This window comes from Bufo gargarizans, chromosome 3 (assembly GCF_014858855.1).
Source record: "Bufo gargarizans isolate SCDJY-AF-19 chromosome 3, ASM1485885v1, whole genome shotgun sequence".
Taxonomy (NCBI): domain Eukaryota; kingdom Metazoa; phylum Chordata; class Amphibia; order Anura; family Bufonidae; genus Bufo; species Bufo gargarizans.
The window spans coordinates 199,362,283-199,650,640 of NC_058082.1; the positions used below are offsets into that span (position 1 = coordinate 199,362,283).

The 288,358-nt window shown below is 45.4% G+C and overlaps 4 protein-coding genes across 7 annotated transcripts; 1 reads left to right on the forward strand and 3 right to left on the reverse strand.

The window, feature by feature from the left end:
- The first annotated feature begins 31,866 nt into the window (after positions 1 to 31,866).
- On the forward strand, positions 31,867 to 148,608 carry CYFIP1 (cytoplasmic FMR1 interacting protein 1). Of its 2 annotated transcripts, none has more exons than XM_044288152.1 (31): positions 31,867 to 32,032; positions 50,701 to 50,824; positions 52,678 to 52,767; positions 53,087 to 53,164; positions 55,606 to 55,707; positions 56,459 to 56,640; positions 62,839 to 62,935; positions 65,611 to 65,739; positions 77,253 to 77,357; positions 78,822 to 78,913; positions 79,851 to 79,968; positions 80,191 to 80,313; positions 80,946 to 81,071; positions 82,074 to 82,240; positions 86,553 to 86,700; positions 89,787 to 89,934; positions 95,126 to 95,282; positions 95,522 to 95,618; positions 95,775 to 95,851; positions 95,935 to 96,043; positions 97,355 to 97,474; positions 99,531 to 99,730; positions 102,238 to 102,325; positions 115,967 to 116,110; positions 116,902 to 116,992; positions 130,552 to 130,682; positions 132,966 to 133,038; positions 135,077 to 135,171; positions 141,671 to 141,909; positions 143,702 to 143,849; positions 148,024 to 148,608. In XM_044288152.1, exons 2-31 carry the CDS (start codon positions 50,708 to 50,710, stop codon positions 148,186 to 148,188), a joined length of 3,756 nt encoding a protein of 1,251 aa, XP_044144087.1. In that variant the 5' UTR covers positions 31,867 to 32,032; positions 50,701 to 50,707; the 3' UTR covers positions 148,189 to 148,608. The 2 variants fall into 2 exon arrangements, with proteins under 2 accessions (XP_044144087.1, XP_044144086.1); XM_044288151.1 differs by lacking the exon at positions 89,787 to 89,934 and adding an exon at positions 90,369 to 90,522.
- FNDC9 (fibronectin type III domain containing 9) lies at positions 109,106 to 112,662 on the reverse strand. Its single transcript, XM_044288153.1, has 2 exons — positions 112,299 to 112,662; positions 109,106 to 110,350 (listed from the first exon to the last, which is right to left on the reverse strand). The coding sequence occupies exon 2, from the start codon at positions 110,302 to 110,304 to the stop codon at positions 109,627 to 109,629; it is 678 nt and encodes a 225-aa protein (XP_044144088.1). The 5' UTR covers positions 110,305 to 110,350; positions 112,299 to 112,662; the 3' UTR covers positions 109,106 to 109,626.
- An 18,951-nt stretch (positions 148,609 to 167,559) lies between the features above and the next one.
- On the reverse strand, positions 167,560 to 204,246 carry NIPA2 (NIPA magnesium transporter 2). Of its 2 annotated transcripts, none has more exons than XM_044286298.1 (6): positions 204,116 to 204,246; positions 187,833 to 188,074; positions 186,221 to 186,277; positions 186,001 to 186,091; positions 175,028 to 175,188; positions 167,560 to 170,331 (listed from the first exon to the last, which is right to left on the reverse strand). In XM_044286298.1, the coding sequence occupies exons 2-6, from the start codon at positions 187,969 to 187,971 to the stop codon at positions 169,691 to 169,693; spliced, it is 1,089 nt and encodes a 362-aa protein (XP_044142233.1). In that variant the 5' UTR covers positions 187,972 to 188,074; positions 204,116 to 204,246; the 3' UTR covers positions 167,560 to 169,690. The 2 variants fall into 2 exon arrangements, with proteins under 2 accessions (XP_044142233.1, XP_044142235.1); XM_044286300.1 differs by having other exon boundaries at positions 204,149 to 204,237.
- A 28,544-nt stretch (positions 204,247 to 232,790) lies between these two features.
- Positions 232,791 to 255,468, reverse strand: NIPA1 (NIPA magnesium transporter 1). 2 transcript variants are annotated; one of them, XM_044285302.1, is made up of 5 exons: positions 255,206 to 255,468; positions 245,663 to 245,710; positions 245,389 to 245,479; positions 239,058 to 239,218; positions 232,791 to 235,458 (listed from the first exon to the last, which is right to left on the reverse strand). In XM_044285302.1, exons 1-5 carry the CDS (start codon positions 255,321 to 255,323, stop codon positions 234,947 to 234,949), a joined length of 930 nt encoding a protein of 309 aa, XP_044141237.1. In that variant the 5' UTR covers positions 255,324 to 255,468; the 3' UTR covers positions 232,791 to 234,946. The 2 variants fall into 2 exon arrangements, with proteins under 2 accessions (XP_044141237.1, XP_044141238.1); XM_044285303.1 differs by lacking the exon at positions 245,663 to 245,710.
- Positions 255,469 to 288,358: the final 32,890 nt, after the last annotated feature.

Genomic DNA, 288,358 nt, shown 5'->3' on the forward strand with positions numbered 1-288,358 from the left:
CCGACAAACTAACAGTTTTTCCCAGACTGAGTGCGGACGTGTGAATCAGCCCTAAGGCCCCTTTCAGATAAGCCATCTGTGTGCAGTCCATTTTCCAATAGACCAGTGAGTTGCAGGAAGATCAGACAGAAGTAGAAGAAGCTCAGTTCTAAACGTGGACAGCACAGAGATGGAAACAGCACCTATCTGAAAAGAAGCTTTAAGGCCTCATGCACATGGCCATATCCGATTTTTGATGCACAAAAAAGTTGGATTTTTGTCTTACCTGTAAAATCCTTTTCTCGCTGAGTTCATTGGGGGACACAGAAGACCATGGATATAGCTGCTGCCACTAGGAGATGACACTAAGCAAAAAAGTGTTCCTCCTCTCAGCTATACCCCTCCTGCAGACACTGAGCTAATCAGTTTGTACAAAAGAAGTAGAAGCGGCCAAGAGAAGCCAACAGAAAACAATAAAAAGTAAGAATCGTATCATTGGGGGACACAGAAGACCATGGGGCGTTAAAGAGCAGAACCACAGGGAGGGAACAAGACCAGAACAAATCCAAGGCCTGTCATAAGGCCCTTACAGAATTGTGGGGGAGGACACACCCAGACCCCTGAAACAGGACAGGAAGAGCCATTCCCAGAGAACGTCTGAATACCCAGATGCACCGGCTGGGCAGAAGGAGAACAGCCCCAGGAACATAAGCCACGGCTTAGGAGACTTCGGAAGAAGTGGCGAGCACACCGAATATCCACAAGATGGACAAGAATGAAAACAAGTCAGGCGCCAGAGCAAACGGAGCAACTACAGAATATACTGGAGAGAAAAAACATAGCCTGGGCCCAGAAGACTTCTAAGGAAGATGATACCCAAGGACCAGCACCTCAGGAAAAGATCACCCTAGAGTAATCAACAGACACGACATAGCATGGGAAGAAAACAAACTGAAAATGGTATCTGAATACCAAGGGACAGAGAACTGCGGACGTGACAAAACTCCCCTGACCCCCCCCCCCCCCCCTAGAGTAGGTGTCAGAAGGCAAAAAAAAAAATCCATACCAGGCTGTCAAAGGAGAAGAGCACTCCAGCAGAACCATTAACAAATCGGGGCTAGAGAACCTAGATGTCAGGCATGACCATGGCCCACAAGAAAAGAATATTGAGGGAGAGAAGACACAATGGGAACAAGGCAGTGGGACTGACCCAAAACGACCCCCAAAAAAAAAAAAAATGCTAAAAAATTGGGGAGTAACCTGGTAAGAAAAGAGTGTCCTCCGGGATCAAAATAACATCCCCTTTAGACCTACGGCCAAGGGGTTTATCTCATAAGAATGTTCCTAAGGAGACTGACAATGTGGTAAACAGAGACATGGAGAGGAGGACCTTAAGCTCCATAACAAGAAAAGAGAGAAGCCGTCTGATGCCTATGGAAGGCTGCCTGAACTGGCAGACCTAACCGGAAGTACCGAGGCCAAGGGAACAGGTAGAAGCAACGTACATGTCTGAAAACATAAAAGTTGCGTAAACCTATTAGACACTATCGATCGCCACTGAGGACCAACTCCGCCTAAAGAATGAGAGAAGGAGGCTATGAGAGGAATTGTATAAAACGTCCAGATCGGAACCAGATATCGAATAAATACTGCGACAGGAAGAGAGTGTGGACGCCGAACGCCACAAAGTCCCAGAAAAAACTAAGCAAACTGGGTAAGTGCATGCCCAAACTTCCACAAGGAGGGAACGCTGATGCTGTCATCGTAGCAGATGGTAGAGGCAATACACGACATGTGAAGGGAACAAGGCGCTAAACCAGCTCCATAGAAATCGGTAGGTTATACAGAAATTTAAGATTACACTTACCGGTAATCACTTTTCCATGAGCCCATGACAGCACCCTTGAGAGACCGCCTCCATCCAGGACAGGAAACAGGAACTTTTGTGGAGAGCTCTTAAGGAGGGGCACTGCCTCTATACCACCAGTTAATTGCTAGAACTTGTCCTAGAAAACACAAACTTTTTTTATTTTTTATTTTTTTTATAGGCTGAAAGATAGGATGGGAATAAATCCTGGGTGCTGTCATGGGCTCATGGAAAAGTGATTACCAGTAAGTGTAATACTAAATTTTCCTTACGCACCCTTGAGAGACGACTAGAATAGTATTAGCTTGGGGGGGGGGACTACTGCCTTGAGGACTTTTGCCAAAAGCTAGACGGTCTTTACAGTCTAAATCTAACCTGTAGTGGCGACAAAAAAAAGTACACGGAGACTTCCAGGTAGCAGCTCTACAAATTTGTTCTAGAGATGCATTACCCCCACTCTGCCCACGAGGTAGAAATGGATCTGGTTGAGTGAGCACCAAAACCCAAAGGAGGAGTTTCCCCCACTGAGGAATAGGCTAAGGTAATGGCACCCACTATCCATCTAGAAAGTGTTCTAGAACAGGCATGCTCAACCTGCGGCCCTCCAGCTGTTGCAAAACTACAACTCCCAGCATGCCCGAACAGCCTACAGCTTTCAGCCTACAGCAGGGCATTATGGGAGTTGTAGTTTTACAACAGCTGGAGGGCCGCAGGTTGAGCGTGCCTGTTCTAGAAGAAGCATTGAGACCTTTGTTTCTTCCTCCAAATTGTACAAAAAGTCTAGAGGATTTTCTCCATTGACTAGTGGCTTTCAAGTATTCAGACAGGCATGTTTTTACGTCTAGACAATGGAGCCTCCTCTCTTTCTCGTTCTTTGCGGACTGACACAAGTGAGTCTGTGAGTGAAAGTCCAAAAGGTCTCAACTGTCTGGTGTCAGATAACACCAGCAGACAATGAGTTTAGGATTCAGCACCAGATGGCAAGCTTTATGAATCAGTCAGCGACCATTTAGGATTACTATACACCACTCATAGGAGGATACAATTATATCCCCCCCTCTGATAGTGTACAGTGACAGAGTGTCACATACTCCTACTGTCAATTATCCCTCCATATGTACTTTTAAAAAAACTCAACAGAGCCTTTTCGTTTTGTCTTATGTGTACGTTGATATGAAATAAAAGTTACGTTTTAAGGCTACTTTCACACTAGCGTTCGGGGCTCCGCTTGTGAGTTCCGTTTGAAGGCTCTCACAAGCGGCCCCGAACGGATCCGTACAGCCCCAATGCATTCTGAGTGGATGCGGATCCGCTCAGAATGCATCAGTTTGGCACCGTTTGGCCTCCGCTCCGCTCAGCAGGCGGACACCTGAACGCTGCTTGCAGCGTTTTCGTGTCCGCCTGGCCGTGCGGAGCCAAACGGATCCGTCCAGACTTACAATGCAAGTCAATGGGGACGGATCCGTTTGACGTTGACACAATATGGTGCAATTTCAAACGGATCCGTCCCCCATTGACTTTCAATGCAAAGTCAGGAGTCCCCATCAGATCGGAGTTTTCTCCGATCCGATGGTATATTTTAACTTGAAGCGTCCCCATCACCATGGGAACGCCTCTATGTTAGAATATACCATCGGATTTGAGTTACATCGTAAACCTCAGATCCGACAGTATATTCTAACACAGAGGCGTTCCCATGGTGATGGGGACGCTTCATGTTAGAATATACAGAGAACTGTGTACAGACCCCCCCTCCTCCTGTAATTAACTTATTGTTGGCCAGTGCGGGCCCCCCTCCCTCCCCAGTATTAAATATTACCAGTGCGGCGGCCTCCCCCTCCCTCCCTCCCCAGTATTAAATATGACCAGTGCGGCCTCCCCCTCCCTCCCTCCCCAGTATTAAATATTACCAGTGCGGCCCCCTCCCTCTATATTTATTGGTGGCCGGGCCAGTGCGGATTCCAAGTATTGTGAGCAGTGCGGCCTCCCCTCTCCCCCCCTAATTAAAATCACCCCCCCATCATTGGTGGCAGCGGAGAGTACCGATCAGAGTCCCAGTTTAAATCGCTGGGGCTCCGATCGGTTACCATGGCAACCAAGACGCTATTGCAGTCTTGGCTGCCATGGTTACTTGGCAATAAATACAAGCATTATACTTACCTGAAGAGCTGCGATGTCTGACCGGCCGGGCGCTCCTCCTACTGGTAAGTGACAGGTCTGTGCTATAGGCAATGCGCCGCACAGACCTTTCACTTACCAGTAGGAGGAGCTCCCGGCCGGTCAGACATCGCAGCTCTTCACGTAAGTATAATGCTTGTATTTATTGCCAAGTAACCATGGCAGCCAAGACTGCAATAGCGTCTTGGTTGCCATGGTAACCGATCGGAGCCCCAGCGATTTAAACTGGGACTCCGATCGGTACTCTCCGCTGCCACCAATGATGGGGGGGGGGGTGATTTTAATTAGGGGGGGAGAGGGGAGGCCGCACTGCTCACAATACTTGGAATCCGCACTGGCCCGGCCACCAATAAATATAGAGGGAGGGGGCCGCACTGGTCATATTTAATACTGGGGAGGGAGGGAGGGGGAGGCCGCACTGGTCATATTTAATACTGGGGAGGGAGGGGGGGCCGCACTGGCCACCAATAAGTTAAATACAGGAGGGGGGGGGGCTCTGCCCCCTGCTGCCTGGCAGCATCTGCCAGGCAGCAGGGGGCAGTCGTGTACACAGTTCTCAGTATATTCTAACATGAAGCGTCCCCATCACCATGGGAACGCTTCTGTGTTTAGAATATACTGTCGGATCTGAGTTTTCCGAAGTGAAAAATCAGATCTGAAATAAACAGTTATGCAAACGGATCCGTTCTGAACGGATGCAAGCGTTTGCATTATAGGAGCGGATCCGTCTGTGCAGACACCAGACGGATCCGCTCCTAACGCAAGTGTGAAAGTAGCCTAATATAGACCCTAAACAAGAATTATTAGTATTAGGACTATTGGATTATATCTTTTGACCTCCTGGGTCCAGTGGGTCATTCTGAAACAATTATTAAAAGCTGAGGCAGGAACAGACAAGGATCATTTTGATTGCCCCCTTCTGGCCAAGGAGAACCTGGTTCACCTGGTTGAGGAAGCTTTCTTTAACAGATCCTTGGATTCTTCCGGACAGGCAGGATCTGTTGTTTCAGGGTCCTGTCTTCCATCCGGAAGTGAGACACCTTCATCTAACAGCATGGTATTTGAAAGGGAAATCCTAGAGTGCAGAGGTTTATCTAAGGAAGTTGTATCTACCCTATTATCATGTAGGAAAAAGTAACCTCTACCATTTACCTCAGAATATGGAAGACTTTCCTAAACTTCTCTAAAAACCCGGTAGATTATTTAGTTCTCCTCCTATGTGATATATTTTAGATCTTTTACAAAGGGGTCTCGATAAGAACCTAAGACCTAGCACTCTTAAGGTACAAGTTTCTGCCCTTAGTGCTTTTTTTATTTTTATTTCCCAATTGCAAATCATCCATGGATTAAGTTCTTTTTTTTTTAAAGCAATTAGTAGGATTAAACCGGTGATCAGACCCTCAGTTCCCTCGTGGGATCTTAATCTAGTTTTGACTAGAATTATGGAGCCTGCTTTCGAACCAATACAGGACTTGACTATTCAAGATTTGTCGTTTAAAACCACCCTTTTGGTGCCAATTACTTCTGCCAGGCGCGTAGGGAAGATTTCTGCCTTTTCAGACTCCCCTGCTTATACTAACATCTTGGAGGATAGAGTGATCATTAAACCAGATCCTTTTTTTCTTCCTAAAGTGGTCTCCCTGTTTCATAGAACCCAAGACATTGTTCTTTGATCCTTGTGTCAGTCCGCAAAGAACGAGAAAGAGAGGAGGCTCTATTGTCTAGACGTAAAAACATGCCTGTCTGAATACTTGAAAGCCCTTAGTCAATGGAGAAAATCCTCTAGACTTTTTGTACAATTTGGAGGAAGAAACAAAGGTCTCAATGCTTCTTATAGAACACTTTCTAGATGGATAGTGGGTGCCATTACCTTAGCCTATTCCTCAGTGGGGGAAACTCCTCCTTTGGGTTTTGGAGGGGGATATGTCATTCCCTATAGTTCTAGGTCTTCTGGAAACAATTCTAGAACCTTGTCCCAGCATACAGCGCAGTACATCATCATCATAAAGAATGGGCAAATATTTTTTGATTGTTTGCTGAATTACTTCGTACTGCTTGCTGTATGTTAGAACAAGTGTAGGTATACTCTCTTTATAATCCCCTTTCTCGATCATTGGTGTTGTAGGATTGAGATTTCCAATAAAATCGTGACATACTATACTTTCTTGTTTGTGGTTTCTTCTCATTTTACTTTCATTCCTATTTCCAGGGAGAGATATAGTATGAGTTAGAAAAAGTAATTCCCCTCTGCTTTTATTCTTAGTAATAGCTAAACCTCTCGATATCATCCATTTAGGGTAGGCTCTCTGTGCTAACCTCCTTTTGATAATCTGAACTTCCCTTTCGAAAGCCGCAGAAGTGCTGCAGTTTCTGTAGGCACGTGTGAATTCTCCCACAGGGATTAATTTAATCGTGTGGGCAGGATGGTGACTATCCGCACGTAATATTGTATTTCCTGTCACTTCTTTATGAAATGTTTTAGTTTGTATGATCTGGTCGGGTATTCCCGAAAGTGTGAGATCCAGGAAATTTATATATTCGGGGTGCTCATTATATGTGAATTTTAGGTTATAGGGATTGTTTTCGAGGTATTGCCTAAAGTGTCGTATGGCAGGCACATAGCCGCTCCAAATCAGGAGCATATTGTCTATGTACCTGCCATACCAGGCTATATGCTCGGAGAATGGATCATATAAACATATGTTTCCTCCCAATAGGACATAGTCAGGTTAGCCAAAGATGATGAATATTTCGCACCCATTGACACACCAGAGATTTGTACATAATATATGGAATTGAACATGAAGTAATTGTGCGACATGAGGAATTGAGTTACAGACAGAATATAATCGATGAAATCATCAGAAAAACCACTATATTTGTACAGATGAAATTCGAGTGCAAGCATCGCCGCATGATGGGGTATCGAAGGGTATAACGATACCACATCTATCGTCAGCCATCTAAAATTCTCCGCCCAGTTCATATCATAGAAAGATTTTAAAATCGATGAAGTATCCTTAACATAGTCTGGGATTCTTTTGACAAGATTCCTACAACAGTATATTTGAACGATTTTATAATACAATGGAATCAGTTACTAGAACTATAGGGAATGACATATCCCCCTCCATTTACATGCAACGGGTTAAACCAAAAAAGGATTCTTGGCTCATTTACAAAGGTTTTACCAGGTGCAGAAGCTTTCGCTGCCGCACTTGTACGTATGTAGTGAATACGAAAACATTTTCATGATGCGAATAATTCCCACATATACCCGATTAAATCATATATTAATTGTAATTCAATAGGGGTAATATACGTTATTAAATGTGTAGCCTGCGATATGATGTATGTGGGATGCACCACTAGAAAATTCAAAGTTTGAATTTTGGAGCATCTCGATTACATAAAAAATCCGCACAGTGTGAATACATCCAATGTGGCTAAGCATTTTATCTGCAAACATGAACGACAAGTGCGAAATTTTAAGGCTTTTGCAATTGAACAAGTGAGACTACCAAAAAGGGGAGGAGACATAAAACGATTGGTGAGATTGAGAGAGGCCTTTTGGATTTTTAAGTTGGATACTAGATATCCAAATGGTCTTAATATGAAAAATGAGCTCATGCATTTTTACTGACTCGATTTTTCTTGTTTTTTTCTCCTCTCTCCTCCCTTGTTCTTTTCGAATGGTAATGGAGATATAGGATCTATGTTAAAATTAGCATATGCATTTAAAAAATACCTATACATGATAATTTATTCCAATATTTATATGTATATTGTGTATTTTATTTTTATTTCAGCATATGATATTTTATAGTTATATGTATATTCACTGTTTTGTTTATGGAAATTTTCACGTTATATATATTTATGATCAGTGACTTTATATGGATGCCATGTGCATCCGCATTGTAGAACAATGTGAACAGTGCCTCATCTAGGAAGCAAGGAGTTAAACTTTTCTCCTCCTCTTCCTCTCCCCCGCCCTTCAGGTAAGGGTGGAATCAGGTGCTCCCAAACCAATATTTAATCTTTAGAAGAGACACTGTTCACAGTTAAGATTAAGAACTCTGTTCGAAACGTGTCAATGTTGCTGCACTAGGGGGTGGATGTCCTGTATACTTTTTTCTACTGCCTGAATAAAGATGAAGATTTTAGCTACCAAGAAATCGTGAGTGCTGGAACTTTATTTGTTTTCAATCCAAGGTGTTTGTCATCCAACGCCAGTGTCTGGGACTACCATTGCCAACAGTAGAGAATTCTGAAGTACTCGAACACAAATGGCCGGAGATCTCGCATAATCCAGACCTTGAGCCTATTGTGTATGAGTATCCCGATCTGTGGGCCCAGAGCAAAATGATTGTGGCAGACTGATTGGAGTTCATTTGGACATACAAGGTCACGACCCTTGACCTCAACGCCGATACCGCTTTCCGCCAGAAGCCACCCATTCAATTTTGGACACCGTCCAGGAATTGAAAACTAGGGGTGTGGTCATAGAGGGCAATTCTAAATGCAAGAATGCCCTCTGGCCAGTGAAGAAAAAGGACAACAATGCATGGAGGCTCACCATAGACCTCCGGGTCCTTAACAAAAATACACCCCAATGTCTGCTCCAGTTGGTGAACAGACTCCAGACATCATGGCCAGAATAAGCGGCAAAAGTTGCATATTCTCGACCATAGATGTCGCCAATAGGTTATTTTCAATTGAACTCACTGAAAACTGTAGGTACAAATTTGCCTTTACAGTGGGGGATAAACAGTACATAGAGAAAAACTTAAATCCAGCTCACCTCCCAGTTAGTATGATCCCGATTCTGAAACCCTAGGGGAGTGACCCCGTCGCAGGCTGCAGGTAATTTGGAAGAAGGTCTCAGATTCAAGTAGGGTCCATGTTAAAATCGCTTCTTTATTTGGACATCATACAGACATGACAGACTGCCACACAGTACAACAGATTGGCGTTGACGCGTTTCGGGTACTGAGACCCTTAGTCGTAACGTTGTTGCACAGTGAGATACCCCAATATAAAGGGAAAAGATAGCCATTCCCCCCTACAATCCATGGGAGGCGGCATTGATCCCATTGGTCGTCTCACTGTGCATCACACCTTAGTTGCCACCCATTCATTACCAAGTTGATGCATTGCAGACTGTGCTGGGACTTAACAAAAGTTAACCCTTGAGGACTCTGGTCCAAATTCTGTGAACATTCACTAAAAAAAAAAAAAAAAAAAAAAAAAAGGGGGGGGGGGAGGGGAAACAGGTGAAAGTCCCAAAAAAACCGCACAGTGTGAACACACCAACTTGTGTAACATATAAAAACATATATTGTACAAAACCAAAACAGCCTTCACATTAATAACAGTATTATTAACAGTATTATTTCTGCTTAGGACATTGTTGCCACGCTTGGTAATCTTTTTATGCAGGAGAAAACCACTAATAATGATAATGGCACCAAGAACTGGGGACCAAATGGACAGACACAAGAAAAGGAATGGGGGGGGAAAGGGGAGACAGTGAGAAAGAATAAAGAATAAACACGCAGGAATGATGCACATAAATGCACATGTTTATATATAAATGAACATATTTGTTATTGGTATATGTACATCAATTCCTTTTTCAGGTTAAGGCCATATGGAACTCTAGTGTTCAGCCTGAAGATCCAAAATGCCTCCCGTAGGAGGAGTTTCTTGCGGTGGTCACCACCTCTCTTGGGGGCAAATACCCTCTCTATCGCGAAGGCTTTAAAGCCCCTTACTTGATGATCATGTATTTGTATAAAATGTCTAGCTACATTCGAAATATTAAGTGCATTAGGGTTGCTTATATAATTTAAATGTTCCAGAAGGCGATTCCTGAATCTTCGGATCGTACTTCCAACATACATTAAGTCGCAATCCTTGCACTGTATAATGTATACCACTCCTGCAGTGTTGCAATTGATATAGCTTTGTATTGGAAAGCTGCAGGAGTGGTCAGATCTGTCAAAGGACTTAGAGGGGGTGGCATAGATGCAAGTCTTGCAGGGATTGCCCCCGCATTTGGAAAAGCCCTTGTATCTGAGCCAACTAGGCTTCATGCTGGCTCCCATCCTATTGGCCGTGAAGAGGGATGGGGACAGCGAGCAGGACAATGTAGTGGCTTTTCTGGAAACAATTTTAAGACCTGATTTCAGGGCATTATATAATATTTCGTCATCATACAGAATAGGCAGACAGCCCTTAATGATGGAGCTGATTTTATTGAACTCCTTACTATATGCCAGCGATAACGTTGGTACATTGTCCTGGTCACTGTTCCCATACCTCTCCATCCTCCTGGATGGGGTATCCCGTTTGCCTCCTGCTGCTATTTTGCCAAAAAGCATTTCCCCTCTATTTTTCCTCCGTGCAATAGCTCTGCCCCTCTCTAGCATCCAGGTGGGGTAATTTCTGGCTTTTAATCTGACATCTACCTTATTAAATTCCTCGTCCAGAAGTGCAGGGAGACTGCAGTTCCTGGCTGCTCGTATGTATTCCCCAACGGGGATCGCCCTGATGGTGTGTAGGGGATGATGGCTCCTGGCATTCAGGATGGAATTTCTGGCCACCTCTTTTCCATTTGGTCCCCAGTTCTTGGTGCCATTATCATTATTAGTGGTTTTCTCCTGCATAAAAAGATTACCAAGCGTGGCAACAATGTCCTAAGCAGAAATAATACTGTTAATAATACTGTTATTAATGTGAAGGCTGTTTTGGTTTTGTACAATATATGTTTTTATATGTTACACAAGTTGGTGTGTTCACACTGTGCGGTTTTTTTGGGACTTTCACCTGTTTCCCCTCCCCCCCCCCCCCCTTTTTTTTTTTTTTTTTTTTTTTTAGTGAATGTTCACAGAATTTGGACCAGAGTCCTCAAGGGTTAACTTTTGTTAAGTCCCAGCACAGTCTGCAATGCATCAACTTGGTAATGAATGGGTGGCAACTAAGGTGTGATGCACAGTGAGACGACCAATGGGATCAATGCCGCCTCCCATGGATTGTAGGGGGGAATGGCTATCTTTTCCCTTTATATTGGGGTATCTCACTGTGCAACAACGTTACGACTAAGGGTCTCAGTACCCGAAACGCGTCAACGCCAATCTGTTGTACTGTGTGGCAGTCTGTCATGTCTGTATGATGTCCAAATAAAGAAGCGATTTTAACATGGACCCTACTTGAATCTGAGACCTTCTTCCAAATTACCTATAAACAGTACATGTTCGGTGTACTCCCACAGGGGTTCCACAGTAGTCCCACGTATTTTCACCAGGCATTGACGGCCGTACTGAGTGTGTTTTCACGGCCGGAATGTCTTCTGCAATACGTGGACGACTTGCTCTTGCACACAGAAACCATAGAAGAACACTTGGTTCTGTTAAAAGAGCTATTGAGACTCCTGGCCAGGTCAGGACTCAAGTTGAGTCCCCACAAGGCAAATTTGGCCAGAACAGAGGCGACTTTCCTTGGGGTCCAAATTTCTTTTGGAGTCAGAGTGGAAGCCATGGTAAAGTTACCTAGGCCTGGCACTCTACAGGATTTAAGAAAATTCATGGGAGTCGCCAACTTAATGAGGGAGTTCATATTGGATTTTTCTGCCAAAGCGAAAACCCTCTATGAACTCCTCTGAGGAGAAGACCCTTCAATCAAAAAGTTGGTCTGATGCATAGGAAGTGGCCTTTTCTACTTTGAAAAGGGACCTCTCCTCTGCCCCTGTACTGGCCACTCCCCATCCTTAAGGGGAAATAGCCATACAGGCGCATGAAGGGACGGAGTCTATCTCAGCGGTCCTCCTACAGCAGATAGGGTATGCCACTAGACCGCTGGGATACTTCTCCAGGTAAATTTTGCCTGTTGAACGAGGGTTCGATGAGTGTGCCAAACAACTGGCAGCCATTCACTATGCCGTCAAAACCACCGAGCATGGGGGGCATGGTCTGCCAGGCATGGAGTCAAGACGCAGGCCTTATGAGCTCCCCTGCCATCCTGACTAAATCCTGCTTTGCCTGCATGTTTAAACACCCTGAAAGGGTGTAGAAGCGGTGTGTGGGCCCTTACAGAATTACCCGGTGCAGTATTTCGGGTGCTTGGCGGTATCCCTATAGCTCCTGTGACTGGCGTGGAGAGAGACTGCGCTTACCTAGCAAGGACGGCGGCCATCTTGGGAAGAGAGAAGGAGGCTGCTGAGCGCTGTTGCTGGCACGGGTACGGAAAGAAACAGGTCCCATCGACGAGAGCTGTCCAGTATCCTGAGTCGCTTTGGGGGTGGCAGGCTACAAGCGCTCTTGCTGTGCAGCTGAGGAGTCGCCTGTGAAGGAAGGCATGGATCTCCCTGCGTCTCCCTTCAGCATGTGGTGGTATACAAGTAAGGGCGGAGGAAGTTAACCCTTGAAAAGGTAGGGGAGAGAAGGGGTTACCTGCAACTGCCTCTGGAGGGTGGTGAAGTAAGGGGCCTGGAGCCCAGTCAACGTCCTGGGCACCCCATGGTGATATAGGCTGAGAAGCTGCAACAGAAGTCTGCCTGTGAAAGCAATCTACATTAAGGGGAACGTTGTCTCCTAAAACTGCCTCTCAAGTAAAGATAAAGGACTATACTGTTGTCCATAACCCTTCCTTAGGTGAAACCATCACTGTTGACGGCTGCAATAATTTATCTGAAGCCTAAAGAGTCGCCGATTACACCCCCTACTCTACACCTGCGAACAGCAGAAGCCATTCATCAATCTCACCTATGGGCCGCAAAACCGTGACATCTGCAAGCTCTACACCAGCCAAAGAAGTGGTAGATAATATGAGCCAGACTGAGATGGACATAAACCAGAGTGGTGCTGTGAGTGCTGAGCTCCAAACTGACAAGATAATGACTGCCATTGCTGCATGTCAGGCGGCTCTGACAACAAAAATTGATCACTTACAAAGCAACATTAATTGTCTACGACATGATATGGATAAAATGAGAGACCGCACTAAAGAGGTGGAGCGCCGCCTGGGTGATGTGGAGGACTCTGCAAATACCACGTCTGAAACAACTGGAAACCTGCAACAACAGGTAAAAATCTTGCTTGCCAGAGTGGAGGATGCGGAGAACCAAATTAGGCTACTTTCACACTAGCTTTCGGGGCTCCGCTTGTGAGTTCCGTTTGAAGGCTCTCACAAGCGGCCCCGAACGGATCCGTACTGCCCTAATGCATTCTGAGTGGATGCGGATCCGCTCAGAATGCATCAGTCTGGCACCGTTTCTCCTCCGCTCCGCTCAGCAGGCGGACACCTGAACGCTGCTTGCAGAGTTCAGATGTCCGCCTGGCCGTGCGGAGGCAAACGGATCTGTCCAGACTTACAATGTAAGTCAATGGGGACGGATCCGTTTGAAGTTGACACAATATGGCTCAATTTTCAAACGGATCCGTCCCCCATTGACTTTCAATGTAAAATGAAAACTGATCCGTTTGCATTATCATGAACAAAAACTTGCTTCAGATACGTGTACAACATGTGATAATGGCAGGGGGAACCTATTGCACATGGTATGGGAGTGTCCGGTCATTGCTGAATTCTGGACGCAGGTACATGACTATCTTGATGCTCGCCTGGGGCTCCCAGCAGTTGTAACACCTGAAGTTAGTCTACTAGGTCTTGTCAACGATATTATTCCAACTAAACATACCAAAATTCTTTATTAGTTGCTGGTGTTTTTTTTTTTTTTAAACATCTCTTTATTGAAGTAGCAGGAATCATACAATGAGCACACCGGCAGATAACATACAAGGTATAAAGCAGTACATAGGAATTGCACCAATATACATCACTGCACGACTCCCCCACTTACATTTTATAAAACTTTTCACCCCACCCCCATCCTCCCGCCCCTGGAACCCTAGTCTGGCCATTGGATAACCCTCTTGAGCTACGCCTTCCCCTCCTTGAGATCACTCGCATCACCTTATATCTCCAGTTTCCCCAGTCTGTTAGCCAGTTGCGCTTCCAAGTACCATTTGGTCAGCTTGAATGGGCTCATCAACTCTTTGATTTCACAGAGGGATAAGAACTTCTCGACAAAACTCTTCCATTTTCTCATGAACTTCCCCACTAGCACTTCTTTGTCCTGTTCCACTTCTAATCTTTCTAAATAAAGGATATCTTTCATCGTTCCGATCACTTCATCCCATGATGGAACCTCCCTTTCCAACCAGTGTCTTAATAAAGACTTTTTCACAGACATCAGCAAAAGATGCACCCCTGCCTTAATAACCACTGATCCCATTTCCTCATCCTGGTTCCTCGGTATATAGTGGAAGATGCATTGTTGGGGAGTTAGCCCCACTACGACTCCCCAGACCGCTTCTATTGTCGCTACTGCTTGCTGCCACAGCGGTTGTAACTTTGAACACTCCCATATGGCATGCAGGAGCCCAGCCCTCGAGAGATCGCACTTGGGGCATTCTCGCAAATAATGCGTAGGCGCATCTTGATAGGACAGATTGAACGCATAAGTTGCCCTGTGCATTAGTCTCAGTTGCGACTCCCTCCATTGCTCATTATATGTCGCCCGCCGCAGACATTCCAGCCCCTCTCTCATTTTTTTCCCAATGTTTTGGTCTGCGAGTTCCCTTTCCCATGGTTTATAGGCCTGTTTAACTAGTCTTATTGTCTGAATATTGTGGAGCCTGTGGTGCAGGTCTGACAAAGACATAGGGGAGCTATCTCTGCCCAGCAGGGCCGCAAACCATGCCAACCTATCTGATTCGCCCAATGTGTTCGCCTGCGCTCTGCAATAGCTTTTAATCTGCTGGTAGGGCAGGTACTGTGTGTCCGGAAGGTCATACTTCTCCTTCACTTGCTCCCAGGACAGCCACTGAGAACTGTTATGCTGCAACAGGTCACTAAGTCTCATGATGTTCTTGCTTCTCCATGTCTGGAATAGCCTATTTTCCCTACCTTGGGGAAACGCTGGCAATGACCACAAAGGTAGCCTTGGTGAAATATAATAGGGGAGCCCATAAATCTTTCTAATCGCCTTCCACGCCATTAAAGTATCTTTTAGTAAGACCTCCTGCTTAATGTTTGTTGGGATGTCTCTTAGTTTGGAATGTAACAGGGCTTCTAAATTCTCCCTGCCAGCCTGTTCCTTCTCGAACATAGTCGCCGAGTAGTGACTTGTCCCCCACACCCAGTCTCGTATATGCCTAAATAACGACGCCAAGTTATAGTGTCGTAAATTCGGGAGTTGTAGCCCCCCTTCATACTTTAGCATTGTCAGTTTGGCATATGCAATACGGGGTCTTTTTGCTTTCCACAGGAAGCGGTTAAATGCTCTCTGGATCCTTATGACATCTGCGTGTTTTAGCAATAGCGGAATAGTTTGAAGCGGGTAGAGTAGTTTTGGAAAACTCATCATTTTAATTAAATGTGCTCTGCCACATAAGGATAAGGGTAGCTCCTTCCATTTGTCTAACTCCTTTTCAATTTTCAAGAAGAGAGGGGGATAATTGAGCGAATATATAAAGCTCGGAGTACGCCCAATCTTAATACCCAGGTACGTCAGATAATCCTTCCTAATCTCCACTCCATTGTCCAATTGGCTCCCACAGTGAGGTCCATGTCCTAGAAACAGTAACTGGCTCTTGTCTACATTGATCCTGAATCCCGTCACCTTACCGTATTCAGCCAAGGCTTCTAATATTTTATCTAGTTGTCTTTCAGGGGCTCCCAAATATAACAGAATGTCATCCGCAAAACAACTTAACTTTAGCTCCCTGCTACCTATTTTAATCCCCTCAAAGACATCAGATTTCAATAGCCATCTAGCCATAGGTTCCATGGCCAAATTAAAGAGCAACGGGGATAGGGGGCATCCCTGTCTCGTACCTTTGCTGAGTGAAATGGACTTGGACAGGAAACCTGGTATATTCACTCTTGCCTGGGGATTTTCATAAAGTGCCTTTAGGTAGTTCCGAAAATGACCCTTAATATTAAATCTATCCAGCACCATGTCCAGCCATTGCCAGCTAACACTGTCAAAAGCCTTTTCGGCATCTATGGCAAGCAATGCTGGACATGGACCCTTGTGCCCTTCCTTATTTGAGCTCAGGGCGGCCAAGACTTTACGGACATTAGTCACCGCTGACCTGCCTTTCATGAAACCTACTTGGTGGGAGCCAATTAGATCAGGCACGCAAGTGGCCAGCCTATTAGCCAAGATTTTGGATAGGATCTTGACGTCCTGGTTAATCAAGGATATTGGCCTATACGCACTTGGCTGCGTCAAATCCTTTCCCGGTTTCGGGAGGACCTTGATATAGGCCATCTTTCCAGTGTCAGGTAGGCTCCCCCCTTCCATAATGCTATTAAACAACCTGGTCAAAGTAGGGACTAATTCCTGGTGCATTGCTTTGTAAAATTCCGCGGGGAACCTGTCGGGGCCTGGTGCCTTACCATTCGACAGGGATTTTATGGTCTCTTGTACCTCCTCCTCTCGTATCTCACCGTTTAACTTTTCTACCGCGTCCCTAGATAGGTGTGGCAGATCAACTTGGTCCAATAGGCCCTTCGCATCCCTCGGTTCAAAGGGGTCACTGCAGTACAGTTTCTGATAAAATTCACCCAGAATTTCTACTATCTCTTTCGGCTGGGTACACAACTTCCCCCTCCCGTCCTTAAGAGGCTGTAGTAATGGTTGCTTAGCAAAGGGGCGTGTTAAATTTGCCAGTAGCCGCCCCGCTTTATTACCCAGGCGAAAGAACTTAGCCCTCTGATAGTCACTAGCCCACTTCTCCCTCCTCTCTTGACAGTAGTCAAAGTTATGCTTAGCTGTCAACCACAGTAACTTATTAGAGTCAGAGGGGTTTAGAAGGAACTCAGTATATGTTCTCCGAACCTGCATCGTGGCTTCCTCAAACTTTTTCCTTTCCTCTCTTCTCTTCCCCGCCGTGTACGACATTATTCTGCCTCTCAGTACTGCTTTCGCTGCGTCCCAGAAAAGGCCCTGATTAGTCATGTGTTCAGCATTATGTTGCGCATACTCCCACCACCAACCTCTTAGTCTGTCTACAAAATCTTTATCTTTGGGCAAGTTTTGGGGCATCCTCCATATGTAATCCTGGCCTCTGGGAATAGTGTCCAGAAGCTTCATCACCACTGGGGCATGGTCCGAGATCACCAGATCGAGAATGTCAATCAGCTGGACCCTGGCCAACAACCCCGGTGATGTCAACCAGTAGTCAATCCTGGACCATGACCCCTGTGCACAGGAGTAGTGGGTGAATTCCCGATCCTCGGGATGATGGTAACGCCATACATCCTGCAACCCTGTGTGCTGTAATAGAGGGAGTAACGTCTGATTCCTACTTCGCTTAATGGCAATCCCGGGGACCTTCCTCTTCCTGTCCTCCTGCTCACTATGGACACGATTAAAATCACCCCCCACCAGTAACATTGTCGCGTCTTCCATCATGATGTCTCTCTCCAATGCATTGTAAAAACCCGTCTGGGAATCATTAGGAGCATAAACATTATGCATTACTACATGACCTACTGGGGAGTCCATACTTAGACGCAGCCATCTCCCCTGATTATCAGTTGACATTGCTAAGATGTTATAACGCAACCTCTTGTGCAGTAAAATCATTACTCCCGCTTTTTTGCCTATTGAAGGCGAACCCACGACTTGGCCCACCCATAGCTTCTGCATCCTCACAAAGTCTACTTCTTCCAGATGGGTCTCCTGCAGAAATGCGACATCTATTTTGTGTTTCTTGAGATGGCGCAACACTGCCATACGTTTAGCTGGGGACCGAAGGCCTTTGACATTCCACGTTACTACTCTCATGGTTAGTTCCTAAACTGACAATTTCAGCAGGAGAAAACCAAAAGGAACAAGAAGCCACCGTATCTCACATACTGACCCCTAGGTAATATTGCGTCCATTTGACCCAGACTAGCGAACCTCCCCCCCCACCCCCCCTCCCTTCCCTCCGCAACCAAACCCACAACATTAATCCCCAACATTTTGACTTCACTTTTTTCGCACATTGCGCAGTGTAGTTGTTGCCCCTACATACTTTTAACTGACTCATTATCTCTTCCCTATCCGCTCCCGCTCTCCAGCCCATATACTTAAACACAGCATAGCAGGTTAACATAAACTCAGTATTACTGGACCTTAGGTCCACATTTATCTCACGTGACCCAACAAGGAGGCATCAACTTAAGTGAGTAGTCCTCAATTCAGGGCGCTTATTCTCGTTCTGGATCAGCTTCCAGGCGTCCCGAACCCTTAGCTCTTGGTGACAGTCTGCCTGGGCTCAGTCTCACTCCTCTCCCCCTGGCATGGACCGTGGACCTTTGGGAACCTGGAGGAATCTTGTCCGGACTTGTCAGATCCAGCTCCAATGCCTCCATTGCATCTTTTGAGGAATGGTAAGTGTCAATCGATCCGTCTTGATGAAAAACCCTCAGGACTGCAGGATAGATCAACGCAAACTTGACTTTATTCCTCGCCAGTGCAGAACAGACTTGGGAGAATTCTCTCCTGCGTTTCGCCACCTCTGCGGAGTAGTCGCTAAACAGCAAGATCTTACTGCCTCGAATTACTAAGGGATGATCTTTGCGCCTGAATTTCGCCAGTATGGCCTCTTTGGCAGCGTAATTTAGATATTTCTCTATCGCCGCTCTGGGCCTATGATTGTTTGTGCGTGCTCCTGACGATACAGGCGGACCCAGGCGATGCGCTCTTTCAACAGTGCACGCGCCACGCAGCCCCAAAGCTTGCGGTATCTCCACCTCGCAAATGTCCGCCAGTTGGTTTGGCGGGATTGACTCCGGCAGGCCGACGATTCTCAGGTTGCTCCTCCTGGAGCGATTTTCCAGATCGTCCATTTTCTCCCTCAGGAATCGGTTATCTCGCCGGAGATCACTGATGCTGTTTTGAGCCCTTTTGAGCTCTTCCTCTACCAGCGCCACTTTTTGCTGTACCTCCATAATTTGCGAGGTATGCTGCGCCACTTCATTATGTAGTTGCTGCAGGGCCGTGGCCACTGTGGCCTCTAGAGATGCTTTTATGTCCGGAGCTAGCAGCTTTGCCACTTCTATGGCCATGGTTTTGCACGAGGCTAACATACCTCCGTTCGGGAGGTGACTGCATTCCTCTTCTTCATCTTCCGAGCCGGAGGCCTCCGTACTTCTTTGCGTCGACTGGGAAGTCGAGCGGGTGAACCTGCGGCCCTTCTCAGTCTCCGGCGCCATCTTGCCCCTCGCCTTCTGAGCGTCTCCTGCCGGGTGAGTGGTATGAACCTCCTTTTGCGAACCGCCTTTGACCAGAAATTTTTCCATGAGCGGCCCCCTTATGCTCCTGGGAGGTTTGCGGGGACAAATCTTCGCCCCTATAGGCGGTATTTCCACAGTTTTCGGGCCGGCCGAGCGGAGCTCTCCTGATTAGCGGCCGTCCATGTGCGCGCCGGAACCGGAAGTCATTAGTTGCTGGTGTTTTATGCGAGAAAGTCAATTCTGCTAAACTAAAAGCCCCCAAAAAACAACATTGTCTCATTGGATCCAGCTTATTAATGCCACACTATCAGTATACAAGCTAACTTACAAAGCTAAGGGTGTACCGGAAAATTTGGGGAAAATCTGGGATATTTGGTTGAGTGCAAACTCGGTCACTGTGTAATGGGGCTGGAGGAGTTTTGAGATGTCCAGGTCACTGCCAGTATGAATGTGTGTGTGAATGGAGACAGGTTTTAATGAAACAATTAGACTTCATGACAATAATTCTGCTTTATGACTGATGTGAATTTCATTATAACCTTTGCAATTGCAGACATTTTGTCTATAAGTAATCCTATTATTTTGCCTTTCAAATGAATGTGATGTTCAAGGTTACACCTTGTTGAGGGGGTTGTTCCCCTATTTAAAGTTTGTTTATTTCTGTGAAAATGGAAAAATAAAGCCGTTAAAAAAACAACAAAAAAAAACACTGAGCATATTGTAGGCTTCAGGCCCCTCACCTTGCAGACTCCACACTCTCCATAGGCCCTCTTGCTCCGTGATACACTCCCTGGAGTCTCCCAACAGAGATTCGGGAGGTGGATTATGGATCTCAGTGGCCGGAGTGTGCAGGTGAACCACAAGGCCAAGTATGTTATGTCCCAGAAATCCTCTGAACATGGCATATCTCCAACTTGTGACACTGGTGGTAAGCATGATGATGGGCTCAACCTCTTCGGGGAAGGGCCTGGGAGTTCATAATGGTATGGCCAACATATCAATTAGTAAACCCGGTCTTTTAATGGTAGAATGTTTGGATGAAAAAATCCTGGAACCATACGAGAACTTCTCCTTAACACTGGGAGAGTGGTATCTGTATGGTCTCCAGAGGGAGGGTTTTGCCAAAGGTGTAATTCAACATTATACCCTGTGGAGAATGTGTCTGCCATACAACATGACTTACATGCCCTCTGCCTCAAGGAATTCAGACATTTTCAGGACTCGGACCCTCCACCTATTAAATCTTTAAGATGGGTGTCTAGGGACCCTCACTTGCACCCTTACAAGCAAGTGGAAGCCAACACTACTACGGTGTTGTGTACCAAGGAAGGGGTTCTGAGTCCTGAAGGTGTCACTGGGGCAGAGTATAGTGGCTGGCATATCCTAAAGCTACCTTCATAAGGAAGGACAGCCATGATGGGTTGAGGGTAAGGACATATTTTGATAGACCCATTCTGGTAAAGGGTACCCTAAAAGCTTATCGTATGTTGAGGGATTCCCACTAGGGAATCCAGTTATGTTCATGTGTCCACAGATTACATACGAACCAGTATAATGATGTTAAAGTTAAACTGCAGTAACTCTAGTCAGGCCCTATGGAATGACCAGAGTGGTCCGGTAAAACTGGAAGGCTTTTACCGAGCCACAGTTTTAAGGGTACGGACTGATGCCAAGGATCCTAGGTATGCTCAGTTAAAGGGATCTCCATCCATATGGTCTTTCATGATCACCATCATGAGAGACAATTGTGTTCAGGAGGTGACTGGATACTATTTTATCACCTATGCCCACTGGGAACAAGATACCCAGATGGTAATGTTGGACACTAATCTCTGGAGTTGGGATTTAGTGTGCAATGGGGTGGATACCCCTACTGTGGATGTATGGATGGACGGTACCCCTATGACTGAGGAATACCGGAGAAGGTATGTGTCTTCTGATTGGAAAAGTGGCAGGAATATTAACTTTTACATCAATATAGATGGTTCGTTTTGCGAGGCAGTAGATGAAGGGTGCTGGACATTTACACAGTGGGTCTATCTGTCCAAATCCGAACCCATAGGAAAACTAGTGTTACAGGCTGGAGAAAGTAACCAATGGGATCCGTTCAGAGGTAAAGGGCAAATTTGTGTAACAGTGGTGAGGATCCCCTATGAAACGACAGGTCTCCAACCTGTAAAACTGCATTCGTACTCCTCAACTGTCATCCCCATGGAAGATCATCACAGGGGCAAAATTCGTCCTATATACCTGGAGAATTTCCATGGATGACTTCAGAGTTGATCATTGGGATCACAGATGTGGGGAGTTTGTGAGGAACCAAATTGACATGATAAGAGGTTGGATAGAGGCGGGGCAAGAGGTAAGAAAGGACGACCTTGGACACAGGAAACACAGGGGAAGAAGAGATCTGGTAACGATGGGACTAAGCAGAGGTTAGAAGAGGGGTATTCCGTGCGGCCAATACCTACGCCTCAGGCGTAACTGCTCCGAAGGACCGGAGTTTAAGAAGAGGGCAAAAGACCTAAGGACTAGGTTTCTCAATAGGGGGTACCCTGATAACGTACTCAGGCAGGCTTACCACAGGGCGGTCGACACTGCCCGTTCGGACCTCCTGGTGCCCAGAATGAGAACACCTCAGGACCAGAAGATCCGTATGCTGGGCACTTTTGATGGCTGTGCTGATAAAATACGAGGGATCCTCAGGAAGCACTGGCCCATCTTTATGATGGATCCAGATATTAAGGAAGCCATACATGACTACCCCCAGATAACGTTTAGAAGGGGTAGCAACCTGAAGGATCTCCTCGTGCACAGCCATTTTACACCAGTGCCTAGACAGGGCACTTGGCTCGACCGTAGGCTCACAGGCTGCTTCAGGTGCAGTGGTTGTGTAGCCTGTGGTCTCATTCAAACAGGCAAAACCTTCTTCAGCTCTAATTTGTCAAAAACGTTCCCTATTAAAGATTTTATTAATTGCAAGACGCAGGGTGTTATCTACAAAATCACCTGCGATTGCGGATTGGAATATCGCCAATAACAGAGATACAGCAGTATAAAGGCATGTTCATGACCATCATCAGGGGAACCCAAATTGCCTCAAGGCATGCTGGATCTACACGCTCGGTACAGTCTCACCCACGGGACTCAATGAACAGCTCAATTATAGTTGTTTCATTTAGTCAATTGGCATCTGCGTGTATACTTCTTAATTCATTTTTGTCTTTGTGTTGCTTCCCCCCCCCCCCCTTCTTTCCATTACCACCATCCCTCCTCCTCTACCTTTGTGTTCATTTTTGGCCAACATATCCTAGATTCTAATATTGTTACATTTTGTGCCATTAAATACCATTTCTATAATTAGCACTGCTACATATCTGGAGCCGTGCGGTCCGACGGTGCCTGGAATCAGCGTCCCGATTGCCTGGCAACCGTCGCGTCATCTCGCGTGTATCAGCGAGATTGGACGCGGTGACGTCATCTCCTTTATTCACGTCCGCCCACGTACTTCCCTCTCTCTATGCGACTCACTGCACCGCGCATGCGCGGGCGTGCACCGCTCCCGTCGATTGAGGGAGGAGTGTCTTAACCAAGCCTCAGTTTGGGGCTGGTTTCTTCTTTAAAAGGTAGCGGTTTTCAAGTGCTACCTAGGCTACATCAGCCTATGCGTCTGAGTTGGTTATCAGGAGAGGGGCCTCATATCCTAATCTCCCTCTTCCCCTATACCACATTGATCCATATCCGGATCGTGGTGTGACTTTGTTTCTGTGCAGGGCACACGTTTGACACCACTGTCAGTGCATCCTGCACAGACTCAGCCCAAGCTCCCGTGTTTTTCCCCTGATGAGCTTGTTACTCATCCCCTAGCGAAACATGCGTGTAGGGACCAGGTAAGCAAGGGCTAATTAGGGCGCACTAATTCCAGGGTGAGGTTCCTGTAGGTGACTGGTGGCGGTTTTCCGCTATCCGGTCACATAGGCCATTGTAGGGCTCTAGGGCATCACTAGGGCCAGCCAGCACTACAGACCACCCTGCATTGCACAGTTGTCGCTAGCAACAGTGTGCTCATCAATCAACACCGGCTAGTCAATTGTTGTCTCTGGAGCGCCTCATCGGAGCGGTAGGACCACCTGGTTATTTTCTGGTGTCGCCGAGCGTCACTTATTTGTATGACTTGGTTTTGTACACCACCAGTTCCTGTGTGATAAACCGCCGCGTTGCTCCGTATTTATATGTTGTTATTCACTATCATGGGACCTATTTTCTAATATTTTCCAATTAAATGTTAAGTTTTAAATCTGACCACTCATTACATAATTTTCTGTCTGTTTTCAGGTGGTCACTCAATATTATCTAATTTGTCATTCGTGACTAAGCAGAGGTGCATTAGGAGTAGGCACCCTGAACACTATGGATATGGAAGTCGTGAGAAGTAAACTTGGGGATATTGCGCGACACGCCGGAGAAGGATTCAAGACCCAGCTTGATGTAAACTCTTGGAGGAACAGGATAGAACTCAACTTGCTCTGGCGTGTACGCAAGTCCAAAGTGAACTCTCGGGCAACCTTAAATATATTGTATCATCATGGTACGGCGGCCACTACCCATTGAACCTCCGCCAACAGGTAAGTCCTCGTATATCTCCTATTGCAGCCAATCACACCAACTGGTGGGTAGTCCAGTGGCACGGATGTCGGAATCTCACTTGCACTGCTTCATCATTGGCACCTGTATCTGGCCATTTTAGACAGGGATACAGTGCCATTACCTAGGAATTGTTATAAATAACAGGACGGTACTTCATCCACAGCTCTCCTCGGGCGGTCTAACCTATGAGGGAGGCCATCCTTATCTGTTAGACACGGAGGGATGTTGGGAGAAAGAGGATGCTATTCTCTGTCAAGGTAGTCAAGATCAGGTGCTTAGACACCAGTGTTGGAACACTGAGGGGTCCTGTGAGAAGGCCAGCCCAATACCCTCCTCCCATCTGAAATACTTGGGACAGGGGTATTGGTGTTGGTACCAAAGGCAAAATATGTCTTATGTAATTTATGGGACTAATTGCACCGAGAGAGGAGAACTCCTCCCGGAGCGTATTGCACCCTTAGTTGCGTCCTAGGTTTAGACGTTGCAGAGCTGCAAGGAAGGACACCAATCACCCCGGAGAAGAGACTCAACATCCGCCCTGACGTTCCCGTGAAACTCCAGAAGATTCCTCTTGGCTTTGGGATAGAACTTAAGCACCTCCTGCTGGACTTAAGCCAAGAGGACAAAATACTTCATAATCTTCGAGAGACAGAGAAACAAGCCACCATTCAACTATGGCATGACAAGAACAAAATAACTGCGATCGCTACTGCCTGATGGGAAAGTCTGTTTGGCTACAGTCTGAAGGCAACATCCTTCTTCAACCTATTGATACACCCGGTGATAGTACTTCTGGTTCTGGTAATCGTCATGTACATGGGACTGTGTCTAATTTACAGGAGGGTCAAGAGACTTGCAAACTAACTAAGCCAGAACCAGACAGAACTTCACAAAGTTAATCGTAGGAGGCTCAGGACATAGCTCCAACAAAGTCCTGAAGCCAGGGATCACTTGAACATGCTGTTTCCTATGAGGGTTCGGGACGAAAATCCAAAGCCATCCTGAAACCCCATAGTGTGGTGTATGTGTATATATTATATTGTATTAGGTTTTTCTATGAGGGTTCGGGATGTAATCCAATGCCATCCTGTAACCTCAGAGTATTGTCTATATACACTGCCTGTCCCGCATAAGCTTCTGCAATGTCACAAGATTTATTTCCATCCAGAGTTGGATTAATTTTTCACAAAGATCTTGCATGGATGATGGTAGAGTCTGACTGCTGCGCAAAGCCTTCTCCAGCACATCCCAAAGATTCTCAATGAGGTTAAGGTCTGGGCTCTGTGGTGGCCAATCCATGTGTGAAAATTATCTCTCATTCTCCCTGAACCACTCTTTCACAATTTGAGCCCGATGAATCCTGGCATTGTCATCTTGGTATATGCCCGTGCCATCAGGGAATCCATTGATGGAATAACCTGGTCATTCAGTATGTTCAGGTAGTCAGTTGACTTCAATCTTGGAGCACATACTGTTGCTGAACCTAGACCTGACCAACTGCAGCAACCCCAGATCATAGCACTGCCCCCACAGGCTTGTACAATAGGCACTAGGCATGGTGGGTGCATCACTTCATCTGCCTCTCTTCTTACTCTGATGCGCCCATCACTCTGGAACAGGGTAAATCTGGACTCATCAGACCACATGACCTTCTTCCATTGTTCCAGAGTCCAATCTTTATGCTCCCTAGCAAATTGAAGCCTTTTTTTCTGGTTTGCCTCACTGATTAGTGGTTTTCTTACAGCTACACAGCTGTTCAGTCCCAATCCCTTGAGTTCCCTTTGCATTGTGCATGTGGAAATGCTCTTACTTTCACTATTTAACATAGCCCTGAGTTCTACTGTTGTTTTTCTTTGATTTGATTTTACCAAACGTTTAAGTGATCGCCAATCACGATCATTCAGGATTTTTTCCCGTCACATTTCTTCCTCAAATACGATGGGTCCCCCACTATCCTTCCAGTTTTTAATAATGCGTTGGACAGTTCTTAACCCAATTTTAGTAGCTTCTGCCATCTCCTTAGATGTTTTCTCTTCTTTATGCATGCTAATGATTTGACCCTTCTCAAACAGACTAACATCTTTTTCACGACCGCGAGGTGTGGCTTTCGACATGGTTGTTTAAGAAATGAGCAGCAACTCATTGTACCAGTTGGGGTTAAATAACTTATTGCCAGCTGAAAGATAATCGCCCATGCAGTAATTATCCAATAGGAGTCTCATAACTATTTGCTTAGTTAAATCCAGGTGGCGATAACCCTGATCAACATGGTAGGCTCAGAAAAGAACATCGAAAGTTGATAGAGAAGATATCCAAATGGATAGTGGACGTCACAGGGACGTGCGATCAGGCAGAAGTTAGCTAGAGTCAACAAAGCGGCAGCAGGGCCTCTCCTGGCTAACGTTTCCAAATCCAAAATACCACAGTGACATTCCCTATAATTTTTTATTAATCATTCCAATAACAGGGCATCTTAAGAGTCCTGTATTGTTATTTATCGTCACTACCTCCCCGAGTCGGGAGTGGGTAATTGCTGCGCGCCCCCTCCTTAACTTGGAAGCTTATGCTTCAATACTTTGTCCCACATTCCTGCTCGATTACATTTAATTTCATCCATTGACCTCCATTAGATGTGGTCTCTCTTTCTCAGGCTCCCTCTCCGGCCTGGAACCCTGATTCCCTGTCACCCATGATCACCATGGTAGGCGCATAAAAGAACATCGAAAGTAGACAGAGAAGTCATCCAATTGGATCGTGGACATCAAGGGGACGTGTGACATGGTGGAGCAGTATGTGTGCACAGGCCTACATGAACTGAATAATGGGTCTGCCCCCTTCAACTTCTGGGTCTCCAAATTGGGCACATGGCCTGAGCTTGCCCTTTACGCCTTGGAGGTGCTGTCCTGCCCTGCAGCCAGTGTATTGTCTGAATGTGTGTTTAGCATGACTGAAGGGGGTTATCACAGGTTATATTTCCCAATGTTTTGGTGTGTACCCTAATAAAAAAATAAATAAAAGCATTTAAAACCAAAAAGCAGTGTAGGCTACCTCCTCCTCCACCGGCGCTTCCACCTCCACCTCCACAGCCTCCTCAACCTCCTACTCCATGTGGACCTCGTCCTCCTAGATCAAGATTATTATTTTTTATTTTTACTCATTTTATGTTATTTAAAGTCATTTCCCTATCCACATTTGTTTGCAAAGCACTTGCCATGCTCTTAACTACATTTTGCTGGCATTTGCAGCCCTCTAGCCCATTCTGTCACAGGTGAAGTTGCAGATAGCTGGAACTTATAAATAAACAACCGACTGGCTTGATCCCAAACTAAGGAGCATATAGGTGAGCCCTATAAAACCCTAAGAGTTCTCCCTGACTGCTAAGCACATGCAAGGGTCCCAATGGTAGACGATTGCATGCCCACGTACATAAGACTGTGTGACACCTGAAAACCCTATAATAGTGAGGGGACACGACAACCGTTTCCCTGCACTTAATACGGACGGAGTCAGGGTCACCTAGAATCAAGCCAGCAAGGAAACACAATAAAAGGAAAATACTTATCTGAGCAAACAGCAGCAGCCTCCAGCAGTGAACACTTCATCCAGGAAGTAGTATAAACCGGCCGCAAAGTGAGGAAGTATTGAAGGGAATATAAAGGAAGACAATTAGTCTAAATAAGTGACACCTGGCAGAAGGAAAGGAGATGACAAAGTGAAACCAAAACAAAGAACGTCATACAAGAGGTAGAGATGAACGTCTGTCAGACCTTCTCACAGAACTGGTGGTGACACTTTCCATTACATTTTTACAGCCATTTTACTGCTGAAAAGTTCGGGTCCCCATTGACTTCAATGTGGTTCGGGTTAAGTTCAGGTCCTGAACTCAAACTTTTTTGTGAAGTTCGGCCGAACCCATCGAACCCGAACATCCAGGTGTCCGCTCAACTGTAATCCTGATGGATTGCTCTCTATTCCGAATGCATTAGGAGAAAACTGATCATTTTTTTCCCGGTATCGAGCCCCTAGGACGGAACTCAATGCCGGAAAAGAATAACGCTAGTGGGAAAGTACCCTAACAAAACATCTTTTTTTTCATGAATTCTTTTATTGTGTAAAACAGAAACAAACTTAAAAAAGTAGACATATTAGGTATGGCGTCCGTAACAACCAGCTCTACAAAAATATCACAAGAATGCATCACGCCAGAAAAAAGGTATAAATGTCAAAGTGGGCGGAGCTTTCAATATCATATTAAGCCTCATTTACCATCCTCCTATGTGCAGAAATGGCTCAAATTTTTACAGACAGGTAAGCCAATTTATGTGGGGGTGTTTTGTGTAAAAAGTCGTATTTATGGCAGAAAGATGCGACTTTTTGTCAAAAAGTCACATTTATGAAAAGAAAAATCAACTCCTCATGGGAACAAATGATAGGTAAGTATTAAAACAGGACGCATTTATTTTTATCTAATATAAAGGAGCTGAACAACAGGGTTTTGTCAGCAAGTTACGGGTAAGCGACACGGACGCCCCCCGAGCCCCTCTCTCCGCGCGCAGCCTGTGTGTGGCCGTGGGTCGTGTCAGGGTGCTGCTTCCGCCCTAGGTGGGGCTGTGACAAGTGGGAGAAGTTGTGTGGCTGCCCCAGGGTGCCCCTTCACCACCACCTGTGAGTTGTGCCAAGGGTGATGCTAAAGGTGACAGGACTGCTGCTGGTGGTGCCACCGAGTCACACAGTTGGCACATTTCCAGCCTGGGCTGTGCCATATCCCCCATGAATGGTCTGAGGAGAACCCCCTTAATAAATAGAAAGCCATGCAGCCCCCCTATCCTGACACTGGTAAAAAGTGCCATGCATATTGCTGATGGCATCTGTGCCCATCACTTATTTCACTGTGAAACTGGCAGACTTGCGTTGATTGACGCCCTTGATGTGCCCGACATGCATGAATACTGCAGGTGATGGAATGTTTTGCACAGTAACATACCATACTGTGGCGTCTATGTACTTTAGAGTCACCTGGCACTGGTAGGCTGGGCACTGCACAGCATATGTTGCAGAAGGGGAAGTGGATGGCAAATGCGGCAGATCTGTGACGAGTTATGTGGGCCGGACGCCGCAGGTTGGTGCATGTACAGTATGTGCAGCTGCAGCGTCTGTGTGATCTGATGGCGGAGAGACACAAGGGATCACATTTCCACTGACTTTGAGTTGTCAAATTATTAGGGGATATCCTCAGGATGGGTCATCAATGTCGGATCAATGGGGGTCCGACTCCCCACACCCCTGCCCATCAGTGTTTTGAGAGGGCTGTTTTCTCTCCAAAATGACCTGAGCGTCGTCTCCTTTGTAGAGGCTGCTCATCACGCTAGGGTATGCCCCCAATGTCTGATAGGTGCGGGTCAGACCTCTAGGACCTGCACCTATGCTTAGAACAGAGCCTGCAACGTCTTGGAGGGCGCATCGGGCATTATGTGCGTCAGCCCTTCATTCATTCATTCAGACTTGCTTGGCTGTTCTTAGAACTTCATAGAAATGAATGGAGCATGCTGAGAGTCGTAGTTTCACCACAGCTGGAGTGCCATCACTGCCCTAGTGATATGCCTCCAATATCTGAGATGGGAATAACCGTTTAAAGGGGTTGTTCCTGACATACATATTAATGACCTTTTGTGAGGATAGGTCATCAATATTTGATTGGTGGGCGTCCTGGCACCCTTGCCGATCAGCCAGTGCTCCATGCCAGTGCCGCTTCCTCTTCATTACACTGCACTTTGTCTTAGAAGTGCAGTGTGAAGACGAGTACTCGCTCCGTTCACTTGACACCGGCACATAGTGTAATGAGCAGGAAGCGGCGGGTGCACGAGTGCCGCCTCCTTGTCAAACAGCTGATCGGCGGGGGTACAGAGAGTTGGTCCCCTGCCAGTCTGATATTGAGGACCTATCCTGATGGATGTCATCAATATACACTGACCAAAAATATAAATGCAACACTTTCAGTTTTTCTCCCATTTTGCATGAGCTGAACTCAAAGATCAGAAACATTTCCTACATACACAAGAGGCCCATTACTCTCAAATATTGTTCACAAATCTGTGTTAGTGAGCACTTCTCCATTGCTGATATAATGCCTCCCACCTCACAGGTGTGGCATATCAAGGTGCTGATTAGACGGCATGAATATTGCACAGCTGTGCCTTAGACTGCCCAAAAAGTCACATTTATGAAAAGAAAAATCAACTCCTCATGGGAACAAATGATAGGTAAGTATTAAAACAGGACGCATTTATTTTTATCTAATATAAAGGAGCTGAACAACAGGGTTTTGTCAGTAAAGTGACATTCAACAAAAACAAACAATGACAAACGTCCTGAGCGCTCATGCACACGACCATGTGCCGGGTGGGGCCGCTGCATGCTGATCGCGGACCCATTCACTTAAATGGGGACCGTATCCGACTGTCTGCACCTCAAAAAAGTAGTGCAAAAAAGGCACGGACAGAAAACCCACGGAAGCACTCCGTAGTGCTTCCAATCCGTGCAGCATCTCCCGAATTTAAGTGAGTGGGTCCGCATCCGTGATGCGGGGTGCACACGGCCGATGCCCGTGTATTACGGACCTTCTGTTTGCGGGTCGCAATACGGCCATGACCAGGCAACAGCCTTGTGCATGAGCCCTGAGTCTGAGACAAAAGTCGCAATTTACCACTGGAAATGTCGCAAATATGCTTCAAAAGTCGCAAGTGTGGTCTGGACAGGGTTGGCTGGAATGAAACATTTAAGTTTTAAAAAGTCTCATTTTAGTGCTATTGGTGTTAAAATGTTGCAAATCAAGAGAAATAGGCGGACAATCAAGTTGATAATTAATAAAGTCACATTTCACAAGTGGCGTGCGCCTGGCGATATATGAAGTGAAACAGATAACCACTTTTGATTTGGATGTTTTGGGCGCAAATTACACCATTAATGATAAATGACCCCCATAGACTTGGGGACTTCTCTCTATTTGTAACATTTTAATGTCAATGGCATAAAAATTCCACTTTTTTTTTTAAACCAAAATGCGCCATTTCAGCCACCCCTGCCAGACCGCACTTGAGAGTTTTTGAAACATATTTGTGACTTTTGAAGCATATTTGCGACATTTCCTGTGGTAAATTGCAACTTTTGTCTCAGACTCGGGACGTTCTTGTTGAATGTCAATTTGCTGACAAAACCGTGCTGTTTAGATCATTTCTATTAGATAAAAATAAATGCGTCCTGTTTTAACACTGACGTATCACTTGTTCCCACGACAAGTTGGTTTTCTATTCATGAATTAGACTTTTTGACTAAAAGTCGCATCTTTATGCCATAAATTTGACTTTTTACACAAAACACCACCACATAGGCTGGCTTAATTGTCCGCAACTGTTTGAGCCATTTCTGCCAAGAAGAGGATGATCACGAGCCGTAATATGCGCCAGTTTGATAGCCCCGCCCACTTTGACATTTGTAACTCATTTCTGTCGTGATGATGCATTCTTTATGGCGAAAATTGTGTAGAAAAGTTGATATTTTTGGTGCATTTTACACCATCATTTTGACGCAACATGTTTAGTAAATAGCCCCCAATGTGTCACGAGAAAACAATCTCGGAATGGCTTGGATAAGTAAACGCATTGCAGTTATTACCACGTAAAGTGACACATGTCAGATTTGCAATAAAATGGCCTGGGCAGGAGGGTGAAAACTGGCCAGGGATAGAAGGGGTTAATGCTAATTTATTTCATGTCAAAAAGACAGACAGAGGGACTGGGGTCCAAAAGGTGGACACTGGGGAGGTGACACGAGCAGTGTGCCTCAGAGAAGGAGGCGACACGGCGGCCCGTGTGTACAGCCAGGGAGGAGTGGTTGGAGGAGGCCCCGCCCACCGCTCTCCGGCCTGGGAGGAAGGGTGTTTCCTCGGTTTCTCTAGGAAGTTTCGGCCTGGTAAAAGTGAAGTAAAGAGTTGTGCAGAGGCCGGGAGAGCGGCAGCAGCCCCCGGAAGGAGCTCGTCACTGGCGGCAGAGGAGCAGCAAGTTACGGGTAAGCGACACGGACGCCCCCCGAGCCCCTCTCTCCGCGCGCAGCCTGTGTGTGGCCGTGGGTCGTGTCAGGGGTGCTGCTTCCGCCCTAGGTGGGGCTGTGACAAGTGGGAGAAGTTGTGTGGCTGCCAGGGTGCCCCTTCACCACCACCTGTGAGTTGTGCCAAGGGTGATGCTAAAGGTGACAGGACTGCTGCTGGTGGTGCCACCGAGTCACACAGTTGGCACATTTCCAGCCTGGGCTGTGCCATATCCCCCATGAATGGTCTGAGGAGAACCCCCTTAATAAATAGAAAGCCATGCAGCCCCCCTATCCTGACACTGGTAAAAAGTGCCATGCATATTGCTGATGGCATCTGTGCCCATCACTTATTTCACTGTGAAACTGGCAGACTTGCGTTGATTGACGCCCTTGATGTGCCCGACATGCATGAATACTGCAGGTGATGGAATGTTTTGCACAGTAACATACCATACTGTGGCGTCTATGTACTTTAGAGTCACCTGGCACTGGTAGGCTGGGCACTGCACAGCATATGTTGCAGAAGGGGAAGTGGATGGCAAATGCGGCAGATCTGTGACGAGTTATGTGGGCCGGACGCCGCAGGTTGGTGCATGTACAGTATGTGCAGCTGCAGCGTCTGTGTGATCTGATGGCGGAGAGACACAAGGGATCACATTTCCACTGACTGAGTTGTCAAATTATTAGGGGATATCCTCAGGATGGGTCATCAATGTCGGATCAATGGGGGTCCGACTCCCCACACCCCTGCCCATCAGTGTTTTGAGAGGGCTGTTTTCTCTCCAAAATGACCTGAGCGTCGTCTCCTTTGTAGAGGCTGCTCATCACGCTAGGGTATGCCCCCAATGTCTGATAGGTGCGGGTCAGACCTCTAGGACCTGCACCTATGCTTAGAACAGAGCCTGCAACGTCTTGGAGGGCGCATCGGGCATGATGTGCGTCAGCCCTTCATTCATTCAGACTTGCTTGGCTTTTAGTACTTCATAGAAATGAATGGAGCATGCTGAGAGTCGTAGTTTCACCACAGCTGGAGTGCCATCACTGCCCTAGTGATATGCCTCCAATATCTGAGATGGGAATAACCGTTTAAAGGGGTTGTTCCTGACATACATATTAATGACCTTTTGTCAGGATAGGCCATCAATATTTGATTGGTGGGCATCCTGGCACCCCTGCCGATCAGCCAGTGCTCCATGCCAGTGCCGCTTCCTCTTCATTACACTGCACTTTGTCTTAGAAGTGCAGTGTGAAGACGAGTACTCGCTCCGTTCACTTGACAACGGCACATAGTGTAATGAGCAGGAAGCAGCGGGTGCACGAGTGCCGCCTCCTTGTCAAGCAGCTGATCGGCGGGGGTACAGAGAGTTGGTCCCCTGCCAGTCTGATATTGAGGACCTATCCTGATGGATGTCATCAATATACACTGACCAAAAATATAAATGCAACACTTTCAGTTTTTCTCCCATTTTGCATGAGCTGAACTCAAAGATCAGAAACATTTCCTACATACACAAGAGGCCCATTACTCTCAAATATTGTTCACAAATCTGTGTTAGTGAGCACTTCTCCATTGCTGATATAATGCCTCCCACCTCACAGGTGTGGCATATCAAGGTGCTGATTAGACGGCATGAATATTGCACAGCTGTGCCTTAGACTGCCCACAATAAAAGACCACTCGGAAATGTGTACAGTTTTGCCTTACTAGAGGGGGTCAGAAAACCAGTCAGTATCTGGTGTGGCCACCATTTGCCTCACGCAGTGCAACACATCTCGGTCGAATAGAGTTGATCAGGTTGTTGATTGTGGCCTGTGGAATGTTGGTCCACTCCCCTTCAATAGCTGTGCGAAGTTACAGAATATTGGCAGGAACTGGAACACGCTGTCGTATGCGCCGATCCAGAGCATCCCGAACATGCTCAATGGGTGACATGTCCGGTGAGTATGCTGGCCATGCAAGAACTGGGTCCAGGAATTGTGTACAGATCCTTGTAATATGGGTCCGTGCATTATCATGCTGCAACATGAGGTGATGGTCGTGGGTGAATGGCACAACAATGGGCCTCAGGATCTCGTCACGGTATCTCTGTGCATTCAAAATGCCATCAATAAAATGCACCTGTGTTCGTTATCCATAACATACGCCTGCCCATACCATAACCCCACCGCCACCATGGGCCACTCGATCCACAACGTTGATGTTGGCAAACCGCTCACTCACACGACGCCACACACCCTGTCTGCCATCTGCCCTGAGCAGTGAAAACCGGGACTCATCCGTGAACAGAACGCCTCTCCAACGTGCCAGACGGCATCGAATGTGAGCATTTGCCCACTTATGTCAGTTAAGACGACGAACTGCATTCAGGTCCAGACCCAGATGAGGACGACGAGCATGCAGATGAGCTTCCCTGAGACTTTTTCTGACAGTTTGTGCAGAAATTCTTTGGTTATGAAAACCGATTGTTGCTGCAGCTGTCCGGGTGGCTGGTCTCAGACGATCATAGTGATGGATGTGAAGGTCCTGGGCTGGTGTGGTTAGATGTGGTCTGCAGTTGTGAGGCTAGTTGGATGTACTGACAAATTCTCTGAAACGCCTTTGGAGACTGCTTATAGTAGAGAAATGAACATTCATTGCACGGGTATCAGTTCTGGTAGACATTCCAGTCAGCATGCCAATTGCACGCTCCCTCAAACGTTGTGGCATTGTGCTGTGTGGTCAAACTGCACATTTCAGAGTGGCCTTTTATTGTGGGCAGTCTAAGGCACACCTGTGCAATATTCATGCTGTCTAATCAGCACCTAGATATGCCACACCTGGGAGGTGGGATGGATTATCTCGGCAATGGAGAAGTGCTCACTAACACAGATTTAGACAGATGTGTGAACAACATTTGAGAGTAATGGGTCTTTTGTGTATGTAGAAAATGTTAAAGATCTTTGAGTTCAGCTCATGCAGAATGGGAGCTAAACCGAAAGTGTTGTGTTTATATTTTTGTTCAGTGCATATGGATTGGCTATCGATAGAACTCCCCTGCTGCTCCATTCATTTTGGGAGTCTTCACAAAGTACGAGAGTCCCAACGGTAGGGTTCCCACCGATCTAATAGCTATCCCCTACCCTGTGGATCGAATATAACATAACCGGAATACCCCTTTAAGCCCAGTTCTGCTTTGTGGTCAGCTGATTCATTTGAAGGTTGCATTACTCAGAACAGCAACCACGAAAACCATGGACTGGCCTGCAACCTGATGTACACATGTAGGAGGATGCAGTGCTCACATCGAGGCCTTTACCACAGCTGATCAGCAGGGTTGGCGTAAGTCAGACCCCACTGATCTAATTTAGGTGGTCTGTCCTAGTCCCAGAGAGCTGCTCAGCAAGGAATTCTTCATTCAGGATTGATGATGGTCCCAGAGGTCAGAGACCCCCACCGATCATGTGGACCTGAGCCTTCCGTATAGTACATGGATAGCCATTTAATGAAGCATGTAATACTGCATCTCTTCTGCCTACGTGGCCTCATAGTTTCAGACCAAGAGGAACTGCACAGTGGTGTCTCCTCCGTGCTTTCTCGCTGGACATTTTCCGCGCTGTCTGCAGGATTTGTGTGGCCTGTACATCTTTCATCTCTCATTTCCCCATTTAATTACTGTTTGAGGAACTTACACATGAACCGCTATACTGCTGTGTTGTGGAGCTTTGTCTCGCATGTTAGGCTACTTTCACACTTGCGTTTGATCGGATCCGTTCTGAACGGATCCGATCATATTAATGCAGACGGAGGCTCCGTTCAGTACGGATCCGTCTGCATTAATAACTTAGAAAAATTTCTAAGTGCGCAAGATGCCTGAGCGGATCCGTTCAGACTTTCAATGTAAAGTCAATGGGGGACGGATCCGCTTGAAGATTGAGCCATATGGTGTCATCTTCAAGCGGATCCGTTCCCATTGACTTACATTGTAAGTCTGGACGGATCCGCACGCCTTCGCACGGCCAGGCGGACAGCTGAACGCTGCAAGCAGCGTTCAGCTGTCCGCCTGGCCGTGCGGAGGCGAGCGGAGGCTGAACGCCGCCAGACTGATGCAGTCTGAGCGGATCCGCATCCATTCAGACTGCATCAGGGCTGGACGGAAGCGTTCTGCTCCGCTCGTGAGCTCCTTCAAACGGAGCTCACGAGCGGACAGCAGAACGCTAGTGTGAAAGTAGCCTTACTCCTTTATGGCACCTGCCTATTCTGCAGTGCTGGGCACAGAGGGGACAGTGTCTTAAGAAATACCAGTTTCATTTCAATGGCGTTGTCCCATCTTCTATTCTTATCTCACCGTTTTTTTGCTTGTGGCGTGGCTGGCACAGATGAATGCTTCACTTATAAAGTAACGTACTGGCAGGATGACATGTCACGCCCAGCAGGCAGTATGGAAGGTGAAACAGGCACTGTGTTTGAAAGGCTCACACTCCCCTCTGAGGCTCTGGCAGCAGTCTGCAGATTTGCCAGTCTGCCGTCACCGGAACTGCCCGCCGGATCTAGAAAAACGTGTGAAAACTGATTAGGATTTTGATCACAATGAAAAAATGCATTGGAAAAAAACGGATCCGCCATTTATGGACTTTAACTTTTTTTTCACATTTTTCGGGTTTAACATGCAAAAGCCGGATCCGGTTTGACGGAACACACGGCACCGGATCCGGCGTTAATGCAAGTCAATGGGAAAAAGGTCAAAGTGTTCCGGATTTTTGTCCGGAAGTAAAAATACAACATGCTACAGTTTTCTGAAAAGCCTGATCAGTCAAAAAGACTGAACATAAGACATCCTGATGCATCGTGAACAGATTACTCTCCATTCAGAATGCATGGGGATAAAACTGATCAGTTCTTTTCCGGATTTGAGCCCCTAGGACGGAACTCGGCGCCGGAAAAGAAAAACGCTAGTGTGAAAGTAGCCTAACAAATACATACCAGGCCGTCCACAACCTGTCCCCTCCCTACATCTGAGCTACTTTTCCGATACATGCCCACACGCACTCTCTCTGATCCTCACAAGACCTCCATCTCTCCTCTCATCACCTCTTCCCAAAATCACCTCCAAGATTTCTCCCGTGCATCCCCCACACTCTGGAACGCGCTACCCCAACATATCATACTCTCACCACCTACAGTGGAATCCTTCAAAAGAAACCTGAAAACCCACCTCTTTAGACAAGCCTACAATCAGTGACCCTGCTGCCTCTATACCGCCATGACCAACTTCACCCGCACCTACTGTGTCCTTCTCCCATACCATGTAGGGCCCTCTCTCCTTCTGTACCAGTTTGTAACTCGTCTTGTTTATGATTAGTGCAATTGTCTGTATTATGTATGTATGTATGTATGTATACCTCTTCTCATATGTACAGCGCTATGGAATGAATGGCGTTTTAATAATAAATATAAAAATTGCCGCGCGACATTGGTGCGACACATGTTGCTGTGTAGTTGTGCCCTATGTGTCGTGTAGCCCTAGCCTTATGCTTGAGGTTTTCACCCTTTGCAGTGTATATGGTGAACTCTGACAAAATCCGCCTGTTACTTGCCACTGCTTTTTCTATCCTGTGTGGACTTCCCGTTATGTGGCTGCTGCTCTTCCCCACACTGCTCTGTCAGAGAAGGACATATTACTGTGGACCTTCCGAAGCGATGCTGCTTGTGCCTGCAATCTCTCCGCCTAGCGCCGCCTTCTAGCTAATTTATTCACTGCACTTGCCTCTGTGAAATTGAAGAGAAGCGCCGTAATCTTGCACAGGCGCACTGGAAGAGGCATCGAAGTGCACATGCACTGTCTTCCTGGCGCCTGTGCGAGATTACGGCGCTTCTTTTTAATTTCACAGAGGCAAGTGCAGTGAATAAATTAGCTAGGAGGCGGCGTTGGGTGGGGGGGATATCTGTGAACGACACTAAGGGGGGGGAGATCTGTGGATGACCCTGAAGGGGGGGGTAGATCTGTGGATGACCCTGAAGGGGGGGGGGAGATCTGTGGATGACCCTGAAGGGGGGGGAGATCTGTGGATGACACTGAAGGGGGGGAGATCTGTGGATGACACTGAAGGGGGGGGGGGAATCTGTGGACGACACTAAGGGGGGGGAGATCTGTGGATGACCCTGAAGGGGGGGGGGGAGATCTGTGGATGACCCTGAAGGGGGGGGGGAGATCTGTGGATGACCCTGAAGGGGGGGGGGAGATCTGTGGATGACCCTGAAGGGGGGGGAGATCTGTGGATGACCCTGAAGGGGGGGGAGATCTGTGGATGACACTGAAGGGGGGGAGATCTGTGGATGACACTGAAGGGGGGGGGGGAATCTGTGGACGACACTGAAGGGGGGGGGGAATCTGTGGACGACACTGAAGGGGGGGGGGGAATCTGTGGACGACACTGAAGGGGGGGGGAATCTGTGGACGACACTGAAGGGGGGGGGGATCTGTGGACGACACTGAAAGGGGGGGGGATCTGTGGACGACACTGAAAGGGGGGGGGGATCTGTGGACGACACTGAAAGGGGGGGGGGATCTGTGGACGACACTGAAAGGGGGGGGGATCTGTGGACGACACTGAAAGGGGGGGGGATCTGTGGACGACACTGAAAGGGGGGGGGGGATCTGTGGACGACACTGAAAGGGGGGGGGATCTGTGGACGACACTGAAAGGGGGGGGGATCTGTGGACGACACTGAAAGGAGGGGGGGATCTGTGGACGACACTGAAAGGGGGGGGGGGATCTGTGGACGACACTGAAAGGGGGGGGGGGGATCTGTGGACGACACTGAAAGGGGGGGGGGGGGATCTGTGGACGACACTTAGGGGGATGTTAGGGTGGGAGGTCCTGGAGGGGTGTTTGGGTGGGAGATCCGGGAGCCCATAATTTTTTTTGCTATAGGGCCCAGTCATTTCTAGCTACGCCCTTGATTGTTAAGATTGGGCAGGCACTGGAGGGATAGAGTACCCTGCTGTAGGAGAATCCGGCGGGAGATGAAAGGAGGAGGGGCCAGCTCCTGATGGTGTCGGGCACACGGCGCAAGCATGGCGGTGGAGGATCTGACTGAAGCCTAAAGACCAGACATTAAGGTAGACCTGCAGAAGAAGGTGACAGCGCAGTATGTGATGTATACATGTGTGTAATGTATGTAGTGCAGTGTGTGATCATCACATACCGCACTACATACATTACAAACATGTATACATCACATGTACCCTCACAGTAATAATGCCAAGATATGTGCCCTCTTCACAGTAGTTATGCCCAGATATGTGCCCCCTTACAGTAGTTATGCGAGATATGTGCCCTCTTCACAGTAGTAATGCTCACTCATGCCCCCTCACAGCGTTTGCATTTCTTTCTGGCAAAGCTACCTGGTTCCGGCCCGCAAAATTTATACCAAGTCTAGTGCGGCCTTCAGACGAAAAATGGTTAGGCACCACTGATGAAAATAGCAAAAATATTTCACCAGGGCCCCTGGGATTTATCCACTCCTGCTCTGTCAGATTTAGAAGAAAAAAATTAAAAAGAAAATCTCTTTTTGAGGCTACCAGGTCTCATTTGTATGGCTACATGCAAACAGCCTGACCCTCCTTCCAGGTGGTGGAGTGTGTATGGCGGTGCATGCAGCTGTACGCTCTCCTGAGAGCCCTGCAGGGGAATGAAGCGAGCGGTGTGGACACGTGGTTGGCCATCACATTCATTACCAATCCTAAAGGAGACTATACTTATTAGTTTGTAAAATATTTTATTAAACATATCAAAAAGATAGTCATACTTTGCATACAGACATTGCATCACTTTGTACATCCGCACAATGCAGGGTCGTAATGACTATTACACCAACAAGTTTTCTTGAGTTTGTACATTAGAAGAAACCAACCAAAATGACAACTCAGCCATGACAGAGGACCTAAGACATGAGACAGAGAGCATAGTTAAGGAGGACACATCTTATACCTTCTCATCAGACCATTAGGTATTGAGATCTAATAATTGGTTAAGTAGCCAATCTGCCATAGAGCCATAAGCCTATATCCACACATCAGGACCTATCTGTTTAGTTGAAATTCCTTAATTTCTTCCAACTTCCCCACACTCTATCAAACAAAGCATTATTATTTATCTCCCAGTGGGCTATTTGTTCTAGTCTATACACCTGATCCACCCTAGCCAACCATTGTGGGATACTAGGCACGTGTTTTGACTTCCAGTTTGATGCTACTAGGAGTCTGGCCACTGCCAGGAGGTGTTGTTGTAAGCGATTAATATGGGAAGAACTGCAATTTGGTGGTCTTAGGCCAATCAGACAATATTGTGGTGAAGAGGGGAACAATCCATCTTGTAGTTTGGAAAGTACGTCGCAAACACCTCTCCAGAAGGGTTCTATTAAGTGACAGTCCCACCATATGTGTTTGAACGAGCCTTCAGTAACGCAACACCTCCAGCACACAGACGGGGAGTTGGGAAACATTCTGTGGAGCCGTACCGGGGTGTAGTACCACCTAGTGACCATTTTATAGTAGTTCTCCTGCAGTCTCACACACCTGGATATTTTATTAGTTTGCGATAATAATGTTCTCAACTCACTAGAAGAAAATGTGATACCTAGCTCTTCCTCCCATCCCCTTATAAAAGGGGGAAGACTATACTTATTAGATACAAGACGATTGATGGTTGAACAATCGTCTGGTTAACGTTCCTTTCACAAACACAACCCTAACATTTTAGTCCATATTGCCCATTATAGTTGTTCATCCTGACCATGCATGTTCAGTGAAACCAGGCGATGGATGAATGATCTTTCTGGGAACGCGATTTCAAAGAAAAATGTTTTATTCAACTGTTTAGTATTAGTCTACAAAAATGATTGTTACATTTCCCCTAATGAACTAACAACAATAATTTTGGTTGAAATTGACTCTTTTAATCGACTTTAGACTTGTGTGTTTGGCCACCTTACATGTGGGCACACAGACTAGATAGTGGAGTCAGGAGAGACCACAGCTATCTTGCATGTGTCCTGACTAGTGTTGAGCGAACTTGTTGTTTCAAGTTTGGTTTACAAGGTTCGGGTTATCTAAGAATTTCGTTACGGATTCCGCTACCACGGATGATAAGTTATGGTCAGTATTAACGGAATTCTTAGATAACCCAAACTTTTTGTAAGCCGAATTTGAAACACAAGTTCGCTCTACACTAGTCCCGAGTGAAGATAGGAAAGAACACCGCTACCAAGACTCCTCTGTCATTTGTTAATTTCCCAGAGAAGAAAAGGATCAGGCATGTTAAAATCCAACTGCCCGATCCTTATCACTCCTGACATCAGCCATCGGAGGAGAGTCAGGAGGCCCTGATAAAAATAAGATGGTCGTCAGGTCCCTCTGAAATCAGCAGGTTTGGATGACCTTTATCTATCATAAATGATTGCTATCTAGTGCGCTATAATCTCTGCGTAGGGAATGCCCCTTTAATGCTTAAGAAACCTCTGCTTGATTGTTCTAAGAAAGTCTTGTGGTTTCCTATATACCGTTTGCGCTCTAAATAGGATAGTAGCATCACCGACTGACTGGTGAGACAATCTGGTGTAGAACATGAGGTCTCTACTACTAGTTTTGTACCTGACCGCTAGCTGCTCTGTTGCTGACTGGATTCCTTGGACATCTTATGTTTCTTCATCCTACTATAATACTTTGTGTTTCATTGAAAGATTGTGCAACCCTCACCAGTAGATACGGTTCGCATGATATCATTGTACATACATCCAAAGTTTCAGTAGTAACCCGCGGGGTGCATTGAACAATGTGCCTGGACTTGGCATAGAGCTGGAAAGAACTTCTTCTGAATCCTTACCACAAATTAGTAATGTCTTATCTACCTCTCAGGTCTCTATGTGGAGCCTCTTTCTATTGCGTGTAGTGGACGAATCCGGTTATTGCAGTGCTTCTCCCCTCGAAATGCATGAGATCAGCGCTGTAGGAGGCATTAGTGAATATAGCGGACTGTTATGTGAGCTGTAAATCGAAGAGCAGACCCCCGCCTCTCAAAGCAGTGATTGACGGGCTATATTGCAGAACGGACCCTTTAATATCCCGCCTTTCCACAGGCCAGTATATTTAGGTGACAGTTCTTCTTTAAAAAAGTATAGGAATTCACGGTTATTAATGGACCTCATAGAGAAAGCGTCTGTTCTCTCGGTACGTTCATTTTATTGTTGTTTGTGATGAGCAAAAGCATTTTCTGCTCCCATTGTCCATGTGCACTGCTAGAAAACCGTGTCAGCAGAGCATTGTGTTGGTGGGCACACGGGTGCATGGATGTACAAACCTGGATTACTCTATATTTTGTACTAGTACCATATTTTTCGCTTTATAAGATGCACCCGATGATAAGACGCACCTAGGTTTTAGAGGAGAATAGGAAAAAAATATTTTGAACCAAATAACAGGATATATAACACTGTTATGGGGGATCTACGGATGACACACTGTTATGAGGATAAGGCTACATGCACACGACCGTTGTGTGTTTTGCAGTTCGCAAATTGCGTATCCACAAAAACGGATGGCGTCCATGTTTGTTCCGCAATTTGGGGAACAGCACGGACAGCCATTAATATAACTGCCTATTCTTGTCCGCAAAACGGACAAGAATAAGTCAGGTTATATATTTTTTTTTTTTGGCGCAGCAACGGATGCGGACAGCACACAGAGTGCTGTCCGCATCTTTTGCGGCCTCATTGAAGTGAATGGGTCCGCATCCAAGCCGCAAAAACTGCGGCTCAGATGCGGACCAAAACAACGTTCGTGTGCATAAGGCTTAATTGGGAGATTGGTGGATGATGCACTGTTGTGTGACTACAATCCCCCTTGTACTGGAGTACGTTGGTGTATTCTTAAGGATGGGGGGGGTTATAGCCACATTTAATATAAACACTGTTCAGAGATTTTACAGAAATTGACATATATTAAATGTGACTATAACCCCCTCAACTGCAGTACATGGGTCCATTTCTATGGCTGAGGGGGTTTAGTCATATTTAACACACTGTTAAGCTGTCACTCACCCAGGGCCTTTAGGTGACAGTGCAGGGGATAGCATAGGGCGACAGAGGCCACTAAAACGTCATCCTTCCTCCTATCTGACATAAGAGGTGCTCTGTAGCAACATCGCTTGTAGCCGGACTGGAGGGAGTAGGTTTATTGGTGGAGGCGTCAGTTCCCGCCTGCGCTCACCAACAATCAGCAGTATATGTGAGCGGCAGAGTAGAAGTAGAACTGCTCTACTCTCTCTTCCCCCCCCCCCCCCCCCACTTTCGGGGGGGGGGGGGGGATTGCGTCTTAGAAAGCGAAAAATACAGTATATTGATGATCTGGCGATTGGCAGTGCTACTATTGTTTTTAGGCCTCATGCACATGACCGTATGTATTTTGTGGACCACAAACCGCGGATCCGCAAAATACAGATATTGGCTGTGTGCATCCCACACTTTTCGTGGTCCCCTTTTATTTAAATAATTTGCAGAATGTGTGCTGTCCGAATCTTTTGTGACCCATAGAAATGAATGTGTTGCGATCAAAAAACAAAAATGAGGATCAGCATGGACCAAAAATACAGTCTTCCACTAAAATATAATTTCCTGGCTTTGACACCGTTCCTATGTCGTTCTGACTTGAGATTTCTCTTGACAGCCAGACATGGTTTGACTGGAGCTGGAAATGTTTCAAAGTTCCTGACTCTCACATGAGTACGGATTTAAGGAGGCTGTCCAAGAGTTGAAGACATTGGACCAACTGCAGGAAATGTCATAAGCTAGTAATCATGGATCCTGAGGCCAGTCCTCTGCTGGAGGAAAGCAAACTGAGACCACCAGAGCATCGACAATAGAGCAAGGGGACTGTACCAGGAGAGTAATGTTTGTTCATTATCGTGGTACAGATGTTTTCTTTTGTACCTCCTGTAGTTCTGTGAATGCTGTCCAGATGCACCGTGAGCGGGCCATATGTCCCGGCGCGGCATTGGTCGTGTGCAGGGGAGCGCACAGCATCATAGGTTACTGTGATACGTGCACTTTTGTCCCGCACTTGTATGATCATATAAGTACAGGACAATAGCCCCGCTGGCGGCCTGACCTGCACAGTATCATTGTAATCTATGATGCTGTGCACTCCCATGCGCACAATCCATGCCGCTTCGGGACATATGGCCCGCTGACGGACTGTATGTCTTGGAGGGCATACGGTCATGTGAAAGGGCCCTAAGACTGAGTTTACATGTAGCGAGCCATCCGGTGTAGTACAGAGACACTGGAAGGAAACGGATGCCAGAACTGATCCCATAGTTTATTATGGGGTTGTTGCTGGCATCTGAAGAATGATTTACTATCAATGAGTGCTATGTTGTAACCCTCTATAATCTCTTACTTTTCACCCTGTTGCGCTGGCCACAGACAGGGTCGGACTGGGGTTTCTTTGGGCCCACCAACCCCTATATCACCAATAATGTCCAATAGGTTTTGATTTTAAAAAATAAACCCTAGTTACAAGTTATTGGCTCCAAATACATTTTGTCACCTGAGCCTTTGGGGCCTTCTATGGTATCAGATCATGGGCCCACCAGTACATATCCTGCTACTCTGGTGGGCCAGTCCAATGTGTTCATGTAGTACAGCCACCCTGTGTGGCAGTATGAAAATGCCCTATTAAGAAAATTTGATACATCGGTGTGATGAGCCGTTCCAAGGAGTATCGCTCACTCCAGTTTCAGAGGGGGACGAGTGAGTATGGTTTATTTCAGCAGGTGTAAGCTGCCCACAGTTAAAAATGTTCCATAACTGGACAACCCTTTAAACAAATGATATTGATAGAAATGTCCATGAGATGCCTGCATATACCTTATAACCACAGTTACCTTATAGGTCAAACAGATGACATGTCTGCTGGGTGTTATTGTTGTCTAGTAGTTATTTACTACTAAAGCCTATTCAGTATTTTTAACATCTATGACTAAATGTCTAACCACCAACGTTTCCGCCGTTTTGACCACACTGGGCTCAGGTGTCTGCTTGACGCATAAACCACATAAAGATATTGAAGTAAAAGGAAGGGCTTCTGGCCACAAGTTACTGTTCTGTTCTATTGCCTTCATTGTTTGAATGTACAGATTTAAAGGGAGTCTGTCCCCTCCAAAATCAGTGAGCATACCACCATGTAGGGTAGGGCCCTGAAACATACAGTACCTTTCTTGTGAAAATGTGGTCCTATAAGGTTTCCTGCACGCGAACGTGTGCGCCCCTTTGCCGTATCGCAGATTTGCAATACACGGGCACCGTTCCGTGGGCATTCCGCATCACTGATGTGGACCAATTCACTTCAATGGGTCCGCAAATCCGAAGATGCGGAATGGTGGGGAACGGAACTCTACGGAAGCACTACAGTGTGCTTCAGTGGGGTTTTGTCCCGTACTTCCGTTCCGCAAAAAGATACATGTCCTATCTTTTTGCGGAACTGGCGGATTGTGGACCCATTATAGTGAATGGGTCCGAGATCCGCTGCGGCTGCCCCACGGTCGGTGTTTGTGCTATGCGGACCGCAATTGGCGGGCATCAGGACGGCCACGGGGCGCACACGTTTGTGTGCGGGAGGCCTAATCCTGAGAAATGCCTTTTAGGCACACGACTGTGTGCGTTCCGCAATTTGTTGAACGGAACGGGCTGCCCATAATAGAAATGCCTATGCGGCTTGGATGTGGACCCAAACAACGCTTGTGTGGATGAGGCCTTATTTTTTTGCATATAAGATTTTCAGTGCTCTATGGGCGGGGATGTTCTATTTGGTCCACCTGCCTTCTGTTGAAATCTCAGGGACTGTTGATCAAGCAAAAGGGTATTATTGTGGAGCGACTGCGCCCCCAAAAGCTCAGGAATAGAGGAGTGAATTTTTAGGAATAGATATAGTTATGTTTCAAGGCATCTACCCTACTTGGCAGTATTATTACTATGAAACCAATTTGGCGGTAACAGACTCCAGCAATCACTTTTTATTTATTATTTAAATCAGTTTTTATTAGGGTACTTTCACACTTGCTGCAGGACGGATCAGACAGGCTGTTCACCCTGTCGGATCCTTCCTGCTGCTATTTCGCCGTGCCGCGAAAGGGGTATTATCATCTTAATGTTTACAGTTAAGGCTAGTTTCACACTAGCGTTCGGCTGTCCGCTCGTGAGCTCCGTTTGAAGGGGCTCACGAGCGGACCCGAACGCTTCCGTCCAGCCCTGATGCATTCTGAATGGATGCGGATCCGTTCAGACTGCATCAGTCTGGCGGCGTTCAGCCTCCGCTCCGCTCAGCAGGCGGACACCTGAACGCTGCTTGCAGCGTTCGGGTGTCCGCCTGGCCGTGCGGAGGCGTGCGGATCCGCCCAGACTTACAATGTAAGTCAATGGGGACGGAGCCATTTGAAGATGCCACAATATGGCTCAATCTTCAAACGGATCCGTCCCCCATTGACTTTCAATGTAAAAGTCTGGACGGATCCGCTCAGGCTAATTTCACACTTAGCCATTTTTTGCCAATATAATGCAGACGGATCCGTTCTGAACGGAGCCACCGTCTGCATTAATATGAGCGGATCCGTTCAGAACGGATCCGATCGAACGCTAGTGTGAAAGTAGCCTAAATCTGTTAATGATTTAACAGTGATCATTTTTCTAAATATATTTAATTAACAAATCCCCACCCCTTAGAAAAAAATAAACCTATACTTACCTGACTGTCTTCCGTCTTCCCTGGTTACGGCCACCTGGTGACTTCTTCCAGGCAAGTATAGTATTCTGGCCAGGAAGAAGTCACCAGGGCGCATGCGCGGACTCAGCGTGCGCGTTCAGTACAGCGCACGGCCCGGCCGGGAGAAGACATCAATGAAGATGGAGCCCGCCCCCTGCCGAGTGCCGAAAGAAGGAAGTGGACGGCGAGCCGGGAGCAGGTAAGTATAAACCTGCGTGTTGAGAAAACCCCTTTAATGTTATGTAGGCCTTCGTATTAACTATTTGAATTACTGTAACTTTCGTACTCCTTATCGGCTAAAAATACTCCTCAAAAAGGGTAAGAGGAGTATTTTTACTCTTCCAACAAAAATGGAGTGCTACTTCTGGGGAACTGTATACACCTCATGGAGCTTTTTTTTTTTCTGCTAAACTAAAAAATATCTTCAACCTTTTAACTAAAGTGGTAAAAGAGGGTACAGAGTGATAAAATACAAAACCGGAATACAATTGTACAGCGCGAATAAAATGTAAGTGTCGAAAATGAATAACTCCTAGATGGGACAAGCCCAGGCACTCAACATATGCAAAGGAAGCTGGTGCAAAAGCCGTGTCGGGGTCTCTTGGAGGTGCCACTAGCCGGCTCTGTATTATGTATATGTTGTAAATCATGTTTTTTGTTTTTCTAGGTGGGGGAGCCACATGGTTTGATTTTGTATTTATGTATACTTGTTTCTCCATCCCACCCTTTCCACTACTTGTAATGCTATAACTTGATGTCCCGACGTGTTTTGTGCCCTCTCCATATGGTTGTGTTTGTCTTTTAACTAAAGCAACGGAAAGCCAAAACGCGAGTGTGAAAGTAGACTAGAGAAGATACCTGTTAATCTAATGTGGTTTGGCCTGATAAATGGCCAAATTTTATTATCCAAGTCCTATCTCAAAGCCTTTCAAAAGGTCGAACATTGACTTGGGGTAGCTTCCTTACATCCGGTGGCATCAGAGGCAGAGCTTGCTAGGAGCTCATTGCTTACCCTCTTGAAGACAAAGGTATGTCTTTTTAGGAGATTGGAATAACACTAGTCATTTTGACTACATTTTTCCAGCTTTTTAGACCTTCGGAAAAGAACAGAATTTTGAGTATGGTCACTTGTCCATTGTGGAAAGTGGCCATCTCAAATATATTTTTATATTGACTCTTCATGTGATTTTTGTCTGATAAATGCAGGTTTCAATTTGTGGAACCAGAGCCTATGTGGAGAATCGGGGCCAGGCTTACTCCACCGTATTTGTATCTCTCATAGAAGTGAATGGAGAGGCATGAACATTCTGCACCTCACTTGACAGTTCAGGGGTCTCTGTCTTCTCTCCATATGTGTGGAACCCACACCAGATGTTGGATTTCATCAAGCTTCTCTTTTTTTCTAGGGAGCGATGTCTGGCAGTAGGTTGACATACATGCTTAGCCACTGTGCATGTAGAAGGAGTAGTTGAGGGGGTTGTTCACAGCCATCTGTAATCTTACTGGCAGTTTTAGAGAGTTGTATTCTCCATTTTCGACATATATTTTAGGCTACATGCACACGACCATATGTGTTTTGCGGTCCGCAAATTGCGGATCCGTAAAAAAAAAACGGATGGCATACGGATGCCATCCGTTTTTTGGGCGGATCCATTGTAACAATGCCTAAAACGGGCAAGAATAGGACATGTTCTATATTTTTTTTTTTTTTTTTTTTTTTTTTTTTTTTTTTTGCGGGACTACGAAACGGACATACTGATGCGGACAGCACATGGTGTGCTGTCCACATTTTTTGCGGATCCATTGAAATGAATGGGTCTGCATCCTATCCGCAAAAAAACCCGGAACGGACACTGAAACAAACAAAGTTTGTGTGCATGAGGCCTTATACATTAATTCTGTGTCTCTATCCTCTGTGCATATATGTGTGGAGCAGATGCCTCAGTATGTCTTGGTGATAGATTACCAGTTTACAGGAAGTGGCTGGTTCCGTTACTTTAACTTTTGTCACGGGTGTGAACCAAAGCTGAACATATCTATATACTAAGAGAATCTCCCACTCTGTGCTTTCTCTTGGATACGACTGCATTGTTTTCTCCATCGTTGTTAGTAGATTTTGCCGTGGTTGTGAATTCTCAGAATCATTGGGATCAGAAGTGTTTTATGTCTTTTTTTGTGTCTTGTTTAGGCTACTTTCGCACTAGCGTTCGGGGCTCCGCTTGTGAGTTCCGTTTGAAGGCTCACACAAGCGGCCCCGAACGGATCCGTACAGCCCCAATGCATTCTGAGTGGATGCGGATCCGCTCAGAATGCATCAGTTTGGCACCGTTTGGCCTCCGCTCCGCTCAGCAGGCGGACACCCGAACGCAGCTTGCAGCGTTCGGGTGTGCGCCTGGCCGTGCGGAGCCAAACGGATCCGTCCAGACTTACAATGCAAGTCAATGGGGACGGATCCGTTTGACGTTGACACAATATGGTGCAATTTCAAACGGATCCGTCCCCCATTGACTTTCAATGTAAAGTCAGGAGTCCCTATTAATATACCATCAGATCGGAGTTTTCTCCGATTCGATGGTATATTTTAACTTGAAGCGTCCCCATCACCATGGGAACGCCTCTATGTTAGAATATACCATCGTATTTGAGTTACATCGTAAAACTCAGATCCGACAGTATATTCTAACACTGAGGTGATGGGGACGCTTCATGTTAGAATATACTGAGAACTGTGTACATTGCCTATAGCACAGACCTGTCACTTACCAGTAGGAGGAGCGCCCGGCCGGTCAGACATCGCAGCTCTTCAGTTAAGTATAATGCTTGTATTTATTGCCAAGTAACCATGGCAGCCAAGACTGCAATAGCGTCTTGGCTGCCATGGTAACCGATCGGAGCAACAGCGATTTAAACTGGGACTCCGATCGGTACTCTCCGCTGCCAACAATTTTGATTTTAATTTGGGGAGAGGGGAGGCCGCACTGGTCACAATGCTTGGAATCCGCACTGGCCGGCCACCAATGAATATAGAGGGAGGGGGGCTGCACTGGTCATATTTAATACTGGGGAGGGAGGGAGGGGGAGGCCGCACTGGTCATATTTAATACTGGGAATCCGCACTGGCCACCGATGAATATAGAGGGAGGGGGGCCGTACTGGTTACAATTAATACTGGGGAGGGAGGGGGGGCCGCACTGGCCACCAATAAGTTAAATACAGGAGGGGGGGGGGGGTCTGCCCCCTGCTGCCTGGCAGCAGGGGGCAGTCATGTACACAGTTCTCAGTATATTCTAACTTGAAGCATCCCCATCACCATGGGAACGCTTCTGTGTTTAGAATATACTGTCGGATCTGAGTTTTCCGAAGTGAAAAATCAGATCTGAAATAAACAGTTATGCAAACGGATCCGTTCTGAACGGATGCAAGCGTTTGCATTATTGGAGCGCATCCGTCTGTGCAGACACCAGACGGATCCGCTCCTAACGCAAGTGTGAAAGTAGCCTTAGTTGTGTACCATCTGCTGCTGTTGTGCGTTTTTTGTTATTATTTTTTACATTGGACGCTCAACTTAGATATGGCTGTGTTGGGGGGCCTTTTTCCTAAGGGAAAGGGAGTGGTGAGGCTCATGGTGATGGGATGGGCAGGAGATGATCATAGAGTTTTACTCCATTTACAGTGTATTTTTCTTTGTACAGTTGATAGGAAATTTGCAGTTTCACTTTTACCAGTCCTGCAAACTGACAAACCATGTAGGCAAACGTTTCTTCTGTCTGCTTTAAGTTCCATACTAGTGTCCATTCCACATTGAGGAATATAGTTGACTGTGTACTATATTAACATATTTTGTTTTTCCAGCTTCAAAATGACAACACAAGTGACACTGGAGGACGCTTTGTCGAATGTAGATCTGTTGGAAGAGCTGCCTCTACCAGACCAGCAGCCCTGCATTGAGCCGGCTCCGTCTACTTTGCTGTATCAGGTACAATAATCCTATATCATGTGCTAAATAAAAATAATCTATACATACACGCTCTTTTAAATACATTCTGTCTGCAAAAGCTGTATGTTTATTATAACGGCAGTAAGCTGCTGCCAGCTGAGACCCAGCAAATGGCTTCTGTCCTGTAGGGGGAAGGGGTCAGCCATGTTAAACTCCATTGGCTGATGTAGGGTAAGGATCAGAAGGTCCCAATACACATTAGATTGTCTGCTGAAATTGGTGGGTTCAGATGAGCTTTGCGTAATATACACTGACGGGGAAAAAAACGCACCCAGGAGTTGAAAGTGTTAAATGTGTGACTATAATAAAGAGATATGTAAGTGATTACAATATTAGGGCTAATGCACATGACCATATCCATTTTTTTCGGTCTGCAAAACATTGATACAGGCCTAGAGTCTGCCAACTTTTTTTCCCCACTCACTTCACATAATACTGTATGGGGCCCATACTCTCCATGGGACTCATGACTTGTGTATTCCCCTTGGGTCTAGTATATCCCCCACCTCTTGCATCCGCATCTATGTGCACTATACTGAGAAATAACTTGTGGGATAGCGGTATTACATTATTATATCATGTATATATCCCACTGCCATAGCACAGCTTATAGCACCACTATTCTATTATATGGGCTCCATAGCAACTACAACAGCCAGTGCTGCACCACAGTGTGCTCCCTCTTCAGCCTGACAAGAAGTATCCTCTTCAGTGAAACTACAAGTCCCAGCTAAACCCTCCAGTACAGCCTCAAATCAGGGAGCATACGGACTAAGCACAATGCCCAGAGATACTTTACTATGCTTCTCGTACACCACTGCTGAGGAAACAGGAGCAGAAGGGCAGTATCAACTCCAGTGCACTTCTCGCCCCGTTCTTGTTACAAGCTGGGGAGACTTCAGTGTCCACTGTTAGCCTACTGCGGTGGGGATGTGTAGTTCATAAGGCTCACTGAACGGTGCATGCTCAGATGATGCCACTGCTTTATGGAGTGTAACGGTGCCCATTTTAGAAGGATGTCCGACCTCCCCTATGACGTCATTAAAATATCACGGTACTTAAGAAACTGTCATATCGAAGTTTCTTAATACCTTGGTATATCATGGATACCAGTATATCGCAACACTAAGGTAGACTGCCAGCACCCCAGCCAATCAGCTGTATGAAGAGAATGCAGCGCTCATACAAGCACTGCCTTCTCTGTTTATCTGCACGGCGTCGACACTGTAGCGGCGAGCAGATGTAATTTCAGCTCCTCCATACAGTGCCTGTCCTATTCTATTGAATGGTATGGGGGAGCTGTAATTACATCTGCTCACCGCAGCAGTGTCGACTCCCTGCAGGTAAACAGAGAAGAGAAGGCGGTGCTTGTATGGGCACTGCATTCTCTTCATACAGCTGATCGGCTGGGGTGCTGTCAGTTGGGACCCCCGCCCACCTGATATTGATGACCTATCCTGAGGATAGGTCTATATATTTTATTTTAATTTACTCACTTGTATAGCGCTGACATATTCCACAGCGCTTTAGACTTGAGCATCACACTGTCCCCAATACATACATCCTGTAGTACAAGATGCAGGTCAGCAAAGGAGATGCACTGAAACTAATATCAATGGTAAATGGTACAGCAGAGGAATGAGAAGACTGAGCTCTCAGATTTACTCAAGCACTTTACAGATTTATAAAAGATGGATCGGTATTACTAATGGTTCAGAGCATTTCAGTGTTTCGTAGCTGTGACTGTAGAGAACATCTCTAGATTAGCTGTAGGAGATAATGTGTTATGCAAGTTTATTAACCTTGTGTATTTTGATTTTTTTTCTTTGCAGCCAAATTTTAACACTAATTTTGAGGACAGAAATGCCTTTGTCACTGGCATTGCGAGATACATCGAACAGGCTACCGTCCATTCTAGCATGGTGAGTGGTTAGAACACGCAGAATCTTTTATTACATTGTTTTCACATACCTTTAAAGGAGTCCTATTAGACGGGCAGATATTCTTTTATTACTTTGCCAGTAGAGCACTTACATTGCTAACCACTGGCAGATTAGACGGGGGAAAGTGGTGGCAACTAACAATCTTTCTGTCCACCAGCTTGTTCTATTAATGGAAAACGAACAATTTATCGCACACTATTACATGCAACAATAGTCTGTCAAATTGAAACGATTATATGAAATTTCAAACTATCGCTCCGTCTTAATGGGCCCTTGAATTCTTGTTTCTTTATTACAGAATGAAATGCTGGAAGAAGGGCAAGAGTATGCCATTATGCTTTACACATGGAGAAGCTGCTCCAGAGCTATACCGCAGGTAATGTATCCACGAGCCAGTGGTAAATGCACAGATTGCTGCCCTTTTTCCTGACATTGGGACATTTAGTAATAGTGTCTAAGTGCAAATTTGGACTAGACACTAAATGTGCCAAATTTATCAAAGAGGCATAATGATAAATCTGGCATACTTTTAGCCTGTCTAGTCTGTGGGGGACATTTTATTAAAGGGGTTTTCCGGGATTTTAATATTGATGACCTTTCCTCAGTATAGGTCATCAATATCAGATCGAGTAGGGTCCGACACCCAGCACCCCCACGATCAATATCAGATCGAGTAGGGCCCGACACCCAGCACCCCCACGATCAGCTGGTTGAAGAGGTGGCCGCACTCCGTGGATCCTTCCCTTCATGGTTTACCTGCTCGCCGTTGCCGTCTGCATCGCAGCAGTAAGCAGGTGTAATTACAAGAAGCCGTCCTATTCACTTCAACGGAATGGCTCGTTCCTATACGAGTGTATACTACAGAGCCTTTCCATAGGAGTGAACGGGACGGCTTCTTGTAATTACACCTGCTCGCCGCTGTCATGTCGAGCAGGTAAATCATGAAGGGAAGGCTGCACTCGCACGGAACACGACCTTCTCTTCAGCCAGCTGATTGGTGGGGGTGCTGGTTATTGGACCCCTGCCAGTCTGATATTGATGACCTATTCTGAGGATAGCTCGTCAATATTAAAATCACAGAAGCTATATATATGGCCATATTTGCACCATGATTTGTGACTTTTTGGGCTTTTGGCCAAGTGGCAAGAAAAGGTGGTGGGGCTTAGCGAGAGGGGGCGGGGCTTTGTGTGGCCCACTAGATTTACTTGAGTAAGTTATAGCTGAAGTCTGTGCCAGCCCCTGACTGATGTAGACTTCAGTTTCTGGCACACAGAGTTCCATGGGTGTGCTTAATTTATTAAGAGGCATGTAATACATTTTCTCCTGCCCAGAGGGACCAAGACTGGCTTACTTTGTGCCAGATCATGCGGCTGAATTTTGGCTTGTTTAAAGTCACACCCTCCACAACTAAGCCACACCTGTTTTTCTTTCTTTTGATGGCCGAGACAAAAAATTTAGGTGACACTTCATAAATGTGACGTTTGGCATCTGCATCATGATTCTTTGATGGTCATAGAGCTAAGCAGCCATACCAAACACAATGGATGGGCTGCTGTGGAGCTTTTTTCACAGGAGAGCAGCCATGTTTTTCTAATCCTGAACAACCCCTTCTGATTTATACTAAGTAAAGTCAGTCTTATATTTTATATATGAATATTGGGTGATTTACTAATCAAAATGCCTGAATTGTGTCATTAATTAGCGCCAAAGAACTGGCATACTTTCTTTACACACATTTAATACGTTTTTGGTCTTGTCTGACAACCGGGTATGGCTTAGTGGAAAGAGCATGTAGCCCTTTGGGAAGGAGCATGACTTAAGATGCCCCATAAAATGCACCAAGATTTTACTGCACAATTCTGGCTTAAACAAAGCCGACTAATAGGTGTTATAAAGGTAGATTAGACAGTCTACAGATAAGCCAGATTTATCATACTGTGATAAATCTGAAGCAGCTTTAGAGTGTCTATTCTAAGTTTACACTGTTGTTAGTAAATCTGGCCCATTTAGGCTACTTTCACACTAGCGCTTGATCGGATCCGTTCTGAACGGATCCGATCATATTAATGCAGACGGAGGCTCCGTTCAGTACGGATCCGTCTGCATTAATAACTTAGAAAAATTTCTAAGTGCGCAAGATGCCTGAGCGGATCCGTTCAGACTTTCAATGTAAAGTCAATGGGGGACGGATCCGCTTGAAGATTGAGCCATATGGTGTCATCTTCAAGCGGATCCGTTCCCATTGACTTACATTGTAAGTCTGAACGGATCCGCACGGCCAGGCGGACAGCTGAACGCTGCAAGCAGCGTTCAGCTGTCCGCCTGTCCGTGCGGAGGCGAGCGGAGCGGAGGCTGAACGCCGCCAGACTGATGCAGTCTGAGCGGATCCGTTCCATTCAGACTGCATCAGGGCTGGACGGAGGCGTTCGGGTCCGCTCGTGAGCTCCTTCAAACGGAGCTCACGAGCGGACCGACGAACGCTAGTGTGAAAGGAGCCTTATTTCTATAGACCAGTTTCACATGAGCATGTTCAAGCTGGGAAACACTCTGTGATGGCCACGTTTCCCAGACTGAACACTGCTCCTCATAATGACATAATACTGTGAGCTCTTAATGCTGTGAATACAGTTCAGAAGAGCCATAGTCAGGCAAGACCTCACAGCATCATAAGTTATTATGATCTTGTGGTTTCTGGTCAAGGAAGTACAGGCATGACACAGAGTGTATTACACACTCACCTGAAACTGATTCATTTTGTGCGTTTTCTTTGTTTGTGAATATAAAATCTGAGGATGATTTCATTTTACTGCCCTTAAGGTCAAATGCAATGAGCAGCCTAACCGTGTAGAAATCTATGAAAAAACTGTGGAAGTTCTGGAACCAGAGGTCACCAAACTAATGAACTTCATGTATTTCCAGGTACCAGTTTTTGGCTTTATATAACTATATCACTTCAGAAAATATATGAAATGATCCCTCTAAAAGCGCTATGTTCTTATGAATAATAAAGTAAAAATGTTGTATTGGACACATAGAAAATGTCCAATATGTCCAACTTTTGACTGCTGCTATATTGTTCGTATCATGCTTGCACATAGGGGTGGCCATGGGGACAGCAGTAGACCTCCTGTCACTTGACCTCCAGTCTTCTGAGATGAAGTCAGATGTGAAAAGTCTATGGACATGGTTAATTCTACATTTCTGCAGTAGTCAGAAGATTGGGGAGACTGTGCCCCCTTTTAAAATCTCGAGTAATACATTGAGAAGTGTTCTGTTGGGGACCTCCATCTTTCTATATGTGAAACTACCCGATCTTCTAATATGTTAGAGAATAAGATCATCACGTTAGTGAAGCTTGTTCCACCATTTATCTAGTTCTCAAACCTGTTTGGCCTTGCTAAGAAATATATATTGCTGATAATTTGGCACATCAAACATCTGTGTGAATCAATGGCCGATTCAAAACCTGGTGCAGTGTTGTATCAGATTTTCTGCAACTGACCCCTGTAGGCTGTACCATGGAGAATAATATATATTCCATACCAGATGACCATTTATACTGTGTTTCCCCCTTAATTTACACATTGAGGTTTTTCTTAACCTTGCTCCTTAGTGTTATGGTACATGAAGTAGTGTTACGTGTGTAATAACTCTTTGATTTTGGTGACAGAGGAATGCTACTGAACGCTTCTGTGCTGAAGTTAAGCGTCTTTGCCATGCGGAGAGAAGAAAAGACTTTGTATCCGAAGCTTACTTATTAACTCTTGGCAAATTCATCAATATGTTTGCAGTCTTGGATGAGCTCAAAAATATGAAATGCAGTGTAAAAAATGATCATTCAGCATACAAAAGGTGAGATGTTCATGGGCTCCCATTGTTCTTTTTTCCATGTATCAGTTTACAAACTGGCAGCAATGACTGGTCCATGTTGTAATACATAATCATGATGTCTTCACATGAGGCAAGGCATGTTTGTCTCCCCCACTGTAGAGTAATTGTAGACTTATAATTAAGAACAGCAGAGTGTAGGTGTTTTTAATTCCAAGAGAAGCACTACAGACTTCATACTACTTGGCACTAAAAATACTGGAACCCCACTTGATAAAAATGCTAATTTGATATGCAAATTAGCACGTTTGAGCACGATGGCAAAATTTTGATTAGATTTCGATACCATAAAAAAGTATTGCGATACTTGATATCATTCGATACCACGCGGAAAAAATTAAACACCAAAAAGGCGTGTGCATCCTGTATTTTATGGAACGTCCGGCCCATAATAGAACAGTCCTATCCTATTTTTTGGGGGGGGACAAGGTGACAAAAAAATTTGCGAATTGCGCTGTTTTTATTACGACATTCTCCGCATAGAAGATTTTTTAAATATTTTAATAGTTTGTACTTTTTCGGACGTGGCAATATGTTTATTTATTGTTTATATATTTTATATGTAAAATTGGGAAAGTGGGGGATTTATACTTAATATTTAGGTTTTTTTTTTTTTTTTTTTTTTTGTTTTTTTTTTACTTCACCACCTCAGCCCCCCTAGCTTAAACACCCTTAATGACCAGGCCACTTTTTCTACTTTCACAGTTTATTGCTCAGTCATGCAACTTACCACCCAAATGAATTTTACCTCCTTTTCTTCTCACTAAGGCTACTTTCACACTAGCGTTCATGGGTCCGTTCGTGAGCTCCGTTTGAAGGAGCTCACGAGCGGACCCAAACGCCTCCGTCCAGCCCTGATGCAGTCTGAATGGAGCGGATCCGCTCAGACTGCATCAGTCTGGCGGCGTTCAACCTCCGCTCCGCTCGCCTCCGCACGGACAGGCGGACAGCTGAACGCTGCTTGCAGCGTTCAGCTGTCCGCCTGGCCGTGCGGAGGCGAGTGGATCCGTTCAGACTTACAATGTAAGTCAATGGGAACGGATCTGCTTGAAGATGTCACCCTATGGCTCAATCTTCAAGCGGATCCGTCCCCCATTGACTTTACATTGAAAGTCTGAACGGATCCGCTCAGGCTGCTTTCACACTTAGAATTTTTTCTAAGTTATTAATGCAGACGGATCCGTACTGAACGGAGCCTCCGTCTGCATTAATATGATCGGATCCGTTCAGAACGGATCCGATCAAGCGCAAGTGTGAAAGTAGCCTAATAGAGCTTTCATTTGGTGGTATTTCATTGCTGCTGACATTTTTACTTTTTTTGTTATTAATCGAAATTTAACGACATTTTTATCAAAAAAAGACATTTTTCACTTTCAGTTGTAAAATTTTTCAACAAAAAAAACAACATCCATATATAAATTTTTCTCTAAATTGATTGTTCTACATGTCTTTGATAAAAAAAAAAATGTTTGGGTAAAAAAAATTGGTTTGGGTAAAAGTTATAGCGTTTACAAACTACGGTAGAAAAATGTGAATTTCTGCTTTTTGAAACAGCTCTGACTTTCTGAGCACCTGTCATGTTTCCTGAGGTTCTACAATGCCCAGACAGTACAAACACCCCACAAATGACCCCATTTCGGAAAGTAGACACCCTAAGGTATTCGCTGATGGGCATAGTGAGTTCATAGAACTTTTTATTTTTGTCACAAGTTTTTTCCTTACAAAGTGTGACAAAAAATAAAAAGTTCCATGAACTCACTATGCCCCTCACGGAATACCTTGGGATGTCTTCTTTCCAAAATGGGGTCACTTGTGGGGTAGTTATACTGCCCTGGCATTCTAGGGGCCCTAATGTGTGGTAAGTAGTTTGAAATCAAAATGTGTAAAAAATGACCTGTGAAATCCTAAAGGTGCTCTTTGGAATGTGGGCCCCTTTGCCCACCTAGGCGGCAAAAAAGTGTCACACGTGGTATCGCCGTACTCAGGAGAAGTTGGGCAATGTGTTTTGGGGTGTCATTTTACATATACCCATGCTGGGTGAGAGAAATATCTCGGCAAAAGACAACTTTTCCCATTTTTTTTTTTATACAAAGTTGGCATTTGACCAAGATGTTTATCTCACCCAGCATGGGTATATGTAAAATGACACCCCAAAACACATTATCCAACTTCTCCTGAGTACGGCGATACCAGATGTGTGACACTTTTTTGCAGCCTAGATGTGCAAAGGGGCCCAAATTCCTTTTATGAGGGCATTTTTAGACATTTGGATCCCAGACTTCTTCTCACGCTTTAGGGCCCCTAAAATGCCAGGGCAGTATAAAGACCCCATTTTGGAAAGAAGACACCCCAAGGTATTCAATGAGGGGCATGGCGAGTTCATAGAATTTTTTTTTTTTTGGCACAAGTTAGCGGAAATTGATTTTACTTTGTTTTTTCTCACAAAGTCTCCCTATCTGCTAACTTGGGACAAAAATGTAAATCTTTCATGGACTCAATATGCCCCTCACGGAATACCTTGGGGTGTCTTCTTTCCTAAATGGGGTCACATGTGGGGTATTTATACTGCCCTGGCATTTTAGGGGCCCTAAAGCGTGAGAAGAAGTATGGAATATAAATGTCTAAAAATTTTTACGCATTTGGATTCCGTGAGGGGTATGGTGAGTTCATGTGAGATTAAATTTTTTTACACAAGTTAGTGGAATATGAGACTTTGTAAAAAAAAAAAAAAAAAAAAAAATTCCGCTAACTTGGGCCAAAAAAATGTCTGAATGGAGCCTTACAGGGGGGTGATCAGGGAGTCTATATGGGGTGATCACCCCCCTGTCATTGATCACCCCCCTGTAAGGCTCCATTCAGACGTCCGTATGTGTTTTGCGGATCCGATCCGTGGATCCGTAAAAAATATACGGACATCTGAATGGAGCCTTACAAGGGTGTGATCAATGACAGGGGGGTGATCAGGGGTGAATAAGGGGTTAATAAGTGACAGGGGGAGGGTGTAGTGGTGGTTGGTGCTACTTATTACTGAGCTGCCTGTGTCCTCTGGTGGTCGATCCAAGCAAAAGGGACCACCAGAGGACCAGGTAGCAGGTATATTAGACGCTGTTATCAAAACAGCGTCTAATATACCTGTCAGGGGTTAAAAAAATTGCATCTCCAGCCTGCCAGCGAACGATCGCCGCTGGCAGGCTGGAGATCCACTCGCTTACCTTCCGATCTTGTGAACGCGCGCGCCTGTGTGTGCGCGTTCACAGGAAATCTCGCCTCTCGCGAGAGGACGCGTATATGTGTCCACCCAGAATAGCAGGGCCGCCGCCAGGACGCAATCCTGCGTACGACGGTCCTGAGGAGCTTAATATTTATTTCCCCTCTCAGGGGCTAGAACCCGGGATCTTTTAATCCTTTGTCCTATTCACCGTAATAGAGCTCTATTAGTGTGAATAGGACTTTACACTCTCCCTGCTGCCCTGTGCTTTGTGCACACGACAGCAGGCAGTTTACCATGGCAGCCAGGGCTTTAGTAGCATCCTGGCTGCCATGGTAACTGATCGGAGCCCGATTGGAACTGCCACTGCACCACCAATGAAGAGGGTGGAGGGGACCCTGTTGCCACTGCCTCCAATAATTATAATACTAGGGGGGTTGGGGGGGGGACGCACTGCACCAGCAATGAAGATAAATAACGTTTAATACAGATACAGGAGGCGGGTCCCGGCACCTGAGGGGTTAACTGCCGCTGATCGCAGCTCCCTGTCATAGAAGTTGGGTGCCGGCTATGTGATTCTGCCACCGGCACCCACCTCCTGTATCTGTATTAAACGTTAGTTATCTTTATTGGTGGCGCAGTGGCCACAGTCCCTCCCCTCCTCTTCCCCTCTCTCCTCTCATTGGTGCAGCAGCGGCACAGGGGGGAGGGAGAGACTGCTTCCTTCTCCCCTGTGCTGCTGAGGGAACATGGCACGCGCTAAGAGCAGCGCGTGCCATGTTCTGTGATACTAGGCTGTGCAGTAGCGCAGCCTAGTATTTGTAAAAGGCAAATCCCAGTATCGAATCGATACTGGTACAAAGTATCGATAATTCGATGCCCAGTGCAACCATAGTCCTTGGAGCTTTTGTAATGCCCCTTTGCTCTGCACACTCACTCCTGCCAGCGAAGAGCGACAAGTTGAGGCAATTGCCTCAGGCGGTGCTAGGGACAAGTTCTCAGGACAGCGATACAGTTTAATGCTAAGGTGGTAAATTGTAATTTCATCATAATAGTGGTATACCTTTATTATTCATCCCAGAGCTTACTCCCCCTAGTAATTAATGGTGAGTAGAATTAGCTTTTAAAGAGACAGAAACATTAAAATGGAATGGTTTCATAGTTTATCTTTCTCTTAGCACTTCAGGATTGTTATTCACTGCCAATATAGTGCTGGATCGGTCACTTATTAAAGAATAAGATAAATACTCATGTATGCCTTGTATATACCCGTTTTATTTTATGTGTAATATGTGGGTTGTCAGCCATCTCTACTCTGTGTCCTCTGATGGCAGCCATGACAGATTAGTGACACAGCTACTATCCCCTCACACTGCAGTCTCCATGTTTTCCTATGTGATACAAGCTTGAGCCTGCCATGTCTCTTTCCCCTGCCATGTCTCTTTCCCCTGTCAGCTTTTACATGAAAGAGGCAGGGAGACTACACTGGACAGTCAGAACACACAGATGGTACAGACGGGCAGTGTAATTTGGGAGGTTTATATAACTGCAGCTCTATACCTGCTATATATCTGCACTCCTGGTCCTTTAGGAGAGACATTTTATCTTCACTAGAGTACAGGGAAGTACAGAGGAAGATGGAGAGAAGAAAGGGGTGTGATATCTGCCAGGAGGGATTAGATCGGCAATGATGTCATCTTGTAGTTCATAGCCGCAGGGGCTGGTGATCAGACTTGAAATCACATGAGCAGGTTCCTATAATGAAAAGGTTTAAAATGTATGGTTGCAACCGAGTTATGTCTTCGGCTACATGCACACTCCTGTTGTGTGTTTTGCGGTCCGCAAATCGCGGATCCGCAAAACACAGATGGCGTCCGTGTGCATTCCGCAATTTGCGGAACAGCACGGACAGCCTTTAATATAACTGCCTAGTCTTGTCCGCAAAGCGCGGACAAGAATAGGAGAGGTTATATTTTTTTTTGTGGACCACGGAACGGAGCAACAGATGTGGACAGCACACAGAGTGTTGTTCGCATCTTTTACGGCCCCATTGAAGTGAATGAGTCTGCATCCGAGGCGCCAAAACTGCGGATTGGATGCGGACCAAAACAGCCGTGTGCATGAAGCCTTATTCACACGTCAGTGTTCGATCAGTGATTTCCATCAGTGATTTTGAGCCCAAACCAGGTGCGGCTCCAAACACAGAACAGGTGCAGATCTTTTCCTTATGTCTGTGGAGGCTCCATGAATAAGGCATTAGAGTGTAACAAACTGCACTGCTAGAATACCGGTGGTGAGTTAGTGATTTAACATAAAAAAAAGCTTCCTGTTCTGTCGCATATCTCTGTCCACAGGTTAAATAAACTTGTGGGTTTTTTGGGTTGTGTGGGTCCCAAAGGCTGGGTTCAGACCTGAGCGTCCTGACCTGAGCGCTGTGTATGCGCGATTCTCCGGCGTCTCACATACACGGCCCATTGTCATGCGTTCCCAGAAGTCTATGTACGGGAACGCGCGTCAAGACGGCCCAAAGAAGCTCCTGAACTTCTTGGGGCGTCGGGCGTTTTACAGCGCGATCGTACAAGCTGTAAAACGCCCAGGTGAGAACCATGCTGATAGGGAAGCATTGGCTCCTCCTTGTTGAGCGTTTTACAGCGCGTAGGAACGCGCTGTAAAACGCTCAGGTCTGAACCCATCCAAACGGAAACAAGTTTGTCTTCCCTCACTCCAGTTTGTGAACATGTGAAAGAAATTTGATAAGGGTCTTAGCGTAGAAAGGGGGTCTCTGGGAGGATCTTCCCCCACCTTCCTGTCTACATTAGAAGACCAGGTAAAGAAGACCCTTACGCCATATAGGAAATGCTCTGCTGCTATCTTCCAGCTGAAATGGAGGGAACTGGAAGTGGTGACCAAAGAAAGTTCTTTAATTCCTTTTTGTAAATTTGATTCAATTATAGGGCTGCACAGTTTTTGCGGAAAATGGCAGATCCTCAATCGATCCAGGAGTCGCAGAACTTGTCGATGTTTCTGGCCAATCATAATAAGATAACTCAGGTGTGTACAAGGTTCTCTATGCAGTTTCATCACATGCTATTGCTTCATTACGTAACTGTGCACTTTCTGAACTTCCACTTGAAATGCCACCATTTTCCATTATCAACCATTGTCAGCTCAGTCTTTTTCATATTCTATACACAGTAATGGTAGCAGAATTTCGGTTTATTAAGTTAATATTGCCTTTACCAGCCATATACATGATGCATGATTGCAGGGGGCCCAACCATTATGCTGTGTCTGCATCAGTATCTTGACCTTTCAAGTGAGCAGCAGCATTCATGCTTGACCATCGCTCCATTCAGACTCCTCAACATAATCATGCAGTGAGGAAGAATGAAGTTCTTCAGACCACCCTCCCAGTAATAGTTGGGGTCCCTGACTTTCATATTTTTTTTTTCTTTTCCATGAACTTCAGAATTTTAATCTATTCATGGATACAGTCACATCCTTGTAGGATACAACAGACTACAATCATGTGTGCTGCTCTTTAAATTCCCCGCCACGCCTGGACTCAGTTAATCTCTCGTTACAAGGCTGCAGCAATGAGGCAACCATTAGTTAACGGCTATAGTTAGATTAAGGGTCCATTCACACATGCGTATGTGTTTTGCGGATCTGCAAAACATGGACACTGGCAATGTGCATTCCCCATTTTGCAGACCGCACATTGCTGGCACTCTCCAATCAGGCAATTAGAATAACTCCCTGGTAGCTATAGCCTGTAATATTATTACACTCCAGGAATACATTCAGGCCCCTCTTGAACTCTTTTAGTGAACTCACCATCACCACCTCCTCAGGCAGAGAGTTCCATAGTCTCACTGCTCTTACCGTAAAGAATCCTCTTCTATGTTTGTGTACAAACCTTCTTTCCTCCCAGACGCAGAGGATGTCCCCTCATCAGTCCTGGGGATCAGTGGATGATGGGATAGATCTCTGTACTGACCCTGATATATTTATACATAGTAATTAGATCTCCCCTCAGTCGTCTTTTTTCTAAAGTGAAAACCCTAATTTTGATAATCTTTCCGAGTCCAGTAAAAATGCATAATTGTTGAAATATGAACTATAAAACCTGCCACGTGAAGACCCTAACATGTTGGGTAGAGTGTGTGTATGTGTGTGTGTGTGTGTGTGTGTATATGTATATATATATATATATATTCCATATATTTTTTTCAAGACTGGCACCTCCTGGATGCTGTTTTGGGAGGACAGAAAAACATGGCAGGCTGCAGTTTTCAGGCCTTGGGCAATTCTCCCTCTGTGCCTACATTTGATTTATATGCTGGAAAAGCTTGCTACGTATGCCAGATGTGTCAGTGGGGCTATCTATATCACGAAGGCCAAAAGATTGTTCGTTTGGCTTCTGTTGGGCTGGTATACATCAGTATGCTTTTCTTTTTAACTATTGTTTAGGAGAGTGTAGCAGACTGCACTTCCCGCTGCAGTGAGCCACCACCTGAAAATGTATATTGAGCCCGCCGTATAAAGCATTTAAGAGCGGAGTCGGTGGGTGACGTAGGCCACTGTATGCCTGTAGGTTGAAGCTTTCTGCTGAACTTATATTGAAATACTCCCAATGGATACCTCATACAGAAGACTTGAATGCTGATGGCACACTTTAGGCTACTTTCACTCTCTCGTTTTGGACCCGTTCAGATAGTGCAACCGTCTGCATCCGTTCAGAACTAATCAGTTTGTATTATCTGTAACATAGCCAAGACCGATCAGTCTTTAACACCATTAAAAGTCAATGGTGGACGGATCCGTTTTCTGTTTTGCCATTGACTTAGGCTACTTTCACACTGGCGTTTTGGTTTCAGTTTGTGAGATCCGTTCAGGCATCTCGCAGGCGGTCCAAAACGGACCAGTTTTGCCCTTAATGCATTCTGAATGGATAAGGATCCACTCAGAATGCATCAGTTTGCCTCTGTTCAGTCTCCATTCCGCTTTGGAGGCAGACCCCAAAACACTGCTTGCAGCGTATTGGTGTCTGTCTGACGAAACTGAGCCAAACGGATCCGTCCTGGCACACAATGTAAGTCAATGGGGACGGATCTGTTTTCACTGACACAATGTGGCACAATAGAAAACGGATCTGTCCTCCATTGACTTTCAACGGTGTTCAAGACCGTTTTGGCTATGTTAAAGATGATACAAACTGATCCGTTCTGAACGGATCCGTCTGTGCAGATCCATGACGTATCCGCACCAAACGCGAGTGTGAAAGTAGCATTACATTGTGTGCCACATTGTGTCATAGAAAACAGATCCGTCAACATTGACTTACATTGTGTGTCAGAACGGATCCGTTTGGCTCAGTTTCATTAGACGGACACCAAAATGCTGTGTCCGTCTCCAAAGCGGAATGGAGACTGAACCGAGGCAAACTGATTCATTCTGAGCGGATCCTTAACCCTTCAGAATGCATTAGGGCAAACTGATCTGTTTTGGACAATGTAGCGTTTCTTTGTGTTTTTTTTCTACAACAAGCATAGAACCCTGATAGATTGGGGTGAAGGTGTCATGTCATGAACTGATATATATGAATTGGCTTTTTTATTTGCGTGCATATGTCAGTAGGGGAGAAAACAACATTTCAGACTCCTTTCTTGCGTCCACATTAGACTCCAGCTCTTTCATTTATAATGTTGTTCTTCACTTTGCAGTCATTACAGCAACAGCTGGAAGTCATTCCCGGCTATGAAGAACTCCTGGCTGATATTGTGAACTTGTGTGTCGACTACTATGACAACAAAATGTACTTGACGCCTGGGGAGAAGCACACATTACTAAAGGTAAGTAAGTCACCAGATTGTTTCACTTTGTGCATGGTAATGGAAGCGTGACTCTGTTAAAAAAAATCCTAAGCCAGATCGCCTGCCAGGTGTAAATGGATGGTAGTATAAAACTTACAACCCTCAGATTAGTGTCATGGAGCAAATTATCTTGAATCCAAGGTTCTCCGGACGCACTGAGTTTTAACTTTTTTTTTTTTTTTTTTTTTTTTTAACTAAGGGCCTGTGGCCTGCCTCTCTAAACAGCAGATTCATACTTGCCTGCTCCAGTCCTCTGGGCTGCCTTTAGTGCGTTCATGTTCAGGTCCCAGGATTGTTTTCCTCCTGCACTAATTGGGCATAGTCACATGCTCCTCTGCAACCAATGACTGGCTTCAGCTGTGATGTGCTGCTTGTGGTGACTTCACTGCTGAAGCCAGTTCTTGGCTGCAGCGGAGCTTCTGACCATGCCCATGCAGCATCGGATGTAAACATTCTGAGAACAGGAACGTGGGCACAGAGGAGGCAGAGTGGAGGACTGGCGCAGGTACGGTAAGTATGAATCTGCTGTTTAGAACACTTGGTAGAAACTCGGTATTCCCAAAGAAACCCTTTAAAGTGAGAATATTCTCTATTGAAAAAGGGAATGTTCCCAAGAGTTCACAAAAAATCCAATTATTTTATTCAATTATTTTACTTATTTGTCTAAATCACTTTTAACCCAGTTGTATGTATTGTTAAAATTGTTAAGGTTAAATGGGCTTTCTCGTACTTTTTTCCTTTGGGGGACACAGACCATGGGTATAGCTTAGAGGTGTTAGTAGGAGGGACACTATGCAAATACAAAAGAGCTCCTCCTCCTCGGGCTATACCCCCCGACTCCACCAGGAGGAACTCAGTCTTTGCTTAGTGTCTGGTGAAGGACACTTTTTCATTCGTCTCCCTTTTGTTTTTCTTCCCGCTGGGGACACAGGTCGGCATTGCGCCTTCCTGGTCCCCCATGGAGTGCTCGCCGCCGTCTGTTGGACGTTGCCAGGCTGCCTCCATTATCCCCCCCCAAGAAGGCAAGGCAAGTGGATCCGGGCTCGACCTGTCAGCTCCGGCATCCCACCAGCTCCTGGGTCACCTGCTGCCACCCTCCACCAGAGCACTGCTCTCCTGAGCAAGGAGTCAGATGTCTGAAGAGGTGCATCCCTGCTGGTCCTGGAGTCAAGGGAGAAGATCTGCAGGAGCAGATAAGTATGAAGCTGCATTCTCTCTGTCGTCGTCCCCCCCCCCCTCCCCTTTGAGGGTTCCAGACTTTTAGGGGCTCAACTGGATGAGTTCATCTCTGCCGCTACTGGGGGCAAGAGCACTCACCTTCCCCAGCCTAGGGCTAAGCGCCCCTTTCGGGCGAGGACTTCCGGTTCTCGGTACCAGTCCTTTTGCAGCTTCTCTGCGAACAAGTCGTCGTCTGCTTCCTCTGCAGGAGGGTCACAGGACTCCCGCAAGAAGCCCTCTTTCAAACCCAAGCCTACCTGGCGCCCGAGGACACAGTCGACCCACCCTGCCGCTCCCAAGCAATCTTCTGCATGAAGGGGCGCCCCCACCCCTCGTGGTGGGGGGCCGCCTGCTTTCTTATCAGCAGGTTTGGAGGGCTCATGTTCAGGACAAATGGGCTCTAGAGATTGTAACGTCTGGTTACAAGATAGAGTTCGCGTCCAGACCACCGGAATGTTTTTTTCTCCTCTCGGATTCCGGGGGATCCGACCAGAGCCTCAGACCTCAGGCAGTTTCTTCCCTTCTGGACCGGGGGGTTATTACCCCTGTTCCTCCAGAGGAACAGGGCACAGGTTTTTATTCAAACCTGTTTGTGGTCCCAATGAAAGATGGGTCGGTGCGTCCGATCCTGGACCTAAAACTGCTCAACAAATCTCTACGGGTGCGGAGATTTCGAATGGAATCCCTCCGCTCCGTTATTGTTTCTCTTCTTCCAGGGGAGTTCCTCGCGTCCGTGGACATTCAGGACGCTTATCTGCATGTTCCGATCGCAGAATCTCACCAACTATTCCTGCGCTTCGTCATTGGGTCTCGTCACTATCAGTTTGTCCCCCTACTTTCGGTTTGTCAACCGCCCCCGGGTCTTTACTAAGATCCTGGCACCGATCATGGCGCTTCTTTCTACCAGGGGCATTCCTTTGCTGCCCTATCTGGACGATATCCTGATAAAAGCCCCCTCGCTTCCGCAGGCCGTGGACAGCGTCCGGATCACTATTCAGACTCTGGAACAGTTCGGCTGGATAATCAATTTTCCAAAGTCCTCTCTCCTCCCACCCCAGAAGCTCCCCTTCCTGGGAATGATTTTGGACACTTTGTCCGCCAAGTCCTCCCAGATCCAGGGGGCAGTGTCGCATCTACTGCGATCCCAGTTCCTCTCCATATGGGAATGCATGCGGGTCCTGGGTCTTATGGTGGCCTCTTTAGAAGCCGTTCCATATGCCGAGTTTCACACTCGCTTGTTACAACAGGAGATCCTTTCCCTCTGGGACAAAACCTCTCGGGGTCTAGACGATCGCATCCGCTTGTCTCAGCGGGTTCGGGCAGCTCTCCGTTGGTGGCTATCCCCATTGAACCTGAGGTCGGGGAGATCCTTTCTCCCTTCTCCTGGACGGTCGTCACCACCGATGCCAGCCTCCTGGGTTGGGGCGGCGTTCTCCAGTCTCGCACGGTTCAAAGGGTTTTGGTCGGCGACAGATTCTCGTCTTCCAATCAACATTCTGGAACTGAGGGCGATTTTACACTCTCTCCCCCATTGGACCCCTCTCCTTGCGGGCCTCCTGGTGAGGATTCAATCGGACAATGCCACGGCCGTGGCCTACATCAACCATCAGGGCGGGACCCGCAGCCGGATGGTGATGCAGGAGGTGACGAGAATTCTGACGTGGGCGGAGTCGCATGTTCCGGGGTTGTCAGCAGTTTACATTCCAAGAGTGGACAACTGGACAGCGGACTTTCTAAGCCGCAACAAGGTGGATCCAGGCGAGTGGTCTCTGCATCCAGAAGTGTTCAAAGAAATCTGCCACAGATGGGGCCGTCCGGATGTGGACTTGATGGCGTCCAGGCTCAACAACCAGCTCCCAGTGTTCCTGGCTCGCGCCCGAGATCCGAAGGAGTACAGAGTGGACGCGCTGGTGTCTCTGTTGCAGGACTTCAGCCTCCTCTATGTCTTCCCTCCATTTCCTCTCCTACAAAAGGTTATACGCAAGATCGAGGTGGAAGGGATCCCGACCGTTCCCATCGCCCCAGAGTGGCCTCACCGCACGTGGTTTTCGGACGTGGCTCGGATGCTGGCGGACGCCCCATGGCCTCTTCCTGACAGACAGGACCTACTGTCTCAGGGCCCGCTCTTCCACCAGAATTTACGGTCTCTTCGTTTAACGGTGTGGCTGTTGAAACCTCCATCCTGAAGTAGAGGGGGTTCTCTGATTGATTCAGTGATTAGAACCATGATCAGAGCGAGGAAGTCTTCTTCCTCCCGGATTTACTATCTTACCTGGAAGGCCTTCCTGTCCTTTTGTGAGAGTTCGGGGTTCCCTCCCCTTCGCTTTTCCATCTCCATGGTGCTGTCTTTTCTTCAGTCCAGGCTTTAGAAGGGACTGTCGCTTAGTTCCCTGAAAGGTCAGGTTTCGGCGCTGGCCGTCTTTTTTCAGAGGTCCCTTGCTCTTATGGGTCCTGTGAAGACCTTTCTTCAGGGGGTGGCACATTCGGTTCCTCCGTATGTTCCCCCTTTGCCTCCTTGGGATCTCAATTTGGTCCTGCGCGCTCTGCAGTTGGCCCCCTTCGAGCCTTTGAGGGAGGTCTCTCTGACTGTTCTCACCTGGAAAGTGGTCTTCCTTGTGGCCATAACTTCTATCAGATGGGTGTCGGAGCTGGCCGCTCTTTCCTGTCAGGAGCCTTTTCTGGTTTTCCACCAGGATAAGGTTGTGCTCCGTCCGGTCCCCTCCTTTTTGCCCAAGGTGGTCTCTCCCTTCCACCTTAATGAGGATCTTGTCCTGCCTTCCTTTTGCCCTTCTCCGGCTAACCCCAAGGAACGCACTCTGCATTCCCTGGATGTCGTACGGGCCCTGAAGGTGTATCTCGCGGCTACTGCTTCCGTCCGCCGTTCAGATTCCCTATTTGTGATTCCCGAGGGACCTCGCAAGGGTCTGGCGGCCTCCAAGGTCACTGTGGCGCGCTGAATCCGCTCGGCTAGTTCCCTCGGTTAGGATTACCGCTCACTCCACTAGGGTGGTGGGGGCTTCCTGGGCAAGACTCAATCGTGCCTCTGCGTCTCAGCTGTGTAAGGCGGCCACCTGGTCGTCCTTACATACCTTTTACAAAGTTTTATCAGTTGCATTCACTGGCTTCGGCTGATGCTGTCTTTGGCCGCAGGGTCTTGCAGGCTGTGGTTCCTGTTTGACCGTTGGACGTTCCTCCTGGCGGTGCTGATATTTTTTCCCACCCCATGGACTGCTTTAGGACGTCCCATGGTCTGTGTCCCCCAATGGATAAAAGTAAGAGAAAAGGAGCTTTTTTGGGAAACTCACCTGTAAAATCTTTTTCTCGTCTTTTCCATTGGGGGACACAGCTCCCACTTATTCTGCCTGTTGCAGGAGGGGTCTTCAATTCAGTTTCTGTTTATGGTTGGACCTTATGGCTTGGTCCGATGGTTTCCATAATTTTTTCTTGCTCCTTCTCCTACTGCTTGTGCAACGCCTGAGTTCCTCCTGGTGGAGTCGGGGGGTATAGCACGAGGAGGAGGAGCTCTTTTGTATTTGCATAGTGTCCCTCCTACTAATACCTCTAAGCTATACCCATGGTCTGTGTACCCCAATGGAAAAGATGAGAAAAAGATTTTACAGGTGAGTTTCACAAAAAAATCTCCTTTTCCAAGATTATGTTAAATTTGGGGGATGTGTCAAATTAATGAAGAAAAAAAGTACTCGCCTTTTTAAATGTCCCTCCAGTCCTATGCTACCTTTCTGATTCACGCCGAGCCTGCACCAGTTGCATGCCATTCACATGACCACTGCAGCTAATCGCTGGCCTCAGCGTTTCAGTGCATGAGTGGTATGTGACTGGTGAAGAACAAAGTGATGGAACGGAAGATGTCAAAAATACATTTTCTTTAAAGGGCATCTGTCAGCAGATTGGTACCTATGAACCTGGCTGACCTGTTACATGTGCACTTTGCAGCTGAAGGCATCTGTGTTGGTCCCATGTTCATATGGTGAGAAAAATTATATTTTAATATATGCAAATGAGCCTCTAGGAGCAACAAGGGAGTTGCCGTTACACCTAGAGGCTCTGCTATCTTTGCAACTGCTGCACCTTGATTAACAGGACCAGGCAGTTAGTGTTATCACTCCTGCCTGGCTTTGTCAAAGTGCAGATGTTGCTGCAGTTGCAGAGAGCTGAGCCTCTAGGTGTAACAGTAACGCCCCCGTTGCTCCTAGAGGCTCATTTGCATATATTAAAATAAAATTTTTCTCACCATATGAACATTGGACCAACACAGATGCCTTCAGCTGCCAAGCGCACATGTAACAGGTCAGCCAGGTGTCATAGGTACCAATCTGCTGACAGATGCCATTGAATTAATATTATATATTACCCAAAAAAAATTACATAATATTGGAAAACTTTATTTCTCGCCCAATTTCCTTGGGGGACACAGAAGACCTTGGGTATAGCTCATCTCCCTAGGAGGCGTGACACTAAGTAAGAACTGTTAAGCCCCTCCTCCACAGCTATACCCTCAGCCTGGAGAGAGAGACTGCCAGTTTTTGCTTAGTGTCCAAGGAGGCAAGACACTCCCTGCTACTGCAGGGCTGTTTTTCTCCTGTTTGGTTTTTAGTTTTGATTTTTGCTTTTTGCTTTTGTCTTTTTCTTCAGATCATCAGGGACAACAGAGTCGCACTAGACCTCTCTGTTTCTCCCGGGGTCGAGCTGCGCCAGTGCCGGTCATCCGCACTGCTGCCTCCCCCACAGAAGGCAAGGTGGACCAGGGCAGCCCAGCTCCCCTGCATCCCGCCAGTGCAAGGGTCGCCCGCACGCCAAGTCCCTCTTCCAGCGTCCTGCCACTACGGTGCCAGTAGCTGAAGGGGCGACCCTGCTGGAACGGACCGAGGGTGAAGACGGCTGTGGTAAGAGAGAGGCTTCTCCAGCCCTATGTTCCCCTCATTCCCTCCCCGGTCTCCTGCGTGCTGGACCCCCATACTGGTCCCTGCTGGACCCTGAGGTGTCGTTGGGAACAGCCATTTTCTGGCTCCAGGGCTGTCTCTCATATCCAGCTGTTGCCCAATAATCATATAGCCCCACACCACCACCATACTGGTGACCGCGGGGCGACTATACACTGCCCCTTCATAGGGCATTGCACAGGGGTGAGCAATGGATGGCTGTGGAGGAATTCTGCTTTAGGACCGGAGACCCGCTCCTAGCTGCCTCTGACACAGGGGTTATGCCGGCCCTCCCCCTTACCGGTCGCAGATTCAGTACAGGGGGCCCTCGCTGACTGCCCTGTCCCTCCTCCACGGGCGCCGTTAGGGCAGGGGGTGCAGTGCTCGACTTCAGGGTCCCCCCCCCCCGCCCTCCTTACCGGTGTCTAGGGCCAAGGGCCCGCTCCAGAAGCTGCCGGCTCCAGAAGCTGCCGGACGCAAGGCCCTCACTGCCTGCATGTACTGAGCGCGATGCTCCAGCAGGCCCCGGCTGACTGTTGAGGCTTTTGGTCGGCCAGGAGCCGCAAACTTTTGACCCAGGCTTCGGCCTGCTCGGCCGCAATCCGGCCCTTTGTCTCGGCCGGCCCGCGGGGTGGGCACCCGCGGCCGTTAGTGCATGCGTCTGCCGGCTCCCGGCCGGGTGCCGCAAACCTTTGACCCAGGCTTCGGCCTGCACGGCCGCAATCCGGCCCTTTGTCTCTGCCGGCCCGCGGGGTGGGCACCCGCGGGCCGTTAGTGCATGCGTCAGCCGGCTCCCTCCCGGTCCCGGCCGACCGCCGGTACTCCCGGTCGGCCGGGCGCCGCGAAAATCTAGGCCCCGGCTTCTCGGCCTACTAGGCCACAAACTTCCAGCCTCAGTTGGAGGGGGCGGGAACTTCTCGCGGCGCGAATTCTTCCCGCCTGGAGGTCCCCCGCCCCCAGGGGATCGCAGCGCCGCCCCCTAGGCCGGATGTTTTGTTAACCTGTTGGGTACCGGCCACCAGGGGCCGGCTCCCATCTAGAGGACACCCTCTATGTTCTGGGCTTCCTGGTGGGCCTGTGTGAGATTGTGCCCCTGTATGGTGGCCCCTTTTTTGCCTCAGAGTGGCTGTGTTTTAAAAAAAAAAAAAAAAAAAGTTAATAAATAACGGAATGGTTGCGCAGGACGCTGCAGCCTGATGCAGTAGTGCTGGCCGCACGCTATGCCCCCCTTCCGTAGGCGGCATGTTGCGCTCCTCTGCTGCGGTTCTGGCCAGCTACATGTTCCCCTTCTAGGCGGACCCTTGCCATCTCCCGGGATGCGGCGCTGACCAAAGGCAGGCGCCCCGTCTATAGGCAGAACGTCGCCTCTCCAGTTACAGGTTGGCCATGTGCATCACTCTCACTGGATTTAATGCCGGACAGGTGCATGACCCCCTTCTGGGGCAGAAGAATTGCACTCTCACCAGATACGGTGCTGGCCATGTACATGACCCCTCAAGGAGCACGGCACTCTCACTGGATTCCTGCCGGCCATGTGTGTATCCCCCTTCTATGGCGGTACGCTGCACTCTCACTGGGTTCGCTGTCGGCCATGGGTATAAAACATGTGCACGTCCCCCTTCCATATGCGGAACACTGCACTCATTGGGTTCACTGCCGGCCATGTGCACGTCCCCTTCCATAAGCGGAACGCTGCACTCTCAATGGATTCGCTGCCGGCCTTGTGCATGACTCCCTTCCATAAGCGGTAGGCTGCACTCTCATTGGTTTCGCTGCCAGCCTTGAGCATGCCTCCTTCTCTCGGGCGGCATACATACTCTTCCTGGCTGGGGTTGTTCTCTCGCGGTAGGTTGCTGGCCACGTGCTTGACCCCCTTCCATGGCGGGGTGCTTGCACTCTCACCGGATCCGCTGCCAGTCATAGGCATGGCCCCCCCCCCCTTCCTTGGGCGGTGTACCGCACTCTCGCTGGCTTTGCTGCCGGCATGGGCATGCCTCCTCTCCTCAGGCGACATACATGCACCTTCACTGACGGTGTTTGTTCTTGCGCCAGTACGTTGCTGGCCATGTGCATGGCCCCGTCCGTGGCGGGGTGCTCGCGCTCTCCTGGGATGCGATGCTGCCGTGTGCGGTTCATTGCACCCTCACCGAATACGTTGCTGGCCAGGAGCATGGCCCTCTAAACATGGGTGCGCTGCTTGCACTCCCTTTAGAAACGGTGCTGGCCTTGTGCATGACCACTTCTCGTTCCGTGGGCGGTAATTTGCGCGCTCATGAGATTCACGGCTGTCCTTCTATATGCTGTACTGGACGTTCCCCTTTCATTGGCGAACTACTCGTTGCACTCTCACAAAATTCGGTGTTGGGTGGATTATTGCACAATAATTTAATGCCCGGATAATCCTGTGCATGCCCTTCCCCCTTCACTAGGTCCTTTGGTGCGGGCCTTTGCACTCTTGCCGTCTGCAGAGTTTGCCAGGTGCTTTTCTCCCCCCTTTTCTGGGCGGACTGCTTGCGTTCCATAGCATGCCCCCTGTACTAGCCTTGTGCATAACTCCCTTTCGGGTTGCACTTGTACTTCCATGGATACTGTGGGATGCTTGGCTGTGCGCTCTGTGCGTTGTTTGGGCCGTGTTTGCCTTCTCCTCCCGTGGGTGGGTTGGCCTTCTCGCTGCCTGCGGTTTGCTAGTACGTATGCCTCCCTTCCTCCTGCGACATACTTTTTTCTCTTGGGGTGAGGCTGCTTGTCGCTAGCTTTGCACTCTTTTCTGAAGAGGTCATTCTGTCCACCTGTATGAGCCTAAGGTGTTGTCCAACACACAACAAATGAATGCCCAATGTATTCACCGCTGTATAACTTGTATATATGTAGACGGGCTCTGCTGGCTCGCTACTGCACCGAGCTGGGTGGCACTCATTCTCTGGTGTGGTCCCGTTGTGACTGCACCAGCCATGTTCATTGGCCCTTCCACCTGGGGGGTGTTCGGGGTACCTTGATGCGTACCCGTTCGTCCTCCCGTGACATTGCTTCCCCGCGCAAGCCGTCGGGTCAAGAGCGTTGTCTTGGCGCCTTCTGCACTTCAGTCTGATCTGCTACCAGGAACAGACCGCTCCTCTCGGGTAGGGTCACCCAACTTCTCTTGGGTGCTCGTCTATCCAGGTCTGAGGGACCTCCACTTTTGGGTTCTTCAGGGTTTTCGCCTTCTGCGAGGCGATCTGCAGGTCGTCTCACAGAGTAGCAGGTATTCGGCTTTTGAACTGTCCTGTGGCTTCCCTGTTTGCCATTCCTCCTTTCGGTTTGGAGGGTGTTATGCCGGCCTCTGTCTCGACTGCTTTTCCTCGCTGGCTCGGTTGTTTTGGCTTCCTCTCTGAGTTTGTCACTCCGAGGTGGCTTCTGCACCGGCCAGGCCTCAGAGGCTGTTTTCGTCATTGCCCCCTCCCCTTCGGGGGTGAGCATGGTTGTTCATTTGGATGGTTCCGGGGGTTACTTGTGGTCTCGTACAGTCTCCCTCGTTTTCGCTGGCAGTACTAGCTGTGTGCCTGTTTGCCAGGCCTATTGCGTTCTGTCCTCCCGCTGGGTGCAGATTGCCTTTCCATTCTGGGCATATGGTCCTGCTGGACTTACCTTTTCGGTAACTTGGGAGGACTACCCTTCGGTCACGGTTGTCCTTGACTTTCCCTCACCAGGACTGTAGAACTCCTTCCTGTGGTGGCTACGTCGACTTGGACTTTGGCCTGTCTTGTCCTGGCATCTGTCGGCTGCTGGGCGGACCCTTCCGGTTTCTTCCGTCTGTCCTTCTGCTCACCCACTCCGGTTGGTTACGGGACTATGTTGTTCGGGGGCCGACGGGAGTTTTCTTCCGACCCTTGGGCCGTGTTACTGGTCTGCGCCTGATCACATTGGTTTTTTTTCCCGCTTGCCAGGCGATTCCTGCGAGCGCGCTGGTGTTCGCTCCCGACTGTGCTTCGTCCGGGTTCGGTTGTCGGACTTAGGGTTCTTGACTTGGTTTTGTGGTAAGTGGGGCATTCCCCCACTCTGCTTTCTCTCCCTTGGTTCTGTCTTTCTCTAGTCCGGCCTGACCCTGGGACTGGGACTCTGTTACTGAAGTGTCAGGTGTCGGCGCTGTCCTTTCCCTTGCAGCGTTTTCTGGCCCTCCTGGGCCTGTCATGACCTTCTTCCACAGAGTGGCTCTTGGTTCCTCTGTACCGTTCCCTGGTACCGCCCTGGGAACTACACACTGAGCTCTTGGCGCTCCACTCTTTCCCTTGGTGCCGTTGTAGAAGTTCTCCCTACTCCTGCTGTCCTGTACAGTTGTGTTTTCTGTTGCCATCATGTCTGATGGGTGGCCCTTCGTGTTCTGTGCCCTCTGTCCTTTTCCAGGACGGGGCTGTTTCTCCATCCCGTCCCTTCCTTCTGAGGGTGGTATCTGCCTTCTTATCTACGAGGCTTTGGTCATCCCCTTCCCGTCTCCGGGAACGGGCGCTTCACCGCTTGGAGATTGTTTGGTTTTGCAGTTGTTACTTGGAGATCTCCGGCTCTTGTCTGCGTTCGGTCTCTTGCGTTTCCAGGATGTCCGCGCAAAGAGTTGACGGCCTCCAGGGTGGCTTTCCTTCGTTCTCTGTGTCTATTGCTGTGGTTACCGCACCAAGGGCAGGGTTCTGCTTTGGTGTCACCGTTCATTTCAGCCGGAGCGGTCGGTGCCTCCTGGGCCGGAGGCATAAGGCTTCGGCCATGCTTTTGTGCAAGGCGGTCGCTGGTCTTCCTTGCACACCTTACTGGGTTCTACAGGGTGCGCACTGGGGCTTCGGCGTCTGCTGCCTTGGGCCGCCTGGTCTGCAGGCGGCGGTTTCTTGATGCCTTCGGGTGCTTTGCCCTGGTGCTGTGGTCCCTCCCCTCTTGGACTGCTATTGAACGTCCCAAGGTCTTCTGTGTCCCCCAAGGAAATTGGGCGAGAAAACGAGATTTTTGTATAACTTACCAGTAAAATCTCTTTCTCGCTCTTTCCTTGGGGGACACAGCACCCACCCATTCTTTGTTTCCGAGTTTGTTTTACCCGTTGGGTAGTTGGCTTGTTGGCTCCACTTTTGGACTTTGCCTTTTCTCACTACTTGGACACGCAACTGGCAGTCTCTCTCTCCAGGCTGAGGGTATAGCTGTGGAGGAGGGGCTTAACAGTTCTTACTTAGTGTCACGCCTCCTAGGGAGATGAGCTATACCCAAGGTCTTCTGTGTCCCCCAAGGAAAGAGCGAGAAAGAGATTTTACTGGTAAGTTATACAAAAATCTCGTTTTTAAGTAAATATTGTTCTCATTATTGTATTTATTTTTATTAAAGGTTATGGGATTTGGTCTGTATCTTATGGATGGTAATGTAAGCAACATCTACAAACTGGATGCGAAGAAGAGAATTAATCTCACCAAAATAGACAAGTTCTTTAAGGTAGTGATTTAAAAAATAATGATCTTCTATGATATGGTATAATATGCTCCACAGACATTTGTATATTCTGTGTCTGAAGTTCCTGCTCAGCTTTTCACTTAAAGCTGCAACAGCACTTGAATAAGAGTGGTGCTGTTTCTTTAAGGGTCCATTCACGCGTCTGTATGTGTTTTGCGGATCAGCAAAACGCAGACACTGGTAATGTGCGTTCCGCGTTTTGCTGACCGCACATTGCCGGCACTCTCATAGAAAATGCCTTTTCTTGTCTGTAATTGCGGACAAGAATAGGACATGTTCTATTTATTTGCGGAATGGAAGTGCGGATGCGGACAGCACATTTCGGCCCCATTGAAAATAAATGGGTCCGCACCTGTTCCACAAAATTGCGGAACAGATGCAGACCCATTTTGCGGTCGTGTGAATGGACCCTTAGGGAAATTCTTATCCTGGACAACCCTTTTTAAAATGTTTATTGTTCTGCTTAAAATGCGCTGGAATAAAACTGCATCACTCTCGGTATCAGGACGAATCAATTTGATAAAATTGATTGTTTAACCCAAGTGCTTATATGTATTATAACATGCACCCTATGTGGTACCTAAGAAGTGTTTTCAGAAACTTACTTCCTTAATGTCACCATTTATATGGGGCACTAACAGACCGAAATTATCTGTCACTGCCTTAAATCGGCCTAGAAATACAGGGGGGATGTCTTTACCGGATGTTTACTTATATTACCTGGCAGGACAATTGAGGAATATACACTCGTGAATCTCGTCTGACAATCATCTAATCAGACAAGAGAGACATCTTGCTACATACCTAAACCTTAACACCTTATGGCCACTTCTGGAACAACCAAAATTACTAATTACACTATCTGGAAGTCAGTGTATTAAAGCAGTCAATATAAATAGATAAAACCATAAAAATGAAGAAAACAATGAAACAAAAAATGAACAAAAAAATGAAAACCTATGAAGCACAACGCGGCCAGGAGGCCACGTCTGCTGCCCTGGTAGGATTCTCATCCTGCAAATGCTTCCACATTTTGCATTTTGATGTTTAACGAAAAATAAATGGCCAGCAAGAGTTTTCTAGAGCCCGATGTATTGTTTGCACAAAGGGCATAAAGGCGGCAGAGTGGTGACACACTGGACAGTGATAGCATACCCAGGAGGCAGTGATGGCATGCTAGGGATCAAAGTTAGAGCCCATTGCCTTTTTTGCACCCAGCCGACTTTTTTTTTTTTGCTAGTTTTTAGATAGATGTACATTGCTGTGAAACTGTATGTCATGTGCTGTAACTGCAGATCTTACTCTAGGTGTCTTCTCAGTGACATGTGTTGACCTGACCAGCAGAGGCCCACCTAATTACTGTAATAGGATGGTATTTGTGGTATAATCATGCCATGCTTTCTCAGTGTGATCTTACTGTTTTTTCCATCCATTTTATGAGCATAGCAGCTGCAAGTGGTGCCACTGTTTGGGGACATGCAAATAGAACTTGCAAGATACATTAAGACCAGCGCACATTATGAGGAGAATAAATCAAGGTAAGCATTCTTGGTGCATGCCAGGTTTATGTCTACATGAATAAGCCTTTAAAGGCTATGTACCTTTGGACGCAATTTTTGTTTATGATTGCATTTTACTCATTTTTGGCTAAAAATCATATTTTCAATTGGCCTTTATTAAAAATTTTGAGCCGTTCTGTCACAAAAGGTTAACTGTTTTTCTTACTGTTTGACTGGTACTTTCACTTTGTGCCGGTTATCTAATAACAATTATCTCTAAACTACTAAGGGGTCATAAACACTTGTTTAAGCCACATTCTTATCCGCTTTAATGAGTGTTTATAAGGGCAGAGATAAGGAGTCTGTCTGCTCCCCAGAAGATGGAAAAGACACAAAATCCACAGGCTGCTGGTACAGCATCTCGGCTATGTACACAAAAAAGGATTCCATACTTTTAATAAAGACCAATTAAAAAATTGTTTTTTTTTAGCTCAAAATAAGTGCAATGCAATAATAAAAAAATTGCCATAAAAATGTACATAGCCTTTAATTATAATGATAAAGCTAATTGTTTTGCATGAAGCGTGGTAAGACCTCTTCCTGATGTTTCATTTGTCCATACTTTTCAGTGCCCATTTAGATATAGAGAGAGAGAGGAATTGCATACAAAACAATTGCCCTTTTATGTGTGGATTTGAACTGATAGTAGAAAAGGAAGGACTGTAGTCAATCCATGGACATTGACGACCTGCATACCACCCTCAGCCCTTCTGTGTGATAGGAATGCCCCTGCATATAAAGGATGCAATAGTGCTAATAATAATGTTCTCGGCTTTTTGTCCAGTAACAAATACATTATGTATATCTTTTTAATTGTGGTTTTTAGATTTGTTTCCTTGTTTACTATATTTTGTGTTAAGTGTTGTTTTTTTAGGTTTTCACCAGTTGTAATGCTCTTGTTTGTACTATTAAACAGATGGACATGTACGTCGTCCAGCAGCAGTCCCCAGTACAACATCTGTGAGCAGATGATCCAGATTAGAGAAGACCACATGCGATTTATCTCGGAGCTCGCACGGTACAGCAATAGTGAGGTGTGTATTTAGCCAGAAGTCATAGAGTCACTAGCGAATGATGGGACTTAACTAAATTGGAATTTTAACACCAGTATTAATAAAAAGTGTGCTGGAGTAAGATGGACAGGCGTCTTAAAAACAGTGACGCATCTTCTTGCAGTCCTGTGGCAAATTTTGGTTTTATAGCAAGCATTTTAACATTTTCTACATTTGATTTTTTTCCTTTTCTTTATACATTAGGTGGTAACTGGATCCGGTCGCCAAGAAGCTCAGAAGACTGATGCAGAGTATCGGAAACTTTTTGACTTGTCCTTACAAGGACTTCAGCTGTTATCACAATGGAGTGCACATGTGATGGAAGTGGTATGTCCTAGAAAAGAAGTTAATGAAATTCATTCCTTGTCCTATGAGTGTGGGACAATAGTCCCGTGGGCGGCCCGATGCGCACAGCATCATAGTAATCTATGATGTTGTGCACGATCAATGCTGCTCCAGGACATATGGCCCACTCATGGACCGTATGTCTCGGAGGGCGTATACGGTCGTGTGCATGAGCCCCAAGTCACAGAACCTCACTGTTAAAAAAGGCGCTTTGGGTAAGGGGCAGGGCTTGTTTTAAAAAGGGACAGAATGGGTTAAAAAGAAAAACTGCTCACCAAGCACTTAAGGCTCCCCCCTCCATCCCGCTGCTGTTCTAGTCCCCGCTGCTTTAAATGTCCCGGTTCTATCTAAATGTCCTAGTTGTGGCTTGCCACACAGGAAAATGCTGGAAATGCTCACTTGGCCAACTATTGACTGCAGGTACGACCCGCTTTGGAATGGTTTTCGGGAAGAATTAATCAATGTACGTGCAGCAAATGTTAATACAATAAAATCCATTTGTTTTATCTTCTTCTTGCTGTATTATTTGGATGGCTTTAGGTAGATAAGGTGAAGACTAAGAGCCATGTTTAATATTTGTCACATAATGACTGTGCGTGGTTTGTATTTAACAGTACTCGTGGAAGCTTGTGCACCCAACCGATAAGTATTCCAACAAAGACTGTCCTGACAATGCGGAGGAGTATGAGAGAGCCACACGTTACAACTACACCAGCGAAGAAAAGTTTGCCCTTGTGGAAGTATGCCATCTTTATTAATATTCTAATATTTATAAATAAAGGGAAGTCTGGGTAGGCTTTATTAACTACAGCATGGGAGCCGAAAGCAGCAGGTTTGAACTGTTCTTTAAAATTTGTGGCTCCGACTAACTTTAAAGGGGTTGTCTCATCTCGCCGTTACTAAGGCGAGATGAGACACAGTCCTGACCACCAGCCGGCTGATAAAACAACATATTGCTCAGGCACTTGCTGTTTCAGTAGCTCCCAATGCAGTTTGTAGAGCTACGGAAACAGCAAAGCACAGCAAACTATGCTGTATCTGTGTCAGGGAGACAGCACAGTTTGTTGTGCTATACTGTTTCCATAGCTCTCATGCACCACAATGTGAGCGGCTAAAATAGCGAGTGCCGGAGCACGGCTGTGCACCGCCAGACCCCATGGACTATAATGGGATCCAGATGTGATCTGGCCACTTTCCGGCATAAGTGCTGGATTTGGCAAGACAGAGTCCTGCATGCAAGGCTAGTTGTCCTTCGGCACTTATGCCGTAAAGAGCCAGATCGCTGCCGAATCCCATTATTGTCAATGGGGTCCAGCGTTACACGGTCGTGTCCAGTTTTGCCATAGCCAGTGGATTCCGGCAGCCTGTTCCTCTGCCATATTAGTTAAATGCAGAGTTGAATTAGCCCTAAGCAGTGAGAGATTGTTATGGCCTAACTACACTAATTTTGCAGTCATTATGATGAAGCAATCATTTTATTTTATTTCTCTCAAAAGCACAGAGATTCTGCTAAATTTGTCTATTTTTCAGCTTTTTAGACATTTGCAATTATGTGGTACATGAAAGGGTTTAGCGAATTTTGACCATAAGACAACTCCCTAAATTATTCTAGGAGTGAGTTAATTGCTGGGGTTTTCATGGCTATTTTATTTACTGGTATTATAATAAATGTGCAATTCTGTTTCTGGTTTGAAGCTTGTCAGAATGTGTATGACTCAGTGGGCGCATCTTTCTGTCTCTAGGTGATTGCCATGATCAAAGGCTTGCAAGTTCTCATGGGCCGGATGGAGAGTGTATTTAATCATGCCATTCGTCATACTATATATGCAGCACTGCAAGATTTTGCTCAGATTACCTTACGAGAACCACTGAGACAGGCGATTAAGAAAAAGAAAACAGTCATTCAAAGGTGAGAAGGTGAAGGTGAAGAATCTATGATTATTTTCATGCTGTTTTAACTTTGTATCACCTCCTACAACGCAGTCCATGGCATGGGTGAACTAAAGAAAATTATAATTTTTTTTAAATAACTATATTTCTCATTCGTATCATTGGGGGACACAGAAGACTATGGGTACAGCTGCTGCCACTAGGAGGCGACGCTAATCAAAAAAGGTGTTAGCTCCTCCTCTCAGCTATACCCCACCTGCAGACACTGAACTAATCAGTTTTAGCTTAGTGTCCGTAGGAGGCAGACATATTTTTCTGCAGGTCTGCCAAAGCTTTTTCCTTTATTTTTCAGGTTTAGGCTACAGACGGGCTCTCGCCACTTGTTTTCCCACTCTTGAGGTGGGAGACCAGTGGGTGCTCAAGCCCACTGCTCGTTCCCCACCTCTGGAAGACTAGGAGGAACAGTGGATCTCAAATGGATCTCAAATCCACTCTGTTACCCACCAGCTACAGTGTCATCTTATCTGATACTCCTGGAAGTCCCCCCTGTTACCGGTGTAGCCGCCCTCCCCAAAGGGCAGCACACTGAGAAAGGTGACACTGCTGGAACCAGGGTGGGCAAAAACCGTCTGTATATTGCCTGCTGACCCCCCTTCTCTTGTGTTCTCTAAGTGAACACAGGAATATATGTTTCTTCTCCCTGGGTGCGGTAGATAAACCTTTTTTTTTTTTTTTTTTTTTTTTTTTTTTTTTTCCTTGTATCAGGTGACTCGCCAAACCTCAGTCCCACCTCTGGTCCCCAGCCCCATCCAGGCCCTGTGACGCATTCCCGGCGGTTGCATGTCTTCTTGGCGGCCGCTGCTTTTCTCCTCGGGCCATCGGTACGCCCAGTTCGGCATCCTTGTTCCCCATTTGCTCTCCCGCTCCCTCCCTGCATTACCGTCCCAACCGAAAGTTCTTCTGGTCGACCCGTTTGTTCTTGAGGCCCGACTCTGCGGCCTACCAGGCCGCATCTTCAAGAGTGTTTCGGGGGCAGGAATTGTACTATCAGAGTGTGAAAATTTCGCCCCATGTCTTCGCCCCACAAGCTGCCCAATAAGCTCCGCCCTTGTGCTTAACCTTTTACTTACCTCAGGACTACTGCGCTGGGGAAGATACTTACTGGGCTTTATGCTGAGGGTTAAAGTATTGGAAGGTATAGGATTTGAGCGGTATCTAATTGTGTTTTGGAGTCATTGTCCTACTGGAAGGTGAACCTCCGTCCTAGCCTCAAATCACACAGAGTGGTACAGGTTTTGCTCAAGAATATCCCTGTATTTAGCACCATCTATCTTTCCCTCAACTCTGACCAGTTTCCCAGTCCCTGCTGCTGAAAAACATCTTCACAGCATGTTTCACTGTGGGGATAGTGTTCTTTGGGTAATGTGATGTGTTGGGTTTGCACCAGACATAGCGTTTTCTTTGATGGCTGAAAAGTTCAATTTTAGTCAGATCAGAGCACCTTCCTCCATACATTTTGGGAGTCTCCCACATGCCTTTTCGCAAACTCACAACAAGCCTTATTGTTTTTAGCTGAAAGTAATGGCTTTTTTTCTGGCCGCTCTGCCATAAAGCCCAACTCTATGGAGCGTACGGCTTGTCGTTCTATGTACAGATACTCCAGTCTCTGCTGTGGAACTCTGCAGCTCCTCCAGGGTTACCTTAGGTCTCTGTACTGCCTCTCTGATTAATGCCCTCTTTGCCCGGTCCGTGAGTTTTGGTGGGCGGCCGTCTCTTGACAGGTTTGTTGTTGTGCCATGTTCTTTCCATTTGGTTATGATAGATTTGATGGTGCTCTTGGGGATAATCAAAGATTTAGATATTTTTATAACCTAACCCTGACTTGTACTGCTCACCAACATTGTCCCTTACTTGTTTGGAGAGTTCCTTGGTCTTCATGGCAGTGTTTGGTTAGTGATGCCTCTTGCTTAGGTGTTGCAGCCTCTGGGGCCTTTCAAAAAAGGTGTGTGTGTATATATAATGACAGATCATGGGACACTTAGATTGCACACAGGTGGACATCATTTCACTAATTATGTGACTTCTGGAGGTAATTGGTTGCACCGGAGCTTTTTATGGGCTTCCTAACAAAGGGGATGAATACGTACGCACATGCCAATTTTCGGTTTTCTACTTCTAAACAATAGTTTTATTTATATATTTTTCTAATTTCACTTCACCAACTTAGACTTCTTTGTTCTGATCCATCACATACAATTCAGATTAACAAAACATTGAACTTAACGCTGTAACGTAACAAAATATGAAAAAAGTGAATACTTTTGCAAAACACTGTGTATGTGTATGTGTGTGTGTGTATATATATATATATATATATATATATATATATATATATATATTTCTATATATCTATCTCTGTCAGAGTTTCTTTACTACTTCAGCTGGATGGCAGTCCTATGGCGCTACTTTCCTTTCATGAGTGGAATCCTTGCACTACCGCTGGATACCGCACTCCCTGTAGTTCCATAGGTGGAGTCATTTTCACTACTACTGGATTTTGTAGGTCCTGTCACATTCCCTTCCTTCCTTAGGTGGAATATGTGCGCTTACCACTGGAACCTGTACATCCTGTAGCATTACCCTCCTTCCATAGGCGGAGTAATTGCACTTGCACTGGATACCGTACAGCCTGTAGCATTACCCCCCCCCCTTCATAGGCGGAGTACTTGCACTACCACTGGAACCTGTACATCCTGTAGCATTACCCTCCTTCCATAGGCGGAGTAATTGCACTACCACTGGATACTGTACAGCCCTTAGCATTACCATCCTTCCATAGGAAGAGTAATAGCACTTCCACTGTGTACTGTACAGTCCGTACCAATATTCTCTTTCCATAGGCAAAGTAATAGCACTACTACTGGATACTGTACAGCCTGTAGCATTACCCTCCTTTAATCGACAGAGTGTTTGCACTTGCCACTCGATCCTATTCATTCTGTATCATTACTCCCTTTTCATAGGCAGGGTATTTGCACCTTCTGTTGGATCCTATACATCCAGTAGCATTGCCCTCTTTCCATAGGCGGAATATTTACACCACCACTGGATACTGTACATCCTGTAGCATAGGCGGAGTAGTTGCACTTTCACTGGATCCTATACTTCCGGTAGAATCCCCCTTCTTCCGTAGTAGGAGTATTTGCACTTACGTTGGGTACAGTACACATTCTGTAGCATTACCCTCCCACTGGATACTATAAAGACTGTCGCATTACCCTCCTTCCTTAGGCGGCCTAATTGCACTTCCACCGGCTACCATACGTCCTGTTGCATTACCCCCTCCGCAGGCGAAGTAATTGCACTAATACTGCATATCTTCTGTCCTGTCAGATTTACCCTTTCTATAGGTGGATTAATTGCACCCCAATTGCATACGGTAGCTCCTGTAGCATTACCCTCCTTCCATTGGCGGAGTAGTTGCACAACCAGTAGTGCTTGCACTACCAGTGAACCCTGTACATCTTGTCGGGTTCCCCTCTTTCCGTAGGCGGAGTAATTCCACTACCACTAAAAACTGTCCATCATATTGCAATATCCATCTTTCTTAGGTGGAGTAATTGCTTGAACATTGACTACCGCGACTACTCTATTTTCTTACTTGTCGCATTGCATCGTGTTCCCTGGGTGACCTATTTGCTAGACTGGGTACCTACAATCGCCTTATCCCCGTCATAGGTGGTATTTTGGCACTACTACTGGATACTGTGACTACTTAACACTATCCCCTTCCTCCGGTAGTCATTGTTTGGATTAGTGTCGGGTGCCTATGTGGCATCCTCTGTCCTCCAGGTAGGCCTATAGCTTACAGGCTGTTGACACACCACATACCTTTCCTTGTGCCTTGAGTCCCTGTGGGGAGCATTCTAATTTTGTTGATTGTCATTAGCACGCTCGATGTCCACACTCCGTCAGTAGGTGGAACGTCTGCACTGATTGCCAGTTTCCTTCTTTATCAGGTGGAGGTTTGCGCTAGCACCAATTTCATGGTGGCTACTGCTGTTTGACTTCATTTTCAGGTGAAGCCTCTCCTCTGGCCCTAAAGGCCATAGTTGTTGCTATGTCCTCCCCTCGTTTCTTTTTCTGTTGTTTGGATAACCCTGTAGATTGTGATATCCTATGGTGTATAGGAATATTTATATTGTACATACATTTTTATATATTTTTTGCATTATGGCCAGTGACTGATTTATGCATCTATATGGCTTTATAGGTGCATTTGTTAGAAATAGCTGAAATAGCCCTTTTTGTATTCTTCTCTTGTATTTTAGTGTCCTTCAGGCAGTCAGAAAAACTGTTTGTGACTGGGGTGCAGGATGTGAACCATTTAATGACCCTGCTCTTAGAGGAGAGAAAGATCCTAAGACTGGGTTTGATATCAAAGTTCCCAGGCGTGCAGTAGGACCATCCAGCACTCAGGTACACACTTTATTATGTTTACTTATGTCCACTGTAGAATTACACTTTTACCAGCAGCAAGTTTTAACGTTACTGATAAGAGACTAAAGGGTTTGTAAAGTGAATCTGTTACAATGTAAGCTACAGGCAGCAGGTTATAGAGCAGGAGGAGCTGAGCAGATTGATAGTTTGTGGGAACATATTCAGTATAACTTGCAATCTATTCATTAAAATTCCTGCTCATTCTGGGCTTTGATGTCAGAGGAGGTCCTATCAGTGATTGACAGCCCTCCTTCTAAGACTATGTATGCAGAGATAGCTTTAAATCACTGATAGGACCTCCTCCTTGACTTCAAAGCCCAGAATGAACAGGAATTGCAAGTTCTACTGGATATGTTCCCAAAAAAAACTATATAATCAATCTACAATTTGCTGTCTGTAGCTCAAACACTTTGAGCGTAGGAAAATCTGTCACCGGTTTTATTGGACCCTAAATAAAGGTAGGTTCAACTGATCCAGCAGGCTGTGAATGGCAGTATCCGTATAGGCCAGATTGGGCGAACTCTGGATCCATTAAATTAAAATGCAAACCTACCCGAAAAGCAGCATAAACTAATCCCCCTTATCAAAATGCTGCGCCAATTATTTGCATTGACCCAAACATTCTGCTCAAATCTGTGTTGAACAGCTCCAGCTGTGTGTCTGTTCAGTTCACAGCTCCCTGTAAAACTGGTGGCAGAATCTTTTAAAATATTCACCTACTGTTCACCATGGAAATTCATGGAAGAAATATTGCATTTAATTGGCAATTAAATGAATTATCAGTAACCCATCAATTATGGTAATGATACATTTACTGTTAAGTTATACACCATGAACAATAGAAAGTACTAATTCTGGTTCCGTGTCCAGCTCATCTTGCATGTATTAAGCGGTATTCATAATTTTAGGTCTGTCATTATGTAATTTTATGCAATGTATTTAGAATATGTAAATTGCGTTTAATTTTACCTAATAGTGTTTTTTTTGTTTGTAATTTTAATGAAATGATGAATGGCGATTGGGATTGGAATGATTTCAGCTTCTTCAGTTAATACAAGGATGAAAAGGTTAATCTTCCGTTTGAGCCAATCGATTACCACCAATGTTTTCTTCTGTTCTTTCTTCCCCCCTCTTGCTTTGCTTTTGATGGCTGGAAGGGATGTGCATATCTCTGGGCACTTTTCTGTCGCCTTCTGTCTGTCGCTTTACCGCTATCAACCCTTGTGCTGTTGTTTTCATCTGGTAACTATACTAAGCAATCTGCACATTCTAAAAGTTCCAATAACAGCTGGTGCATGCTCTTGTCTTTTTCACTCAAATTGATGTATTACTCTAGTAACAGAATCTGTTGAAAGTAAAACCATACACTTAGACACAATCTAACACAAAGTAATAACTTGACTATGTTCTACACTATATTTTATTATGATAATTACTGGTCATAACTCATAACGGTGCTGCCATTACTTGAGGTGATAACCCACAAAAGACAGATTTCTCAGATTCGAAGCCATTTAAAGGGGTCTTCCCATCCCAGTAAATCCTTTACAAACAACTGAAAATGGTATAAAATGGCAAAAGTAGTCACATTCACATTACCAATGGTCACAGCAGCCAGGTGAATGGAGAGTGATGGGGGACCAAGGAAGAGGATTGGTCAGGTGAGTGTTACTCCTATTGTTGTTTTATACCTTTGGCAGCTGTTACTAAAAATCATGGGGTTGGAAAACACCTTTAGGATACATAAACTTGAGAATTACAATGAGCAGAGAGAAGGAACAAAAAAAAAACAAAAAAAAAACCTGCTAACTCACAGCATTGTAAAGGGTGAAATCTGCCATGAACACTGGCAACATAAGGGTACTTTCACACTAGCGTTATTCTTTTCCGGCATTGAGCTTCGTCCTAGGGGCTCAATACCGAAAAAGAACTGATCAGTTTTATCCTAATGCATTCTGAATGGAGAGCAAATCCGTTCAGGATGCATCAGGATGTTTTCAGTTCAGTATTTTTGCCTTTTCAGGATGGAGATAATACTGCATTTTCCCCCATTGAAATGCATTAATGCCAGCCCCGGCCCCGATTGTTCTGGCAAAACGGATCCGGCATTGCGTTCTGCGCATGCTCAGACCGCAAAATATGTGAAAAAAATAGACTGATCCGGCATTTCATTGCATTTGTCAGACGTCTGATCCGTCTAATAAATGCCATCAGTTTGCATACGTTTTGACGGATCCGGCAGGCAGTTCCGGTGACGGAATCCTCTACTGCAAGTGTGAAAGTACCCTTAATTGACATGATGCAGATTAAAAAATCTGTGTCAGAGGTCAGTTTCTGTGCAGATTGAGATTTTGTGAACTCTCAGCCACATTGCAAAATATTCCCACCTGCAAAATCTGGACGGAAAATCCACAGCGTATTTCCTCTGTGTGAACGTACCCTTACAGTATTTTTTAACAATTCTTCTTCAATCTGGTTTGTATTGCATGGGAGGGTATACATTTTGCAACATCCCAGGGAAGACGGAAACATTGTCACCGCTACTCTGTGATGTCAATTTATAGGCTACTCTAAGGTCACGTTCAGAACATGGTGGATTTGTTGCATTTTGCTGGTGTGGATTTTGCACTGAATCTGCTGCAACGCACAGTACTGTGTACATGTGAATAGGGTTTACAAAACCTCATTCACATGTGATGGGGGGGGGGGGGGGGGAGAGGAATCTGTGCAACTTGATTCACCCTTTGTAGCATGATAGATTTGTCCCATATTTTCTGGAAAATGACCTCTGCCTCCACATCTAAACTGGGCCAGGTTTGAAGACGAGATGTGTAGTTGAGCTATTTCCTTGTTTCAGAGTTCCCAATGGCTTCAAGTCAGAGATTCATTACAAATCGGTGTAGAGTTTGTTCCCCACACAGAGCCAAATTTGAGTAAAACAAAGCAGTTGGAAGTCAGTGCGAACATAGCTGTGTTTCGCTAACACACTAATCTTTTCTTTCCTTTCCGATTTCCTCCTCCCTTGTGTTCTTGGTCTCCTTTCGTCCCTACCCGTTGGTTTTCAGCTCTACATGGTGCGCACAATGGCAGAATCCCTGAGCTCTGCAGAGCTGCTCAAACAGCTCAAGTCTCTGGGGATGGAAAAGTTGTTGCTTGTGATAAAAAAGTTTCTGAGGCAGTCCTACTCCTATCCAACTCTTTTAAACTTTGGTGGTAAGACGATATTTCTTTTACCCTGTAAAATGTTTACATCCAGTGCATAGAAATGGTCATCGTATGCGCGTGCAGGTCATCTCTCTAAACAAATGCACATTCTAGTGGAAGATGTCTTCAATTTTCCACCCTCCGCACCTCCAGTCTGTCATTTACTTATTATATTCGGAGCAAGTCCTATATGAATGTCATGAGATGGTAAGATTACATGTACTTTCTCTCTTAAAGATTTGTTCTCGATCATAAAGAAATGGGCATAGTGCCCCCCCCCCCCCGCCCCAAACGTTGATATCTAAATGGCATGGGACTGAACGTTGAGAGTGGTAAAATTGAATTTGTTTGTCTGATGAAACCTCTATTTTAATGTACTTTGTCCATTTTCTCCTTTCTTGTATTTCTCCATCTGTGAATGCCTTTCCTCTTAAATGACACAGCTGTACATGGTGAGAACCATGCTAGAGTCACTCATTGCTGATAAAAGTGGTTTCAAGAAAACGCTAAGAAGTAGCCTAGAGGGTCCCACCATATTGGATATAGAAAAATTTCACCGTGAATCATTCTTCTACACACATTTGCTTAATTTCAGTGGTAAGATTATAGTATGAACGGTGGTGTGCTGCTTACGTGTCCTCATTAGTCCTCTAACCACGTGGCAAGTGGCTTTCCTGTCATTTATCCCAGTGAGTGCTTTCTCTTGTTACTGCTTGCTTTGCTTGTCTCTGAATATGGCACACGAGATGTGCTGTTAACTGCATGGTACAACTGGAATAAGGAGATTCATCTGTACACCAAAACTGTCCCAGGCAAGATCCACCTGGCCTCAACCTTATTCCTAAGCTCACTGTTTACTCCATTGGTCAGTACCATGAAAGAATTTACGGCTTTATAAAATGTAGCCCCTCTAAATGTATGAGCCTTCATTTATTTTAAGAGATTGTATGGCGATTCGGGGTGAAGCCGATTAAATTGTATGTAGGGTGATTTTACAGTTGGGATTAGGGACAATCATAAGAGCATCCATCTCAAGGACCTAGTTAACTTTATTAATGAAGCCTATTAGGCCAATTTCACACCAGCATGTTTGATCTGGGGAAACTCACTTTGTGTGATGGCTGCATTTCCCAGAGCAAACACTGCTTCTCTAACCCAAACTCAGAGCATCCTAGTGATTTAGGATGCTGTGAGGTCTACTGTACTGTAGTCACATAATGCAAAGATAACAGTACAGAAGACATAAGGTCAGGCAGGAACTCACTGCATCCTAAATTTACTATGATGCTGCAAGTTCAGGTTAGGGTACTTTTACACTTGCGGCAGAGTCATCCGGCAAGCAGTTCCGTCGCCGGAACTGCCAGTCTGGATCAGGCAATCTGCATGCAAACGGACAGCATTTGTAGACGGATCCACATGCGGATCCGTCTCACAAATGCATTGCAAGAACAGATCAGTCTGTTTTTCATATGGACAAATGGATCCGTTTCTATTTTATTTTTTTTTCACATTTTTACCGGTCTGCGCAAGGACTGATCCGGCATTGCTGTATTTTTAATACACTAATACATTTCAATGTAAATTAATGCTGGACCCGGCATTCCAGCAAGTGTTCAGTTTTTTGGGCCGGAGAGAAAACTGCAGCATGCTGCGGTATTTTCTCAGTCCTAAAATGTCAAAAAGACTGAACTGATGACATCCTGATGCATCCTGAACGGATTGCTCTCCATTCAGAATGCATTAGGATAAAACTGATCAGTTCTTTTCTGGTATAGGGCCCCTAGGATGGAACTCTATGCTGGAAAAGAAAAACTCTAGTGTGAAAGTACCCTTAGAGGAGCGGTGTTTAGTCCGGGAAATGCAGCTATGTGTGTATTCCGGATCGAACACGCACATGTGAAACTGGTCTTGCTTAAAGGGACACGGACAGGCCCAATAATATATATTTAGGTATATATATGACAGTACAGGTCTTATCAAGTGTATTAAAATCATCTAAGTATTCCCCCTGTCCACCTTATAAATACCGAAAACTAAAGTTTTATAACCTGCTTGTCTCGTCGCCAATCTGCCCAAGGGGCGGAGTTTCATCTCAAAATGCGCCCAGCCAGCCGCTCCCAACTGCCGTTCTGAAGCCCCGCCCAGCTCATCAATATTCACTTCGCTGGGCGGCGGCTACAACTCTCCCCGACTCAAGATCCTGCGCATGGCTAATTCAATACTCTGGGCACGTCCTCCGTCTAATCTTCAGCGCATGCGTCCGGCCGGCGTCACATCGCGCCTGTGTACTGACAGTCTGCGTCTTAGAGGCCGCTGCAGCCTCTGCTTTATGCGCATGCGCCGGGCACTTGAGTCGGGGAGAGTTGTAGCCGCAGCCCAGCGAAGTGAATATTGATGAGCTGGGCGGGGCTTCAGAACGGCTGGCTGGGCGCATTTTGAGATGAAACACCGCCCGGGCAGATTGGAAACGAGACAAGCAGGTTATAAAACTTAGTTTTCGGTATTTATAAGGTGGACAGGGGAGATACTTAGATGATTTTAATACCCTTGATAAGACCTGTACGGTCATATATATACCTAAATATGCTTATTGGGCCTGTCAGTGTCCCTTTAAAGCTTTTCTTCCCATCATGGCACCAGACCAGGTTGTTTGCTAATGGCAGGCATCTAAGTTACACATCTCACTGCTGAATTTGACTTAGTGACAATTTAGTATTCTGCCCATTACTGCTTTAAAGGAGGTTTTCTCACTAAATCATTATATTCATTTGTTCTCTGGACTAGAGTGGCTTAAAAGGAATCTGTCTCCCCATAGTAATCCAAATAAATTGTCAGAATTGCTTTTGTCTGCTGATTGAAATGCTGTTTCCCTATCTCGATCGGTGCCTGCATTCCAGAGAGATTCCTGCTTTTATTTTACGAATGACCTGGTTGGTGTAACGAGTGTGTCATCATTGCTCCAAAATCTCCACTCCCTTTTTCTGGAGGCTGCGTCTCCGCTAGCTTTGAGTGACAGGGCCAGTCAGGGGAGATGTAATCACGCCTCTACCGGTTTCTTTCCCATGCGCCGGCTCATCGGGAATCGGCGCACACGCAGTAAAGCTTTAATTCCTGTCAGGATGGACCTCATCTATACTACGCATGGTGGAAACAACAGTTCTGTCAGCAGGCAAGTGCACATGTGACAGTTCAATGGAGATATGTGGTGATAGGATGCAATCTGCAATGGTCAACAAATTTCAAGTTCTAACTTTGGCACGAGGCTGCATTTTGCCTAATCAGTATTTCCACAGTGCATAAAAAGATCTTCTAGTATCATTTACAAGCACCTATGTGAATATCTCTCTTTAGGTTTTCAGAGCTTAAATGTTTTTGCTAAGTAATGTTTATAGAGGCAGATATTTAGAAATTTAGAGTGTGTTCACACAACTTACATGATATAACGCTTCTATAATTCACCCACTTGCCCCTTTTACTACCCATATGGCAGAGGTAGGTTAGTGTTAGGTCCCGTGCCACCTGAGATACCTTTACATGGTGCGCGGGCTCCGGTATGTCCTTAATATAAAGATATATTGGCTAAAGTCTCATTTTAACATCAGTGTGAGGGTTTAGTCAGATTTTGCTGATTGCATCCACCACAGTAGTGCACCTATTCTTCTAAATGTGTTCACACAACAGAAAATTTCATGCAGATTTCGGTGTGAATTCCACATGAAATTTGCCTCCATTTGTTTCCAGTGGGAATCTGCTTTACCACTGAAACCACTACAGGTTAAAGGAGTTGTCCAGCCGTTAACATTGATGACCTATTGTCAGGATTGGTCACCAGTATCTGATTGGCGGAGGTCTGACACCCGGGACCCCCACCGTTTCCTGGTCATTACACTACATCTCGTCTCCTGTGGAGCGGTGGCATAGTTTAATTACAAGCACTCACTCCATTCACTTGAATGGCGCGAGTACTCGTATTATACTGCACTTCCTGAGATGAATTGCAGTGTAATGAAGAGAAAGCCTCCACTTCAAACAGCTGCTTGACGGGGGTGCTAGGAGTCAGACAATAGGTCATCAGTATTAATGGCTGCACAACCACTTTTAAGGTAAATTTACACTTCCCGACTGTCAGGCAGATTATCGGGGACAAATGTTCGTACAAACGCTCGCTCCAGATAATGAGCTTGTATAATGGTGCCACAGATCAACGATGGTCGATCAGAACGCTTGTTCATCGGGTGAAACTATCTTTCATGTGGACACCTAAATCATAGTTTCTGCCAGCAGATCATGGTGTGTAAACAGCACATTTTCTGCCCAGAAACAATGAATCTGTGCGGGGTGAGTGATGGCAGTAGCCAGCATGGATTAGTCCAATTAAATACAAATCCGTGTCTAAAACCTGATGGTCCACCTTGGACTTCTGTGACTGATTCTTCATGCAGAAACGTCTGCAATGCAAACATACCCCAGTATGCTCACTTCTTGATTGCTTACAATGAAAAATAAATTGTAGATAGAGCAAAAGATATTCTTTAGTGTTCCTTTAATCATACCGTAGCAAGGTCGAAATGCCAACTGATATTTTGGTTTAAAGACACTTGAGAGCCATAAAAAATGAACGCAAGTAATAAAGGCCAGGTTTGTGTTTTGCAACAAGTTTTCTTAGATGTGAATTGTTGTAATTTGCCCTAGTTTTAGGTAGTTTTTATCATTGTTAGCAGACCTTATGGGTTGAGAAGTGGTGACGGTACTGTCATTGTAGTTACTGACAAGTTATCTAAATGTCAAGAGATCTGTCTCTATGAACTTTACTTCATATTTGTAAGTTCTGGAAGCTTGAAGAGAGACATTAACATAGATGTCGGGGTTCTAGATATTGATGCCCTATCTTCAGGAATAACCGCTAGAAAGAGACCGCTCTGTAACCTGACACTGCAAATACAGTCGGCACAGCTTTTGGTTTCCTGCACAGTCTGGCTACTGAGAACAGCTGATCGGTAAGGATGCCAGCCTGATATTAATTACCTATCCTTGTGATAGGCCATCAATATGTAGAACCCAGAAACCCCTTTAATAAGGCAATAGCAAACTGTAACTGCCTGGCTGTTCACTGGTCCTTTTGTGTTCTTAGCTAGTATATTGGTGTCATTCATAGACTGGTGGTCTCTATTGCTAATACAATGTTTGCTTCTTCTTAAAGAGACCTTACAGCAGTGCTGTGATCTGTCCCAGCTGTGGTTCAGAGAGTTCTTCTTGGAGCTGACCATGGGCCGTAGAATTCAGTTCCCTATTGAGATGTCCATGCCTTGGATTCTGACAGATCACATTCTAGAGACAAAAGAGGCATCGATGATGGAGTAAGGATTCACATTGTACATAATTGATATCTTTATACACTGATCGGTATAATCTTTTGGGTGGCACCTTACATAGACCTATCAGATATTACTGTCAGTTGGGTTCTGGGTCAGGATCATGTATAGTCTGCACAGAAGAGGTAGACAGTACCAGAACACTTTCACTGCCAGTGGTACAATGTAGTATATTGTTATTGGTTTTTGCATTTTCATGATTTTTTTTATGTGTTTTTTTGTAGGTATGTTCTTTACTCTCTGGACCTATATAACGACAGTGCACACTATGCACTCACAAAGTTTAAAAAGCAATTCCTGTATGATGAGATTGAAGCCGAGGTGAGTGAACCTTTCTGCAATCTTTTCAGTCACTGCTACAGGTATTCTTTATGAATGCAGAACATCAAACTGCCCAATGTGCTGGGTTACACCACTTTAATATATGAATGTACCCTTCAGCTTGTAACTTTGTGCTTATTCCTACACTGCCTGCAGGTAAACCTGTGTTTTGACCAGTTTGTGTACAAACTAGCGGACCAAATATTTGCCCATTATAAAGTTGTGGCTGGAAGGTATGGACCTCACCTTTGTACTCCAGTGCCACTTCATGTTGGTTTAATTTGGGTGATGACTTTGACTTCTTTTCTTTGGGCAGTTTACTCTTGGACAAGCGGCTTCGGGCAGATTGTAAAAATCAGGGAGCCAGTATTACGCAACCAGCATCCAACCGTTATGACACGTTACTGAAGCAGCGTCATGTTCAGGTTCGTATTTAACTAAAAAGGCTTTGGGTGACATTAAAGCAAATCTAAGGGTTTATAGAGAAGGCCCAGTAAGGTTGCTTTAAGGCTTGTTTCTACAGATATCACTAAAAAGCTTTAAAGTGTACCTCCGTATTATATCGTAGATCACAGCTGCCAATCAAGATCCCTGTTAACTGTAAGACTTAAAATTTGTACGGCAGCCTCAGTCCATCACATAACTGGCTGGCTTAGCCCACGTGTACAGCATTTTAACCTATCAACAGGATATATGATTAGTTTTGAATTGCCAAGGGTTTCCCAGGGTTCTGAAGAGAAGTCCTCATTCCATTGCTCCATTTAGTTCTATGGGACTCATGAAGCATTGTCTACATCGTGAATGGAGCAGTGGACTGACATGCACCAGTTCTCAGTATCACTGCGGGTCCCTAGCTATCCTGCGTTTATACCATTTCCTGCGGATAGGGTAATAAATGCCTTTAACAAATGACGAGTGTAAAAAGAAACCGGAAGATGTTCATTACTTACCTATTAGTTGTATTTTAGTTTATACTATTACTTGTATCAGAACTGTGGCGTGCCAGAATGTCATAGGTGTGATATATTCTCTATTAATAAAGGACGACTGTCAATCTAAATTGCTATTTATTTTTTGAATTTTTTTTGGGGGGTGGGTAATTCTCTAGTACTTCACTACCTCATCATTGTGAATAATGGGGAAAAAATGTCAAGCGCGCTGCGTAATGAAGACAAAATCGAATGGACATTGTAATATTGATGTACTTCATTGTGTCAACAAAGGTCACTTGCAATTTGCGCGATAGCAATAAAAATTATTATTATTATTATTTTTTTTATTGTTGAATATTACTTAAAAACAAGACCTTTAAATGAAAACTATGTGGCGAAAGCAGAGTTGGAGGCCTGAATGAATAGCAAAGAATGAAGTATAAGAAATCAGGAGGGGTTTCCCAGTGTTGATGACGTATCCCCAGGACAGTTCATCTCTAACAAACCCCTTTAGTCTGCTCGCACAATAACAATGGTATGTCAGCTATCCAGACTGTGTAGGGAAAAAGCCTGTTGACAAGTAGAACGGTAACACAAAGTGGTCAGTTTCTAAGAGGAATAACAGAAGAATGACATATTGCAGAGCTATAAGAAAAGATGCTCTAGTATTATTTTTGTGTGGGATAGCAAGTAGATAATAAAACAGGCCAAGAAGATTGTGTTTTGTAAAAAGGGGTATGTTCTATGCACTTTGACCATGTTGAGTCTGTGGTAGTGACTCCCATTATGTTTCCTGCTTTTTAGCTCTTGGGCAGATCTATTGATCTTAACCGGTTGATCACTCAGAGGATTACTGCGGCTATGTATAAATCTTTGGAATTGGCGATTGGGCGATTTGAAAGTGAAGATCTCACGTCCATAGTGGTAAGTGTGATCTCCCATCCACTAGAACCAAGTTTAGACTATACTTTTGAGACCTTTTATGCTTGTTGGTGTTAGTAGTTTCTGACAAGAACTACACCAATGATATGAAAACCGCTTTTAGATTTAAACAATTTGCAATTTGCAATAAAAATATTTAAAGAAAAGGTTTTCCCGGCTTATTTCTTGCAAAATGGATTATTATATCATATTATGACTAGTGATGCCAAACCTATATAGTGCGGTGCAGTGCTCCCAGCCTTCAAACTGAAATTCCTCCTAGCAGGGTGAAACTAGACCTAAGTCCGTATTTTGGATGAGTATCTTGGCCTGACCATGATCCTATGGACCCAAACTTACAGCATCACAGGACTCTACAATGAAGTTTTTTTTGTCTGGTCAGTTAAACCCGAGATCAGGCAGGGTGACACATGCGAAATACTGACACATAATTAGTCAGTAATAAACTCATGTGGACCTAGCCTAAGTGCATGCTCATATCCTGTTAGGGATCTCTCACATTACATGTAACTGAAGAACGTTGGTTTTGAGCATGTAAGGTATCCAGCTGTCAGAGACGACTGGACCTTCCTAAGAGAAGGCCGTTGCAGTGTATAACAGCTTCCACCATCACAATGTCCTCTTCCACAGCATCCAATGCTGCCGGCTGTGTTGGGACTCTATTGGACAGTCAGTGGGCTCTTTTCCCCTGGTAACTGCAACTTCTGTGGTCCTTCAATGGTTAAACCTCTATGTGTGCAGAATTGATATGCAGTGTTCTGGTCATTAAAAGGTAGTGCAAAAAAAGACATTATTTCCTTACATGTACTGTAGAATGTGTCCGAAGGCAACAAAACATAACATTGTATGAATACTTGGGATGTGTTCACACAGCAGGTTTATCACTGATCAGGTAGCCACACGCAGATTAACCACATTAGATAGGTATAATTTGCGTGCCGATCCATGGCATGAACAACTGCAAGTCCATGGCAGGAATCCGAGAATGAGCCTAATTTACATCATATGAAAATACCCATTAACTTTGTCCTACAAGCTGTGAAACACAGGACGGCGAGTAAGACACAGAACTGGCCCCAATATCAATGGATTTGCTGTCCAGATATTTTTCAAGGCTGATTTTTTTTAAAAAAAATTTAAAATGTGAACTTGTGTTTTTTTCCTAAGCCATAAATAAATGACACGTTCACAACATGTATTTCCCATCAGGAAGGATGCTATTGAGTTACGTAGCAGTTGTTTTCACAGCTGCCTTAGCTGAAATGTAAGCCCAAAGTCTTACCATGCCTTTAGCCATTGGGTAGTGTTTGCTTTTAAGACGTTTGGAATTCTAAGTCTGCTTTAAATGGATTTGTGTTTGTGCTTTTAGACATGTGGCTTAAATTCATCCGCCTAGGAAAGTGTCATCAGTGGGAAAGCTAATTTACAGAATGGGGTGCAGCGAAGTCCTGGCATTTTCCTATATGTGTAGTAGGGGCACACCTTTTGTTACCAGCCATAATAGAGATTCACTTCGAATGCGCACATTTCATCTGGAATTCAGGCTCTTGGATGTGTCTCAAATGTCGTGTCTTTCGAAATTATATATTTGAAGGAATTATTAAACATTCTGGCAATTAGCTTTATGTTTCTGTCAGTGAGTGTAAAGAAAGGCCGTGCACATTAGATAAATGGTGGGGCAGGGCAGCCATCTAATGTGTGTAATTGCCTCCCAAATCTCTGATTGCCATGTCCTTTGTATGGATAGCCTCCGATATTTAACTCAAATCCTTGATATTCATTATCGAATGAGATCTCCGAATTCCCAATAAGGTGCCTTGTGGTGTTGTGTGAAGACGATTGTGAATTTCTGCTCTTCTTCAAAGCTGAAGATATACCGCTCAGTCTTCATGGTTCACACAAGAGCAATTGCAGGGTCATAATTATAGCTTTTATAGATGGCTTTTAGTATGATTGAGGTTTGAGCATTGTCCCCACATGACATTTAGCATCATACATCTAGCCTAATATACTGCTTTCTTCTTTCTTTACACCCTAGGAGCTAGAAGGCCTTCTTGAGGTGAACAGAATGACTCATAAATTGCTGAGCAAATACCTGACCCTGGACAGTTTTGACGCCATGTTTCGAGAAGCCAATCATAACGTATCTGCCCCCTATGGCAGGATCACTCTGCATGTGTTCTGGGAGCTCAACTATGATTTCCTCCCCAACTATTGCTATAACGGTTCTACCTACAGGTGTGTATTGCTTTATATTTACTGTCAATGAGTCACAGGCTTTTTCTGTCTACAGCCCGATATTTCTTTATACATACATCTTTTGAAAAGATGCTGGGTAAGATTTATCATTACTAGATGAATACATGCCCAAATAGATTGGATCCTATTGGTAAATGTTCCCTTTTAATCGATAAATCAAGTTTCTGACTTTTATGGACTGATCAACATATATCTGCTAATAACCAATGTGAGAAGTATTATCTCAAATACATTTATGCTAAATGTTTAGAACAGTCCATAGATTCCATTGTAACATTGCTTTTTATCTATTTCTGTAGCAAAAGAGAAGGTGACTATTTCATACATTGGCAGTTGTACCGTTCAGAAAACCATCCATTGGATCTGTTATACATAGTATTCAACAAGACATCGTGCACCTAAAAACACTGAAACAGGCATACAATATTTGTCCATCATCCACAAATGTGTTAAAATTAGATATTGTACACTGCAAACAGCTGCCATGTTACTAAAATGTACAATCTCTGCATGCATACCATGTATAAAAATACAAATTTAAGGGGTATTCCCATCTGGGACGTTGATAGCACATTGCTTGTATATGTCATCAATGTCATATAGGTGTGGAACCCGCTCCTGTCTCCAGAATGAGACCCCCTAAAGTGAAGCAGAGCACACCCTACTCCAAGTCCTGTAGCCATGTACGGTGGGTCTCAGCGCATGCGTGGCTGCTCTCCCATCACTTTGGCAGCCCTGTTCTGGAGATTGGAGCGAGGTGGGACTAACACCTATCTAACATCGATTGTGTATCGCAGTGTTTCCCAACCAGTGTGCCTCCAGCTGTTGCAAAACTACAACTCCCAGCATGCCCGGACAGCCTTTGGCTGTGCGGGCATGCTGGGAGTTGTAGTTTTGCAACAGCTGGAGGCACACTGGTTGGGAAACACTGGTGTATCCTAGCAATATGCCATCAGTGTCTCATATTGGAATACACTTTTAATAATCAATAGACACAGCCACCTTCATGCAGCTTTGCAGCAAACAGTGATTGTAAACAAAAATTGGGAAAAATACAAATTTGCTACTTAAATGTATAGTCTAGTAAGAGTCCTTATTCGCACAAAATATATTTAGCTAAAAAATTAAAAAATGTTTTCCAACCCCCATACAAATTAATCCTAATTTAAAATGCTAAATTCCTAAACCTGATGTAATGCGTTGACAATTGTCACCTTTTAGACTGGTATAATGCAGGCACTTTATTTCTTCCATATAACACGACACCCGTCCCTCCTGCGGTTCATCAAAATTATAGGTAGTGCACCATAACTCAGGTTCTGATGAACTAAGAAAAGTCCTTATGTTGTGTTCATAATATGGGCACCAAGAAGTCTCAGTATTGCACCTGTCTAAAAGTGTATGAATGCTCTTTTATTTTATTATTATTATTATTATTATTATTTTCATTTTCTGTAATTGAAAATGATCAATTATGGCAACAGTTAAAGGGTGAACATTTTCTGATCTAGTGATAAATGATCGCTATTACCGTATCAAGTAACAGATATCGCTAGAGAAACAGTCAGCATATTTTACTCTAAAGTATCGGTGTACACAGGCTAGGGACACTGTAAATTTTAAACTGGTTTGTGTGTGCGGTGCGAGGGTTTGGTTCGACTTAATTGATGCTGTGACCCAGATGCTGGTAAATGGCTCAGTCATGGCGTCAAGTAAACAGCATAACTGGTTATAGAGGTGTGATTAGATGAGAGTGCGCCATCTTCTCACGCCTTTTCTGAAAAAATAAATATAGACCCCCCCATTTCAGAGAGGAACTATGCCCAGAAGTCCATGTAATACCTCCCCCTGGGGTTATGTACAGTTACACAGAAACAAGAGGATCTATGTCTCTTCTCCTTTCCTTGCTAAAGTGGGAGGCCTGCTTTAATCTTGTATATCTGAGCCTGACAATAAGCTGACAATCTAAGCTTTAAAACAAGACCGGGATCGTGGTGATAGCTACCATACAGGACCAGTTTCTAACTTGTGTATCTTGAGCTGTATCAAAGTCTTGTTTTAAAGCTTAGGTTGTTAAAGCTTAGGTTCATGTCTCTAGCTGTTATTCAGCTCGAAACACAGCCATCGGTAGCAAGGAAATATAAAATACATCCTTGGCTACTGAAGTGTCGTACTGCAAGGCCTATTGAGATATGTCCTTGGCAGGCAAAGTGTTAAAAGGCTTGCCCTATAACAAACACTTACCCACTAACAACCGCTGCCACTTTCTGCTCTGTGGGACTGCCGTAGATAGTTGAGCGCTGTACACTGCTATCACTGGCAATCCCCTAGAGCAGGGATGCCCATCGCCACTCCATCCAGATGGGGGTTAGGAGAGAAGTGTTCCATTATTATAATTTGAAATTAGAAAATGTATAACTTTTTAATTCTAAGCAGCCCAGTACTGTATGTCATTGCTTCATAGTGTTGTCTTTTCATTCGTCCAGGTTTGTTCGTACAGTTCTACCCTTTTCTCAGGAATTTCAGCGTGACAAGCAGCCAAATGCTCAGCCCCAGTATCTGTTTGGCTCTAAAGTAAGTGCTTCCACAAGTCTGTACATGATACGTGCAACATTTTCAATTTAGACTTGTCTAGTACCATGGAATGTTGTAAACATACAGAGTTATTTTTAATGGGGTTGTTAGAGATCCTACAAAATGTAGACAAGGAGGGGTATTATAAAAAATAAAAAAAACACCCTCGATTTAGGCCAAATTCACATCTGCGGCAAGAGGATGCATCTGCCTGATCAGACACATGCCAACTGTCGGCCGGACCAAGAACCAGCGGTTTTGTCCTTCCAAATCCTGTAATTTATGCCAGAAAGCAGCCGGATCCGGTTATAGTCAATAGGGATCTAGCGGTGATCTGTAGAATCTGGCAATGCGAACGTGGCCTTATGCATTAAGTCCCTCACCATGCCAGCAACACCACCTTTTTGCTTAGCTTTGTATATTTGGGTGCAATGATGATGTCACTGACACATTACTGCTGAAGCCTATCACTAGCCTCTGTGGTGCACTGCTACTGGCTGCAGTGGCCATCATTTGTCATGAGATTAAGTAAACCAAGCTGGTATGGGAGGACTGGACCAGCAGAGGATTTACTTGGCAAATAATGTTCTTTTATTTTAATGATTCTCCCCCCCCCCCCCCCCCCCCCCATGGCTATATTTCCTGTACAATTAAAGACTTTAGTTTTTTTTTTTGTTCCTTCACCTTAACTGCACTGGCATTACCAAATGACTTGACCATGAACCACATGGAATTATGAAGGATTTGGAAATATGTATTCATTATGTATTATTTTTAGCTTTTACCCATTGACTTGCTTTCGTCTATTCACAGCGATACGTTTAAGGTGTATTTTAGTCGTTAGCAATTATCAAGTGGTGTAATGGCAATGAAAGTGTGTGGTGGCATATGCATCTGTTTAGACAATGGTTATGCCATAGCAGCTGCAGCTAGGAGGTGAAGTTTGTATTTTGGGGAAGGATGTATTATTTAAAGTGGGTTTATACAAAATCCATACATTCCAACCATTGCCACTGATATTGGATGGGAGCGGCCCAACAGTTTCCAAATATTTGCAAAGGAAAAAGGTTCAACTTGCTTGATCTACAGTGTTTAAAGGGCTTTTGTCATCAGGAACATGGTTATTATACTGGCTAGCTTTAGACATGTGCTGATGTCAGCTGAAGCTAACAGTCTTTGTCCCTTCTGTCTATGTGCCTCTGTTTTTGTGAAAAACAAACTTTTATTTTATGCAAAGGAGCCTCAGGAGCAATGGGGGTGTTACCCCTACTCCTAGAGGCTCTGTTCTTCCTGCTCTGGCCACGCCCTCATCGTGTTGATTGACGGGACCAGGCAGTGTTCACATCATGCTGTCTGACCCTGTCAATTAACATGATGAGGGTGTGGCCAGAGGAGTCAGGGGTTCTCTCTCTGACGGTCTGACTGAAAAAGTTAAGCAAGACTATTTGACAACACCAAAGGGCAAGTTAAAGGGGTTATCCTGGAAAAGGTAATGATAACTTATCCTCAGGATAGTTCATCATTGGGGGTCCATGTCCCGACATTCCTGCCAATCAGCTGTTTCAGGGAGCCGCTGCACTGACCAGAGCTCTGGTGACCGATACAGGCTCCCAGCAGCTTTCTAAGGACAACGCTGTACCTCGTATCGTGGCGGTGCTTGGTATTGCAGCTCTTTTCCATTGACTTGAATAAAGGGCTGAGCTGCAGCTAGGCCATGTGACTGATGTACAGGTGTAGCAGGGGTAACATTCACACTCTTAACTCAAATTTCGTAAATCATTGCGTTATCTTGAAACAAAAGCCATTGAAAAGCAATTGCTTATTGCATTTAGTTTAGATAACATGTCTCATAAAGCATGTGTGTTAACCCTGGTACCTCCGTTCAGTGATGTAATTGGCCTAGGAAGAGGCTGCGGTGCGCACATCCTCTTCTAACAGCTGATCGGGATATCCCGGGTGTTGCAACCCTGCAGATCTGATATATCCTGAAGTCATGAATATCGTTTCCGGAATAACCCCTTTAAAGAGCCAAGGTAGAAAGTAGATTACGTGGCGTTTTACTACCGTAGTTTTTTTTTTTTTCTCTTGTTTTTTTTTATAAATTTGTCCTGATTTATCATGCCTTACTTATGCCAAAAATATTGCAACTTTCTACATTTTTACACCACTCCAGTTTTCAAGTATGGGTGGGAAAGTGGGCGTGGTTAACTAACGAACGTCACTCCATATAAAAAGTCACACAAAAAAGCTGCAATCTCACTCCAGGAGGAGGGTGGCGTAGGAAACTGGAGTTGCTTTTCGAGACAAAGATGTTAGGTTGAAGGATCAGACAAATGTATCAAACAACGTGCGGCATTTGATAAATGTGGCATAAAGTACCACAGAACAGACTCGAGCAAATCTGACTTTAAATATTCCCCTCTGGATTAGGGCTGCAGCTAACGATTATTTGAATAATCGATTAGTTGCCGATTAATTTCTACGATTAATCGATTAATCGGGAAAAACGACAAAATTACAAAACAGAGGTTTATATGATCTTACTTGAAAAATTATGTTCAAAGGCCATATTAAAACAAATTGTGGACGACACTTATGGGGGATCTGTGGACGACACTTATGGGGGATCTGTGGACGACACTTATGGGGGATCTGTGGACGGCACTTATGGGGGATCTGTGGACGGCACTTATGGGGGATCTGTGGACGGCACTTATGGGGGATCTGTGGACGGCACTTATGGGGGATCTGTGGACGGCACTTATGGGGGATCTGTGGACGGCGCTTATGGGGGATCTGTGGACGGCGTTTATGGGGGATCTGTGGACGGCGTTTATGGGGGATCTGTGGACGGCGTTTATGGGGGATCTGTGGACGGCGTTTATGGGGGATCTGTGGACGGCGTAGTTATGGAGAGGGGGATATGTGCACTGTTATGGGCATAACAGTGCACAGATCCCTTTCCTCATAACAGTGCACAGACCCCCCTTCCCATAGCAGTGCCATACACAGACCACCCCTCCTCCCCATAGCAGTGCTATAGACAGATCCTCCCCCCTCCCCATAGCAGTGCTATACACAGACCCCCCCTTCCCATAGCAGTGCCATACACAGATCCTCCCCCCTCCCCATAGCAGTGCTATACACAGACCCCCCTTCCCCCTAACAGCCCCGGCGCTTGCATCTTTATTTTACCTTTTTACAATGACGCTCCCGCTCCTGTAACAGCCAGGCAGAGCGGACGGCGGCGTTACGTCACTCAATCACGTGACGCGCCTGCTCCGCCCACTTCATGAATGAAGGAGGCGGAGCAGGCGTGTCACGTGAGTGAGTGACGTTACGCCGCCGTCCGCTCTGCCTGGCTGTTACAGGAGCGGGAGCGTCATTGTAAAAAGGTAAAATAAAGATGCAGCGACCGCCCACCCGCCCGAATAGCAACGAATCGGCGATTATTCGATAACTGGATTCGTCGACAACGAATCCAGTTATCGAATATAATCGATTACATCGATTAATCGTTGCAGCCCTACTCTGGATAAATTCCCCCACTGAGCATTTACATATTGTTTTTGAAAATATATGATAAAAAAATTTGATGGCAGTGTCCCTTTAAATCTCTGATTGTGATTGGTGCCTGAGGTTTGATATTTAGTTTAATATTTGCTTGTCTTGGGTTCGCTTGCGCCAAACATTGCAGGATCTGTTTGAGATTAGACTGCAGTATCAGACACAGCCCATTGATAAGTATGGCAGTATTTTTATTTTTATAGTTTTCTTTTTAATCTTGGCCATCCCTTTAATCTGCTGACTGGTTGTCAAGGGTCTAATGTAGACATGATCAGTAATCCTTGTGTATTGCTGCTAATGTGCCTGAATATTCAGTTTACTCCATCTATGGGCTTGCTCTAATCCCATCACTAAAGTTTATAGTTCAACTTGGTAGCCGATTATGAAGTAAGACACGAGACCCGAATGAGACTTTGTGTGTTTGTGTGTGTATATATGTATGTTATATCTATATCTGTGTCTATATATATATATATATATATATATATATATATATATATATATATATATATATATAAAAAATCTGGACTGAGCAGAGATTATCAAACTAAATCTTTCTTAATCTGATCTTTGTAAACGAGCACAAACACATTCACAAAGACAAGTGGAAATTAATATTTCAGATGACTGAAGGCTCCAAATATTCATGACCGCATGTACTGTAAATGTTGGTGCCAGTAGCACAGGAAATAATGGTATTCTTTATCTGGCTCAAGAAACTATTATGTCCCACTCTCTAATATTATGAAAGCTGGTATACCATTTTTTTTTATCTTTTGAATTACCATACCTGTTTGTTTTTGTTCCTATTTGCCCACTTACTCTTGTAAATGCATTGCTAGAGAGATAACGTCATTGGTTCTTGATAATACAACTCTGCCACCGTTGCTGCTCTGCAGTTGTCTAGGGAAACTAACAGAAAATAGAAAAAAAGAACAAAACCCTGAAGATGATAAATCAAAGGGTTGCAAGAATTCCAGTAGGGATGTGATATATTAATGCAGACTGGGTACCAGCACAGAGTAACCTCACCCTTTACCATGTCTATATTAATGAAAGTTGTTGGTTTGCTGCATACATGCCACATTTGAAAGTCAATAGGTTTTCGATACAGGGATGTCTGTATTGAGCCGTCTTGAAGTTTTATGGTGGTGTCCAGAAAACTGACTTGTGTGTGTGAATAGTTGAGGGTCAGGTTTATGGTGGGATGGAATTTGTTGAATTGTTCTGGTTGGGTCACAGCTTGCAGCCTTAATGCAGTTTTTCCTTTTTACATTTGAAAGTGTATCGCTGTGTTCCTTTGGACTTTAAGGGAACGTGTTATCAGAAAATGACCTATTATCGAAATGAAGTTTTCATGTTTAACATATATATTTTTATTTTTCATGGCACCATCTTTATTTTAAACAAAACCAAAAATCTTGGAGTTTTGACTTTGGTCAATAAGCCCAATAATAGGCTGAGAATTCCTGATCTGTATAGATCACTTTTCAGCAGTCATCTCATCATTTAAGGTAGGATTAGAATGACCGGATACTTGCTTCTATCATGCCGTTTACATGCGAACAAACGCAGGACTACCAGTTAGGGGGGTTGTCCTGCCAAAAATACTGTTTCTAGTGAAATCCAGCCCAAAGAGGAGGGAAGGCCCCTCTACAATGTTCACATGACAACCTCCTTAAAGGGGGTATTCCGGTAAAGTAACTTCGTTTTTGAAAAACTGCATTAAGGCTGCAAGCTGTGACCCAACCAGAACCCATACCTATACATATAACCAGAGCTTCAATTTACCTTACAATCCGTTTGTCTAGCTCCTGTGTGAGCCTACAACACACAGAGTATCATGGCGCCTGATCTTCCCTCACAAAACTTCAAAGACTACAGTCCCCACAATCCCTAGCTTTCCTGCTGTGAGGGTTGATGTGTACTGATTGGCTGCCTGATATACAGTCCGGTCACGCCCCCTCTGCTCGGTAATCAAGAGCACAAGACATTTAGCTAGCTAGAGGATGAGCATGCTCGACCAAACAAAGGCTCAGAACTACAGGTCGATGCCATGGTAATTTGAGTGGGTAGCAGAGGAAGAAAACTACTTTTATAACTTCTGAACGGTACATATGTGTAAATTACATTATATTAGGTAATTATTGATGAAGTAGTCTAAAACATAAGTTATATTTATGGTAACTAGAATACCCCTTTAACTAGAAGAATTAGTGATGGCACTGGTGGCAATATTTGGTAGGCGGTGACTACCAGGTCACATATACTTATTCTGACTGCACAGACCTGTTGCAGGAAAGTAGCTAAAGGTTAGGGTGGCTCTACACAACACTGTTTCATTTGATGCAAGCTAGCTCAAACAAGCCAGATCAGATGCACCCACTTGTAGACAGCACCGTTTCGGAATGCTTGTCCCTCGTTGCTGGATGAAGTATGTGACGAAACATGCAATTTAGAGCAGGTGGGTACTGTTCCTAAAGGAAGAGAGAGAGCATGTGTGCACCAAAATTTGAGCTTCTTGGCACTTTTCAGAAGTGCCAAAAAGAAGGTGGCGTGGGTTTGTGCCACTGACACATTTGCTAGTACTTTCGCCAGAAAGTGTTGGACGTTATAGCTGAAGTTTACGCTAGCCTATAGCTGGTGTAGACTTGAGGTTCTGGTGCACGGCAAGGCAGGGAGATCAAGACTGGCGAGTGGATCTGGGCAGCAGATACCTGTTTACACTGATGCCAGCAGAACAACACAATCACCCAATGCACGTTCCATCAGGTGATCACGGTCACCTTTTACTCAGGCCAGTTATAGGGATCCCTGATCATTGGCCTGAGTATTAGTCCATGTAAAAGGACCTTTTACACTTGAAATGCTGTAACCATTTTCAATCATCCAAATTATGAGCTATCTGTTAAAATACCATCAAGTTGCACCATCATTGCATTAGGTACCATCATCTTTTGTTGTAATAATTGCCTAATTGCTGCATAAATGGAAGGTATAGGTTTGAACTCTCATGTAAATGATAGGGCGTGGGCTCCTGCAGCCCAACACATTTACTAAGACCCGCCTCCTTTTCGTACCACTTTTGAAGGAGTGAAATAAAAAGTTGCAAATTATCCACAGTAGCATAACTTGCGACTTTTGTGGTGTAAACCATTAGATGACCGACGAGTGTATTAGAAAGTGGCAAAGCTTTTCATTGATACAGTGATTTACACTTTATTTACATAAAACATAGAGATCCCCATTTAACTATGGCAAGAAGAAAGTCACCAGTGGCGCCTTGTCCTTGTACAATCGCCGTTTCCACCATGAGAGGTAATGGTGACTTCGGTTTTGGAACTTTCGTTTGTATTTGGACATTGGCTCTTTGTTTTAGGATTAGTGTTGAGCGAACTTGTGGTTCCAAGTTCGGCGTACAAGGTTCGGGTTCTCTAACAATTCCATTATAACTTATGGTCCGTGGAATCGGAATCCATATTGGAAATCTTAGATAAACCCAAACTTTGTACGCCGAAGTTGAAACCACAAGTTCGCTCTGCATTTTTAATGTAGTTCCTTGTAAGTATGTACATTTCAGACCTGTAGACAATATATAATATATACCAGTGTAAATTTTACAGTAAAACTGAATAGCTATCCGAACATAACCTAATAATCTTCCTTACATAGTATATATACTGGCATGCATTGCTCTATATGATTAATGGATGGTATACTTTGCTGCTAGAAGATCAGTTCTCTGCAGTTGGTTGTATAGCTACTTCTTCATGATCCTTCTGAGTAAGGCTATCGGTTTCATCAGCAGTTAATGGATCTATGACCATAGGGGCCACATGGCTCCCGTCTGTGCCTGTATCTTCTCTCTTGTTATCCTCATTCACAGGTAGCAGTCCTGACTTTTCATAGTTCTCATCTGACTTTTCACCTTTTACCCAGACTTGCCTCTTGTCTCTGTCATTGCCCTCTACATTGTCTGCTCTTGCACGCTCTTGACGTTTGCGCCACCATATATGCAGGCACCCGTAGAGGAGGATGCAGGCTATTATAAGGAGTATGACGCTGCTGGTGAGCCAGATGCCTAAAGCCAGATCTTTTTTCTTGCTGTTAACTGAGGATGGATCTTGTGCTGAAGTATGGAAGATCTTGCATTGGTCACTGGAGGGATTGGCAGACTGACAGGTCACACACAGGATATATGTCGTGAGTGGGGTGAGGTTTTCTACAATATAGAATGTCCGGCTAGCTGGAATCCTCTCTTGTCTTTGAAAGTGTTCTCTGGAGTATCTGGACATCATTGTGTTCCAGTTAGACTGGTACATGATGCTGTAGAAGCTGTCTGCACAGCTTGGGATTGTTGGCCAGATGACCATGGCTGTGTTAGCAGTGACGTTCTGGACAGTGATCACCATTCTAGTGTTCTAGATGAGCACAGTATTGAGACAACAGCCAAATACTCTAAAAATAAAATAAACAAAAATAAAATTAAAATAAAAGACTTATTTTTATGTGTTAATAAACCATCTGCCTCAAATGATCCTTGGAAGTCTAATGGTCACATATATGTCTACAGACCTGTGCATAATCCATATGGAAACAGGCAAAGTAGTGTCCTGACAGATGACAGTTATATCAGATCTTTATGTCATTTATCTTAAGTAGGGATCGACTGATTATCGACTTTATCGATATTATCGGCCGATATTCAGGATTTTCTAAGTTATTGGTATCGGCATCTAACCTTGCCGATATGCTGATAACGAATGGCGAACATGGATCGTGCTCCTGTTCCCTCAGCAGCACAGGGGAGAAGGAAGCAGTGTCTCCCTTCCCTCTGTGCCACTGCCACCAATGAGTGGAGGAGAGGAGGGGCTGTGGCCACTGCGCCACCAATAATGTTAACTCACTCACCCATTCAAATTCAACAGGAAGCAGGTGCTGGCTGCAGAATCATATCGCCGCAACCGACCTCTATGACCAGTAGCTGCGATCTGAGGGGTTAACTGCCGCGGATCGCAGCTACCGCTCATAGAGGTCTGGTGCGGCTATACGATTCTGCAGCAAGCGCCCGCCTCCTGTATTTGAAATATTGGGCGACTTATCTTCATTGGTGGCTCAGTGCGCACCCTCCACCTACCCCAGTATTAAAAACATTGGTGGCACAGTGCGCCCCCCCAACCCAAACCCCAGTATTAAAAACACTGGTGGCGCAGTGCGCCCCCCCACCCAAGCCCCCCAGTATTGGTCATTGGTGGCAGTGGCCACAGGGTCCTCTCCCCTCCATTCATTGGTGGCAGCCAGGATGCTACTGAAGCCCTGGCTGCCATAGTCAGCTCCCTGCTGCTGCTGTGCACAGAGCTCTATTGGGGTGAATAGGACAAGGGTTCTATCTCCTAAAAAAAAAAACACAAGCATCAAAATATTAAGTATAAATTAAAAAGAAAGATTTACAAAAAAAAGCTAAATGTTAACAATAATCATGTTACTTTTCTGTAGATTTGTGTAGGAAAATGCACAGAATATTGCTATAAATTATCGGCTATCGGCCTGAAAGTTCACAGATTATCGGTTTCGGCTCTACAAAATCAATATCGGTCGATCCCTAATGTAATGTTCCTGTGTGAGGACATATACTGTGCTTCTGAAAGTTTCTACAAAACTCTGTTTACACTGCGTTCACTTGAGCAGATCCCATTTTTGTTCAGCCTCCATTAACTGACTCATTTCATATCTTTATTAATATTTCAAAGCTAGCAAAATGTTTTCATTAGTAAGATATAATGAAAAAAGACGTCATGCTATATTATTATATAGCTATCATTTTCCATTTGTTGCTATCAAACACATTAATGTATAAAAAGTGTGACTTGTCCATGTCCTCTTAGCTGACATTCCACTGGTGGAGCGCACCTCATGTCAGCATTGTAGAAAGGGATCCATTATTTGAGCCTTGCCACATGCTCATGTCAGAGACAGAGTTATGCTCAGACAGCTGCAGTAGATGCAGGGAAGACCTGACAATACGGCCGTCTTGTATCTTATTGGAAGCTGCTTCTGCCCCTAGACCTAGTCCATATCGGAGGATTTATTAGTGGTTTAGATCTATTCTTTCTATATGCATGGACGTGATGTCACAGGCATTAGATGGGCCAAATGATCTGCGCGCTGGCAACTGCATCAGTGCACGGGAGGTGATATATTATTTTTTTTTTTTTAGCAATAATGTAAACTCGGCATGCACGGCTCAGACAAGCTTAATTTCCTGAATAAGTGCACCACACAAGTGTTAAATGGAATGAATGACTCCAAAATGTGAGCAGATTACAAGGACCACACAATGGTAACCTATCTGGAATAGATCAGCATTTTTCAGATACATGGTCTAAGTTAAGAAGTGATTGCCTACCTCAGGCGTGCTGCCAGAAGTGAACTTGTCTTCTGCAGAATGGATGTCTCCGACTTCACTGCTCGCTGTTATATATTTGATGTGATTGGCACCTGTGGCTTACCAGTTCCTGCATTCCTCAGTCTGCCAGCTCCCTGTGCCCGTCACTTGTGTTCCCGTTCTCCAGAGACACTGGTGAAACGACTCCTTTGTCTCTGCTGCATGAATACACATGTGAGCACGTATTCCGACTGCTCGGTTGCCTTGGTTTTTAAAAGACATAAAAAGATTATTTTTTTCTTTTTAGCCCTCCCCCTCTTCAGCTCGTCTCTTACATCGCCTTATGTCCTCTTCTTTAGGGAGAGCACTGAACTCTGGAACTGCCCCCTTCTCTTTGAGGTCACCAGACAGGCAGGAGCAAGCTGTCATTGGGACAGGACAGATTTTCTTTTTAAGGCAGGCTACTACTACAGGCGCTGCCGGCTGTTGATGAGCAGTGCAACAAATAACTTTCCAACATCTTAGCGATCCCTTTTATTGATTTATTTTCCTTGTCTACTCAGAGCCTTCTTCAGGTATATTAGGTTGTCAGTCCCTTAGGGTGTAATTCCATCTCTGCACAGCAATGTGGAACATGGTGACAATTTCATAAAGAAGCATTAGTAACTAATAGACCTAAACATAAATTTTTGAAGGCCAAAATTATTCTCTGCATTTTTCTCCCATGTAAAAACGTCCGCAATGTGGAAGTCCTAAATGTCCACTGTTTACACTGATGCATTACCCAAGTGTCTTACATTTAGAGTTACCTCTGAGGCCAGTGGTCGTCTTCTCCAGCCACATGATGGTATGGAATACCACTGCTACAGCAGTGTGCACAGACAATTACAGGCACCCTGGGGCTGGAGTGAGAGGGTATCTAAGAGATGAGGTGCTATCATTGGGACCCCCAGAGATCAGAAGAACAGGAGTTTGAAAGTGCCACCAAACTGCCCCGTTAGAATGCAGTGATGGTGCCTAACTTCTATGAGTACAACATTCGCAGCACTTCCTTAGGCGTGAATGGTGTGCTGATCACTCCATTCTCATGGGGCAGTTCAGCAGCACTTGTGGACCCCCATTCTCATGATAGCTGGGAGTCCCACAGGTCAGACCCCTAGCGATCAAACACTTTTATCCTCTGTCCTGCGGCATAATCCCTTTAAGTAACATAGGATTTCTTTTTTGCAATTTTTTTAAATATCTTTTCTATCGTTTTACAGTTATTTTGCTATTTGTAAGACGTGCAGGAGTTTTTAAGGCATCATTTTGGGATATGTTTATTATTTTATGACAACGCTCGAAAAAAGCATTTCTACCAATATTTTTTAACTGTTTAATATTCACCATAATTGACATGATACATTTATGGAAGGGATTGTTACTTATTATATATCATATTTCTGTGCTTCCTACTGTTCATTAACTGATATTTGTTTAAATTTATTAATTTAAGAAAATTTTGTTTATTCAGTGCACCTTTATTTTTTTATTAATGTACGCTTTAATTATTTTAAAACATTTTTTTATTCTTATTAGGGAGCTTTTATCTTTCAATATGTTTTTCAAAGATATCATGCAAAGTCATAAATCTATGACACTATATTACTGCTTTTGCAAATCGTGCATTATTTCTGGACCGCCCTGGAGGCATTTGTTAGGCTATCCATATAAAACAATCAGACCCGACAACACCAAACTGGGGTTAGCAAGCAAACGACAAAGGAAGTCCCCTCATTTTGTCAGCAATGTGATCAGTATTGAAGGGGTTAATTATGGTGATCACATGTCTGGTAGCTTGGTTACTACTGTACAAGTGCCAATGCAGATTTCAGCAGCAAAAAGAAAGAGCTGAGAGGAGGAAAAGACTGTCCTTGTGGAAAGTGGCACCATCTAATAGACCGTGAATAGTTTTCGCTGTAATGAGGAGCGGATGTTTAGGATTTTACATGGGGTTAAGAGAGGATTGAATTCATTTATGACATCTAGAATACTAAGTTTATGGGACTGCCTAAGAATAGCTTACGTCAAAGTAGAATATCAAATCGGGAATGAGCCAAGAACATACACAGGAGGGAATTTATCATTACATTTTGTGCAACAGTTTGCATTTGTGATTTGGTAACGCTCTTGCTGCTTTTGGTTAGCCATTTACTTAGGTTAATGCCAGATTTGTCAACTGCAACACAAAGAAGGGAAATCTTTCTCCAGAGGGGTGGGGTGTAAAAAACTGAGGGAACACCTCTAGTCAAAAGCGTTTTGTTTACAAACGCACCAAATTCCCCGCACTACAGATCTGTGACCTTTTAGTGTATTTTTGTATTTTATAATACTGTTCAGCCGTGGATTGGATGGATGCATGTTTTTCACTGCTCTCGTTCTAGTTGAAATTACAGTTCATAAGAGGTGAGATGGCCAAGGATCCTCTACTCCATCTCCTCTTGTGCTGAAGCTTTATCTGACATGGTTGAGGCTTTTAATTAAATACAATCAAAGCTCGTTTTGCCAAAGCAGTCTTTCAGAACAGGGTCATGCTTAATCTGCACAGCATCTGCTATAATTTCTAATGAACTCTTAATAAAGAAAGCAAGGCACATCTAACTGCTCATCCTATGTCCTATAGTAGCCTGAGGTCAACATCCTTCAGTGCAGTCTGCTTGTATTTCTCTGGGGATGTATAGGTTGATGGAAAGTGATGTGTGTGTGCAGTATATGACGTAAAGATCAGATAAGCTAATATTTTAATGATCCTGAGAAAAATATTTGGCAGAGAGGCTATTCCATCACTAATGTAAAAAATGAAAAACTCTGTAACAAAGCTAGAACTGGCCGTGTACTTCCCATAGATGCAGAGATCTCCCCATTCATTGCTTTGCTACAGTTATTTCAAACTAGCAGGTCAAGTGACATGTCCTTTCTACTGCAGCTCAGGGGAATTGTCCTTAAGGGCCATGTCCTTTCTGCTGCAGCTATCCTGATCACCGCTTAGGGGTTGTATCCTTTCTGCTGCAGCTCTCTCTGTAAGGCCCCTTGCACACAAACGTGTGGCTGTGCTGCGGGCGCAAAGCACGAACACCAACCGTGGGGCAGCCGCAGCGGATCGCGGACCCATTCACTTTAATGGGTTCGAGATCCGCCTGTTCCGCAAAAAGATAGGACATGTTCTATCTTTTTGCAGAACAGAAGTACGGGATGAAACCCCACGGAAGCACTCCGTAGTGCTTCTGTAGGGTTCCGTTCTGTGCTTCCGAGATGCGGAATGCCCACGGAACGGCACCCGTGTATTGCAGATCCGCAAATGCAGTCCGCAATACGGCCACACATTCGTGTGAAAGAGGCCTAACTGTCACATCTTCAGGAAATATGGCTGGTGGCAGTTGAAGGATGGAACTGAGCATATGCATCCACTACAGCGAGGTGGACAGAGAAATGAGAAGAAAAAGAACAGTTGGCGCTATACAGATATGTTATAGAATAACTCAGGGGATATGCAAAATATTTAATTACATCCAATTACAAAAGTATTTAGGTGTTCTCCTGAGAGGATACATTACCCATTTATTGATGGACACTTCACCTGTTAAGATCTAAGGGGGCGTCATCCTCCTTCATGTCTGCAGCTTATATAGTATGCCTGTCTGTCTTCACAGAATTTGAACCTGGCATACAACAGCATTTTCAGCTACTACCGGAACTTTGTGGGCCCCCCACACTTTAAAATGATTTGCCGACTTCTAGGATACCAAGGTATTGCTGTGGTGATGGAGGAACTGCTGAAAGTTGTAAAGAGCCTGGTGAGTAGTTCTTTGATTATTATGGAAAAGGTTTTCCATCCCCATAAAATATTTCCCGAACAATCATATAAAATAATAAGAGGAGTAATGCCTTACCAATACCCCTGCTGCTCCACTTCCGACGTTCCCAGGTCCCTGCCTGTGTCTATATATACTGAGCTCCAACGATGTCATGTCAACACAAAACGTGACTGCTGCCGCAAATCAGAGCCCGCATCAATTAACTTAGGTCATGTCACTGTATCCATTGATTGGCTGAAAGGATCAAACGGATGAATCAAGCAGCAGTGAATGTAGAATCTACAAAAATTAGTGCTTTGCAGTATGGACAAATGCGAAAAATGTAGAGGCCCCAGTGCCTGCATGAGCAGCCATTAGTTTTAAAAAAAACTGAATTAAACCCTTTAAATTTTGAGTGAGGAATCATCAGCCACTCAGATGTAATGTTTTCCTATAGAATTTTATTAGGCAGAGCCAGTCTATGCTTGCTGTCTGGAAGATGAGCCTTTTATGGATTCTGGGCCACATTTATTGTGCTAATCTACATGTTGACGCTGATCCCTGATGTACTTGTTTAGCAGCATCAGCATTGCTACCGCATGATTTCTTTGCTCACCATTGTATCAGTCAATCCCATCCACAACTCATAGTAGTTCGGTGTGACTACAAATCACATGAAAGTTTAACTATTGGTATAGTTTAAGGCAAATCTTAGTACGTTTTACGATAAAAAACATTTACATATATCATTTTCTTTTATCATGTGTCTAACTATGGCTTTATACTTGTAGCTGCAAGGTACCATTCTCCAGTATGTGAACACACTGATGGAAGTGATGCCTAAGATCTGCAGGTTGCCCAGGCATGAATATGGCTCCCCAGGTTTGTTCCCTTGTAATGTTGTCAGAATGGTTCATTTCAGACGAGAACATTGTGTTCCTGTTTTCATGCTTATCATAATGAAAATGGTGTGCGTGCAGAATTTCATGCTATATGGAGAAATGATTCCCAGCATTCAAGGCCAGTTTCTCATACAAATTATAACTGAAGTATTCAGATGAGAAATAACCGCTTGTAATGTTCACTTCTGTGTAGACCTTGATGCACACAGAAGGTGAAGTCTTGTGGTGAGTAAATGCTGGAGAACGGCGGTGATAACTGTAATAATTTCTTATCCATTGACTAAGGCACCAACATGATCGGAGTATTATTACTATTATAATATATATATATATATATATATATTTATTTAATAGCACTATTAATTCCAAGGCTATGTATAGCTAAAAGGGCATATACATACAGGGTTGGATGGCTTGAAGTACAGGGCAGAATCAGATTTTATCCCAAGTCAGTGGACTTGTGAGACTGGAGAAAGCATTGTGCTAGTATCTGTAATGGATAGGCCTGGTAGGGGACTGAGTGACATCGGGAAAGATAATGGATTCCATGTTGTGTTTTAAAAAGGAGAGGAAGAATGAAGATATAGCTAACAGACATGCTGGGATTCTGAATAGCAGAAAGTGACATCAGGGCCAAAGAGGCTAATTTGAATGTCATCAACATAGCGGTGGTCTTGGAAGGCATGGGATGCTATGAGCAATCCAAGGCCAAATGTATAAATGGAGAAAAGTAAGGGACCCAGGACAGTGCCTTGAGGGACAGCAACAGAAAGAGTATGTGATGAGGAGGTAGTTTATGAATGGGAGACATTAAAAATTCTATTAGTGAGGTATGCAGAGGTCCAGCAGAGGGTCAGGTCTCTTAATGCCAAGGAATGAGAGAGTTTGCAACAGTAGACAGTGCTCAACTGTGTCAAAGGTAGGGGACTGGTCAAGGAGGAGTAAAGAGTAAATAACACTCAGATTTGGTAGCTAGCAGATCATCAATGACTTTTGATACAGTAGTGTTATTTGAGTAATGGAGTTGGAAGCTAGATTGTAGCTAATAATAAAATTAGTAGGAAAACAGGTGGGAGGACAGTTTGAGATCGACATGTTCTAGGAGTTTTGTTGTGAATGGGAGATAGCTGAATAAAAAGAATGTGTCTAGGGAAGGCTTGAGTATGCGTGTAATGGTGGCATGTTTAAATGGGTAAGGGAAGATGCCAGTTGTTAGTGATAGATTGAAGAGATGGGTTACAGCTGGGATTAACATAGTGGTAAGGTTAGGGATGTGATGGGATTGAGTCAAGGCTACAGGTGGTGAAGTGTGGTCTGGACATTAAGGCTAGGTTCACATTTGCGGCACAAACTTCTGTAGTCTGTTCTGGCAGAGGTACAAACAACCAGAGTTGTTCATATCCAGCTGGATACTGCCACTCGCCGATGGATTTCCATTGACTATAATGGGATCTGATGGGGGATCCCGACGGTTTCGGGGAAGGGGTTGGCAGCTGGGGAAGGAGGGACTGGGAATGGAGTAGGGAGTTAAAACTAGGGATCGACCGATATAGATTTTTTAGGGCCGATACCGATAATTTGTGAACTTTCAAGCCGATAATTTATACCGATATTCTGGGAATTTTCATTTTTGAAAAAAAAATAAAAAATTCCCACAAATCTGCCGAAAATTTATGTTTGTTAATGTGTATTTTTTTTGTAAATCTTTCTTTTTCATTTATATTTAATATTTTGGTGTTTTTTATTTTTATTTTTGTAACTTTTTTTTTTAACTAACTATTAGCCCCCTTAGGGACTAGAACCCTTGTCCTATTCACCCTGATAGAGAGGGGGGGGGGGCGCACTGCGCCACCAATGCGTAATACTGGGGGGGAGGCGCACTGCGCCACCAATGCTTAATACTGGGGGGCTTGGGGGGGGGGGGCGCACTGCGCCACCAATGAAGCTTAATCTCTAATTTATTCACATACAGGAGGCGGGAGCTGGCTGCAGGATCACATAGCCGGCTCCCGACCTCTATGAGCAGTAGCTGCGATCCGCGGCACCTGAGGAGTTAACTACCGCAGATCGCAGCTACAGCTCATAGAGGTCGGGAGCCGGCTATGTGATCCTGCAGCTCCCGCCTCCTGTATGTGAATAAATGAGAGATTAAGCTTCATTGGTGGCGCAGTGGCCATAGCTCCTCCCCTCCTCTTGTCCCCTGTACTTTTATTGGCTGCAGCAGCACAGGGGGAGGAGACACTGCTCCTTCTCCCCTGTCCTGCTGCTGAGGGAACAAGGAGAGCGCTGTCAGCAGCGCGATCTGTGTTCCCCATACGCTATCGGAATATTGGCAAAATAAATGCCGATACCGATAGCGTTCAAAATCCTGAATATCGGCCGATAATATCGGTAAATCCGATAATCAGTCGATCCCTAGTTAAAACAATTGTTTAGGGTTGTGGGAAAGGTGATGAGAGTAGTGAAATGGTTCTAGAGCTTGTTTGTATGTTACAAGGTTTTCCTTGGAGTTTTTCTTCCAGCGTCGTTCTGCAACTTTGCAGGATTGCCTCAGTTTGTCTAATTATTGTGCCAGAATTGTTGATTTGACGAGTCGAGAGCTGAAGTAATTGTGGTGTTTATAGAAAACAGTGGGGGAGATTTGTCAAACTGGTGTCAAGGAAAACTAGATTAGGTGTCCATAGCAACCAATCAGATTCCACCTTTCATTTTCCAAAGAAGGTCTGAAATGAAAGGTGGAATCTGACTGCATGGACATACAAGATCCTTTATTGTGGGGGGCTCTGGCTATTGATGGACAACCCTAATGAGGACCTCATATATTATTAAAGGCTGTATACACCTTCAGGGACATATTTTTTATTTATTTTTTATGATTACATTTTACTCATTTTAAGCTAAAGCTAATTTTTCAGTTGGTCTTTATTGAAAATATTGAGCCGTTCTGTTGCAAAGGGTTTACTGTTTGTCTAGTTGTGTGAATCATATACTCTTTTCTCTCACTTTGTGCCGGTCATCTAATAAACCTTATCCCTAAATTACTAAAAGGCGATAAACACTTATTTCATTCACATTGTTATCAGTAAAATAGGAATTGAGTTATAATGACCGTTTAGAAGGTCAAAGATAAGTAGCTGTTAGCGGAGCTGACTGATGAAACTAAGTGAAAATTCAGATCCTGCTACCAGAAAATCTCAAGGCTGCACAAAGACAGTGGTTCAGCATTTTTAATAAAGACCAATTGAAGAAATGATTTTAGGTCCAAATGAGTACAGTGCAAGAATAAATCAAAGATGCACCCCAAAGGTGTATATTAACCTTTAACTTATAATTCCAAAATAGGGTATTTTAAAATTAGCCATCCCCTTTAAGTGCTTTTGGCTGTTGTTTTAAAACGTCTTGGCTATTGAAAATTGCTTCGCTATTGAAAATGTATGAAATCCCCCTTTGGCATGGCGTAAAATTAAATCTGCTGAACATTTGCATAAAAAAATGCAGAACTAGCTTATTTGACTTCCTGTAAATTGCTGCCTCATATGCATGTCACAATTGTTTCATCAGACGTCAATTCTTTTATGGATAGTGCGTACATTCATTTAGAAGGCTGTTAGGTAAATACTTTTCAGTTCACATTTCTGTTACTTCTTCTCGCTGAGCTGCCTCATATATTGTGCTGCTTCTCAAAATAGCTCAGCATTAACCTTCAGGTCGGTATGGTTTTAGTGGAGCCCTGAACAAAACAGAGTGGCTCTGACTATTCTTGCAGAGAGTGCTGGTGGGTGGCAGGGTCTCTGCACTCATCAGAACACTGGAGCTTTGACATATTGTAAAGGACGGGTGGCTTAGAAGTCTACTGAAAAAATATGTTTAAGGCTGTAACTATTCTGGCATTAATTTCTACAGCCTGAAAATACACAAAATGCAATAGAATACACACAAAAAAGGGAAATACAATCACAGTTCCTTCCCGACTGTCAGCTGCTCATTCAGTGATGTAGACCGCTGCATTTATGCTCACAGTTTAATGATAGGTGCTGCTATTGCGATTGCTCGCCCTCATGCAGCTTCACTGTTTCTGGGAAAGCACGATTAGCTGCCCAGAAACGATAATTGGTGTGCCCGCAGGAACGACAGGATCACCCGATGAACAAGCGTTTCTCTCATTTATCGGGTGATAGGCAGCACGTTTAGACGGGCAGATTGTTGGGAACGATCGTTTGCAGGAATGTTTGTTCCCAATAATCTGTCTGACAATCGGGCAGTGTAAATCCACCCTTATTATCAGAACACAGTAATGATAGTAATGTTTGGATTTGGTTTGGACAGACTATTTGACAGGAGTATCTAATCTGTAAGGGGTTTTCCAGACTCATTCCATGGTAAATTTTGAGGGAAGAGAATGATCAGGCATATTAGATTTATTTTTATTTTTTTATCCAATCTTTATTTTTTAAACTCATTTTATTGAAGAAGAGTAACAAGGCATTTTTGTGGTACATTCATGACAGTGTGACAGTGTTACACAGCATATCAAATCATGCAGTATAAGAATATCATACATACTCAAGCAATTCGGTACAGGAAGGGCACATCGTTTTCTTTGCTTAGACAGTGAAAATACAATAAACTGAGTTAAACAAGAGTATCGTGTGAGACTTCAAGTATGTCAACCCCCCTAAGAACCAATAGAAACTGCTGATCCAACTGAAGTTGTTAAATGTGACTCGCACCATAGACTTTCTGAAATTTATCTGGACATTTTCTAATCCCATATATCACTTTCTCAAAGGGAATTGCCTGATTAACCAGCCGTTTCCAGATCCCCAATGTTGGTAGATCATCTGCCATCCATTTGAGAGCAATCGCCTTGCGGGCTAGAAATAGTCTCGCTTAGAAATATCTTATTGTAGTGGGACCATCCATCATTGTCCAGAATACCCAACAAGCATATCTTGGGGCATAATGGAATTGGACCTAAGCCCAGTGATGAAAGTATCCCAAGTATTGTCTGCCAATATGATTTAATGTGTGTACAATCCCACATCATATGCCAAAAATCTGCATTATTATGAGAACATCTGAGGCAGTTTGGCTGGGAAATTCTCCCCATCCTGTGCAGTCTAGTGGGGGTTAAGTAGCTGCGGTGCAACATAAATAGTTGGATTAACCTATTAATCGAGGGAGATACATTAGTGACCGCTTCCAACGCCTCTGTCCAATCCTCTGTTGAAAGATCTAGGATATTCCCCTTCCACCTGGCCTCAGCTAATATGGGTTGTGCTGATGTATGATTCTCCAGAAGGTGAGTGTAAAGTACAGATACTATGCCTCTAGGTCCCTGTGATTTAATGACCCCAATAAGAGGAAATGGCCCTATTTCCATGCTTAAACTGTTCCTGAAGGGCGTGCCTGATCTGTAGGTATTTAAAGAACTGGGTGCTATCCCAAATCGCTCTTGGATTTGTGAGAAGGAGCGTAAGATACCGTCATTATACAAATCTCGCAGTGTAACAATCCCGGACTCTTCCCAAATATGCGTTCCTTCTATTCCCTGTAAGTGGAGGAATAACGAGTTGTCCCATAAAGGTATGCTGTCGGCCCAATCCTGATATTGTCTTAATTTGGCATCCCTCCAAACCTGCTCTGCTAACCTGTGTACTTGCTGCAATTGTCTCGATAGGGATCCAGCCTTCTCAATTACTGGCCACAGGTTGGTTATACCCAGGTGCTGCTGTAAGTAATACTCCATGTTATGTAGGGGTTCTCCATTGACCCAGTTAGCTAAGAACCTCAGTTGTCCTGCAATAAAATATAAGTGAAAATTTGGCAGCGACGCTCCACCCTGCACCTTGGATCTCTGCAATGTATTCAGCACGAGTTTGTGCCTGGCTTTTCCCCCAATAAATTGGACTATTAGGGAATGTAGGCGATCAAAGAAACTCGGTGATATTGGAGTGCAAGCGTGTTCCAGTATATACAACCCCTTTGGCAATAGGATCATTTAAATTAAATTGATCCTGCCCATGATGGACAAAGGAAGTGTTTTCCACACCCTAAATTTGTCACTGAATATGGTTTCCAAAGGGGCGACATTCCTGGAATATGAGTCTCTCGGCTCTCTGGTGATAACAATCCCCAGATATTTAAAGTGGTCTACCACTCTAAGGTTATGATAGACCTCGGGCCAATTGGATCGCCATAGCGGCATCAAGGCCGACTTGGCCCAGTTAATGTGTAACCCAGAGAAGTGCCCAAATTGTTCTATAATCGTGATCGCTTGGGGCAAAGAAGTGTCCACCTCACTCATATATAGTGTAAGATCATCTGCATATAGGCCTACTCTGTCCTCTCCCCCCATCCCAACCCCTCTAAATGTCAAGTCCTGGCGGATTCGCAAGGCCAGATGTTCAATAGCAATTGCAAACAACAGGGGAAGAGAGAGGGCACCCCTGCCTCGTGCCCCTCTGCAGAGAAAAGGAGGGGGAGGCTGTACCATTAACTAAGATACTAGCCCTGTGGTTACTGTATATTATCCGGATCCACTGTAGAAACCCAGGACCGAAGCCAAATTTCTCTAGTGCTTTCATCAAGTATGGCCATTCCAGCGAATCGAAGGCTTTGGCCGTATCTAATGAAGCCATCGCCCACTGTCTACCGTGGTGGATTCCAATTTGGGCTATGATTTGCGCTCTGCGAATGTTATTGGAGGTCGATCTACCTGGTATAAACCCAGTTTGATCACAGTGTATTAAGCTAGTTATTATTTTGTTTAGCCTGTTGGCCAAGATCCTTGTCAGGATTTTGTAATCCAAGTTTAGTAAGAATATTGACCGATAAGAGGCACAATCCATCGGATCTTTATCCGGTTTGAGAATCACTACTATGGACGCCTCATAGGAGTCTGGGAGTTTGCCTAGACGCCACGCCTCCTTGAACATCTCCTTCAACTGAGGCCCAAGGATATCAACATACTTGGAGTATACCTCCAGTGGCAGCCCATCAGGACCTGGGGATTTCCCATTTGCTAATCCGTTAATTGCATCCTGTATCTCCTCTAGAGTTATATCCTCCTCCAGTAGGTTGCTGTCTTCCATGGAGTGTGTCGGACAGGTTACCTCATCTAAATAGTGCTCAAGTTCCATCTCAGAGTATGTCACTCGCGTTTGATATAACTCTTGATAGAAGTCAGCAAAGAATTCACAAGATGGAGGGCACTCGAATGGCTGGGTGTATATATATGGAGTCAGATTACAGATATGGTAGATAACCTATTGTTTATTAATTGCATATAACATTCATCATATAGGATTGCACCACTCAGTCAATCGATAGTAGTGGTGTGATGGTCACAAGATGAGATGGATGTACAGTATAATTGCCCTATATAATTAACAACTGGATAAATACACTATAATAAGCATACATTAAAAGAAAAAGAGACCTACTTATGCAGGTGATCAGTCTGCATATAGGTCCTATATAAAATTTATAAGTGTGCACATTGGGGTAGTCTGTATAAAATAAGGTCAGGTAAAATTCGTGCTGATGTAGGTTCACTTGTATCCTGGAGGAGCAGTCACTTTACAAAAAAGAAGAGAGGAACAGTCTTACCGCATAAAGCTGGATCCCAGGGAGCTGTTGCGGAGGGGCGTCTGTGTTGACAATAGTCCGATCCTGTATACCGTTGGTGCGCACGTGGTCCTCGGCGTCCTCCGGCGTGTTCCCCTGTCACGGCTTCGAGTCTCTGCTGTGTTCCCCGTAATACAGGAAATGACGTTTCGGTGCACTCTCGCACCTTCATCAGTGGTCACCACTAATGAAGGTGCGAGAGTGCACCGAAACACGTTTGGTTCGATAAAGGATAGTACATGGACTTTGAATAAATCGAGAAATAACTATAGGTGAATATTCATCAAACAGATCGCAACTTTCTGAAGAAATCGGTCAACTGATCGGAACAACAGACTGTCACTGCCGGTCATACAGAATCGTCATTTCCTGTATTACGGGGAACACAGCAGAGACTCAAGAAGCCGTGACAGAGGAACACGCCGAGGACCACGTGCGCACCAACTGTATACAGGATCGGACTATTGTCAACACAGACGCCCCTTCGCAACAGCTCCCTGGGATCCTTGCTTGTGTGGATACTGGGCCGCAAATATGGTCGCAGTTTGCAGAAGTGCCAAGTCAGCAGGAGGGGGACAGTAAATGTTCAGAACCACAAATGGAGTACCAGTCACATGTGCATAAACAAAAACGTATCTTCCCTCAAGGTCACTTTCAATCGCATGTAACTCCCACCTAAGAGAGCGGTTGATTAACAGACACTCCCCTGGAGTGTGAGGTACCGTACGAGTGATATGCACACTGAACCCATGATTTCTGAAGTCTACCGGCTGTGTCGGCCGTTAAGTGAGTTTCTTGCAAACGGAGTATGTGAGAGGCATACCTGCGGACATGTGCAAAGACGGACATTCTCTTACCCACGTCCCCTAAACATTCCAGGACATTAGCACTAGGGTGGCCATATTGTTTGTATCTCGTATCTAAATGCGAGTCTGCACTTCTGCTGCAATTTCAAATAGCCTCCTCCCACCGAACTACTCTGTACAGTCACATATCTACCTGTAGTTGGTTATCTACCACATAATGCCAAAACAAAGTATATAAGCTTAAGGCAAAACAAAACATGCCATAAACGAACACTAAAATAAAGTGAATATTGCCCAACGCGGGAAAGTGACTTCCCAGTGGCTACAAAGTCAGGGACCTGCATATTACAAGGTGGTAGAAAGTTATGCAGGTATCTGACCAGCTCCCTACATATATAGTATAGCATACTGACATTTAACTAATGGCGTACACACGAAACAATGAAACTCACTCTGAATAGGCTGTACGCAATCATTAAAGAGTCCATAACTGCATATTTTTCGCATAATGGAAATGACGACTCTCCATCGCCAATGTTTATAGTATGTCCCGTCAGTAATGTCCCCGGGCAAAAGATGAGATAGTGATGTTATACCGCTTCTTAAGATGACGCCACTTTTAACCCCTGACGCAATTTTCTGACGACCCAATCATCCGCCTCTTTGGGGTCAGTAAAGAAATGCTATTTTTTTTTTCCCATCCACCACCCGCAGCCTGGCGGGGTATGCCATGGAATATGGTAAGTTCAAGTCCCGAAGCCTTCTTTTTACAGAAACAAAAGTTGCCCTTTTCTTCTGAAGCTTCGCTGAAAAATCAGGAAACAAGGACACTTTGGCATTTTCATGCATGATGGTCTGCTTCCTCCTCGCATGGGTAAGGATAAGATTGCGATCCTTCCAATTCAACATGCGTGCTAACAACGGTCTAGGTGGAGCTCCAGGTGGTGGTGGGCGAGCTGGAACCCTGTGGGCTCGCTCCACCGCATATGCCATAGAGAAGGCTGCTTCAGGAAAGCTAGATCTGAACCAGGTTTCCAGGAAGGCGGCTGGATCCGACCCCTCCGTTCTCTCTGGTAGGCCCTCCTGGCCCTGTTTTCCAGGTCATCACACTTGCCTCCAGAGGGAGACCGAATCTTCCAGGGCATGAATCTTGGCAGATATGGGATGAGTGAGGTCCTCTAGCTCAGAGATCCTCTCTTCCGCTCCCCTCACCTGCTCTCTGAGTTGTTGAACATCTTGTCTAAGGAGACCTACATCCACACGTACCTTGTCAATCTTGGTAGTGAGGGAACTTTGACAGGCCAGGATCGCTGACAAGAGTTGTTCATGTGCCTCTTTCGGTGAGAGCTCTATCGCCTCCGGTTCGTCACTGATTACTTGCTGGGCCGCCTGGCCGCGAGTATGTTGAGTACGGGGTGTACTAGCTGTTGCAGCGCCATGTTGGTTATCTTGGCGCGCAAATTCTTTCAGGCGTTCAGCCGCTGCTTGAGCCTTGCTAGGTCCCATCTTTAGGATTCGTAGGTTCTCGTTGTGTTGTAAGTCTGTTTTATTGTCGGGGTGATCGTGTCAGTGCTCAGGATTGATCAGGATCATAAACAGGAGCCGAAGCTCAGATCAGATGCGGCCGCTCATGTCGGCAGTTAGCCACGCCCCCCTATCCAATCTTTATTTAAGATTTTTCTTTTGTGCATAGAGCATTATAAGAAACATTGTACAAATGAACAATGAAGAAGAACATATAACATATCCTTGGTCTGAGACAGAAGATACATAGCGCATGATTGGGTACATATAAAGACAATAAAAAGACAAAGTAATTGCTTGTGTCTAACAACGCCATCTACACACTATAATGGTGAGCCTAAGCAGTAGTATAATGAGGTTATACATTTTAACGACAACTTAACGGTCCAAATCTTACACAAAGCATTCGGATTGCAAAGCTTCGCTACAAGATATACAATGGTACACTAAGTGCGGTACGGCGTAACATAATCACACTGTCATTTCTATAACAACCTACGCTAATGTCAAATAAGCCCCAACTATATGAGGAACTTTTAACCTGGGCCCTCTCTCTCCCCTTGTTTTCACTTATGTTATATATATTTTTTATATCAATAAAGATTTTTGCTATATTTATATGCGACTATTAGGGGCTATTAGTGAGTGCTGTTGTAGGAGTTGTACTATATAAGTCTAGGGCTAGGCTTGGTTCTAAGTGATTAGTTTTTCACCAATATTTAGACCTGTTTCAGGCATCAATTTTCATAAATTTACCTGGCCCCGGCGCGGCCCCTGATGTACATGATGTTCCGCCACCCTCCCACCCAACTCTTGAGCACAGCGTAAAAACAGCTGTGCAACTAAACGGTTAAAAAGGGACGTAAGACTTTCTTTTATATCTAAAAAAAAGGTTGTTGTAAGTCCCTTGATAAATTACCCCATTGGGTGCAGACTGCAAATCTTAAAATGTCATTGCAGCAGTTAGAAATGGATGGCACCCAGTGTGGCACAAAAACAATGCAGATGGCTTATGAAACATTTGTGTGGAAGTGAAGATATAACCGTAACCCCCTCCAGCAGAAATAAGTAGTGCTACAGCTGAAGCCATTACAATGAATCCGCCTCCTGCCCAAGATGCCAGTTCTGTACCTTTAGAAATGGATGTACAGATGTGCTTTTAGTTTTACTCTTTGCTTTTATACTAAAAGTCAGTTTTTTATGTGTTTGTTGGCTTTACTGCTGACCAGCGATGCAGGACTAAAAATGTGTCATCTGTCATGCAAGCTCTTCAGAGGGGATTTGTGAGCTGGGGCTGATGTCCTAATCCTTGGACTAATCCTGTACATGTTTCTGGATATATTTTTTTGCATAGAACAGAAATGATACTTTTTTCAATAAACTATACAGGAGAAATGTACTTGCATGATCTGATATGTAGCACTTCTGGATTGTAGAGCATTCATCTGCTTTGCTATATGATCAATGTGCTGGGTACCAAAAGAGATTGTTTGTTAGTATTTGGCACACAATTTTTTTGTCTGTATATTTCTCATTGGCACACGTCATGTTAAGGTATGTGACGTGGGGTAAAATAAATACTAGGTTGGAAATTGCTAAGAATCAACTCAAATGGACACTGAAATCCTTCCTACTTTACCCTACACATCCTAACCCTTTGCATGTGTCTGAAAGATGCCAAAGGGGTGTTCTATATATCAAGTTTGGGCAGAGTATATTTACGTCAGAAAACTGCGTAACGATATTAATAAATCTGCACCAAGTAAATGTGTCCAGTGTCTCTCGAAGATCCATTTAGGGCTGTATTACAGTGGCCGCGGAGGGTTGGCCAGTTCATCACATGCTTGTGAGTGACAATCTGCCTGTGTAAAGGTGCCGCCATTAACCCGATGAACGAGCAAATGCTTGTTCAACGAGTAACGACATCTTTAATGCAATCACAAAAGTCACCATTTGCCGGCAGCAGGTCATGTGTCTAATCACGCTCTGCTGCCGGCAAATAATAATTCTGTATGGGAATGGGAGATGGCATTAGCGATTGCTCTACTCATACTGTGGAGGAGATTGCTGTATGTAATTGCAGCGCTCTCCTTCACTGATGAGCAGAAATTTATCGGGAACGAACGCTAGCTTCCCGATAATTGTCAGCCTCATCTGCCAGTGTAATACAGCCCTTATGCTGTTCATCTGTTGATAGATCAATCTAGATATCTAATTTATCCTAATCTACAGACAGTAGACTTCAATCATAGGCCACCAGTCCTTCTGTATATCTGATATCTGCACCAATGTGGCAACATACCCCAACCAAAAATCTGCAAACTAATGCTTGACTGGCACTAAGCATGCTCATAACACCTTCCATAGAAATCGATGAGATGTTTTCTGACTTAGGACTAAGGGTGAAATTCATAATTCCCTTTACTCCTATTTGGCATAAAAAAAGTAGCAACTTTTCTAAGGAGGAGACTTGGCAAGGGTGGAGTGAGGGCAAAGCGAGGGCAGGGCCATTGGCCCCTGCTGATTCATAATTTACGCTAGGAACACAGAGTTTCATTCCAGTGCATAGAGAGCCGGAGGAAGCAGGTCATTTATGACTAGGCTTGTGCCTCATCATAAATTACATGCCTCCTCTGGCAACGTAGGCCCTATTAAAGGCCACAGTACTACACACCAGTCTTGATAAATCGGGGCCTAAACTGCTGTTTAAAGCTCAGAATAGCATGACTGGCCTCATAGTCTCAAACGTGAATTATTAAATGATTGCAACAGCGGCAGAGGGTCATGATTGTTCAACTTTTTTTTTTTTTTTTTTTGCTGACAATTTACCTGAAGGCTTGGCAGGATATAATCAAACATAAATATACTAGAGATGTTACACTCTCATGGTAAACATTTGATGACAGTGTTATTCCAAAGGGTTATTCTTATCTCAGCTTTTTATGGCTGACATCAGACTAACCCTCCTAAGTAGTGGCCAGGGTGGGTGGAGTACTGCAAACAACCAAAATCCAGTCTTGTTGAAAACCTGCAAAGAACATAGGGGTTAAAATGCCTGCTGATCTTCTCCATCTTCAGCTGGAGATCGACTGTGGGCGAGGCTTTGCAATCCGTTGGTTTTACTGCAGGGAGGCTCCTGCTTGAGCCACTTGTCTTGCCACAGGATAATGAGAAGAAGGAACCACCTGCGACGCTATTAAGATTTCTTCACACGTTTGTCCGTTTTTGCGATAATTTTAAGATGATATAGGACTGGAGGATGGGAATGGAGATTATATTTTTAAATTCTTCCTTTTAACAGTGCACAGATTATTTCATGCATTTTACAATATGATTATTATGGTCGCATATACAGATTTGTTGCAGAAACGTGGCTGTTCCACAGATGTAGGTTTGTAGAGATCCATGCACATCCTGCAGAAACAGCCTCATTCATGCTCCTGGAACAGATTTTTAGTCTCTGAAACAAATCTGCCCTGTATGAGCAAACTCGATCAGTAATTGGGGCTAGTGGTTACCTAGCTTCTCCAGATAAAAAAAATGCCACTCAAGGGAGTTTTCTTTTTGTCTTGCACATTAGGAATCTTGGAATTCTTCCATCATCAGTTGAAGGACATAGTGGAATATGCAGAGCTGAAGACCGTGTGCTTTCAAAATCTGAGGGAAGTGGGCAATGCCCTCCTTTTCTGCCTTCTTATAGAACAAAGCCTGGTATGTAGTCTTCATACATAGTCATTCACAAATGCTCCAGAAAATTTTTTGAGGATCATATGATACATTCCATAAGTCATATTTTTAAATCGGCAAGTCCTAATATTCTTGGTTAAAGTGTGTCTGATTTGATGCCATGCACAAAACAAATGCTTAAAGGGACTGGCCACTTTCTGTCTGTTGACCAATGTTTTTCGGAGATGATTATATGGCACGCACTTTTATAGTCTTTGTAAAAATTCTGTACCATTTTCTATATTTCATAAGGTATGCTCCCGTTGTGCTGTCCGCACAGAGGTCCTGTCCATGAAATGGCCGCTGATGGAGGGTCATGTGACCAGGCACATGACCTCCATGTGATGTCTCCTACATTCAAACACACTGCACCAGCTATCTGCACTTGTCCTGTTGGAAGTTTAGTGCAGGGGCAGTGTGTTTGAATTGGAGAAGACCTCACATGGAGGTGATTTGACTGGTCACATGACCCTCCATCAGTGGCCATCTTTTGGACAGGACCTCTATGTGGACAGTATAAAAGATTTTGTAAACAAGGGGTCATACCTTATGAAATATAGCAAATGGCGGGGAATTTCAACAAAGATTATATTAGTAAGTGTCATATAATCCTCTCTCAAACCCCAGAAAGTGGCCAACCCATTTAATAAAAAGGTTTGTTTCTAGTTACTTTACATCAAGTAGCTCAATGTACCTCAGGATACACAGACCAAGGCATTTCATCTGCTAGTTTTGCTTAAAAAAATAAAATGTGGTGGCTGCTATAAAGCATACCTCTAAATGTTGTTAACAACCGCTCAGGTAAGATGTACCGTACATGCCATAATCATGTTCAGGAAATAGAAGAAGAAAAATCCGCAAAATAAAAACAGATTAGAAAAAAGATGTAATGATCTGCTTTTACCTGGCAGAAAACCTATACAGTTGGTGACGCATTGCATTTACATAGTAGACACATTTTTGACAATATTTGTCAGTGCTTTATTGGATCGAATTGTGTGCTGTTTTTATCACATTATGCTACGTCCATATCCATGTTCCTAATTCCGGTATTCTGTTCTGGCATAGGAACAGTATATAAGAATAGCCATATCCGGTAATGCTAGACAGCACCGGTGCCCGATGGATCCAATTCACTTTTAATGGTATCCTCTGAGTTCCAGCTTGAGTACCGGAAATCTGCTGGACAAAATACCTCTGCATGCAGGAACAGAATACCAGAATTAGGACCACAGATCTGCACATGGTCGTGTGAATGGACACTTAGGCTGTTTTCGGTTTGCATTTGATCCGCATTTTTTCCAGATTGGATGCGTACCCATTCATTTTAATAGGGCTGTAAAAGATGCGGACAACACGCCGTGTGATGTCCTCATCCATATTTAAATTCTGCGGCCCCGTAAAAAAAAAAAATATATAACGTGTCCAATTCTTGTACATTTTGTGGACAAGAATAGGCATTTTAACTAAGGGTGGAACTCACAAGGCTGCAAAACGTATACGGTCATGTATGCCCCCTAAGGTAGATCTTCAGGATCCAGTCAGTTTCCATCTATCTACATATGAAATGGTGCTATTTACTGTCAGAATCACACTCCTGCTTATAGACCCTGCCTTGTCCTTTCGGTTATACATTGTGTCTGTAGGTTCACACAATTAATGTGCATTTTCAGGGACCAGACCTTAATGCAAATTTCCTCTTTTTACTTGTTATTTTACAATGCAAAATCATGTATTCTATTCTGTCCAGTGTTGTGTGAAGGTAATTCCTATTCTGCTATTCAGTGTAGATATAATGGTCAGCTAGCTTCAATAGGCCTTTATATTTATGCATAATAGCGCCATCACTCCTATTGTTCTCAGCTAAAAGTCCATAGCAGTGGGTGTATGTGTCGCGCTTGGTTCGGTCACCTTTTCAGAACATTATTCTGCGTTTACTGAAGCCGTCCTGCTGGGGGATTAGAAGAGATGTTATGCTTTATGATTCTGGGGCTGAGTGGTCCTGTAAAATGACGGCTAATCACATGCTTTTCATTGCTCACTGTAGCGTAGCAACAGAATTAGCCAAGGCATAGGAGTGCAGCAATTTAGCTTCATTTAGCCGGAACATTAGATGCTAATTGATAGAAATGTGGATTATTTATCGGTTAGTAGATTAAGAAGCGCAGAATAGCCAGGATGCTAAATCTTCAGAACACGTATGAAAAATGATTGTCATGTATCTATGGAGACGACCTTTTTGAAATCACCCTTTTCTTCCTCCCATAGTCTCTAGAAGAGGTATGTGACCTGCTTCATGCTGCACCTTTCCAGAACATTCTGCCCAGGGTCCATGTTAAAGGTTTGTTTCTGCGTGATGTTTCTTGCTTCATTCCCGTTTCTTCTCTTAAAGGGAACCTGTCACACTGAACATGGTGTCTCGACTGCAGGCAGTATCTTGGAGTAGGAGGAGCTGGTCAGATTTATATATATTGTTTTGTGTGAAGAGATTCAGTATAAGATCATCAGTTTTTTATTGTAATTCCTGCTCTTTCTATGCTTGAGAGCCCATTTGGCGGTACTATTCAATGATAGCATTCCATGTTTTACTGTGCATAGAGAGATCTGTCAATCACTTACAGAATTGCCCACTGGACTAAGCCCAGAATGAGCTGGAATTTAAATGAATAAACTACAAGCTATACTGAATCTTTCACCATAAAACTATATATCAGTCTGCTCAGCTCCTCCTGCTCTAAAACATGCTGCCTGCAGATTAGACACCATGGCCAACATGACAGGTTTACTTTAAGCCATGAGGGATCGCCAGTACACACCTTTACAGCTTCCTAGTCTACGCGCTGTACTGGTCTCCAATGCAGTGCAGAGCGGGGGCTGAGCGCCCACATGAGTGCCGGGCTCCTGCTCTAAAAGCATGGATCGACAGAAGCACGAATCCAGGCCATTTAACCCCTTAGATAAAGCATAGCCAACCTGAGGCTCTCCAGCTGTTGCAAAACTACAACTCCCAGCATGCTCAGACTGCCTACAGTTATCAGCCTGCAGCAGGGCATGGTGGGAGTTTTTGTTTTACAACAGCTGGAGAGCCGCAGGTTGGCCATGCCTGCCTTAGATGCTGCGGTCAATAGTATGCTTCTTCTGTTTCCTATTGGCACCCCACAAATAAAATTGTCTGCAGTGTGTGCTCATCAAGCTGTGCCTCTCTGCCGCACCCTGATGGTGCCTGTCAGTATTGCACAGTACACTGTATTGTAGACCACCTGTTTAAGTCCCCTTTTCGACTAGTAAATAAAAAAAAAGTAAGTATTATTAAATAAAATACACATTTTCCCTTGAAAAAACAACTCTTCAATGAAAAAATTGCAAAAATAAAATCCCCTCCAATTATTTGATATTGCCATGTCTGCACTACACAATTATCATCGTTGGCGCAATAAAGAAAAAAAAAACACCAGGATTACTTATTTTCTCTTATTCACAACCAAAAAAAAAATTAAAAATGTTGTGCCCAAAAATGATGGGAATGAAAACTGCAGTCATCCTGCAAAAATCAAGTCCCCAACAGCTTCATAGAGTTGAATATAAAAAAGCTATGCAAAAACATAAAAAAAAAAAAAAGATTATTGTAAAACAGAATGGTCACTAAGGGGTTAAGGATGTTCAATTGACCACATCAGTTTCCACCACAAATCAGCACATATACCGTATATAAATCCAATAATCTTGGTATAGCACTAACCTAAGGAGAAATGCTTTTTTTTTGTAGACATTAGACACTGCCGTGCTTTTTATACTGTGAGCAATTTTTCAACTGTGGGAACAGTTCACAGGATACAGGCTGCCACTATTGCCTGTATTCTGTCAATATCATGTGCCGAATCCCTCAGTGCCTAGTGGAGCTTCACTTTAAGCCATATTGAATAGTTTTCTTGGTTACCTATTTTCTATCACTTATGTGGCATATGCTGTCGATATATCATTAATGTGTGAAATAGAAATACCCTTTTAACGCAGTGACATTATTGGGCAGATTTACTAGACAGTCTAATAATGCACCAGATTTTTCAAAGTGGGTGATTCGCGATAATAAAGCTGGCGCACCTTTATACCATCTGTTAGTTGGTTTAATTTTAAACCAGAATAGTGCACTAAAATGTTTTACTATTCAGTCACACTCCCTCGTCGGACAAGCCGAAAAAGGTGCCTAAAACAGTATATGTGTTTGAAACCATGTACACCAGTTTTTTGGTGCAAATTAAATTACACCAGAATTCTCGCAGATAGGTTAGTGAATCTCTAACTCCCCCACATATATGTTTGGGCTATATTTTGCTTGAAGTTACATAACATGGATTCTTTCTATTTTTGTATGGCTTCAGAGGGAGAACGACTAGAAGCAAAGATGAAGAGGTTAGAATCGAAATATGCTCCACTGCACCTAGTGCCTCTCATAGAGAGATTGGGGACTCCTCAGGTAAGTGCTAACTACTAGTGGTTTTCTATCAGTCATCGTGTCTATGCAATATAGTGAATGTGAAAGGGGGTCTACTGTTTCTGCTTTTCATCTCTCATTCACTGCATCTGCCATTATGCTATTATTTGTCTCCTACCTATCTTCAAATATATATATATATATATATATATATATATATCTCAAAATGTATTTACCTGAAATGAGTATTTCCTGTAGTCCGTAGGCAGCACAGTCACGAGTTCCCTAGGTACAACTACACAGAGACAGAATAGCAGTAATGATCGATCATTGAATTAACCAATCACCATGGTCTATAAAGCTGAGCTTTATTTTTATAAAGCAATATTACATTTTCTTAAATGGCGGGAAACAGGTGTTGCTTACAGACTACAGGAAACGAAAATTTCAAGTAAATACATTTTCGTTTTCCTAAACGTCCTATGGCAGCTCAGTCACGAATGGGACTTACAAAGCAGTGTTCAAGTGTGTGGGACAAAAGAATACATTCAGTAGTCTATGGTAAATGGAGACCCATGGAGTGAGAATGTCTATCCTATAATTTCCCTTCAAGAGTGGTGAAAATGTTGTCCCATGCGGCAGCGTTGCATTTTTCTCCAGTGGTATGTGCCCCAGTTCAGTGCAGGAGATGGCAGTGGAGCAGGTAGAGTACTGATGAAGCTGGTGACACTTCTCAATACATCCCCTGATTCACCTCACTAGTGGCACTACTATCGAAAAAATCTTGAAAATGACTAACCTCAGAGAAAAATCCTCGAATATTTTAAACTGATGTTTAATCGGTGCAGCTAACACTATAGACAACCACAAGAAGCTTCAGGCAATGAAATGTTGGGCTGAGATTATTTAAGGCTCTGAAGAAAAAAAAAAATGACAAGATGGCGGTTATAAATCTCGCTTTGCAACTGTGTCTTGATAATGGTGCATCCTGAGTGATTTTATTTTTTTATCCTCTAATATATTATACAAAAGTATTCTGGGCCTTCAGGCAGCTAATGTAGTGATAAAAACCTCAGTGGAAATCCTAGGTATAGAGAACTAGTGTTTGAGGGGCACTCAAATATCTGGGAGCCCTGGACAACAATGTCTATCAGAAAATCAGTGTTTAATGTACACCACTAAAATACCATACAACAGGGTAAAATAAAATAAAATGTACATAAAAGTGGGTGCCTAGATAGCGAATAGCACAAAATAACAAATTCAGTCTGCTGATAAAACTTCAATAGGAACCGTAGAAAAGTGCTCTATGATAGGAGCGATTAGCTGACAAATGATACACCTAATAGTTGCATCCAAAATTGTGTAAATGGCTGTGAGATATCCCAATGGAGCAAACTAATGCCCAGTAGAAAACGACAAGTCGTGCCACCAGTTGAAAGGACGCTGTTTGAAAATGTCCCATATAAGAATGGATCTCTAGTTATAAGAATATGTCCATATCCTAAGTACCCAGCGTGATAAAATGCCTTCCAATCAAATGATACTGACAATAGTAATGTTGTAGATGTCATACATTACCACCAGACTTGTGGACATTTGCCGGGTATCTTCTTTCCCCGCCGCCTAGACCTACTACGGCGCCCCGTGTGGTCTCGCAGTCGTAGCGCAGCGTCCCACATCACCTGGCGGTGTCTCATGTGACTTGGGTGTATCCACGTGAGCTGTGCTAGGGAGATTTGGATGTTCGGCTATGCGTTCCACTTGAGATCTGCAGTCCGGACCTCTGTAAACTTCTGGATTCAAATGGAGATGTTCAATTTTACTTGCATAAATAGCAGCATGTAGTTATGTCCATAATAATAAAGTGCTTGCTGGGCCACTCCGACCAGACGCGTTTCGGGGTAACCCCCCTTCCTTAGTTAGTATTAGCAAGCAAACAGTGTGATGTATTTATACTCCAATCTGAGTTGAAAAGGATGATGGGATACTGGTGCATCATAAATTCTGACATGGAATGGTTGCAACGCAGTTGCATTATTGATGCTTTTTACATAGAAACACTTTAGATTTGTCTCTCTTCGTTCGGCCTAGACATTGTTTGCGGCAGCTGCATTCTAATAAATAAATTACATCCCTAGATTCGCAGGTAAGTGTTTTTCCTTGGAAAAATGGCAAAAAATCTTATTTTACATTGTTGGATCTTAAATTGAATGCTCAAAAAATGTTTTGTCTCACTCCCATTTCTTCTTGTTGCATGTTGAAGCTCTACCTGGAACCTTGTTAAGATCCAGCCATGCTAAATATGATTTTTTTGCCATTTTTCAAGTGGTCTTAAACTTTTGATCAGGACTGTATTTTAGTGGTGTACATAACACTGATTTTATGGTAGACATTGTTGTCCAGGGCTCCCAGATATTTGAGTGCCCCTCAAACACTAGTTCTCTATTACTATTTTGCTTCCTGGATTTAGGTGATCCCAGAGGAGTGCACCAAGTCCATAGGGGTCCCTCAGGTGAGCCGCCAATTTGTCTATTTGAGCTTCAGAAATCCTAGGTATAACTGGTTGTCTTTGCAGCTTCCACACCTTGGGATGCAATTTGTATGGATCCCATCTGGAAGATAAATAATCCTAAATTTGAGGATTCATTCTGTTTCTGAAGATGTCAGTTCTAATACTGCTTTTTCTATCAATCCCTGGAGTAGTTGAATAACTGGATTCTTGATTTTGTTTTGGGGGGGAAAGTCATCTCGAAGGAATTCTCTGAATCTGGGTGTCGCAGCAGGTTACAGAAATGGGTCTTGGATGGTACTGTACAACGGCAGTCCATCAATCAGCTGTGTTCACACAGAATGTATATCCTCCCTCCCTTTATTTATAGGTGGTATGAAACATACATTCACCATACTCAATAGTAAAAGAGACCTGACATTGGTAGAATGACTGAATACCATATGGATTGTCAAACCACACACTTCACGAGCGTTTAGAGCAGCATGCTGCCTTCACTATCTGCAACATTTTAAGGGACACAGCACCTTTAACAAGAGTAATGTCTATATCACGTAGTTGAGTTAAATACCCCACCGTATGCTCTTTCATAAAATACATCTTTTGTTAAAATCTAATAATTCGATGACATCGCAGTGGATATACAAACGGCAGGCCGTTGTTTGCCCATAATACCTTCTCTGCCAAGAATGCAAAGGAATTTCTTAATATCCATAGGAGCATCACAGAGGAACTTGAGAGCGGACTTCAACAAGGGTCGGTTCTGTAGGATCTCTCCCCTAGACGACCCTCCTACACAGCTTAACACAATTGGCTCAGCCAGATTCGCAGGACCATTGTCCTAGAAATACATTCAGGGATGTTTTACAGGCCACTGAAGGTGAGGTGTAAGACATAACAAATTTGCTTTCCTGTCCATGGATCCTTCAGATGTGACTACTCTGAGGGAAACAAAGCTACTGCCAAATACGTTTTTCTCTCTTTCTTCAGCATCTTTAACAGACTTTAATAAATCCGCTCTTCACACATAACATATCAGAAGTGCAGGAAATATCCCTTCATTAGGAAAGCACCCGAATAGCTTCATAGGTGGTCTCCCATCCAGACTAAAACCCTACTCAGCTTCCAACATAAGGTAGAGCTGGACCTTTTCAGGATTGCGAGGCTGAAGAGGCAGAAGTAAACTCTCTCAACGCCAAGACAAAACATTCCCTGGATTTTGCAGAGAATGCAGTCTATGTGATGAACAGGTGGTGAAGGCACCAGAAGCAAAGTTCTCGTTGCAATATCCTAAAACGGAAGGGGGCCTTGCAGTGCCAAACCCCTGGGTGTACTTCCTGGCGGCACAATGCCAACATTTTAAGGGGTGGCTGGAACTGGAGTCGAGTGAGATGTCGTGTCAGTTGTTTAAGTATTGCTTGTCCTCTAATGACCTACTGCTAATCCTTGAGACTAAGGGGGCTGGAAGGAGTGGTCCAATGGGTGATTTGGGACATTTGATGCAGTCCGTGTGGAATAAGGTCAAGCTCCTGAGGGGGGGTTTTCGGCAATACGGAATACACTGCTCTGTGGGATAATCCCGTGCTGCCGGAATTCCTCTCCCTGTCTGAGTTTGGGGCATGGAAAGGGAAGGGTATTCTGAGGTTGGGACATCTTTTAGAGGAAAAGAAGTTCATGTCATTTGCCAGATTTCAGGAGAAGTATGAACTGCCTAGAACTCACTTTTATAAGTACCTTCAGGTGAGACACGCTTACAACTCCACATTTAAAGGTACAACTATGGTGGCGGAGAGAGATGCTGCATTGCACCTGATTCTGTCCAGGGGGGCGAGGAGAGGTATGATTTCCTGTATATACAAGATGTTGCTTGATAAGTTTCTAATGTCACATCCGCTTGCGGCTAAAAGTAAATGGGAAAAAGATGTTGGCGAATTAACTGACGACCAGTGGTCTGACATACTGGAGGCGATACCTCTCTCTTCCTTGAGTGAAGGGCGTAAACTCTCGCAGCTGTTTATTGTCCATAGAGTCTACAAAACACCGTTTTTTTTTGTTCCGTATTGGGTTTAGACCCACGGATGAATGTCCAAGATGCTCTGTGGTGTCTGCAGATTTGTTGCATATGTTGTGGACGTGCGAAAGGTTAGGGAGATACTGGGAGTTGGTACGTCAGACGACACAGGACGTTTACAAAGTACGAATACCCTCTGACCCGAAAGTGTGTGTGTTGGGATATGTCTCTGAATTGGCCACCGGTCAGGTGCATAAAATAGCTATAGGTAGAGTGTTGTATGTTGCTAGAAAATTAATCGCCCTACATTGGATACAGACAGCGCCGCCAACTCTAGGCGAATTCTTAAGTGCGGTTGACATGATGCTGAGTTATGAACGGATGGTATACCAGAAGCGTGGATGCCCAGCGAAATTTGAAAAATTGTGGGATCCATGGCTGTCGTTTCGACGTCTGAATAGAAATGTTTAACAATGTGCCTTTTGAATTTTGCAGGTTGGGTGGGGTGGGATGGGAGGGGTGGGGGGGTTGGATTGAAATTTGATTACTACACATAGTTTGGTGTCCTTTTCGTTGTTAGCCATATGGACAGTATGTCTCTATGTCATCCTTGTACGTAATATGATAAAACGTGTAGTTACACTGTAAAATGTTCAATAAAAAATGATCTGATTAAAAAAAAAAAAAAAAAAAAAAAAAAAAAGAAGCAAAGTTCTCTGGTAAAGACTGCTGGCATTCCCTGTCTGGATTTTCTATACTTTTTCTTGAGTCTTCATGATAGCCATTCAGGGCTCATGCACATGAACGTATTTTCTTTCAGTGTCCCTTCCGTTTTTTTTTTTTTGTGTGGACCGTATTCGTAACCATTCACTTCACTCCATGTGCATTCAGTTTGCGTATGTCTGCATTACGCACAAGGATAGTACTGTTCTATGAAGGGCCAGCTGTTCCGTTCCGTAAAATATGGAATGCACGCGGATGTCATCCTAATTTTTGCGGATCCATTTTTTGCGGACCGCAAAATACATACGGTTGTGTGCATGAGGCCTTAAGAAGAGAACATACCCAGTGTGAGAACCCTGGGGGACCCTAACATAGCCAGACTCCTCTCACAAAGAACTGTAGTGATAGTGTGCCAGGAAGCATACAGCTGTGATAAATGTACTGACAAAGACTGTCATACTTACCTAGGGCAAGTAGAGGGCGCCATTGGTGGGAGTATGCAGCATACTGAACTAATAGGTCAAATCACCAGGTAGCACACAGAGCATGAGTGAACCCTACAGGAATCTGATCCTCAGAACAAAGTCAGATGCTGTAATGGCTTAGCTATTCAGAGTAAACAGTAGACCTTTTTAAGGAGTGCACTGACCTGGAGTCCGGTAACAAGTAGACACTCTGTGGGAATGCACCACCCATCCAGCCCCCCTCAGCCGGGCAGTGGACGCTCAAAAGAGGGGCTGCATACACAACCTCAGGGGTGGATCAGCCAACCACGACAAGGCCACTTAAGAGGGAAAGCACCATCTTAAATTGCCTTCAGGGACTGAGACACAGCACAGTATGCAGCCTGGGCACCAGCGAGTACCTCCACACCGCCTAGTAGTACCACTCCTAACTCTCAGAGAAGGGAGGTGGTAAACAGACGGGGAGCCCAGAAAGGCTTTGAGAGGGTTGGAGAAGTGTCTGTAAAAGGCACAATGTAGTAAGACCTCCATCATGACCTAGAGAGAAATAAAATACACTGGCTCCTTCCTTCTGCGCCGCTTTATAGTGGCCATGATGATTGGTTAATTGATTGATCATTACTGCTTATTAACTTGTCTCTGTGCAATTCTACCTAGGGGGCTTAAACTCATTTGTGATGTGTATATGAAACCTATACAGCACTAGACGTTAAATAAATCAAAGGGTGGTCTCTGGCTTCTGCACTGTCCTCTACAACTGAACTGCTCAAAGTGGGGAGTTTAAAGATGGAACATGGACATGGCTTTTAATGTTTTATTATATTTTTACAGCAAATTGCCATAGCAAGAGAAGGAGATTTGCTGACCAAAGAGCGTCTTTGCTGCGGTTTGTCAATGTTTCAAGTCATTCTTGCCAGAGTGCGCACCTTCCTTGATGATCCCATCTGGCGTGGACCCCTACCCAGCAACGGTGTGATGCATGTGGATGAGTGTGTAGAATTCCATCGGCTCTGGAGTGCAATGCAGTTTGTCTACTGCATCCCAGTAGGCACACATGAATTCACTGTAGAGTAAGTAGCACTCATATCCAGAACATGAGTGTAGTGTATACACTGTGTACGTTAAATAGGATTTTCCGAGTTCCAGATATTGTTGTCCTTCGTTTACTTTGCTTCATCTGCTTGCACTCTGTGTACTTGGTAGTAGCGGTGGAGGGCATAGTAGCATTGCCGTCTTCACTTGAATAGGATAGCGCAGCAATACCATTCACAGTCGTTGCAAAGTAGGCAGCTCCACGTAAACAATGAAGAGGCTGCAACGTACAGATGATCGGGGTGTTGAGAGTCGGATCCACACTGATCTAATATTGATGGCCTATCTTGATAATAAGCCAGCAATATTCTGAAAAACCCATATAATATGTCTCTATATGCTAAAAAGTGAAGTAAGATGCTTCACATTTTACGTGAGACTTTTAGGGTGTCACAGAAAAGATCAGGACCAACTCTTTTAGTTTGCCTTATTTGTGAAACTTGAGTTCTCATGGGCGTATTACGGAGCTGTAATAAGACATCTGTAGATGGGCATCGGAACACACTCATCAGTGCTTCCATATGCCTCCGATTCATACATAACATTGAAAAACATTGACGGCATACTCATTTGAATGCTTTTTGAATCTTTTTTTTTTTTTTTTGCTATAGAAGAAGTGATCTTACAGGAGATGCATACTTTTTTATATAAAAAAAAATATTTAATAAAATGAGTTTAAAGAAAAAATAAAATTCAAATAAATAATAATGCTTATGTTCCAACACACTAAGGCAAAAGCTACATAAAAGGGCTTAATAAATGCCTAGAAAAGCAGAGCAGAAGTCGCATTTTCGGTTGCATTATTATTTTTTTATTACACAAAACACGCACACTAAAGAATGATGTGTGGCAGCACCCCAAACCCGCTGTCCTGCAGAACCTCTGCAATGGAGTCACTTTGTGCAAAACTTCGGATTAATACTGTACTGAGATCTGTCTCCACACAGTAATAAAATGTATGGGCCTCGATGAGCCGAAGTTAGTTATTCACAAAGTCAGGTGTGACTTTGTAGAATAACTTCGGTAGTTGATTTTTCAAGTGGAAAACCAACTCAAAACATGAAACCGAACTCTGCTTAAGGTCTGACTGGTACCTCGGACCCAAAGCAGAGTTCAGTTTCAAGTTTTGAAGTTTTTACACTTTAAAAATCAACTACCGAAGTTTTTCACACGACTTCGTGAATAAATAATTTTGGCTCATCGGAGCCCATACATTCTAATACTGTATGGAGATTGATCTCCGTACAGTATTAATCCGAAGTTTTGAACGAAGCGACTTTGGATGTCACATGCAAAGTTTGCCGCGTTCAGCACTAGTATTACCAATTGTGGACCATCATTGTATAGCTCTCTTGTGCCATCCCTCAATTATTCCTACTAGGAGTTTATAAATTACTTGCCAGCAGTCTGCAATAAAGGTCCGTCTAGGTGTTACCAGTTGGGGATGTGTCCCTGCACTGTCCGCCACTGATTGCATAAGTGATGATGACAACCAGATGGATATGTGATAAATGTATAATCTTTAGTGGTCTAACCATCGCCACCCCCACAGCTCACAAGAACAGGGGTACCCGAGTCCCCTGTGTGAATGGAGCAGTGGTCATGCATCTGCATTTCTGTTTTATTCACACAGGACTTGGGGACCCCCATCATTCTTGTGATCAGTGATTGTCCCAGGGGTCCATCACACATTAGTTTGTGGGCCAGTAGTTACAGCATTGCCTTGTGCTCATTATGGATTGTGACTGACACTTGTTCTTGGTGTTACAGGCAGTGCTTTGGTGACGGACTGCACTGGGCTGGCTGCATGATCATTGTTCTCCTGGGACAAGAGAGACGATTTGATGTCATGGACTTCTGCTACCACTTGCTGAAGGTGCAGAAACATGATACTAAGGATGAAATCATCAAGAATGTGGTATGTATATAACTGGAAGTATACCTCCCCCACCCCCCGACAAACATACCCCCCGACAAACATTTTATAGCTTTTCCTTTAAAACCTTACATTACGCACATTCATTTTGTAATCTGTTATACTAATCTGTAATATAAAACATTTGCTGCAAATATTTCCCTGCTTCTTCTATTAGCTACTATGAGGTTGGGATTCTGCAGGCCTTTTGTTTAATTGCACACGTGCACTGGTATTCATATTGGGCAGTATGCCTTTCGGAAAAAGGAGGCTTAAGAATGACTAATAGTAATTAGTTCCCTGAAAACCACCACCATGGAAGTTGCTCATGTTAGATAGAAATGTGAGCGCTCAGCTGTTTCTGTGCTTCGCTTAGTGCTTTTTAGAAGCTACAGTATGCTTGGCCACCATTCCATACAGCTCTCCCCTGGGGATTGGGCTTCTCCATGCTGGTGATTTGAAGTCCCAGTAACAGAACCTCATCTTTTGTAGCTATCTCATGGATAGATAAGGCTGGGGCTTTACTGCGATCCTGGCTGCAACTGAAAAAAGATAGCTTATCATCATTCATTGAACTGACTGTGGTCCAGCAGGCCTTGCAAATTGCCATGACCCCACACTGCTGGATATTTTGCAATTCTGGGGTCTCTGTATCCTACGAGTCGTGCTGCCACCCCATTCAGCTCAATGGCTGCAGTGCTACACAGCAGTCTTTGGTTGCTTGACAGGTGTTGCAGTCTTAATCACTGTGTGGCCTCATGCACATGGCTGCAAAAGGCGGATTCCAGCCGAGTGTATGCCACCATTTATTTTTTTACTTCTGTAGAAATGTCCTATCCTTGTCCGCAAAACATACAAGGATAGAACACGTTCTATATTTTTTTTTTTTGCGGGGCCGGGGCACAGATGTGCAGATGCACACGATGAGCTGTCCACGTCTTTTGTGGCCATGTTGAAATGAGTGGGACCGCATCCGATCCGCAAAAAATGCAGATTGAGGCGGACAGAAACTAGGGGTGGGCGATATGGCCTAAAATCTATATTGCGATATAATTTTAAGCATGTGCGATATGCGATATGCGATATATATTGCGATATATAGTTTTCTATATTGGGGGGGGGGGGTGTTTAAATTTTATTTATTTTTTACTTTTTATTTATTAACTATTGGCCTCCTTAAGGGCTAGAACCCTTGTCATATTCACCCTAATAGAGCTGTATTAGGGTGAATAGGACTTTACACTCTCCCTGCTGCCCTGTGCATAGTGCACACAACAGCAGGGAGCTGACCATGGCGGCAGCCTCTGATCTGCCCCCCGCAGCCTCTGATCTGCCCCCCCCAGCCTCTGATCTGCCCCCCCCCCCAGCCTCTGATCTGCCCCCCCCCAGCCTCTGATCTGCCCCCCTTCCCCAGCCTCTGATCTGCCCCCCTTCCCCAGCCTCTGATCTGCCCCCCTTCCCCAGCCTCTGATCTGCCCCCCTTCCCCAGCCTCTGATCTGCCCCCCTTCCCCAGCCTCTGATCTGCCCCCCTTCCCCAGCCTCTGATCTGCCCCCCTTCCCCAGCCTCTGATCTGCCCCCCTTCCCCAGCCTCTGATCTGCCCCCCTTCCCCAGCCTCTGATCTGCCCCCCTTCCCCAGCCTCTGATCTGCCCCCCTTCCCCAGCCTCTGATCTGCCCCCCTTCCCCAGCCTCTGATCTGCCCCCCTTCCCCAGCCTCTGATCTGCCCCCCTTCCCCAGCCTCTGATCTGCCCCCCTTCCCCAGCCTCTGATCTGCCCCCCTTCCCCAGCCTCTGATCTGCCCCCCTTCCCCAGCCTCTGATCTGCCCCCCTTCCCCAGCCTCTGATCTGCCCCCCTTCCCCAGCCTCTGATCTGCCCCCCTTCCCCAGCCTCTGATCTGCCCCCTTCCCCAGCCTCTGATCTGCCCCCCTTCCCCAGCCTCTGATCTGCCCCCCTTCCCCAGCCTCTGATCTGCCCCCCTTCCCCAGCCTCTGATCTGCCCCCCTTCCCCAGCCTCTGATCTGCCCCCCTTCCCCAGCCTCTGATCTGCCCCCCTTCCCCAGCCTCTGATCTGCCCCCCTTCCCCAGCCTCTGATCTGCCCCCCTTCCCCAGCCTCTGATCTGCCCCCCTTCCCCAGCCTCTGATCTGCCCCCCTTCCCCAGCCTCTGATCTGCCCCCCTTCCCCAGCCTCTGATCTGCCCCCCTTCCCCAGCCTCTGATCTGCCCCCCTTCCCCAGCCTCTGATCTGCCCCCCTTCCCCAGCCTCTGATCTGCCCCCTTCCCCAGCCTCTGATCTGCCCCCTTCCCCAGCCTCTGATCTTTTCCCCAGCCTCTGATCTGCCCCCCTTCCCCAGCCTCTGATCTGCCCCCCTTCCCCAGCCTCTGATCTGCCCCCCTTCCCCAGCCTCTGATCTGCCCCCCTTCCCCAGCCTCTGATCTGCCCCCCTTCCCCAGCCTCTGATCTGCCCCCCTTCCCCAGCCTCTGATCTGCCCCCCTTCCCCAGCCTCTGATCTGCCCCCCTTCCCCAGCCTCTGATCTGCCCCCCTTCCCCAGCCTCTGATCTGCCCCCCTTCCCCAGCCTCTGATCTGCCCCCCTTCCCCAGCCTCTGATCTGCCCCCCTTCCCCAGCCTCTGATCTGCCCCCCTTCCCCAGCCTCTGATCTGCCCCCCTTCCCCAGCCTCTGATCTGCCCCCCTTCCCCAGCCTCTGATCTGCCTCCCTTCCCCAGCCTCTGATCTGCCCCCTCTGGTAACGCAAACCCCCCCTCCCCAGTATTAATCATTGGTGGCAGTGGCCACAGGGTCCCCCTCCTCCCCCCCATCATTGGTGGCAGTTTGCACTTCCGATCGGAGCCCCAGCAGTGTAATGCTGGGGCTCCGATCGGTTACCATGGCAGCCAGGAGTCACGCTGCTGAAGTCCTGGCTGCCATGGTATGTTAGTGAGCAGAGAGCAGCGCATTATACTCGCGTGCGCTGTGGCCGCCGGTCGCTCCTTCTTCTCATAGGTCTGTGCGGCGCATTGCTAATGCTGTAAGCATTAGCTATCCGCCGCACAGACAGAAGAAGGAGCGACCGCCAGCCACAGCGCACGTGAGTATAATGCGCTGCTCTCTGCTCAGTGTAATGCTGGGGCTCCGATCGGAACTGCAAACTGCCACCAATGATGGGGGGGAGGAGGGGGACCCTGAGGGATATGGCCGGCACATTCATTGGTAGTGCAGTGGCCACAGTCCCTCCCCTCCTCCTCCTACTCTGTCCTCATTGGTGTTCAGCGGCAGCCGCGCACAGTGGGGAGGGAGAGACTCCCTCCTCCTCCCTCCGCTGTGCCGGCCGGCTCAGGGGAACATGGTGTGCGCAATCATATCGCGGTCCGGCGATATGGCGAAAATCCATATCGTGGCCCAAATTCATATCGCCTATACCGCCCACCCCTAACAGAAACTACAGCTGTGTGTATGAGCCCTTAATTTTAAATCTTCATGGTTGGAATATGCTTTTAAGGCCTCCGTCAAACAATGTTTTTTCACGTGCCAGGAGTTTGAAGTATTTTCATAGTTCTTTTTAGAAGCATTTTGGTAATGTTTTTGTGTTACATTTATTTGGAGTTTGCAGTTAGGCCAGAAGGAAGTACAAGTCCTTCCTTTACATTTGCCATTACTGTCGAACACAATTCTGTATGTCAAAAAAACCTGCATGGTACTGTATGTTTCTCTGACACGTCTCACACCTTACAGAGAAATCATACCCAGAGGAGATGCTGTTTTGCATAATCCGCCATCAGAACACCAAAAATGCCCAGGATATTGACTTCTCAGTAATTTGCTGTAGTCTCTATAATAACACCTGGCTGCAGTGTTTTTAACTAATAAACTGATGATAGACCATAAAAAAAAGCTACAAAACACTGTGTGCGTACCCACCCTAGGGTATCGCCACATGAAGTGGAATATCTGGTGCAGATTTTGCTGCTGTCCCCCCCCCCCCCCCCCCCCCCCCATGCACTGCAAAGGTGAAATCTGAGATGAAAAATCCACTGCATAAAAGGACATGCTGCGGATTTAAAACCACCACCGTACTGATATTGATGGCCTTCCTATCCTATCTACAGGATAGGCCACAAATATTCTGATCCCAGACAACCCATTTAATGAACTATCTTGCTTATATTTCTGCAGCCACTGAAGAAAATGGTTGAACGTATTCGCAAGTTCCAGATCCTCAATGATGAGATATTCTCCATTTTGGACAAGTACCTGAAGGCTGGTGATGGAGAAAATACATCAGTAGAACATGTGCGATGCTTTCAGCCTCCCATTCACCAGTCACTGGCCAGCAACTAGGCTTTTCCTAAGTGTAATATATACTTGGCATTACCACTGTATAATGACTCATTATTCTACTGTATTCAATGGTGGAGAAGGCAGCCTTAATGAATGACAACGTATAGACACGCAGTAAAGGATTTCCTCTGCATAGGTAGGACAAGGGATGATATACAAGGGGTACTCTTAGCAGAGTTCTGCATTGTCTGCTATTTAAATTATTTTCCAATAATATATTCACTGCTGTATAACACTACCAGCCCACCCTTAATTCTTTATAGAAATCGTTTTCACATTCTGGGATAAAGATTCATACCTTTCTGTAATTATTGTGTTCTTAATGTACTTTCTAATAGCAATGTATCTCTATGACTTGTAAAAATGTAATCTCCAATAATCAAGAAATTCCTCATCATTTTCAATAAAAGGTTATATTAACATGTGGCTTGTTTTTTTTTATTAGGAAGGCACATCTGAAAACATTTATGCCGCACAGCATTTGTACTGAACTGTACTCACATAATACCATCAGTACAATTCTGTACAGCTTGGGTCGGGCAAGAACACACAGCATTATTAATTATTGTAATGTTATGAATTCATGTCACAGGAGTGTTCAGTCTGGAAAACACTGCTGTCACATGGAGCGTATTTCACAGACTGAATAAGCTTGTGTGAAATTGGCCTAAAGGTATAGCCACTATGTTAAGGTTTTTTTATGCGGTTTTTAAACGAGGAGTGTAGTGTTTTTTTTCTCGCCCATTTTCCTTGGGGGACACAGACCTTGGGTATAGCTCAGCTCCCTAGGAGGCGTGACACTAAGTAAAACTGTTAAGCCCCTCCTCCATCAGCTATACCCTCAGCCTGGAGATAGAGGCTACCAGTTTTAGCTTAGTGTCCAAGGAGGCAAGACACTCCCTGCTACTGCAGGGCTGTTTTCTCGTTATTTTATTTTTCCTTCTAATTTTGTTATTTTATTTTTTCCTAGGGATACCAGAGACGCATTGGACCTCTCTGCTCTCCCGGGGTTGAGCTGCGCCAGTGCCAACTTATCTGCACTGCTGCCTCCCCCACAGAAGCAATAGGAGGATCTGGGCAGCAATGGCTCCCCTACATCCCGCCAGCTAGGGGGTCGCCCGCACGCCAAGCCCCTCTCCCAGCTTCCTGCCACTGCGGTGCCAGTGGCTGAAGGGGCGACCCTGCTGGAAGGAACTGAGGGGGAAGACGTCGATCGGTGAGATGGCTATTCCAGCCCATACCCCGTCCCAATCTGCAGCATACCCCTCTGGGTAAGGGGGGCACCCGTGGTCACTCATTCTGGGCGCTCCAGCAGACCCTCCCCAGCTCCCCTCCGATATATCCTCGGCACCCCCACGCCGTTTCCCCCACGCTGTTTTCTTCAGGGCCCGGCATACTCTCTCCCTTCCCGCCGCCGCCCGCTCCGTTCCGAGAATGGGGGGCGGGGCTTATGCCCGACATGGCCAGATCGGGATCGGCGGGGCAGGGGACAATGGTGGCAGAAGGGTCACCCACCTGGGCAAAATCGCCGCACTCTTGGGGCCTGCGGGCCCTTTATTTTCTGGCATCTGGCTTCTTCTTAGCCCTGAGAGTATTTTCGGCGGCAGGGGGCGTGGCTTACGCGCACGCGTCATTTTGGGGGCGGAGTTAAGTTCTCCTTCACAGGAGACATTTCAAGCGCTGGAGGGGGCGGAGCTTGTTCCCCACGCTTCTGCTGAGGTTTTCCCGCGCTTCCTCACTCCTGACAGGAAGCTGGGACACGGTGGGGGACTCTAAGCTCCTGTGTACATCGCTCGGCTTCTGTGGGCGCTATCTGCTGGCTCACTGCTGTTTGCTGCTCCCTGCTGCTGCTGATCTGGTCCTTCTCTACTCCTGACATTCTTCTGAGGCACTGGTAGGACAGTTAACCCTCTCCTAACCCTCCTGGTCATAGCTGCTATATCCCTTTGTGGTCTCTATATTAGAGTACGACCACATTTCAGCATGTCAGATCCCAAGGGTGCCCCCAAACCCTGGTACCATGCCTGTACCGCCTGTAAGGAACTTTTTCCACGTGGGCAATCTGAGCCGCATTGCCTTGCATGTCAGGCCCCGGTGCAGGGCCCGCTTCCCGCTGCGCCCCCCGGTACCTCTGAACCCCCTGACTGGGCTAGGTCTCTGTCTCAGGCGGTGGAAAGCCTTACACACGTAGTGGGCCGTCTCGTGGATAGACCGCCTCTCCCGCAGGCTGCCACAATCCCTGTCGCACCCGCTGGGACTACCGTTTCTGCCGCCCCCACTGGTTCCCTGCCTCCCAGCGAATCTTCCAGGGCCCGGCATACTCAGAAACATTCAAGGGTTGAGCGCACATCTTCTCCAGATGCTTCGCTCTCTCCGCCATGCGTGCAAGCTCAGTCAAGTCTATCCTCTCAAAGGGATACGCCTTCTGAGGGAGAACTGGCGGATTCGGACGTGGACATGGACTCAGAGCTTCCGTCCAAATTGGCGTCCGCGGTGGGGCATCTTATCACTAGCATCCGTGATACCTTTCAGATACACGATGACCCCCCCAGCTCTGAACAGGCCGGAGTGTCCTTTCTCCGCCCCAGACAGGCCTCCAAGGTTTTTCCCATCCACGCTGATTTTTCTTCTGTGGTATCCAAGGCTTGGACCCGGCCTAACGTCCGCTTTATTACACCCAAAAAGCTGGACATTTGTTATCCCTTTCCAGCGGATTCTGTGACCACGTGGACATCCCCGCCTAAGGTTGATCCTCCCGTGGCTCGCGTGTCCAAAAGCACTACTATTCCTGTACAGGACGGATCTTCCCTCCAGTCTGCTGAGGACCGTCGTACGGAATCCCTCTCTAAGGCCATATTTACTGCCTCTGGTTCGGCCCTTAGACCGGTCTTTGCCTCCGCCTGGGTTGGTAAAGCGGTCTCTGAATGGGGTTTGCAACTGGAACAGGAGTTAGGGTCGGACGTCCCTCTTCAGGACCTCCGTTCCTTAGCCCAACTAATTGTCCAGGCCGGGAAATTTGTCTGTGAGGCCTCCCTTGATGCGGGTGCCCTCATTGCCCGTTCCTCTGCCCTGGCAGTTTCTGTCAGGAGGGAACTCTGGCTGAAGGTTTGGGTGGCGGACGCCGCTTCCAAACGCTCTTTGGCCGGCCTACCATTCACGGGTTCCCGCTTGTTCGGGACCCGTCTGGACGAACTTATATCTGAGGCCACGGGTGGGAAGAGTACTCACCTCCCCCAGTCCAGGCCGAAGGGCGCCCCCCGTGGTCGCGCTGGTTCGTCCCGTTTTCGGTCCTTTCGCAAGCCCACCGGGTCTAGACCCGCGGCCAGTTCTTCTTCCTCTGGCCCAGCCCAGGATAGACGCAAGAAGCCGTTTTTTCGGACGCAACCTACCTGGCGCAAGTCCCAGCCTACACGGGCTCCCACAGGCCAGCAGCCCTCTGCCTGAAGGTGCGCCCCCACCCACCCGGGTGGGGGGCCACCTTCTCCTGTTCAGGAACGTATGGCGGGCCCACATCTCAGACGCATGGGCGCTCGAGATTGTATCTTGCGGATACAAGATCGAATTTGCGTCCATTCCGCCAGACCGTTTCTTCCGATCCCGTCCTCAGCGGGATCCCGTACGAGCGGCCGCCTTCTTCGCGGCCATTCGCTCTCTAATGGACAAGGGTGTCGTCGCCCCCGTGCCTCCGACGGAAAGGTTCAGGGGGTTCTACTCGAACCTCTTTGTGGTTCCCAAGAAGGAAGGCTCAGTGCGACCGATCTTGGATCTAAAGCGACTGAACAGTTTTCTCCGACTGCAGAGATTCCGGATGGAGTCTCTCAGGTCCGCAGTGGCCTCCCTGGAAAGAGGGGATTTCATGGCCTCTATCGACGTTCAGGATGCATATCTCCACGTGCCGGTTGCTCCATGTCATCATCGCTTCCTGCGATTCGCGGTGGGGGACGATCACTTCCAATTCGTCGCCCTTCCCTTTGGTCTGGCGACGGCTCCTCGAGTGTTCACCAAGGTCCTGGCCCCTGTCTTGGCCCTTCTACGTTCAAGAAGTGTTTTTCTTCTCCCATACTTGGACGACATCTTGGTCAAGGCACCCTCCTTCTCTCAGGCATCCGGCAGTGTGGAACTCACTCTGGAGACCCTGACGCGGTTCGGTTGGCTTATCAACCACCCCAAGTCTTCCCTTACCCCCTCCAGACGGCTGATCTTCCTGGGGATGCTCCTGGATACAGAGTTGGCGGAGGTCCGCCTCCCGTCGGACAAGCGTCTGGCCCTTCGCGGGTCGGTTCGCAGTCTCCTCCGTCATCACCGCCCTTCCCTCAGATCCAGCATGCGGTTGTTGGGGAAGATGGTTGCCTGTTTCAAAGCGGTGCCGTTCGCACAATTCCGATCCCGCACCTTTCAGAGGGCAATTCTGTCGGCCTGGGACAAATCACCGAGGAGTCTGGACAGGACCTTTCTTCTGCCTCCCCTGGCTCGGGCTTCCCTCAGCTGGTGGTTGCATATCCCTCTGAGGGGGAAGTCCTTCCTTCCACTGAACTGGCTGGTGATTACCACCGATGCCAGCTTACGGGGTTGGGGGGGGGGGGGGGGTTTCCCTCCCCGATCCGTCCAGGGTGTCTGGTCTCTATCGGAGTCCAGACTTCCAATCAACATTCTGGAACTGAGGGCGATTCTTCTGTCCCTCAGACACTGGACCCATCTACTGAGGGGCCACCTTGTTCGGATAAAATCGGACAATGCCACGGCTGTGGCATACATAAACCATCAGGGAGGCACAAGAGGTGACCCTCATTCTCCTCTGGGCGGAGACGCACGTGCCGGCCTTATCTGCGATTTACATCCCGGGGGTGGACAACTGGGCGGCGGATTTCCTCAGCCGGTCCACCATCGACCCGGGAGAATGGTCCCTGCACCCAGAGGTGTTCGAAGCCCTTTGTCTTCGCTGGGGTCGCCCCGACGTGGACCTCATGGCCTCCAAATTCAACCACAAGGTCCCCCTATACCTGGCCAGGGCACGGGACCCGAAGGCATACGGCGCCGACGCGCTCGTCCTTCCGTGGCGCGAATTCTCCCTTCTGTATGTCTTTCCTCCTTTTCCCCTCCTGCCACAGGTTCTTCGGAGGATTGCGGCAGAGGGCGTTCCCGCGATTCTAATCGCCCCGGATTGGCCCCCGCCGGTCTTGGTACGCCGACCTAATGTTGCTGTTGGCAGACGCACCGTGGCCACTGCCCTCCAGGGAAGACCTCTCTCAGGGACCGATCTTCCACGAGCATTTAGGCTCGCTACGTTTGACGGCGTGGCTATTGAGACCGCCGTCTTAACGCGACGGGGTTTCTCCGCGGACGTAGTCTGCACCATGATCCGTGCTCGTAAGCCCGTATCCTCTAGGATCTACTATCGGGTTTTGAGGTCCTATCTGGGGTTCTGTGAGTCCCGGAGCATCCCACCTCTCCGGTTTTCTCTTCCCACAATCCTGTCCTTCCTCCAGTCGGGTCTGGACCTGGGGCTGAGCCTCAGTTCTCTGAAGGGACAGATTTCGGCGCTGTCTATTCTTCTCCAGCGTCCCCTGGCCCCTCTAGGGCCAATTAAGACCTTCTTACAAGGGGTGGCTCACTCTGTTCCGCCGTACCGCCCTCCAGTTCCTTCCTGGGACCTGAATGTGGTGCTCTCGGCGCTCCAATCAGCCCCCTTCGAGCCTTAACAGGATGTCTCCCTTCGCCTTCTGTCCTGCAAGGTCATCTTTCTTGTGGCCATCACGTCTCTCCGACGGGTGTCGGAGTTAGCGGCTCTTTCTTGCTCCGAACCTTTCCTGATCTTCCACCAGGATAAGGTTGTGCTTCGGCCTGTCCCGACCTTCCTGCCAAAGGTGGTCTCCGCCTTTCACATCAATGAGGACATCGTCCTTCCGTCGCTCTGTCCCTCTCCTTCCCACCCCAGAGAACGGGAACTGCACCGTCTGGATGTGGTCAGGGCATTAAGGATTTACTTGGAGGTCACCGGATCCTTTCGGCGCACGGACTCCCTGTTTGTGGTTCCGGAGGGTTCGCGCAAGGGTTTGGCGGTCTCCAAGGTGGCTATTGCCCGTTTCATTAAACTGGCGGTGTCTGAGGCTTATCGAGCCAAGGGCAGAGCTCCGCCTTTCGGCGTCACTGCTCATTCCACCAGGGCAGTCGGAGCTTCCTGGGCGCAGAGGCATCGGGCCTCGGCTGAACAGTTGTGCAAAGCAGCCACTTGGTCCTCTCTGCACACTTTCACAAAGTTCTATAGAGTGCATACGCATGCATCAGCGGATGCTGCTTTGGGCCGCCTGGTTTTGCAGGCAGCGGTTTCCTGATGCTCTGGTGGTGGTCCGCCTTGGGTTTGTGGTCCCTCCCTTCTTGGACTGCTCTTGAACGTCCCAAGGTCTGTGTCCCCCAAGGAAAATGGGCGAGAAAAGGAGATTTTGTGTATAACTTACCAGTTAAATCTCTTTCTCGCTCTTCCTTGGGGGACACAGCACCCACCCTTCTGTGTTTTGGTTACAGGGTTATGGTTTGGCGCCCCGTTGGGTTGCTGGCTGGTTGTTTCCGTTATTGGTTGTTATCCTTTCACTACTTGGACACGCAACTGGTAGCCTCTATCTCCAGGCTGAGGGTATAGCTGATGGAGGAGGGGCTTAACAGTTTTACTTAGTGTCACGCCTCCTAGGGAGCTGAGCTATACCCAAGGTCTGTGTCCCCCAAGGAAGAGCGAGAAAGAGATTTAACTGGTAAGTTATACAAAAATCTCCTTTTTTTTAATATTTTTTTTAAAGTAGTATCTGTTCTTACTATGTTCAGGTTTCAACAATTGCATGAAAAAAACTAAACATGTAGCAATGGCCTAAGAGCTCACACACTACCATGCTGGGTCCGGAAAACACAGACTGTGTATTGAACATATGTACCGGACTAACGGTGACTCCTCTGACCCAAACTCACTGCATTGTAAATCACTGACCACAGGTCTGTTGTACTGTACGTTTTGTTTCTAGCCCATATTCCTTGGGGGACACCGGAACCATGGTATAGCTATGTCCTCTAGGAGGCGGTGACACTAGTAAAAGCTGTCAGCTTCTCCCCTGGCAGCTATACCCCCTCCAGCCTGGAGAGAGAGCTTCAGTTTTTTCTAGTGTCAATATGAGGCAAGACCTATTTTTTTTCCCTTCTTTTTCAGGCGGGAAACTGCCTCCCCCCCCCTACAAGAAGACAAGGTGGACCAGGGCAGCCTCACTCCCCTGCATCCCGCCAGCGGAAGGGTCACCCATTCAAGTCCCTCTTCCAGTGTCCTGCTACTATGGTGCCAGTAACTGAAGGGGTGACCCTGCTGGAGAAGAGGAAGGGTGAAGATGGCAGCAGGACAAACTGCCTTCTTTGTCCCCCCAAACCCCCCCCCCCCCCCCACCACCACCCCCCTAGAAGCGGCACTCTCCGGCGGGGGGGGGGGGGGGGTGATTGGAGATCTTTGAGCCTTCCACAGCGGTAAACAGGTGGAGTGATTCGGGTTGGGAGGGGGCGGGACCTATCTCAGGCACTCCCCGGTCTTGGGGAGAACTGGACTGAATCCGCCACAGGACGCATACCTCTCCCGCTTACAGGACGGGCGGCGCTCCACATTGGCTCCCTCAGGCGCTGTGGGGGGTTACAGTACGGGCGGCGCTGCGGGGGTTAATGATCGGCAGCGTGCACTGTCGCGGCAGAGGTGGAGCGGGAGATCTCGGGACCTAAGGGGGCGAGACCTTTTCCCGCCACAACGCTCAGGAAGCGCTTCTCCGGGGACATCCTCCTGCGGTGGCGCTCGCTCCTGGACTCTGGTAGGAACTGTTGGCTCTTCTACTCAGGTCACTGTACCCTCTCCAGCCTCAGATGTGTCCTTCCCTGGGTAACCACCATGTCTGATCCCACGGGTGCTCATCCTAAGCTGCCCAAAGCTGTCCAGTATGCCTGCTCCATGTGTCAGGCAAAATTCCCTTGCGGGCAACCAGATTCGGTCTGCACTGCTTGTCAGGTGCCCAGGCAGGGGCCCCCCCTTCAGCCCGTACTGCTGCCTTCCCCTCTAACATCTGAGTTGCCGGATTGGGCCAGAACCCTCTCTCAAGCGGTAGAAAACCTCTAAAAAAAATCTCCCAATCTACCCTATATATAGTGGGTCGCTTGTTTGAGAATCCACCACCAGCGCAGGCTGCACCTCCCTCGGATGCACACTCCAGAGCTTCTTGCTCTGGTGACCCCCCTAGGTCACTTCCCTCTGGTGAATCCATCAGCACACTGCAACCACAAAAGCGTCCCAGAGTAGAACATGTTTCTTCCTCAGATGCATCTCCCTCTCCACCCTGTGTAAGATCTCACTCAGGTTTTTCTTCCCCTGGGGACGTGCCTTCTGAAGGAGAGGTAGAGAATTCTGATTTGGACATGGATACGGAGCAGCCTTCCAAGTTGGCCTCCACTGTAGATAGCCTCATTGCTGCCATCCGTGACACCTGGTGCAGGATGATCCTCCCCCCACTGACCAACAGGGTATCCGTCCAAAACGGGCCTCGAAGGTGTTTCTTCGCCATAATGATTTTTCGGCAGTGGTTTCTAAGGCTTGGGATCGCCCAGACATGCGTTTTTCCACCCCTAAAAAGCGGAATGTTCTATATCCATTCCCAGCGGATTATGTCCATGTCGGCATCCCCTCTCAAGGTTGTCCCACCAGTGGCACGGCTAGCCCAAAATACGGCTATTCCTGTAGCCGATGGATCCTCCCTTCAGACCCCTGAAGACCGTGGGATGGAATCCTTGAGGAAGTCCCTCTTTGCAGCCACAGGGTCAGCCCTTAGGCCCGTGTTCGCCTCCGCATGGGTGGCAAAGGCAATCTCTGAGTGGGGCAGCCAGCTGGATCAGGACTTGGTATCTGAGGTCCCTGCTCAGGATCTCCGATCGTTGGCACAGCTGATGCTCTGGCTGAAGGTGTGGGCAGCGGACGCGTCTTCCAAGCTTTCTCTAACCGGACTTCCCTTCGCCAGGGCCGTCTCTTTGGTACCCGGCTGGACGAAATGATTTCTGAGGCCACGGGAGGCAAGAGCACCCATCTCCCACAACCTAGAGCGAAGCGTGCCCCTCACGATAGGCCAGGTTCCTCACGTGGTAGGCCCTTTCGTCAATTCGCTAGTTCCCGTCCCGCGGCTAGCTCATCCGCTGGGGCGGGTTTACTTCCCAGGATTGGCGCAAAAAGCCGTCCTTTCAGGCACAGCCACCCTGGCGTACCAGGACTCAGGCCGCTCGATCTTCCGTGGCTAAGCAATCCTCAGCCTAAAGGTGCGCCCCCACCCAACAGGATGGGGGGCCCCCGCCGCCTCCTCTTCCAGGTCGTCTGGCGGACCCACGTCTCCGACGCTTGGGCACTCAAGATTGTATCCTCAGGATACGCAATAGAGTTCTCGTCTCTCTTCCCCCAGACAGGTTTTTTAAATCCCGAGCTGGCAGTTGCCTTCTCCCAGGCCATTTAGTCCCTCCTGGACAGAGGAGTCATCTCTCCTGTTCCCCCAGCAGAGATGTTCAAGGGGTTCTACTCTAACCTTTTTGTGGTCCCCAAAAAGGAGGGCTCTGTGCGCCCATTCCTGGACCTCACACTGCTGAACAGGTTCCTCCGTCTCCAGCGGTTTCGGATATAATCCCTTCGTTCCGTAATTGCTTCTCTAGAACGGGGGAAATTCCTTTCGGCTGTAGATATCCAGGACGCATACCTTCACGTCCCCATTGCGCGGAGTCACCAGCCCTTCCTGAGGTTTGCAGTTGGAGACTATCATTACCAGTTTGTCGCCCTCCCATTCGGACTGGCGACTGTGCCTTGGGTCTTCACAAAAATTCTGGCCCCTCTTCTCGCCCTCGGTTCCAGAGGCATCTACCTTATGCCTTATCTGGACGACATCCTCATCAAGGCTCCCTCTTTCACTCAGGTGTCGAGCAGCGTAAAGATCACGCTGGAAGCCCTTGCACGTTTTGGGTGGCTGGTCAATCTTCAGAAGTCATATCTGACTCCCTCCAGACAACTGGTCTTTCTGGGTATACTTCTGGACACTAAAGCGGCACAAGTTCGCCTTCCTCCAGACAAGCGACCGGCCTTACACCGCTCGGTGAGGGTTCTTCTCAACTGCAGGCTTCCGTCCATTCGCCTTTGCATGAAAACATTGGGAAAGATGGTCGCCTGTTTCGAGGTGATTCCCTTTGCCCAATTCCACTCTCGCACGTTCCAGAGGGGGATCCTGTCCTCCTGGGACAAATGATCCAAGAGTCTGGACTATCCCATCCGCCTCTCTCCTCAAGTGAGGTTGTCCCTCTGTTGGTGGCTGTCGGTTCCAGTTCTGGGAAGGTCCTTCCTTCCAATATCATGGACGGTTGTTACCACCGATGCCAGTCTGCAAGGTTGGGGAGGAGTGTTCCCTCCCAGGACAGTCCAAGGCACATGGTCTCGGTTGGAGTCCAAGCTTCCGATCTTCTATCCCTACGGCACTGGACCCATGTCCTGAGGTGTCGCCCGGTTAGAGTCCAGTCGGACAACGCCACGGCGGTGGCGTATATCAACCACCAGGGGGGAACACGCAGCTTCGTGGTGATGCAGGAATCTGCCAAAATCTTACGGTGGGCGGAGGCTCACGTACCGGCAATTTCGGCAATCTACATCCCGGGTGTGGAGAACTGGACTGCGGACTTCCTCAGCAGGACGACAATCGATCAGAGCGAGTGGTCCCTCCACCTGGAGGTATTCGAGGCTATCTGTCTACCTTGGGGTCGCCCGGACGTAGACTTGATGGCCTCAAGACTCAATCAGAAACTTCCCACCTTCCTCTCCCGAGCAAAAGATCCAGAAGCTTGTCTACGGAAAATCAGGATGAAGGGCATTCCGACGATGGCCCCATCGCACGTGGTACGCCGACCTCGTTCTCCTTCTAGGAGACGTTCCTTGGTCACTACCACTCGGAGACGACCTTCTTTCGCAGGGACCGGGCTTCCATCAGCATTTAAGGTCTCTTCATTTGATGGCGTGGCTATTAAAACCGCCATTCTGACGCGAAGAGGGTTTTCGGTGGATGTCATCCTCACTATGATTCAGGCCAGGAAGCCTGCTTCATCCAGGATCTATTACAGGACCTGGAGGTCCTTCCTGGGTTTCTGTGAAAACCGGAACATTCCCCCACTTCGTTTTTCTCTCCCCACGGTCCTGTCCTTTCTACAATCAGGGTTGGACCTTTGGTCTGGCCCTTAGTTCTTTGAAGCGTCAGGTGTCTGCGCTTTCTATCTTTTTCCAGCGCCCTCTGGCCCGTAAAAACCCTCCTTTAGGGAGTGGCACATACGGTTACTCCGTACCGGCCTCCTTTACCGTCTTGGGATCTGAATTTAGTCCTCTCGGCGCTCCAGGCTTCCCCCTTTGAGCCCTTGCAGGAGATTTCTCTACGACTCCTGTCCTGAAAGGTAGTTTTCCTTGTAGCTATCACATCCATCAGATGGGTGTCCGAGTTGGCGGCGCTCTCTTGCAGAGAACCCTTCCTGGTTCTTCATAAGGATAAAGCGATTCTCCGGCCCGTTCCTTCCTTTCTCCCGAAGGTGGTCAATGACTTCCATATCAACGAGGAAATTGTCCTTTCCTCTCCTGCACACCCTAAGGAAAGGGAGTTACACCATTTGGATGTTGTCCGGTCCCTTCCGGCTTACGGACTCCCTTTTTGTGATTCCGGAGAGTCCTTGCAAGGGATTGGCGGCCTCCAAGGTGGCAATCGCACGTTGGATTCGGGCTGCAATTGCAGAGGCATACCGCTCCCGTTGAAGGGTTCCGCCCTTAGGGGTTACGGCTCACTCCACCAGAGCGGTGGGCACATCTTGGGCTCGGAGGAATCACTCTTCGGCTGCACAGTTGTGTAAGGCGGCTACCTGGTCCTCCTTACACACATTTACAAAATTTTACCAGGTGCATACTTATGCATCGGCGGACGCTGCCTTGGGCCGCATGGTCTTGCAGGCTGCAGTTTCTTAGACCCATGGAAGCAAGCGTCCCTGCAGGCATCTGTGGGTTTTTTTTTTCCCTCCCCCTGGACTGCTTTTGGACGTCCCATGAATATGGGCGAGAAAAGGAGATTTTTGTAAACCTTACCAGTAAAATCTCTTTCTCGTTCTTCATTGGGGGACACAGTACCCACCCAGTATTGTTGTTCGGCCACAGTTGTGGCGGTTGCTGGTTAGAACCCCGTTGGGTCCTTGGCATGGTTGGTGTTCCATGTTTTTTTTTGTTGGTTGGCTTGCTTCTTCTACTGCTTGTGCACAAACTGAAGCTCTCTCTCCAGAGTGGAGGGGGTATAGCTGCCAGGGAAGGGACTAACAGCTTCTACCTAGTGTCAATGCTTCCTAGAGGACATAGCTATACCACGGTTCTTTTGTCCCCCAATGAAGAGCAAAAAAGAGATTTTACTGGTAAGTTTTACAAACAATCTCCTTTTTTTATGGCAGGTATAAGGCACGTAACAGTACTATGTGGGTTGTATGATTACACAAATAGTTTTATTAGATTTTTTTTTACTCTTGCACAATAAAAACTCTTGAAAGTTTTATATTTTTTTTTCTTTGTCGCTGCATTTATAGATCCATAGCATTTTTCCAGCCAACTGAGCCGCGTGAGGGATTGTTTTTTGTGGGAGATATTTTTTATTTAGTGGATTTATTTTTAAATCCGTTTTATTTCATGTTTGGAATGAACAGATAAAATTAAATGCAAGCGAAAACACTTTTTTTTTTTTTTTTTTTTTTTAATACTTTTTTTTTTTCGATGTCCCACTAGGGGTCTTGAACATGTGCTCATCTTAAACACAGTAATACTTTGTGCACAGTATGCATAGGGGCCATGGCAACCTGTGGGGTGGTGAGCCCCCTCAGCACAGACAGCGGCATCTAAGGGCTCATGCACACGACCTTATGTATTTTGTGGTCCGCTAAAAACGGATCCGCATCCGTGTGCATTCCGTATTTTGCGGAACAGAACAGCTGGCCCTTCATAGAACAGTACTATCATTGTCCGTAATGCGGACAATAATAGGACATGTTCTATTATTTTTTTTTTGTGTGGAACGGTTATATGGAAACGGAATCCATACGGAGTAACTTCAGGTTTTTTCGTGGACCCATTAAAGTGAATGGTTCCGCATATGGTCCTCAAAAGAAAAGAAAATACGTTTGTGTGCATGAGCCCTAAGGAGTAAAGCCTCTTTCACACGATCGAGTTTTCCATGCGGGTGCAATGGGTGACGTGAACGCATAGCACTCGCACTGAATCCTGACCTATTTATTTGATGTACATGAGTGGTTTTTTTTTGGTTTGTTTTTTCACGCATCAGTTCTGCGTTGCATGAAAAACGCAGCATGTTCTATAGTCAGTGTTTTTCACGCAGCCCTGGCCCCACAGAAGTGAATGGGGCTTCAGTGAAAAACGCATTACATCCGGAAGCAAGTCCGGATGCAATGCGTTTTTCACTGATGGTTGCCAAGAGATGTTATCACGCATGTGAAAAACGCATCAAAATGCATTGCACCCGCATGGGAAAAAACTGAATGCGATCGCAGACAAAACTATCTGAACTTGCTTGCAAAATGGTGCAAGTTTTCCTCAACGCACCCTGAGCCAATCTGTATCGTTCGTGTGAAATAGGCCTTAAGCCTCATGCACACGTCCGTGAAACACGGACCGTGTGATACTGGCCTGGATTTCTTCTGAGTGCAGGAGCGCATGGCGTCATTGGTTGCTATGATCTATACCAGTGTGCTACTGTACTGCGGCGGCAGCAGAAAGCACACAGCGTCATAGCAACCAATGACGCAGTGCGCTCTGATCCAGGCAGTGAGAGCAGTTGTATAATGCAGCTGACCCCGTGAAAAACTCCAGAGCCTGCAGCATACTATCAAGCTACCTGCACACTGCAAATTTGTATGCAGAAAATCCACACCTAAATCTGCACTAATTATCACGGTTTTAGTTGGGGATTTTTGATTTATTTTGACAACCTCAATGATGTCTATGGGGGGGGGGGGGAAACCACTCTATGTAAGGTGCGGAATCACACAAACAACATACTATTTATTTGCATAAAAATACGCATTGCGTATATGAGATTTGGCCATTCTCATTCATTTTGCTGGTAACGTATTACACTGTAGTTTTCTTCAAGAAAAACGGCACTGAATTTACAACATGTGCAGGTAGTCTTACGGTACTGAGTATTAATTTGCTACACTCAGTCACTTTATAGTATAGTGTTGAGCAGGAAGGAAGGGGTTAAAGTTTATAGTGAATTATGAAAATCACTACTAGGCTTGAGCGAATCAACCTTAGGATCAGTACAGCATTAAAATGTATTGGCTCCGTAAAGCCAAACTTCGGCTCACCCAAAGTCACGCAAGACGGTGAATTCCTACTGTATTCATATCTGCGTATTGAAAAACAATTTCAAACCTCTGTACCAAAGCCCACTTTGGATTTCTATTTTAAATCGTTTTTACATACCTATGAATACAGTAGTAATTCACCAAAGTCTTGCGAGAGGAAGTTTGGCTACACAGAGCCAATACATTTTCATGCTGTACGAAACAGCATTAACATTAAAGGGGTTATCCCATCATAATGATCACTGTTAAATCTGTTAATGATTTGACAGTGATCATTTTTGTAAATATACTTTATTAACAAATCCCCACCGATTAGGATAAAATTCATACCCACTTACCTGATTGTTGTGACTCGGTCTCCCCTGGTTACGACCATTGTTCTTCTCCAAAAGCCGGAAGGTCGCGCTTGCCCAGAAGACGACTCCTTTTCTCCCGGCCGGTCCGCTCGCTGTTCTGAACGCGCACGCTGCCGCGCATGCGCGACAGTGACTTCTTCCCAACCAGAATAGTACAGAGCTGCGAACGCGCACGCCGGCTCTGTAGGAATAAGTCACCATTGCGCATGCGCGGCGGCGTGCGCATTCAGTCCAGCGCGCAGCACGGCCGGGAGAAGACTTCAATCAAGATGAAGCCTGCCCCCAGCCAGAATCCAGGAAGTGAACGCGCGGTGGCAGCAGGTAAGTATGAAAACGCTTAGTGGGATAACCCCTTTAAGGTTTTTGAACTAATCTATGAGCTGAAGATAGATTCTGTCAAGTCTTATTGCTACAAGGCATTTTTGCATTGTGTTTCTGGCACAATCTTTATGGTGGTTGAAAAACACCTGAAATACCATTAGTCCTCCCTAAAAAAAAAAAAAAAGTACCAAGACTATTTTTACGTATCTATGATAAAATTAATTTAACGTTGCATAACCTGATCTGTTTTAGCTCTAAATATACTACTCTTGCAAGGAGTCATACACTCATTGACAAAAAAACAACAACTGTATGCAGTTGTTTCAAAATCGCTTCCACCACTGCCCTATAAGACTGAGGCTACTTTTGGGTAGTTAACTACTTGGTGAGAAAGTGCTGACTGCTAGATATGCATCTACAACACACTTGCAGACATTTTGCCCAGTTGACAGACTTTGAGAGGTGGCGCATCATTGTACTGAGAGAAGCAGGATGGTCATTTCAATGAATTGCCTGCCATTTTGACCTGGCTGTTAGGAGCTGTTGTGAACAGTAGTTACTTGAGGGTACACACTGCAAACAGGCTCTGACCAGACCAATCAAATCAGCCGTAGACAGGATTGCTTGATCCGCCAACAAGCAAAAGCAGCTCCCAGTTGTTCATTGTTCACCATCCTGACACAGGTGGCATCTTCATTACTCACCACTGCTTGGTCCGTTTCCAGGTGCTTGGAAGGAAATTTGGTGTTATCACGCTTAATACGTGTCCTGCCTTTGACAGCCACCATCACCTTTGTTTGCAGTGGTGTTATGAACGAGAAACCCGAACTGCTACAGACTGAAATCGTATTGTGGTTAGTGACAAATTCAGGTTCTGTTTGCTATCTGATGATGCTTGGGTTTGAGCGCATCAATCCTGCCTTTGCTGTGGAAGGACACACTGCTCTAACTGGTGATGTGATGAACTGGGGCCAGGGCTCCAGACTAAAAAAAATAAATATTAAGGAGCCATTGGCTCCTAACCTGAAAAATTTAGTTGCCAAACTTAAAATCCATATAATTATGTTATAATAAAAAAAAAAACACACGTCTTACCTAGGGTTGTCACGATACCAATTTTTTTTACTCTATTTCGATACCATAAAAAAGTATTGTGATACTCGATACCATGTGGAAAAAAAAAAAAAAAAACACCAAAAAAAAAGCCATGTCCATTCCAGATTTTATGGAACGTCTAGACAATAATAGAACAGTCTGATCCTAATTTTTGTTGGGACAAAAAAAAAATGGCAAATTGCAAGTTTTTTTTGTTACGGCGTTCACCGCATAGGAGAGATTTTTAAATATTTTAATAGTTTGCACTTTTTCAGGCGTGGCGATATGTAATTTATTTTATTGTTTATATATTGTATATATAAAATTGGGCAAGGGGGTGATTTAATCTTAATATTTTGGTGTTTTGTGTTTTTTTTTTTTTACTTTTTATTTAATACCTATTTACCCCCTTAGGAGCTCTATCAGTGTGAATAGGACTTTACACTCTTACTGCTGCTCTGTGCCCTGTGCACACAGCAGCATGGAGCTGACTATGGCAGCCAGGGCTTCAGTAGCGTCCTGGCTGCCATGGTAACTGATCGGAGCCCCAGGATTATAGGGTCCATTCACACGTCCGCAATTTCGTTCCACATTTTGCGGAACGGAATTGCGGACCCATTCATTTCTATGGGGCAGCAAGATGTGCTGCCTGGATCTGGAATTGCGGATCCGCACTTCCGATCCCGAAAAAAATAGAACATTAAGAATAAGATGTCTATCTCAGGGATATATAACATACTTAGAGCTACCTGGGAGGATTCCTTTGCTGGGACTTTGTACAAAAAATGGGAAACTCAACTGGGGGTGACAGAGAGTGAGACACTTGCTCGGTCAGGTATTCAGGCAGTGTATAAAGCTGTCCCTAATGAGCAGATGAGAGAAACCCAGTTCAAGATTCTTCATAGGGCAATATATGGGTTTGACTTACCATTTTCGTTAGCTAGACCCAATAGAATTACCGCTCGTCCTAAATATGACACTCCAAGGATGGATTTATATCACAGTCTTTGGGCATGCCCCAGATTGGGCAGATTCTGGTCTTGAGTATTTTCAATCCTGAAACGGCTCGGTAATCACCGGTCTGAACTATCACCATTATTAGTAATATTTCAGGCAGAAGCAAAAGAGACAATGGAAAATGAGGGGGGTATAGGGGAGAAGGGATTGTCTATGCTTGAACATAAGATATTGCTGGAAGCAAAAAGATGCATCCTGACATTGTGGTTGTCAGCAGACATCTCCAGTTCTGAAATGTTGCTGGGTCGAATAAAGCATTTATTTAATTTAGAATGGTGTGATGCTACCACCAGAAAATAAATACTGGGGGAAAAACTATACAAAACATGGAGGGTATTCATCTTACATTATGTTCCTAAATCAGAATATTCCACACTGATGGATCCCTTTAAACTCCCAGCATGGTACCTACAAGAAGATTTGAAGGGCCAGTTGGGGGACCTAAAAGTCTGAATATGAGGTCTTAAGAGTTGAATGGGTTATGCCCAGAGAAAGAGAGAGTTCTGATATAGAGAGTGGTCGAGACATTCAGGGAGGACAAAAGAGGGAGGGGTATGGAAGGGAAGGGGGATAGGAAAGAAGGGGAGTAAAATAAAAAATTTGATGTTTGGCTATGACAAGAATGAATCCAATGCAAATTGTGAATTGAACAAGTATTTGTCTTATTGCGTAATACTGGTGTATTAATATTTTTTTTTTTTACCAATTTTTTTTTATTGGCATGACAAAAGACAAATAGAACATGTCCATATTCTGAAAAGGCATTTTCTATGAGAATGCCGGCGATGTGCGGTCCACAAAATGCGGACCGCACATCGCTGATGTCCGTGTTTTTGTGGATCCGCAAAACACACACGGACGTGTGAATGGACCCACTGCTGGGACTCCGATCGGAAGCTGCCACTGCCACCAATGATAATACTTGGGGGCACACTGCACCACCAATGATTTTACTTTATAATACTGGGGTTGGGGGGTTCGGTGCACTGCATATCGTTTATGCTTAATACAAACGCAGGCTGCCATGCGGGTGCCGGACATATCCCATACCCGGCACCCAGCCTCTATGACTGCACGCTGCGATCCGCCGCTTTTAACCCCTCAGATGCCGCACCTGGGGGGTTTAATAGCGGAAGATCACAGCACGCAGTCATAGAGGCCGGGTATGGAATGTGTCCGGCGCACGCAGCCTGCGTTTGTATTAAGCATAAACGATATTCATTAGTGGCCACAGCCCCTCCCCTCCTCCTCCCTGCTATTAGCCCATTGGTGGCAGCGGCAGTACAGGGGGGAGGGACTACAACGCCTTGTCGCCATTTAGCAATTCTAGGTCACATTTGCGACCATTTTGGTCGCCATCTGGAGCCCTGGGGAAGCTATCGCATATAACAGTTGGTCAACCCTAGTAGTGGCACCAGGTACATTAAAAGCTCAGCAACATGTGCTGGACATCCTGCAGCCACAGGTGTTGCTTCTTGTAACAGGACTTCCAACCTGCATTTTTCAGTAGGATAATCATAAAAGGAAGGTATAAAAGTCAGATACTAAAGGTCCATTCACACGTTCGTAATTTGGGTCCGCATTCATTCCGCAAGTTGCGGACCCATTCACTTTCAATGAGGCTGGCACAGATACAAATCCGCATTTTCGGGATCCGCAATTTCGTTCCTGAAAAAAAAATATAGAACAGGTCCTATTCTTGTCCGCAATTGCGGACCAGAAAAGGCATTTTCTATTATAGTGTCTGTGATGTGCGGTCCACAAATTGCGGATCGCACATTGCAGGTGTCTGTGTTTTGCGGATCCGCAAAACACTTACGGACGTGTGAATGGACCCTTACACCTTTTTTTTTTTTTTTTAAGTCCACTCCTGGTTTTGTCTCTAACTTTTGCACTGGAAACCCTGCCATGCTGACACCTTTGCGAGCAGGAGAGGCCTCTTGCTGTTCAGAGTCATACTCAAATCTAGGACTGGCTTTTTAGAAACTAATGAAAACTACTAAGAACATCCACATGATAATAATACATTAAGAAATACTGCTGTACTAGGTACCAAAACCTTGCACGCCCAGGCCTGATTACACAACATGGCTGGTAATTTGCTAGCAGTTATCACTGACCTGCAGTTTTACTAGAAGTAAAAATGCTTTCTCTCTACTAAATTCTGAAATATTTTATTTCAAAATAAGTTATATTTTTACAATTTAATTGTACTTACTCACTCCCCTTTCATACAAATGCAGCAAATCTAAAGTAGACAGGATGAAATATCTACAGCATTATGCAGCCAGAGCCAAAATGTACCCACATTTTTATATACAGTTTAAAATTTCAGTGCAACATATTTTAAAACAAAACTTGAAGGGGTTTACTCCCATGTGGACATATAAAAAATGCCATAAATGTCTGATAGGAACGGGTCTATTTTTTTTTTTCATAAGTGCTATAGCGATAAATGGAGGGGTGTTCTCTCAATTCTCTGCTATAGGACTACTGAAAATAACAAAATAATGTCAATAGACGCAAGTCCCCCTCGGGAGAGTAAGCCGTACATGCATGGCTTTGTCCATACACTATTTCTGGCCTGGCTATTTTCAGTAGCCCCATAGCATAGCAGGGGTGACCTGCACACAACAAAGCCCTGTTCTTGTCGATAAGCCATAAATGTCCACGTGAGGCAACCCGGTGAGATTTTTTTTTTTTTTTGTAATCCTATTATAAATTATGTACACATCTCCATTCTCAATTTAATAAGAAGCATACATGAATGCATACGGCAAAATAAAACTGCACACAAATTGGTCTGACCAAAATCAATGTTAAAATGATTGTCTGCACAGCTTGTGAGGGGCGGAATCAGAAAAAGCATTGAAGACACAGTTATTCACCTCTAAACTGATACCAGCTCTCGGAATAAAGAAAGGTTTACAAGAGATCACTGCAGAAAGAGCTGGTTTGGCCTCATATCTGTCATGTCCTGAAAACATTACCCTCTCAGTCAGGGGACTCATATTTAACTGTCTATAGTGAGGAAATCACAAGAAGCGTATGAGCTGTGCCATGACAGAAAACAAGGTGTGTCGAAGTGCAATTATGCACTTTTTTAGCAGCATTTTTTTTTTTGCCAACAACTGAATGGTGTTTTTTCCCCTATAAAGAAGGGGATGAAAAAGCCCATTGCTTCAATGTGTTGCTTAAAAAAAAAAAAAATGGAACAAGCAAAAACATGTGTGCTACAGACTTTCAGTTAATGTCTGGAGATTGAATGTTTTTTTTTTTCTGAAAAAAACTACACATAAAACAAAAATGTGTAAAAGAAACATAAAAATGTTGCAAGTGTTGATTGTGAGACAAACCTTTTAAAGGGGTTGTCCCATCTGGATATTTATGGCATGCATATCTACAGGATATGTCAAATGTCCAATAGGTACGCTCAGCTATTTTCAGAAGTCCCAAAACTGTGAATGAAAAAGCGTGCATGCTTGGCTTTCTCTCCATTCCTGACATGGACGGGGCCCTGTTCTTAAGATAGGAACGGGTCCCAGAGGTGGGACCCTCACCTATTTATGGCTTATCCTGTAGACATGCCATACTTGTCCAGATGGGACAACCCAGTAATCACAGAAGGCTCATCTCAAAGCAAATTTCCACTGTGAACATCAACATGCTGTGCCTCTTTGTACAGATGTGGATCTCCTGCAGAGGCTGGATAACTACAAGTCACAGCATGCTCTGCCACCGAATGACCATTCAAGTTGGTAAAGTCTACTGCACAACAAGAAAGCCATTTCTGATAGGATGACCAATGTCCACTTAGAAATCTTCATTTCACTGAAGACTTTGGGGTGTGTCCTCTGGGTAGCCGCTCGGCAAATCCTGTACAAACACATGCAGACCTGCATAAGAAATAAACCAGTGATGTGGCAGTGCTGCCCTGTTCAGAACCAGAAAATGGAGACCTGAGGTTCAATTCACCTGCGGAAATATTAAGTTCCCCTTTAAATATAAATACTTTGAGTGGCATAGCTGCAGAATATGAACATATTTTGGCTTAGGAATTTTAAAGGATGATTTCTGTACATTTGTTAGGCACACTGCCCGCTACCTGCTGGTCCGGAACATGAGGAACAGCAGAATGGTGCCACATATACCCAGAGGGAAATACATTATTTAAAGTAATTGAGCAAATTGTCAAAAGCAATTAAAATAAGAAATATTCACCCACTACCCCATCAGAACAGTTTAAGATCGTGTGGTTTTGCTGGCAGTGAAGAAGATATTTTTGGTCCTTAAAATGTTGCAAGACTTCCATTGCGCCGGGAAGCAGTGTTCTCATTTATCTGCTGGTCAATGTCACAATGGTGGCTCTCCTCGTCACCGTTCAAATGTTCATAAATGATGTTAGAAAGGTTCCCGTTCAGGAGCCGCTCATCCTTTCGGAGAGAAACTGGCAGGTTGGATAGGGTAAGAGAGACATCTTTGAAGGCATGCAGTAAAAATATGCCAATGATGATAGTCATAAAACCACTGAAGGTGCCAATCATGTCACTGGCAGACATGTGCTGCCACTCCTTGAATAGAATTGCAGAGCAGGTAAGCACTGAGGTGGTGAAGAACACATAGTAAATAGGCGTCACTAGTGAGGTGTTAAATATGTCCAGAGCTCTGTTTAAGTAGTTAATCTGAGTGCTCACACACACAATAAGGCTGATCAGTAGGATCCAGAACAAGGGATTCTTCAGGACGGCTTCTCCAGCAAATAGTCCCTTAATAGCAATTCCCAGTCCTTTAACGCATGAGACCGACAGCGCTCCAATCACAGAGCATATGGAGATATAGACCAATATATTGGACTGGCCATGACTTGGTCCGACAACAAAGATTAGGATAAGGGACACAATAATCACCCCTGTAGCAAAAAGCAGAAAACCTACAAAACAAACAAGAAAGTGAAGTTTAACGCTCTTCATAATGTGCAATCCTCAGTCTCTTCCTGAAATGGAAGCACTGCCCTTCTGGTTAAAAGGAGTTCTAATAATAATGGAACATATTATACCCCATGTTTTGTATTCTCCTGATCTCATAACTGCTCTAGTTCTGTGAATGTGTTTTTCTACGGTTGGTGGTCACAAGGCAGGATGCCATTACCCACAAGAGCTAAGGTGTCATACAACTTAATAGATGACCTACATCTATTCCTAATTGGTGGTGCGACCCTGGCAACACTATGTGCGCATGTGTTCACAGAAGGGCGAGAACAATAAGTAACTACCAGACACCTCTGGTGGTGGCATATCTTCTAAGAGAACAAAAAGGATCAGAAATGCAACATGCCTGATCCTTCTTTCCAAGACAGGTACTGTCAAGGGAAGACATGGGACACCCCCATTCTTATTAGGCTACTTTCACACCTGCGTTTAGTGCGGATGCGTCTTGTATCTGCACAGACGGATCCCCACCGATAATGCAAACGCTTGTATCCGTTCAGAACGGATCAGTCTGCATTATTCTTTAAAAAAAAAAGTCCAAGTCAAAACGGATCAGTCTTGACTTACATTGCAAGTCAATGGGGGACAGATCCATTTTCAATTGCACCATATTGCGTCAGTGAAAACAGATCCGTCCCCATTGACTTACATTGTAAGTCAGGACGGATCCGTTTGGCTCCGCATCGTCAGGCGGACTCCAAATTGCTGCAGGCAGCATTTTGGTGTCTGCCTCAAAAGCAGAACAGAGACCAAATGCAGCCAAACGGATGCATTCTGAGCGGATCCTTTTCCATTCAGAATGCGTTGGGGCTGAACTGATCAGTTTTGGGCCGCTTGTGAGAGCCCTGAACAGATCTCACAAGCGGACCCAGAAACGCCAGTGTGCAAGTAGCCTAAGATGGTCGGCCAGTCCAAAGAAAATGCAGATATTAATATAATGTGTATGGCCACCTTTAGGCTCTGTGCACTTTGACATTACATCAGCAAGAATAAAGCAGTAAGTAGCAATTACAAATACCAGAAGCACCCCACTGTCAACCCACGATTTGTCACTATACAACTGAAAAAGTATCAAGCATTGCTGTTATGGATGTGTTACAAATGGAAGCCATGGCACTAGTGTGAACATAGCTGAAATCAGCTAGCACGGTCATAGCAAACACAAGAATTACATTAGGTCAGGAAAAGGGGAACCATCCTTCCTGTCAATATAAAACCTACTCGTATCAGTAGTTACAGGGGTTGGCCATGTTTATTGCTGCACATGGGCTGGGAACAGCACATAAAGGCAGCTGGTGATTCACGGCTGTTAAACCATTGGCGCTGATCCTTGTTTGTTGGCACACTCTCTTACCTGCAAGCCTGGCACTGCAGTCCCAAAATGTCTGCTGATGGAGGGCGACCAATCCCATCCATCAGTGGCTTCCACTGACTAAGGGCTCATGCACAGGTCAGTGATTTTGAGCCAAAACCAGGTCCGGCTCTAAACACAGAACAGGTGCAAATCTTTCCCTTATACCTTATATCTGTGGAGGCTTCAATCCTGGTTTTGGCTCACAATCACTGATGGAAATCACTGACCAAAACACTGACGTGTGCATGAGCCCTTAAGCCTCATTCACACAGGCGTTGCCCAGCCATGCCCATATTGCGGCCCGCAAAGAGGGAACCTGCAATGTACGGGCACCGGCTGTATGCACATCATATCACAGATGTGGACTCATTCACTTGAATGGGTCCGCAATCCGGGAGATACGGTGAGGAACAGATCGGAAGCACTACAGAGTGCTTCTGCAGGTTTTCTGTCCGTGCCTCCACACTACATTTTTGTGGTGTAGACCGACAGATGTGGCTTGAGGACCCCATACAAGTGACAGGGTCCACGTCTGCAGACGGCAGCCAGACGGTCTGTGCCCGTGCAAATTACAGTCCACAGCACGGGGAAGCCTGGCACACTCATGTGCATGAGCCCTAAAACAGTGGACAGACTGTGCATGCCCTGATCCCCCCATCGTCCTGCAGTGTGGCCATTTTGAGACCACAGTGCCAGGCTGGAGGTAAGAAAAAATATAATATGCAAGGATTGGACATTGGCGAACAGTGGATCAGTACCTGCCTTTATGTGCTGTTTCCAGCCCATGTGCAGTAAGTAGTGGCCACACTGAGTTGGGCTAACTTTGCACAGTCAATTCATAATATCACTATAATATTAAAGCAATTTCCTTCCCCTGTTAAAGGGAACCTGTCACCGGGATTCTGGCCATTGAGCTGGGGACATGGGCTGCTAGATGGCCGCTAGCACATCTGCAATACCCAGTCCTCATAGCTCTCTGTGCTTTTATTGTGTTAAAAAACAGTTTTGATCGATATGCAAATGAACCTCATATGTGTCCTGTATCCGGAGATGAGTCCAGCACCGCCCCGCGTCCTCCGAATCTCCTCCTTGCTGGCTGACGTCACAGAGCTGGAGCGACGAAATCTCGTAGTGCATGCGCAGTGTCGGCATCATATTCATTCCCTGTGCTGGCATCAGCACAGGGAACGAACTAAGCATGCGCTAGCTCGCACATCGCGAGATTTCGGCGCTCCAGCTCTGTGACGTCAGCCAGCAAGGAGGAGATTCGGAGGACGCGGGGCGGTGCTGGACTCATCTCCGGATACAGGACACATATGAGGTTCATTTGCATATCGATCAAAACTGTTTTTTAACACAATAAAAGCACACAGAGCTATGGGGACTGGGTATTGCAGATGTGTTAGCGGCCATCTAGCAGCCCATGTCCCCAGCTCAATGGCCAAAATCCCGGTGACAGGTTCCCTTTAATATAGGGTGGTCTGTGTTCTCTGCTTTACATGAAGTGAAAAAATGGACAAGATTCTTTGCCATGTCTCTCAAGGTGGCCAAATACCTGATACAGAAGTAGGCTGATGGATCATATTGCTCAAACCCCGAACACTGTAGCGTGTTTTACATTGGGGGAGCAGTCTCACCGCATGTAAACCACAGCAGACGACTATCCCCAGCAAAAAATGCATACAATGGAGGATGTCGGCACGGTCCACATGCACCACTAAGGCATCCCATACACAACAAAGCATTGTGCGGATGAAAATACAATCATATATCACAAAAACATTGCACCAAACGGATATACCACTGACTATACTGGCTAGTCATACAAGTAGATATTAAAAGCTGAGACTTTTGCCAATATATTCCTGTCAGGAAGATATCGGAGCCCATCATGCACCACGTCACGGTCCGACATCCTCCACTGTATGCATTTTTTGCTGGGGATAGTCGTCTGCTGCGGTCCACATGCGGTGGGACTGCTCCCCCAATGTAAAACACGCTACAGTGTTCGGGGTTTGAGCAGTTCCTCCATATTTGCCCCGATATTTTTGTTTGATATGCAGTGTATGTGCCTTTACTTGGCACTTAAGCACTTTTGCACCTGGAAACCTCCATCACATGGTCTGATATGGGTGTGGCTTACAGTCTGGCTTTGTTCACATTGCACTAGTTGTCCTGCTAGGCGGTTGTGTGGAAGCTTGGCTGTGAGCTGGATTTCATCACCTTCAGACCTTGTTCACACCATAGATAGCGTAGTGGTAGGACCCCTTGCCATGCTGAGGACCGTGACGTGGTGCATGATGGGCTCCGATATCTTCCTGACAGGAGTATATTGGCAAAAAAGTCTCAGCTTTTAATATCTACTTGTATGACTAGCCAGTATAGTCAGTGGTATATCCGTTTGGTGCAATGTTTTTGTGATATATGATGGATCATATTGGCCAAATGTAATAAACGAAACCAGGCAACGGAAAAAACAATGTACATGGGAACATTTTTGCAAGGAAATATCATTAGTTCAACTATGAGACAAACAATTCAAACGTGGCCGACTTTCTGATGATGTCCGTTGTTAAATTTCACCATGCTGAACATTCATTATGGTGGACATTGTATATTATCAGCAGCTTTAGGCTGGGTTCACACGGGCGTGACGGATTGGCTCAGGATGCGTTCAGTGAAACACGCACTATTTTGCAAGCAAGTTCAGTCAGTTTTGTCTGCAATTGCGTTTAGTTGTTCAGTTTTTGCCGCGCGGGTGCAGTGCGTTTTGATGCGTTTTTCACGCGCGTGATAAAAAACTGAAGGTTTACAAACAACATCTCTTATCAACCATCAGTGAAAAACGCATCGCACCTGCTTGCGGATGCAATGCGTTATTAACGCATCCCCATTCATTTCTATGGGGCCTGTCCTGTGTTACAAACTCAGAATATAGAGCATGCTGCGATTTTAAAGCATTGCAGAAAAAAAAAACGCTCATGTGCACAGCCCCATTGAAATGAATGGTGCCGGATTCAGTGCGGGTGCAATACGTTCACCTACCGCATTGCACCCGCGCGGAAATCTCGCCCGTGTGAACTCAGCCTTAATAAGGGTCTGATATCAAATTCAGGAGATACTCTGTGCTGCTTCTATTACAATGAACAGAAAATTCCATTGCACGGCCACAAATGAAGACCAACTCAATGTGACCTGCTGACGTACAGTAGTAGATACACAGGGTACACATGTATGGAACATACCGTATAACACTACCCAGACATCTCACACTAATACACTACCTGGATCAGCTAACTTGATGGACATTTCATTTAAATTTTCAATCTCCTCTTCTTGAGGGGCATGGATGACCATAACTGTTGATCCCAATATACTCAGCAAACATCCAATTTTTCCATGAAGGTTTAGTTTCTCACTTAGGAAATATGAAGACAGGATGGCGCTGAAATATAAAAGATGAGATGTCAACCTTATTAAAAAGCTCATACACAAAAACTGGCAATGACAACATTTTTTTTAAACCCTGGGGAGACATAAAATGCTCTACGGCACTTTGTAGCTACAGATACCAGTGACTGGAGAGTTACACAATAAGGGAACCTTGTCTCCAGGCTCAGGATCATAGGACCGCGCTGTAGTATCCTTCCACTCCTTACAGCCATGACTGGCAAATTTAGACTCAGGCAGGGGGACATGTTCTTGGCTTGTCTAGATTACAATTCATGACACATACGCTAAGGAATTTCAGGCAAGAGAAACGTTAGGCATCTCAGATTTTAGGGTAAATATCTGTGTATTTGGCATACAAGAAAATGAAGTAAAAACACATTCCTAATGTATCAAGTAAGAAAAAAAGGACTTCCTCCGTTAGTAAAAGGGAAGAAAAATTACTAGGCGAGTGAACTTGGGTAAAACTGAGGAATTAAAGGCATCTCATCACATTTTAGAATATGTTTTTCTATATAGTTCATCTGGTCAATTAGTCTGAAGCCTGCTAAAAAATGTATAGATCTTTCTTATAAAAAAAAATAAAAAAATTCAGACATCTTATTTTAAATCAACCTTTTTAATAGGTGGTTACATGCCATAAAAAAATTACAGAGTTCTGGAGAACTTCCATAGAAATTAATAGAGCAGCATTGCACATGTTCGACCTGCCACATTCTTTTCAGGGGTCCCTGAGGGGTACAGGGTCTCCGTTCTTGTGATCAGTGGGGGTCCCAGCGATAGGGAGTTTTCTCTTTATCCTGTGAATCGGGGATAACTTGTGTTGAGGAAGGGTTGAGACGTATGCATATATGTCCATGCATGCCTGCAAACACGTGCGGGCATGTATGGTATATATGCATACATTAACCAACGCACCATGGGATGATGTGCGCAGATGTGCCCAGCATCTGCGCACGTCTGCCCATGGTGATCCCCAGGGGCTCATGGTGGCCCCTTATAATATATGTAGGGGCCTTGTGCCCCCTTATATATATGACTGCGTCCCCATCTATAATCCCCCTTATATATATGTGTATATATATTATCAGGAGGACATATATGTGTATCTGCCATGGCTCTCCCCCAGAGGAGGGTGTGTGAGGGTGTGTGTGTGTGTGTGTGTGTGTGTGTGATAGATTTGTATTGTGGTGTGTACGTCTATATGTATATATATTTATAACCATTGATCTATAAATATATATAGATATAGCGTATAATTAGATTACGATTATCCCCCCCCCCCCCCCCCCCCCCCCCGGTTTACCCTTTTCCTACCCTGATTAACCCCTGGTTGTAACCCCTCCTTGTGCATTGCTGTACAGTTCCCTATTGTTAATCCTTTGTGTTTGTGGTCGGCTTACACCCCTGTAAGACCACCGTTAACCCTCGGTGTACCCCGTAGGGACAGTGCAGACGGGTGGGTTATTGTTAATATTACTTGTATGTGTGTATTGTATAGTTAGTTTGTGGGTGGAATTTGGAAACGTGTAGTGTAGTTGAGTACTGTATATTTAGTGCTGTATTGTTAGTGTATTGTGTGCGTAGTGTATTGTAGTAATAAATACTGTGTTACTTGTACCTATCTGTGTAACGTGTAGTTATTGGCGATAGTACAGTAAGGTGCATGCAGCTAGTGTAGCGATTAGTGTAAAGCATAGCAAAGGTATTGTGTATTTATTATATAAAGGCATAAATAGGCGGTGTCATCACTAGACAGCTCCTCCTATTTATGAATATTAATTACCGATATTCGCATAATATTGGTGATTATTATTCCCCCTTTAAATTGGCGAGCCAGGCCCACTGCGTGGATTTTGCGTTTGTTTTTGGTCTTAAGGCTGAGGGTCGCTAGTACTGTGAATTAGCGGGCAGGAGAGACGCGGTCAGCGGAGTGTCTGAGCGTCTAGGACCCGATAATTCGGACAGGAGAAGCGATACTTCCCTTACAGTACCAGAAATAAAACAAAATCTTTTGCAGAGAATCTATAATTGTTCTGTGAACTAATATTTTGCTATTTGCTTTGCACGGTCACTACATCGCTCGAGTGATTGCGAGGGAGAAGAGGATACGTCACTGAAGGAGAGCCATCTTAGTGGGAGCAGCGTACAAAGTCAGGCTGGTCGGGAAGAAGCGATCCGGGAAAATGGACTTCTTCCAAGCAGCTGCTAGGACGAAGAGGTACGGCCCCAAGGAGAAGATGGACGCTCATCAAACGGTGAGTATGGACTTCCCCACACTGCAACACTTGAGCAGACACAGCACATTCAATCCCATCCTCCCCACCACATACAAGTCAGCAGAAATGCTGTGGTCCGATTTGTTGGCACAGGCTTGTAGTTATGACAAGCTTTGTGTGAACAAACGGATGGCGTTAAACAAGGCCACTAAACGGCTTCAGATGCTAGCCAAACTCGTTCATATGATCACGAAGTGGCGCTGGTATCTCAGTCAACGGAGACAATTCCTCCGGCCGTTCACTGCCTATGCTGTGCTAGTAATTCGGACCAGGTTTTGGCATTACGGGCACAGCTGGCGGAGAATGTGCAGTCTACTGTTGACCGAGATGCGCAGGTGGCTAGGATACAGTCACAGTTAGTAGAGCTGCAGAAGCAGAAGGAGGAAATTGAGGCTAAGTTGACCCAGTCTTATACTGAGGTCAAGGCCTTCAAGGAGCAGACTGCCTCTACTAATGTGACGGTAGCCAAATTGAAGGCTCAGGTTGCTGTAAGCTCCCAGATAATGACTGGCATGCAACAGGTCATCACCAAGTTGATGCCGGCCCTTTCTTTTCCTGTAAAGTCAGGGTCGGAAACGCCCAAAACTTTGCCCTATACAGGGCAAAAAGGGGGGAGAGTAGTCTGTGACAGGCCAAATCACCAGACCAAGCCTGTCCAGACTAACAGAGATTTTTCCCTGACTTTGGGGAAAAGAAACATCGTGAAAAGTGCCTCCCTGAAGATGGAACAATTCAGGGAGCGCGGTTGCAGTGTGGACGGACCTAAGCCACACCGGGCAAACATCAAATGCTTTGCTTGTGGTGGCTTGGGTCATATAGCGAAGCACTGCAAAACACACAGGACAGAAAGCCCAATCAGGTGCTTCAGGTGTGGGAACAAAGGACACATTGCAAGGAATTGCCCTTGTGCCAGTAATTGCAATGTGTCCAGTGATGGGATTCAGGTAACAAATCGTGCAGCGGGGTCTAGTCAGTTTGGCCATAAAGGGGTTACCTCTCGGCAGCATCATCAGCTGCTGAGGGGCCAGAGTGGCCAAGCTAGGCTAGGCAACATTTGACACCCCCTGTACTATTTGTTACACCGTTTGTTCCCTGTACATGTCCATGTTGTGTGTTTTTGTTGTCTGTTGTAACGTTCTTCTTGGTGTTGATGGTGGTCCTTGTCCATGAGTGTGTTCCACCAGGCTGATTTATGTAGTGTTGTAAGTCCCGTCTGCTGTCTTGTTTCATTCTGTGTCCCCTTGGAGTGGAGCAGTGTTATACTGTGGATCGAGAACGTATAGGGTCGCAAGCAGATAATATCACACGGGAAATCCTGCTGGTCGGGAGAAGGCATAAGGACCTTCTTCATGCAGCACACAAAGGATGATGTGATATTATTCTGGGCAACCAGGGTCTCAGATCGATACAGATAACACTGTTGTGCTCAAGGTTTTCGGTAGGGCTGTGTTGCGCTGGGGACTGGGGCGGACAGACAACATTGGTGTAATGTTGTGCTGCTCACTTAATTCTAGTCCGAGCAGGTAGCACAGCTCTGATAGGGATTGGACGCGGAGTGTTTGGCAGCAGAGTGTGGACTGTGTTCTTGTGTTGTGGGGTCCTGGGGAGCCAGGGCATGCCTATGCCGTTGGTTCTGCGGGCCTCCACAAGATGGGATCACAGGGGGAAGTCAGCCTGGGTACACATGAGTGGACAGGGATGCGGTGCCATCAATAACAAGATGGTGCTTTGTCCACAGAACTCCAGTTATCCTAACCTAGTAGGGTGGCCATCCTTATCTGTTGGTGCAGAGGGATGTGTAGCAGAGGACGCGATCCTCTGAAGGTAGGGTGTCCAGACACCAGTGTTGGGATAATGAGGAGTCCTGTGAGACAAAGGGCAGCCCAATACCTTTCTCTACCTATGGGTCAAAGGTATTGGTGCTGGGAATTTTTGTACATTTAACTGCACCGTTAGGGGAGAAATTCCCCTGGGAGCGCCTGGTATTTTCTTCTGCCATAGGTTTTATATGGAGCGGAAGAAAAACCCAGGAGAGGCCACGGAAGAGGCCAGCTATTCCCCCTGACACTCTTGGGAGGCTCCAGAGGATCCCACTGGATTTTGGCAACCAAGCGACCTCTGCCTAGAGGTGTTCTAGAGATGGAAGACTGTGCCACAATCCAGCGGGAGCATTATCTAAGGCTCTGGAGGAAGACTTGGAGATGTTCGGGTGGAAGAGCTTATCACTTGTTTCACCCAGTGAAACTTCTTCTGGTTCTGGTGATCGTCATCTACAGTCGGAGGGTCAAGGGACTTATTGACCAAAATACACCAGAACCAGACAGAACTTTACAGAACTATCCGGAGGAGGAGGCTCAGGACATAACCAAACATTGTTCCTGTAGCCAAATATTATTGTATGGACACACATTGTTTTCTATGAGGGTTCGGGACGTATAACCTGTACTACCCTGAAACCCCATAGCACATTGTATTTATTGATTTTGTTTGTCGGTCGATGGTGTACCCATAGACACTCTAGGTAGAAATGTTTGATAGCCCAAAACTCGCCCAACGCACTGCGGTGAGCTATCATTTGACTGTACACATTTGTATCCTATAGTCGTTTCCCATTGACACAGGGGTCTACGACCTACCTGTGTCTTTGGAGGTAGAGAGGAATGCCAGGTTGCATGAGTCTCTATGGGTACACACATGTAATGGAATTTGGTGGTGTTGGGAGGGATGAAACATGTATTTTGTGTGAATGGGGATAAGGTTAGGTCCCGATAGGGACAGGCCTCAGTCATTTGCCACCTTGAACCCTGGAACGGTGAGGTTCTTAAGGGAGGGGCTGGAGGTGTAGTGTGGCGGAGGTGTTCTCCGCAGTAGAATTTAGGTACTATGACATCACCTCTTAAGAGTTTGACCTGCCTTGTAAAGACCTATTAATCTGTCCACGGGAGAACCGCACCCATCAAGATGGAAACAGACGTTGGATATAAGAAAGTTGGGACTAAAGTTGTGAGGGTGAACCCGCTCCAGATATCTTGGAGGCGGGCCATACCTGAAGATCGGCAGAACGACCGAGAGACTGTGGGGGTGTGGCCACTCCAAAGTGGGGGTGGCCGACACTAAAAGACTGCAAAAGAAAGGCCAGTTAAAGACTGCGAGGGTGAACCCGCTCCAGATTCCTTGGAGACGGGCCATACCTGAAGATCGACAGAATTACCGAGAGATTGTGGGGGTGTGGTCACTCCAAAGTGGGGGTGGCCGACACCAAGAGACTGATAAAGAAAGGCCAGTTAACCGAGAGACTGTGGGTGTGTGGTATCCTAAAGATGTCAAGAAGAAGACTGTGTATCCTGTGGACGGAGGAGTAGGTTACGGTGAAGGGCAGGTCGGAGGAAAATGGATTAGGGATGTCTAAGTACCTAAAGAACAGTGTACACTACAGTTCTTCCTGAACTTCCACCTAGGATGGGGTTGAGGGTGGGGCAAATATATCTCAACCCGTTCCCCCAATATATTGTCGTATTATATAGTCCGACAACAGGGGGATTGTTGAGGAAGGGTTGAGACGTATGCATGTATATCCATGCATGCCCGCAAACACGTGCGGGCACATATGGTATATATGCATACATTAACCAATGCACCATGGGATGATGTGCGCAGATGTGCCCAGCATCTGCGCACGTCTGCCCATGGTGATCCCCAGGGGCTCATGGTGGCCCCTGTGGGATATATGTGATATATACATTTATATGGGCCTGTGCCCCCTTATAATGTAGGGGCCTTGTGCCCCCTTATAATGTAGGGGCCTTGTGCCCCCTTATAATGTAGGGGCCTTGTGCCCCCTTATATAATCATGTGCCCCCTTTCTATGTCACTAATATTAATGTATACATGTGTATGGATGTGCCCCAAGCATCCATACGCATCTATATTATATATAATCCCCCCCCTCCTACACCTGAAACCAGGTGCATCGGTGTGAATGTGCCCCAAGCATTCGCACCGATGCAATCTGGCTAATTACATCAGAATGACTGGACAAGGGTTCGGTCATCCTGATGGATACAAAGAGCTCAGATTCAACAGAATCTGAGCCCTTTGTTGTAATTATCTCCAGCGCCGCTGGAAATAGTTACGCATGATAGAAGAAGGGGAGAAGCCTCCCCTCCTCCTATTATGCGCATTCCGACAGTGCGATTACTATCGCACTGTCCGGAATGCTAAATGCAGCAGGCGGGAGATCAAAGGCATCTCCCGCCTGTCTGCAGCGCGTCCCCGATGTGCTGGCCGGCGCAGTGACGTCATATCACTGCGCCGGCCCACGTGGATGACGGGGGCGCGCGGGCGCGCCCCCTGGTGGGCGGCGCGGGAGTGTGGGCTGCCGGGGTTAAATGCCGGCGGCCCCAGGACTCCGGCAGAAAGGATCGGGACCCCCCACATGAAAGGGCAGCGCATCCTGCACTCAGCCTGTCCGGACCCCTGCCGCCCCCACCATCTCCGGTTGAAGAGGACCTGATCCCCCCCCCCCACCTAAGCCGCATAGGAGAGCGCCTCCTGCGCTCAGAAAGGAGCGGACCCGTCTCTGAAGGAGCGCAACCGGTGCTCAGGAAGAAGAGCCCTGTCGCCTCCCCCTACGGCTGAGGTCCCCTGGACAGACGAGCAAACCTTAAGTATCGCCCCCCTTTCCCCTGACCCCTGTACAACCTCTATCCCACCAACGAACCCTTTCCCTGCCAGGCCCTTCTTGGTTGTGTAACCCCCGCAGTGCCTGTGCTCCTGATACCAGGCCAGGCATATAACCCCGATTCCTTGATTGTGTACCCTTAACCCACCCTGATTCTGCATCCCCTGGTTACCCCTGACCCCCTGGTTACTAACCCTTGCAGTTAGCCCCGCTGGTTAACCCCTGCATCCCATGGTTAACCCCTGCTCTGCTGCTCTGTTGAGCATGTAGCTGCTCTGCAAACAATGATAACCCTGTATTTCATGGCCTGCAGGTATTAACCCCTGCAGAGCCATTGTTGTGTTTAAACCCCTTGTACCCCGTAGGGACAGTGCAGACGGGTGGGTTGTTAATGTTACTTGTATGTGTGTATTGTATAGTTAGTTTGTGGGTGGAATTTGGGAACGTGTAGTACTGTATATTTAGTGTTGTGTTGTCAGTATTGCGTGCGTAGTGTATTGTAATAAATACCGTAATATTTGTACCCTTTGTGTAGTGTGTACTTGTTAGCGGTAGTAAGTAAGGCGCATGCAGCTAGTGTAGCGATCAGTGTAAGCATAGCGAAAGTATTGTTTATTTATTATATAAAGGCATAAATAGGCAGAGTCTTCACTAGACGGCTCCTCCTATTTAGGAATATTAATTATCGATATTCGCATAATATTGGTGATTAATATTCCCCCTTTACAACTTGTCACACCCGGAGTACTTAAGGACAATTGTCCATTTTAATCATGAATTTTCCATCTGAAAATCTTTCGTCTCATAGAGAATGAATGGAAAGGCAAGGAGTATGCTAGACCTGATACTCCATTAGGATGGGATCCCCCGTATTCCCCCTGTGGATGACTTAATGCCAAAGTAGTACTTTAGGGGTTAAGAATTTTTTTGGCCAATTTTCTGAAGTGCAGATAAAGGAGTGGGGCTTCTTGGGAAGGATGGGGATTAGAGCAGCTCTGCCCCTTAGTGCAGAAAGTGGCGTACATTATAGATGAAGTCTGCGCTAGCTTGTAGCTGGCATAGACTTCAGTATCTGGTACACAAAAGGGTAGAAAGGCACCTGCTTCTTAATAAATTAGGTGCATCTCACACCTGTGTAGGGAGATCAAGACTGATGCATGGGAACACCATTTTTGAATAATGGACCTTATTGGGGGCTTGCTTTTTTTGTAGAATGAGATGTAGTTATCATTGGTTTCATTTTGGGGTACATCAGACTTGAAGAGGACCTGTCACCTCTCCTGACATGTCTGTTTTAATAGCGTCATGCATTCCCCATGTAATAACAATTCTGGAGCATCTATTCCTATGTCTCTATGTTGTGCCGTTCCTTTATTATTTCTACTAGAAGTTATGAATGAACTGCTAGCAGTCTGCAGTAAGGGTACAGAGGGGAGGTAACCAGTTTGGGGGGGGGGGGGGGGTGTACCTGCACAGACTCACTCTATCCAATCAGTGCTCCCATTTTTAGACTGTGCAGGTACACGCCCCCAACTGGTTACCTCCCCTCTGGACCCTTACTGCAGACTGCTTGCTATTCATTCATAACTTCTAGTAGAAATAATAAAGGAATGGCACAAGATAAAGCCATAAGAATAGATGTTCCATAATTGTTAGTACATGGGAAATGCAAAAAGCTATTTAGGCTACTTTCACACTAGCGTTCATAGGTCCGTTCGTGAGCTCCGTTTGAAGGAGCTCACGAGCGGACCCGAACGCCTCCGTCCAGCCCTGATGCAGTCTGAATGGAGCGGATCCGCTCAGACTGCATCAGTCTGGCGGCGTTCAGCCTCCGCTCGCCTCCGCACGGACAGGCGGACAGCTGAACGCCGCTTGCAGCGTTTAGCTGTCCGCCTGGCCGTGCGGAGGCGAGCGGATCCGTTCAGACTTACAATGTAAGTCAATGGGAACGGATCCGCTTGAGGATGTCACCATATGGCTCAATCTTCAAGCGGATCCGTCCCCCATTGACTTTACATTGAAAGTCTGAACGGATCCGCTCAGGCTACTTTCACACTTAGAATTTTTTCTAAGTTATTAATGCAGACGGATCCGTACTGAACGGAGCCTCCGTCTGCATTAATATGATCGGATCCGTTCAGAACGGATCCGATCGAACGCTAGTGTGAAAGTAGCCTAAAACAGGCATGTCAGGAGAGGTGTGACAGGTCCTTTTTAACATTAGTTTTTTTGGGGGAGGGGGAATAGGGGAAAAATAATTCCATTATGTTTTGCATTTTATACATTGTTTAAAAGTCACGTTATCTTTTTTTTAAAATGTATTGTGACAAACACACTGATATTAGTGCTGCGTGAAGCAAGCTTTGGATGCTTCATCCAAAGTCGCTTCGTTCAAAACTTCAGAATAATACTGTACGGAGATTAGTCTTCGTACATTTTTAGAATGTATGGGCTCTGATGAGCTGAAGCAACTTCGGTAGTTGATTTTTAAAGTGGAAAATCACTTTAAAACTTGAGACAAAACTCGGCTTTGGTTCCGAGGTACTATTTGGAACCGAAGAAGAGTTCGGTTTTAAGTTTTAAAGATGTTTTTTACTTTAAAAATCAACTACCGAAGTTATTCAACGAAGTCATGCACGACTTCACAATTAACTTGCTTTAGCTCATTGGAGCCCATACATTCTAATACTGTATGGAGACTAATCTCTGTACAGTATTATTCCGAAGTCTTGAATAAAGCGACTTCTGATGAAGCATCCAAAGCCTGCTTGGCTCAACACCAACTGATATCACATCAAGTGGCATCTAGAAGGTTAAATGGCTGAAGATCGGCTTGACTCAATGCTGGGCTCCTGTGGTGTTTGTGTGGTCAGATATTAGCCATGCCTGTAAGGCTTAATGCACCATTCCGTTTTTTGCGGTACACAAATTACGGATCCGCAAAACACGGAAGCCGTCCGTGTGCCTTCCGCAATTTGCGGAACGGAACAGGCAGCCCATTGTAGAAAGGCCTATTCTTGTCCGCAAAACGGACAAGAATAGGACATGCTATATTTTTTTTGAGGGGCCATAGAACGGAGCAACGGATGCGGACAGCACACAGAGTGCTGTCCGCATCTTTTGCGGCTCGGATGCGGGAAAAAAACAACGGTCATGTGCGTGAGGCCTAATGGTGAGTCTAAAGCTGTGATGGCTAACCTCCGGCACTCCAGCTGTGGTAAAACTACAACTCCCAAGATGCATACTTGCTTGGCTGTTCTCAGAACTCCACAGAAATGAATGGAGCATGCTGGGAGTAATAGTTTCACCACAGCTGGCATGCTGGAGGTTAGCCATCACTGGGCTAAGGCTAGTGCTTCATGTCTACATGTGTTCTTATCGCAGGAAAGTAGCGCAACATTTTTTGTAATGATAGTCAATGGTGCTGCACTGCGACATACTGACTGTGATGCGACAGTCGCATAAAAATCTCGTAACAGTCACAGTATGTGTCACAGTACAACACCATTGACTATCATTACAAAAAATGTTGTGAGACTATTCTGCGACAGATGTCGCCGTGTAGCCCTAGCTTAATACGGATTTCAGAATTGCGCTTCATTGAAGTGGACATTAATTGATTCAATCACCCTAATATGGGGCAACTGGTGACCACCTCACAGGGTTTCTTCTCGTCTTCCTCAGGATCAATACGGTAGTATTATTAGGTTGCACTTCATGAACATGTGTCTTTTTCAACCTTATTAACTTTATAACTATGTTTTTTGCAAAAAAACTAAAACTATTTGATAGAAAAATCATAATTCAATGACATTTATGTAAAAATAACGCTTTATGAACATATTACCTGACTAATACACTTAAGGCTCCTAATGGGGTCACAAGAGTTGCCGGTGCAAAGGCATATGCAGCAAAATTTGCAACTTCACCAGCTCCCACTGAAAGAAGAATAGAGAAACACACTTGTAACTGGCTTGACGGTTACAACAGGCCTAAGTGGCTACAGGGAGTTGAGATGCGAGTACACACATAGGAGGTCATTTGTAGCTTTTTCTTTTGATACTTACTTGAGAGGAGCCCTGCCCACCACAGCCATTCTTTCAGATACGCATGACCACCTTGACCTACAACAAAGAGAAAATCATAAAAATCACATTAATATTAAAGTGGCTTCCCCCCCCCCCCCCCTTCCACTGAATGGCAGTTTTATTAGCAAATGGAAAATACACATCTGTATTGTGTTCACTTTGGCTTTTACAAGCCAGAACTCAACTTTGCCTTATCACCAGATTTGCACTGCAAATATTTTATACATGTTTGTTCTTTTTACATCCGACTCACCCGGGGCTATAAAATGCGTTAAGGTAGTTAGTGTGAGTCACCATATAATTATGGCACAGTGATGGCACCAAGACAGGAGCAGTGCAGGTGCCAGCTAGATTGTACTGCTGGCCTTCTTGCTCTAACAGCCAGCATTGCATTCCAATCCCTGTGGATTAACCCCTTAGATGCCAATGTCAGTGCTGACCCTGGCATCTAAGTGGTTAGAGAGAGAGGCGTCTCACTCCATCACCCCATCAGCCTCCATTGCCATGGGTTACTATGGGAGTCAAGGGCCAAAAAATAACTCCCGGGCTTCCAGGTACACAGAGGTAATACAATGTAATGCAATACAGTGCATTGTAGGAGAGATCAGAGGACCCCATGTTTAAGTGTCCTTCTGAAATTGTTTTACTGTAATCACTTTAAAGAAAATGTGTCATCAGAAAATGGGCTATTGTTTAAATAGTTTTTATGTTATACATTTGTTTTACAATTTTTGTCAATTTTTTATTTATTTTTTTTCCATGTCCCGATCTACATGTAAAAAAAAAAATCCTAAAATCATGCAGTTTTCAAACTGGCTACTAAGCTTAATTCTTGTCTTTTGAGAGCAACCACCTGGGCCATAGACAAAATGGACAGGGGGGACATTGACTTCTAGGGGAGAGCTTTCTAGGCATGCTCTGGGACCTGTGAAGAGGTCAGAAGGGAGCTGATGAGCTATTGTAAATGATGGATCCTGTGTTATCTACACAGAGGTGTTACTTGTCAATGTAAATCTGCCTGCGATAATAATGTGATTGCTACTGAAAAGTTACCTGTGCAAAACATGAAGTCTCAACATATTATTCGGCCTAGTGGCCAGAATGGAAACTGCATTAGTTTAGGTAATTTTCTAAAATATAGTGACATGGAAAATAACCCAAATCACACAAATATTGACATAAAAACTAGTTCATTTTCTGATGACGCATTCCCAATATATATACGTGTCCTCAACTGCGATCTTAAAGGGACAATTCACCTAATATTTCTGCCATCAACCCCTGGTTGTGCAGTTGAGAGCTAGCTATTGATCCTGATCCATTTCAAGGTGAGAAGGGGTGGACGGTAATGTTTTACTAATTGATTGTTGGGAGGAATTCTGGAAAAATGCTGTCATGATCATTAGTTATCTGAAACCCTCAGGCACATAAGTGGATCAGGCCACAATTTTACAGAACATTGCTGCAGTTATTGCACCATTTAAACTGAAGATTTGCGTCAACTTCCCATGTGGTGAAGGGTTTGCCAACAAGTCATTGCTAGCAAACTGCCCAATACAGCGTGGTGTCAAGTACGAGACCCATTATATACCTGCTCTCATAGAGCCATTTCTTGCCAGCCGCAGCAGCCCTTTCTTCTTCAGTATGAAGCTGCCACCGATAAATATACTTGAGCTAATCGCCAGGATGAGACCAATATAAAAGTCAAATTTTCCTTTGTCTTGACCCATCTTTGAAACGCTCTTAGTCTGCCCACATCGGTGTCTGCGCTACAATCTGGGACACAAGGATCTCTGCATGCATTAGCTCTTTGTCGGAAATCTTCTGTTAGATCTGTAAAAGAGAGAGGAGTATCAAAGGTGATTTTACAGGGACAAACGGATATAAAGACAATATCGCAGAGGAACTGCGAGACCCGTCAGGTGCGGCCATATCCTACCGTGTAAAACACATAACCCGTGACTGCAGCAATATGTAACCCATCCCGCTGATGACCTTGTATACTCTGCGAGCAAAGGACACCACTGCCCCCATGGCAGAACACCGCTCTGTTCAGCACCTTTAACCTCCACTGAGATAAGGCGGGGTGATAACTATGTCACCGCAGTGCAAGATCCTAGCCACTTCTTTCTCTTAAGAAACAAATGTAAATTTTTGCAGCCGTCAGTGTAAGAATGGAACAATGCCATTTATAAGAGATTCCCTACATTAATGACCTTCCCACCAAGTGACAGTCATCCCGATATAGTTTTATAGCTTTTTTTTTTGTAAAATTAAAATGAATAAATAATAAATTAAAAAAATTCTAACCACATATTACCTGTCACTAGTTTTTGTCCCTCTGCATCTGTCTCTATCCGCTCTCAAAGGGGTTATCCCATGAATAATGTAAAAAATGAAACTCATACATAATCTAGTACATGACAACCTCTCTCTAACAAAGCGAGAACCAGCCCTGTACCTCACATGGATCCAGGGATCTCCTCATTCATTGCTCCAATTGTTCTCCTACATTTATTTCAAGCTGTCAGATTTGGGGAAGGGGGGGGGGGTCCTTTCAGCTGCAGCTGGTGGCAGTTGAAGGATGGAACTGGGCATGTGCTTCCGTCTCAGTGAGTGGGACAGAGAATTTGAAAAATAGCAGGTGGCGCTATACAGATAGATTTCATTGAATAATTCAAAGCAATTACAAAAGTATTCAGATCCGGGAGCTGGTTTGAAAACTAGAATATTTTTTATTTTATGGGACAACGCCTTTAAGACGCATTTCTTCCTGCGTTCCTTCCTGACATTTACCTGCTCATCAGTGGAAGAAAGAGCTGCATTTTACGTTTAGTGATCACCTCCAATGTAAGAGGATGAGTGATGGACACTCAGGGCAGAAGACCACAGTTCACACAGCACGATCTGCCGCCCAAAGACAAAAAAGATTCAGCCTCAGGGCTCATGCACACAAATGTATATTCTTTCCGTGTCCGCTCTGGTTTATTTGCGGACCGTATACGGAGCCATTCTTTTCAAAGGGTCCGGGAAAAAAACGGAAGTTACTCCGTGCGCATTCTGTTTCCGTATGTCCGTATCACAAAAAAATAAATAAAAATAGAACATGTCCTATTATTGTCCGCATTATGGACAAGGATAGTACTGTTCTATCAGGGGCCAGCTGCTCTGTTCCACAAAATACGGAAGGCGCACGAATGTCATCCGTATTTTTTGCGAACCGCAAAATACATGCGGTCGTGTGCATGAGGCCTTAAACTGGCAATACTCATTAGATGTGCATTGACCAAACCCACTGATTTCAATGGGATCAGCCTACCATCAAATAAGAAGGGCGCCTCCTGCTTCTCAGATGGCTGATGTCAGGGAAGATAAGGATTCAACTGGCCGACCTTAGAATATGGCATTCCAAAAGTTTAAATTTTGCTCTGGACTTTCAGGTATCCAAAGGCGTTGGTCTTGAAAGGGTTACACATCATTCATTTACACAAGATAGGATTGAAGCACTAAGGCAGAGAAAATCAATGACTTTCCTACGGTACCTGGCAGCACAGGCTCTTGTGTGCACTCACCTAGGCTACGCGCCTCCCCGGAGGGATGATAAATTAGATTTATGGAGAGTCTGCTATCAATAGTAGATATGCTCAAGTATCTGCACGGCTGATAAGACAGGTGATTTCCAGGAGAGGACATGTTTCACACGGAGCAGCAGATATAAAGGTCCTATTACACAGACAGATTCTACAGCGTACCTTCCCAGCAATCTCCTCCACAGTATCTGGAGGAGAGATCGCTAAGGCCATTGATCGTCCCTATAATGAATCATTCTTTGTCGGCAGCCGAGTGTGGATTACACAGCGCAATCTGCTGCTGGCAAACGATGATTTTTAAACATGTTAAAAGATTCCAATTACGCTCATTCATCAGGTAATCGGCGGCAGTATTCCACTGCCAGGTCATCGCTAATGATCGTTCATATGAATGCTTGCTGGCGATGATCTTAAAGGGGTATTCCCATCACATACAATGGGGGCAGAACAGAGCGGGGAGAGCTGTGGGGGGAGGACCCCGGGGTCCGTCCACCACCAAGCGTTGCTCCCACAGAAGTAAATGGGAGCACACCGCGCACGCGCGGCCCCTGCTCCCGTTCATTTCTATGGGGCAGACGGAAATAGCCGATCCCGGCAGCCCCATAGAAATGAATGAAGGGTGGCTGCGCATGTGCAGTGCGCCCTCCTTTCATCTCCCCGCTCCGTTCTCATTGTAGGTGCGATATGCCCCCATTGTCTGAGATGGCAAAACCCCTTTAATGATAATCCCTGTGCAATAGGGACTTAAGTGAATTACCTCCACACAGTGCTAGTAATGGACTACAGACACTTCCTATAAGGCAGGCTGTGTGACACAGACACTTACAATGGTTTGGCCCATCATACAAGTGACATGCTTTGGCACAAATCACTGGCCCTGGCATAAATAGTAAGGCCTCGTTCACACTTCAGTGTTTGGTCAGTGATTTCCATCAGTGATTTGTGAGCCAAAACCAGAAGTGGAGCCTCCACAGACATGAGGTAGAAGGGAAAGATCTGCTCCTGTTCTGTGTTTAGAGCTGCACCTGGTTTTGGCTCACAAATCACTGATGGAAATCACTGACCGAACACTGACGTGTGAATGAGGCCTAAGACTGTATAAGGATTGATGTGGTCTACCTTTTATGACCCATATGTTCCTACACTATTGTGTATTATTAACAGACGTGCGCGTTTAATATGCTTAGAGTAAATTAGAGGACAGGTCATCAATATGAAATCAGCGGGGGGGGGGCCAGCTGATCAGCTGTTTGAGGAAGCCGCGGCACTCACTGGTACAAACCACCGCCATATGTTCTCTAGGTGCTACAAGACTAAACAAGGAGGAATGTCTCCTATGACACAAGCTAATTATGAGGAACTAGATCCTGGAGGAGCAGCTTCATCTCTAGGTAGTGCCACAACAAGACGGGTGACTAATTAACACAGCGTCCCCTGGCAGAGTAACAATCAGCCTGGACGTCACTAAATTGTTTTCCCGTCATTTATACAGTAAGTCAGTAATTACACTCATGGAAACTATTTATTCTGAAACATGAGGAACGACACTGTGTACAACCCTCTGAAGAGCAGCGAGTATACTCTGATGGAGCTCGCCACTAATGGCGGATGGCACTCATACCCTGCTACAACCTCTTTGTGGACAAGTATGATTCTAATATAAGGGCTTCAGGCTGCGCTAAGATCTCTGTACGTGGAGGACTTCATGGATGAGCTCCCCAACAATACTACAGCATTCGTCAGCCACACCTTAGTCCAGTTAAAGGAGAAATCCAGCCCATGTCTGATCCAACACCATGAGGTGCCTCAGAAGATCACATTGGTGGACACACCGAGGACTGACCATGGATGGTCTCTATACAGAGCTTTTGTTGCCACTGCGCAGATATTTTCATCCCTGGCAATCTGACAAGCAGAGCATCGATGATTTAGGCTAGGTCAACACAATGACATTTGTCGAGCAACATTTTGTTGCACCAATGTCGCACGACAATTTTTATAATGGCAGTCTATGGTGTCGCACTGCAACATGCTGCGACTGCGAAGCAACAGTCGCAGAAAAATCCATCTCAAATGGATTTTCTGCGACTGTTGCATCGCAGTTGCATGTCGCAGTGCGACACCATAGACTGCCATTATAAAAATAGTCGCGAGACATTGGTGCAACAAAATGTTGTAGTTGTGCCCTATTTGTCGCGCGACAAGTGTCGTCGTGTAGACCTAGCCTTAAAGAGACTTGTCATTGCACAGAACCTCTCTAAATTACCATATCCCCTAATAAATGTGAACCAAGGGCTCCTACTGTACCCACTGAAGAGCCCCCCAAACTCCTTTGGGAGGGTCTATTTAATAATGACCAGGCATATCTTAGATGATTGACCAAAAGGAATGAGGTGGAAAGACTTGAGGCATCTTTACAAGGAAGGAGCAATGGATCTGGCCCCGTGATCTCTCTCGACTAAGGCCTCTTTCACACAGGCGTGATGTTTTTTGTCCGGATAAGATGCGGGTGCGTTGCGGGAAAATGCGTGATTTTTCCGCGCGAGTGCAAAACATTGTAATGCGTTTTGCAGGCACATGAGAAAAATCGGCATGTTTGGTACCCAAACCAGAACTTCTTCACAGAAGTTCGGGTTTGGGTTAGGTGTTGTGTAGATTGTATTATTTTTTTATATTTTTTTTTAACCCCTCCAGCCCTTTTGTACTATGCATTCTGTATTAAGAATGCTATTATTTTCCCTTATAACCATGTTATAAGGGAAAATAATAGCATTCTTAATACAGAATGCATAGTACAAAAGGGCTGGAGAGGTTAAAAAACATTTTTTTTTAAATGTAACTCACCTTAATCCACTTGATCGCTCAGCCCGGCTTCTCTTCTGTCTTCTTCTTTGAGGAATAGGACCTTTGATGACATCACTGTGCTCATCACATGGTCCATCACATGATCTTTTATCATGGTGATGGATCAAGTGACAGACCATGTGATGAGCGCAGTGACATCATCAAAAGGTCCTTTTCCTGTGCACAGCAAAGAAGAAGACAGAAGAGAAGCCGGGCTTCGCGATTAAGTGGATTAAGGCGAGTTATATTATTTTTTTTTAACCCCTCCAGCCCTATTGTATTATGCATTCTGTATTAAGAATGCTATTATGATAATAATGATCGGGTCCCCATCCCGATCGTCTCCTAGCAACCGTGCGTGAAAAATTGCACCGCATCCGCACTTGCTTGCGATTTTCACGCAGCCCCATTCACTTCTATGGGGCCTGCGTTGCGTGAAAAACGCAGAATATAGAACATGCTGCGATTTTCACGCAACGCACAAGTGATGCGTTAAAATCACTGCTCGTGTGTACAGCCCCATAGAAATGAATGGGTCCGGATTCAGTGTGGGTGCAATGCGTTCACGTCACGCATTGCACCCGCGTGGAAAATTCGATCGTGTGAAAGAGGCTTTACTCCTTAGGGCTCATGCACACAAATGCATTTTCTTTTCTTTTGAGGACCATATGCGGAACCATTCACTTTAATGGGTCCGCAAAAAAAAACCAAGTTACTCCGTATGGATTCCGTTTCCGTATAACCGTTCCACACAAAAAAAAATAGAACATGTCCTATTATTGTCCGCATTACGGACAATGATAGTACTGTTCTATGAAGGGCCAGCTGTTCTGTTCCGCAAAATACGGAATGCACACGGATGCGGATCCGTTTTTAGCGGACCACAAAATACATAAGGTCGTGTGCATGAGCCCTTAGATGCCGCTGTCTGTGCTGAGGGGGCTCACCACCCCACAGGTTTCCATGGCTCCTATGCATACTGTGCACAAAGTATTACTGTGTTTTAGATGAGCACATGTTCAAGACCCCTAGTGGGACATCGAAAAGAAAAGTGTTGCGTTAAAATCACTGCTCGTGTGTACAGCCCCATAGAAATGAATGGGTCCGGATTCAGTGTGGGTGCAATGCGTTCACGTCACGCATTGCACCCGCGTGGAAAACTCACTCGTGTGAAAGGGGCCTTAAAGTCAATGAGCCCGCAAAAAAAAAAAAAAAAAAACGGAATGCATACGGAAATGCATCCATATGTCTTCCGTATCCGTTCTGTTTTTTGTGGAACCATCTATTGAAAATGTTATGCCCAGCCTAATTTGTTCTATGCAATTACTGTATATGCCATACGGAAAAACAGAACGGAAACAAAAAACGGAACAACAGATCTGTGAAAAACGGACTGCAAAACACTGAAATAGCCATACGGTAGTGTGAAAGAGGCCTAAAGCTGTGGAGTCCGTAGAAATGTAACAACTCCAGGTTAAAAAAGATAAAAATCCGGGAGATGCGAATGGTGTGGAATGGAAGCACGGAACGGAACCCTACGGTAGCACTACGGAGTGCTTCTGTGGGGTTTCGTCCCGTACTTCCGTTCCGCAAAAAGATTGAACATGTCCTATCTTTTGCGGAACGGGCAGATCGCTGACCCATTAAAGTGAATAGGTCCGCGATCCACCGCGGCTGCCCCACGGTCGGTGTTCGTGCATTGCGGCCCGCAATTTGCAGGCCGCAGCATGGCCACGGGGCCTTAATCTGAAGTCACTTCCTTCAAAACTTCGGAATAATACTGTACTGAGATTCGTCTCCGTACAGTATTAGAATGAATGGGCTCCGATGAGCCGAAGTTAGTTATTCACGAAGTCGCGTGTGAGATACTAGTCGGAACTGAAGCCAAGATCGGTCTCAAATTTTAAAGGGATTCTGTCACCTCTTTTTACCCTATAGAGATGCGGACATGCACGGCTAGATCGTCGCTAGCATGTCCGCAATATACCTGTCCCATATCTCTGAGTGGTTTTATTGAGTGTAAAAAATGATTTTATAAATATGTATGTAAATGAACCTGGTAAGGTGCCCAAGGGGCTGTACTAACCGTTATGGAGCCCAGCCACACCCCCTGTTAAGGAGCCAGCACCGACTGTATCCAGGAATCTCCTCCTTGCTCACAAAGTCAGATTGCTGTAATCTTGCGGTGTGCAAGCTCGCGCATGTGTAGTTCCTTCCCTTAGACCGATACCAGCACAGGGAAGGAACACTATTGCCTGCACTGCGCATGCGCAAGCTTGCACACGGCGAGATTACGGCGATCTGACTTCGTGAGCAAGGAGGAGATTCGTGGACACAGGCAGTGCTGGCTCCTCCACAGGGGGGCGTGGCTGAATTAACACATGTGGAATTATATACATAACAAAAAAGTGTGAAACAACTGAAAATATGTCATATTCTAGGTTCTTCAAAGTAGCCAGCTTTTGCTTTGATTACTGCTTTGCACACTCTAGGCATTCTCTGGATGAGCTTCAAGAGGTAGTCACCTGAAATGGTTTTCACTTCACAGGTGTGCCTTGTCTGGTTTAATAAGTGGGATTTCTTGCCTTATAAATGGGGTTGGGACCATCAGTTGCGTTGTGGAGAAGTCAGGTGGATACACAGCTGATACTCCTACTGAATAGACTGTTAGAATTTGTATTATGGCAAGAAAAAAGCAGCTAAGTAAAGAAAAACGAGTGGCCTTCATTACTTTAAGAAATGAAGGTCAGTCAGTCCGAAAAATTGGGAAAACTTTGAAAGTGTCCACAAGTGCAGTCACAAAAACCATCAAGCGCTACAAAGAAACTGGCTCACATGCGGACCGCCCCAGGAAAGGAAGACCAAGAGTCACCTCTGCTGCGGAGGATAAGTTCATCCGAGTCACCAGCCTCAGAAATCGCAGGTTAACAGCAGCTCAGATTAGAGACCAGGTCAATGCCACACAGAGTTCTAGCAGCAGGCACATCTCTAGAACAACTGTTAAGAGGAGACTGTGTGAATCAGGCCTTCATGGTAGAATATCTGCTAGGAAACCACTGCTAAGGACAGGCAACAAGCAGAAGAGACTTGTTTGGGCTAAAGAACACAAGGAATGGACATTAGACCAGTGGAAATCTGTGCTTTGGTCTGATGAGTCCAAATTTGAGATCTTTGGTTCCAACCACCGCGTCTTTGTGCGATGCAGAAAAGGTGAACAGATGGACTCTACATGCCTGGTTCCCACCGTGAAGCATGGAGGAGGAGGTGTGATGGTGTGGGGTGCTTTGCTGGTGACACTGTTGGGGATTTATTCAAAATTAAAGGCATACTGAACCAACATGGCTACCACAGCATCTTGCAGCGGCATCCTATTCCATCCGGTTTGCGTTTAGTTGGACCATCATTTATTTTTCAACAGGACAACGACCCCAAACACACCTCCAGGCTGTGTAAGGGCTATTTGACCATGAAGGAGAGTGATGGGGTGCTGCGCCAGATGACCTGGCCTTCACAGTCACCGGACCTGAACCCAATCGAGATGGTTTGGGGTGAGCTGGACCGCAGAGTGAAGGCAAAAGGGCCAACAAGTGCTAAGCATCTCTGGGACCTCCTTCAAGACTGTTGGAAGACCATTTCAGGTGACTACCTCTTGAAGCTCATCAAGAGAATGCCAAGAGTGTGCAAAGCAGTAATCAAAGCAAAAGGTGGCTACTTTGAAGAACCTAGAATATGACATATTTTCAGTTGTTTCACACTTTTTTGTTATGTATATAATTCCACATGTGTTAATTCATAGTTTTGATGCCTTCAGTGTGAATCTACAATTTTCATAGTCATAAAAATAAAGAAAACTCTTTGAATGAGAAGGTGTGTCCAAACTTTTGCTCTGTACTGTATATATAAATATATATATATATAAATCATTTTTTACACTCACTCAGAGACAGGTATATTGCGGACATGCTAGCGGTGATCTAGCCGTGCATGTCCGCATCTCTATAGGGTAAAAAGATGTGACCGAATCCCTTTACGGTGCGTTTCCACCTAAAAAAAACAAAAAAAAACAACTACCGAAGTTATTTAACAAAGCCATGTGTGGATTAAGCATCCGAAGCTCGCTTCGCTCAACTCTAATATTGATTTATGATGCTAAGTAACCCTTAAAGGTCTGGAATGTATTGCATAACACTGACATAATGCTGTCAGCATTATCCAATACATTCCAGAACTGTAAGGGTTACATAGCATCATAAATCAATATAATGCTATGCGACCCCGGCAGTGCTGGAAGTTCAGGAAGGGAGCTGCACTGCGAGTCCAGAGCGTGACACTCGCTCATCTTAAAGGGGCCATAAGCAGGGTGTTCTAATGGAGATAGAAAATCAGTTCTCACCTCTCCTGTGTTCTCCCCTCTCCCTTAGGCCTCATGCACACTAACGTATTTTATTTCTGTGGTCGTTCAGTTTTTTTGCGGACTGTATGTGGAACCATTCATTTCATTGGGTCCGCAAAAAAAACTGAAGTTACTCAGTGTGCATTCCGTATGTCCGTTCCGCAAAATGATAGAACATGTCCTATTATTGTCCGCATTACGGACAAGGATAGTACTGTTTTATTAGGGGCCAGCTGTTCCGTCCCGCAAAATACGGAATGCACAAAACTCCTTCAAAAAAACAAAACTGAAATATATATATTTATTTTTTAAACAATGGAACCCTATGTGACGGAGACCACAGTATGGCATCTTTATGAGGTGTCCGTTAACGTATACGTTTGGTCTAGATTAAACGTATGACAAAAAAGTGACGTGAACCCAGCCAACCCTTTTGTGACAAGCACTGAATATAGCAGCTTTACTTCTTACATGTTTCTTGTATTCCCATTTAGACTTGCACATGATTCTCTGCATTGTTTAGCACAAACATATAAAGCTTTTCTAACTTCATAGATATCTTACAATTATTAATATGTACAACAGTGTTCTCCAGAGTGCATTACATATTTACCTGTAGGAATGTAGAAAATGTCAGGAATTTTAGTAACTGTATTCCAACAACCATGGTTAATCAGTATCCCGATTACCAATGTTACCAGTTTACTACAGGGAATTTGTTATTACTGAATTATTGGCCAGGTTTTTTTTTTAATAAAAAGAGGACCTGTCACCGCTCCTGACATGTCTGTTTTAATAGCGTCATGCATTCCCAAGTAGTAACAATTCTGGAGCATCTATTCTTCAGGTTCTATCAGGTTCCTTTATTATTTCTACTAGAAGTTAAGAATGAATTGCTAGCAGTCTGCAGTAAGGGTAGAGAGTAGGTTTGGACGATATAAAAAAAATTCCAATAAATGCCCATTTAGAAGAAGAAAAAAAAAACACTTGGTATGGGGCGGCCACAAGGAGACGTTACACGGCATGGGGCGGCCACAAGGAGACGTTACACGGCATGGGGCGGCCACAAGGAGACGTTACACGGCATGGGGCGGCCACAAGGAGACGTTACACGGCATGGGGCGGCCACAAGGAGACGTTACACGGCATGGGGCGGCCACAAGGAGACGTTACACGGCATGGGGCGGCCACAAGGAGACGTTACACGGCATGGGGCGGCCACAAGGAGACGTTACACGGCATGGGGCGGCCACAAGGAGACGTTACACGGCATGGGGCGGCCACAAGGAGACGTTACACGGCATGGGGCGGCCACAAGGAGACGTTACACGGCATGGGGCGGCCACAAGGAGACGTTACACGGCATGGGGCGGCCACAAGGAGACGTTACACGGCATGGGGCGGCCACAAGGAGACGTTACACGGCATGGGGCGGCCACAAGGAGACGTTACACTGCATGGGACGGCCACAAGGAGACGTTACACTGCATGGGACGGCCACAAGGAGACGTTACACTGCATGGGGCGGCCACAAGGAGACGTTACACTGCATGGGGCGGCCACAAGGAGACGTTACACTGCATGGGGCGGCCACAAGGAGACGTTACACTGCATGGGGCGGCCACAAGGAGACGTTACACTGCATGGGGCGGCCACAAGGAGACGTTACACTGCATGGGGCGGCCACAAGGAGACGTTACACTGCATGGGGCGGCCACAAGGAGACGTTACACTGTATGAGGGCAGCCACAAGGAGACGTTACACTGTATGGGGACAGCCACAAGGAGACGTTATACTGTATGGGGACAGCCACAAGGAGACGTTATACTGTATGGGGACAGTCACAAGGAGACGTTATACTGTATGGGGACAGTCACAAGGAGACGTTATACTGTATGGGGACAGTCACAAGGAGACGTTATACTGTATGGGGACAGTCACAAGGAGACGTTATACTGTATGGGGACAGCCACAAGGAGACGTTATACTGTATGGGGACAGCCACAAGGAGACGTTATACTGTATGGGGACAGCCACAAGGAGACGTTATACTGTATGGGGACAGCCACAAGGAGACGTTATACTGTATGGGGACAGCCACAAGGAGACGTTATACTGTATGGGGACAGTCAGGCAGCCACAAGGAGGCGTTAATTGTTATACTTTTATATGTAATTTTTCACCATTTCGGGTATCTGTAACTAGTCAATTGACTTCTAATAACAACAAAAACATTATAGGGTTAATTCTGTACCAGAACGAGTGGTTTATAGTAGGGATGTCCCGATACCATTTTTTTTAGACCGAGTACGAGTACCGATACTCTTATTTAAGTACTCACCGATACCAAAAATTGTGACCACTGACCAACCAAAAGTCCAAAAAACAGCTCCCAGCCTCTGATCAGACCCCCAGCCTCTCATGTGCCCTCCAGCCTCTGCTCAGTCCCCCAGCCTCTGATCAGCCTTTCATGTGCCCCCCAGCCTCTCCCTCTTATCAGCCCCCTCTGGTAACTCAACCCCCCCCCCCCCAGTATGAATCATTGGTGGCAGTGGCCACAGGGTCCCCCTCATCATTGGTGGCAGTGGGCAGTACGCCCCACCCTTCCCTCCCCAGTATTAATCATTGGTGGCAGTGGCCACAGAGTCCCCCTCCCATCATTGGTGGCAGTGGGCAGTTCCGATCGTAGTCCCAACAGTGTAATGCTGGGGCTCCGATCGGTTACCATGGCAGCCAGGACGCTACTGAAGTCCTGGCTGCCATGGTATGTTAGTGAGCAGCATTATACTCAAGTGCGCCGTGGCCGCCGGGCGCTCCTTCTTCTGTCTGTGCAGCGCATTGCAAATGCTAATAGCATTAGCAATGCGCCGCACAGACCTATGAGAAGAAGGAGCGCCCGGCGGCCCCGGCGCACGTAAGTATAATGCTGCTCACTAACATACCATGGCAGCCCAGACTTCAGTAGCATCCTGGCTGCCATGGTAACCGATCGAAGCCCCAGCATTACACTGTTGGGACTCCGATCGGAACTGCCCACTGCCACCAATGATGGGAGGGGAACCCTGTGGCCACTGCCACCAATGATTAATACTGGGGAGGGGGGGGGGGCGCACTGCCCACTGCCACCAATGATGGGAGGGGGACCCTGTGGCCACTGCCACCAATGATTAATACTGGGGAGGGAGGGGGGGGCGCACTGCCCACTGCCACCAATGCAGAGACTGAAGAACATTACCGGCACCCGACCTCTGACAGGACGCTGTGATCCGCGCAATTAACCCCTCATGTGCCACACCTGAGGGGTTAATTGCGCGGATCACAGCGTCCTCTCAGAGGTCGGGTGCCGGGAATGCAAGTCACAGAATTCCTTCCCCCATGCCGAACTGCTGAGAGCGCCGCCGCAAGCGGCCAGCAGGTATCGGCAGTGGTATCGGGGACATTTGCACGAGTACAAGTACTCTGCAAATGTCCAGTATGGTTCATGCTGGGGTGGGCGGCCGCGGACGCAGATTTTGAAGCGGTCAGCGCACATGACCGCTTCTATGACGTCCCAAAATACTGCGGTAATTAGGAAACAGCTATATCGCCATATCGCTGTTTTTTTAATACCGTGGTATATCGTGATACCGGTATATCGCCCAACCCTAATACAGAGGGGAGGTAACCAGCTGGGGGGGTGTACCTGCACAGACTCTCTCTATCCAATCAGTTGCTGCCATTTTCAGACTGTGCAGGTACACCCCCCAGCTGGTTACCTCCCCTCTGTACCCTTACTGCAGACTGCTAGCATTTCATTCATAACTTCTAGTAGAAATAATAAAGGAACGGCACAACATGGAGACATAGGAATAGATGCTCCAGAATGGTTATTACATGGGGAATGCATGAAGCTATGAAAACAGGCATGTCAGGAGATGTGACAAGTCCTCTTTAAGGAGTCAGAGCACGAGTCGGAGTGAAATAACATACAGCAAGTCAGAACCTTTGATTTCCGACTCCATAGCCCTGATCCAGGCCAGCAGAGGATGATCAGTATTTTGCCCGATTTAAGACTCTTCACATGGCTAGCATCCATGAAATAAAGGGGTCCACCATGACAAATTCCACCGATATCTCCACGATAGCAGAATGGAGCTGCAGGGAGCTCACTCCAGTGCTACAGGCGCCATCCCGCTGTCCCAAAGGCACTCCACACACTCTACCTACTTTTCTCCCTGTGACTCTATGACCAAGGCCGACAAGATGACCAAAACGTCAGACTCTAGTCACATTACTACTATCGTTTCCTATTAGACCTCTTTCACACGGGCGTCATGGATTTGGGCCAGATAGGATGCGGGTGCGTCGCGGGAAAATGCGTGATTTTTCCGTGCGAATGCAAAGCAGAGGTGTACAGAGGTGATTATACCCGTATATGGTACAGCAGTGTGTGTATAGTGCAGTGCTATGTATGTGTACAGAGGTGAGTATACCGGTATATAGTACAGTGCTATGTATGTGTACAGAGGTGAGTATACCGGTATATGGTACAGTACTATGTATGTTTACAGAGGTGAGTATACCGGTATATGGTACAGTGCTATGAATGTGTACAGAGGTGAGTATACCGGTTTATGGTACAGTGCTATGTATGTGTACAGAGGTGAGTATACCGGTATATGGTACAGTACTATGTATGTTTACAGAGGCGAGTATACCGGTATATGGTACAGTGCTATGTGTACAGAGGTGAGTATACCGGTATATGGTACAGTGCTATGTATGTGTACAGAGGTGAGTATACCGGTATATGGTACAGTACTATGTATGTTTACAGAGGCGAGTATACCGGTATATGGTACAGTGCTATGTATGTGTACAGAGGTGAGTATACCGGTATATGGTACAGTGCTATGTATGTGTACAGAGGTGAGTATACCGGTTTATGGTACAGTGCTATGTATGTGTACAGAGGTGAGTATACCGGCATGCAGTGCTATGTATGTTTACAGAGGCGAGTATACCGGTATATGGTACAGTGCTATGTATGTGTACAGAGGTGAGTATACCGGCATGCAGTGCTATGTATGTTTACAGAGGCGAGTATACCGGTATATGGTACAGTGCTATGTATGTGTACAGAGGCGAGTATACCGGTATATGGTACAGTGCTATGTATGTGTACAGAGGTGAGTATACCGGTATATGGTACAGTGCTATGTATGTGTACAGAGGTGAGTATACCGGTTTATGGTACAGTGCTATGAATGTGTACAGAGGCGAGTATACCGGTATATGGTACAGTGGTACGTATGTGTACGGAGGCGAGTATACCGGCATATGGTACAGTACTATGTATGTGTACAGAGGTGAGTATACCGGTATATAGTACAGTGCTATGTATGTGTACAGAGGTGAGTATACCGGTATATGGTACAGTGCTATGTATGTGTACAGAGGTGAGTATACCGGTTTATGGTACAGTGCTATGTGTACAGAGGTGAGTATACCGGTATATGGTACAGTGCTATGTATGTGTACAGAGGTGAGTATACCGGTATATGGTACAGTGCTATGAATGTGTACAGAGGTGAGTATACCGGTATATGGTACAGTGCTATGTATGTGTACAGAGGTGAGTATACCGGTATATAGTACAGTGCTATGTGTACAGAGGTGAGTATACCGGTATATGGTACAGTGCTATGTATGTGTACAGAGGTGAGTATACCGGTATATGGTACAGTGCTATGTATGTGTACAGAGGTGAGTATACCGGTATATGGTACAGTACTATGTATGTGTACAGAGGTGAGTATACCGGTATATGGTACAGTGCTATGTATGTGTACAGAGGTGAGTATACCGGTATATGGTACAGTACTATGTATGTGTACAGAGGTGAGTATACCGGTATATGGTACAGTGCTATGTATGTGTACAGAGGTGAGTATACCGGTATATGGTACAGTGCTATGTATGTGTACAGAGGTGAGTATACCGGTATATGGTACAGTACTATGTATGTGTACGGAGGTGAGTATACCGGTACATGGTTCCGTGCTATGTATGTGTACAGAGGTGAGTATACCGGTATATGGTACAGTACTATGTATGTGTACAGAGGTGAGTATACCGGTATATGGTACAGTGCTATGTATGTGTACAGAGGTGAGTATACCGGCATGCAGTGCTATGTATGTGTACAGAGGTGAGTATACCGGTATATGGTACAGTACTATGTATATGTACAGAGGTGAGTATACCGGTATATGGTACAGTACTATGTATATGTACAGAGGTGAGTATACCGGTATATGGTACAGTACTATGTATGTGTACGGAGGTGAGTATACCGGTATATGGTTCCGTGCTATGTATGTGTACAGAGGTGAGTATACCGGTATATGGTACAGTACTATGTATGTGTACAGAGGTGAGTATACCGGTATATGGTACAGTACTATGTATGTGTACGGAGGTGAGTATACCGGTATATGGTTCCGTGCTATGTATGTGTACAGAGGTGAGTATACCGGTATATGGTACAGTGCTATGTATGTGTACAGAGGTGAGTATACCGGTATATGGTACAGTACTATGTATGTGTACGGAGGTGAGTATACCGGTATATGGTACAGTACTATGTATGTGTACGGAGGTGAGTATACCGGTATATGGTTCCGTGCTATGTATGTGTACAGAGGTGAGTATACCGGTATATGGTACAGTACTATGTATGTGTACAGAGGTGAGTATACCGGTATATGGTACAGTACTATGTATGTGTACGGAGGTGAGTATACCGGTATATGGTTCCGTGCTATGTATGTGTACAGAGGTGAGTATACCGGTATATGGTACAGTGCTATGTATGTGTACAGAGGTGAGTATACCGGTATATGGTACAGTACTATGTATGTGTACGGAGGTGAGTATACCGGTATATGGTACAGTACTATGTATGTGTACGGAGGTGAGTATACCGGTATATGGTTCCGTGCTATGTATGTGTACAGAGGTGAGTATACCGGCATGCTATGTACTGACAGCAGGACACACGTTACCTGCCCCCCGCTCCTATCCCGCCCGTCACTCGCCTTCCTGCTAGCGGGGCCGCTCTCTCCATGGGTCCACAGCTGGCAGCTCGCAGTCCGGGCCTGACGTCACTCCGCCAGCTTCCTGCTTCCGCCACCACTGCTGCAGCAGCAGTCTAGTGAGGGGGACATGTGACAGGACATGTGATAGGCTCTTTCAACTAACTTTATCAAAACCACAGGCACATGAGCTGTCGGGTGGGTGAGAGCGCTGCCCCAGTAGACAGGAGCAGACATGGGCTTCAGTAGTAATGCTTCTTAGCTCCAATACGTCTGTAGTAGCAGAAGAAGCAACTTTACAATTGTCCTGTGCCTGCAGCTCCTATACAAAGCTATGTGTCTCCTAGGTTACAGATTGAGGACTACTGTATGGCGGCTGCAATGCTGAAATCCTTCTTTTCAGCTGCTTATAGGGACGCAGACATCAAAGGGTCCCTGGCAATAGCAGTGTATGGGCCCCTTGTGCTATAGGAGCTCACTGTAGAGCATCCCCTTATGTCTCTGAAAATTTGCTAGTAATTGCAAACTAGGAGATTGTTAGCTTTTTGTTTCACATTTTCGTTAAAACAGATCCGGCAGGCTGTTCTGGCAGGTTTACCGAATGAATGGGGCCAGACGGAACCTGGAAACAGCCTGCCGGATCTGTTTAAATGTAAATGTGAAACATAGTCCTTAAAGGGAACCTGTCACCGGGATTTTGTGCATAGAGCTGAGGACATGGGTTGCTAGATGGCCGCTAGCACATCCGCAATACCCAGTCCCCATAGCTCGGTGTGCTTTTATTGTGTTAAAAAAATGATTTAATACATATGCAAATTAACCTGAGGTGAGTCCTGTCCCTGACTCATCTCACATACAGGACTCATCTCTGGTTAATTTGCATACGTATCAAATCTGTTTTTTGACACAATAAAAGCACACAGAGCTATGGGGATTGGGTATTGCGGATGTGCTAGTGGCCATCTAGAAACCCATGTCCTCAGGTCTATGGTCAAAATCCCGGTGACAGGTTTCCTTTAAGGACACAGCCTTATTTCACCTTAAGGACTTGGCCATTTTTTGCAAATCTGACCAGTGCTGATAACTTTAAAACGCTTTGACTTATTCAGCCATTCTGAGATTTGACTTATCCAGGCCATTCATGTTTGGATCATTTTGGGAATGATATTTTATTTTTTGGGGATGTTACAAGGCTTAGAAGTTTAGAAGCAAATCTTGAAATGTTTCAGAAATGTTCAAAAAACTCAATTTTTAGGGACCAATTCAGGTCTGAAGTCACTTTGTGAGGCTTACATAATAGAAAACACCCAAAAATGACCCCATTCTAAAAACTACACCCCTCAAGCTATTTAAAACTGATTTTACAAACGTCGTTAACCCTTTAGGTGTTCCACAAGAGTTAATGGCAAATGGAGATAACATTTCAGAATTTTGATTTCTTTGGGCAAATTTTCCATTTTAATAAAAAAATTTCCAGTAACAAAGCAAGGGTTAACAGCCAAACAAAACTCAATATTTATTGCCCCGATTCTGTAGTTTGCAGAAACACCCCATATGTGGCCGTAAACTACTGTACGGGCACACGGCAGGGCGCAGAAGGAAAGGTGCACCGTGTGGTTTTTGGAAGGCAGGTTTTGCTGGACTAGTTTATTTACACAATATCCCATTTGAAGCCCCCCTGATGCACCCCTAGAGTAGAAACTCCATAAAAGTGAGCCCATTTAAGAAACTACACCCCTAAAGCTATTCAAAACTGATTTTACAAACTTTGTTAACCCTTTAGATGTTGGACAAGAGTTATTGGCAAATGGGGATGAAATTAGCGAATTTTAATTTTTTGGAAAAATTTCCATTTTTATAAATTTTTTCCAGTAGCAAAGCAAGGGTTAACAGGCAAACAAAATGCTATATTTTTTGCCCTGATTCTGTAGTTTGCAGAAACACCCCATATGTGGCCGTAAACTACTGTACGGGCACACGGCAGGGCGCAGAGGGAAAGGTGCGCTGTGTGGTTTTTGGGAGGCAGGTTTTGCTGGACTGGTTTATTTACACCATGTCCCATTTGAAGCCCCCATGATGCACCCCTAGAGTAGAAACTCCATAAAGGTTACCCCATTTAAGAAACTACACCCCTCAAGGTATTCAAAACTGATTTTACGAACTTTGTTAACCCTTTAGATGTTGGACAAGAGTTATTGGCAAATGGGGATAAAATTAGCGAATTTCAATTTTTGGGAAAAATTTCCATTTTAATCCATTTTTTTCCAGTAGCAAAGCAAGGGTTAACAGCCAAACAAAATGCTATATTTTTTGGCCCGATTCTGTAGTTTGCAGAAACACCCCATATGTGGCCATAAACTACTGTACGGGCACATGGCAGGGCGCAGAGGGAAAGGTGCGCTGTCTGGTTTTTGGAAGGCAGGTTTTGCTGGACTGGTTTATTTACACCATGTCCCATCTGATGCACCCCAGGAGTAGAAACTCCATAAAAGTCACCCCATCTAAGAAACTACATTTTACTAACTTTGTTAACCCTTTAGGTGTTGCACAAGAGTTATTGGCAAATGGGGATGAAATTTGAGAATTTAAATTTTTGGGGAAATTTTCCATTTTTTACAGTAACAAAGCAAGTGTTGCACAAGAATTATTGGCAAATGGAGATGGAAAATTTGCCTCAAAATTTAAATTCTCAAATTTCATTTTAATCCATTTTTTCCAGTAACAAAGCAAGGGTTACCAGCCAAATAAAACTCAATATGTATTGCTCCGATTCTGTAGTTTGCAGGTTTGGAAGGCAGATTTTGTTTTACACCATGTCCCATTTGAAGCCCCCCTGATGCACCCCTAGAGTAGAAACTCCATAAAAGTCACCCCATTTTGGAAACTACGGGATAAGGTGGCAGTTTTGTTCGGACTATTTATAGGGTACATATGATTTTTGGTTTATCTATATTACATTTTTGTGAGGCAAGGTTACCAGAAATAGAAATTCTGAAATTTAATCTCCATTTGCCAATAACTCTTGTGGAACACCTAAAGGGTTAACGACGTTTGTAAAATCAGTTTTGAATACCTTGAGGGGTGTAGTTTCTTAGATGGGGTCGCTTTTATGGATTTTTTACTCTAGGGGTGCATCAGGGGGGCTTAAAATGGGACATGGTGCCCAAAAAAAAAAAAGGCCATCAAAATCTGCCTTCCAGAAACCATACAGCGTTCCTTTCCTTCTGCGCCCTGCCGTTTGGTCATACAGCAGTTTACGACCACATATGGGGTGTTTCTGTAAACTGCAGTATGAGGGTAATAAATATTTAGTTTTGTTTGGCTGTTAACTCTTGCTTTTTTATTAGAAAAAAAAGGAATTACATGGAAAATTTGCCCAAAATTTTTTTTTTTACCGTGTTCATCTGTGGGGTTGGGTATTTTTATAGAGAAGATTCTTAGTGACGCGGCGATACCTAATATGTCTATTTTTTATTTATTTATTTATGTTTTACACTATATTATCTTTTTATAAAGAAAAATAAACATTTTAGTATCTCCATAGTCTGTCTTTTTTATTTTTTTTTTATTTTTTTAGCCGATTATATTATGTAGGGGCTCATTTTTTGCGGGATGAGAGAACGGTTTTATTGGCACTATTTTTATTTTTTTACCGTGTTTCTCTGAGGGGTTGGGGGGGTATTTTTATAGAGCTTCTTACAGGACGTGGCGATACCTAATAAGTCAACTTTTTTTATTTATTTTAGTTTTACAAACTAATATTTTTGAAAAAAAATTATTTTTGTTTTAGTGTCGCAAGTCTGAGAACCAGTTTTTTATCCGATTGTCAGTGGCTAAATTGGGATATAAATTTAGTACTCCATGGAAGTGTGGTACTCCCTGAAGCAACCAATAATGCAGAGGCCCGGATGATCGGGGCACGTGTCACATTGAGTTGTGGTGTCCTTCCGTATACCCCTCCTGTGACACACTCTGCACCTTTTTTTGGGTCTGTGCCTTCTTTCCAGTATGAGGGACCACACCTGGAAAGTGTTGGCCAGGGACGATCCGGGCACCTACAGTTCCCGAGGTACTCCGGCCTGCTCTTTCCCAGTCAGAAAAGATCAGGGCCTTGAGGACTGCCTCATAGAACTGAAGGAATGTCCCTGTGTTGCCAGTGCTCCGGGACAGCACAAAAGAGTTGTACAAGGCAACCTGCACCAAGTAAACCACAACTTTTTTGTACCATGCCCGGGTTTTGCACATGGCGTTATATGGCTTGAGGACTTGATCAGAGAGATCAACTCCTCCCATATACCGATTGTAGTCGACAATACAATTGGGCTTGAGGACCGTTGCCGTGGTACCTCGCACAGGGACAGGTCGTCGGTTTTTGCATAAAGCGCCGCTATGTCCTTAGACGCAGCCCGGCTCTCTCTCTGTAGGGTAACGGCCCCGTCCTCCAGATCCGAGACCCTCCTCTCTACCTCTGAGGTGCGTTCAGCTACCTTATGCAGGTCATGACGAATAATGGAGATATCAGCTTTTAGGCTTCCAATATTGATATTCATGGATTGGAGGGTGACATTGCAGTTAGCAATAGCAGCCATTATATCCTTCAAGGTAGGCTCAGGGGCATTCAACTCTGGCAGACTTTTCTCATTGCTGCTCAGACTAGTGCTCGCCCCCCCCTCTTGCTGGCCGAGGGGCTGCTGCTCATCAGCACAGGGGCCATCCTGCTCCCCTATGCCCACATGTACTGGTGCCAGGGCGTCATCTTCTCCCCACTCATGACTGGGGGACTGATGGGGCTTGTGAGCGAAGCGCTCCAGCCGCGCTGCAGCTCCCTGACTCACCGCTGCCCTCAGGTCAGGCCAGTCCTCCTCCTCGGCGCCATCTTGGAAACGGCTCTCCCTCTCATGTCGGCTCGGCGTCTTGCCCCTTTTAGCCGGCATGTCGCTGGAGTATTGCACCGGACCGCTGCTTGAGTAAGTCCCCCGCTTCTCCCGATGATTACAGCTCAAAATGCCACCGCTGAACGGATAATAGGTAGGATTATCGCCAGAGCTGGTGCGCCGTGCGTCCTACTCCATGCGGCGCCCCACAAACTTTTAAAAAAAAATTTTTTTTTACTTTCACCAACTTTCCCTTTATTATCCCTGCCTAACCCAACCTTTCCCTATGTACCTGATTGAACAGATGGGGAGTGCTGGGGCACAGATCGGGAGCTAGGCACAGATTGGGTGATGCCTGGACAGATTGGGGTGCTGGCTGAGATCCGACACGTGCAGCGGCAGCGCTCCTCTCTCCTCTGCTCCCGGGACACAAAAGGAGGAGAAGAGGAGCGCTGCTATGATTTGAACCTCCCCCCACCCGCCCACCTACCAATCAGAGCCGATCCTGAGAGGTGATGTCACCATCACCTCTCAGGATCGCAGGATGGTGATTGGTGGTGTATCATCACACCACCGATCACCATCCTGTTCTGGATTATCGGGTCCCCAGAGACCCGAATAACCCGGAAGCGCAGCAAACCGCAGGTCTGAATTGACCTGCGGTTTGCTTCAATCGCCGACATGGGGGCATCACAGGACCCCCTGGCGCATTTAGCCAAGGTGCCTGCTCAATGATTTGAGCAGGCACCGGGTTCCAATCACCGCCTGCCGGGTGGCGGTGATTGGAACTTTACATGACGTACCGGTACGTCATGTGTCCTTAAAGGGGTTGTCCAGGTTCAGAGCTGAACCTGGACATCCCTCCATTTTCACCCCGGCAGCCCCCCTGACATGAGCATCGGAGCAGTTCATGCTCCGATGCTCTCCTTTGCCCTGCGCTAAATCGCGCAGGGCAAAGGCATTTTTAGGAGTTCCGGTGACGTAGCGGGGCTCTCCATGGGGCTAACAGGAACCCCGGTGACGTCACCGGCACTGAAGGGCGGGATTTAGCTCTGCCCTAGCCAGTAAAATGGCTAGGGCAGAGCTAAAGCCCGCCCCTCAGAGCCGGTGACGTCACCGAACACACTGCCGGGCGGCAGTTACCGCCCGGCAGTGTGTTATTGAAAACAAAAGAGCCCGTGCCCTGTGCGATTTAGCGCATGGCACGGGAGCGCATCGGAGCATGAGATGCTCTGATGCTCGGCTCAGGGATGCTGCCGGGGTGAAAATAAGGGTATGTCTGGGTTCAGCTCCTTAAGTACCAGGACAAAAAACGATTTGATACATATGCAAATTAACCTGAGATGAGTCCTGTCCCTGACTCATCTCACGTAGAGGACTCACCTAAGGTTAATTTGCATATGTATCAAATCAGGGTTTTTTACACAATAAAAGCACACACAGCTATGCGGATTGGATATTGCGGAAGTGCTAGCGGCCATCTAGCAACCCATGTCCTCAGCTCTATACACAAAATCCCTGTGACAGGTTCCCTTTAAGGTGGTTATCTAGGAGGAAACGGGACAACCCCAGGGATCCGCCTGAAATAAAAAACAGGCTCCTACTTGGCTCGCATATCCCAAGCTGCCTCTCCAGTTCTTTCGGCAAGGTTCTAATCACTCGGCATCAGCAGCGATGTCATGTCGGCAAGATGTGACTGCTTCAGCCAATCATTGGCCTTAGCGGTGCACCTGACAAGGCCATTGATTGGTTACAGCTGTCACTTGTCAACTTGATATAATTGCTGTAGCAGGAGGAACCGGAGTGGCGGCGCAGGATCTGTGAGCTAAGTACTTACCTGGTATTTATTTCCGGTGGTTACTGGGGGTTGTTTGCTTTCCTTCTGAAGGTGTACACAGTCTTAACAGTCTTTATATTGACTTATCGTCAGGATAGGTCATCGATTGCAGATCGGCGCCTGACACCCTGACGATTAGCTGGTTGAAGAGAAAGCAATGCTGCCTTCTCTTCACTGTTTGTCATTATTCTGAAAAGGGCTGTCACGAGTAGGCAGTCTATGGGGGTACCCACACATCCATTTTTTTTAACAGACTGTGAATTCCAGCATTTCAGAAATAGGATATGTCCCATTTTGTCTGTTTTCATTGAACGACAGCCCCCATTACAATTCAAGGGGGCCATTTTAATGACACATTTCAGAAAGGCAGCCGTGAAAAAAGGATATTTAGAATGGCCCATTTTGCCAACTTAAATACAGGCTTAGGAGGTCTTTGCATGAGAAACATTTTGTTGCTGAAATTTCTGCATCTGAAAATCATTAGTCTGCATAAGGTTGTTTTGGCAGCAAGCGCATGGATTGCTGCAAGCCCCATTCAAATGAACAGAACATATTTTCAGGCGCAGAAACATTGCTGCAACAAAACCTGTGTGAAGGCACCTTAAGGGCTCATTCACATAACCGTAATCCACCTGGCATCTCTTGCCACAGTGATGGTTGTGCCCCCATCAATCATTATACTGAAGGAACATTGCGCTCCTGTGAGTTCTGCATCACCTTCATCATGGTACATAAACAGTACAGAATGCAGTGTTTGCATGGGCAGATTAGCCAAATACCCTACAGGGACATTTCCCAGGGGGCCACTCTTGGCTGTCAGCAAGGTACATACAGATCTGATTCTCTCAGCATTAATTAATGTAGGAGCATCAGGCAGTTTCCACCTGGCCAGTTGCCGTAGGTGCTCTACTGAATGATGATGCAGTTTCACACTGTGGTGCGGGCAGCAGTATTTCATGATCCACTGTGGTATTTGGTTCTGCTAATGCAGTATTTAGGTGAGCGCATTGCACCCGCACTGAATCCGGACCCATTCACTTTAATGGGGCTGTGTACATGAGCAGTGATTTTCACGCATTGCAAGCAAGTGCGGATGCAATGCGATTTTCATGCATGGTTGGTAGGAGACTATCGGGATGGGGGACCCGATCTTTATTATTTTCCCTTATAACAAGGTTATAAAGGGAAAATAATAGCATTCTTAATACAGAATGCTAAGTAAATTAGGGATGGAGGGGTTAAAAAAAATAATTAAAAACTCACCTCATCCACTTGTTCGCGCAGCCCGGCTCGTCTTTCTTCTTCTTTGAGGACCTGGGAGGAAAAGGACATTTGGTGACTTGAAAGGGCAGGATATAGTTTGTTAAGTTACAAGAAAATTTAGACTAGCACATTCATAATCGCAGATGCATATCCATAAAGCTAGCATGCAGAAAGCAAACAAAAAAAGGTATGGCAGCACAACATCTCACATGCTAGCTTTATGGATGTGCACCTGCGACTATGAATGTGCTGGTCTAAAATTGATTGTAGTATATATTGAGGGTAGCTGCCTATTTTAGTTGAGCACTCCCCGCTCATCTGCCCAGGGCTTTTGAGCAGAGTATAAATGTAGCTGGTTCCTATACCACCCTCAACATTGTAGGCTTAGTCATGCCCAGGAGAGGCAGTTCTGTTAGTTTTAGGGACCCATCTGCAGAAGCCACCTTGACGTCTGGTAGATGGGCCCGACACACGTTTAATCAAAAATGTGCGCAAAGAGCTTCTATTTTTTTCATTTATAGTAGGTATAATACCAGTTCAATTTAGAATAATCTCTATTTCTCAGCTTTATTGTTTTTTTGTTTGCTTTCTGCATGCTAGCCTTATGGATGTGCACCTGCGACTATTAATGTGCTTGTCTAAACTTTCTTGTAGTATATATTGAGGGTAGCTGCCTCTTTTAGATTGAGCACTTCCCATCCATCTGCTGTTGGTACCTGCATCCCTTGGAAGTAATAGAGGCCATTTTGGCACCAAAAGTGGTAAAAGGCAGAGTGGATCCAGCATGCATGTGGAACCAACACTCCCTGAACTTTATGGTGGCCATCATGGTGCATAACAGGTAGTATTTAGTGTTAGGTTCCCGTCTTACAGAGATCTCCTTGACGTATGGCAGATGGGCTCAGATGGTTTTGTACAAAATGCATTTGCCAAGCATCTTACTTTATAAATAAGCATAGTATTAGCACTATGACATTTTTTTGTGACTATGGCATTATTGTACTTTATCTGGTTTGCAGAGTGCTGTTGCATTGTCTTTTTTCTTTACAGAGACCTTGCAACCACATTTCAATGGATTTCATTATGGACCTTCCACCTTTCCAGGGAACGATGGCCGTCTAGGTTGTCATTGATAGAACATCTTAGAGAACCTATCTGATTTCATTGAAGAAACTTCCTGACTCCAAAGAATTGGCTGCTTTGTTTGTCGACAATATTCTTAGATTACTTGGGATACTCAAATTCATTGTCTCAGATAGAGGTGTCCAGTTTGTCTTGAGATTATGGAGAGAATTTAGCAACAGGTTAGGGATCACACTCTACTTCTCCTCTGCATTCCATCCTGAAACAAATGGACAAACTGAAAGGGTCAACCAGGTTTTGGAGCAGTTCTTAAGAAGCTTTGTTTTTGACTGTCAGAGCGAGTGGAAGAGGTTTTTGCCCCAGTGGAGTTTGTGTCATGCCCGTGGGTGGGAGGGAGACACCACACCAGAAGGAATGGGAACAAAAAACAAGGCCTAAAAAGTAAGGGAAGAAAGAAGGACACCTCCTAGTCAAATCCCCAGTCACAGTCCTGACTGGCTATCAGTATGAACAGACCCCAAAGGTAGGCGAGTTCATACACAGGAGTACCTAGAGTCCTAACTCACCCTATAAGACCCTGGCGATAGTGACAGGACTGAGACTTCCTGTTTCTCCAGAAAGGAAGGACGGCCAGGAGTCTCCCTCAGGCCTACAACAAAGGCCAGGGGAGAAAAACAACACGCAGATAAACTAAAACAAAATGCAAAAGGGAAAGGAAACACTTAACTTTCCAGTAGCTATGGCAGCAACAGGTAGGCCAGATTTTTGTGATCAGTGAACACAGTGATTAGATGACTCGCCCCTTCCAACCAATGACGCCATTCCTCAAAAGCCAACTTAATGGCCAGCAGCTCTTTGTTACTCACATCATAATTTCTCTCTGCGGCAGAGAGGTTTTTTTTTTAGCGAAAAAGGGCACATGGACGCCATTTACCTGGTGACGCGCCCTGCGATAAAATTGCTCGTTCCCCCACCTCGGATGCGTCCACTTCCACAATGAAAGGTTATGAAACATCTTGCTGCACAAATATAGAGGCAGAAGCAAAGCATTCCTTAACCGCAAAAAAGGCTTGCAACGCTGAATGAGACACACCGAGACATCCGTCCCTTTCTTAGTCATGTCAGTTAGGGGTTTTACCACTGTCGAATAGTTCTGAATACATTTTCGGTAATAGTTGGGGAACCGCATAAGAGCCTTCAGATTTTCGGGACAATCCCAGTCCAATACCAGACGGACTTTCTCTGGATCTATTAAAAAACCCAAAGATGACAGCAGGTAGCCCAAAAATTGCACCTTGTGTACAGCAAAAACACACTTCTCTAATTTTGCGTACAACTTATTATCCATAAGGATCTGCAACACCTGTCTAACATGATCCTGATGTGTCTCCACATCTGGAGAATAAAATTGTAGGTCATCTAAATATACAACTACAAACCTCCCCACCAGGTGATGAAAAAGGTTATTCACAAAATGCTGGAAAACCGCAGGAGCATTGGTCAACCCAAAAGGCATGACCAGGTTCTCAAAGTGACCCTCTGGAGTATTAAAAGCCGTCTTCCATTTATCTCCTTTCTTGATCCTGACCAGATTATATGCCCCCCTTAAGTTCAAATGGAGAACACCTTGGCACCAACAATCTGGTTAAACAAATAAGGAATCAAAGGAAGGGGGTAAGGATCACGGACAGTAATCCGATTCAGTTCACGGAAATCCAGACATTTAACAAAAAAAAAACCCTGCTGCCACTGGATACTTGGAAGGTCTTATGTGTCCCTTAGCCAAACTCTCAGCAATATATTCTCTCATGGCCAGTTTTTCAGGTCCAGAAAGGTTATACAGCCTAGACTTGGGTAACTTAGCCACAGGAATAAGGTAGATAGGACAATCATATTCCCGATGCGGAGGTAAATCCTGACATCCACTCTAACCAAAATCAGATATAAAAGAAGGCAATGTCTTAGTACTTGAAACATGAAACAGAAAAAGATCTATTCAGACAATTGTCTATGCAATAATCACCCCAATCCAGAATCTGTTTAGCCTGCCAATCAATGGTTGGATTGTGCTTGCTTAACCATGGTAAACCCAGAACTACCGGAGCAGGGAGACCTTCCAACATAAAGCACTGATGAAAGTCACCTACTCTTAAATGTGATATCATGCACAACTTGAGACAAACACTTCTGAGCTAAAAGTGCCGTATAAATAGCAAAAATGGAAATGTTTTTCTCAAATGCACTCGGTGACAAACCGTGCTTACGAACAAACTGAGCATTAATCAGGTTCACCCCTGCCCCACTGTCAAAGACAAAGTCAAAGACAAATGCACGTTTTCTGACTCTTCTCTCACCCCTCCAAGAGTCAGATGGGAATTAGACGTCCCCCTTTTTTTTCTTTTTGACGCTGAATGCATGGACATACATCGATAAAATGTCCCTTTTGTCCGCAGAAAAAACACACTCCCTTCCTACGACTAATACGCTTAAAAGCAGATCCAGGAGTAGCTTCCCCTAACTGCATGGGTTCGTCCCCAGACATAAACCCAGGAGTATCTTCACCCAAAGTGTCAGAGGAGGACAATACATCATGTGATAGAATGTCCCGAGAGTGGGGGCCCCTAGATCTCTCAGGCGTCTATCCATGCATATGGCAAGAGACATAGCAGCTGCCAGAGACACAGGAGTTTCATGAAAGGCCAAAGCATCCTTCAGCCTCTCAGATAACCCCTGACAAAACTGGCTACAGAGAGCCGGATCGTTCCACTCAGTATCCGTAGCCCAACTCCTAAACTTGGAGCAATAAATTTCCGCAAACGATCTCCCTGACAAAGGCCACGTGGCTTAGTTTCAGCCAGGGAGGTCCGATCTGGGTCATCATAGATCAGACCCAAGGCTTTGAAAAATTCATCCACCGACCGGAGAGACTGCAATCCAGTCGGCAGATAAAAAGCCCATGACTGCGCATCCCCCTTAAGCAAAGAAATCGCCACACCGACTCGTTGTTCCTCATCACCAGATGAGTATGGACGTAGCCTAAAATATAGTTTACACGCCTCTCTAAATAAAATAAAATGATCACGTCCTCCAGAGAATCTGTCCGGGAGAGCAACTTTAGGCTCCAGACAGGTCTTGTAACCACCACCACCAGGACCAATAGCCTGTGGTTGCTGGAACTGATTAGAGAGACCCTGTAGCTGATCTGCCAGTGCAGCAATCAGGTCCATGGCTGTACTTAAATTTTAAAAAAATGGCAGTTTATAATGTCACATCCATGTGTGGGAGGGAGACACCACACCGGACTAAGAAGGAGAGGGAACAAGGCCTGAAAGCAAAGGAAGATAGGACACCTCCTAGTCCAATCCCTAGTCACAGTCCTCACTGGATATCAGTATGAACAGACCTTAAAAAGGTACAGTCCTGATCACAAGTTTAAGACCACTTGAAAAATTTCAAAAAATCATATTTTACATTGTTGGATCTTAACAAGGTTCCAAGTAGAGCTTCAACATGCAACAAGAAGAAATGAGAGTGAGACAAAACATTCTTTGAGCATTCAATTAATTGATAATAACAATCAAACTGAAACAGGCTGTTTTTCAGCTGATCCAAATTTTAATCTGTGCAAAGATGTGGATTCATTGTCATTTTCTGTCAGGTAGTCACACGTTGTGATTGCAAAGGCAAAAAAACTCTCCCTTTTTGAACGTGGTCGGGTTGTTGAACTGCATAAGCAGGGTCTCTCACAGCGCGCCATCACTGCTGAGGTAGGACGCAGTAAGACAGTCATTTGGAATTTCTTAAATGATTCTGAGGGTTATGGAACAAAAAAGTCAAGTGGAAGACCCAAAAAAATGTCATCAGCACTGAGTCGGAGGATCCAATTAGCTATCCATCAAGACACTGCCATTAGCTGTCCATGGACGATCCTCGACCCAAATTAAGGCCCTTACTGGTGCTGACTGCAGCCCCATAACCATCAGACAGCATCTAAGACTGAAGGGCTTCAAAAACAAAAAACGTCTTCAAAGACTTCGTCTCCTTGAACGCCACAGAACTGCTCGTTTGGACTTTGCAAGAGAGCACCAAACATCGGACATTCAAAGGTGGAAGAAAGTTTTATTCTCCGATGAGAATTTTTTTTTATCCTTGATGGTCCTGATGGTTTCCAACGTTACTAGCATGACAAGCAGATCCCACCTGAGATGTTTTCTACGCGCCACAGTGGAGGGGGCGCCATAATGGTCTGGGGTGCTTTTTCCTTCAGTGGAACAATAGAGCTTCAGGAAGTGCAGGGGCGTCAAACGGCCACTGGCTATGTCCAGATGTTGCAGAGAGCATTCCTCATGACTGAGGGCCCTCGTCTGTGTGGTAACGACTGGGTTTTTCAACAGGACAACTCTACAGTACACAATGCCCGCAAGACAAGGGACTTCTTCAAGGAGAATAACATCACTCTTTTGGCCCATCCTGCGTGTTCCCCTGATCTAAATCCAATTGAGAACCTTTGGGGATGGATGGCAAGGGAAGTTTACAAAAATAGACAACAGTTCCAGACAGTAGATGGCCTTCGTGCGGCAGTCTTCACCACTTGGAGAAATGTTCCCACTCACCTCATGGAAACGCTTGCATCAAGCATTTTGAAGTGATAAACAATAATGGCGGAGCTACTCATTACTGAGTTCATGTTTGGAAGTTGGATTTCTGTTTTGGGGGGGTTTAGTTTTTTTTTTGAGGTGTGGTCCTAAACTTTTGATCAGCTGAAAAACAGCCTGTTTCAGTTTATTTGTTGTTTTCATTAAATTGAATGCTCAAAAAATGTTTTGTCTCACTCCCATTTCTTCTTGTTACATGTTGAAGCTCTACTTGGTACCTTGTTAAGATCCAGCCATGCTAAATATGATTTTTTGCCATTTTTCAAGTGATCTTAAACTTTTTATCAGGACTGTAGGTGAGTTCATACACAGGATTACCTAGAGTTCTAACTCACCCTATAAGCAGCCTGCCCGTTCCCCTGAAGACGCCAAGATAAATTGGCGAAACATGTCGGGGGGCAGAGTCCTGTAAAGCGATCATTTTTAGACAGCATCAGCTTGTAATGTCTACATAACAAGAAGCAATAGAAAAGCAGTCAGATAGGGGACATCTAGGATCAGAGTGTTTCAGCAACTGTCAGTGATATATAGGAGCGAGAGCGCACCAACTTCTGTGACGGACCACTGGTTGTGGAATAACAGAGCTGGCAACAGCAAGCACCTGCAGGGACTGCTAAATATTAAGCAGCCAAGCAGAGCAAATATACATACGGTAATATCAGACAGTTAGCAGCACCTCCCGTTGTACCCCAGACGCTATAATCACTATCTGTGTATACAAATACAAAAACATCACATAAATCACAAGCTGAGCTGAGAATTTTAATTAGTCAGTTTTTTTTTTTGTGTGAAGTATTTTATTATCTAATACAATAAATGTTACGTTTTATTTAAACAAACTATCACACGTGTCAATCCAGAGACAACCATTGATCTTACTGGTCATTTGAATTTTTTTTTTAAAAAATTGTGTCTCAACACGGTGTGAAGGGTCACCTAAAATAGAAATAGTACTAACTCACCCTATAAGACACTGGCGATAGTGACAGGACTGAGACTACTTGTTCCTCCAGAAAGGAAGGATAACCAGGAGTTTTCCTCAGGCCTACAACGAAGGGCAGGGGGAAAAAAAACACAGATAAACCAAAACAAAATTGAAAAGGGAAAGGAAACACTTAACTTTCCAGTAGCTATGGCAGCAACAGGAACTCAACCGAGAACCAAACACCAGCAGACCACAGATACCACTGAAGCTATAAACCCTACAGCATTATGGGAGAAGCAACTATAAATATGGAAAGTTAAATGATCACAATAGCAACACATGGAGGTTAGAAGTGTAGCCAATATCAGAAACAACACAGACGTCTATTGATCCACAAGGAAACCTGTCAGATCAAAACACGTGTTGCCAGTCTAACAGATCTTCTGTCACCCACTGTCGCGGGGACGTCCGTATGTCTCGGTACGTCTGAGACAGTTTGCTATTAACAACCACATCAACTCTTCTAGTGGCATCTCACCTTTTTAGCTATGGACACCCTAGTGCTTCCTGTGTCCCCGAATGAAGACTACATGAAAAGGGGTTTCTACGATGAGTAGTACATTTTTTATTTAATTTTTTTAACAAAGCACCTTTTCCATAAGTAGTGCCTTGTGTCCAAATCATGACACAACATTCAGCTTTTAGAGTCTTTCTGAGCCTTTTGTTTTTGGAGGTGATGCGCTGTTAAGAGTTTGTATTTCCCTTCTGGCCATTCTGTACTTGTATGTTATCCTACTGCTGTGCACTTCATGCAATCCAACTATACAGCGCCATCTGCCGTGTTTTTAATGTGATTAATCCTGGAATGTTTTTCCACTGTCAAATGAATAAAAGCAGCTATGAATTTTGTCCCCACTTCTGCTAAACACGTTTCAGAGCTTCCTAAGGTTCTTTATCAGTGGCTACTGATTTTAGGGCTGGAAACTGAGAAACAGCTGACCAGAAAAGGAGAATAAAATTATGCAGCAAGAGGCGACAAGGACTCTATATACCCAAAGAAAGGCTTGGCAAGCATCACAGCTGCACTTTGTTTCTTTCACATACATATCTGCAGTTATGAGAAATTAAAAAAGGAATGTGATACAGATCTCAGATATACTGTACAATTTAAGTGTTGGATTTCCTACAATAGTTGTGTCGCAGCGACATCACATGTTGCCTCACACTCATCAGATGTGAGATCACGTGATCTTCATGTCACACCACACATGTTGCCTACATGCATCTAACGAGCATGCAATGATAGGGAATGAATGTTCATATGAAAGCTCGTTACCAGTCAATGCCCAGTAATAATGGACCATAAGGTTATAGAGGCAAGATATGCACAGGACATTAAGGTCTATTTACACAGATGATATTGCTGGGATTGACTGGGAACCAGCGTTCATATAAATATTCGTTCTCAGCCATTGCCTGCCTATCTTTAGACTGGGTTTACATGTTCCTTTTTTTGTTGCTCACTAAAAACACATGAAAAAAACCGCATGACTTTTTACCACAAATGCGTGATTTGCATGACACATGCTAAATTATTGTTTTTCACCAGTAAATATTGCATAGGCAAGTACATTTAACACGTTTCACCTGTAAAAAATAAAATGCGTTTTTAAAAAACAACAAAGCATGCTTGATGTTACAATATGGGAGGGGGTAGTAGGAATAGACATCCTTGGGGGTGGGACGGGGGGGCTAGGGAGGGAGGGGGGAGTTTGTTGTTGCTTTCATTTTATGCACTGAACCGATCTTGTTATCTTGATGTACTCATACTACAAAAAAAAAAAAACGTGATGTATCTTATGCTTACTTTTATGTGACATGCTGAGATAATGCCACGTAAAGCCAGCCTTACATGCAATTATTATCAGGCCTGTATGGAGATGAGCAATCGTTAGTATGATCACTTGATACTACATAAACGATTGGATCACCCAACGAATGAGCGCTTTGCTCGTTCGTTGGGTGATAAGTGGCATGTTTATTTTGAGTGATAAGTGACACATTTATTTAGTCCAATTTTTATCGGGAATGAGCATTTATAAAAATGGGCCTTTAAGATGCAAGAACAAGTTTCTTAATGATTTTAAATGGAATCTGCCAGCAGTCTTTGATAATGCTAAACTGTTGACAGCACTAGGTATAGGCTAGTCCTCCCCTCTGCTATGAGTAGAGTCTCATGGTTGGATGCTACAGCTTAAAGCAGAAGGGAGGAGCTGTGAAAAAGCTCAATGCAGAGAGCACCTAACAGTGAAGGTCCATCTCCACTGTACTCAAAGGGAACCTATCACCCTGATTTTGGACCAGTATCTACAGTAATACACGAGTGGTACTGCAGATACTAAAAAAAGGAAATCCAGCTCACCTTTCTTCTACCCTTGGTGCACGGACAGGTGCAGGTTCACTTTGGATTTCAGTGTGAATAAAAAAAAAACGTCCAGCACGAGCCGATTCCTTCAAGTCGCTTTGGTCTTTATTTGTGTTCTTTAAAAGTACATCCAGAGTGGATTTGTTGTTCACTGGATGCACTTTTTTTTTTTTAACCAAATTTTATTTATTTAGTTCATCCTTCATCTGACACGAGTACAAGATACATTTATCCAATGTTCACAATATCATAAATGCATTGATAGATGTTACAATAATGTATCGGAGCTCATCACATCATAGAGACAAACCAAAATTTTACACACTTTTCATGGTAACCAACCATAAACACAAACATGCCCTCCCATCCCCCTCCCCTTCCCCCCTAGCTTAAAGTAGACCAAATAGTATCTCATGCCAGTGCTCTCTTTATCATTATCCCCCCAATCCTCCCTAATCAACGGTTCATTATTAGTGTTCTTGTTATTCGGGGCCTTACTGTTCCAGTTTACCTAATGTGCCCTTCATCTGCTCTAGTAGATACCAGGATGTTTGCTTCAAAGGATCCATAAGTGTTTTTATCTCTAACGGTTCTAGCACGTTACTGATAAACCCTCTCCACCTGTTCATTAACCTTTGTAGTGCCTTTTCTGTACACTGCTCTGCCGCAAAGATCACCCTGTTTAGGCACCATTTTACTTGGATGATGATTTCCCCAATTGAGGGGACTGCCTGAAGAGCCAATTCCTGAGTATACATCTCTTCGCCGCCATAATACAGACATGGGTAATTTGTGTTAGCTGCATACCCTCTGGGTAATAATGGAACAGGATTAACTCTGAAGTTAATGAAATCGTGATGTGCATTACGTTTTTTAGCCACTTTATAAAAGTCATCCAGAATTCCGCTATCTTTGGGCAATTCCACAATCCGTAGAGTAAGTTGGAATTCTCCAATGTACATTTTTTCGACAATGTGTTAATTTATTCGCCTGAACCGCTGATCTTGTATTATAAAACCCATATATAGCCCTGTGTGCTATTTTGAATTGAGTCTCTCGCCAAATTTCACTTGGGGTCATATTTCTCAGACATAACCATCCCTTCAAAATATTTTCATGTATTCCCTGTCTATCCAACTCTTTATCCCATGCCCTGAATGGTTGAAGAGGGAAAGTCTCCTGTCTAGCCTCTTGTAATCTACCCTGTAGGTCTGATAAGGATAATGAGGAAGTATTCGTGCCTCTTAGGAGGTCAAACCTGTTTGTGGGGAATTACCTTACACTTTAAAAAACCATACACCTGAAGGTATGCCAGATAGTGGCTAGAACTCAAATCGTATTTGGTACATAGTTCTTCAAAATTGAGATAACGGTGGTCAACACTGTGCCACATATCAATTACAGAGCATATTCCCCTGATTCTCCATTCGCGGAATTGTTTGTTTAGTCTTCCTTCCAAAAATTCGGGATGTCCCCAAATAGACATATGCTTCGATAATGAATATGGTAGCCCATATTCCTTCCGCACTGCTTTCCACGTAGCTACCGTATCCTTTATGATTAGACTTTTTCTCAGAGTCTGAGGTAAATTAGCGTATTTAGTGTGAAGCAGTGCGGATAAGGACCAGGGGAAAGCTAAATGCGACTCCAATTTATAGTTTGAGTAACTACTTCTTCCTGTCAACCAATCCAGGGCATGTCTAAGATTGCTGGCAAGGTTATATCTCCTGATATCTGGGAAATGCACTCCTCCCTTGTACTTGGGAAGTTGCAATTACCGTAGTGAAATTCTCGGGCACTTGCCTTTCCATAAAAAGTAGCGAAACGCTGATTCCAAAGACTAGATATCTATGGGTTTAATTAGCAGTTGGATCGTTTGCATAGGGTACAATAAACGTGCGAAGCTGATCATCTTTAATAAATGGCATCTGCCCAATAAGGAAAGGGGAAGATGCAACCACCTGTCTATGTCCCCCTGAATTTTCTGGATCAAAGGAGAGTAATTCATCGAGTATATCGATTCCGGTGTCTTCCCTATATTAATACCCAGATATCTGATGGCATTCTTTGCCATTTTCACCGGGAGAGATCGATAGTCAAAGTCTCTAGCTCGACATGTTTGTGAGAGAAGCAGAAGTTCACTCTTATCTACGTTAACTCGAAAGCCAGATGCACTTCCAAAATTCAAAAGCTTATCCATCAGATGAGGTAAATCTCTCTGGGGTTCGGCCAAGAACACCAATAGATCGTCTGCATATAGAGCATGTTTCACCTCTCTGGAGCCTACTGTGATGCCTTCTATCTCCTTGGTGTCACTGAGATAACGGGACAACGGTTCTAAAGCTATATTGAAAAGTAACGGTGAGAGGGGACACCCCTGTCTCGTTCCCTTGCCTATTGAGAATGTTGAAGAGAGAAAACCCGGGGTGTGAATCCTACGAAGCAGCCTGTAGGTGATCCTTACCCGGCTTTGGAATTAGTTTTATATGCGCCATGTTGGCAACAGCAGGAAGTAAACGACCTGATGTATAGGAGTTAAAAACTTTTGTTAGAAGTTCTGATGTTCTTCCCCCCAGGATTTTATAAAACTCCCCGGTGTAACCGTCCGGGCCTGGGGCCTTCCTTAACTTTAAGCAAGATAAAGTTGTCTGTACTTCCTGCACTGATATAGGGGCGTTGAGGACAGCTAAATCTTCAGGGGATATATTCGGGAGAGTAGTGGAGTTCAACCAATTATCTCCAGCCTCTGTGTTCTCTTTTTCATACTTATATAGGTTGCTGTAAAAGTCTCTGATTATCCTATTTATATCCTTAGGATCATGCTTTAATACCCCGTTTTTGTATTTTAAAGCCAGAATCGGAGAGGATGAAAGGACACCATTTGCTAAATTCGCCAATAACCTCCCTGCCTTATTTCCGAATTTATATAATTGTGCGTCCATTTTCGATCTAAATAGTAGCTCCCTCTTCTGCAGCCAAAACTCGTACTCCTGTTTCTCTGCTTTCCACGACGCTTCCGTCTCATCTGATGGGTTAGTTGTAAAACCCCCGTAAGCTTTCCTAAGTTTTGAGCCGCATGATTCAATTTCAGTTGCTATTTTCTTTTTGAGACCAGCTACATGAGAAATCAGCCTTCCTCGCACCACCGATTTCCCTGCGTCCCAGGTTAATTGGGCGTTGTCAGGTTGATCATTAGTACTGATATATTCATCCCACCACCCCATCAGTAGTTTGTGGAAATCTGTATTTTCATATAAATCCGAAGGGAAGCGCCATATGTAATCTGTTCCTCTAGGGGTGTGATCCTGCACCACTATTGTAATCGGTGCATGATCCAATATCAGTAGATCCTCTATAGTAGAAGATTTACACCTCCCGAATACATTTTTTGATACCAATAAGTAATCTATGCGCGACCATGACTTGTGTACTAATGAGTAATGCGTATAGTCGCGTCCCTCCGGATATCCACTAAACCTAAAGCTGACATGAATTCTTGTAAAACATGCGCATTACGCTGTTTAGGAGGGGCAACACTTCTGTCTGTTCTTCTGTCTTCCCCCCAATCCGCGACTACATTTAGATCTCTCCCAATTATCTTGTCAGCTATCTGGTCTCCTAACAACCTCTCTGAGACCGCTCCATAAAATCTTTCGCTAGATTCTTAGGAACCATATATATTATAAATGCTCATTTTTCTTTCCATGGATTGCATGGTGAGCTGAATAATTCTACCCTCATTGTCACAAGAATGTGAGGACACCTGATATCCAAGATTCTTCCGGATCAATATCAGTACCCCAGCCTTTCGTTTACATGCCTTGGATCCGTAAACCTCTCCAACACAAAGCTTTCGCATCCTATGAAAATCTTTCTCACCCAGGTGAGTTTCCTGTAATAGAGCGATGTCTGCTCTCAATCTATTTAGGTGTCTTAATACCAGACGTTTCTGCGGGGGTCCCTTCACGTTCCATGAGACAACCTTAACCATTTTCTAGCAGTATAATATTTAACCAGTTACCTTAGGGGAATAATCGAGACTGGCTCTCATTCGGACCTTTTATAAGCTATACGGTAATAACAAACCCCCCTCCCCACCTTCCCTACCCCTAACTTGCAAAACAGTGCAATTACCCCATGTGAACATCACTAAGAATTCTCTCTCTTTTGATCCCTCAAAATTCCTGACTTCACTTCTTCCCAACATAGTAGGGTAAGTATGCAAAATATGATAACATATACATAACATAGTACACATCTCCATCTTGTGCCCCGCGCTTCTGTGAAACATAAACGAACATTACAGAGTAAGCGCCAACTTGTGGTGATCAATTGTATTGCCGGTAGGCTGGCATTAACTTCCTCTAAAACCGGTAAGGAGGTTTTTTGTCAAACAGGTAATACATTAAAGATAACTGTGGTTTCGAAAGCTCACTCCTTTCTTTTAACAGCCTAAAACAAATAGCTAATAACAATTACCTCCCTTATTTATGTCTCCTGACTAATCATTTTCGATATTAAGGTTACACTGAATTAACTAAAGATAGTTAACAAAACTACTTGCTGATCTAGATCCGCTGTAATACTGAAAGATACTGTATGGTGAACTCCACATCAGGTCTCTCGTCCCGCTTGCGATCTTTGCCGTTGATCTTTCGGATGCGTCGCATTCCATATGTCTGTCGGGGGAGAGTGCCACAGTGATGGTAATTTCCTGCTTATGGGGTCATCCACTTGGCTCGCCTTACTGCCGTCCATAATTTCTGCATGCAAGTCCTTGGCCTCCTCCGGGCTATTGTAGATGTCCACCTGACCATCTGCACGAAAAACTTAGTACTGCTGGGTACATTAATGCAAATTTCCTTTTCTGCTGGTATAATGTCGAGCAGATCTGCAAAAAGGAACTGCGGCGTCTCGTGACTTCAGCTGAGAAATCGCCGAAAATCAGAATGCGGTGGCCCTTTAATTCCAGATCTCTTGCACAGCTCTTATATAAGCGCAATATTTCAGCTTTTTCAAAGTAGTCCAGATATCTCACTTCGACCTGCCTTGGTCTCGGAGGTCTGCTATCCTCTGCCCTCCGAGTGTCTGACGAAACTCTCGCCGGACCCACTCTGTGCACTCTTTCAGCTTTGCAATTCATCTGGAGGCCTAGCGCTTCAGGCAGGTCACGCTCACAAATTTGGTGCAGTTCTTTTCCAGAAATAGATTCAGGGAGACCTATTATACGGAGATTATTCCTCCTAGACCGGTTCTCTAGGTCATCAATTTTCTCCCATAACCTTTTATTATCAACGGTCGCTTCTTGGAATTGATGCTGAAGGGATTGTACCTCCATCTGTAATGTCTGCACTTCGTTTTCGACCGTCTCCAGCCGTTCTGCATTTCGCGCCACTTCGCTCTGTAAGGCTGCAAATGATGCCGCCACTGTATTGGACAGAGATTCCTGTAGATCTGGTAATATACGATTGGCGACCTCCAGGGCCAGTCTTTTGTAATCCATCCGTCTTCAGGTAACGATCCATATGATACCTCCGTTACTGGAGGAGTTTCTGTCCGGGAAGCCTCGCAGTATCGTGGGGATATATAAGATTTTGAGCGTTCAGGGACGGAGCAACGCTCACTTGCTGCCTACCATGTCGGCGCCGAAACCGGAAGTCTGGATGCACTTTTAAAGAACACAAATAAAGACCAAAGCGACTTGAAGGAATCGGCTCGAGCTGGACGTTTTTTTTTTATCAGCACTGGTACTGCAGATATGGAGTCAAGATCACTATTATTTGTCTTCCTACTGATCCCTGTTCCTGGCACTCAAGAGATGCATTGAAATACATTTTGAGGACTGCTGTCTATGCGCACAGGAGTCCTCTCCTGCACAGTCCAGCACAGCAGTCTGGACTGTGTATTTCAGTGCAACTTTGAGCAGTAATTGGGGACAGCAGGAAAATAAATTAAAAAAAACTCCTTATCTGCAGTACTACACATGTATTACTGTATATAGTAGTCCAAAATTGCGGTGACAGATTCCCCTTAACAGTCACATTAAAATTGGAAAAACCCTCCCAAATTTTTTTTTTTATTATTGTAGATTAATATGTGTCTGAAGGAAATCTTGTTGGAACACATGGGGCACAATTGCGTTTTTAACCCCTTGGTGACATAAATTTTAGCCTTAAGGACCAGTAACATTTTCACCCTCTATGTTCCAGCAGTCATAACTTTTGAATTTTTTCTAAGCTGAAAGTTTTTTTTTTAGGGATATGTTGGGGTATATATCGTGTATTAAATAACTTTTATTTTATTTTTAGAGGGAAAGATATACAGCAATTTTAACATTATTTTGCTTGGACAAAACTGTTAGGTGAAAGAGCAGAATCTGGCAGAATAAAAGTTCATATTCACACTACTCTTTATAAACGTATACTATACTGAAGTATTAGGACATATCTCTTAATCATTGAATTCAAGTGTTTTATTCACTTCCATTGCCACAAGTGTATAAAAACCAGCACCTGGCCATGCAGTCTTCTTTTCACACATTTGTGAAAGAATGGGTCAATGAATTTGAGGTGTGGTACTGTAAGGGTGCCTTCAAACGCAGCAGATTTTGCTGCAGAAGTTTCGGTGACTAAAAATCAGTTCCATTCATGTGAATGAGGCTTGCAGAATTCCATGTGCTTCCCACCAAAACAACCCCACTGAATGGAACCGATTTTCTGTCGCAAAAATTTCTGCAACTAAATCTGCCATGTGTGAAGGCATTTCTTCCACACTAGATATTCCAAGATCAGCTGTGAGTGGTATTATTTCAAAGTGGAAGCGTTTAGTAACAACATCAACTCAGCCACTAAGTGGCACACCACATCAAATTAGAGCGGGCTTGCAGAGTGCTGTGTGCTAGGTGCCTAGTGTATAAAAGTCACCAACACTCTGCTGATGCAATAACTGTACAGTTCCAAACCTCCTCTGGCATTAACATCAGCACTGGGTGCTGGGGAGCTTCATGGTATGGGTATCCATGGCTGAGCAGCTGCATGTAAGCCTTACATCACCAAGCACAATGTCAAATCTTGGATGGAGTAGCGTAAAGTAATGAATCATGCTTTTCTGCTGGCAGTGTGATGATGAGCCTGGGTTTGGCACATGCCAGAGGAACATTACCTGCTGGCAGTGTGATGGATGAGCCTGGGTTTGGCACATGCCAGAGGAACATTACCTGTCTGACACGCTAGATCCCATAATTTCAAATGAAATCTTAATGTTTCAGCAAGCTTGGACATTTTTGACAATTGTATGCTTCCAACTTTGTGGGAACGCCCCATTCTGTTCCAGCATGACTGTGCACAAAGCAAGGTCCATAAAAGGCATGGGTGGCTTTAGTGTGAAAGAACCTGACCTCAACCCCATCCAACACCTCTGGGATGAACTAGGATGGAGATTGTGAGATGTATCTGCTCTCAAAAATGCTCTTCTGGATGAATGTGCACAAAGTACCACAATTATACTTCAAAGTCCCATTAACGTGAATGGGATGGCTGATCTGTGATTACACCTGCTCACCGCTGCAGTTCTGATGGTGAGCAGGCAAACAGTGAAGAGAAGGTAGCGCTTGTACGAGCACTGCTTTCTCTTCAAACAGCCGATTGGCAGGGGTGCCTGGAGCCGGACACCTGCCAATCTGATAACTCCTTTAATCACAGGCCAAATTTATCAGCTAGCATGAACCACTGTGATACATTTGGTGTATGTCTAGGCAGTTACTGCAGAATATCAAATCAACTCTCTGATTTCCAGCAGGAGAGGACAGGAAGTGAGTTACTTCTCTATTCATTCCTATAAGACTGACATTGAGGCTCCCATAGGAATACATAGAGAAACTGACTTCCTGTCCACACATAAGATGCTGGGTTATTTGGAGAGTCTGATTGCTGCTCACATGACACAGCTGAGGATCAGAATGGAGGTTATAACTCACAAATACAGTCACTGATGAGAAGATTACCTTCACTACAGTTTGCGTCATGTACCTTTCTAACAGGTCAGAGAATAAAATATTTAGTGGGAGTGCTTCTTTAAGTACCCCTTTTTTTCTTTACCTTAGGCCTCATGGACACCAATGTTGTTTAGGTCCGCATCTGAGCCGCATTTTTTGTGGTTCGGATGTGGACCTGTTCACTTAAAAAAAAAAAATAGAACATGTCCTATTCTTGTCCATATAATGGACAAGGTTAGGACTGGTCTATTGATGGTCAGACCTTCTGTTCCACAAAATGCGGAACGAACATGGCCAGTATCAGTGTTTTGCGGATCTGCGATATGTGGACCGCAAAACATAGTACGGCCGCGTGCATGAGGCCTTATCCCAATTTTCAGAAAGTCTTTATTCCTCCATCTCCCCCCCCCCCCCCCAACACACATTGCTAAATATATTGTATACTTTATTAAAAAGATCATGTTTAATACAGTAAATACATCATATGTTCACTTTGCTTTCTCAATTTCTCTCCAGTAGATTATTTCAAAGATACAGAAGAGCCACAGCTTGAAAATCAAATTCCTTGTGGCTTCCCTGTCAGCTGAAGGCAGGCAGCACTTCTTATCATAAAGCTTACCAAATAAATAATACAATATTAGAGAATTGTTATTTATGCATAGATGAACAGGTCTTTGTAGTTCTCTGCAATGCAAATGATTCACATTATTGTCATTGTCAGACAGTATTCCTTAATATGACTGTTCTGATTCAATAATAAATCCAACATTTTTAATAAACTTTATGGCTTATCTGGGGTGCAGCTCACACCTTGCATTAGAAAAACAACACAAAGCAGGACACATGGATACATATTTGCTGTGTACAGTTCCAAAAATACATTTAAAAAAAAAGTTACTTTTATTAATATATTAAACAATTTAAAGGGAATATAAATCCTCAGCACATTCTAAGGCCTCTTGCACGCAACCATATCCAGTTTGTGGTCTGCAAAATATGGATGCAGTCCATGTGCCATCCCATTGACTTCAACAGGTCTGTGTTCCGCATTTTGCAGATGATCAGTGTGCTTTTTGCAGAAAGAACGTGTCCTATAATTGGCCGCAAAATGCGGACCACGGACCAATAGTCAATAGGTATTTTGCAGATCTGCAATTTGTGGACTGCAAAATACATATGGTTGTGTGCATGAGGCCTAATGCTTTTGATCTCTTCTCCCAATTCAGATAAATCAGCCTTTTAACAATATGCAAATTAGCCTCCTGGTGCAACAAGGGTATTGCCGTTGCACCCAGAGGCTCTGCTCATTCAATTCCAGGCCATGCCTCCACCGCTTTGACTAACAAGGTCAGGCAGTGAAGACATACTCAAGGTGCCAGATTCCTTTTAGGCCTCTGATCATAGACCTCTAATATTTTGGTGTATGGTCAGCTTTAGGCTGGACTCATGGGCATAGGGATCGCCATAGCAATGGCTATGGGGCCCTATGCCACTGGGGGCCCCCGGCTGAGGATTTTTTATAAATTTTTAATTCATGTGGCGTAGCAATAGGGGTCGCAGGCCCCTCCAGGACAGACAGAGAAAGCGCTATCTGCAGGGCCTGCAGGCTGTGGGCGGTGCGATAGGGGGCAGCCGCAGGCGTACCTGCAATGAGGAAAGGGAGTGGTCCCGCTCCCAGTCTGGGCAGCAGTACTACTGGCCGGAAGTAGAAGAGGCGGAGCGTACAGCAAAGCTTTGTGCTGCTGGGCCTGGCAGCGCTGCTGGAGTGTGGGCGTGCAGACGCTCAAGTGGCTGTGAGGTGAGGGCTGGCTGACTCGTAAACTAGTAAGACTTACTCTGGAGTCATTATATCTGGGGAGGAGGGGGAGCAGGACCCTGGAGGTCTGGTCTGGACCATTATATAGGGGAGAAACAGGACACTGGAGGTCTGGACCATTATATCTGGGGAGGAGGGGGGTGTGGGATCCCAGAGTTCTGGACCATTATATCTGGGGAGGAGGGGGGAGCAGGACCCTGAAGGTCTGGACCATTATATCTGGGGAGTATGGGGGAGCAGGACCCTGGAGGTCTGGATCATTATATCTGGGGAGGAGGGGGGAGTGGGATCCCCGAGGTCTGGACCATTATATCTGGGGAGGAGGGGGGAGCAGGACCCTGAAGGTCTGGACCATTACATTTAATGAGAAGGGGGACCAGGACTCTGGAGGTCTGGACCATTATATTTAAGGAGAAGGAGGGAGCAGGACCCTGGAGGTCTGGACCATTATATAGGGGGGGGGGGGGGGAACAGGACACTGGAGGTCTGGACCATTCTATTTAGGGGGGAGCATGACCCTGGAGGTCTGGACCATTATATATGGGGATTAGGGGGGAAGCAGGAAACTGTAGGTCTGGACCATTATATAGGCAGGAGGGAGGAGAAGGACACTTGATGTCTGGAGCATTATATCTGGGGACTGGCGGTGGGAGATTTAGGATGGGTGTGGGGGTGGGAGGTCCTGGAGGGATGTTTGGGTGGGAGCTCTGGAAGGGGTGGGAGGTCTGAGAGGTATGTGGGGGATCCGGGAGAGGGGGGCCATACATTTTTTTTGCTATGGGGCCCAGTAATTTCTAGCTACGCCCCTGGCTGGACTGTAACAATTTTAAAGGGAACGTGTCACGTATATTTTATTCTGATACTTAAAACCAGATAGCGACACAAATGCTTTTTTTTATTCATCAGTTTTTTCCCCCAATTTGATTTCTTCTAGCTTCTGAACATGATTATTGGGGCTGCACTCTTGCCTGACATGTTAACAACATTTAGAGATAGCAGCCACCATGGGTCATAGATAAAACAGAATGGAAAGGACCTCATTGACTTCTATAAAGGGTTTTCTAGGTATGTTCTGCGACCTATGCAGAAATCATACATTTTGACTCTCACCCATTGTAAATGTGTTTGTAATCCTTGTAATACTGCCTGTGATGATAATGAGATGACTGCTAAAAAGTGATCTGTAAAGACCAAGAAGTAGGACCTAAAATTAGGGTTAGTGGCTAGTGCAAAAAGTACAGGATTTTAAGATAAATAAATAAAAAAATTGAGATAGTAACATGGAAATTGTCATAATTTTTTTTTAAACAATACGTTTAACATAAAAACTTGATTAAGGCTACTTTCACACTTGCGGCAGAGTGATCCGGCAAGCAGTTCCGTCGCTAGAACTGCCTTCCGGGTCCGTCAAATGTATGCCAACTGATGGCCTTTGTAAGACTGATCAGGACCCTGATCTGTCTTACAAATACATTGAAATGCCGGATCAGTCTTTCCGGTGTCATCCGGAAAAACGGATCCGACATTTATTTTTCTTACATTTTTTTTTTTTCAGTCTGTGCATGCGCAGACAGGAAGGACGGATCCGGCATTCTGGTATTTTGAATGCCGGATCCAGCACTAATACATTCCTATGAAAAAACATTCAGGAAAAGTGTTCCATTTTTGGCCGGAGATAAAACCGTAGCATGCTGCGGTATTATCTCCGTCCTGAACAGTCAAAAAGACTGAACTGAAGACATCCTGAATGGATTGCTCTCCGTTCAGAATGCATGGGGATAAAACTGATCAGTTCTTTTCCGGCATCGAGCCCCTAGGACGAAACTCTATGCCGGAAAAGAAAAACGCTAGTGTGAAAAGTACCCTTAAACAATAGATCATTTTCTGATGACACATTTACTTTAAAATACAAGTGATATTCTGTGCGTGAATTTCTGCAAGTCATCCGCTACAAAAGTATTGCTTCCCCTACGGTCAATCGGCGAGAAATAAAAAGTAATATTAAACATTTCATAATGAGTGGGGTATAAAGTTGGAATACTCAGTTCAGTTATAGTCTTTGTCGTAAATCGCTCCTAAACTGGATAACGAATGTTTAATGTCAAGATGCTCTTGCAGACTGTGTAGCATAGCTGTGTACACACAGACCCCATGATAAATGTGTATTCCTACACTACAGTAATACAGACAATACTTGTCAGTCATACAGACGCTAACTGTACAAAAGTCAGAGGAGCAGTGTCCCCAATACAGTTCTGTTCCACTTTCAGTTTTCTAATATTAATACATCTTCTATTACTAGTGAATAAATAACACATAGCAGTAAACAGTTGTCAAGTGTCATAATGAATACTGAGTGGCCTTAAATGTTATACCTGAGAGCATTTGACAACAGCAGTTCCCTCCACCACAATAATGACGCATCCATCTACAATGGCTATTCCATGTCAATAAGTCATGCTTCCCAATAAATTGCATTTTTCTGCATTATACATTTATAACTGGAATGAAAAAAAAATATATAAAAATGTTTGCCACTAAGACTTTTCTCAAATCTTCCTGATTAATATAACAATAAGATTACCTGACTCACTGGATCAATTACGCGATAAAGGTCCACAAGTCCAGAGCACAAATCCGTATAAGCAACATATATTTCCCCTGAAATAATTCCACCCAGAACAGGGACGGACCTTCAGTAGTATAAACAAAGTTTTCCTTTGCAGTGATGGCCAGTTCGCAGTGTTCGCCCGCGAACGCATGTGATCTGCCATCTTAACTGACAAGTCCGGCGAGGCACAGGTAAGCCCCTGGAGGCTGTTCTCGGAACTGCCTGGTCCCGGAGACCGCATTTCATTTCAGACCGGCTCGCGCACAGGCACAGGTACTTGTCAATTAAGATGGCAGATCGCATGTGTTCGCGGGCGAACACTGCGAACTGGCCATCTCTATTCCTTTGGAGAGCCCCCAACCAAGTTCCCAGAATTGATGCTAGGCCGATTATAACCCCCCCCCCCCCACACACACACACACAAACACAAATCCTTACGCCTCACTGGTTCTGTGCATAGACATACAACCTCCGAGACTCTCCATCGCGTGCCAGGCACAATCTCTCACTCGGCTGCCTGAATTTCAATCCCCTATCCTGGCTATTATTGGACACATAATATAATCAGTCTTAAATGCAAATGAACAAATTCCCTCTATGCAAAAGGTTTTCCTTAGTTTTTGTGTATTAGAAGTTTATTAATTACGTATAATGACTGATGAGCACTGTGGTCAAAAGATGCGACCAGTAGGACCCACTGACTCGTCTGTAGAAGTAACCTCAGCTGTGGTACGAGACAGCTGTGCTGGGGCCCATTCAGTCTCATCAGACAAGGTTTCCCTTTGGGTCAGATGGATCAGAATCTTCTTCACAAGTATGAAGAACCACTGGTATCTCCTTGTAGTAAACAGTAACAAACACTATCAAAAAGTCAATAGCAGTCAATGGATAATACAAAAGTAGGCACTAATGGAACCCCTCTGACAGAGAAGGAATAAAGAATATTAATTACTAACGTACATTACAAAAATGGCTTTTATCACTGCTCCTACACCTGGGAGTTAGACTTTAATCTGCTCAGGGGATGTGGGATCAGATTAAAAGTAATTGAGTACACCTCCACACTATCTAAGCAATTATGCCTTATAATAAAGTCATACATGATAGCCACAGTGCATGGTCATGTCCTAGTTGTAGGTTTCTATTCTCCAGCAGTATAAATGTACTGAGTTATCGTTACCCTTGCATAAAAATAATATTTTGTGCATTGCCATAAAAAAAAGAAGAATATTTTTGAAAATGAAAATATATATATGTTAGCACAAGCTTTACCCAATTTGACATGGAATAGCCATTGGTCATTTTTAAGAGTGGTCTTTTCACTCCTTCTTCTCCGGTGTCTTGCTTAGTTCCCAGAAGCTGATGTTAAACTCTTTAAACATCTGAATTAAAATAACTCCGGTAGACACCGTGGTGAACCCACACAACATGGCCAAGGAATCTACAGCTCCTACTTTGGTCCATTCTTGAAAGAGGATTGCAGTTGCGACCAGCACTATTGTTGTGAAGGTAACATAATAAATAGCACTAAATATACACGAGTCATAGTCTTCTAGAGCTTTGTTAATATATCGAAACTGGATGAGAATGCTACATCCCAGGACTGCCACGAGGCAAAGGAAAAGGTAAGTTGAGCTTGATCTGCTTGGATGGTTGGTAAAAACATCTTGAGCAAAAAATCCAATGCCTTTGGTGCAGGGGATGGTAAATGTTCCTAACAGAGAGCACACACCTATGTAAACCATGATATTCTTCTTCCCATACACTGGAGCAAGCCAGAATATCAGCACCGTCAAGATCAGAAGTACAAAACACAAGTAGCTCAGGAATACTGAAAGACAGAAAGGGGTATTTTTTAAAACACAATATTCATAGAAAACATTTTTTTAGAATTTTTGGCTGCGTTGTGTTTTCATTCGGCAGTACTGGACCCTTGAAAATGAAATAGCAAAATACTTTCCTTCTGTAACAGTCAGCAGAGAGATAAAACTCCTGTACAGATAATGTATTACCTATCAGTTTACTGCTGCTGTGAGGGCAAAATGCTATCTGTTAGTACAGCAGTAGATGTAGAATTGGCATGGCAGTATGCCAGCTCTATTATTCTCTGGATAGGCACAGATGAAGATGCCCACAGAAGAGCATCACACTTAGGGCTTGTTCACATCCACGTTCAGGGCTTCCATCAAAACAGCAGAGAGAAAAGTCCTGCATGCAGGACTTTGTCTGCTAAAAAAAATATTCTCCCAAATGGAAACCTAACGGATCCCAATATAGCCAATGAGATCTGTTTGGCTCCGATCCTGTCAGTTATGTGTCCCGAATCCAGCATTTCCGTTATTTTCGTTCTTCTGCTCCTATAATGGAGCAGAAGAACGGAAATAATAAGCACTGATGTGAAAGTGCCCTTTGCAGTGTGATTTGTACTTTAGTTACTCATTCCTCTTCCCTCTCTGAATGGGAAGGCTGTTTGCTGTGCTAAAAGTCCAAGCAAAGAGGAAGTTAAAGGGTCAATAGGTTTTCCAAAAACTTTTGCAATGTCATAGAGACATATCAAAAGTTTTAATCGGTGGCGCTCTGACTGCTGAGACCCCTAGCAATCCCTAGAACAAGAAGAAAGAAGACGTTCCTCACTGCAGAAGACACAATTGAGACAGGCTACAGACTCCTATTGGGCCCATCTGCTGCAGCGAGGAGAGACAGCATGATATGCAAAAGTGCGTCTCTCTCCTCGTTCTAGGGATTGTGGGGGTCTCAGCACTCAGCCCCCCAACGTTCAAAACTTTTGATATGTCTTGAAAACTCAGTGACTCTTTAAAGCGCCATAGCAAAAAGAGTGACTTCAAAAAATTACCAACTTTTTTTTATATATAGAATATTAAAAAACAGGCTGTTAATAAATTGATAAAATGTGATGGTAGTGCACCTTTAACAGTGTAATAAAAGCTGACCATGCATCATACTCAGGCCTATAAGTACGACACGGGGCCGCACCAACAATTGGGCTGTCAGTGACATTTCTTACAGATTTAATAGAGTTGGTCCATAAACAACATTTATCACCCATCCACATATACAATTGCTGGAGGTTATACCACTGGGACGCCCAGTGACCACAAGACATAGATTCTACCAACCACTCCATTCACTTCTATTGGACTGCTGGAGTTAGCCAATGTACTTGGTAATCCCTTAGAATTGGCCGCATACATGCCCAGTGCTCTATTCAAACAGGGGACTTTGGGACCCTTGTTTTGTGGGGATCCTAGTGGTTGGACCCCCAGCAATCACACATTTATAAATATTTGTGGGCCATCCCCTATAAAGTCTGATGTGTGCAAGTACTAATATGTCCTGTGACAGGAATTTATAAAGATACAGGTTAACTTTCATTTAAATGTCACAGTCAAAAAAAAATAATATTCTGAGCCCCAAAACAAAACAGTCATGAAGTGCATAAATAAACTTAAATATTGAAATAAATGAGTAATAAATATAACAGAGATATTTGTACTTTATTTATATTTATTATTATATTTCCACCCATTCCTCCACAATTTGGACAGCTATTGTTTTACCTGTCAGCACCAACTACATGAAAAATATGAAGGAATTTTTACTGTAAGGGCCCACTGACATGGCAGTCTCTTTTTGTCGTGGTCTCAGCTTTAAGCCGCCAGGCCTCAAACCGCAATGCTGCCTCCAACTGAAAGCTAAGGAAGCCAGACACCAAGCGGCCGCTGATGGAATTTTTGGAGACTCGTTCACATGCAGTCAGGGGAGAGGGATAAAGTTTTCTTTTCAGCTCCATTTACACAACCTTTCGGAGTTACTGTCAGCAGATTTGACATAATAATGTCATTTGGCCCTTCTAGTCTGCCCAATATACTGAATACTATGGATAGCCCCTGGCCCCATCTTATATGAAGGATGGCCTTATGCCTATCCCATGCATGCTTAAACTCCTTCACTGTATTTGCAGCTACCACTTCTGCAGGAAGGCTATTCCATGCATCCACTACTCTCTCAGTAAAGTAATACTTCCTGATATTACTTTTAAACCTTTGCCCCTCTAATTTAAAACTATGTCCTCTTGTAGCAGTTTTTCTTCTTTTAAATATTCTCTCCTCCTTTACCTTGTTTATTCCCTTTATGTATTTAAAAGTTTCTATCATATCCCCTCTGTCTCGTCTTTCTTCCAAGCTATACATGTTAAGGTCCTTTAATCTTTCCTGGTAAGTTTTATCCTGCAATCCATGTACCAGTTTAGTAGCTCTTCTCTGAACTCTCTCCAAAGAATCAATATCCTTCTGGAGATATGGTCTCCAGTACTGAGCACAATACTCCAAATGAGGTCTCACTAGTGCTCTGTAGAGCGGCATGAGCACCTACCTCTTTCTACTGGTAATTCCTCTCCCTATACACCCAAGCATTCTGCTAGCATTTCCTGCTGCTCTATGACATTGTCTGCCTACCTTTAAGTCTTCTGAAATAATGACCCCTAAATCCCTTTCCTCGGATACTGAGGTTAGGACTGTATCACTGATTTTATATTCTGCTCCTGGGTTTTTACACACCAGGTGCATTATCTTGCACTTATCAACATTACATTTTAGTTGCCAGATTTCTGACCATTCCTCTAGTTTTCCTAAATCCTTTTCCATTTGGTGTATCCCTCCAGGAACATCAGCCCTGTTACAAATCTTTGTGTCATCAGCAAAAAGACAAACCTTACCATTGAGGCCTTCTGCAATTTTGCTAATAAAGATATTAAACAATATGGGTCCCAGAACAGATCCCTGAGGTACCCCACTGGTAACAAGACCTTGGTCTGAATATACTCCATTGACTACAACCCTCTGTTGTCTGTCCCTCAGCCACTGTCTAACCCATTCAACAATATGGGAGTCCACGTACAGCCTTATTCTACATAATTAAAAAACGAATCTTCATTTAATGATGGAATAACCTTTGGATGGTAATATATTTTCCTCAAAAAGCATTTGATATAAAAAAAAAAAAATCTGATTTAAATAAAATAAAAAATCCGATTTAAATAAAAAAAAATCTGATTAAAAAAAATATATATATATATCATAGACTTTTATCCACCCCGGGAATGGATGCAGGTCCTGAAAGATCTGAATGGCTGCCATGTAGTACTACATTTCCACTGCAGCAGTCAGGAAAAACATCGCTAGCTGAATTTAACTTAACTAGTAGTTCTCAAGACTTGGACCCATGGCGATCAGCATTTCAAGAGGTTCTCAGTGATGAGACAAACTCTTTAATAAAAAAATCTGAATTTATAAATATATACGGAAACGATGCAGTAGGATCTGTGAATAATCGAAATATAACATACATCAATTTTTATTGTTTCCTGGCTAAACTAACCAGCCCATGACACTTCCAGAAAGGCAACTGTACCTGGGTTTGAGAGCTTTTCTTCAAACTCAGCTCGAGTTGTTATGCTTTCGGACTTAGGCGAGTGGATAATAAGGATAATGGAGCCCACACAGCACAGCAGACATCCCAGTTTGCCCAAGAAGTTAAGTTTTTCTTTCAGCACATATGAGGCCAAAACGGACCTTCGAACGTGACACAAGATGAATAAACAAATTAGTACATACATTATTTATCTTTAAAGGGGTTCTGCAGCTTTTTTAAACTGATGATCTATCATCAGCATCTGATCAGTGGGGGGCCGGCAAACGGGACCCCTGCCGATCAGATGTTTGAGAAGGCAGCGGCGCCGACTGTAGTGCTGCGGCCTTCTCGCTGTTTACCGCAGGCCCAGTGACATCACGACTAGTATCAATGGCCTGGGCGGGGGCTAAGCTCCATTCAAGTGAACAGAACTACTGCCAGCGCCGCTGCCTTCTCAAACAGCTGATCGGCAGGGGTCCCGAGTGTCGTTCACAATAAAGCTACTTTTACACTAGCGGCAGCCTTCTCCGGCAGGCTGTTCCGGCGGGTGAACAGCCTGCCGGATCCGTGCTGCCACTAGTGCACGAGTGCCACCGGAAGTCCGCTTCGGCCCCATTGACTATAACATGTTGTAGTTTTATTCCGGCAGCCTCTCAGCAGGTTTGCCGTGCTGCGGTCAGCCCGCCCCTATTATAGTCAATGGGGCCGAAGCAGACTTCAGGCAGAACGGTGCACTAGCGGCAGCACAGATCCGGCAGGCTGTTCCCCCGCCGGAACAGCCTACCGGAGAAAGCTGCAGCTAGTGTGAAAGTAGCCTAAGTTTTGAATACCATATGCCTGTGATGGCTAAACTCTGGCCATCCAGCTGTGGGAAAACTACGACTCCCAAGATGCGCACTTGCTCGGCTAAACTCCATAGAAATAAATGAAGCATGCTGGGAGTCGTAGTTTTACCACAGCTGAAATGCCGGAGGTTAGCAATCACTGCCATATGCTGTTCTAACACAAGTGTGCATCATTGTGCATGAGTTATGCTGTGAGCTTTCCACAGAGGAGAATGGCTAAACAAGGATACTACAAGCTGCATTGTTCTCAATTTCCTTTAAAATGTCAAGAAAGCATATATTTGAAAGGTCACTTCACACAAGTTTGCATAAATTAATAATACAGGTGAATATAAGAAACTTTGTAATATATCTTATTGAAGATCTCCAGCTATCAGCTCCCCTTTCCTAAACTAACATTATCTCAGAATTCTGTGATCAATCCATGTTGAGAGACCAAGACATGATTCCTGCTCACTGAAGAAGCAGATTACATACTCCCATAGAAGTCTATAGAGAAGGAAAGAGCAGTGAGCAGGCATGATTCAGCAGCTCACAGTACATGTTATATTTCACCCCAAGTGCTTTATTCACATATATACTGCTCAGGACTTCTCTATGATGAGAATGATGAGAATGAATTCCTGAACAGCTCAGGGCCTAACGCATCAGTCTCAACTCTTGAGAAATCACTTAAAAAAGTGACCGCATTGGAACTCCACGCTGTCACTTTGGCAGAATATTACAGAACCAGACGCATCCCGAGAGGATTAAGGTGCAACCTACGTCCTACATTATTCGCAGAGGATCCAGAATTCTGTCACAACTTCGAAAAAATCCTAAATAAGGCGTCCTTCGATATCATCTTACTGATTTTGGAACGAGCCGACCGAGAAATCAAAAAGACGAAAGAAGAAATCACTGCATTAGAAACCTCCCTATTCAATAATATAGAACCAGAAGAAAGCACCAATATCAGAACCAATCTGACCCAGAAGATTAACTTCTTCAAAAGAAACTTGGAGGACAGAAAACGCACTAAATTCTTGAGAGATAGTCAAGATTACGAGTCCGGTTACGTCTACAGAACCCCCCAAAGAAACTCAACAACGTACCAACGGGGACGATCTAGAGCCTCCGGATCCTCCAACGCCAGTGACACGGATTTTTTGGAGGATACCCGACCACGCAGAGGAAGACGCCGAGGAGGTCTGGGAGGAAACACCGGAAGAGACACCCCCAATCCCAACTCATACAGACGGGATCCAATACAAACCAGATCCAGCAACAGGAGCAGATAGACGAGTACAGAGGACCTTTGACTGAGGACCCACCTAATTTGGTGGTAAACCTATCCAATACCACATTGGATCCAATCACTAATCTAGTCTTGAATAAAGGACTTGGATTCGCTAGTACCAACCATACCAATCCTTTTACTTTGGACCAAGAAATGGCGAAATTCTACCGTTTACTTCGGCTGAAAGCGCACATCAAATTGGACAACCCAACATGGGCGACCACAGATCCTACATCAACTCCGACCATCTTTCACTCAAGAACTCAGCAATGCAAACCAAAGAGCACCTTTGAACCACCACATGTTCACGACGCAGTGGAGACCTATATCTCTTTCGTCAAAACCGACCTATTGGAACTGGAGAAAAAGGGAGCATCCATAAAGGTGAGGCACAACCTGAGTAAGTCTGAACAAAAGGCACTTAACAACCTTAGACAGAATAAGGAAATAATTATTAAACCGGCAGACAAGGGCTCAGGAATAGTAATCTTAAACAGAGAGGATTATAGGGGAGAGATTCTTAGACAACTCGATGATAGAAAGACCTACCGACGGATCAACTATGATCCAATAATCGAAATAAAAACAATTCTAAGTAATCTAATATCACAAGCAAAGGAAGAAAAAATTATTTCAGACAAACTAGCCAAATTCCTTGTGCTTGAACACCCGAGAACCCCTGTATTTTACATCTTACCTAAGATCCACAAAAATCTCAAAAAAAACCCTGGCCGTCCCATAGTATCAGGGTGCGACTCTGTTTTTCAACCAGCGGCCATCCTTTTAGATAAACTGTTACGCCCTTATGCCCAATTAGGGAAATCCTTTATTCTGGACACCACAGACTTCATTAATAAGACTAAAGGCCTAGATATCCACGGAACTGACTTTACTCTGGTTACCATGGATGTCTCCAGTTTATATACAAACATCCCCACGGAAGATGGCATTCGGACGGTCATGGAGGTCCTGGTACAACACCAGGAATATTCACCTAGGGAAAACCGGTTCATTCAGGACCTATTGAATTTTGTTTTGAAAAATAATTATTTTCTGTTTGAAGATGACTTTTTTCTACAGATAACAGGGACCGCTATGGGATGCAATGTGGCACCGACATTCGCGGTCATTTATATGAATGCTTTTGAGGAACAATTTGTTTACACCCATCCACTATTCGACAAATGTGTTAAGATTTGGTTACGTTATATTGATGACATCTTTTGTTTGTGGCAGGGATCACTAGAAGATCTACAGATTTTCCATGGGGACCTGAACGCAGCGGTGGGATCCATTGCCCTCTCCCTTGAGACCAGCCAAACTGGAATCCCGTTCCTAGACGTCCTCCTTCAGGTAGAAGATAGTCACCTACATTACGATCTGTTCACAAAACCCACAGACAGAAATTCCCTTTTACTATATGAAAGCTACCACCCACCCGGTTTAATTAATTCACTCTCACAATTAATGAGGGTAAAAAGAATTGTTTCCAACCCCATAATGGCGGACAAAAGACTCACAGAAATGAACCAGAAGTTCGCAGCTCGTGGCTTCCCAGCACAAATACTGAAGGGTCACGCAGAACGAATTAATGATGTAAAAAGAGAAGATCTACTAAGATCTAAAACTAGAATTGGTACAAAACAGGATGGTAGAATTCCTTGTGTAACAACCTACTCCACTTGGAGTACCTCCATTAAAAAAATCATATACAAACACTGGCAGATCCTACAAAGGAGTATTCCCAGCATTTTCCATTCCAAACCCCTGATGTCCTACAAACGCCCACCAATAATTCGTGACCAACTAGTGAGATCCGATTTTGGGTCCGCAAAAATGGATGCACAACGCACCATCACGGGATCCCCCAACCTGGGCACCTACCCTTGTTTGGGATGTGCGCAGTGTGGCAATGTCACAAAAGGAAACTCCTTTACCCATCCCTCGTCAGGTAAAAAGTACTACATCAAGGGCCACTTTTCATGCATGACAACCTATGTCATTTATTTGATTAAATGCCCTTGTGGCCTGGGATATGTGGGCGAGACCACTCAAAAAATAAAAGACAGAATCAGTCAACATAAATCCAATATCCGTACTAACAAAAAAGATGCCCCCTTAGTACATCATTTCCAGGAACACAAGCATACGCCCAGTCAACTACGTTTCCAGGTTATAGATTGGGTCCCGACTCCCAGGAGAGGGGGGAATCGTGATGAAATGCTGCACTTGAAGGAGATGCAATGGATCCGCCGTCTGGGGACATTAGGCTCTGGAGGCTTAAATAAGGATTATAAATATGCGTAAACCAAGTTATTTGCTTGAATGATTAACCCATGTGCCTTTTTCTTTTTAATAGGATCATCACTCACCACAAATCCCCTTGGGGCCCATATAGAACGTCTACTTTAGACCTCCTTAGTCCTTACTTATACATCACTCACTCTGGGTATAGTATGCCTGTAGTTATAGATTGAAATAAAAATGTACATGTTCGATACACAGAGACCTGTGGCACCACAGAAAATCGTGTACCTTAATGATTGTTTTAGGATCACCACATACACCTATGTGAAATCATAATCCATTAGTGGATCCAATCCTTTTTATCCTAAATCATAATAAGGAACCCTATGGCAGCGCTGCAAATATGCTATGCCCTCTCCCATTCTAGTGCCAGTAACCAAAATGGCGCAGCGCGCACAGGGCAACATTGCGCATGCGCCAGGCACCTCCGAGCCTCTTCACTCCTCCTCCCTGGGGCCGGTCTCACTACCTTGGACCCGCCCCTCATGTGCCGGCAATTGCCGGATATCCGCCGGGATCTCTCCCATTCTAGTGCCAATAACCAAAATGGCGCAGCGCACACAGGGCAACATTGCGCATGCGCCAGGCACCTCCGAACCTGAAGCCTCTTCACTCCTCCTCCCTGGGGCCGGCCTCACTACCTTGGACCCGCCCCTCATGTGCCGGCAATGGCCGGATATCCGCCGGGACCTCTGAATAAAACACACCACGGCGTGCACTGTAGCTACCGCACGCCGTGGAAACATGAGGACCGGTCAATCAGGTATGTAACTCTGCCACAGAGTACGCCAGCCCCACTCTTACTTACCCTGCGCTGCAGATAGATGACACACATAGCTGGTGTTCTTACGGCTTTCGCTTGTGCCACATGTCTCTGCTGTCCCACATTGCATTGCACCTTATTGGATCATGTATGCCCGCCCCTCTCTCCCCTATTGAAATGCTCATAGGAATAATGTGTAAGGACACAACCTGCTATCTGATATTGTCATCATGTGTTCAATTATTAATCTAATCAGCCACTATTATTGCCTCCCATGGAGCCTCTCTTTGCATATATTGTATATATTCTACCCTAACTTGATATATCCTACCCGAATCATGTACTATCTAAATTGTGCCTCAACCAGGTTGCCGTCGAATCATGTATCACGTGCTGTTGTTCAATCATGTCTTATCTTTATGAATTATGAACTGTGATTTCTCATGAATTTTGTTATGAATTATGAACTGTTCTCATGAATTTCGCTTGAATCATGCTGGTTTTTGATTCTGATGCACATACGTGCAGGGAATTTACCCCCTCCCCCGCAACTCTTCTTTATGAATTGATGTATGCGGGCAATTCACATACAGTTTGTTTTATCATGCTAGTAACCCAGTACTGAAATATGAACTATGGTCCTTGAAGGATATGAATTATGAACGATTATACCATGAATGAAATTCCCATCTATTAAAGAGTAATGACACAATATGGTTCAAGTGAATTGAGATGTATGTGTATATAGATATGTATACGTGTGTGTACGTTTGTGTATACGTATATATGTGTGTATATTAATTCTGAATTATGAAGATATGAATTGTCTTCCTTTTGTTTTTAATATCGTCTTGTGTTTATTTCTTGCATTTATAGCTTGACAAAGGGCACCGAATGGGCCCGAAACGTTGCAAACAGCAATAAATGTCATGAAATAACTTGAGAATATACCACTGGTAAAATAAAGATTGAATTGCAAACTACATTGGTGTGCTGTCTCTGAAAAACTCATTTAAAGCCCTATATGGTGCTTCTGCTTGATTATAAGTGAGAGAGAGAGAGTTAGGGAGCAGAATCTCCTGTCTCCTCTCTGCAGACTGGGATGCTATATCATGCCCCACAATGTTATGGACTTACCCAAAAGGAATGCCCAGAGCACCCAATGGAGTTACCAGCACAGCTGGAGCAGCAGTATATGCCAGGAAGTTTCCAATCTGCCCCAAAGCCACTGCAAGAAAGTAAAAATCTAGTTATGGAACATATGTCCAGCTGCTTTACTATACAAAATTAAAATGTTACAAAAAGAACATGTTTTAGTATCTCTTTCACAGATTTTATTCCATTAAGTACATTTTCTCCCCCTTTTTGAAATTGCATAACTTAATAAAGAATGTAAGCAATAGTCACTTACTTGTGATGGTGCCTATCCACCATACCAGGTCTGTAAGGTAAGAAACACCTACAATAAGGAAGAACATTTTATATATATTTTTTTTAAAAAAACTGATAAAAACACTTTTATTAAAACCTCTTCTAAATGTGATAGACGTGATTTTTCAATGCACATTATTCTGTTACTTTTCTTAGGTGACTATTGCCCTTTAGAATCCATTCTCTTGTACACTGCTGTGCACGGGAGTACAGATTTCCATTTGGCTGCACTGGGCGCTGTTCTGGCTGAAGCATCGCTGCTCTTCTCAAGCCTGGTTGGCATACCTGGGTCTGGAAGTGTTTTTAGACCAAATAGCCAACATGTATTTTAGGACTAGGACCTCTGAAGGTGTTTGACTCGTCACCTCTGGTGTGCCCCCTGGTAAAATCCATAGCATTTGAGGCTTTAGCAGAGTGCAGAAAAAGCAGAGGGCAGCACTCCAGAAGAAAGTCGCCTCAGACGCCATGGTCACAACTGACCACGGCATCAGATGGGTGTTATAGCCAATCGCAGACATTAGCCACAAGTGTCTGCTGTGTGAAGCGGAGTGGGCACCCAATGTTTTTTCTGCCAGTTAAAACCAGATAGCAACACATATGCTTTTTTCTAATCTGTTCTTATTTACTGATTACACTTTTTTAATTCTATTTTCTGAACATGATTATGGGGGCTGCCATCTTGCCTGAGCTGGTACTAACAGCAATTAGAAAGTGTTTAACCCTTTCCAGACTTCCACTGTATATGTAGACGGGTTTCTGCTGATTCACACAGCAGAGGTCTGGGGCTAATGTTAACTCCTCAGATGCCATGGTCAAATGTGTAAAAAGTAAAAAATATATTAAAATCTACATCACCCCCTTTCCCTAGAATAAAAAAAAATTAAACACCATGGGCATTTCTGTGTCCGATAATGCCCGTACTAAAATATTTATCCCATACAGCCAACAGCTTAAAAGGATTCTGTTACCTGGATTTTGCCCATAGAGCTGTGGACATGTGCTGAAAGATCGCCGCTAGCACGTCCGCAATATACATTCCACATAGCTGCGAGTGCTTTTATTTAGGCAAAAAAAACGATCCGTTCAGCTAATACAACCGTCTGCATCCGTTCAGAACGGATCCGTTTGTATTATCTTTAACAAAGCCAAGACGGAGCCGTCTTGAACACCGTTGAAAGGGAGGACAGATCCGTTTTCTATTGTGCCAGATTGTGTCAGTGAAAAGTCCCCATTGACTTACATTGTGTGTCAGAACGGATCCGTTTGGCTCAGTTTCATTGCAAGCAGCGTTTTGGTGTCCGCCTCCAGAGCGCAATAGAGACGGAACTGATGCATTCTGAGCGGATCCTTATCCATTCAGAATGCATTAGGGCTGAACTGATCCATTTTGGACCGCTTGTGAGAGCCCTGAACGGAAAGCCAAAACGGAAAGCCAAAACGCCAGTGTGAAAGTAGTCTTAAATATAGATTGTGGCATGGAAAATTAAAAGTATCAAAAATTCTTAAAAAATGTGTTTAACATAAAAACGGGATTTAAACACTAGGTCATTTTCTGATCACACATTACCTTTAACCTTTTTATTTTTTGTTCACAGAAGGCTTGTTTTTTTTTTTTATACTTTCTAATGCCACCATTTAATATTGTATATGATGTAATGGGAAGTTGGAAAAAATTCCAAATGTAGTGGAATTGGAAAAAATAAACGCAATTCTGCAACCGTTTTATGGGTTTTGCCTCTACGGTGTTCACTATGTGGTAAAATTGACCTCTGCCCTTCATTCTTTGGGTCAGTGCAATTGCAACGATATCACATTAAGGCCCCCTGCACACAACAGTTTTTTTTCCCCGTTTACTGGCCGTTTTTTGCATTCCGTATACGGTCCGTATACGGAACTATTCATTTCAATGGTTCCGCAAAAAAAAAAAAATTTATGTACTCTGTATGCATTCCGTTTCCGTATTTCCGTTCTGTTTAAAAAGATAGAACATGTCCTATTATTGCCCGCAAATCACGTTCCGTGGCTCCATTCAAGTCAATGGGTCCGCAAAAAAAGGAACACATACGTAAATGCATCCGTATGTCTTCCGTTTCCTTTCCGTTTTTTTTTTGCGGAACCATCTATTGAAAATGTTATGCCCAGCCCAATTTTATCTATGCAATTACTGTATATGCCATACAGAAAAACAGAACGGAAAAACGGAATGGAAACAAAAAACGGAACATCGGATCCGTGAAAAACGGACCACAAAACACTGAAAAAGCTATACGGTCGTGTGCAGGAGGCCTTACATTGTTTTTCTTAGGCCTCTTTCACACTACTGTATGGCTATTTCAGTGTTTTGCGGTCTGTTTTTCACTGATCCGTTGTTCCATTTCGGTTCCGTTTTTCCATTCCATTTTTCTGTATGGCGTATACAGTATAGTATACAGTAATTACATAGAAAAAATTGGGCTGGGCATAAAATTTTCAATAGATGGTTCTGCAAAAAACGGAACGGATACGGAAGACAAACGGATGCATTTCCATATGCATTCGGTTTTTTTGCGGACCCACTGACTTTAATAGAGAGTCACAGAACGTGAATTGCGGCCAAATATAGGACATGTTCTATCATTGCACGGAACGGAGATAAGTAAACACAATACATACGGAGTACATTCAGTTTTTTTTTTTATGAATTGAAATAAATGAATTTATATTGACCGTATACGGAACACAAAAAACGGCTCCGCAAAACAGAAAAAATAAACGGTAGTGTGAAAGAGGCCTTATTTTAATAGTGAAAAAAAAATGCGCATTTAGATTTTTTTTGCCGTTACGCCATTTACCATGTGAGATTAATTATTTTAGATTTTAATAGTCCAGACATTTTCGGATGCGGAGATGCCTATGATGTTATTTTTTTAACAGTTTATTTTAATTTTGGGGAAAGGTTGGTGATTTGAATTTTTATATTAAAAAAAAAAAAGATTCACTTTTTTTTTAAGTCACCCTAGGTGCCTATAACAAGCAATCATTAGTATTCTGCAATGGTATTTTATCCATTATAGAATACAGCATTCAGTATATTCCAATGCAGAGCTGCCACTTCCAGGCCTGTATTGGAATATACCAGTGACAGGCATCGGAGCCTCATGCAGGCTCTCGCCTATCACTACAGGGTGACAGCTTCTCCAATCTGAGCTGGGAGAAGCTGTTACCGGAGGGTAAGTCACAGCATCTGAGGGGTTAAATATCTGCAATCTGCATTATTGCTGATCACAGACATAATCCCAGGGTGTCTGCTAGGTGTCACAGTACTCAACCGGCAACTATGGCGCTGGAGCAAGCACCATCTTTAACCGCTTTAAGTCCGCCCATAGGATATAAACGTCCTATGGGTGGACCTCTATTTCTGAAAGCACGTTTTAAAACGTCCTTTCAGAAATAGCAGCTGCACGCTAATCGTGCAGCTGCTGATCGGGTTGCCCGCTGTCAGTGACAACAGGGCAACCCGGAGATAAGGCAGGGACAGTGCCCAAGTGTCCCTGCCTTCTAGATTGCAGAGCAGGAAGCGCTGTGCGCTTCCTGTTCCGGCCCGGCGGTCATGTGACCGCCGGGACCGGAGCGTGCAGGAGCTGTGTGAGGTCTCTCAGAGACCTCGATCAGCCCTGCTCTGAGGCTGTACAGCGCAGAATCATGCTGTACAGCCTCTCTGGGGGGTGCATTTCTTCTGTAACTGGGGCTACTATGTCAGCCCCAGTTACAGGAGAAATCAACAGTGAAAAAAAGAAGAAAAAGTGAAGCAAATGTCCCCCAGAGGTCTTGTATGACCTTATGGGGGACGGAAAGTGTAAAAATAAATAAAAATAAAGGGTTGAAAAAAATAAAATAAAAAAAAGTTTCACATGTGAAAAAAAAAAAGGTCCCCAAGTAAGGAATAAAAAAAAATATTAAAAATAGAAAAGATAAAATAAAATAGACATATTTGGTATTGCCACGTCCGTAAAAACCAGCTCTATAAAAATATCACATGAGCTAACCCCTCGGGTGAACACCGTAAAAAACCCCCCCAAAAAACGGTGTCAAAACAAGCAATTTTTGTCACCTTGCATCACAAAAGGTGCAACACCAAGTGATCAAAAATGCGTATGTCCCACAAAATGGTACCAATAAAACCATCACCTCATCCCGCAAAAAATGAGCCCCTACATAAGAAAATCTCTCAAAAAATAAAAAAAACTATAGCTCTTAGAACATGGAGACACTAAAACATCATTTTTTGGTTTCAAAAATGCTATTATTGTGTTAAAGTGAAACAAATAAAAAAAAAGTATACATATTAGGTATTGCCGCGTCCGTAAAAACCAGCTCTATAAAAATATCACATGAGTTAACCCCTCAGATGAACACCGTAAAAAATAAAAAATAAAAACTGTGTCAAAACAAGCAATTTTTGTCACCTTGCATCACAAAAGGTGCAACACCAAGTGATCAAAAACGCGTATGTCCCATAAAATGGTACCAATAAAACCGTCACCTCATCCCGCAAAAAATGAGCCCCTACATAAGAAAATCTCTCAAAAAATAAAAAAACTATAGCTATCAGAACATGGACACATTAAAACATAATTTTTTTGTTTCAAAAATGCGATTATTGTGTAAAACTTTAATAAATGAGAAAAAGTATACATATTAGGTATCGCCACGTCCGTAACAATCTGCTCTATAAAAATGTCACTTGGACTGAACCCCTCAGGTGAACGCTGTAAAAATAAATAAATTGAAACTGTGCTAAAACAACCAATTTTTTGGTCACCTTGCCCCATAAAGTGTTATAATGAATGATCAAAAAAATCATATGTACCCAAAAATAGTACTAATAAAACTGGCACCTTATCCCCTAATTTCCAAAATGGGGTCACTTCTTGGGAGTTTCTACTGTAAGGGTGCATCAGGGGGCTTCAAATGGGACATGGCATCTAAAAACCATGTGGAGTTCCTTTTCTTCTGCGCCCTGCCGTGTGCCCATACAGCAGTTTACGACCACATGTGGGGTGTTTCTGTAAACCGCAGAATCTGGGTAATAAATATTGAGTTTTGTTTGGCTGTTAACCATCGATGTGTTAAAGAAAAAATTGGATTAAAATGGAAAATCTGCCCAAAAAGTGAAATTTAAAAATTTGATCTCCATTTTCCTTTAATTCTTGTGGAACGCATAAAGGGTTAACAAAGTTTGTAAAATCAGTTTTGAGTAACTTGAGGGGTGTAGTTTCTACAATGGGGTCATTTATGGGGGTATCCACTATGTAGGCCCCACAAAGTGACTTCAGACCTGAACTGGTCCTTATAAAGTGGGTTTTGGCAATTTTCTTAAAAATTTGAAGAATTTCTTCTAAACTTCTAAACCTTCTAACGTCCTAAAAAAATAAAATGACATTTCCAAAATGATGCCAACATAAAGTAGACATATGGGGAATGTTAAATAATAAATATTTTATGAGGTATCACTTTCTGTTTTAAAAGCAGAGAAATTGAAATTTAGAAAATTGCGAATTTTTCACATTTTTGGGTAAATTTGGGATGTTTTCATAAATAAAGGTGAAATATTTTGACTCAAATTTATGACGATCATGAAGTACAATGTGTCACGAGAAAACAATCTCTGAATGACTTGGATAAATAAAGGCGTTCCAAAGTTATTACCACATAAAGTGAGATATGTCAGTTTTGCAAAATTAGGCCTGGTCAGGAAGGGGGCAAATGGCCCAGATGGGAAGTGGTTAAAGGGGTTGTCCGGGTTCAGAGCTGAACCCGGACATACCCTTATTTTCACCCCGGCAGCCCCCCTGAGCCTAGCATCGGAGCATCTCATGCTCCGATGCGCTCCAGTGCCCTGCGCTAGATCGCGCAGGGCACAGGCTCTTGTGTTTTCAATAACACACTGCTGGGCGGTAACTTCCGCCCAGCATAGGGTTGTTGCGGGTATCGAAATTTCGATACCCAATCGATACTTTTGTCCCGGTATCGATACGATACCGGGATTTCCGTTTTTTCGATACTGGGCTGCGCTTCTGCGCAGCCTAGTATCGCTGAACATGAGCGCGCTGCTATCGGCGCGCTCATGTTCTCTCAGCAGCACAGGGAGAAGGAAGCTGTCCTCCCTCCCCCTGTGCTGCTGCTGCCACCAATGAGAAGAGAGGGGGGGGGGGGAGGGGCGGGCGCACCGCGCCACCAATGAGGATAGAGGGGCGGAGGAGGGGCGGGCGCTCTGCGCTACCAAATAGGACTATTCCCATTTCCCACAGAGCAGCGCCCAGCGATGCCCCAGCACTCACCATTAGTCCTGGGCGCCGCTCCGTTCGCCCGCAGTGCCCCATTACTGTCTCCTCTCCTGCTCCACATGCTGCTCATTACTATCGGAGCGATGGGAGGAGACATCAGCTTCACTAGTGGGCGTTCCTTCTCCCTGCGCTGCGATTGGACAGCGCTACAGCCAGGAAGAAGGAACGCCCACTAGTGAAGCTGATGTCTCCTCCCATCGCTCCGATAGTAATCAGCAGCATGTCGAGCAGGAGAGGAGACAGTAATGGAGCACTGCAGGCGAACGGAGCGGCGCCCAGGACTAATGGTGAGTGCTGAGACATCGCTGGGCGCCGCTCTGTGTGGCCTGATAGTGAAAGTCAGTCTTTAACACAATACAGGAGGCGGGTGCCGGCAGCAGAATCGCATTGCCGGCACCCTGCCCCTGACAGGGAGCTGCGATCAGAGGCAGTTAACCCCTCAGGTGCGGCACCTAAGGGGTTAACTGCTGATCTGCCAGTACCCGCCTCCTGTATAAAGGGGTAATTTATCATTGGTGGTTCAGTGTGCCCCTCAACCCCCCATCCCATTAAAATCATTGGTGGCACAGTGCGCCGGCCCCTCTCAACCCCCCAGTATTAAAATCATTGGTGGCAGTGGCCACAGGGACCTCTCCCCTCCCCCTCATTGGTGGTGCAGTGGCAGCTTCTGATCGGAGCCCCAGCTGTGTAAGCCTGGGGCTCCGATCAGTTACCATGGCAGCCAGGACGCTACAGAAGCCCTGGTTGCCATGGTAACATCCCTGATGCTGTGTGCACAAGGCACAGAGCAGCAGGGACAGTGTGAAGTCCTATTTACCCTGATAGAGCTGAATAGGACAAGGGATGAAAGATCCCAGGTTCTCGCCCCTAAGGCTACTTTCACACTTGCGTTCAGAACGGATCCGTCTGAGACGGATCCGCTCATATAATGCAGACGGTGGATCCGTTCAGAACGGATCCGTCTGCATTATATTGTAAAAAAAATTCTAACTGTGAAAGTAGCCTGAACGGATCCGTCCAGACTTTTACATTGAAAGTCAATGGGGGACGGATCCGTTTGAAGATTGAGCCATATTGTGTCATCTTCAAACGGATCCGTCCCCATTGACTTCCATTGTAAACATTGTAAGTCTGGACGGATCTGCTTGCCTCCGCATGGCCAGGCGGACACCCGAACGCTGCAAGGAGCGTTCAGGTGTCCGCTCACTGAGCGGAGCGGAGGCTGAACGCTGCCAGACTGATGCATTCTGAGCGGATCCGCATCCACTCAGAATGCATTAGGGCTGGACGGATGCGTTCGGGGCCGCTTGTGAGCCCCTTCAAACGGAACTCACAAGCGGACACCCGAACGCTAGTGTGAAAGTAGCCTAAGGGGGGAAATAGTTATTAAATAAAAAGTGTAAAAAAAAAAGGAAAAAAACCCCCACCAAAATATGAAGTATAAATGACCCCCTTTTCCCAATTTCACATATATAAAATATATAAATAATAAACATATTACATATCGCCACGTCAGAAAAGTCCAAGCTATTAAAATATTAAAAAAAATCTAGGTGGTGAACGCTGGAACAGAAAAAAATTAATAAAAACTGCGCGATTCGCCATTTTTAAACATGCGGAATGCACGTGGCTTTTTTGGTTTATTTTTTTTCACGTGGTATCGAATGGTATCGAGTATCGCAATACTTTTTCATGGTATTGAAACCGAATCAAAAATTTGGTATCGCAACAACTCTAGCCCAGCAGTGTGTTCGGTGACGTCACCGGCTCTGAGGGGCAGGCTTTAGCTCTGCCCTAGCCGTTTTACTGGCTAGGGCAGAGCCAAATCCCGCCCATCAGTGCCAGTGACGTCACCGGGGTTCCTGTTAGCCCCATGGAGAGCCCGGTACGTCACCGGAACTCTGAAAAATGCCTTTGCCCTGTGCGATTTAGCGCAGGGCAAAGGAGAGCATCGGAGCATGAACTGCTCCGATGCTCATGTCAGGGGGGCTGCCGGGGTGAAAATGGAGGGCTGTCCAGGTTCAGCTCTGAACCTGGACAACCCCTTTAAAGACCCGTTTTATATCTTTCTGGCTTCTTTTCAAAAATGCGCCATGCTGGAGGGCTGTGTTTTTTCAGCCATTTCACATCTCCTTTTCTATCGGGGATAAACGCCATGAAGAAAACGCTAGTGGTAAGAAAGACTATATGCAAGAAATACCATACAAAAAATACACGCGCGTGGTTATTATGCCGTTTTTATAGCCTAAAAAAATGCCAGTGCAAATTTGGGTGTGCGGGGACATGTAGACTGGATTGTAACTGGCTTTTACCTGCACTGAAAAATAAAGGTAACATTTTAATCGAGCTGGACCCTTTTCTTTTTTTTTATCCTCCGAGGGGCTATTGTCCTGTACTTATATAATCTTATGAGCCAGCTCCAGATGTTAGCTGAAGGTCTAGAGCAGGCATGCTCAACCTGCGGCCCTCCAGCTGTTGTAAAACTACAACTCCCACAGTGCCCTGCTGTAGGCAGTTCAGGCATGCTGGGAGTTGTAGTTTTGCAACAGCCGGAGGGCTGCAGGTTGAGCATGCCTGGCCTATAGGGAATATAAAATGCAGGACACACAAGCGGTTTTGTCACTGCACCAAAATTCCTGCGGCCGAGTGGCGTCTGCCTCCTTATGTTTTCAACAGGAGGCAGAGATGAAATTTGAGGCAAGTGGTTAAAAGCCAGGACGACGCCAAAGGCGTAGTGTGTGGGCAGTCCACTCATGGCTTAGCTCCATTCATGCCAAGTCTTGCGGTTCCACGGCGTATGAAGTAAACAATTGCAGCAGAAAGTGTCACGGTTTCCTTAGGCGCAAACACACTGTATGCAAAAAATAAAATGCATAATAAAATGTAGGTTGCTAGAAAAAAATAAAAATGAAATTATATATATATATATATATATTATATATATATAGCCTGTGTCAATTTGTGTTCATGGACCGTATGGGAGAACTGCGTCGTCAGCACACAGCTGTACTGCATTCATGATCTCCCTGCGCTTTGCGGCAGCATGCTGGGACTTGTGATGCACAGTGTCTGCTGCTCCCTGCTGTGGCACTGCAGAGGCTGAGCCCCGGACCGGCTCTGCGCCAGGCTGTGCTGCATCACTGTGCGGTTGCCAACAGCCTGTAGGGCAGCCTCCTAGGCACGATGCCCTCCCTTACCTCTGGTGCGGGCTCTCAGGATGCCTTTCTTCTGCAGCACAAACGTGGAGCCGTTCAGCAGGCTGGAGAAGACTGCCACACTCAGCCCCACCAAGGGCAACTCAGCCTGGAAGTCCATGCCGGCCGCGCTACTGTCCTGCTGCCCGCAGCCCTGTCATGTTCTGTCTGCCGTCAGTCCCCTTCCGGTGTCACCGTCCGGTCCCCCTGCCGCAGGCTCCGCACGAGCTCACACACTGCTCTGTGCTCCACACACAGTGCCATCAAGATCTGCGGGCTGCTTTTCTTTTTCTTTTTTTTCTTTTTTGTTCTAACTTTATTGCTATAACACAATGCTACAAAGCGTGCCCGTCCTCTCCTACTACTGCTTGCAAACATGAAGTGACCGGTAGAGCCATGACTGACATTATCATGATTCTGGGTGGTAAAAGGGTTGTCTAACAATACAAATTATTTACCAGGTGGCCAGCACAGTGTAAAAAATAAAAAATGTTCACAGTGTTTCAGGTCCAGCACCTTAGCCCTGTCACCACCGCTTTTGCCCTACTCTGGAACAGAAGTGTAAATTCCAGTCAACACCCACATCACCTCAGAGGCCAAGCATCAGGAACGGCACATGACCGCTGAGCCTCAGAGTTACATGGCGTTCCTGCACAGGTCCTTGCTAAGGCTACTTCCACACTCACGTTTGGTGCGGATCCGTCATGGATCTGCACAGACGGATCCATTCAGATAATACAACCGTCTGCATCCGTTCAGAACAGATCCGTTTGTATTATCTTTAACATAGCCAAGGCGGATCTGTCTTGAGCACCATTGTCATAGAAAACGGATCCGTCCCTATTGACTTACATTGTGTGTCAGAACGGATCCGTTTGGCTCAGTTTCGTCAAAGCGCAATGGAGGCGGAACAGAGACAAACTGATGCATTCTCAGCGGATCCGTTTTGGACCGCTAGTGAGAGCCCTGAACGGATCTCACAAACAGAAAGCCAAAACGCCAGTGTGAAAGTAGGCTAAGGCCCTCAGCAGTGACATGCCTGGTGACAGGACATCACATTTAAAGAAGTTGTGGCAGTGGAGCAAGTGGTGTGTCTTCTTCAGAGTTTAGGCTACTTAACTGGCATTTTAGGTTTCCGGTATTGAGATCCGTCATAGGGGCTCAATACCGGAAAAAAAATGCTTCAGTTTTCTCCCCATTCACTGTCAATGGAGACTGAACTGAACAGAACGGAGTGCTCCAAAATGCATTCCGTTCCGTTTAGTTGCATTTCCATACCGGAGAGCAAACCGCAACATGTTGTAGTTTGCTCTCCATCCTGGGATGCGGAGCAAGACGGATCCGGCATGGCACACAATGTAAGTCAATGGGGACGGATCCATTTTCTCTAACACAATCTGCCACAATAGAAAACGGATCCGTCCTCCATTGACTTTCAGTGGAGTTCATGACGGATCCGTCTACGCAATGTTAAAGATAATACATCCGGATCCGTTCATAACAGATGCAGATGGCTGTATTATCAGTAACGGAAGCGTTTTTGCTGAACCCTGCGGATCGAGTAAAAACGCTAGTGTGAAAGTAGCCTTAACTGCACGCCATCTCCCTTGTAGCGCCCGTGCTGCATAACTACAACTACTCGCATTCCCGTCCATAACGGTCGCTGTATCCTGCCGACTATGCCAAGATGTAAGCCGTGTACCGGGGTGGGCTCCCCAGGATACAGTGAAGTCACGAACGAGAAAGCAACTACACCACCAGCTTTTGCCAAAACAGAATTTTACTTCAATGTGGCAATAAACACAAGCACAAATGCTGGGAACATACAATAAATTTACATACACCCAGCCTGAAGGCTGAGACCCTTGTGCTGGATGAAGGAGGAAAGTGCAGTAATTTACATACTGGCAGGTACAACTAAGGCTACTTTCACACTAGCGTTCGATCGGATCCGTTCTGAACGGATCCGATAATATTAATGCAGACGGTGGCTCCGTTCAGAACGGATCCATCTGCATTATATTGGCAAAAAAAAGCTAAGTGTGAAATTAGCCTCGGACGGATCCGTCCAGACTTTTACATTGAAAGTCAATGGGGGACGGATCCGTTTGAAGATTGAGCCATATTGTGGCATCTTCAAACGGATCCGTCCCCATTGACTTACATTGTAAGTCTGGACGGATCCGCACGCCTCCGCACGGCCAGGCGGACACCCGAACGCTGCAAGCAGCGTTCAGGTGTCCGCCTGCTGAGCGGAGCGGAGGCTGAACGCCACCAGACTGATGCAGTCTGAGCGGATCCGCATCCATTCAGACTGCATCAGGGCTGGACGGAAGCGTTCGGGTCCGCTCGTGAGCCCCTTCAAACGGAGCTCACGAGCGGACAGCCGAACGCTAGTGTGAAACTAGCCTAAACTGCCACACATTACCTGTTATTACCCTAAAGATAAGAACCACTGTATGGGTGTGTGTTACGGGCTATCCTGCGGTGCAGCATACCAGCTTACAATCTTACCAAGTTCTACAGTATTCCCCTACCATAAATGGTCCTGTGGCCAGGGCCTTCTTTAATATTGATTGGACCCTGGGCAAGAATTTACTTGGGCCCCCTAGTAGGCAATCACGCCCTCCACCACAACACACATAAAAAAACATCCACACATCTCGTAGAGTATTAAGCTTTTATAATGATGAGTGGCCACTAGAGGTTTTTCTGCAATTTGCGGTCCCCAATACACGGAGAACATTCGTGCAGGCTCTGGGACGGATCCAGACCCATTCAACTTAAATGGGTCCGCATCCTTCCGTTGTGCAAAAAGATAGCGCAAGTTCTATCGTTTTGCGGAATGAAAGTACGGAACGGAACCCCATGGAAGCACTCTGTAGTGCTTCCGCAGCGTTCCGTTCCGAGCTTCCATTCCGCACCGTTCCACATCTCTGGATTTGCGGACCCATTGAATTGAATGGGTCCACATCTGTGATGCGGAATTCCGTGTATTGCAGATCTGCATATGCGGTCCGCAATACAGAAACGGACTGGATGAAGGAGAAAAGTGCAGTAATTTACAGTTGTGTTCAAAATCACTGAAATTGAGTGTTTTGGCCAGTTTGACATTGATTTTGATCATTTCAGTTTTCTTCTTTACAATTAAATCAAGGAGGCACTTGTAAGTCAGACAAATATAACATAACATTTATAATGAAATAACCACAAATGTCTTTTCTGTGCTCACATCATTATCAGTTTTATTCAACCCCCAAGTGACATTCAATCTTAGTACTTAGTACAACATCCTTTTCCAGTTATAACAGCTTTTAAACGTGAAGCATAGCTTGACACAAGTGTCTTGCAGCGATCTACGGGTATCTTCGCCCATTCTTCATGGGCAAAAGCCTCCAGTTCAGTCACATTCTTATGCTTGCGCGCTGCAACTGCTTTCTTTTAGTCCCACCAGAGGTTCTCAATCGGATTTAAGTCTGGTGACTGCGATGGCCACTTCAAAATGTTCCAGCCTTTAATCTGCAACCATGCTCTAGTGAACTTGGAGGTATGCTTGGGATCATTGTCCTGTTGAAAGGTCCAACGTCTCCCAAGCCTCAGGTTTGTGACGGACTGCATCACATTTTCATCCAATATCTCCTGGTACTGAAGAGAATTCATGGTACCTTGCACACGCTGAAGCTTCCCTGTACCTGTAGAAGCAAAACAGCCCCAAAGCATGATTGACCCCCCCGCCATGCTTCACAGTAGGCAAGGTGTTCTTTTCTTCATAGGCCTTGTTCTTCCTCCTCCAAACATAGCGTTGATCCATGGGCCCAAACAGTTCTAATTTTGTTTCATCAGTCCACAGAACACTATCCCAAAACTTTTGTGGTTTGTCCACATGACTTTTGGCATACTGCAGTCGACTCTTCTTATTCTTTGGAGACAGCAAGGAGGTGCGCCTGGGAGTTCTGGCATGGAGGCCTTCATTACGCATTGTGCGCCTTATTGTCTGAGCGGAAGCTTCTGTACCCACATCTGACAAATCTTTTTTCAGTTCCTCAGCAGTCACACAGGGACGTTTCTCCACTTTACGCTTCAGGTAGCCCACAGCAGTCGAAGTCAGCATCTTCTTTCTGCCACGACCAGGTAGCGTTTCAACAGTGCCCTTTGCCTTGAATTTGCGAATGATGCTTCCTATGGTGTCTCTTGGTATGTTTAACATCTTTGAAATCTTCTTATAGCCATTGCCCTTCCTGTGAAGAGAAATCACCTCGTCTCTTGTCTTCCTGGACCATTCTCTTGACTTCACCATGTTTGTAAACACACCAGTAAATGTCTAGAAGGAGCTGAGTATCACAGTCCTTTTAAATCTGCCTTATTGGTGCTTATTATGCTTGATTGCTGCTCCTTGACATCCACAGGTGTTTTCAATACCTGATCGAAAACACTTGAATGAACCTCTGTTCTTAAGAGTGGTAGTCTTTAAGGGGTTGAATAATTGTGTCAATGAAGAAATCAGAAAAAAAATCATTGAATACTGTATTACAAAAACAATTGATGTCATTTTAGTTGCATTTGGTTCTTTAAAAAGTCCTTGTAAGATTTCATTCTAAACACAATTACAAATGTACACTAAATTCCCTAAAACCCTTTACAGCATTAAATAATTTTGAACGCAACTGTACATACTGGCAGGCACAACTAAACTGCCACACCTTACCTGTTATTACCCTAAAGATAAGAACCACTGTATGGGTGTGTGTTACGGGCTATCCTGCAGTGCAGCATAACAGCTTACAATCTTACCAAGTTCTACAGTATTCCCCTACCATAAATGATCCTGTAGCCAGGGCCTTCTTTAATATTGATTGGACCCTGGGAAAGAATTTTCTTGGGCCCCCTGGATCTCGCCTTCCCACACCCTAGCATGCAATCACACCCTCCACCACAACACACACAAAAAAACATCCACACATCTTGTAGAGTAGTAAGCTTTTATAATGATGAGTGGCCACTAGAGGTTTTTCTGAAAATGCAGTTTTTACATTAAAAAGCTTGCAGAGACATGCTATAGACACCAGAACTACTACGTTTAGCTGTTGTGGTTCTAGTTACTAGTGTCTCTTAAGGGCTTGTTCACACGAACGTATGCGTTCCATTCCGTGCATTGGGCACCGCAATTTGCGGTACCCAATGCACAGAGAACATTCGCGCAGGCTCCGGGACGGATCCAGACCCATTCAACTTGAATGGGTCCGCATCCTTCCGTTCCGCAAAAAGATAGAGCAAGTTCTATCATTTTGCGGAATGAAAGTACAGAACGGAACCCCATGGAAGCACTCCATAGTGCTTCCGCAGCATTCTGTTCCGAGCTTCCATTCCGCATCGTTCCACATCTCTGGATTTGCGGACCCATTGAATTGAATGGGTCCACATCTGTGATGCGGAATTCACACGGAACGGTGTCCGTGTATTGCGGATCTGCATATGCGGTCCGCAATACAGAAACGGAACACATATGTTCGTGTGAACAAGCCCTAATATAGAGGGGGGGGGGGGGGAAGAATCAGCACAAAAGTATCAAATAAAATGGCTGTATCATTATTCTAAAAATTAAAAAAGCACAACTTTCTGACACAAATATATAGTATTTTGCAGATTCCTTTTTTTTTTACAATGTGCAGATAGTACTGTACTACTAACCCCTCCATCCACCCCTACATACAGGGTAATACAGCACCACATACCTCTTACCTCTAGTGACTTCTCCTTTGATGTAGATGTTCTCTTTCCTCATCTTCTCCTTTCAGACCTTCAGACCAGACCACCATTTCTCAGCCATTTCTCGTCTCTGCAGTTTGACAAACAAAATCTTAGTTTACTACTTTTCCATCATTCTTCCATCTTCTGGACAAATCATCCTACTACCCCCAATACTGTGCCACTGTGCTCCCCAATACTATACTGCAGAAACAGATAAACGCCCTGATAATAGTAGTACCATGCAGATAGTGCACTTCCATAATTATTGGCACACAGTGCCCTAAAATAACTGCGCCCAGCAAATAGTACCCCTGACACTAATAGTGTACACATAACGTCCCCCAAATATAATTGTGGTAAGCTGATACTGTGTCAAAGTGCCCCCACAGTAATAGTGCTCCCAAAAGTCCCACCAATAGAAATAATTCTCTGCTAGAGCACACATGGTAGTAATAGTGCTCATACAGTGCCCCCACCATGCCCCAGAAGTAATAATGCTTCCATAGTGCCCATACTAGTAATCATGTTCCCCATAGACCCCCAGTAGTAATACAGCCCGTCATAATGCCCCCAGTAGTAATAATTCTCCTTATAATGTGCCAGTGTAAAAAAAAACTACATTTTAATGCCCCCAGTTGAGCTAATGTCCCCATAGTGCCCCCATAATGTGCCAGTATAAAATACCACTATATAGTGCCCCCAGTAAATGCCCCATAGTGCTCCTCTCCCCCCTTCTTCCTGGTGCCCCCATAATGTACCAGTATAAAATGCCCCATATATAGTGCCCAAGTAGATACCCTCAGTGTCCCTCATAATTTGCAAGTATAAAGTACCCCTTCTTAGTGCCCCCCATAAGTGAGCCCATAGTACTCCTCTCTCCCCCATAATACCCATCATAATGTGTCCCAGTATAAAATGCCCCTATACAGAGCCCCCCATATAAAATACCCCTTCTTTGTGGCCTCAGTAGATGTCCCCATAGTGCCCCCAATAATATGCCAGTAACAAGTGCCCCCATAGATGACCCCCAATCATGTGCCAGTGTCAAGTGCCCCATAGATGCCCCCAATCATGTGCCAGTAACAAGTGCCCCCATAGTGCACCCAATAATGTGCCAGTAACAAGTTCCCCCATAGATGCCCCCAATCATGTGCCAGTATCAAGTGCCCCATAGATGCTCCCCAATTATGTGCCAGTAACAAGTGCCCCAATAGATGCCCCCAGTCATGTGCCAGTAACAAGTGCCTCCATAGATGCCCCCCAATAATGTGCCAGTAACAAGTGCCCCCATAGATGCCTCCAATCATGTGCCAGTAACAAATGCCCCCATAGATGCCCCTCAATCATGTTCCAGTAACAGGTGCCCCCATAGATGCCCCCAATCATGTGCCAATAACAAGTGCCCCCATAGATGCCACCAAATCATGTGCCAGTAACAAGTGCCCCATAGATGCCACCCAATCATGTGTCAGTAATCATGTGTCAGTAACAAGTGCCCCCACAGTGCCCCCACAGTGCCCCCCAATAATTTGCTAGTAAGATGTGCCCCAATAGATGCCCCCCAATAATTTGCTAGTAAGATGTGCCCCCATAGATGCCCCTCAATCATGTGCCAGTAACAAGTGCCCCATAGATGCTACCCAATCATGTGCCAGTAACAAGTGCCCCAATAGATGCCCCCAGTCATGTGCCAGTAACAAGTGCCTCCATAGATGCCCCCCAATAATGTGCCAGTAACAAGTGCCCCCATAGATGCCTCCAATCATGTGCCAGTAACAAATGCCCCCATAGATGCCCCTCAATCATGTTCCAGTAACAGGTGCCCCCATAGATGCCCCCAATCATGTGCCAATTTCAAGTGCCCCATAGATGCCACCAAATCATGTGCCAGTAACAAGTGCCCCATAGATGCCCCCCAATCATGTGTCAGTAACAAGTGCCCCCACAGTGCCCCCCAATAATTTGCTAGTAAGATGTGCCCCCATAGATGCCCTTCAATCATGTGCCAGTAACAAGTGCCCCCATACATGCCCCCAATCTTGTGTCAGTAACAAGTGCCCCCATAGTTGCCCCCCAATCATGTGCCAGTAGTAGTACTATATAAAAAAATAAACACTTATACTTACCTCCATTAGGCTGGCAGCGATGCGATGCAGGCCTCTTCCGGCCTGTGTCCCGTGCTGTACGGCTCAGGCGGCGCAATGCAGTGCCTGCAGCCTATCAGAAGAATGGGTAAGGGAGACGGCTCTCCCTCCCCTGTCCCGCCACAGCACTTCCATCTGTATCGATGTCCTGAGGATGGCGATACAGATGACTATGGAGATGAGCGCTTCTACAATGGAAGCGCTCATCTCCCTGTGCCCTGCCGCGACCCCCATATCACCAGTGGCCAGCAGGGCTCAAGAGGCAGCTGCCTTGGGCCCTCCAGGAGCAACTGGGCTCGGGGCAGTGGCCCTTTTGCCCTGCGTTAAAGACGGCCCTGCCTGTAGACAGTGCCTGGGTATTTTTCCTGAACAAAAATGCCAGCCTGGCTTGAGTTTGTGAGAATTTTATCAGCTCTCCAATGTGAAATATCACTTTAAGTTATAGAGAACTTGCAATGAACAGTAGTAACACTTGTGGCCTGACACAAACAGAAACCCTAGCTAACTAACTACAGGCCTGGTCTCAGTCTCCGGGCACCAACACTGTAATGAGGTGCGTGCACGATCTTACCGACCTGGGTCTACTTTGCATCTGCTTGTGACTCTGAACAGAACAAATGTCTCTCCAACAAGCATGCGGTACCGCAGTGTATATTGCTTTGTTCCTCTGCTCTCAACAGAATTCCTGGCAGTAATCCTCCTTCCTCTGGACAGGATTAGGGTCTTGGACACGATTAGCTTCACTTAGCTGCAGCTCTGGTCACTGAGGGATGCTCTCACACCTGGATGCCATCAGATTCTCTGCTCACACAGTTCCTTAGTTTCACCTCCCTCTAAGATGGCTGCTCTCTCCTTCTCTTCACTTCAGACTCTGTGTGAACCCCACTTCTCTCATGGATATGGAGAGATACAGTATATGCAGTCTGTAGCTGTGTTTAGGAAATAGCGGTCATCTTGTGGCCAAACAGCAGAATGTCAGTCCAGAACATTTAATTTAATCTACACAGTGTTCATACAAGGAGAGCTGTTTCCCCTTCTCACAGAGATGCTGATATCCTTTTCTAGTATGACTTGGCACCTGCCCACACTGCAGGTTGTTTTAATAACCACCGTATTACTGTGCTTGATTGGCCACCAAACTCGCCTGACCTAAACCCCATAGAAAATCTATGGAGTATTGTTAAGAGGAAGAGACACCAGACCCAACAAATGGAGACGAGCTGAAGGCCGTTATCAAAGCAACCAGGACTTGCAGTGCCACAGGGTGATCGCCTCCGTGCCAAGTTGCATTGATGCAGTAATTCATGCAGAAGGAGCCCCGACAAAGTATTCAGTGCCTACTGTACGTATTTTTCAGTTAGCCAACATTTCTGTATTAAAAATCATTTTTTTAAATTGGTCTTATATAATATTCACATTTTTGGAGATACTGGGGGACATTTATCAATAATGGCGTGATTTGCGCCAAAAAATATTAACAAACAGCCTTAATTGGCTTATAATCAGTCTTGTCCCAGACACTAAAACGTAACCTTTAATCGATTAGTTAAAATAATTTGAAAACTTGAGTAAATTGAAAGGGTTAAAATTATATGATACACTATGAGTGCTATTATACAAGGAAGTACCTACACAGATACGGGCGGGGGTGCACTTCCCCGCACTCCGTTCCTTGAGGGACAATAACTGTCCTGATTATTGTATTAACAGTACAATGTTACAAACAGTCACCAACTGCTATAATGTAATTCTTGTGAGGCAACAATATCCTCAGTAAAACGGTGTTAGCTTGGACTGATAGCGGTATACAGAGTCTAAAACCTAACACCTGCCCCCCAACATGTTTCGCCAGCTAATCTGGCTTCATCAGGGGTATTGGGCAGACTTGAATGCGGATGCTATAAACAAAGCTTATAAAGGCTCCCTCCCCTTGGATGCAGGAAGGAGGACCAATAAGCTCAAAGAATACAAACACCTAGATATATCATAAATAGAATAGCCAATAAGATTTGGCAAGGTACTGATGACACTCCCCTACATCATCCACAATGGGGAGTGTCTAAATGATTTGCTGCGCACTGCAGATTGGCGCACGGACTTACCCTCTACCAGCGCTGCATAATTCCAATGCGGCTGCGCTTCAACTTAGGACTTTGTGAAGGGGTAAGTACCATTTTGCACCTGCGTCAACACTTAGTCGCCCTACACTCACCCGTTGTCCCTCTCCGGCTGCGCACAGACTTCAGCTCCGCACTGAATGTCAGCGCACAGACTTACCCTCAATCATCGCCGCTCATCCACAGGGCGACTGCGCATGGACTTGAAGATCAGAAAAGGAAGCAGCACCATACCGCGCCTGCGTTAACTCTTAATCTTCATGCACTCCATTACTTGCGCACTGCGACTGCGCGCAGGCTTAGGCCCTGGATGAAACAGTACTGTACCTGCTATAGATACAGTTAACTTATTGTATAATGTGCTTATTTAACCTGTAGCACAGTGGGGATAGGCAGAACTTGCTGAGTAGAGATAAGTGCTTTTATAGCCTGAAATATTTTTATGACATTATATATATATATATATATATATATATATATATAAAAGCATACCACTTGAAAATTCAAGAGGATGCTCTCAAACATAAAATTAACTAGGCCCCTCTGTGATAAAGTTTGTGACTAGAGTTGAGCGAACACCTGGATGTTCGGGTTCGAGAAGTTCGGCCGAACATCCCGGAAATGTTCGGGTTCGGGATCCGAACCCGATCCGAACTTCGTCCCGAACCCGAACCCCATTGAAGTCAATGGGGACCCGAACTTTTCGGCACTAAAAAGGCTGTAAAACAGCCCAGGAAAGAGCTAGAGGGCTGCAAAAGGCAGCAACATGTAGGTAAATCCCCTGCAAACAAATGTGGATAGGGAAATGAATTAAAATAAAAATTAAATAAATAAAAATTAACCAAAATCAATTGGAGAGAGGTTCCATAGCAGAGAATCTGGCTTCCCGTCACCCACCACTGGAACAGTCCATTCTCAGATATTTAGGCCCCGGCACCCAGGCAGAGGAGAGAGGTCCCGTAACAGAGAATCTGTCTTCATGTCAGCAGAGAATTAGTCTGCATGTCATAGCAGAGAATGAGGCTTCACGTCAGCCACCACTGCAACAGTCCATTGGCATATATTTAGGCCCAGCACCCAGGCAGAGGAGGGAGGTCCCGTAACAGAGAATCTGTCTTCATGTCAGCAGAGAATTAGTCTGCATGTCATAGCAGAGAATGAGGCTTCACGTCAGCCACCACTGCAACAGTCCATTGGCATATATTTAGGCCCAGCACACACACAGGCAGAGGAGAGAGGTCCCGTAACAGAGAATCTGGCTTCATGTCAGCAGAGAATCAGTCTGCATGTCATAGCAGAGAATGAGGCTTCACGTCAGCCACCACTGCAACAGTCCATTGGCATATATTTAGGCCCAGCACACACACAGGCAGAGGAGAGAGGTCCCGTAACAGAGAATCTGGCTTCATGTCAGCAGAGAATCAGTCTGCATGTCATAGCAGAGAATGAGGCTTCACGTCAGCCACCACTGCAACAGTCCATTGGCATATATTTAGGCCCAGCACCCAGGCAGAGGAGGGAGGTCCCGTAACAGAGAATCTGTCTTCATGTCAGCAGAGAATTAGTCTGCATGTCATAGCAGAGAATGAGGCTTCACGTCAGCCACCACTGCAACAGTCCATTGGCATATATTTAGGCCCAGCACACACACAGGCAGAGGAGAGAGGTCCCGTAACAGAGAATCTGGCTTCATGTCAGCAGAGAATCAGTCTGCATGTCATAGCAGAGAATGAGGCTTCACGTCAGCCACCACTGCAACAGTCCATTGGCATATATTTAGGCCCAGCACACACACAGGCAGAGGAGAGAGGTCCCGTAACAGAGAATCTGGCTTCATGTCAGCAGAGAATCAGTCTGCATGTCATAGCAGAGAATGAGGCTTCACGTCAGCCACCACTGCAACAGTCCATTGGCATATATTTAGGCCCAGCACCCAGGCAGAGGAGGGAGGTCCCGTAACAGAGAATCTGTCTTCATGTCAGCAGAGAATTAGTCTGCATGTCATAGCAGAGAATGAGGCTTCACGTCAGCCACCACTGCAACAGTCCATTGGCATATATTTAGGCCCAGCACCCAGGCAGAGGAGGGAGGTCCCGTAACAGAGAATCTGTCTTCATGTCAGCAGAGAATTAGTCTGCATGTCATAGCAGAGAATGAGGCTTCACGTCAGCCACCACTGGAACAGTCCATTCTCAGATATTTAGGCCCCGGCACCCAGGCAGAGGAGAGAGGTCCCGTAACAGAGAATCTGTCTTCATGTCAGCAGAGAATTAGTCTGCATGTCATAGCAGAGAATGAGGCTTCACGTCAGCCACCACTGCAACAGTCCATTGGCATATATTTAGGCCCAGCACCCAGGCAGAGGAGAGAGGTCCCGTAACAGACAATCTGGCTTCATGTCAGCAGAGAATCAGTCTGCATGTCATAGCAGAGAATCAGGCTTCACGTCACCCACCACTGCAACAGTCCATTGTCATAAATTTAGGCCCAGCACTAGTGTTGAGCGGCATGTCCCATATTCGAATTCGCGAAATTTTGTGAATATTCGAAAGAATATTCGTAAAATATTCGCGATTATTCAAATTCGTTATTATTTCGCATATGCGATAATTCGAATTATCGCATAATACATATGCTATGCAAAATTCACATGTGCGCTAATGAAATCGCCTTACGAAGATTCGCAACTCAATTCAATCACTAATGTATGAATGCAATGCCCTTTGCCTCTGTTCTGGGACAAGTGTAGATATTCGCATGTGCGCTAATAAAATCGCCTTACGAAGATTCGCACCTCAATCACTTTCTAGGGAATGTGAGACTTTTGGGAATCAATCGAGATACAGTGGGGGGTGATGACAGTAGTTGACAGAGTACAGATCAATGTAATCTGTAAGGTGGAAAGTAAAATAAAAAATACGAATATTCGTAAATCGAATTTTACGAAGTTCTACGTATTCGCGAATATGGTGCTATACTATATGAATGCACAGGCCTTTGCCTCTCTGTTCTGGGGACAAGTGTAGATATTTGCATTTGCGTTAATAAAATCGCCTTACGAAGATTCGCAGCTCAATTCAATCACTAATGTATGAATGCAAAGCCCTTTGCCTCTGTTCTGGGACAAGTGTAGATATTCGCATGTGCGCTAATAAAATCGCCTTACGAAGATTCGCAACTCAATTCACTAATGTATGAATGCAAAGCCCTTTGCCTCTGTTCTGGGACGTGCCGATATTCGCATGTGCGCTAATAAAATCGCCTTACGAAGATTCGCGCCTCAATCACTTTCTAGGCAATGTGAGTAAGATCTGAGCTGTTGGACCTTTGGGAAACAATCAATTATATGTGTACTGTAATTTTGTGGGGGGGGGGGGGAAACAAAAAACGAATATTCGTTTTTACGAATATATAGCACTATATTCGAAATATTCGCGAAATCGCGAAGTTGCGATATTCGCGAAAAAAATTTGCTTTTCGAATATTCGCGCTCAACACTACCCAGCACCCAGGCAGAGGAGAGAGGTCCCGTAACAGAGAATCTGGCTTCATGTCAGCAGAGAATCAGTCTTCATATCATAGCAGAGAATCAGGCTTCACGTCACCCACCACTGTAAGAGTCAATTTTCATAAATTTAGGCCCAGAACCCAGGCAGAGGAGAAAGGTCCCGTAACAGACAATCTGGCTTCATGTCAGCAGAGAATCAGTCTTCATATCATAGCAGAGAATCAGGCTTCACGTCACCCACCACTGCAACAGTCAATTGTCATAAATTTAGGCCCAGCACCCAGGCAGAGGAGAGAGCTCCCGTAACAGAGGATCTGGCTTCATGTCAGCAGAGAATCAGTCTGCATGTCATAGCAGAGAATGAGGCTTCACGTCACCCACCACTGCAACAGTCCATTGGCATATATTTAGGCCTAGCACACAGGCAGAGCAGAGAGGTCCCGTAACAGACAATCTGGCTTCATGTCAGCAGAGAATCAGTCTGCATGTCATAGCAGAGAATGAGGCTTCACGTCACCCACCACTGCAACAGTCCATTGGCATATATTTAGGCCTAGCACACAGGCAGAGCAGAGAGGTCCCGTAACAGACAATCTGGCTTCATGTCAGCAGAGAATCAGTCTGCATGTCATAGCAGAGAATGAGGCTTCACGTCACCCACCACTGCAACAGTCCATTGGCATATATTTAGGCCTAGCACACAGGCAGAGCAGAGAGGTCCCGTAACAGACAATCTGGCTTCATGACAGCAGAGAATTAGTCTGCATGTCATAGCAGAGAATGAGGCTTCACGTCAGCCACCACTGCAACAGTCCATTGGCATATATTTAGGCCCAGCACCCAGGCAGAGGAGAGAGGTCCCGTAACAGACAATCTGGCTTCATGTCAGCAGAGAATTAGTCTGCATGTCATAGCAGAGAATCAGGCTTCACGTCAGCCACCACTGCAACAGTCCATTGTCATAAATTTAGGCCCAGCACCCAGGCAGAGGAGAGAGGTCCCGTAACAGACAATCTGGCTTCATGTCAGCAGAGAATTAGTCTGCATGTCATAGCAGAGAATGAGGCTTCACGTCAGCCACCACTGCAACAGTCCATTGGCATATATTTAGGCCTAGCACACAGGCAGAGCAGAGAGGTCCCGTAACAGACAATCTGGCTTCATGACAGCAGAGAATCAGTCTGCATGTCATAGCAGAGAATCAGGCTTCACGTCAGCCACCACTGCAACAGTCCATTGTCATAAATTTAGGCCCAGCACCCAGGCAGAGGAGAGAGGTCCCGTAACAGAGAATCTGGCTTCATGTCAGCAGAGAATCAGTCTTCATATCATAGCAGAGAATCAGGCTTCACGTCACCCACCACTGTAAGAGTCAATTTTCATAAATTTAGGCCCAGAACCCAGGCAGAGGAGAAAGGTCCCGTAACAGACAATCTGGCTTCATGTCAGCAGAGAATCAGTCTTCATATCATAGCAGAGAATCAGGCTTCACGTCACCCACCACTGCAACAGTCAATTTTCATAAATTTAGGCCCAGAACCCAGGCAGAGGAGAAAGGTCCCGTAACAGACAATCTGGCTTCATGTCAGCAGAGAATCAGTCTTCATATCATAGCAGAGAATCAGGCTTCACGTCACCCACCACTGCAACAGTCAATTGTCATAAATTTAGGCCCAGCACCCAGGCAGAGGAGAGAGCTCCCGTAACAGAGGATCTGGCTTCATGTCAGCAGAGAATCAGTCTGCATGTCATAGCAGAGAATGAGGCTTCACGTCACCCACCACTGCAACAGTCCATTGGCATATATTTAGGCCTAGCACACAGGCAGAGGAGAGGTTCATTCAACTTTGGGTAGCCTCGCAATATAATGGTAAAATGAAAATAAAAATAGGATTGAATGAGGAAGTGCCCTGGAGTCCAATAATATATGGTTATGGGGAGGTAGTTAATGTCTAATCTGGACAAGGGACGGACAGGTCCTGTGGGATCCATGCCTGGTTCATTTTTATGAACGTCAGCTTGTCCACATTGGCTGTAGACAGGCGGCTGCGTTTGTCTGTAATGACGCCCCCTGCCGTGCTGAATACACGTTCAGACAAAACGCTGGCTGCCGGGCAGGCCAGCACCTCCAAGGCATAAAAGGCTAGCTCTGGCCACGTGGACAATTTAGAGACCCAGAAGTTGAATGGGGCCGAACCATCAGTCAGTACGTGGAGGGGTGTGCACACGTACTGTTCCACCATGTTAGTGAAATGTTGCCTCCTGCTAACACGTTGCGTATCAGGTGGTGGTGCAGTTAGCTGTGGCGTGTTGACAAAAGTTTTCCACATCTCTGCCATGCTAACCCTGCCCTCAGAGGAGCTGGCCGTGACACAGCTGCCTTGGCGACCTCTTGCTCCTCCTCTGCCTTGGCCTTGGGCTTCCACTTGTTCCCCTGTGACATTTGGGAATGCTCTCAGTAGCGTGTCTACCAACGTGCGCTTGTACTCGCGCATCTTCCTATCACGCTCCAGTGCAGGAAGTAAGGTGGGCACATTGTCTTTGTAGCGTGGATCCAGCAGGGTGGCAACCCAGTAGTCCGCACAGGTTAAAATGTGGGCAACTCTGCTGTCGTTGCGCAGGCACTGCAGCATGTAGTCGCTCATGTGTGCCAGGCTGCCCAGGGATAAGGACAAGCTGTCCTCTGTGGGAGGCGTATCGTCATCGTCCTGCCTTTCCCCCCAGCCACGCACCAGTGATGGACCCGAGCTGCGTTGGGTGCCACCCCGCTGTGACCATGCTTCATCCTCATCCTCCTCCACCTCCTCCTCATCCTCGTCCTCCTCGTCCTCCAGTAGTGGGCCCTGGCTGGCCACATTTGTACCTGGCCTCTGCTGTTGCCAAAAACCTCCCTCTGAGTCACTTCGAAGAGACTGGCCTGAAAGTGCTAAAAATGACCCCTCTTCCTCCTCCTCCTCCTCCTCCTCCTGGGCCACCTCCTCTTCCATCATCGCCCTAAGTGTTTTCTCAAGGAGACATAGAAGTGGTATTGTAACGCTGATAACGGTGTCATCGCCACTGGCCATGTTGGTGGAGTACTCGAAACAGCGCAACAGGGCACACAGGTCTCGCATGGAGGCCCAGTCATTGGTGGTGAAGTGGTGCTGTTCTGTAGTGCGACTGACCCGTGCGTGCTGCAGCTGAAACTCCACTATGGCCTGCTGCTGCTCGCACAGTCTGTCCAGCATGTGCAAGGTGGAGTTCCACCTGGTGGGCACGTCGCATATGAGGCGGTGAGCGGGAAGGCCGAAGTTACGCTGTAGCGCAGACAGGCGAGCAGCAGCAGGATGTGAACGCCGGAAGCGCGAACAGACGGCCCGCACTTTATGCAGCAGCTCTGACATGTCGGGGTAGTTGTGAATGAACTTCTGCACCACCAAATTCAGCACATGCGCCAAGCAAGGGATGTGCGTCAAATTGGCTAGTCCCAGAGCTGCAACGAGATTTCGCCCATTATCACACACCACCAGGCCGGGCTTGAGGCTCACCGGCAGCAACCACTCGTCGGTCTGTTGTTCTATACCCCGCCACAACTCCTGTGCGGTGTGGGGCCTGTCCCCCAAACATATGAGTTTCAGAATGGCCTGCTGACGTTTACCCCGGGCTGTGCTGAAGTTGGTGGTGAAGGTGTGTGGCTGACTGGATGAGCAGGTGGAAGAAGAGGAGGAGGAAGCCGAGAAGGAGGAGGTGGCAACAGGAGGCAAAGAATGTTGCCCTGCGATCCTTGGCGGCGGAAGGACGTGCGCCAAACAGCTCTCCGCCTGGGGCCCAGCTGCCACTACATTTACCCAGTGTGCAGTTAGGGAGATATAGCGTCCCTGGCCGTGCTTACTGGTCCACGTATCTGTGGTTAGGTGGACCTTGCTACAGATGGCGTTGCGCAGTGCACACTTGATTTTATCGGATACTTGGTTGTGCAGGGAAGGCACGGCTCTCTTGGAGAAGTAGTGCCGGCTGGGAACAACATACTGTGGGACAGCAAGCGACATGAGCTGTTTGAAGCTGTCTGTGTCCACCAGCCTAAATGACAGCATTTCATAGGCCAGTAGTTTAGAAATGCTGGCATTCAGGGCCAGGGATCGAGGGTGGCTAGGTGGGAATTTACGCTTTCTATCAAATGTTTGTGAGATGGAGAGCTGAACGCTGGCGTGTGACATGGTTGAGACGCTTGGTGACGGAGGTGGTGGTGGTGGTGTTGGTGGTACATCCCCTGTTTGCTGGGCGGCAGGTGCCAACGTTCCTCCAGAGGCGGAGGAAGAGGCCGAGGCGGCAGCAGCAGAATAGGCCGAGGCGGCAGCAGCAGAAGAGGTAGCAGGGGGAGCCTGAGTGACTTCCTTGGTTTTAAGGTGTTTACTCCACTGCAGTTCATGCTTTGCATGCAGGTGCCTGGTCATGCAGGTTGTGCTCAGGTTCAGAACGTTAATGCCTCGCTTCAGGCTCTGATGGCACAGCGTGCAAACCACTCGGGTCTTGTCGTCAGCACATTGTTTGAAGAAGTGCCATGCCAGGGAACTCCTTGAAGCTGCCTTTGGGGTGCTCGGTCCCAGATGGCGGCGGTCAGTAGCAGGCGGAGTCTCTTGGCGGCGGGTGTTCTGCTTTTGCCCACTGCTCCCTCTTTTGCTACGCTGTTGGCTCGGTCTCACCACTGCCTCTTCCTCCGAACTGTGAAAGTCAGTGGCACGACCTTCATTCCATGTGGGGTCTAGGACCTCATCGTCCCCTGCATCGTCTTCCACCCAGTCTTGATCCCTGACCTCCTGTTCAGTCTGCACACTGCAGAAAGACGCAGCAGTTGGCACCTGTGTTTCGTCATCATCAGAGACATGCTGAGGTGGTATTCCCATGTCCTCATCATCAGGAAACATAAGTGGTTGTGCGTCAGTGCATTCTATGTCTTTCACCGCTGGGGAAGGGCTAGGTGGATGCCCTTGGGAAACCCTGCCAGCGGAGTCTTCAAACAGCATAAGAGACTGCTGCATAACTTGAGGCTGAGACAGTTTCCCTGGTATGCATGGGGGTGATGTGACAGACTGATGGGGTTGGTTTTCAGGCGCCATCTGTGCGCTTTCTGCAGAAGACTGGGTGGGAGATAATGTGAACGTGCTGGATCCACTGTCGGCCACCCAATTGACTAATGCCTGTACCTGCTCAGGCCTTACCATCCTTAGAACGGCATTGGGCCCCACCATATATCGCTGTAAATTCTGGCGGCTACTGGGACCTGAGGTAGTTGGTACACTAGGACGTGTGGATGTGGCAGAACGGCCACGTCCTCTCCCAGCACCAGAGGGTCCACTAACACCACCACGACCATGTCCACGTCCGCGTCCCTTACTAGATGTTTTTCTCATTGTTATGGTTCACCACAACAACAAATATATTATTTGGCCCAATGTATTGTATTCAAATTCAGCGGGATATAAATTTGAGGCCTAGTATTTAGGCGCTGGGTGACCGGTATGGATTTAGTGACAGAATTAGACTTGGAAATGCACAGAAGCGTGTGTGTGTGAAGTTATTCTGAATGACCCTATGTGCACCTTCAATATTATATACCCTTTTAGGGATAGATTTCAAATAGCTCTGATATAGCAGAAACCACTAAATTATGAAATTGCTAAATTGGGAATTGTACTTCAACCCAGAACAAAAAATGTGCTTTGACGGACACTAAATATCTTGCCCAGCAACAACAGTACACCGGTGGGTAACGAGAGATTTAGAGGGAATTAAATTTGAGGCCTAGTATTTAGGCGCTGGGTCACCGGTATGGATTTAGTGACAGAATTAGACTTGGAAATACACAGTAGCGGGTGTGTGTGAAGTTATTCTGAATGACCCTATGTGCACCTTCAATATTATATACCCTTTTAGGGATAGATTTCAAATAGCTCTGATATAGCAGAAACCACTAAATTATGAAATTGCTAAATTGGGAATTGTACTTCAACCCAGAACAAAAAATGTGCTTTGACGGACACTAAATATCTTGCCCAGCAACAACAGTACAGCGGTGGGTAACGAGAGATTTAGAGGGAATTAAATTTGAGGCCTAGTATTTAGGCGCTGGGTCACCGGTATGGATTTAGTGACAGAATTAGACTTGGAAATGCACAGAAGCGTGTGTGTGAAGTTATTCTGAATGACCCTATGTGCACCTTCAATATTATATACCCTTTTTGGGATAGATTTCAAATAGCTCTGATATAGCAGGAACCACTAAATTATGAAATTGCTAAATTGAGAATTGTATTTCAACCCAGAACAAGAAATGTGCTTGAACGGACACTAAATAACTCGCCCAGCTACAGCACTAGGGACAGATTTAGCTGGATATAAATTTGAGGCCTAGTATTTAGGCGCTGGGTGACAGGTATGGGTTTAGTGACAGAATTAGACTTGGAAATACACAGTAGCGGGTGTGTGTGAAGTTATTCTGAATGACCCTATGTGCACCTTCAATATTATATACCCTTTTAGGGATAGATTTCAAATAGCTCTGATATAGCAGAAACCACTAAATTATGAAATTGCTAAATTGGGAATTGTACTTCAACCCAGAACAAAAAATGTGCTTTGACGGACACTAAATATCTTGCCCAGCAACAACAGTACAGCGGTGGGTAACGAGAGATTTAGAGGGAATTAAATTTGAGGCCTAGTATTTAGGCGCTGGGTCACCGGTATGGATTTAGTGACAGAATTAGACTTGGAAATACACAGTAGCGGGTGTGTGTGAAGTTATTCTGAATGACCCTATGTGCACCTTCAATATTATATACCCTTTTTGGGATAGATTTCAAATAGCTCTGATATAGCAGGAACCACTAAATTATGAAATTGCTAAATTGGGAATTGTACTTCAACCCAGAACAAAAAATGTGCTTTGACGGGCACTAAATAACTTTCCCAGCTACAACAGGACAACGGTAACGAGAGATTTAGAGGGATTTAAATTTGAGGCCTAGTATTTAGGCGCTGGGTGACAGGTATGGGTTTAGTGACAGAATTAGACTTGGAAATACACAGTAGCGGGTGTGTGTGAAGTTATTCTGAATGACCCTATGTGCACCTTCAATATTATATACCCTTTTTGGGATAGATTTCAAATAGCTCTGATATAGCAGAAACCACTAAATTATGAAATTGCTAAATTGGGAATTGTACTTCAACCCAGAACAAAAAATGTGCTTTGACGGACACTAAATATCTTGCCCAGCAACAACAGTACAGCGGTGGGTAACGAGAGATTTAGAGGGAATTAAATTTGAGGCCTAGTATTTAGGCGCTGGGTCACCGGTATGGATTTAGTGACAGAATTAGACTTGGAAATACACAGTAGCGGGTGTGTGTGAAGTTACTCTGAATGACCCTATGTGCACCTTCAATATTATATACCCTTTTTGGGATAGATTTCAAAGAGCTCTGATATAGCAGGAACCACTAAATTATGAAATTGCTAAATTGGGAATTGTATTTCAACCCAGAACAAGAAATGTGCTTGAACGGACACTAAATAACTCGCCCAGCTACAGCACTAGGGACAGATTTAGCTGGATATAAATTTGAGGCCTAGTATTTAGGCGCTGGGTGACCGGTATGGATTTAGTGACAGAATTAGACTGGGATATGGCCAAAAAATGAACAGACTATTGCTGGTTAAATGCACTTGGTGTGACAGCTTCACCCTGATGTAGGCTTTAGCCAAAAAACAACCACACCATTGAGGGTTAAATGCACTTGGTGACAGGCGCAGCTTGCCCCTGATTTTGTATATGGCCAAAAAATGAACAGACTATTGCTGGTTAAATGCACTTGGTGTGACAGCTTCACCCTGATGTAGGCTTTAGCCAAAAAACAACCACACCATTGAGGGTTAAATGCACTTGGTGACAGGCGCAGCTTGCCCCTGATTTTGTATATGGCCAAAAAATGAACAGACTATTGCTGGTTAAATGCACTTGGTGTGACAGCTTCACCCTGATGTAGGCTTTAGCCAAAAAACAACCACACCATTGAGGGTTAAATGCACTTGGTGACAGGCGCAGCTTGCCCCTGATTTTGTATATGGCCAAAAAATGAACAGACTATTGCTGGTTAAATGCACTTGGTGTGACAGCTTCACCCTGATGTAGGCTTTAGCCAAAAAACAACCACACCATTGAGGGTTAAATGCACTTGGTCGCAGCTTGTGCTGGCGCACCACAAGACACAAAATGGCCGCCGATCACCCCAGAAAAATGAGACTGACAAACGGTCTGTGCAGCCTAAAAACAGTGAGCAATTGAGGATCAGCAGCTCAATGATCCACAGCTGCAGATCGATCAGTTAATCAAGTCCTTTGGAGGAGTTAATCTGCCTAATCTCGCCCTACTGTCGCAGCCGCAACCTCTCCCTACGCTAATCAGAGCAGAGTGACGGGCGGCGCTATGTGACTCCAGCTTAAATAGAGGCTGGGTCACATGGTGCTCTGGCCAATCACAGCCATGCCAATAGTAGGCATGGCTGTGATGGCCTCTTGGGGCAAGTAGTATGACGCTTGTTGATTGGCTGCTTTGCAGCCTTTCAAAAAGCGCCAAGAAAGCGTCACAAAAGCGCGAAGAAAGCGACGAACACCGAACCCGAACCCGGACTTTTACGAAAATGTCCGGGTTCGGGTCCGTGTCACGGACACCCCAAAATTCGGTACGAACCCGAACTATACAGTTCGAGTTCGCTCATCCCTATTTGTGACCAATAAGTGTGTAAAGGATAAAACCCATTGTGATCAAATTATATGGTATGTATTCATATGTGAACCTACTTCTTTAGTGATATAAAACCATAATGATGATCAATACTATATTCTTGCATTGTATAAAACATATCAACAAATGATGTACTTATTCAATATCACGCGATTAAGACAACAATATGACCGAAGGTGAAAATAATTGCCCTAGCCCCACAGTGACTAAATTAAAAACCATATATCTAAACAGGCCGAGAGAAGAATCTCATTTCAGAGAGGGAACCTATTATTGTAGTGTATCTATACACTATAAAAGTAGAGAAATTGAAATTTGCTAATGTTTTTTAATAAATAAAAATAATATTTTTTTACTCAAATTTGAAGTACAATGTGTGACGAGAAAAAAATCTCAGAATGGCCTGGATAAGTAAAAGTGTTTTAAAGTTATCACCACATAAAGTGACACATGTCTGATTTGCAAAAAATGGCCTGGTCCTTAAGGTGAAATAAGGCAGGGATCCTGAAGGGGTTTAAACAGGACGCATTTATTTTTTTTTCTAATAGAAATGAACTAAACAACAGGGTTTTGTCAGTAAATTGACAAAAGTCGCAATTTAGTACTCTAAATGTCGCAAATATGCTTCAAAAATGGCAAATATGTTTCAAATGTCTCAAGTGCGGTTTGGCAGGGGAGGGTGGCTGAAATGGCGCATTTTAGTTTTAAAAAAGTTGCATTTTAGTGCCAATGGTGTTAAAATTTCAAGTGTTTTACGTGGGTGAAGGATATAAACTTTCTTGATAGAAAATTAGCTCTACATAAAACGTATAAGCAACAAGAGAGGGACGGTCGATCTCTGAAAGAAAAAGTGTCTTTGGAAATTTTGGAATCCCTGGATTGTGATAATCAGTTAGATGTTGAACACATTGAACCCCCTTTGTCGTCACTTAAACCACGGTCTAAGTTCACACCACCATTTTCCCAGTTTGGGAATATTGAGACATTTGTGAATCTGGTAACGAAAGATCTCAAGTTCATAAAGACACCGTCTTCTCTTGTCAACAACAATTTGGATCCAGATGAGACCTTAGCGTTAGCAGAATTGAAGAACAACACAGACCTGGTTTTGAAACCATCAAACAAGGGGGGTAATGTTGTGATTATGGAGAGACAGATGTATGAGGACATGGCGATGAACTTATTGAGAGATACATATACGTATAGGAAATTGGATGCCAACCCCACTGAGCGGTTCTTGGAGGAGCTCAGAGTCATCTTACTAGCGGCAAAAAGGGATAACCTTATCTCTAAGAATGAATACAAATATCTTTACAATTCCCGTCCGACTATTGCGACAATTTAAGCGATCCCTAAGGTCCATAAGCAAAGGCAACCCATTCCTGGGGGACTAATAGTTTCTGGGAATAACAGTTTAACGGAGAATATTAGCCAATATGTGGATGAGTTTATCTCACCTTTTGTCCCCACTTTGCCGTCTTACATTAGGGACATTAAAGATGCGGTCACCAGATTACAGGAGATTCAAGTCACAGAGTGTTGTGCATTTTTATAAGTATACAATATTATCCAATGATGATATAGCCAAAATGAATGCTCATTGCCTTTAAGAATAAAATCAGCTTGAACCAAAGTTCTGTTATGTGGCTGGAGGGGCCAAGATGAGTTCATGGCAAGTTCAGTTTAAAAAAAAAAAAAATATAATTGCAAATATGAACAGACATTATATTTTTAAAGTTATTGCTAAAGATATGGGTTTATCTATGGGGAGTGCACTAGCTTCCTCAGACATGTCTGTCTGAAGGGAACAAGGTTGTTTCATGTATAAGCCATGACGAGATAAGAATTCTTATCCTTGAGACACACCTGCTGTATGAGGTTCAATTCATATAATTATAATTATATTATATATATTTCTGTATGGTATATTTAGTTAACAACATATTTTAACCAATAATTCATGTAACAATGTATATATATATATATATATATATATATATGTGTGTGTGTTACCATGTATGTGTCATTTAGAATGTATCCTGTAGAAGATACAGAAACACTGAAGTAAGTTTCTGATAATTGGATTTCTGAGAAGAATGTTATTTCAGACGATAATTATTCATTCATCTAGATAAGTAAAATATACAAGTTCCGTTGCCGAGTATCAAGGCTGTTATATAAATTGTTATCAATTAACATATATTCAAAAAGATAGGAGAAGACAGTGACTCCAACAAGTCTAGGTTTTAGGTAATTAAAAGTGTCAGGAAAAGACCTTCCTCAATGATGTATATTAAAAAGGTTAAGAAGGTCATGTAAATGTATTATTAGGTATTTAGAATTAATGTTTAAGGTTGTGATATTTATCTACAGTACCACAGTGCCATCTGGAGGCAGATCGACAATATTATATTATTTTATTATTTGTTTTATACCAATACCATGTCAAGGGTTAATATGACATCATTGTGTTATTAGCATGCAAATACACCCACCTTACCTGATTGGAAATTCCTAATCTAGAAGGGGATGATTCTTAGATAAGGTGGGGAATAATTACTTGTGTGCAGAGATCCATTCATCCATCCATTCAATCAAGACCAAAAGAAAAACTCAAAAAGAATACTATACCAGAAGAAACCTTGATTTTTTTTTTTTTGGACTACTAGGAAAGTTCTTGAGAACTCTGTTTACCTTTGACCCGGTAACGTATATTGTGTTAACTGCTCGTGATATTAATAAGATATTTCTCTCTGTATATAGCCAAGAGTCCCCCTACTGTGGGAATATATAGTGTTAGGCGCCTCCATAATGATGATTATTCTCTTAGAAACAATGCATATTGTTAATGGAAGAGCTGACATTATTTGAAAAGAGGACTAAACCCTTGGAAAGTTATTTTTCCATAGTCTGATTGCCAAGCTGAATATTTTATCCTATTAATATCATATTTTTGATTGGTCATAGGAAAACAGAGTCAAGGGATAACAGTTATTTTCCTGTATAATCCGTGTTTTATTGCTATTGCCTGCTTGATAAACAGAAGATCCTAAGTTTCTCTTGGTATATGAATTATTAGTCTGTTTGTTAAAGGTATGACACTGGTTGTCATAAATCACTAAGGGCTCTTTCACACCTGCGTTCTTTTCTTCCGGCATAGAGTTCCGTCGTCGGGGCTCTATGCCGGAAGAATCCTGATCAGTTTTATCCTAATGCATTCTGAATGGAGAGAAATCCGTTCAGGATGCATCAGGATGTCTTCAGTTCCGGACCGGAACGTTTTTTTGGCTGGAGAAAATACCGCAGCATGCTGCGCTTTTTGCTCCGGCCAAAAATCTGGAACACTTGCCGCAAGGCCGGATCCGGAATGAATGCCCATTGAAAGGCATTGATCCGGATCCGGCCTTAAGCTAAACGTTGTTTCGGCGCATTGCCGGATCCGACGTTTAGCTTTTTCTGAATGGTTACCATGGCTGCAGGGACGCTAAAGTCCTGGCAGCCATGGTAAAGTGTAGTGGGGAGCGGGGGAGCAGCATACTTACCGTCCGTGCGGCTCCCGGGGAACTTCAGAGTGACGTCAGAGCACCCCAGGCGCATGGATGACGTGATCGCATGGCACGTCATTTATGTGCATGGGGCGCTCTGACGTCATTCTGGAGCGCCCCGGGAGCCGCACGGACTGTAAGTATACCGCTCCCCCGCTCCCCACTACTACTATGGCAACCAGGACTTTAATAGCGTCCTGGCTGCCATAGTAACAATGAAAGCATTTTGAAGACGGATCCGTCTTCAAATGCTTTCAGTACACTTGCGTTTTTCCGGATCCGGCGTGTAATTCCGGCAAGTGGCGTACACGCCGGATCTGGACAACGCAAGTGTGAAAGAGGCCTAAGTTATACTGTGCTGGTGAGATAGGGATGCGTTAGCACCACCGTGTGGCGTGTTTGGGTATTATTTTCTAACATCATTTGTTTTGCAATTGTATTGATTTTATATTCTTTGTTTTATAATAAATAATATATATATATTTTGCATATACAATTGTCCCTTTGTTTCACTGCTTGCACAAATCAAATTAAGATACTCGATAAAAGAACTTAGAGGCGTTTATGTCCGCCTGAAGGATCATATAATTTTTTTAAATATATATATATATTTTTGATCTTCTCTTTTATATGAAGATTCTTTTTATATAGAAGATATATGACAAGAGCATACTTTACTTGCTAGTTTAGATATTAAGGCCCTATATACTAATATCAAGCATGATTTGGGCATTGAAGCAGTAGCTTCTTATATTTTCCCTAAGGGTACGCAGTTTCATGCACACAATAAATTGGTACTTACACTTTTGCTTTTCTTACTTACACATACTGTAATTATTTCTTATTCAATAAGCACTTTTATTTACAGTTAAATGGTATAGCAATGGGGAGCAAATGTGCACCGAATTACGCAATTTTTTTTAGGGTGGTTGGAAAATACTATTGTTTTCACTGATGATTTTGAACAATACACTAAGCACGTTTTTTGGGGGGGACGTTATATAGATGATGTTTTAATTTTATAGGATGGCACTACAACACTTTTTCATAGATTTGTTGAGAGTCTCAATATAAATGATATAGGGATGAGGTTTACCTCTGAGATACATCCACATACTCTAACTTTTCTTGATCTTCAAATCTAAATGGATTCTGGTGGCCGCATCAAGATGGAAGTCTATCGTAAACCGACTTCCACTAACAACTTGCTACATTGGCAGAGCCACCATCCTCTCCCTTTGAGAAGAGGTATTCCCACCAGACAGTATAGACGCCCGTATGGATGTATCTCAGAGGAAAACCTCATCCCTACATCATTTATATTGAGATTCTCAACAAATCTATACTGTTCTGATGACTCTGGGTTCCTCCGGGAATGTGATACTTTTTTGTATCGGTTCCGTCAAAGAGGGTATCCGAAAAATACGTTACATAAGGCCTTCTATAGGGCCAAAAACACCAATCCTGCTGAATTGTTACAGAATAAAAGACAAACCAAAACTTCATCTATCATAAGGTTCATTGGTACCTTTGAAATATTACAAAAACACTGGCACATACTACAAGCTGATGATGATCTTGGGGAGGTCCTTTCGACCAAACCAACTATCACATACCATAGAGGTAAAAACCTTAAGGTGCAGAGTTTTCATAGTAAAGATCCCCCCAGAACTACGTGGCTTACATCTCATGTAGTGGGGAGTTATCCCTGTGGGAGATGTAGTTTTTGCCCTTATATCCAAAAGATAAAAACCTTTACCAACCCTGTTGATGACAAAAAATACGAAATTATGCAGTTCATCAATTGTCAAACAATGGGTATCATCAAGAATTTTGATCTGCCAAGATATTAGTAGTGTCAATATGAAATTAGACACTACGATATCGAGACTGTCATGGAACCATGAACCAGACGTACAACAAGAGATAAGTGGAAATAAGAAGGCTTTATTGAAAATCAAGCTGTAAGGCAAAAGTCCAAACGGATGGCTAAACCGAAGCAGGGTCTTGCGAAGCCAGAGGTCAGGAACCAGAAGGGTAGTCAGACGAAGCCTGGATCAGGAACCAGCAGGGTAGTCAGACAAAGCCTGGATCAGGAACCAGCAGGGTAGTCAGACGAAGCCAGGATCAGGAACCAGAAGCAGCAGCAGTCTTAGAAGCATGTGAACACAGGAGGACCAAGCAAGGAACTGAAGCCACAGACCTCCTATATATGAGCTAGGCATCCAGCTCCTCCCAGTGGGAAGGAGGAGCCGCAGGGTGGAAGGCTACAAGAAACCCAGAAACCAAGATGGCCGCCAGCACATGTCAAACGAAGGAGAACAGCAAGAAGGTAAGACCATGACAGTACCTCCCCCTCAAGGGCCCCTCCTCCGCGGAGTAAAGAACGGTTTCTGAGGGAAGCGTGCGTGGAAGGCTCGGAGCAAGGCAGGAGCATGGACATCTGCGGAGGGAACCCAGGAACGCTCCTCTGGACCATAACCACGCCAATGGACCAAAAACTGCACCCGACCGCGGACCAGGCGTGAGTCCAGGATATTGCTCACCTCATACTCCTCACGATTGCCCACTTGGACCGGACGAGGCCGAGGAACCGAGGAAGTGAAACGATTACACACCAGTGGCTTCAACAGGGAGACATGAAACACGTTGGAGATCCGCATGCCAGGAGGAAGCGCAAGGGCATAGGCTACCGGGTTTACCCTGCGAAGCACTCGGAAGGGACCAACAAAGCGAGGCGCCAGCTTGGGAGTGGGCACTCGAAGGTTGAGGTTGCGGGTGGACAACCATACGCGGTCTCCGACCTGGTAGGAAGGAGCGGGCGCTCGTCTGCGATCAGCCTGGAGTCTCTGGCGCTGCGCAGAGACCTCAAGGGACCTCTGGATCTGTACCCAAGAAGCACGTAGGACGGAAAGGTGATCCTCCACAGCCGGAATATCCTGGGGAGAGAATACCTCCGGTAACACGGCAGGTTGGAACCCATAATTGGCCATGAAGGGAGACGTCCCAGAGGAAGAGTTCACCGCCGTGTTCCTGGCAAACTCAGCCCAAGGCAGGAGGTCAACCCAATTGTCTTGGTGATCGGAGACATAGCAACGAAGGAATTGCTCCAAGGCCTGATTGGATCGTTCTGCGGCCCCATTGGACTGAGGGTGGTAGGCCGAGGAGAAAGAGAGATGAATCCCCAACTGGGAGCAAAAGGAGCGCCAGAACCTGGACACAAACTGACTCCCCCGATCCGACACAATCTCCTTGGGCAAACCGTGCAACCGGAAGACCTCCCTGGCAAAAATCGTGGCCAACTCTTGTGCAGAGGGTAACTTCTTGAGAGGAACACAGTGGCACATCTTGGAAAACCGATCCACAATCATGAGAATGACCGTATGGCCTCGGGATGCAGGGAGGTCCACAATGAAATCCATCCCCAGGTGTGACCATGGACGCTCCCCGGTGGCTATGGGTTGCAAAAGGCTCAATGGACGGTGCCGAGGGGACTTACTCTGGGCACAAACGGAGCATGCCGCTACATATGCGGCGATGTCGGAACGTAGAGAAGGCCACCAGAACAGACGTGAAACAGCCCAGGACAGCTGATTCTTTCCAGGATGCCCCGCGGCCTTGGAGTTATGGTAGGTTCGCAACAACCGAGTGCGCAACTCCTCAGGCACAAAACATCTGCCGTTGGGTCTCCCAGAGGGAGCACCAGATTGAGCCGCCAAAATCTGCACACCCAGGGGAGAGGTCAGGCTGGTGCGAATGGCGGCCAGGATCTGATTCGGAGGTATGACCGAAGTCGGAATCGACTCCTCCCCGGACAGCTCGGAGTACTGCCGTGATAAGGCAGTCCGCTCTGATGTTCTTGGAACCGGGTAGGTAGGAGACCACGTAATTAAAACGTGACAAGAACAGAGCCCATCTGGCCTGACGTGGTGTCAATCTCTTGGCCTCAGAGAGGTAGGTCAGATTCTTGTGGTCCGTCAGGATGAGAACCGGAACCACCGAGCCCTCGAGCAAGTGCCTCCATTCTTTAAGGGCCTGCACGATGGCCAATAACTCCCTGTCACCAATCTGATAGTTGCTCTCCGCGGAAGACAGTTTCCGGGAGTAAAACCCACAAGGAAGCAGAGGACCCTCTGGTGTTCTACGCTGAGACAGAAGGGCGCCTACTCCCGTCTCAGACGCGTCCACCTCGAGGACAAAAGGCAACCCAGGGTTGGGATGCGACAGAATCGGAGCCGACACAAAGGCGGACTTTAGAGCCTCAAAAGCTCGGATGGCCTCGAGCGGCCAGACCTGGGGATTACTGCCCTTCCTGGTCAGATCCGTGAGAGGCTTGGCTAGCCTGGAAAAGTCCCTGATGAACTTCCGATAATAATTGGCGAAGCCCAAAAAGCGCTGCAGGGCACGAAGACCACTGGGCTGGGGCCACTGTAAGACAGCCGAAACCTTCTCAGGATCCATGGAGAACCCCTCAGCGGAAATGATGTAACCTAAGAAGGTTACCTGGGATCGGTGAAATTCGCATTTCTCAAGCTTACCGAACAGCTTGTTCTCTCGTAACCGTTGCAACACTCGTCTGACATCCAGAATGTGGGCCTCCATGGATTCAGAATATACCAAGATGTCATCCAAATAGACCACCACACACTGCTGCAACAGGTCACGGAAAACATCGTTGATGAATTCCTGGAAGACTGCGGGCGCATTGCACAACCCAAAGGGCATAACCAAGGATTCATAATGACCGGTCCTGGTGTTAAACGCGGTCTTCCACTCATCGCCCGCCTTGATCCTTACCAGGTTATATGCCGCCCTCAGGTCGAGTTTGGTAAAGACCGTGGCCCCTTTGAGGCGATCGAACAGCTCGGAAATCAAGGGTATCGGGTAAGCGTTCTTGATCGTGATGCGATTGAGACCCCTGTAATCGATGCAAGGCCTCAACTCACCGCCCTTCTTTTTCACAAAGAAAAATCCAGCCCCTGCCGGGGACGAGGATTTGCGAATGTGTCCGCGTGAAAGCGCCTCCCTCACGTACTCCTCCATGGCCTCATTCTCCGCTACCGACAGTGGATAGACTTTGCCACGAGGAGGAACGGCACCAGATTGTAACTCTATGGCACAATCGTATGGGCGGTGCGGAGGTAGGGCAACCGCACGCACCTTATCGAATACATCCCGGTACTCCTCGTTTCAGGAGGCAACAGAGAGTCCGAGGAAGTACACAGCAACTTGACAGACCCATGGATGCAACTAGCCCCACACTGCGGTGACCACGAGAGGATCTCGGCCGATCTCTAATCGAAAGTCGGATTATGCTTCTGGAGCCAGGGGTACCCCAAGACCACCGAGTAGTGTGGAGACGAAATAACCTGGAGACAGACCGACTCTCTGTGAACGGCACCAATGGCCATCCCCACTGGAAGGGTCTCATGAGTCACGTGTGGCGGCAGAAGGGGTCTGCCGTCTATCGCCTCAAGAGCCAGTGGGGAACCTCGAGGCTGCAGAGGAATGGAATTGGCGGCAGCGAACACACTATCAATGAACAAACCACCAGCACCAGAGTCCACCAACGCCTGGGTCGTCACCGAGCCCCCGACCCAGGAGAGGACAACAGTAATCAGTGGTTTGTCAACACGGGAAACCGGGGACGAGGAGACTCCACCCAAGATCTGCCCCCGACAGGATCTCAGGTGCGAGCGTTTCCCGGACGGTTCGGGCATGCCAACCGAAAATGCCCAGCGAGACCACAGTACAATGCATCGGCCCTCGCGTCTCCGGAGTACCCTCTCCCCCTCGGACAGGCGAGCAAACCCCAGCTGCATGGGTTCACCCCCAGACAAGTCATCCCCAGGAGGCGTGGGAGGAGAGGGAGGCACGGGTGGGACAGCAAACGTAGGCGCCAATCTGTTAGGAGACCTCCGCAGGCTCTCCTTAAAGGAAGGTCTCTCCCTGAGTCTGGTGTCAATCAAAATCAGGAAAGAAATAAGAGACTCGAGCTCCACTGGTAGGTCCTTAGCTGCAACCTCATCCTTCAAGGCATCCGAGAGACCATGAGAGAAAGCAGCGACCAGAGCCTCATTATTCCAGCCCACCTCTGCTGCCAGGGTACGAAACTCAATGGCGTATTCAGCTACGGATCGTGAACCCTGTCTGATGGACATAAGGAGCTTCGCAGCAGAGGCAGCACGAGCCGGCACATCGAATACCTTCCGAAGAGAAGCAACAAAACCGGAAAACTCGGCAACCACCGGATTGTTGTTCTCCCATAAAGGGCTGGCCCAGGCCAAGGCCTTGTCCGAGAGCAGCGAGATCAAGAAGCCCACCTTTGATCTCTCAGTAGGAAAGGCATGTGGCAGCAACTCGAAATAAATGCCCACCTGGTTAAGGAAACCTCGGCACTGAGTTGGCTCTCCCCCAAAGCGCTGTGGAAGGGGGGCAGAACCGGTCATACCCCGAAACACCGCAGGCGCAGCAACAGGTGTCGGGGTAGACTCTGGCGCAACAACCGGAGCGGCAGTAGGAGCGGGCCCAGGAGCGACAACCGACCCATCGGCAACGGAAGCTAAATGAGCCGTGCGTTCAAGCAGGGTTTGCAACGCCACAGCGAACCGACCCAACAGGTGATCCTGCTGATCAAGTCTGGCAACCAGCGTAGGTAGCGAGGATGGCCCTGTACCGTCAGAATTCATGGCTTGGTCCTAATGTCATGGAACCATGAACCAGACGTACAACAAGAGATAAGTGGAAATAAGAAGGCTTTATTGAAAATCAAGCTGTAAGGCAAAAGTCCAAACGGATGGCTAAACCGAAGCAGGGTCTTGCGAAGCCAGAGGTCAGGAACCAGAAGGGTAGTCAGACAAAGCCTGGATCAGGAACCAGCAGGGTAGTCAGACAAAGCCTGGATCAGGAACCAGCAGGGTAGTCAGACGAAGCCAGGATCAGGAACCAGAAGCAGCAGCAGTCTTAGAAGCATGTGAACACAGGAGGACCAAGCAAGGAACTGAAGCCACAGACCTCCTATATATATGAGCTAGGCATCCAGCTCCTCCCAGTGGGAAGGAGGAGCCGCAGGGTGGAAGGCTACAAGAAACCCAGAAACCAAGATGGCCGCCAGCACATGTCAAACGAAGGAGAGCAGCAAGAAGGTAAGACCATGACAGAGACATGTGAGAGCTTTTCAAAATGGTGATCTGAGATGTCAAAAATTTTGGTGGCTATGCAAAAAGACCCTTGGAGTACGAAGAGGTGATTTGGATAAGGTTCTCCTACAAGAGGAGACTAGGTGGATCTACTGCCTTGAGAGTCTCA

Bases quoted from the DNA above. Each gene is read 5' to 3' on its own strand.
- FNDC9 (XM_044288153.1), bottom strand. From the start codon at position 110,304: ATGGTGATCACTGTCCAGAACGTCACTGCTAACACAGCCATGGTCATC.
- NIPA1 (XM_044285302.1), bottom strand. From the start codon at position 255,323: ATGGACTTCCAGGCTGAGTTGCCCTTGGTGGGGCTGAGTGTGGCAGTC. The intron at 245,711-255,205 runs GTAAGGGAGGGC...TCCTTATTGTAG, and splicing joins CCTGAGAGCCCGCACCAGAG to GTGTTTCTTACCTTACAGAC. The intron at 235,459-239,057 runs GTACAGTTGCCT...TCTGTCTTTCAG, and splicing joins AGAAAAGCTCTCAAACCCAG to TATTCCTGAGCTACTTGTGT.
- NIPA2 (XM_044286298.1), bottom strand. From the start codon at position 187,971: ATGGGTCAAGACAAAGGAAAATTTGACTTTTATATTGGTCTCATCCTG. The intron at 186,278-187,832 runs GTATATAATGGG...TCTTTGTTGTAG, and splicing joins AAATGGCTCTATGAGAGCAG to GTCAAGGTGGTCATGCGTAT. The intron at 170,332-175,027 runs GTAGTGTATTAG...TTTGTTTTGTAG, and splicing joins CATCAAGTTAGCTGATCCAG to GTTTTCTGCTTTTTGCTACA.
- CYFIP1 (XM_044288151.1), top strand. From the start codon at position 50,708: ATGACAACACAAGTGACACTGGAGGACGCTTTGTCGAATGTAGATCTG. The intron at 62,936-65,610 runs GTGTGTACAAGG...TTCACTTTGCAG, and splicing joins ATCATAATAAGATAACTCAG to TCATTACAGCAACAGCTGGA. The intron at 141,910-143,701 runs GTAAGTAGCACT...TTGGTGTTACAG, and splicing joins ACACATGAATTCACTGTAGA to GCAGTGCTTTGGTGACGGAC.